At 42.4% G+C, this 288,358-nt stretch overlaps 3 protein-coding genes and 2 non-coding genes across 9 annotated transcripts; all 5 read left to right on the forward strand.

Moving 5' to 3' along the window:
* Positions 1-9,217: 9,217 nt before the first annotated feature.
* On the forward strand, positions 9,218-48,380 carry tnpo2a (transportin 2a). Of its 3 annotated transcripts, XM_060901637.1 has the most exons (26): positions 9,218-9,328; positions 12,718-12,817; positions 15,809-15,884; positions 16,101-16,250; positions 16,542-16,648; positions 17,247-17,380; positions 17,494-17,575; positions 17,669-17,791; positions 17,871-17,989; positions 21,572-21,632; positions 22,161-22,332; positions 22,790-22,942; positions 23,086-23,311; positions 25,547-25,718; positions 33,370-33,456; positions 33,561-33,668; positions 38,109-38,267; positions 38,340-38,427; positions 38,549-38,647; positions 40,670-40,705; positions 40,848-40,943; positions 41,081-41,156; positions 41,286-41,385; positions 41,701-41,775; positions 43,912-44,054; positions 45,308-48,380. In XM_060901637.1, exons 2-25 carry the CDS (start codon positions 12,719-12,721, stop codon positions 44,017-44,019), a joined length of 2,706 nt encoding a protein of 901 aa, XP_060757620.1. In that variant the 5' UTR covers positions 9,218-9,328; position 12,718; the 3' UTR covers positions 44,020-44,054; positions 45,308-48,380. The 3 variants fall into 3 exon arrangements, with proteins under 3 accessions (XP_060757620.1, XP_060757621.1, XP_060757622.1); XM_060901638.1 differs by lacking the exon at positions 40,670-40,705; XM_060901639.1 differs by lacking the exons at positions 41,081-41,156; positions 41,286-41,385; positions 41,701-41,775; positions 43,912-44,054; positions 45,308-48,380 and having other exon boundaries at positions 40,630-40,705; positions 40,848-40,911.
* LOC132869487 (small nucleolar RNA SNORD41) lies at positions 21,691-21,761 on the forward strand. Its single transcript, XR_009650952.1, has one exon. It is a non-coding gene; the product is annotated as a small nucleolar RNA SNORD41 (small nucleolar RNA).
* Positions 22,516-22,582, forward strand: LOC132869488 (small nucleolar RNA SNORD41). Its single transcript, XR_009650953.1, has one exon. It is a non-coding gene; the product is annotated as a small nucleolar RNA SNORD41 (small nucleolar RNA).
* Positions 48,381-64,888: 16,508 nt separating the features above from the next.
* Positions 64,889-178,325, forward strand: tmem104 (transmembrane protein 104). 3 transcript variants are annotated; one of them, XM_060901643.1, is made up of 11 exons: positions 64,889-64,993; positions 65,313-65,412; positions 65,673-65,751; positions 72,745-72,866; positions 73,066-73,147; positions 79,909-80,005; positions 80,093-80,173; positions 92,208-92,307; positions 94,151-94,247; positions 137,581-137,674; positions 174,740-178,325. In XM_060901643.1, exons 3-11 carry the CDS (start codon positions 65,707-65,709, stop codon positions 175,504-175,506), a joined length of 1,485 nt encoding a protein of 494 aa, XP_060757626.1. In that variant the 5' UTR covers positions 64,889-64,993; positions 65,313-65,412; positions 65,673-65,706; the 3' UTR covers positions 175,507-178,325. The 3 variants fall into 3 exon arrangements, with proteins under 3 accessions (XP_060757626.1, XP_060757627.1, XP_060757625.1); XM_060901644.1 differs by lacking the exon at positions 64,889-64,993 and adding an exon at positions 65,038-65,206; XM_060901642.1 differs by lacking the exon at positions 64,889-64,993 and having other exon boundaries at positions 65,038-65,412.
* Positions 178,326-243,535: 65,210 nt separating this feature from the next.
* LOC132869044 (uncharacterized) lies at positions 243,536-243,997 on the forward strand. Its single transcript, XM_060902399.1, has one exon. It carries the CDS (start codon positions 243,536-243,538, stop codon positions 243,995-243,997), a length of 462 nt encoding a protein of 153 aa, XP_060758382.1.
* The last annotated feature ends 44,361 nt before the right edge of the window (positions 243,998-288,358 follow it).

Below are 288,358 nucleotides of genomic sequence, written 5' to 3' on the forward strand. Positions count from 1 at the left end.
ATTTAAATTCTGAAAACTGTACAAATGTTGTTGTTTTCCACCAAAGAGGCGGGATTAGCCAACGCAGAATAGTGACGTTTGTCTCTTGTTGATGACGTGTAGGTCGCATGAATGCGACCTGTCCGGTCAGACTGCAGTCGCATGTGAAAATAACGGATATGCATCGGAATTAGGACCACATATCCAAGCGGCCTAGGTCGCATGTGAAAAAATAGGATCTGTGTCGTTCAGATTGTCTCATTCATCTCATTATCTCTAGCCGCTTTATCCTTCTACAGGGTCGCAGGCGAGCTGGAGCCTATCCCAGCTGACTACGGGCGAAAGGCGGGGTACACCCTGGACAAGTCGCCAGGTCATCACAGGGCTGACACATAGACACAGACAACCATTCACACTCACATTCACACCTACGGTCAATTTAGAGTCACCAGTTAACCTAACCTGCATGTCTTTGGACTGTGGGGGAAACCGGAGCACCCGGAGGAAACCCACGCGGACACGGGGAGAACACGCAAACTCCATGCAGAAAGGCACCCGTCAGCCACTGGGCTCAAACCCAAAACCTTCTTGCTGTGAGGTGACAGCGCTAACCACTACACCACCGTGCCGCCCTCGTTCAGATTGTCATTAACAAATCGGATACAGGTCGCATATGGGCAAAAAAATCGGATATGGGTCGTTTCAGGGTGCAGTCTGAACATAGTCTTGGTTGCACGACGGTGTAGTGGTTAGCACTGTCACCTCACAGAAAGAAGGTTCTGGGTTTGAGCCAGGCTTGTAGTACTCGAGTCCAACTCGTGCCCTAATTTTAAAGACTCGTGACTCGGTCTTGGGGGCGGCACGGTGGTGTAGTGGTTAGTGCTGTTGCCTTACAGCAAGAAGGTCCTGGGTTCGAGCCCAGCAGCCAGCGAGGGCCTTTCTGTGTGGAGTTTGCATGTTCTCCAGTGGCGTGCACAGACATTTTGGGGGGCAAGTGCTCTGGGGGGAAAAAAGGGCACTTTTTTGCGCATGTGGAACACCTTATTATAAAAGTCTGAGATTTAATCCTCCTCTTGTGTTCATAATCATATCAAAGTTTTGGGTATTTTTCTGTAGTTCCATCTTTAAAAAGTCTGATAAAGTCTGATCTTCCCGTCACTGACTTGAGTCTCAAGACTGTGTTTATTCACAGGTTTCCGTGAGATCATCTTAAAATTTGTAACGAAATATACACACTCAATGGGCTCAACGGAGCTCTCCTTTATTTGCATAACGGCGTGCATACTAGCATAACGTGATATTCTTAATCATGTTATAAAAACAGGTCGGAATTGATGGAGAGTGGGGTTGCCTCAATGGTTTAGGCTACATTTAAAATGTTGTTCAGTTTGTTTCTCCATATGGAAAGGGAGCAAATAAGCTGGCAAAGGCTGCCATGTGCAGTTGTTTCTGTATGCGACGGGCTACTTCACGACAAAATAATTACAGCTTGGGCTTAGAGGGAAAACAATACATTTTCACTCGATTCATGTGTTACCTGGCTGGTGGGGCAGGGGAAGAGCTGACTGACTGCCCGATGTGTTGTCTGCACTACGACATGGCCATGGCTTCCAGGATGCCATGCTGCTGCAACTTCACATTGAATGCACTGCACGCTTGTTCACGTGACAGAGCAAGAGAGACAGAGGTCCGGTGTGTGTGCGGAGGGGGCACACATCGGGACATTATTTTCACACACGCTTTTAATGCCGCAGCTTTTCTAAAAGATCATGTCGACATTGGCCTCAGTAAACTGTAAAAAAAAAAATTCAAAAGGGCACTTTTTTGGACAGAGGGCAGAGGGGCAGGTGCTTGAGCACCACCTCGTGTCTATCTGTGCACGCCACTGATGTTCTCCCCGTGTCTGTCTGTGTGGGTTTCCCCCAAAGACATGCAGGTTAGGCTAATTGGTGGCTCTAAATTGACCATGAGTGTGAATGGTTGTTTGTCTCTATGTGTCAGCCCTGTGATGAAAGGTTAAATGGTAGAGCAAGCAGCACAATGAACACTCTCTCTCCTAGTTAAGATGCTCTTAGTGTTAAGAGGCTTCTGGGAAACTCACCACAGTTCTCTATGGTGAATAATATGATGGAAATGCAAAGGAGTGCAAAACTTGGACTTTTGGCTCACCTCCATTTCATTTTTAGCTTCTAGGATTTATTTTATTTGAAGATAAATTGTAAAATCGAGGTGTGTTATGGGCGGCACGGTGGTGTAGTGGTTAGCGCTGTCGCCTCACAGCAAGAAGGTCCGGGTTCGAGCCCAGTGGCTGGCGAGGGCCTTTCTGTGCGGAGTTTGCATGTTCTCACCGTGTCCACGTGGGTTTCCTCTGGGTGCTCCGGTTTCCCCCACAGTCCAAAGACATGCAGGTTAGGTTAACTGGTGACTCTAAATTGACCGTAGGTGTGAATGTGAGTGTGAATGGTTGTCTGTGTCTATGTGTCAGCCCTGTGATGACCTGGCGACTTGTCCAGGGTGTACCCCGCCTCTCGCCCATAGTCAGCTGGGATAGGCTCCAGCTTGCCTGCGACACTGTAGAACAGGATAAAGCGGCTACAGATAATGGATGGATGGACTCGGACTTGGACTCATGCGTGAACTGCATTCGGACTTATAAATTGGAGACGAGGACTCTGATTTTTTTCTTTACTTTTTGTAACATGCCATAATAATTTGGCATAAGATATTGATATCTACATTAATTTTTATACTAATTTCGTGCAAGAGTGTCACACCTGCGCGCCTTGGCATGTGCATCAGATAGACTCTCAGGTGCGCTCCAGACAAGTGGACTCTCGTGCGTGCACTGTAAACAACTCACACCCACACAGGATTAAGGCGCAATCAGCGTGCCAATATGTGAAAACCTGTTTACTTTGTGAAGTATTGAGTTGCATTGCTGACTGAGCCTTATTTCCTTGTTTGGTATCCTGATCCCTGATCATCTGTTTCTCGTCTTTGAGTCTGCCAAGTCTGCGATCACCTGTTTGTGTCTCACTCGACCTACTGCCTGTTTCACTGTTTTACGATTTTGCCTGCCGTTCTGGATTGTTTACCTGTCTTCACTTGTATTAATAAACACACCTTCTGCACTTACATCCGTCTCCCAACCATCTCTGACAGAATACTTCATACTCCCTGACAAAGAGAAGCACATTCCCCTGTTCATACGTCATGTTCAGGAACAAACTAATGTTAATGGCGCTAAAACAGCCATCGTCAAATGGTGCGGTTGGAGTCTTGTTCTCGAACTCGACTTGGATCAATAGTAGACTCAATTCAGACTCGACTCAAAATTTTCTTGAATGACTTGGACCTGACTCGAACTTGAACACTGGGGACTCAAGACTGGACTCTGACTCAAGGTTTAGTGACTTGACTACAACACTGGTTCGAGCCCAGTGGCCGACGGGGGCCTTTCTATGTGGAGTTTGCATGTTCTTCCCGTGTCTGCGTGGGTTTCCTCCGGTTACTCCCAAAGACATGTGGTTTGGTTAATTGGCTACTCTAAATTGTCCATAGGTGTGAATGCTTGAGAGGAGAAAACCTCTATAATAATCCAGTAGAAGACAACAGAAAACCTACTGTAATTCTTCCCTAGAAACTTTGATGGCTGAAGCTGTCAGAGCGGACCTGCCATCGGGCAGAACACGTAAGAAGAAGAACAATCTCTCTCTCTCTCTCTCTCTCTCATTATCTCTAGCCGCTTTATCCTTCTACAGGGTCGCAGGCAAGCTGGAGCCTATCCCAGCTGACTATGGGCGAAAGGCGGGGTACACCCTGGACAAGTCGCCAGGTCATCACAGGGCTGACACATAGACACAGACAACCATTCACACTCACATTCACACCTACGGTCAATTTAGAGTCACCAGTTAACCTAACCTGCATGTCTTTGGACTGTGGGGGAAACCGGAGCACCCGGAGGAAACCCACGCGGACACGGGGAGAACATGCAAACTCCACACAGAAAGGCCCTCGCCGGCCACGGGGCTCGAACCCAGGACCTTCTTGCTGTGAGGTGACAGTGCTAACCACTACACCACCGTGCCGCCAGAAGAACAATCTGTTTGCTTAAATTCTGTACACCCTTAACATGTAACATCCTGACATATTCTTATGGCAGAGAGTGCTGTTCAAGGAAAAGCATCAAAGGTCCTGTTATGTCTTATAACAGCTATAAAACAGTTGCTCCTACCAGCTTCTTTCTCTCCCTCTAAAAAAAAGTTGAGCCACTGTGTAAAACATAAATAAAAAACAGATTGCAGTGAGCTACAAAACCTTTTTGACTTATAGTTGAATACTATACAAAGACAAGATATCTAATGTTCAAACTGAGAAAGTTTATTGTTTTTTGTAAATATAGACTCATTCTGAATTTGATGCCTGCAACACCTTCCAAAAAAAGTTGGGACAGAGGCATGTTTACCACTGTGTTAGATCAACTTTTCTTTTAACAACACTCAGTAAGAGTTTGGGAACTGAAGGCAATAATTGTTGATGTTTTGAACATGAACTTCTTTCCCATTCGCGCTTGATATAAGACTTCAGTTGCGCAATAGTCCGAGGTCCCTGTTTTTGTATTTTGCGCTTCATAATGTGCCACACATTTCCAATGGGAGAGAGATCTAAACTGCAGGCAGGCCAGTTTAGCACCTGCACTCTTATCACAAAGCCATGCTGTTGTTACACGTGCAGAATGTGTTTTGGTAATGTCTTGCTGTAATAAACAGGAACATCCCTGCAAAAGACATTGTCTGGATGACAGGATTTTTGCTCCAAAATATGTATGTACCTTTCAGCATCCTTTCAGCATGGTCCCTTCACAGATGTGCAATTTACCCATACCATAGGCAATAACCACACCCCATACCATCACAGACCGCGCGTTGGCCTCGTGGTTAGCGTGTCTGCCTCTTGAATGGGAGATCGCGAGTTCTACTCACGGTCTGGTCATACCAAAGACCATCATAAAAATGGTGCCTACTGCCGTCTGGCAAGGCACGCTGCAATACAGATGCGAGTGGGGAGTCAAACTCTCACAGCTACCAGAGGACTAGCCCCCCACTGTAACCCTAGCTATGTAATAGGCGAGAGGCTGAGGGCTACGGAAATGGAGATCGGCGCCGCCCTATGAGCCACATAGTGTGGGAAGGACTTTGATTTTGATACCATCACAGATGCTGACTTTTGAACTTTGTGCTGGTAATAATCTGGGTGTTCCTTTTCCTCTTTCACCCAGAGGACACAACATCCATAATTTCCAAAAACAATGAGACACGTGGATTTGTCAGACCACAGCACACTTTTCTACTTTATGTTGTTCCATCTCAGATGAGCTTCGGCCAGGAGAATTCAGCAGCGTTCCTGGATGTTATCTGACTTTTATCCGCATGGTAGATACAACGATGAACTGTGTTTACTGACAACGGTATCCCAAAATATTCCAGAGCCCATGTAGGAATTTTTTTTCAATAATGTTGGTTTTTAATGCAGTGCTGCCTGAAAGATTGAAGGTCACAGGTGTTCAGTGTTGGTTTTTCAGCCTTAACCCTTACATGAAGAGATTTCTCCAGATTCTCTAAATATTTTGATGATATTGTGGATTGTAGATGGTGAAATCCCTAAATTATTTGCAATTGTACATTGAGATACATTGTTCTTAAAGTGGTGAACCTCACCCCATCCTTACTTGTGAACAGCTGAACCTTTCAAGGACGCCCCTATCATACATAATCATGATACTATCACTTGTTACCAGTTAACCTGTTTAGCTATAGAATGTTCCAAACAGGTGTTCTTCGAGCATTCCACAACTTTTCCCAGTCTTTTGTTGCCCATGTCCAAACTTTTTTGGAACGTGTTGCAGACATCAAATTCAGAATATATGTGTGTATATAATTAGTGTATACAAGAAAACAAAGTTTATCAGTGTGAACATTAAGTATCTTGTCTTTGTAGTGTATCCAATTGAATATCGGTTGAAAATGATTTGCAAATAATTGCATTTTGCTTGTAAAGCGTCCCAACGTTTTTGGAATTGGGGTTGTATATACACTCACCAGCCACTTTATTAGGAACACGGATCCACCTGCTGGTTTATGCGGTTCTCTAAGCAGCCAATCCCTTGACAGCAGCACAATACATAAAGTCATGCAGATACAAATCAAGAGCTTCAGTTAATGTTCACTTCAAACATCAGAATGAGAAAATTGTGACCTCTGTGACTTTCACTGTGGCATGAGTGTTGGTGCCAGATGGACTGGTTTGAGTATTTCAGAAACTGATGATCTCCTGGGGTTTTCACACACAACAGTCTCGGGAGTTTACACAGAATGGTGCGAAAAGCAGAAAACATTGAGTGAGTGACAGTTCTGTGGGTGGAAACAAACACCTTGTTGATAAGAGAGGTCAGAGGAAAATGGCCAGATTGAAAGAAAGAACAACTTTATTCATCACACACTTGTGAAATTTCCTCTCTGCATTTAACCCATCTGAAGCAGTGAACACACACATGCACACACACACACGTGAGCAATGAGCACACACACATACCCAGAGCAGTGGGCAGCCATGCTAACAGCGCCCGGGGAGCAGTTGGGAGTTAGGTGCCTTGCTCAATAGCCCAAGGCCGTCCCATATTAACCTAACCGCATGTCTTTGAACTGTGGGGGAAACCGGAGCACCTGGAGGAAACCCACACAAACACGGGGAGAACATTCAAACTCCACACAGAAAGGCCCCTGCCGGTCACTAGGCTCGAACCCAGGACCTTCTTGCTGTGAGGCGACCGTGCTAACCATTACACCACCGTGCTGATTGGTTCGAACTGCCAGGAGTAATTCATATAACACTGGGGAACAATTGGAAAAAAAATTTCTGTTGAGTTAGATTTTTATGCTGATTAAAACTAAAATTGGCATGCTGATTCCAAAATTGCAGTCAGTTTTTTTCTAGCACGTCAAGTTTTTTCTCCACAGCTTACCCTCCAGATAAGCAAAATTCCACTGTAGTAAGACTATTTGAAGGTTATGGAAGAACGTTATCAGGGTAGATGATATTATGGCTGACTACTGTTGGAGCATCAAACGTGATAGTCCTCAAGTTGAACACTCCAGAAAGAGCTATAAATGTAAATTTTTACCTTAACTACTTGCACAGGTGGCATGGTGGTGTAGTGGTTAGCACGGTCACCTCATAGCAAGAAGGTTCCCGGTTCGAACCCAGCGGCCGGTGAAGGCCTTTCTGTGTGGAATTTGCATGTTCTCCCCGTGTCTGTGTGGGTTTCCTCCGGGTGCTCCGGTTTCCCCCACAATCCAAAGACATGCAGTTAGGTTAACATGGGGCGGCCTTGGGCTGAGGTGCCCTTGAGCAAGGTACCGAACCCCTGACTGCTCCCTGGGCGCTCTGGTGTGGCTGCCCACTGCTCTGAGTGTGTGCGTGTGTTCACTGCTTCAGATGGGTTAAATGCAGAGGATGAATTTCACTGTGCTTGAAGTGTGCATGTGACGAATAAAGGTTTCTTCTTCTTGCACACAATTATAGTTACAGTAGCCATATCCTTTGTAAAAACATAATAATGTTAAATAAACATTCCAGTCATGCCTGTTTCTTTCATATTTCATTGTATGTCAATATTTGTAAATTTTTATAAAACAAGCACATAGCTGTTAAGTACAGTATTTTTCATATTTTTTAAGAAAACGGGGATCCTATAGTTCAAAAACTTGATGTGATAGAGAAAAACTGAGATCAGTTTTGGATTCCGCACCCAAAAATTAGTTAAAAACAGCTGTCAGACCTAACTCAACAAAAACTGTGTTCCCCAGTGTAATCAGTCTTTACAAACGTGGTGAGCAGAAAAGCATCTCAGCATGCAACAGCAGAAGACCACATTGGTTCCACTCCTGCCAGCCAAGAACAGGAATCAGAAGGGGTGTTCACACGGCACATATTTGCATCGATGCTGCACCGATGTATTTTGTTGCGATATATCTTACACCGGTGTAAATTTTGTGGAGTGTTCACACATCACAACCTGCTTACTAGAGAGAAGCGTGTTAGCACCGGTGCAGCCCCACTTGCGTTCACACGGCAGTTTTTGCGACCGTGCTATACGATAGTAATAATGCAGAAATTAAATATGTGCATGCGTGAAAATGTACTTCCTTTTCCCGCCTTGTTTGTGATTGATATATTGAAAAACCATGGTTTATACTTCTCCAGACAAACTTTCTACGTTGTGGTCTATCAGACACGGTAAAAGGGTAAAAGAGAGAAAGGAAAGGTTGAGAGAGCACAAAAACAATGCATTCTACAATTCATTCGGCAACAAATCGACGACTTTGTGTCGTTCATGGCCATGTGGACGGTTGTCATGGCATCACCAAGCGCCGGGAAAACAACGTGGATGAAGACCGTTGTTGTTGATATTTGCCATTTTGGAAGCGCAAAATACCAGGATGCAAATTATGCAATGCCCGTATGTAATCAACTCTCCTCACGCGTAGCGAGTCTACCCCTGTAGCGTTCAGACGTCCCATTTTATATCGGTGCTGCCCCGCAAACTAGCATTTACTCCAGAGTAAATTTCTTAAACCACCTCCCGAGCAGGGTTAGATTTGCACCGGTTTCAGGGGCTACACCGATATAACTTTGTACCGTGTGAACGCTCTACCGGGGCAGCCCCGGTGCTACACCGGAGTAAAAGTTGCCGTGTAAACACCCCTTTAGAATCAAGAACAAGTTCCTATTAAAGTGGCCAGTGACTGGATAACTCATTAAATTCAAGGAGCCAGTCAAATAAGCTAATAACTATAATGTAAGAACTCAACTGTAAATAATGGCTGGGTGTGAGTTTCACCGCCATAAGTAAACTAAAAAACCGGACCCCACTCTCATATCGTCTGCTCTAAGACATGATCAATTCAACGCCCGGTTATGAGGAAAAATCACACACTTGGCAACACTACCCAAGACCCACCCGTGGCGTTATTTTTTTAAAAACCCTACCCGATTTCGAACGAATCCTCTTCACGAACTATGATTGGTTCGTATTTTAGCTCACGCGTTTTCTGCAATGCGTCTCAACGTGAAGTCTTAACCTATCAGAGCGTAGGAGGCGGGGTTTGTCAGAAAACGGTTTGGAAAAAAAAAAAAAGAAAGCACGCTATCATGAGAGCGCTGAAAGCGCTTCCGGCTCGTAAGGCTTTGTGAGCGCGGTGTGTTTAGACTGCGGCGCTGTTCGCTCTCACACACACACTGTTGCATGCATCCTTTTGGGCTCAACAGGCCTCAGCATACAGTGTCCGTAAGTATATGTGAATAAGCCGTCGTGTATAGAATAGAAGCGTTTAATTCGGTCGTGGGTAAAGGAGTGAGGAGGAGTGAGGAGGCCGCGAGCAGACGCGGCGCTGTGCGAACTCGAACTTCGGACAGAGCGTTCTCATCGAAGACTAGCCGGTTAGCATTGAAGCTAACAGTGCAGGACTGACCGCGACTTTATTCAGTCAGAGCGGAGCGTATGTTTGGGGAAATAATGATTTATTCGACGCCGGGAGTCGACTGAGTTGCCCTGGTCAGACATTTTAAAGGGATTTTGAGTTATTTTCGCGTTAAGTAAGAAGGCCTAGTGTTCCTGGCGGAGAGGGAGAGAGCGAGCGCGAGCTCCACATGGTCTCTGAGGCCGCTGTGCTAACATGCTAGCTAACAGTGTTCCGGTACCAGGCTAACGGCTGCACTTGGACACGGTGTTTTATTAATATTGTGTAATAACGAGCTGGATGCGTAATTAACATGAATTTGACAGAAATGTGCTGTTTAGTTTAGCTAACGAGAAACTCTTCTGACCTTAGTTCTGCTAGCTAAGCATAACTCGCTGCTCTTTTAAGGGTTTAGTCTTCAGGGTTACTGGTTAATGTCTGCTGTTCAGGGCGCTTCAGTCATTTAGTGGTCAGTAATTAGCCCTTAATTGTGCTCTACTGGGTGGAAACGGGTCGGGTCGGGTCAGTCCGCCTGCTTATACTGGGTGAGGAGCTGAACCGAGCCGAGGCTAAGCTAGCAGCCGGTATGCTAGCAGGGCGACACGCTGCTGGGATTATTCTGGGATTAAAGTCGTCCTGGGGCTTTGAGTTTAATCCGAAATCCTCCTCCAGTGGTGAATAAACTAACAGACGGCTGGACAGTGAGACACCCACGGCTATGGGCTGTCTGTCTGCTCACGGCCTTCTATTAATAATAATAATAATAATAATATAAACGCTGATCACGTTGCTGTTTGTATACGCAGTGACGTCACTGATTACTCATTCAGGTACGCCTTGTGACGTCACCGTACTGTGCAAAAACTTTAGGCTTTTTTTTTTTTTTAAATAATTACAAACTTTGTTCTTTCGGCTGCTCCGTAATTTGCCTGTCTTTGGGGTGTAGAGGAAACCCGCATGGACACGGGGAGAACATGCAAACTCTACACAGAAAGGCCCCATTAGCCTCGAACCTAGAACCTTGTTGCTGTGAGGCGACAGGCCTAACCACTACACCACCGGGCCACCCTTATTACAAACTTTATTCATTTTATGACTTCGCCGTTATCGAGTCAGTACAAAAGCGGTAGATTTTCAGCACAAAATTAAACGTTACCCCCCCAAAAAAGTTTGTATCTGAGCAGAGTGTTACATCAAGGACGACTTTTCAGATTCAAAACATAAAGGCTACTTGGTTTTGCTGCAGAAATTTTAAGAAGCAAGTGTGACAGCGTCCAGAAGAACTGTGGCTGGTTCTGCAAGATGCTCAGCTCATTTCTTTATAAAACCGCGCACACACACACTTTATTTATTTTTAAGCAAACGGTCAACACATCGAACATGGATTTTTTTATTCATCTCATCATCTCTAGCCGCTTTATCCTGTTCTACAGGGTCGCAGGCAAGCTGGAGCCTATCCCAGCTGACTACGGGCGAGAGGCGGGGTACACCCTGGACAAGTCGCCAGGTCATCACAGGGCTGACACATAGAGACAGACAACCATTCACACTCACACCTACGGTCAATTTAGAGTCACCAGTTAACCTAACCTGCATGTCTTTGGACTGTGGGGGGAAACCGGAGCACCCGGAGGAAACCCACGTGGACAACATGCAAACTCCGCACAGAAAGGCCCTCGCCGGCCACGGGGCTCAAACCCGGACCTTCTTGCTGTGAGGCGACAGCGCTAACCACTACACTACCGTGCCGCCCAGTTCTGCAAGATGCTCAGCTCATTTCTTTATAAAACTGCACACTTATTTATTTATTTTTAAGCAGACGGTCACCACATCAGACATTGACCTTTTTTTTTAATTTACTGCTCTTTTTTTGAAGTGGAACTGAAGGCAATTTAAAAAAAATCAAAATTCTGTTTCTCATTTTATTAAATATAGGAATGCATTTCTGATGGCTATTTTGTCACTGCTACAGCATGTTCTGAGTGTTTGAAATATGCTCTGTGATTATCAGTCCATATGTCAAAGCAACGGCCGTAAACCAGATTCGCTGAGACCCGTGCGAGACATCCTAGGACGGAAGTAAAACGTACAGCGTAAATCAAAGTGACCACCATCTGCCAACGTTGTCAAAAGATGCGCGCGTCCTCTTGAATGCTGACGTAATCAAGCCGGAAGTTTCCCCTCTCCCTACTCACTATATAGGGCACTATATAGTGGGGACGCCATTTTGTAGTGCTGTCCGAAACCTTAGTGAGGATTACGTGGGAAATGCGCTCAGTATAATATTTATTTTGAAAACCCACCAGCCGCCTGATCTGGTACGTTTTAATTGTGCGACAGTAATGACGTAAATACCAGCGTGACGGACGAGTCCTTATCCTGTCGTCTTTCCAATGCCTCTCTACTCCACGCTGGTTCGAAGTCGTATGGAATAATCTCCATCACCGATGAAGCTGGCAGATCTCAAAATTAATCTCAATTGGAATATGGCGGCAATCTGGTTGCTGTGTAAACAGTTTTCAAAATGGCGGTGCTGACACTTTACGTTTGAAGTCTCGAAGCTTGCGCGGATGAGCGATGCCCGCGAACTACATTCAACATGGCTAAAAACCGAAAAGGCTGATAAGTGTAATATGCCAATACGAGTCACGATATAAGGTTAATAAAACTGAAAACGTCATTGAATAACACGTTAATTAAGAAATAAAGCAAGTTTAAAATTGACTTCAGTTTCCCTGTAATGTAGAAACATTTAATCGTTTTTGAGGGTGTCTTTGCTGTACAGCATTTCTTGGCATGTGCCTAAATGTTTTGCACAGTCGTGCATGTGGATTTCATCTGCTCCTTTGGATCACATGTCCTCCAGGTGTCTTGCACATGTTGGTGTTTTCCCTGCTCCAACACACCCACTTCACTTCAGGATGGACTGTTAATTAGCTGATCAGCTGACTCAAGTAGTGGGGTCACTGGTTATGGATTTGAGCCACTGATCAGAAGGTTATTGGTTCAAATCCCAGTATTACCAAGCTATGGCTCTTGAGTCTTTGGGCCAGACCTTTAACCCTCAACTCTATCCACTCGTCACTTTGGATAAACCAAATGAATGAAAATGTAATGTAAAATGAATTGGGTGTGTTGAGAGCAGGGAATCCTGTAAAATGTGCAGGACAAGCTTCAGGTTGGGAAACTGCTTAATGATTTCTCTCTCTCTGTGTAGGATGGAGTGGCAGCCGGATGAACAAGGACTCCAGCAGGTCCTTCAGCTTCTGAAAGACTCTCAGTCGCCAAACACAGCCACCCAGAGAGCTGTGCAGCAAGTATCCTACTCATTGGAAAGTACATTCTTGTCTGGTACTTGAAGTTGTTAAATGCTTGTGGCTCATTCTTGAACACAAAGTAAATCAACCTAGGACAAGTAGATGTTTTGTCTGGGCTGTTAACGTTCATTTGTAGTTGCTTGACAAACAGTTGGCTTCAAGGTTTAGAGAAAAAGAATAAATTCTACTTTGAATTGACCTTTGCAAAATAAATTTCATTCGATGTGTATGTTTAACGAAATTCAGTGACGTGGCTCACCTTGATGTTACACCTGTAACACAAACTGCTCTTCCTGTATCCCACTGCCTGCTGCACAACACACATCAGCTGAAGTACTTTTGCTCAGACGGTTTACAGTGATTTAACCCCCACTGTATTGGCCCCATCTTCAGGTGTTTTCGCCCCATCGTTGAATTGAACGAAGTTTGATTGTAATTTTGCCTTCTAATACACCAATAACGGCACATGCATGTCAAAGTTAATGATGTCGCCACAAAATCTCAACCTGAAGCACTTCAGTTTGGCTTTTCATCATACCTTGGAGGAAGGAGTATTGCTTGTGTTTAACATCTTATAATGTGACACAATTGAACATACTAAAGACAAGAAGAATTCAAAATCGCTCCAAATTATTACCGGCTATTATTAATGTCGAACAGTACTAAAGATGAGAATTCAACATTGTGCCGAATTTTTAATGGCATTACTTCATGATGTTTCTTAGAATGGCAGTCACATCTGTAGAATGTCAGTTGAGCTGCATGTATTTAAATATGCAAACCCTTGATTTGATTCAGCTAGCCAGTCAGTGTTTCTTCAACTTTTAGTTTACATAAGTCAGATGAAAAATCCAGTCAAAAACTTGAAGTTCAAACTTTGCTTAAAAACAAAAAACCCCTCTGTTCTCTTTAAATCTAGGATGCTCAATCACAGACACATGTTGAACCAACTTTATTCACATTTAAACATGGGGCTAAACCACTGGATCCGTCAGGTAAATTGGTTTTGACCTGGTTGGTTGATTAGCATGCCCAGACCACTGTTCTAATTCTCCTGCGAGCACAACATGCAATCACCTTGCAGTGAAACATAGACTCTAGCTAAACTCAAATGATGTTTTTACTTGTGAGGAGAGAAAACCTCTGGTTATAGCTGAAATACCTGCCAGCGAACTGCTGACTTTTCTGAGAGGTCACAGACATGTTGTGCTACATCGTATATCCAAGCCCTTGGTGAGAATTCTTAATGATCCTGTCTCGGATAGTGTGGGTGTGGTCAAAAACTTTGACATCCTGTCTGTTTTAAACTGGATCTTTCCAGTGAGCATGACCAGGAATGAGTTGCTGTTGCACTGCACTGTTGGGCTGCCTTCTGAAAATCAGATAAAGCAATAAGGAAGTGGGATTGTTTTTGAACTGGTTAGCACCTGACTGTCTCAAGGACCATGCCCCCGAACTGTAATCCGTTTGTTGAGCTGCTGTGTAAATCGACTTAAGACTTAACCACCAACTTTGTGATGTTCCTTTTTTCCTCTTTCATGCCAAAGATGTAAAAAAAAAAAAATCCAAATTCTGCATGCTGCCAGCTTCGGCAATCATAGACCATGCTGGACTAATGTATTCAGATGTGGTTTGGAGAGTCGGATGCTTTTTATACGAAAATCTTGACTCTCTTTCACCTGTGTTTTATCAGGACTAAATCTGAATATTTAGTGCTGTAGCCAAAACCAAGGCAGGGGTGAGACCAAGTCTATACCAGGACCAGACCAGTGTGTAAGAAAGGGCAGGGAGGGGTTGCAGCTGTTAACAGGAAGAAAAATTTCAAGTTGGCAGTGAGTCATGTTGTTGGTTGCATTTGAAGCAGGAAATTTTACATCCAGTCACAGTAAAGGCCAATTTATGCTGACAACCCAGTCCTCGCAGATAGCGTCGCAGACAGTGTCTGCGTAGCCCCCCCACCTTCGCAGACGCTCTGCGCGCACCTCCCAAAAATTGTGACGACCTCAGAAGCCTCGCAGACGAGGGCTCTGATTGGTCCACTCTACATCCGCTGTACACGCACTTCCGCTTCCCTACTTTCCCGGTTTGGTTTGTTTTCACGACCGCCATTTTTAAAAACACGAGCGAAGATGGAGCAGCACGAAGAGCGGTTGATCGAGGAAGTACGTACATCTATACGACTCCAGTTCTAGTATAATAGTATATACTAGTATATACTATATACTAGTATATACTATACTATATGTATATGTGTATATATATATACTATACTATATACTATATATATACTATATACTATTCTAGTATATACTATATACCGGAGGATAAACACTCCACTAACCACACCCACCAACTACTCCTAGCGATTTCGCGACTTCGCACCCCCTTGCGTTGTGGCAGTGAATAACATCGCGCACGCCTATTACTCGCCGCTCAACGATAAATTACAACTGTCTGCGAAAAGCTATCTGCGAAAGGCTTGTCGCAAGAGCATGCAGAGGCCTTAACAATGTTAACAAATAAATTGCACAATGCACAGGCAATTTAGTGAAATCCCTACAGTTGTGGTTTTGACTGGTCTTGGAATAAAATCCTATATCTGAGACCGAGACAAGACCGAGTAAAAATGCAGACGAGACCTTCAAAAAGTGGCCTTGAGACCAAGACTACAACACTGCTGATATTCACTGTGCACAATCCAACCAGGTGTAAATTTTGTGCTTTGTTTCTCAGTATAGTCCTTGTGTCTTCTAAATTTATTTATTTTTTTAAAATGAACGTCCTCTCTGTTCTTATGAATGTGTAAAATGGTCGGGGGGGTTGAGGGTACACCCTAATTCAGCATTGCATTGTGGAAACTATTTCAAAATTGTACTCTGAATTATGGCTTTTCACAATTGGTTATGGTGGTGCAGCTGGTGCACGAGCAGCTTTACTGTGCTTGGCCCATGAACATATCTGTCCACTGCGTTTCCTAAACCATGTCCTCAGAAACTAGAACAGCTGAACCAGTTTCCAGACTTCAACAACTATCTCATCTTCGTCTTGACACGACTGAAATCTGAGGGTAAGTCCTGATCTGATGCCTTTTGCCTCTCCTTCACCCCACCTCTGTTTTCAGCCTTTTGATTTCTTCACTGCTGTGGGTGGGTTTCCCCTGTTTCCTCCCTTCTCCTGATTACCCTTATTGTGTTTGCCATCCTCACACGTTCCCTATTCCTAGCTGGCGATTTTTTTTATGGTTTACTGGTTATTTATTTATTTATTTATTGACCCCTGGCAGATGAGCCGACACGTTCACTAAGTGGTCTGATTCTGAAGAACAATGTAAAGGCTCACTACCAGAACTTCCCTCCAACAGTGGCAGACTTCATCAAGCAGGAATGTCTGGGCAACATTGGGGACCCCTCTCCCCTCATTCGTGCCACAATTGGTATGTCTACTGTGCCTAAAAAGAAACAGTATTTCATGTCATCGTTCTGTCTGCTGGAGTCTCCGCCTCAAAACCATTGCTTCCTTTTTATTACTAATGTCTTCTCCATATTTGAACCATCATGTACTAAATATGGTTTTGATATAGCTTTGGTATTGAATTGCTTCCCCTGTTAGAGATGCATAATATATTACTGAATAATTTATGTGGCCAAAAAGGGTAAATGAAAAGGACTCGTATTTTCTGAGGAACCCGTGCTCATAAAGGCGTCTAATGGTGTCTCCCACGCAGGTATCCTGATCACGACCATCGCCTCTAAAGGGGAGCTGCAGACGTGGCCCGAGCTGCTGCCTCAGCTCTGCAACCTGCTCAACTCGGAAGATTACAACACCTGTGAGGTCTGCACTTGTTTGCCAGTGTTTTCTCGTTTCTAATCCACCATCACGTTTCTCACTCAGCCTATGTTTCCTTTTATGGAGAACTTGAGGGTTATAAAAGCTGTCGGTCATGCTCACTACATGCCCCTGCCTGAGCTTTAGTCTGTCTCGGGTGTGTAACTTTAATGATGGTATTTGTAATACCTGAGATAGAGGCATTTTATATTTGTAATGCCTCTATCTTAGGGTGCCAGCAGCTAACCAGAGCAAGCCTGGGGGCAGGAATGATCATTTGGTGGAGTATTACCATCCCTGAAAATGGAGAAAGGGTGGAATCTAAATCGAGCAAGTCTGCACGGGGACTCCTTTTGAAATGGCGTGTTTTCCAGCATTAAGAAATGCGTTGCTGTACACTTTTTTTATAGATGATGTTCAATAGACTATCTTCGTACACTAATAACGTGCCACTATTGACTATAGGTAGTGTACTGTGTTGGCACCGAGTGACATTGAGTATAATCCAACGTAATAAAACTGGTGTGCAAAGTTCTATGAAGCATCGTTATAAAACATGCAGTAACGCGTGTTGCCTCTGCGTTATGTTTTCCTGTGTGCTCAGGGATCATTTGGTGCCCTACAGAAGATATGTGAAGACTCGTCCGAGCTGCTGGACAGTGATGCATTGAACCGGCCTCTAAACATCATGATCCCTAAATTCCTGCAGTTCTTCAAGCACTGTAGTCCCAAGATTAGGTAACTCGCAGGAGATTAACCATAGCGGTTTCATGATGTAGCCTGCAGGAGCTGTGGAGGGTAGTTATTGCATGAATAAATCTTTTGTAATGGATAACTTTCTACTTCTACAGATCTCATGCTGTTGCTTGTGTGAACCAGTTTATCATTGGTCGAGCTCAAGCTCTGATGGACAATATTGACCCCTTTATTGAGGTAACTCGTGATATACGTTTATTATGGTGGTTGCGAATGGTTTTGTCCCACTGCTGTGTTTCATGTCTGACTCGTCTTTCTGTGGCGTGATAGAGTCTGTTTGCACTGGCTGCAGATGAAGACTCTGAGGTCAGGAAGAACGTTTGTCGAGCACTGGTCATGCTGCTTGAGGTCCGAATCGACCGTCTTATCCCACATATGCATAGCATTGTTCAGGTAAGCTTTCTCTTCTCAATCTCTCTCATGCAAAACCACTCACTGGAATGACCAATCAGCATCTTGTTTGCATTTTCAGTACATGCTACAGCGCACACAGGACCCAGATGAGAATGTGGCTCTGGAGGCTTGTGAGTTTTGGCTCACTCTGGCTGAGCAACCCATCTGTAAAGAAGTTCTGTCTGGACATCTGGTTCAGTGAGTCATCAGTGAAATATAGGCTCAAAATGTATATATTTAGAAATTAACCAACTTGGTTCTTCTGGAACTCCTAAAGGTGCGTCTATACACGACATTAATTATGGATACGGGCGGAGTCTTCTGTCCATACGGTGTTCATTTTGTCCGGATTTGTTCACCTTTTCTGAAAGCTTATGGATGGAGCAGTAGCATTGGGAATTATGGGGGCAGTGTAGCCAGCAGCTCAAGTGAGAAACAATGAAGAAATTTTAAGACGGCAGAACGTTTTTAGGAGAGGTTCTGCAGTTTAGTAGGAAACTTGTAAACATCTTTTGCTTCTTTCGTAATAGGTGCATTTATTACACAGGGATGTGATTTTTCCGCGAATTCGCGGAATTCCGCTTTTTTCACCTCAAAACTTGAAAAAAAAAATGTTTCCGATTTTTCCCTCAAGTCCACATTCGTATCCTATTCGTTCCGACTTTGAAAGATGGCAGCCTTGGATTTGCATCTTTACGCCTTGATCACGGAAGCTGCCATCTTTCAACTCTTTGTTTGAAGCGAGCGCATTCATTGGTTGTTACAGAGCGATGGGCCAATCATGTACCTCGTTTCATCTCATTGACGCAATTACGTCATTGAGATGAAACGAGGTACGTGATTGGCCCATCGCTCTGTAACAACCAATGAACGCGCTTGTTAGATAGCTGTACATAAGTTCGCTTCAAACAGAGTTGAAAGATGGCAGCCTCCGTGATCGAGCGTAAAGTGCGCGCGAGCGAGTGAGTGAGAGCGCGCGTGAGTGAGAGAGAGAGTGCGCGAGTGAGAGAGTGTGTGCGCGCGCGGGAGTGAGAGTGAGCGAGTGTGTGTGTGCGTGTGTGTGTCAGAGTTGCATGTTGACCATTAAATTGGCTTGAATTTGTTAATCATGACAAGTTTTTTCTTGTGTGTTTGCTTGCCATTTTAGTACAATTTTTAAGTCAGAAAACCCCAAAACCCAGGAGCTTCGGGGGGCTTCCCCCCCTTGTCCCCCCACCAGGGTGCTGCCCTGGACCAGCTGGGGGTCTGCGGCCCCCAGACCCCCGGCTAAAATTTGCAGATAATTTCACCAGCCCCAAATCACATCCCTGATTACAGTCTCCTCCACAATCATGTTTGTTCTCAGAGTTTTGACTCTGCGCTGCCGCGTAGTAAAGGTGTTGCTTGATATCCATGCCAGTGTAAAGGATACATGGACGTATGCGGGCAGTGATGGTTACGTCGTTTGAAACAGACATTTCTTTTTGTACATGGAGCATAAATGAGCCTTAAAGTGCACATCACGGGTAAATTCAGGAGCAAGATCAATGTAATTCTCCTATTTTATATTAAACTTTGGTCAAATATCTGTAGCATTCTGCATTCTCTGCAGTTTTTTTTTTTTTTATCTTGCGCAATACCAGAAAAATTCAGTTGAAATCAAGCCATTTGAGGCGAATTGGTCCGCCTCTGAAAAAACTTGGCATTTGGATTTCCCGGCAAACATCGATTTTTGTGACGTCGCGTGCGGAACGCCTCCCTCTGAATCCTACGTCAGCGCTGGTTTGTTTATGAGAAAACGACCTGGTGGTTTTCTGCAATGTTATCGTGTAATTATTAAAATGGTTAACAGATGTATCGTAGGAGGGTGTAGCAACACCAATCTTGATGGGATTAGTACTCATCGTTTCCCAAAAGACCGGACAATGAGAGAGAAATGGGAGCGCTTGGTCTACACAGGCTGTGCACTGAAACCGTGCAAAGCTCTCGCAGCCTGCTGGCGCTTCCGCAGGTGACGTCACGAATCTGGCTCCAGACTCCCTTGGGATTTTTCCAGACGTGTTTTTTTTTTTTTTTTTTTTCTGCTGTAGACAGATGGCCTTGTGCAAAATTACCCTTCTGGATGAGTGTGTAAAGGGACATAATTTCATATAAAAAAAACAAAACACGAAACTGGTCCAGAATGTGCACTTTAAGCCTCATCCCTGTCTCATGTTTTCTTGTGGTTGTGAAGTGTCTTGTCTCCAAGTGCCACTGACACTTCAGCAAGGAATTGATGTCCAGTCAGCAGTGCCGACGTCTGTGGTTTGTCTGTAACGTTTACACTTTGACATCTTGCAACGATGATGGTGGAAACGTTAGAAGACTATGCTTTTCTGCTTTCTTGGTTAAACGTATGGTCTGACCAAACCTGAAATAAACTTCACCCAGTAGAAAAGGTTGTTTGGCCTCCATGTTTAAAAAAAAAAAAGTACAAAATAGTGGTGGGAGGTTGGGTGTTTTTTTTTTTTTTGGCGGGGTGTGTGTGGGGGGGATTTTTAGTTTTGTCATGCCAGCAGTCAAGTGCTAGGGATTTTTTGGTAATTGTTTTCTCTTTGCCAGCTTTTGTCAGCATGTGCTCAGTCTTGCTAGCGTTAACATCTAGTCTAACAAGCTTTACGTGTTTTTTAAAAAAAAATTGCAGTCAGGTTAACAAGTAATACAAGAAGGTGAGACTCCACTAAATGAATTCTGATGCAAATCAAATCTTCGTGCTTGGACAATGTCTACCCTTTCTCAAAGCAAAAGCCACTCCTTTGTATAAGGTTTAGGTCTGTGGCACCTCTGCTAGTGCATGGTGAAGCAGATTTATATCCAATTTGCAAGTGGACACAAAGGAAATATGCTTGACACTCTAAGTTTGTAAAATTTCACATCAGTTGTGATACTTTTCTCATTTATTTATTCAGAGTGCAAAACCTTGTTATGGAATGTACAGGAAATGGAAGCTTCTTTTCAAATTTCTCTAATCTGAGACGGGACATACCGACCTAAGAACTAAAAGATGTGCGAGTATGGACCGTAGGATAGTTTGTCTACGTGATTTACTAGCATAGCAAGTGGTTGAGAGTCATGCTGGGTGGAGACGGGTGACTTGTTGATCACAAGTTCTTCCTGTCACCATGGAGATGAAGACACCAGAGTCCTTGATTGCTAGTGATGCTCTGTGTATTCATACTGTCTGATCCACTGCAGCCCAGTGTGTCTCAACCTCTGTGACACGAGGACTAGAAAGCTTATTTAACATTCCTGACAGCATTTCTTTGTGGCTTTTACAGTCAGAGACTTCAGCATTGATCATGGATATTAATATGTCTGGGTGTATTATCACTGCCAAAAATTCACTTTAGTTTTACTGACCTGGCACATTTTACAAAACATCTTTGCAGAAATGCACATGTTGATTTCGATCCATAATGATCCAGCCATGGGCAGCAGCGGCAAGGAAAAGTCCCTGAGATACGGAAGACACTTTGAGAAACCAGTCTCAGAAGGGATGCCCTGCTTGTTTGGGTGGTGCCAGATTGTGTGGTTGAGTCATTACTCTTCCACAACTGTGTACTATAAAATGAAACAGTACTGACCACTAAAAATGATCTCTGGAACTCTTAATTGACCCTTTATTTGTAAGCTCGGTTAGGCACGGTGGTAAAACTGGACACCAGATCCGGGGTTGGATGGAAAATGAATTAAATGTATTTTTAACCCATGTGCAGCTGTGAGCTCAGCACATTGATGTGTTCTAAATCTGCCTCCTCCTAGACTGATTCCTATCCTGGTAAATGGAATGAAATACTCAGAAATCGACATAATCCTGCTGAAGGTGAGCACTCGTTTGTTTTTAATCGGCTTAAGGCTTTTGTCCAGTTTATGGCCTGTCAGTGGGAATGACGATATCTTCAATCTTGAGACTTTTCTATGATGTTTCATGTATTCATACTGTCTGACCCTGAGGCCTCGTGTGTGTGTGCGCGCGCGTGTGGTCCATTATCTGTATTTGTGGGAATGTGCAGCACAGGAATGGTTCCAATGTTAAGCGTTACAGCTAATGTGATCCGACTGTGTAGGTGGGAGGTGTGATTTTCTCTTAACTCATTTCTCATGCATCCCAGGCAGCTTTGTTGAAAAATGGTCATGCGGTTAAAATTAGAACTTGCATTTCATTTGCACATTTTAAACAAATAATTTCAGCCCATAGTCCCATTACAGATGCATTCCTGTGCTGATTTTCATTTCTGACTGATCAGAAAGTAGTACGGTGAACAGCATTTAATTTGGTTATTTGAGGAAAGATTGTTCTTTTCGACCACCACAAAAACCTGTCCGTTATAGTGTTTGTTTGACCTTTTAGGGCGATGTGGAGGAGGACGAGGCTATTCCGGACAGTGAGCAAGACATTAAGCCACGTTTCCACAAGTCTCGCACAGTCACGCTGCAGCACGAGGGAGGCGAAGGAGAGGAGGGGGAGGACATTGACGACGATGATGACGATGACGATGACACACTGTCTGACTGGAATCTACGTAAGTGCTTCCACCCGTTCGTGCACTCCTCGGGTTATTTTATTTGTGTCGCCTCGCGTTTTTCTATGCAAGATTAAGTGCATTCATTTTCAATTAATAGATTACTGCTAGGAAGGGTGTAGTAAAAGAGAGAGGCCATTATGACTAAACATAAATGAGATGGTGAGGGCCTTGCTGGTTTCACTGGAAGTGACGATAAGCTATACCTTGACTGTCCATGATGTTCAAGTATTCATACTGTCTGATCCAGTGAGGCAAACTTGATGCGTTCCATGCTCATAATGCCTGAAGTTGAAATAAAGTATAAGGCATAATGACTTAAGAATGTTTCAGACCAGCTTGATACATATTTTTAAAACCTTTCTTGTAGGGAGCTTTCTTTTGCACAAGTTCTAAACATTAATAGGTAACTGTGATATCAGGACATAAGAAATGAGCATCCTCCTTCTATTTTTAGGTAAATGCTCAGCTGCAGCACTGGACGTTTTGGCGAATGTGTTCCGGGATGAATTGCTACCCCACCTGCTCCCTCTGCTGAAGGATTTGCTGTTTCACCCTGACTGGGTGATCAAGGAATCTGGCATCCTGGTCCTGGGGGCCATCGCTGAGGGTATTTGATTTTCGCCATGAGTACAGTCATTTAATGTGCAGATTTTTTTTTTTTCCTTCATTACGTGGTCTTCATGCTGATCCTGAAACTGTAGCACATGTACGTTTATGACTGAAGAGTAAGAGCTGCTCTCCCATGTGTAGGGTGTGTGCAGGGAATGGTTCCCTACCTGCCAGAATTGATTCCTCACCTAATTCAGTGTCTGTGTGATAAGAAAGCCCTGGTGCGCTCCATCGCCTGCTGGACGCTGAGCCGCTATGCTCACTGGGTGGTGAGCCAGCCACCTGATGCCTACCTCAAACCGCTCATGACAGAGCTGCTCAAACGCATTCTTGATGGCAATAAGAGGGTGCAGGAGGCTGCCTGCAGGTATGCGTGCACAAAATGGTAACAATGACCGTGTAGCTGACTTTCAGTCAACCGAGGTCTTAGTTAGGAGAGAAATTCTGATGAAGGTCTTCTGAGCTTGATGTTATCTTTCCTACCATATATGGCGACATTCGGTTCCGACGAAATATTTAATCTATCATTACTGTAGATTTTTGTTTTTCTTTTTAATTGGTAAAACTGTTAGTTTTGTTTAATACAACATACTTGTGCATGTGTGCACTACATTTATATCATACTGCTAGCTCAGAAGGACAATTATGGAGCTAAATAGCCCATTAGTGTTTTGAGTTTGTCTGCCTGTTGTATGTTGTCTTGATCAAAGTACATTTTTATTCAGTTGTTGATTTATAGTTGAACCAGAGATCGCCTCAGTGCGTACTGTAGCAACTATTTCAGTATTGCCTGATCCAGTGTTTCCCACAGAAATTTGAGACTATGGGGGCAGCCCATGGGGGGGCGTGTGTGGCGCACGTGTCCGGTTGAATTGCAGGGGTGCGTGGGGGGTTGTTTAGCCTACTAATGGCCCTTTTCCACTACCCTTTTTCAGCTCACTTCAGCCCGACACGGCTTGCGTTTCGACTACCTCAGAGCAGCACGACTCAGCTCGCTTCAGCCCTACTCAGCCCCCAAAACTCGCACGGTTTTGGAGTGGGGCTGAAGCGAGCCAAACCGAGCCGAGTGGGGCTAGGGGCGTGAGGAGACACTCCCCTGTGCACTGATTTGGTGAGGAGGAGTGTCCTCACATGCCCACACACGCCCCGCGAGCATGCTGGGATCTATAAACCCGGAAGAAGAATTACGAATTACGAGAATTTCTGAAGCCTTATGCGCCTCGCCTCATCTATACGCTCTTGCCAGTATCTGTTGGCGTTGTTGGTGTAGGTATACAGATCATGTGGGCCGAAGTCAGGTAAAGACGAGGGCTTGGTGTACTTCCGTACGTCAGTGAACAATCCTGGTGGAAGCAGGTAAACGTCGTTCTCTAAGCCTGCTAACCTCAATTTTTGCAAATACCTCTCCCTCCGCTCGCCCTGTAAATGCCCTACGTCGCTGGATAGTGAAGGTGTTTTCTGCATCTCGCTCCTCTTTCTTTTGTTTTTCCCTGGTATTTCCCACACGCCTGACTGCAGGTCAGGAAGGTCTGCAGCGCTGCAAAGCCAGAAAAAGAGAGCCTGGTAACGTGTACGGATCACGTACACCAGCATCATTTGATTTTCTGGTGATATCGCGTCTTACTCGCATCATCTAGGCCGGATAAAATACTCGACAATGAGACTTCATGATCAACAGTGTATCGCTACCGGTAGTCGCCATATTTGCGACCGTCAAAATGGCGCCGGCTACTTGTTGACATGGCAACGGTCACGTGGGTCGAAAACCTCTATAAAGCACAATCGCGTAGCCTAAATGTCACCACCTCAATCGTGTCAAAGGCTACATAAAGTTGTATAAACTTGTAGATGCAGACAGGATGTAGCTTATCAGAGTTGTCTCCTCACACTGTCTCAGATAGGCAATGCACGCAATGTCAGGCCGGGTGCGTCAGTGTCGCCATGCGGACGGGCGCGCGTGGACTGAGACTATGGCGGCCCAAATCGGACTATGGCGGGCCGCCATAGTCTCAATGTGTGGGAAACACTGCCTGATCCGGCTGGTGACTTTCAAGAAACATCTAGCGCTATTTTGAATTTGATAAGTTATTCATCCCTCAAATGACTCAGCTGCAGGAATGAGACAAACCTGATGTATATTATACATTTTGGGCAGTTTTGCTGCAAAGGTTTCAGTTTGCACGCACAGAACAATAAAAATGCTTTGAAATGGTTATTATTAACTTCTTATGCGCAGTTGCTGTATTGTCTGCATGTTTGAATTTCTTTATCTACATGTACATTCCAGTGGTTCACCTTTTTCCTGTAATCATGTTTGACGAATGAATAGAAGAATAAGTGTTTTTCACCGTGTTTTATTACATGCCCCTCAACTGAATTTTTTTTTTTCTTTCTTCTTCCCCTCCCTTTTTTTGGCTGTCTGATTTGTTACATGACATCTATTGCGAAGTCGGTTCTTCTCTGATCCATGTTTGACAAATGATCCAGCACTGCTCCCTTTTAAAAAAAAGTGTTTGTGTATTGATATGACCTAATGGATTTATAACTTGTAATTAGAGGGTAACTCCCATGTGATGGTTGTGTCCCCTGTACCCCCCCGCAGTGCGTTTGCGACTCTGGAGGAGGAGGCTTGCACAGAGCTTGTTCCCTATCTCGGCTTTATTCTGGACACACTGGTCTTTGCTTTTGGGAAATACCAGCACAAAAACCTGCTCATCTTGTATGATGCCATTGGGACACTGGCGGACTCTGTGGGCCATCATCTCAACCAGCCTGTGAGTTTTCAGCACTAACCGAAGGACATGTGATTTAAAAAAAAAAACTAACTTGGGCTGCATATTTACAGCCCTGTCAATAACTTTTGAATAGGGGGCATTTAAAAAAGACCCAAAGTGTAAGCAGATGCTGCCACCGAGGTGCGAAGTAAGATGGGGAGCAATTTTTAAAATATAAGAGTGCATTCTGAGTGATCCAGAATGCAACATTTTGCATCTTGGAGTAAATAAAATGTTCTTGATCTCATGATGTAGGTGGGTAATGGGTGAAAAATATAAAGTTAATGAAAATGAAAGTAAAACCTCTGATTTCATATGTTCAGGTTTTACGGGTTAACTTCTATGTAGTAAGTTCTTGAATATTCAGTTATTATCGTGAAAGTTGAGACTATCTTTAAAATTCTGCAGGGACTGAGGCTTCAGTAGGAAAATGACAACCCTAAGAAGACAGGGTTCCCGCGGGTCCTTAAAGTCTTAAATACAACTTTCGGTTTTCAAGGCCTGAAAACGTCTTAAATTGTTTGGAATGAGTGGAATTTTTGAAAGGGAGGTATTAAATTTAATATTGGACCGAACAAGTGAAATGTCTCCATCCGGTTTGGGTATTTATTTATTTATTTTTTTTAAACCGTAATTTTAAGTGACCAGCGTACCTTTAGGGGGCAGCATTGGTTCTGTGCGTTCCGTAGATCAAGAGCTAACGTTAGGAGGCTACTGGAGGAGGTGTGGTGCGGTGGTTGTGAAGAGTGAGAGATGTGCGGGTAGCTTATGCGGGTGCTAGAAAGCGTTGATAATTACGGGAAGATGTCTCTTTAACGACAAGTGGTTGGGGGATGACAAATACCCCCAAAATAAGAAGAGTCGTTTGTGATAAAGTGCTGGATCGCACAAATGTATTTAGAGACGGTAACGCAGCGCTGGAGACACGGGGGACTGGGAAACTGGTTTTTCACGGACACAAGGCGCCCGCGTGTTAGAGGTCAAGCGCTCCGGAGTGAAATGCAGGGGGGTTCGCGCATGCGCACAAGTCAGGTTGAAAATGGGACTTGTAGGACATAATAATAAAAATGATTAGCATAATTTTTTAACATAATTAACAGTTTATTGTACCAAGTTTAATATAAATATATAAACAACCTTTATTTCAAAACTCAATTAAAAAGAACTCCAGAAAATACAATAATTCTAAATATAGTACAATATAAATTTGTATAAAAAGTTTATTACTTATCGTCTACAACAGTGTTTTTAATATAAGAATATTAAACCACTAATAATAATTATTAGTAGTAATTATTATTGATTATTAATCATTACTACTTATGAATTAGTGATTAAGTACTAGGGATTATTAAATGTTATAAAATTGTTATTAAAAATTATTGCAAATTATTAAAAAGTAGTAATTGGTAGAATACAAACAAATTAGTGAACATTGATATAAAATAACTACTACTAATAATAAACAATAACACTACTAATACTTGTTGTTAATATCAGTATAATTGTTATCAATGTTCACTATTAAACAAATTATCTATAATCCATAAATTGTATCACTACTACTTTTTAAATAATTTTAACTAATCTTATAACTCAATTTTATAGCATTTTAATAATCACTACTTATTAATTATTAAACTACATTTTGATAATCACTGCTTATTAAGTAGTAAATAATCAGGGTTTTTGGGAGGGAGCGAAGCGGGGGGGGGGTGCCGGTTGTCGTCCCCCCCCCCCCCCCCCCCCCCCCCCCCCCCCGTGCAAAGCCTTTGAAAAATGCTCCAATGGGACATTCAGAGGCTATCTGAGAGGGAAATTGTAACAAATTGTCTGTCAACATTGAAAAAGAAAAGTAATCTTCTTCTGCCCCCGACAGTCTTTGGCTTTCTTCCGTTTCGTGCCGCGGGATGACATCTTTAAATGCCCAAGTGTCAACAAAAACAACTCGCGAACTACTTCTGTCAAAAGCTCCCGCGCCGGTGGGTGAAAGGTCATTCAGTCTCGAGAAATCTCGCTCTACAAGTCAGCTGACCTTGTATGTAACCCATGTCAAATCTCGCGAGAGCAGCCGCAACAACTAAACAACATGGTGCCTCAGTCTGGAAAACGGCAATTCGGATTGTTTTTGCACCGTCTGGCGGTGTACCTACTATGATTGGAATATTTTTGGAGCAATTATAACACATTTGATGATCAGACACATTGTCACGTAGTGTTGCTGGGATGTTTTCACGGAGTTGGTAAGGGGGCGCACGCCGAGAGTAAGAGGGCGCAGAGCCCCTGTTCCCCCGTTTAGACGAAAGCCTGATAATACTGAATTATAATAATTGCTACTCAATTAATATAGCTAATAAGTAGTGGTGATTAACATATTATAAAATTGAGTTAATTTTTTTATTATTAAAAAAGTAGTTAGTAGTAGTAATACAATTATTCATGATTATAGATGATTGATTATTTTTGAATAATGAACATTGATATAACAATTGCACTGATAATTAGTTTAGTTATTACAACACATTGATTAATATTGATAATGGTTATGAAAGGTGAGTTGTTTTTCTGTGTTTAATGTAATGCTCTGATGATTGTATGACTGCATAAACAGGTTCATGCTGTTACCTGCTATAATGCAGAAGATACTCGAGAACTTCCTCAGCCAGCTGTATACTGTACCACACTCAGACTGATTTTGCTGTCGGACACAAAGTCACGCATCATCAAAGATAATCTTTGGGGATTGAAATAATGCCGGCTAAGGTTGTTCAGCTGGTTCGACTTGTCGTTTATTGTTTTCGTTTTTGAAATGATTCATGGTGTTTTCTCCAGTAAACACCAGTCTTCTCCTTGCTGCTACAGTAGTTCTGCAGGCCCAAAACACACGACTTTGCTTCAGCTGTTTGCATGTCTAACAGTTTCCATTGATGCACCCTGTTGTTCACCAATTGTGTGCATTCTTCTAAAGTTAGTAAAAAAAAAAACTATTGCAGAAAACAGTTTTAAGTTGTCGTATTTATCATTTTTTTTGCCATGGTACAGTCTTAATTTTTCCATTTAGAGGTCTTGAAAAGGTTTCAAGTCTTTAAATTTGTACTTGAAAAATGTGCCGATACCCCGGAAGAGCTGCTTTAAGATGAAAATGACAGCCAAGAAATATCTTGTGAAACTGAAATATTTAGTAACTGTTAAAACTAAAGAGACTAAATATTTTAAACAAGGAACTTGAGTTAAAACTTGACTCAATGTTAGACCGGTCACGATGACAAATTTTGTTGGATGATATATCGTCTCAGAAATTATTGCAATAAACGATATTATTGTTGACTCCTTTTCAAGACAATTTTATGCCACTAGTAAAATAATGATCGTGCAAATACACCCTTTCAAAGAACAGTAAACTTTTTTTAATTAAGTCAACTTATTCAATTCAATAGTGGAATGTAAAAAATGGATTAATAAATAACGTAAAGAAATAAAACAACCACTCACAACAAAAAAATAAAAATCCAATCTATGGCTCTTAAAAATTGCACTTAAGTAAATATTAACTTGGCACAGGGTAATAAAGACATTCTTTTCTTCACAGGCAACATTCTGCCAATCCAGTTTCTCAAGGATTAGTACCCAGATAAACAAAGTGCAAAGTAACAACGTATTGCCAGCTGTCATTTGGATAAAAGTAACAACAATTAGAACGAAATAACATGTAGGCAAGGGCGTAGGTTTGGTATTAACATTGGTGGGGACAAAAACCCAATGCCAACTTCAGATCAACATTAGAGGGTCACAATATTTTGCTCCGTTGTGTTCCACCAAGAGAGTCTCCATCATCTCTCCAAAGTCCAGACTTTTAAAATTTGAAGTTCAAAACTGTAGTAATTCATTAGTAATATGCAATTCATTTGATTAATTGCAAATCTTGCATTTGTGATGATTAACTCGTTCTACCAATTTGCAAATGTGTTTTACAAGCAAATAACAGTGAGTGCGTTTACATGCACATAGAGAAAATCGAATTTCTGCCGTAGCTCGACTGAAATCGAAGTTCTAAATGCCATGGAAACACCTTAGCTCGGCTGAAATCGAACCGAACTGGATTTCTCGTAATCGAGCTACGCAACCTAGATTATGCGATTGTAGCCGAGCTACTTGGTGCATGTAAACCCTATCGAGCTACGTAGTCGAGCTACTTACTTCAGCACTGCCCCTTTTGGGAGTGACGAGACCACAAGCGGGAAACACAACAGCCTTGGTCGGCATGACAACAGTAGTAGTAGCAAGCAGCAGAAGAGGTCAGGAGGAACAAGGAGAACGAATGAACGAAGAAGAGAAAGTGGCGAGCAGAACATGGAACTGATAACTTTGTTTATACTCTTGAATAGCTCTTCATGACGACAACCGGAAGTGTACCAACACGATGGGGCGTGTAGCGCCACCTGTGGCTCGGGTGCACAATGTACCTCACACAATAGCTCGATTTCCTTGTGCGCATGTAGGATTGGATTCCTCTGGCACCCCTGCTGGGACCCTTAGCTCGATTACCGACAGTAGCTCGATTTGGATGTGCATGTAAACGCACTGATTGACTATCAGGAGGGTGTATGTTCCGTTCCCTCATAAATGGAAGTAAAACACATCTGGAGCCTTAAACACTGCGTTCCGTTTGGCTGGCAGGGGGAGTCGGCTCTCTTCTATGTGATCTTTAACTAGTTTTAGAATGCTAGTTTAAGCTGATATGACTGATGTAACGGTAAAACAGGACGAGGGCTCTAGAACTTTTTTTTGATAGGTTGAAAGGTTACATTCTGTTGCCAAGTAAAATTGTATCTGAATTCTGATTGGTTGTTATTAGGGCTGGGTTCAAAAGATCGATCCATGATCCGATATCGATTCACGTTCAAAAAAATACGAGATCGATTCAAAAATGTGTGGATCGATCTCTTCCAGGTGGCTATAGGCACTATTTTCTCGACCGCGCAAGGACCGCTATAAAAAGCGGGTGCCGGCAAACGAAACTGAAACTTAAGAACGCGAGATGGCTGAAGCTGCACAGCTAAAATCAGCGCCTGGCCTGAAAGCTGATGTATGGCATTACTTGGGATTCATACGTTACGAGGACAGAGACGAAGTCGACAGAACAAAGGCAGTGTGCAAACTGTGCCACATGGAGGTAAAATATAGTGGCAATACAACCAATCTCCGCAACCATTTATCCAGGCACCACGCCGACAGTTTTAGCTAAACCTGCGGCGAATCAAACTGCACTGGAGAAGGCATTTGGTGTTAAATTACATGCACAAACACACATGGGGCTGTTCCTGTCAATAGGGACAGTTTTTACTTTAAAGTGACAATCCAGCAATGTCTAAGTAGATCGATATCGGATCGTGACCTTATGAATCAGAATTGAATCGATCCAGGAAATCTGGATCGATTCCCAGCCCTAGTTGTTATATTCTTGCCCTTTTGTTGTCTTCTTGAGCCTGGAGAGGAGGGAGGGACAGGGTTCTACAGAGAAGTTTTTAGCTTACAGCTTTCAAATGAACCCCCTCGAAAACCAATCAGTTCAGCGTATGTGTGTACTCGGTATGTGACGTTTTCAAAAGAGAGGCGGGAGTAACCAAAAATTTCTCATCAAGAAGGCGGAGGCTGTTATGCTTATTACGTGAAAATGTTTTATTTGATTAAAAGGTGTCCGGGCCATGAACAATGTCCACATCACCATCGGGTTGTTGTTTACGTGTCCTGTTGCACGAACTTGGTCAGGGCTGTGCAGGTCTTAACTGAAGCACTTCAAATTAAGGGTTAGCAAGACTCGGTGCAATATTAGCCAACATTAGCACAGTTTGATATGATTTAATAATGTCTTTGTGACCTGAATGAACACCAGTTGTCAGTATCAAGTTGGATTATTATCTACGTGCCACACAAACTTGGAAAACAGTCATATTTGTATGTTGTCGTTTTTACACACTGAATATGAACTGTTAACTGATTCATTTTACAAACTAATCTGTTCTATTCCTCAAGGACCGTTTGCTAACTAGCAGCCGGTCACTGCACTGCAACTGCATTTGCTAATCGACATGGTTGCCAGACTTGCTTGCTGTTTTTGCGTGCCCCCCCCCCCGAGCAAATACTCATGAGTGAATTTTGCGTGGTGTTTCGCCCAGTGGAAACCGACAGTGACCATTTGTATACTGCGCACGGAACTTTTTTTTTTTTTTCCTCCTCCTTCAATCAGAAATATTGGTAGGGACATATCAGCCGTCGTTGGATCTTGGTAGGGACCCGTCCATACCCAATTCTACGCCTATGGTCTGTCCAATGGAGCAACGTGTTGTCTTTTCCCCATTCAGTGGATACTCTGGCTGGTTAACTGTTGCATGCTGGGAGGCCCCGCCTCTGACGGAGAGCCACGTGAGACGACAGAAAACGGCGCAGTGTTTTATTCAGTCAATGGGTCAGGTTAATACTCTGGCGACTTCCCTATGTAGATGTACAGCGCATAAATGCCAAAATCGCAGTGTAAAAAAAAAAGTTCATTTTTATTTACTGTATGATAAGTCGGTATATCAAATATCGCGACCGTGTTATTAATTTTTTCAGGGGACGTTAACCCCCCCCATCTTAGTTTGACTTTCAAAAGTTCAGGATTTTTTTTTTTTCTTTGCTCCACTTTCATCTTTAACACAAACACTATTTTTGCTGTCTAAAAAGATCTTTCCAATGTGAATAAAAGCAAACAACGCAGGTCACATAAAAATACAAGGAAAATTATAACTTCTTGGGGGGCGTTGAGTAGCCGCCGATGGGGTGTTTTTATAGCGGCAAAATCACCAACTGCTGACAGTTATTGATGGGGCTGTATTTGTATATCCAAATTATTAAATCAAGACAGTCTTTCAGTTTCATAAAATCGGTGAATATTAGTTCCTTCTGAAATTTGGTCATTGTGATGTTTATTTCTGTTCTATCTCACAAAATACGAGGCCGTTCTGTGGCTGGGAAGTTATTTAATTTGAGGGGATTCCCAAGCAAATGATATGCAGGAAATTGCTCGCTTCGTGCAGTCAAGCAGACAGAGGAAGTCTGTGTGCGCATGCGCAGGTTTACCTTTGACCGTGCACCGACGGTTCCATCATTCTGTCGCTAAAAGAACAGCCGATCACACCGAGGTGCTCGCTGACCGCCGATATTTTAGTTTGGTCCTGCGTTTCCTTTCCTTCACATCACGTCTTCTCGCTTTCCGTTGCTGTAGTCAGTCTTGCACGTTTCATTCACACACTCGCATCCTCTGTTTTTCTCTCCTGTTTCAAATTTGTATCCCACAATGCCTTGCGCAAACGGGGAAAGCCCACCATGTGATGCATGACGTAGTATTTTGAATTGGGTCATGGTGAAGCAGGAAAGAAATGGTGGAGAATTTAGGGCCATGTTAATTGTTCTGCTTTAAAAAAAAAAAACCTAATGAAATCTGGAAGTCTGATTCGAGTTTGGTAGCTTTTGGTCTACTAAACAAAAATAATTGGGTGTCGGGAAAATTCTTTTTATGACCTGCACTTGGAAAATCTGAAAGGCAGTCCAGCTTTAATCAGTTGATCGAGAATTTGCTTTGTCTTGCTGTATTTACTCCACTTTCGAACAGGAATATATCCAGAAACTGATGCCCCCCCTCATCCAGAAATGGAATGAGCTGAAGGATGAGGACAAGGATCTGTTCCCTTTGTTAGAGGTGAGGATGTGTTCATTATAGGTTAACTGAACTGCTGTATTAAGCACAGTGCCATGTATTGCCCAGTGGGAATATTTTTGTTGAGATTCTCTCTCGTTCTCCAGTGTCTCTCATCTGTGGCCACGGCTCTGCAGAGTGGCTTCCTGCCCTACTGTGAACCAGTGTATCAGCGCTGCGTCACCCTGGTGCAGAAGACCCTCGCTCAGGCAATGGTGAATACATGTATACATGGCGAAACTCGCATGTAATACTGCCTCATTTGTGTTTGTTTATACATTGACCAATCAGAGAATTATTCTGTGAGGTTTATTCTATGTGGCTACGAAGTTCCTATTGTGTCGAATCTTTTCTGTCAATTTAATTTCACTGCTGCTATCGCAACTCAAAATACTGGTATATTAGTAATGTTATTAATGCAGTGTTCTCGAACAGGATGTGATAACTCAAGTGTTGTAGTGTTATCACAGTTATCAGTCATACTGCAATAAGTTAAATTTTATCAGGGATGGCAATTTTCCGCCGAATGGCGGAAATCCGCCGTTTTGAATTTCAATTTTATCATTTTTGTGGAACGTCTAAATCCGTAGAGAAGTTTTAGGGGGGGGTTAGGTACCTAACTTTTATTGCTGCTACCGAGATTAGTGTCAAATCGTATCGAAACCACATGTCTTGTGAACAACGGAAGCTTCTATATTGAGTGTAACAATGAACAAGAGGGCTCTGATTGGTCCACTCTACATCCGCTGTACACGCACTTCCGCTTCCCTACTTTCCCGGTTTGGTTTGTTTTCACGACCGGCATTTTTAAAAACACGAGCGAAGATGCAGCAGCATGAAGAGCGGTTGATTGAGGAAGTACGGACATCTATACGAATCCAGTTCTAGTCATTATAAAAAAAAAAAAAAGTTCTAGTCATTATAAGTAACTGGAGGATAAACACTCCACTAACCACACCCACCAACTACTCCTAGCGACTTCGCGCCCCCTTGCGTTGTGCTGGTGAATAACTTTAGATACTTATTTTTATCATGTATTTTTCACACAATTATACATGTAAAATGGCTAGAAAATAGGTAGAAGAGGCTAAAAAGGCTAAAGCTTCAGGGGGGCTCCGCCCCCCTGAACCCCCTGTTCGGAGTTTCAGCTGAAATAAAATTTTCCTGTTGCCATCCCTGTTTTATATAATGCGTTTCTCAAACGCATTATATAAAATGGCACTGCAGTGGAAGTAGGGTGGTCATGTTTACAATGAAAGGCTAGCAAAACGTAGGCTGTTCATGGTTTACATGGGGGGAATTGACTAACTTCATTAAAAGTAACTGGATGGATGCTAAAATGTTTCTGGACCAAATGTTTAGTGTACAGTGTGTTCAATTGTTAAGCTTTAAAAGTGGCTCCACACTGCAACCATTTTTGGGACAGTGTCTAAATTTTCTTTATTTAAATTAAATCATCGTATGTCAAGTGAATCACCAGGGAGGGAGGGAGAACGTGTGCGCACACAAAATGGTCATAGAGCTAATAGTATGTTTCCATAACAGTGAAATGAGCTTGGCTCTCATTCAGGTTGTATGGGGGTGAAACTTGTGGGTCGGTGAATAACAGGAAGTGGTCTTGCTCAATGGTGTTGCAAGGCAAACCGGTGAAACAGTTGTCAAAAGCAGAAACTACAGAAAACAGTACATTATGGGAGCGATACAAAAGAGAAAGCAGTTTGCTCGAGCCTGGATGCTGTATATTTTCCATAATTAATTATAGCTACAAAAGGCAAGTGACTGGGTAGGACTGCTATAGCAAAAAAGGAAAGATGTATTGAATGATGCAAGACTGCGACCAAGAATGGGAGTGAAGACAGTGTGACTAACAGCGAGACTTTAAGCTCATTACCACGGTCATACGAGCTGTCCAACATGAAGCTAGTTAGCTAGCACACTGCTTGGCTAGTTACTTAACGTAAAGAATCAGTAGATTGCCAAATTTCATGGAGGGTTCTAACTCCTGTTCATCGACCTATAATAGGCAAAAATCCACATGGTTTTTATTTAACTTTATTACCTGTGGACATTAAGATGATGCTGTGTGGGGTTTTATATTTAAAAAAAAAAAAAAAGTGTCAACTGCAGACAGAGTGCAGCTAAGTGTTCATTTAAGTTGAGCAATTGTCTCATTTGTTATGATAAAATACAATTTAATAATATCTCATATCATCTGTAGCCGCTTTATCCTGTACTACAGGGTCGCAGGCAAGCTGGAGCCTATCCCAGCTGACTACGGGCGAAAGGCGGGGTACACCCTGGACAAGTCGCCAGGTCATCACAGGGCTGACACATAGACACAGACAACCATTCACACTCACATTCACACCTACGCTCAATTTAGAGTCACCAGTTAACCTAACCTGCATGTCTTTGGACTGTGGGGGAAACCGGAGCACCCAGAGGAAACCCACGCGGACACGGGGAGAACATGCAAACTCCACACAGAAAGGCCCTCGCCGGCCACGGGGCTCGAACCCGGACCTTCTTGCTGTGAGGTGACAGCACTAACCACTACACCACCGTGCCACCCCAATTTAATGATATGCAAAACATTTTTATATTGGCATTGCATATCCAGCACGTTTAGCCATTATCTCTGCCCATCAACTGTGTAAATACCTTGCCAAGAAGACGGCTAGGAGGTTATACATCCTTGGGCGTACAAGAGACCTTCTCCCTCTTCAGGCTCGGATAACAGTATATAAGGCGTATATTCGTTCCAATATGGAGTGGTGCTGGCACAACGGCTCTAAAGCTGCTTGACAGACTCCAGAGGAAAGCTGTACGCCAACTTCACATTCGGGACCCACAACAGGCTGGCATTTTCCCCTTGGACCACAGGAGGAAAGTAGCCAGTCTCAGTACCTTCTACCGGCACATCTTCCTGCAACCCTCTAAGGAACTTGTAGGAATTCTGCCGACCCAAGTTACTGGAACACGAGTAACCCGTTCAGCTACAAGTGGTCATCCATACCTCGTCAATGTGCCAAGATCCAACACTCAGCTTCGTTTATCTTCATATGTACCAAGGACAAGCAGGCTGTGGAACTCACTGCCAGCCTCAGTTTTCCCTGTCATTGCAAATGTGAACACTTTTTTTTAAACTGCAGTTAACAGATTCCTCTTAAACTCTTCTTAATGTTACTTTGTCGTATCTACATGTATATCTACTGTTTTAGAGGTAATGAAATGCGGATGACCATGTTCAAGGTAACTTCAAGGCAAGATTGTGATGTGACGCATTGTTTTTTGCTATTATGTTTTGTATTTTGATTTAAAGGAACAGTCCACCGTACTTCCATAATGAAATATGCTCTTATCTGAATTGAAACGAGCTGCTCCGTACCTCTCCGAGCTTTGCGCGACCTCCCAGTCAGTCAGACGCGCTGTCACGCCTGTTAGCAATGTAGCTAGGCTCAGCATGGCCAACGGTATTTTTTGGGGCTGTAGTTAGATGTGACCAAACTCTTCTGCGTTTTTCCTGTTTACATAGGTTTATATGACCAGTGATATGAAACAAGTTCAGTGACACAAATTGAAACATAGCGATTTTCTATGCTATGGAAAGTCTGCACTATAATGACAGGCGTACTAACACCTTCTGCGCGCTTCGGCAGCGCATTGATATCTGAGCTCCGTATCAATGCGCTGCCGAAGCGCGCAGAAGGTGTTAGTACGCCTGTCATTATAGTGCAGACTTTCCATAGCATAGAAAATCGCTATGTTTCAATTTGTGTCACTGAACTTGTTTCATATCACTGGTCATATAAACCTATGTAAACAGGAAAAACGTGGAAGAGTTTGGTCGCATCCAGCTACAGCCCCACAAAATACCGTTGGCCATACTGAGCCTAGCTACATTGCTAACAGGAGTGACAGCGCGTCTGACTGCGTCTGACTGACTGGGAGGTCGCACAAAGCTCGGAGAGGTACGGAGCAGCTCGTTTCAATTCAGATAAGAGCATATTTCATTATGGAAGTACGGTGGACTGTTCCTTTAATGCATGAGCCGCTTTTCATCTTTAATGATGGCAACACCAGACTCTTGTTGAACCTGATTTAAAAAAAAAAAAAAAAATTATTTGTGGTCGATTGTCTCCAGTAAGTTGTTTTCACCGATTTGTCAAACCACTTCTGGATGTGACGTCGCACTGACCAGACCAAGAGGAGCAAATTTGCTGAGGCAAGCGATCTTGAGATGACAAATTCTCAACTTGCAAATGAGAACCACATGAGCATCTGAGAGTTCAGTGTGTGAAATATTTGGTACATGGTGTTCTCTAGAGAGTTGGGAGTGCGTTTTATTAAAAAAAAAATTCTGAACAAGATGGCAAATGCTAAAGGTTTAGCAAATGCTAAAGGTTAAGTGGTGTGGCTAATTTTTGTGCTGGTGCTCCTAAAAATTTTCAGGAAGGAGCACCAGTACTACTAGTGTAAAGTCAGTCTGGAGCCCTACTTCATATTCCTGTATATCTTAATATACGCCATGAATATCAAAGCATGATGCGATTTTTGGTAGTTGGTTATCATCTGTTAATGTTTTATGACCTTTAACAAATTAAACCGATGCCCTTCCTTGGAACATTTTCCTGAGCTTTCCCTTGTCCTTTTAGATGTATAACCAGCACCCAGAGCAGTATGAGGCTCCTGATAAGGACTTCATGATCGTGGCTCTGGATCTCCTGAGCGGCCTGGCCGAGGGCCTCGGAGGCCACGTTGAGAGACTGGTGGCACGCAGCAACATCATGACCCTCCTTTTCCAGTGCATGCAGGTACACAAGATGCAAAACCTTGTGCATAGCGCACACGTGCATGTCTGGGAGACTAAACCGTTTTCTCTGTAGGACACTATGCCGGAGGTGAGGCAGAGCTCGTTTGCTCTGTTGGGAGACCTGACCAAGGCCTGCTTCCTTCATGTTAAACCCTGCATCTGTGAGTCCTGCCTTGGCAATTGCTCTCCTCATGTTAATCATTGCAGCAGTGTTCATACAAGAGTGTAAAGCGTGTTCAGTGAGTATGATCTACTGATTGTGTACGTGTTTGTGTTGTGCAGCTGAGTTCATGCCAATTCTGGGGCTAAACCTGAACCCAGAGTTCATTTCTGTGTGTAATAACGCCACCTGGGCCATCGGTGAGATCTCCATACAGATGGGTGAGTCTGGATGTCTAGCGAAAGAATATTGCCTCCATCCATCATGTATCTGGAATGTGTGGTCACCATGAAACACAAATTAAATTTCTGTGCGACGAGAGTGGAAATACCATCTCCCCTAAAACTTGGTTATATAATGTAAAATTTAACCTGGCTACTAATTTGGGTCTTGGGACAAAGCGGGTATGGGAGAAAGCTGTACTCGTTCCACACTGGAGCATTACTGTTAAAGTTTTATTTGATTGTGCTTTTTCATTTGAATCCATGCATGACCAGGCAGAAGCTTTAAGCGATAGGAATTTGTTGTTCACAAGCGTTTCTCTCTGAAAAGTAGTAAACCTCTGCATTAAGCCCTAAATCTCTCTAATTCAGTTTTTCACACACCTTTGACTAAATCTTGGGAAAACTCACATTTTACAAAAGTAAGATTTTTGGTTCTTTTGTCAGTGCAGAATTCAGTCCTTGTCTGTGATACATACAACTTTGAAAAAGCTCGAGTACACCCTGACCTGTCTCCTCAATGGGAATAGATAGTTTTCACTGACGTCACGGCATTCCGGGGAACGCCCTCCAGCCGCCATCTTGTGGGGCTAACAAAACGGACCATCGCTATTGCCGGCTACGTTATCTCGGACGAATTTACGAAGTTATATAGTCCAGTTTTCTAAAATAAAGATCAATGTCGGCAAAATGAAGCAAACGGAAGTATATAGATAGATTAGACGACATCTCACGACAACGGTATGCAGCCAAACTGGCCTTGATTGGGGGAATTGACCCCTACGAAGTGGACAAAGATGCATTTTCAAGTGACTATGCAGGGCTGCCATCCATATCATACCCTGATATTGTGAACTATTTCGTGAATAGTAAAAGTGCCTACACACTTGACGACCTCAAAGCATAAAAGTCGCTGGAGTCATACAATTATTTTGTCTGTGGCTGGGTCCGTGAAGTCCACCATATTAAAAACAAGTGACAGTCGTGTCCTAATTACAGCCAAGGTATGTAAACATTGGAATTTTAGAGCTCTCAACACTGCATATAAATGTGTATAATATCGAGTTGATTTAAATCGGAATTGATTTAAATCAGAAAGCTGCGCACATTTGCGCAAATGTGCACAGCTTTCCGATTCACTTGGTTTTTTTTCTCATCCTTATACTTCCTATGTTTCATGGACTGTAACGGATTTGCAATTGATTGTTTATTTAAACAACTTACCACTTATAAAACGATCGGAGCAGACTTTGCTGTTTGGAAAGCTGATAATCCTTGCGGTTGATTCTCGCAAGCCATAGATTTCTCCTTTGTATGCTGAGTTTCTTTGTTTGCTCGCCTTCGTGCTCCCATACAGTGGGATTTCCATAAAAGCTCTGCTTGATGTCATCATCTGACCTATTACGACAGCTGTGAATACAACAGGTGTGCACCATTGCTAGCTTTAAATAGCCTGCTTGGGTTCTTTTGAAGACTTTGTACTCACGCGTTACAATGTGTGTTCAGTGACCCGTACGGTAAGCTTGACCCGCAAGATGGCCGCCACTAGGGAATCCCAACTCTGACGTCATGTGAAAACTATGTATACCAGTAGCTCTTATTATTCATGCAATTATCCAGTCAGCAAATGATTCTCCTATATATTCCCCCCCCCCCCCCCCCCCCCCCCCCCCCCCCCATTCTGCTATTTGATGTGAACATTACTTGAAGCTCCTGACCTGTATCTGTATATTTTAATGCATTGCGCTACTGGCACATGATTGGTATGAATTACTTTTTAATAGGTGTGCATGTGTTCCTATTAATGTGGCCAATGAGTGTATTTCTTTTGGAGGATGAAAATAAAATGGTCATTAGCTTTTGAGAAAGATGCTAAGAGAGCTCGTTTGTGTGTAGTCTTAGTCCTGTGTACTCCTGTTTTAGCTGCTGTTGCTGGACATCTTGTGTGAGTGTGTATGTGTGCATTCGTTTTTGCATGCTAGGCTGCAGGCAGGCTAGTGACAGTGTTTGGTGTCTCTACAGGCTCAGGTGACAGGAAGCAGGGAGGTGATTGTACAGGTGAGATAGGAAGGAAGCTGTTCGTTTTATGTGAAAACGGCCTGCTTTACTTTACCTGAAATGGCTTACCCCAGTGCTGGTTGGATGCTCTCCTTTTTCCCAGTTTATTGTGGCTCAGAGCTGTTTTCTCTTGTGGTTTCAGGTGCAGAGATGGAGCCATATGTGGGGCTGGTGCTTAACAACCTGGTGGAGATTATAAATAGACCCAATACCCCCAAGACTCTGCTGGAGAACACAGGTCTGACAGTTATGGCGTGACTTTAGGTTTCCTACTGTGCCGCGCTAACCTTTTATGATATACTGTGAAAGATGTAACAAAATCAAAGCTGTGGAATTTCACGTTCAGATTGCACTTTTCATTCTGTCCTGAAACAGCCATTACGATTGGTCGGCTGGGATACGTTTGTCCTCAGGAGGTGGCACCCATGCTGCCTCAGTTCATACGACCTTGGTGCGTCTTTGAACCCTGATCCCACTTCCCACAAAATATATGGGCATTTGATTTGATCCTGATTTTATTAAAATGCAGTTTTTCCACAACTGAAGTTTTTGAAAGTTTTGAATTCTTTTTGTAATTCAGGTGTCAGTCGCTCAGAAACATCAGGGACAACGAGGAGAAAGATTCAGCCTTCAGAGGCATCTGCTTAATGATTGGGGTAAATCCTGGAGGTGTGGTGCAGGTAACTGAACAGGACTAATTTTCAGTTCAATTTAAGCGATAAAATTAAATGGACGTTTTCTGCTGATGCTGCTCGGTGATGTCATTTTCTATCCTCAGTTCCTTGATCCTATATTCTGCCTCAAGAATAAACTTATTATTGTAATGTTTGATCTGTTGGTGTGCTGTAGACCATGTGGAGCACTGCACCTCGATTAGCATTAAAAATTCAGAAGCTTTCCTGTGCGTCAGTGATCTCAAATAAACAAACTCTTCTGAATGTTAACCCAGTTTTTTTTTTTCTTTTTTCTCTCCTCCCCCTCTGTCTTCCATGCAGGACTTCATTTTCTTTTGCGATGCTGTGGCATCTTGGGTGAACCCAAAAGAAGACCTGAGAGACATGTTCTATAAGGTATGTGTTCTATAAGACACGTGTAGGTTTTTATTATAATTATAATAATAATAATAATAAGTTAAATTTATATAGCGCCTTTCAAGAAACCCAAGGACGCTTTACAATTATAGACAAGGAAAAACAAATAATTAAATAAAGTAAAAAGTCCACCAAGTAGGGGTCAGGATGTAATTCCCGTAGTGTAGCAGCTACAGTCCCACCAAAAGGCGCACGAAAGCGAGTCCCACATCTCCAGCACCGCCGCCGTGACACCGTCAGCGACATCGCTCGAACACCACGCCATGGATCCACACAGCGAGCAGAGAAGCTCCGCCACGCAGAGCGCTGGTGTGTCCCAAACCGCCTGCACAGCCACCGCGACGCCACCGAGCAACATGGCTCGGAACATCACGTCCAGCGCTCTGTGCTTTAGTGCTTGACAGCCACGATGTAAAATGAGCAACGAGCTCACTGCAGTCCATAGCTGGGAGTGCAGGCATCACCCACAGGGAACCAAGGCCTGGAGGGAACTGACGCCCAAAACTAGGTCCGGAGCTACACCACAACCGGTGGACAAAACACTCAAACATCAAACTACACAAACACAGAAAAAAAATAAAATAAATAAAATGAAAATAGAAAAAGAGAGAAAAATAAAATTTAAAAAAAGCTCTGGTGAGAAGCGGCAGCCAGAACGCGCACGACGTACTCTCAACCGGAAAAACCCGGTTTTTCCTTTTGATTTTTTTTTTAATTTAAAAAAATAAAATCAATTATTCCACGAAATTGAGTTGTACATGAGCTGATAGCCGATGAGGCACGTAGCACTGAGTTGGCTATAAGCCATGTATTAGATTGAGTGGAATAACTTTTTTTTTTTTTAAATTTCCACATTCACTGGATTTTGAGAAACGGACCTTTTTTTTTTTTTTTGCAAATGCAATGATAACTTTGTACAAAATGTCCAACAAAATCATTCCTGCTTAGAATGTAAACAAACTGGCAAAATGACAGTAGCATTTTGTGAAAAATGCTATAATAATTCTTGAAAAATAAAAAAATGATGCGTTCTTATCTCAAACTTTTTTTGTGGGGGGGGGGTTCAAGTAGAGTTTTTATTTCGTCCTCGGTTGGTTCAGCAAAACACTCTGCCATTCTTGTTTTTCTCTACTCATGGTATATGAGCTGATAGCCTAATTGTGGAGTTGCCAATCAGAGTGCACGATTGCTCATATCCAGTGAATAGAATAAAAATATAATGCACACTTTTATTTTACATAGAGAATATTACATGGTGGCATGAAGATATGCAGTTTATCTTTTGAGTGGTGAATGTATATATCATGAAAATATTTTTCAACACAAGATGAACTTTGTATCTTCACACCACCATGTAACATCATTATAAAGACACTTCCACCAAGAAAATACACAAGTTCTCATCTCATTATCTCTAGCCGCTTTATCCTGTTCTACAGGGTCGCAGGCAAGCTGGAGCCTATCCCAGCTGACTACGGGCGAAAGGCGGGGTACACCCTGGACAAGTCGCCAGGTCATCACAGGGCTGACACATAGACACAGACAACCATTCACACTCACATTCACACCTACGGTCAATTTAGAGTCACCAGTTAACCTAACCTGCATGTCTTTGGACTGTGGGGGAAACCGGAGCACCCGGAGGAAACCCACACGGACACGGGGAGAACATGCAAACTCCGCACAGAAAGGCCCTCGCCGGCCACGGGGCTCGAACCCGGACCTTCTTGCTGTGAGGCGACGGCGCTAACCACTACACCACCGTGCCGCCCAAATACATAAGTTCAAAATTAAAATTCTTTTGATTCAGTTTGCCATTTTGACAGCACGCATGAAGTCAGTGGGAAAACACTGGGAGTGACATCACTGGAGTGAAATTTCGAGAAATGTCGCTCGGACCCGCGATGTATTTTGTATGACATGATATAGACACGTTCACAAAGTACACACGTTTATCAAAACAATTTGTCACTAAAAAAAGTTACTCTGTGTCCCAGATTTAGTTTGTATGAAAAATGAGTCATGTTTTTCCCCAGTAAAACACTTGTTTATATAATATCTTTCTCTGTGAAGGAAAGCTAAGGAGTCACTGTATGTTAATGTGCTGTGTTGCAGATTTTGCATGGCTTTAAGGACCAGGTTGGAGAGGAAAACTGGCAGCAGTTCTGTGAGCAGTTCCCCCCACAGCTGAAGGAGCGGCTGTCGGCCTGCTACGGCGTTTAGACGCCCCCCTCACTGACACAGGACATGCCTGTTAGGTACAGTATCTCCATGTTTTATATTTACATCAGTCTTTTATTAAGTGTAGCTATATACTTTTTGTTGAATGATGCATAATCCTAGAGGTGTCTAGACACTGACTCATTTTCAGAAGTATACGTTTTTCTGGACCTGAAGCCATTTGTGCTGAAAATCCAATGTGTTAGAGCATGAAGTCTGTTTCCACCCCCCCTTCTGGACATTTGCAGTAAAGCAAGCATTCAAATACATGTTATTTACCAGCTGGGAGGTCCGCATCGTGAAATACCGCGACTGCGGTCTTGAGGCCCTCTGGGCCGAGGTCACAGTATTTCACCATACGGACCGACCTTAAGCTGGTAAAAAGTATATTTATTTTTTTCATTACCAAATTCTAACAGAAAACGAGAGCGCCCGAAAGGGAAAACCGAGCCGAGGCGAGCCGCCATTTTGAATCCTCATTCACGGCTTTTAATGCGAATTGCTTCCTCCTCGGTATACAAGTGCACTTCCATGGCAGGAAAAAAAAAACTACATTTTGCCGCCTATGTAGTCCCCTATTTATACAAAATTGAGTCATTTCAGGATTCAGCCATGTTTTTGCTCAGCAACAACAACAGGTTTTTAGCTTTCTCCTGAAATGTTTTTTTTTTTCTTTTATTTCTTCCTCGGTAGTAAAACTCGCTTTCACTGTGAAGACTGTCGTTATCGCGATCCATGCTGTAAAATAAACGCTATTCTCCTGAGAAATGCGAAAATAAACGTTGACAAAAATTGCTACGACATTTGTTATTGTGAACGAGCGAGTCGCCAGAGGTCCGTAACTGGGGTCCGTATCGTAGGATACGGGCCCGCTCGCCAGCCAATCAGAGTGCAGGATTTGATGGAAACCGGACCGCGGGGGGGAAAAAAAAAAAACTTCATTCCTAAGCAAGTAGTTTTCAACTGGCAGGCTTCACCCTAATTAAGTGACCGCAGTTAAACAACGTAACAGTAGCGATGTAGCTCTTATTTCCGGTTTTGCGAATGCTTCATGCAGAGTATTTTACAAAATGAATACATGTCCTGGATTGTGTGTTTGGGTTTCGATGGGACCCACCTGTTATCTGTGCATGTATTTTACTCTAGGCTTTCTGATTGAATCTGTTTTGAAATAGTTGGGTATAAATGATGTATGAGGGACTTTTCCTTATCATGGCTTCTTGGATAGGAGAATGTCTTGAGCCAGTAATTGTGCCATTTATATTCTCAACACCTTTCGTCCTTTCTCCAGGTTGAATCTCCGGGAGGGTCACTAGGGGAACTCATCCATGTGTGTGTATTGCCCTGCTGCTGGAGGGGGGAGGCTGGCGCGATGATCATCCCTGCACCCTGTGTCTGTGTGAGGGAGGGTGGGAAGGGTGGGAGGGGGTTAGGGGGAGCCAACCTCTGCATCAAACGCTGCGGTTTAGCGTCCCGCGCTCTGAGTAGGAATTTTAAATAAAAATGGAAGCAAAAAGGGATCTAGGCTGGGATAGAGGGAGGGAGGGAACTCGTAGGCAGGGCTTGCCACCTGATAACTCCACTGCTCTCTTTCTGCTGCGGGAGAGCACTATCGGGAGGGGGGAGACTGGGTGGCACCAATGCACCCACCAATAGTACAGTCTTGTCTAAGCCCGGCACCTCAGCTAGACGCCTATAGCACACGAGCATTCAGTAGACCGGCACACTTGTTAGACATGCTTAAGGCGACCTGTTGCCCGGGTGGTATTTCTGTAATGCATACATAAACTACAATATCTTAAAAGGTATTGGTTGACCACATCAATACTAAAATGACTTAACCACAGGGATTTTTGGCTAGAGGTAAGGCACGAAATATTTATAACAATAGGGAGATAAGTACTAGCACCTTTTTAAACTATCTGATCATTACCAGTAAGTACAGTGCTTATTGTCTCGCTTTCAGGCTGTTTTGCGTATTTCCAGGCTGTTGTTGTTGTAACCACTTTGCAGCTGGCACTTGGTTCATTATTCTCCCCGGCAAAGTGTTTCGTGTTGACCCTGATTCTGCTGTAACCAGAACAACCTTCAGGAATTGTAACTCTAGTGCTCACTTATTTTTTTTTTTCCTTTTTTTTTTTTTTTCTTTTTTCTTCTCTCCCTTTATGCTTGCTTAGATAAGGGAATGATAAAGGTTTGCATGACTCTGGACCCTTGGAGAAATCAGTGCAGCTGTCAGGTTATTGTTTTTATGATTTTCTCTTCCTTTTTTTTTTTTTTTAATTTAATTTTAATTCATAGCTTCTCACTGTACAGTGTTAGCAGGCGTAGCTTTATTGTGAATTTTCTGTTAGGTTAGTGCAGATCGATGTCCCATTTCCTTTTTCAGCAGTAGTTTGTGAGCCGTTTCCATCTAGATGTACTCCACTAAGAAACCGTACTGCAGCTTGAGCTTCCTGTAAACTAAGAGAACGTGCCGCTAACGCGTTCCAAAGCACACGTTTATGATTTTAAATGTTAAGTTGTCAGAACCCATTTAGAGGGTTTAAATGCACTCTCTTATAAGGAATTTCACACCGCAATCCAGCAGGCTGCATTAATGTCAAACTTGGTTGAAGGTGAGCTCCACGTAATGACACTCTTTTTCACAGCGTAATAAACATGAGATGACGGCACACTGTTTTCCACGAGTGTGCAAAGCGTTTAACCGGTAGTCCCCTGTATTGAGAGCTTTTATGTAACCGCAGTAGACGGGCGATAAAACCATGTGTAGGGATGTTGAATGAAAAATGCGTAGTCTAAATTAAGTGGCAAGTCTAAAATTTCTTCCAATCTTAAGTGATTAATTCATTAGTTTTACCCTGTGCACTGTGACTCAACATGTTTAATGTCAAGGCGTAAAAATGAGCGACTCGAACTTTAATGAAGGAAAATTGTTTGTGTAGCTGCGGGTAGGCAGTGTATACTGGAGTTGGATTTTTTTTTTGGTAATCTTTATAAGACAAAAGTAGGTATGAGATGCATATAAAGAATTGCACTGTTTACCAGAAAAAGCCCATCGTCAAACACGTGCAGCTTGTTCACCACGTGTTTGCCGTATTAAGCTGATTTGACTGAGGCCTTATAGGACGCACACACTTGATTTTATCTCTGCACAATCCTGCATATTTGGCTTTAATACCAAAAGCGTACATAAAGCAGAGGCTGTTTATATAGCCATAAAAGCAATAGCCATGTCTCTGCCTGACTGCAGACGCTTGTGTGTCTTCGAGGTCCTCCAGGTTTGCATTGTCACCATTTAAAGTTGATGTAAAGTAAAATTGTAACATGCATGAAATGAAGACTCAGTGTGGTGCTTCTTTAATGTCTTTCTTCTGGATTTTGCTTCCTGTGATGAGATCATTTGACCACCACTGAGCCAGTTATCGGGGATTTTGAAATACTTTTTCAAATTGATTTGCTTCTTCAATAATAGCATTGACAATCTAATTTCCAATATCTACTCTCTTGCAAACTGCTCCTTCCTCAGGACTCGAGAAATAAGTAAATAACGCAAGTGTTGGTCGATAGGCACTCAAAGGGGGATTACACCGACTAATGTATAGGATTTCTTTGCAGACTGTTTTCTACCTATAAACCAATCTATGGTTAATAAGTAATGAATGTTGAAGTACAGCATTTGAAGATTATCCTCGTGTGCAGGCCGGCCAAACCCATTGTAATGAAACAAACTCTGCTGTGAGCTCCCTGTTACAGGAAACACATTTTATTTAAAAAAAAAATGCAAAGCAAACTCTATTTCCTGCAATATAATTTGTCCATGTGCGTTTTATTTTGTTTTATTTTATTATTTTGTGTTTTATAAACACAGGTTTATTTGGACTTTAAAAGTTTTTTTTATTATTTTCTTTTGTTTTAAAGAATTTTGTTTGTTGTTTATCAACCAGTTTTGAGCATTTAGTTTCCTTTTTTTTTATCAGCCATTTCCAACAAGCAATTAAGATGGAAGGAGGGGAATGCATTTGAGCCTGTACTGTGTACTTAGAAAAAAAAAAATCTGCTGAATGATGTTTTTTTTTCCCCCCCTCTTCCACACTGTGGTGCGAACTCCTTTATCTCTCATCACCTTTGTTTTAATTCTGTGAAATGGGGAAATAAATTTTCTACCAACGGGGAAACAAGTGTACCGTTTCATTTCCGTAAGTAGAACAAATATTTAACACGTGCATGTAACAGTTGAACTGTTGTGATTTCTGATTTAGACACTTTAATTTAGGAGGTATGAAATTTTTTATTTTGAGAACATAATCTAGCTAATGAAGGTGCATATGGACTTTTTTTTTTTCCTGAGACTTAAACCCCTGTATTAAAGTCCTACAAGTCACCATGAACACTTTTTTTTTTTCTTCCCCCAAATATTCTAAGATCGTACACCATTTACTTTTTGTAGGATATCTTTACATTTGTGAGTTGTCTTATTATTCAGCATGATCAAAAACTTGTACACTGTTTATATTTGCACTGCATGTATGGGAGCAGTTCCTAACTCCAGTCCTGGTGTGAAATGAATAATGACCAACAGGTTGCATACCTTGTTGAATTAAGAACTAATTTACATCAACTTGCTTTCTTTTTCTCTTTTGTATGCTATAATATACTTACTGAGCACTTTAACACCTATATGCCTGCACAATCACGCAGTGATCGATATGTAGCATGTGGCAGTCGTAGCGCAGCTCGGTGGGAGGGACATGCAGTTACAGGTCCAGAGCTTCAGGTAATTTTGACCAAGACTACATTCAGACTGCACCCTGAAACGACCCATATCCGATTTTTTTTTTTTTTTTTTTTTTGCCCATATGCGACCTGTATCCGATTTGTTATTGACAATCTGAACGAGACATCCGATTTTTTTTCACATGCGACCCAGGCCGCTTGGATATGTGGTCCTAATTCCGATGCATATCCGTTATTTTCACGTGCGACTGCAGTCTGACCGGACAGGTCGCATTCATGCGACCTACACGTCATCAACAAGAGACAAACGTCACTATTCTGCGTTGGCTAATCCCGCCTCTTTGGTGGAAAACAACATTTGTACAGTTTTCAGAATTTAAATAGACTTTCATAGAATTGATCAAGCTAATGGTGGATTTGGTAGGGACCTGGATGTTGATCTGTTAGCCTGATTAAATAAAACAGTTTCTATAACTGATTTATAACTTAAACCATCCTGTATTACAAGATTATAAGATTGTTCTGGAAATTTCCAGTAATTTGACACCTTCGGTCTCATTAGTCTGCTGCCCACATTAATCAGATTATTGTGTGAGTTCCGCCACAAAAACCACATCTCCAGGTCTCGCCTCATCTCCATGCTTTACTTGCAAACATGAAGAGTGCGCTTTTTTTTGTTTTGTTTATGTATTACGTAGATGTGCTTATTACGTGTCAATGTGCGCATGCGGGACACTTTTGGGTCGTTTTCCGTTCATATTGGAGATGGCATACAAGTCTCATAATTGGTAATGTGAGCGGCCTAACAAAAAAATCGGATTTCACAACAAATCGGATATGGGTCGTTTCAGGTTGCAGTCTGAACGTAGTGTAACTGGGGCATGGTTTGAGTATTAAAGAAAATGCTGTTCTGGAAGTTTCATATGCAACAGTCTCAAGTTTCCACAGAATGGTGCAAAAAACAGTGAGCAACAGTTCTGTAGGTGAAAATGCCTTGATGAGAGGACGGAGGAAAATGGCCAGGGCTGGGTTTCCTGAAAGCCTCTTAAGTTTAAGTCAAGTCAACTTTATTGTCAAATATGCTCGACATGCAGCACAAATGAAATTCCAGTCGTCTCTGAGCCACAGTGCAAACAGGCAATGCAATAAATAAAAATAGAATAACTGAAACAGTATAAACACTCCTAGATAAGAAATAGACATTAGACTAAACACTTGCAGGTATATACACATAAACATACAGTGGAGGAAATAATTATTTGATCCCTTGCTGATTTTGTAAGTTTGTCCACTGACTGACAAAGAAATGAACATTCTATAAGTTTAATGGTAGGTTTATTTTAACTGTGAAAGACAAAACATCAAAAAGAAAATCCAGAAAATAACTTCATATAAAAGATATAAACTGATTTGCATTTCTTTGAGTGAAATAAGTATTTGAACCCTCTAGCAAACAAGACTTAGTATTTGGTGGCAAAACCCTTGTTGGCAAGCACAGCAGTCAGACGTTTCTTGTAGTTGATGACCAGATTTACGCACATGTCAGGAGGAATTTTGGTCCACTCCTCTTTGCAGATCATCTCTAGATCATTAAGGTTTTGAGGCTGTCGCTTTGCAACTCGGAGCTTCAGCTCCCTCCATAGGTTTTCTGTGGGATTAAGGTCCGGAGACTGGCTAGGCCAGCGTTTCTCAACCTTTTTTCAGTCATGGCACCCCCATATAAAAAATACGCTGACCATACGCTGACCCCGGCAGTGACGACGTGACATGGGAAAGGGGGCCATGAGTGTAACTTTTTAAATTCATTTTATTTATTTCAATGTTAGAATATATAATTTTTTGACAGCACCCCGGTTGAGAAAGGCTGGGCTAGGCCACTCCTTTGTTGCCTTGGCTGTATGTTTTGGGTCATTGTCATTGCTGGAAGACCCATCCACAACCCATTTTCAGTGTCCTGGCAGAGGGAAGGTGGTTGTCACTCAGGATTATGGGACATGGCCGTGTCCATTCTTCCGTTGATGCGGTGAAGTAGTCCTGTGCCCTTAGCAGAGAAACACCCCCAAGGCATAATGTTTCCACCTCCATGCTTGACAGCGGGGATGGTGTTCTTCAGGTCATAGTCAGCATTTTTCTTCCTCCAAACACGGCGCGTTGAGTTAATGCCAAAGAGCTCGATTTTGGTCTCATCTGACCACAGCACCTTCTCCCAATCACTCTCAGAATCATTCAGGTGTTCATTGGCAAACTTCAGACGGGCCTGCGCATGTGCCTTCTTGAGCAGGGGGACCTTGCGGGCACTGCAAGATTTTAATCCGTTACGGCGTAATGTGTCACCAATGGTTTTCTTGGTGACTGTGGTCCCAGCTGCTTTAAGATTATTAACAAGCTCCTCCCGTGTAGTTCTAGGCTGCTCTCTCACCTTTCTTGTGATCATTGATACTCCACAAGGTGAGATCTTGCGTGGGGCCCCAGACTGAGGTCGATTGATGGTCATTTTGTATTTCTTCCATTTTCGAACTATTGCAACAACAGTTGTCTCCTTCTCACCCAGCTTCTTGCTTATGGTTTTGTAGCCCAGTCCAGCCTTGTGCAGCTCTACAATCTTGTCCCTGACATCCTTAGACAGCTCTTTGGTCTTGCCCATGTTGGAGAGGTTGGAGTCTGATTGATTGATGGAGTCTGTGGACAGGTGTCTTTTATACAGGTGTCAATTTAAGACAGCTGTCTTTAATGCAGGTAACGAGTTGATTAGGAGTGTCTAACTGGTCTGTGGGTGCCAGAACTCTTAATGGTTGGTAGGGGATCAAATACTTATTTCACTCAAGGAAATGCAAATCAATTTATATATTTTATAAAATGTGATTTTCTGGATTTTCTTTTTGATATTCTATCTTTCACTGTTAAAATAAACCTAACCTTAAAAGTATAGACTGTTCATATCTTTGCCAATGGGCAAACTTACAAAATCAGCAAGGGATCAAATAATTATTTCCTCTGTACACACACACACACACACACACACACACTGCAGCAAAGGGACATAAAATAACAGTCAAGGACACTTGAGGTACAGCAGGTAAACATGAAATAAGCAGTATAAACTAATAGCTGTTAAGGTGAGGTAGTGCGGAATAGTGCAAATGAGCAAGGTGTCCTTGAATTACTTCTTCAGAGCCATTGCTAATCTAACAATGTTGTAGCCAAAATAGTCTTTTAGTTTGCTCTTAACATACGCTGGACCTCGATCACATTTTCACAACAAAGTGCGTCTACTCAGAGCTAAAAACACAATCAATGGGCGGAGACTGGTGTTGAATCTGCTGCTGGTGTCAAATTATTTTTCTAGTAAACTCAGTTAATTATTAAATATACACAAAACATTACGAATATATTTCAATGTTATAGAATTATTAATGGATATCGTAATGTCGCATTGATATTGTCGTATTTTCATCAAATTTGACTCCATTAGGCAAGTGATTCTCATTTAGTGTCATAAAGGAGATAAGTTTCTGCATCTCTAACATTTTGTGTGAGAGTGGGTTAGGTTTTGAGCTGTGTGTACCGAACGAGGTTGAATTGACGAAGTATGATCTGGGAATGTAGAGTTCTGCTGCATAAGAGATTCTCCCTCAGTCACTGATACATGCCAAACATAAAATCATATAAATTGCGTACAAAGGGAAAACATTGCAAACTTTGCATTGTGGACAACAGTTGAAATAATTATGACTGTATGATTGGGTAATGGAGAGTGTGAGCAGGTACAGGAAGAACATTTAGTTTATTATTCTAAAGTTTGCAATGGGAGTGACAAGGTTGGACAAGACAAGGAACGAGCATGTCAGAGAAGCAGCACGTGTGGAGAGCTTGGGAATTAAGCTCAGAGAGATGAGACTGAGATGCAGAGCATGCTGGAAGGAGAATGGTGGGGAGGGAGCTGCCAGGCACACGAAAACGAGGAAGGCCAAAGAGAAGATACATGGATGTGGCAGGTATGGTAGAGAAGGATGTGAAAGACGGAGCAATGGAGACGAAAGACCCGCTGTGGCGACCCCTGATCAGGAGCAGCCAGAAGAAGAAGGTTCACTCATTCTTTTGAATGAATGTTCATTTAATTTAAAAATAATGTTTGGAATAAAGAATGTTATCCCAAAAGGTTAAATAGTTTCAATCATTAATTCCTACATGTATGTTATCCTTAATAACAATACAATATATTAACGTTTTAACACTTTATATTTCGTTGTTTTTTGGTAAAAATGAACATGTGACCACATGGACTGGATTTAGCAATTATTAATACCTTTCGCAACTACTAATATCTATATCGGAGATGTGCATTGCAAAGAAGCCCTTAGCAATGTTGCTCTTAAGATTCCTTCTTAAGACTGAGCTCAGGACAACTATGTACAGAGACGACGTTCGCTGCTTAAGAGTCGAGGCCCACAAGAAATGAGCTGTGTGGAAGGCAGCTCAACTACCCCAACTACAGCACCTAGCCATGCATGCCTGACATGTGGGGGTAACTTCAAAGCCTGGATTGACCTCATCAATCACCTCCAGACCCACAACTGCCGCCCACCAAATTGAAGTCATGGTCATCATCCCTGAAGGATGAACATCATCAGCAACGTTTTTGGGAAACCTACCGCAGATTGGTTTGAGCTGCTATGAAAGATATAGTAACTCGTATATCGCTGCTTCCAACTGTAGTGAGCAGAAAAGCATCTAACCATGAACAACACAAAATGTGAGGTGGATGGGCTACAGCAGCAGAAAGACAACACTGGGTTCTGTTCCTGTAAGCCAAGAACAGGAATCTGTGGCGATCATGGGCACAGACTCTCAGAAACTGGGCAGTTGAATATTAGGGGGGAAAAAAATGGCCTTTTTTCCAGTCTCAGTGAGTCTGTGCTCGTGATAGTCTTCAGCTCTTGCTCTTGGCTGACAGGCCTCTTAGTTTAGTAGGCTACCTCAGCATGGATTAGATACGTCTTTTGAACTGTGCTTGAGCGATGAACACATTCTTTCAAAAGATAGTATCTCAACTAGCGTTTTGTTAATGATGATGCATGGAAGGCTCAAACTATCACCATCCCAACTACAGCGCCTACAACCCCGATTCCAAAAAAGTTGGGACAAAGTACAAATTGTAAATAAAAACAGAATGCAATGATGTGGAAGTTTCAAAATTCCATATTTTATTCAGAATAGAACATAGATGACACATCAAATGTTTAAACTGAGAAAATTTGTCATTTAAAGAGAAAAATTAGGTGATTTTTAAATTTCATGACAACACATCTCAAAAAAATTGGGACAAGGCCAGGTCTTTTTTGTCGTATCTTCCGTTTTATGATGCGCCAAATGTTTTCTATGGGTGAAAGATCTGGACTGCAGGCTGGCCAGTTCAGTACCCGGCCCCTCCTTCTACGCAGCCATGATGCTGTAATTGATGCAGTATGTGGTTTGGCATTGTCATGTTGGAAAATGCAAGGTCTTCCCTGAAAGAGACGTTGTCTGGATGGGAGCATATGTTGCTCTAGAACCTGGATATACCTTTCAGCATTGATGGTGTCTTTCCAGATGTGTAAGCTGCCCATGCCACACGCACTAATGCAATCCCATACCATCAGAGATGCAGGCTTCTGAACTGAGTGCTGATAACTTGGGTCGTCCTTCTTCTCTTTAGTCCGAATGACACGGCGTCCCTGATTTCCATAAAGAACTTCAAATTTTGATTTGTCTGACCACAGAACAGTTTTCCACTTTGCCACAGTCCATTTTAAATGAGCCTTGGCCCAGAGAAGATGTCTGCGCTTCTGGATCATGTTTAGATACGGCTTCTTTGAACTATAGAGTTTTAGCTGGCAACAGCGGATGGCACGGTGAATTGTGTTCACAGATAATGTTCTCTGGAAATATTCCTGAGCCCATTTTGTGATTTCCAATACAGAAGCATGCCTGTATGTGATGCAGTGCCGTCTAAGGGCCCGAAGATCACGGGCACCCAGCATGGTTTTCCGGCCTTGACCCTTACGCACAGAGATTCTTCCAGATTCTCTGAATCTTTTGATGATATTATGCACTGGAGATGATGATATGTTCAAACTCTTTGCAATTTTACACTGTCGAACTCCTTTCTGATATTGCTCCACTATTTGTCGGCGCAGAATTAGGGGGATTGGTGATCCTCTTCCCATCTTTACTTCTGAGAGCTGCTGCCACTCCAAGATGCTCTTTTTATACCCAGTCATGTTAATGACCTATTGCCAATTGACCTAATGAGTTGCAATTTGGTCGTCCAGCTGTTCCTTTTTTGTACCTTTACATGTAACTTTTCCAGCCTCTTATTGCCCCTGTCCCAACTTTTTTGAGATGTGTTGCTGTCATGAAATTTCAAATGAGCCAATATTTGGCATGAAATTTCAAAATATCTCACTTTTGACATTTGATATGTTGTATATGTTCTACTGTGAATACAATATCAAGTTTTGAGATTTGTAGATTATTGCATTCTGTTTTTATTTACAATTTATACTTTGTCCCAACTTTTTTGGAATCAGGGTTGTACATGTGGGCATAACTTCAAAGCCTGGCTTGGCCTCATCAGTTACCTCCAGACCCGCACAATGTTGCTGATGATCTTCATCCCCAAAGCATGAACATGACCATGACTTCCATTTGGTGGGTCTGGAGGTGACTATCTAACACGCTACTCCAAAAGCCCTCATAGGTGTCGAGATGTGATGGCCAGGAAAGCCAACCATTATCTGTATCAGGGCTGACACAGAAACAAACAACCATTCGCACTCACGGTCAATTTAGAGCCACCAATTAGCCTAACCTGCATGTCTTTGGACTGTGGAGGAAACCCACACAGACACATAGAGGCCCTTGCTGGCCGCCAGGCTTGAACCCAGGACTTTCTTGCGGTGAGGTGAGGTAAGGTGACAGTGCTAACCACTACATATCATATGATTGGGGCGGCACAGTGGTGTAGTGGTTAGCACGGTTGCCTCATAGCAAGAAGGTTCCGGGTTCGAACCCAGTGGCCAGCGAGGGCCTTTCTGTGTGGAGTTTGTATGTTCTCCCCGTGTCTGCGTGGGTTTCCTCTGGGTGCTCCGGTTTCCCAGTTAGGTTGACGTGGGGCAGCCTTGAGCTGAGGTGCCCTTGAGCAAGGTACCTGACCAAGATGGCGCCGCGGATGGTTGCCTCGGTACTTCGCTCTCTTGTACTTTCTACGTTTTTGTGTATTTTTTGTGCTTCTTCACTGGTCACATACTCCAGAAAAGAACTTATAAACATTGGAATAACCACCAGTAAAGTTTTTTCATCGGATTTCATTGATCCGGAAAGTTTTCCAGAGCTACTTGTTGGAGGAGCAGCAGCTCTCTATGGATTATGCCGAGGACGCCAGAGACACCAGGGGAAGCAAGCCGGCGCGCTCATCAGACTGAGGCAGCGGGGTTTTCGCACTGCACTCCCGTCTATTCACCTGGCTAACGTCTGCTCTCTGGCCAACAAGATGGACGAACTGCTGCTCCTCAACTCAATTAACACGGATTTTAATAGACCTGCTGCCTTGTGCTTCACCGAAACCTGGCTCGGTGAGCACATCCCAGACTCTTCTCTCCATTTGCCTGGATTTCACCTGCACCGAACGGACCGCGAAACGGAGCTCACGGGGAAAACGAGGGGAGGCAGAGTCTGTTTTTACATTAACGAGGGTTGGTGTACTGATGTCACAGTTCTAAACAAATCATGCAGTCCTCATCTGGAGTCATTATTCATAAACTGCAAACCGTTTTATGCTCCGCAAGAGTTTTCCTCGTTTATTCTGGTTGGAGTTTACATCCCCCCTCAGGCGTGTGTTAATGAGGCGTTACAACGCCTGGCTGACCAGATAAACAATGTGGAGAAAAAACACCCGGACTCTTTGCTCATTGTTTTGGGGGACTTTAACAGAGCAAACCTCAGCCATGAACTGCCAAAATATAAACAGCACATAAAGTGTCCCACCAGGGACTCTACCACTGTTACACTGTTTTAAAGGACTCATACCACTCTGTCCCCGTGCAGCCTTGGGACTATCTGATCACTATATGGTTCATCTTATCCCGTCCTCCAGGCAGAAGCTGAAATCTGCTAAGCCTGTAGTTAAGACGGTGAGGAGATGGTCCGATCAGGCCAAAGTGAAACTACAAGCCTGCTTTGACTGCACTGACTAGAGTGTTTTTGAGGCTGCAGCCTCAGACCTGCATGAACTGACTGATACTGTAACATCTTACATCAGTTTTTGTGAGGATGTGTGTGTGCCTACCAAAACCTTCCGCATATACAACAACAATAAACCCTGGTTTACTGCAAAACTCAGGCAACTTTGTCAGAACAAAGAAGAGGCCTACAAAAGTGGAGACAGAGTTCTGTATAATCAGACCAGAAACACACTGACACTGGAGGTGAAAGCAGCTAAGAGGAGCTATGCTGATAAGACTAAAAACAGCCTTTCAGCAAACGATCCGACGTCAGTGTGGAGAGGCCTGCAGAACATTACTAACTATGGCCCTGTCCACACGGCAACGGATTCAGGTGAATCCGATACAATTGTTTATCGTTTAGGCCTGGCATCCACACGGCACCAGCGTTTTGGGTGCCCCAAAATGCAATCTTTTGAGAACGGGTTCCAGAGTGGAAAGATCTGGCAACGTTGCCGTTGCGAAGTCGTCTGGATGAGTAGAACGGATTTGTTTACGATGACGTCACAACCACATGACTGTCAGTGCTTCACGCCGGGTAGAAGTGTAACGAACTCGATGCGAGTTGTCAACAAATCCTATAACTTGGTTCATGAAACGCGCTTACAAAATATTTTCACTGTGAATATTTATTGTGTAATGGTGCAGAGAGAGAGAGAGAGAGAGAAAGAATAGCCCTTAGGGCAGAGTCAGTCCCGCCAGCAAAAATAGGGAAAAAAGGAGCGATCTCAGCTCTTCAGATGTTGGTTTAAGTCCTACAATACATTCCTCAAAAAGGGCGTAGAAGAACAAATTAATCCATCAACGTGTAGCATTCAATTTATTCCGGACCATTAAAGACGCCGCCTTCCGCGTAGAATCATACGTCATCCTCGCCGCCATATTGGATGGGTCAAAGCGGAGAATAAAGATGCCTCATTCATGTGCTGCGTTTAACTGTACCAACAGGTTTACCGTCCAAACGAGATCACATGGGATTACCTTTCACAGGTGAGACTGGAAAAATACTTTTCATTGTATTTGGTCATTATAATGTAATTTTACGAACAGATTTTTCTGACTTTGTGGCTAATATGAAGTCTCGCGCATAATAGTTTATGCGCATGCGTCCTTACTACTTCTATTGTTCTGGTGTCTTCGAAGGGACCGTCTTACAGCGCCCCTAGAGGTGTGGCATGTGTATTGCATCGTTTTCAGCAAGCGTTGCGTTGCCATATGGACCTGATATTTTACTGATCGTTGCCCATGTGGACGCGATATTTTTTTAAATAACATCTCGTTGCCGTTGTCGTGTGGATGTAGCCTATAGAGATCTTGCAGTCACGTGACCGGAAAGTACACAACCGCCATCTTGTCGGTCAAAAACACCGCTGAATACTGCTGCACTCGTGTACAGAATGGATCAATTTCACCCGACGGACTACACGGCTCATTTTTCTAATGAACAGATAACTAGATATATGTCTAAAATAAACTATCTACAGATTAGTGACCCTTATGGCTTACCGGACGGAGTTTTCACGACCGGATTTTGAACTGCCAGCGGAATACCCAGACGTGTATAATTACCTCATTAACTTTCCCTCGCTGTTCAGTGGTGAAGCACTGCGTGCCTATAAATCTCTGGACAGTTATCTTTACAGAAATTCAGGATTTGTCAGCGACTCAGATGTGGCATCTTGTAAACAAGAATCCTCATTGGATGGGTAAGTCACTTAAGTATTGAGTATAGCACTGACCAGCCGATTATAGAATAGAATAAGGTAATTCCAAATCGTCCGTCTTGTTTACATGGATCTGGCATTGGAGAGGTAGAGGCTTGGCAGTGGAGATTTGAGTAGCTGTTTTCTGAGCTTAGTCAACAGGCCGGCTCTGCAGCCTCGCTTTTGCTTCCGCTCCCGGCACCGCCTCCTTCGCTTTGCTTCCGATAACAATCCACGGAGACCCCGCTGGTCTCGCTATCTCATCCGGAATGTGTTTTTTTTTTTTTTCTCGTCCGGAATGTTGTGCATGCGATGGAAATCGCTACAAACCGTCATTTTCTGCTGGAAACCAATGTCCAGTAAGTCCATACGGTTGTAGTGGATATTGAAGTCTGGTACAGACGAACAACACGCAAAAATACACACAAAAACCATAAAAAACGTGCACAGGTAGGGAGAGCTTGTAGCCACAGCCGTTGTAGTAGAATTGTATATAGTAGGGTTTTCCAGAAGAAAAGGTAGAAGTAAAAGCAGAAGTAGAACCAGAAGTAGAAGTAGAAGGCGGAATATGGCGTTTGACCGACAAGATGGCGTCTGTCACAATCTGGATCGGCTGTGACGTTACATGCAAGTGCTCCATAGGAGACCATCCACCAACACTGCAGTGAACCATCAACTGGCTGACAAGCTGAATGTGTTTTACTGCAGATTCAACACATTCACACCTCTCCCTCCTTCAGTCATTAAAGACCCATTTACACTCCCTGCCATTCTGCCACACACCCCCTCTGACCCCCCACCAGCACTCAAGATCTGTGAAGAGGATGTCTGTCAACTTTTCCACAGACAGAAGATCAGGAAGGCACCTGGCCCAGATGGTGTGTCACCCTCTTGTCTGAAGGTCTGTGCTGACCAGCTGGCTCCCATCTTCACCCAGATCTTTAATAGATCCCTGGAGCTGTGTGAAGTCCCCTCATGATTCAAACGCTCCACAATAATCCCGGTTCCTAAGAAAACCAATATCACAGGACTGAATGACTACAGGCCTGTTGCCCTCACATCTGTAGTCATGAAGTCCTTCGAGGGACTGGTGTTGTCATACCTGAAGGACATCACAGACCTCCTGCTGGACCCCCTGCAGTTTGCCTACCGGACAAACAGATGATGCAATAAATATGGGTCTACACTACATCCTGCAACACCTTGACACTGCAGGGACATACGCCAGGATCCTGTTCGTGGACTTCAGTTCAGCATTCAACACCATTGTTCCAGACATCCTCCACACCAAGCTCACCCAGCTCACTGTGCCCTCCTCCACCTGTCAGTGGATTACAAACTTCCTGACTGACAGGAAGCAGCAGGTGAGGATTGGGAGCATCATATCCAGCACTCGGACTATCAGCACTGGTGCCCCCCAAGGGTGTGTGATCTCCCCACTGCTCTTCTCCCTTTATACCAACGACTGCACCTCAAGAGACCCATCTGTTAAACTCCTGAAATTTGCGGATGATACAATGGTCATTGGCCTCATCCGAGATGGTGACGAGTCTGCATACAGACGGGAGGTTGAACGGCTGGTCTGGTGGTGCGGTCAGAACAATCTGGAACTGAACACGCTCAAAACTGTGGAGATGACAATGGACTTTAGGAGGAGCCCCCCCACTCTGCTGCCCATCACCAACAACACTGTGACTGCTGTTGAAAGCTTCAGGTTTCTGGGTTCCACAATCTCTCAGGACTTGAAGTGGGAGACCAACACGGTCACTATCATCAAAAAGGCTCAGCAGAGGTTGTACTTTCTGCGCCAGCTCAGGAAGCTCAACCTGCCTAAGGAGCTGCTGACACAATTCTAGTCTGCCATCATTCAGTCTGTTCTTTGCTCTTCCATCACTGTTTGGTTTGGATCGGTCACCAAACAGGAGAAGAACAGACTGCAACGGACAATAAGGTCTGCAGAGAAAGTTATTGGTGTCAACCTGCCCTCCATCCAAGACCTATACTTGTCCAGAGTCAGGAAACGGGCAGGTGACATCTTGCGGACCCATCACACCCTGGTCACAACCTGTTTAATCTTCTCCCCTCAGGGAGGCGATATAGATCACTGTATGCAAAAACAACCAGACATAAGAATAGTTTTTTCCCTCAGGCTGTCTCTGTGATGAACAGCTAAAATCCAGATTCATATATCAGTAATATCACTTGCAAAATATCTGCACACTCATACCGTCATTCTGTGCTCACTGTTACTTATATTTATACTTATTTATATTTACTATTTCATCTTTGCACTATGCACCATATTGCACCAAAAGGGAAAATCCTTTCTGTGATGAACAGCTAAAATCCAGATTCATATATCAGTAATATCACTTGTACAGAGGCGATCATAGAGTCTGTTGTGGCCCCAAGCAAAAATTTCCAGGGGGCCCTTCTGACCAGTGTTCATCACCAATATGTTGTAAATAATCTGACACCAATGAAAAATGTATGAAACCAAAGTTGTTTAAATTCCAAATGTGAAAATACAATGGTAAAGAACAATAAAAACAATAAAAAACAAAATAAATAAGCCCTCGGGCCCCGACTCTCGGGGGGGCCCCTGGGCCAGGGGGCCCCAAACAGTTGCCTGCCTTGCCTGTTCACAAGCTGCGCGTCTGCACTTGTCAAATATCTGCTCACTCATACCGTCATTCTGTGCACACTGCATACTTTTATATTTATCTATTTCATACTTGACTTACCTGGATTACTTTGCACCTATTGCACCATTTTGTTTGTTTTGTGTATACGCTTTTTATCTGTTTTGTACTATGAGAGCTAAGTGAAACCGGAGTCAAATTCCTCGTGTGTGTCCACATACCTGGCAATAAAAGTGTTTCTGATTCTGACCCCTGACTGCTCCCCGGGCGCTCTGGTGTGGCTGCCCACTGCCAAGGACGCGTTATCCTAATGGGCTTCATGGGCAGCTGCCCAGGGCCTCGGCCACTAGGGGGCCTCGGAGGTAGCGAGATCGGAAAATATGAAACGATATTTTCAGAAGTTTTGATCATATTGATAACATTTTTGATGAATTTCGCCACCCGTAAGGAAGCCCACCTTGTCCCGTCGCATAAATCACCCGTCATTGTCAATATGATCACTGTCCACCATGTCTTCACACGCTACGCCAGCTTGAGTTCAATGATTTAATTAATGACTTCGCTTTCCAGAAAAGTAGGAAAGTGCCCTTGTAAGTTGACCCATGGCTGTCAAACTGAATGCGCAAAGCTGTGTGCCACTGCTGTTTGGGACATTACATGTGTGAAAGGATGAAATGTTTCACATAGCCTAACATTTTGAGATTTATTTCTGAGAAGCAAGATATTTTTCTTTCTTTGTTATCGCTCTTTGTTTTCACAAGTTAAAAGTCGCCTGGATTCCAAAATGAAAACGAACGGTTATACAGTGGTGCTTGAAAATTTGTGAACCCTTTAGAATTTTCTATATTTCGGCATAAATATGACCTAAAACATCATCAGATTTTCACATAAGTCCTAAAAGTAGATAAAGAGAACCCAGTTAAAAAAAATGAGACAAAAATATTATACTTGGTCATTTATTTATTGAGGAAAATGATCCAATATTACATATCTGTGAGTGGCAAAAGTATGTGAACTTCTAGGATTAGCAGTTATTTGAAGGTGAAATTAGAGTCGGGTGTTTTCAATCAATGGGATGACAATCAGGTGTGAGTGGGCACCCTGTTTTATTTAAAGAACAGGGATCTATCAAAGTCTGAGCTTCACGTTTGTGGAAGTGTATCATGGCACGAACAAAGGAGATTTCTGAGGACCTCAGAAAAGCATTGTTGATGCTCATCAGGCTGGAAAAGGTTACAAAACCATCTCTAAAGAGTTTGGACTCCACCAATCCACAGTCAGACAGATTGTGTACAAATGGAGGAAATTCAAGACCATTGTTACCCTCCCCAGGAGTGGTCAACCAACAAAGATCACTCCAAGAGCAAGGCGTGTAATAGTCGGCGAGGTCACAAAGGACCCCGGGGTAACTTCTAAGCAACTGAAGGCCTCTCTCACATTGGCTAATGTTAATGTTCATGAGTCCACCATCAGGAAAACACTGAACAACAATGGTGTGCATAGCAGGGTTGCAAGGAGAAAGCCACTGCTCTCCAAAAAGAACACTGCTGCTCATCTGCAGTTTGCTAAAGATCATGTGGACAAGCCAGAAGGCTATTGGAAAAATGTTTTGTGGACGGATGAGACCAAAATAGAACTTTTTGGTTTAAATGAGAAGCATTATGTTTGGAGAAAGGAAAACACTGCATTCCAGCATAAGAACCTTATCCAATCTGTGAAACATGGTGGTGGTAGTATCATGGTTTGGGCCTGTTTTGCTGCATCTGGGCCAGGACGGCTTGCCATCATTGATGGAACAATGAATTCTGAATTATACCAGCGAATTCTAAAGGAAAATGTCAGGACATCTGTCCATGAACTGAATCTCAAGAGAAGGTGGGTCATGCAGCAAGACGATGACTCTAAACACACAAGTTGTTCTACCAAAGAATGGTTAAAGAAGAATAAAGTGAATGTTTTGGAACGGCCAAGTCAAAGTCCTGACCTTAATCCAATCGAAATGTTGTGGAAGGACCTGAAACGAGCAGTTCATGTGAGGAAACCCACCAACATCCCAGAGTTGAAGCTGTTCTGTATGGAGGAATGGGCTAAAATTCCTCCAAGCCAGTGTGCAGGACTGATCAACAGTTACCGCAAACGTTTAGTTGCAGTTATTGCTGCACAAGGGGGTCACACCAGATACTGAAAGCAAAGGTTCACATACTTTTGCCACTCACAGATATGTAATATTGGATCATTTTCCTCAATAAATAAATGACCAAGTATAATATTTTTGTCTCATTTGTTTAACTGGGTTCTCTTTATCTACTTTTAGGACTTGTGTGGAAATCTGATGATGTTTTCGGTCATATTTATGCAGAAATATAGAAAATTCTAAAGGATTCACAAACTTTCAAGCACCACTGTATACCAAATGAATGTTCTTGTTCTGAATACTAAAGAAACTGTTGTAGGCCTCGGTTATGTTCTTGACATGTTGTTCATTGACTCACTCATTCAAAGGCTTCTTGAGGCTAAACTTTAGTTAACCAGACTTGTTAACCGTGATGTCTGATGGATTTTTTCACCATGCAATTGCCTATTTCACCATTGCTTTTTCTTGATTAAATAGGTGTTGATGGATATAAAGTTTTATCGTTCAATAGTATTTCTAATTGTGCCACTGTCATTATTTAAGTTTCTGTGTCTAGTTAAGGCCAATTTATGCTGACAACGCAGTCCTTGCAGACGGTGTCGCCGATAGCGTCTGCGTAGCCCTCCCACCTTCGCAGACGCTCTGCGCGCACCTACCAAAAATTGTGACCACCGCAGAAGCCCCGCAGACAGCGTCGCAGACAAGAGGGCTCTGATTGGTCTACTCTACATCCGCTGTACACGCACTTCCGCTTCCCTACTTTCCCGGTTTGGTTTGTTTTCACGACTGCCATTTTTAAAAACACGAGCGAACATGGAGCAGCACGAAGAGTGGTTGATCGAGGAAGTACGTACATCTATACGACTCCAGTTCTAGTCATTATAAGTAACCGGAGGATAAACACTCCACTAACCACACCCACCAACTACTCCTAGCGATTTTGCGACTTCGCGCCCCCTTGCGTTGTGGCGGTGAATAACATCGCGCACGCCTATTACTCGCCGCTCAACGATAAATTACAACTGTCTGCGAAAAGCTGTCTGCGAAAGCCTTGTCGCAAGAGCATGCAGAGGCCTTGAGGGGTGAATTTGCTGAGCGCAGTTGACAACAGGCGGGGGGTGGGGCCGCGGGGGGTGTCTGCCCAGGGCCTCGGCAAGGGTTAACGCGGCCCTGCCCACTGCTCTGAGTGTGTGTTCACTGCTTCAGATGGGTTAAATGCAGAGGCTGAATTTCACTGTGCTTGAAGTGTGCGTGTGACGAATAAAGGTTTCTTCTTCTTCTTCATTTTCACACTCATCAAATAGTTCACACCCTCGTGACCTGTGGTTGGTTGGGGTGCGTTGTCTTCCTGGGAGAGGCCACGCCCACCAGGATACAAACACGTCGAAGGTGTTCTTCGTCTGAATAAATATGTATTCATAGATAATTAATTAATTTGCAACTAAACCGCAGCAGCAGAACATCCTACAGCGGCGTTATTTTAATTTCTCACCTGTTTGTGTAGGTTTTGCTATTTTTAATGTTTTTTTTTTACTATAATATATATATGGTGACTTGGCTCATGGGGTGCGCATGCGCAGTGTGGCTTTGCGCGGCTAGCCTGAATGCTGTGCTTCAGCGTGAGCAGCTCTTTAGAGAAACTCGCTAGTTGCGGGAAGAATGGCGAGTTTTATACACAGTTTTTTTTATTACGTACTCGTATGACATGTGCTTGTAAGATAGTTACTTGATAGTGCTGACTCATTGGTGAATGTTAGACCATGTGAAAGGTCACTGTTTGTATTTTATGCGCTTGTTTTTTTTGTTCGTATCTCATTAGCTAGCATGCTAACCCGTGACTAGCCGGTTGGCGACGTAGCGGCGTTTTTGAAGAGCTGTGCAGGAAGGGAATTATCAGCACAGCTGTCAGGAAACACCGGGTGAGTGGTTTGTCTTCAATTAAAGTTAAATGCTAGGTGTAAATAAGTTATATATTTGTGTGTTAAATATATTGGACGTTAGCTAGCTAGTCTGCTCGCTGTTAGCTGTCTAGTTTGAGTTATTGAGCTTTTACAGAACAGGTGAAGTTGCTATTTGACTTGTTCTGACCAAGGTGTTTGTGTGTTCTGATTAATATTTTGTTTGTCAGGAGTTTTGCACATTAACTCGTTAACTAACTCCCTTATTGACCTTCCTGCAGGTATCAGCTGTGGGTTGTTTTGGAGTTTGACAACATGGCTGGTGGAATTACAGAAACAGGAGAGCCTTACTCACCTTTTGTAAGTGTTTCAATTGCAGTTACGTCTCTTTTTCCAGAAATCTGAAAAAGAGAGATTTTTAATTCGACCTCTTTCTCCTCAGAGTTTCAAATATCAGTCTTTTATGTTAATTGCCTGTAGTATCTCCATAAGACAACACTCATGGAGATGGTGAACAGGATCTGAGATGCCCTTTTTCCACCAAATCAGTTCCAGGGCTGGTTCGGGGCCAGTGCTTAGTTTGGAACCGGGTTTTCTGTTTCCACTGACACAGAACTGGCTCTGGGGCCAGAAAAACCGGTTCCAGGCTAGCACCAGCTCTTTACTAGCCTAGTAAACTAGACCCAACCGCCTAGCGGCTAAAAATATTTTTGCCTAGTGAGTGGGTCTAGCCTCACACCATATAAACAAAAACACCCCGGGCATCAAATCGTGCCCGCCAATCACAACGCAAGGTTTTTGTTTGGATTCTTTGGGCGGGCTTTTGCAGGAGTGACGACAAAGCTGCGCGACGCTGGAGAAAGCACAACAGGAAAGATGGCTACGGCTAGTGAACAGCGCGCGTTTGACTCCGTTTTAGAAGAATTAGATTTGGAGTTTTCATTGAAACATGAGCAGGAAGAGGCTCTCCGCTCATTCCTTTTCAAGAAGGACGTTTTCGCTGTTTTGCCGACCGGCTATGGCAAAAGTCTGATCTACCAGCTGGCTCCGCTCGTAGCCAAAAGGATGGGGCTAGTTTGTGCAGTACGAAGAATTAATAAACAGCTTTGAAACATTACTTTTTGATTTGTTTCTTATTTTCCCGTTATTTTAAATTTAAGGGAAATTATTTCACCAAACACCACTAAATAAAAACTCTTAAAAACAGTTTAAGCAAACCCTTGAAAAACACTTGGGGAAAAAAATGTGTATGTTAAGTATGTGGTACAGCCTCCAAACTTGTGGTCATTATCTCCAAACTTCTTAATATCTAGAACCTGTTTAATATGCATTTTGAAAAATTATTTATTTCAAGGCCTCCCCCACTGCTTTCTGTCGCTCTGACTACGTCATAGTCACTGTTGCGCTGATTGGTCAGAGCGTTGGCCTATACGCACAGAGACAGTTTGAAAGACAGCGGTTTGTTCCACCCCCACCCGTCGGAAATGTCTACGGATCAAGGCCAGACTAAATATTCACATTTAGTCTGGCTTGCCAGGCTAGCTCTTTGCTGGGCCAGAGGAAAGAACCGCTTACGTCAGCAGGGGGTGGAGTTGTTAAGACCAACAACAATAGCAAGATGGCGAAAGGTTGCCGTTTTTAAATAAGCGACAAGATATTATGGATGCAGTAAAGCAGCAGTCATCCATTATTGTTGTTGCTGCTGCTTCTCCGTGTTGTTGTTGTTGTTGCTTCGATGTTCGTGCCAAGGTTTATGCAAACTCGATGACGTAACTGATGTATACAGTGACGTAATGACTTGGCTCCCCTTAGCACCCCGAGCTGTAAAAGCAAACTGGTTCTCAGCTGGCTCGCAAGTTGAACGAGTTGTGCACCAGCACTGGCCCCGAACCAGCCCTGGAACTGATTTGGTGGAAAAGGGGTAAGAGAGATGGGTCTTTCTCAGAAACTGCATACTGTGGGGGAACCCTACTAAATATACTCAGTCACGGTTTTGAATGGTGTTGGTTTTAATTTGAAATAAAACGATGAAAGAAATAATACAGATAAAACTAAATCTTTTGATGTGAATATTCTATTCAGAATTTGGCAAAAATTCTGCAAATTTGTGGAAGAATGGCAGCTTGATCTGGGACATGATAAGCGGTTGACTACATCGTGTTTCCTTAAAAAGGTTGTAGTCCACTGAAAAGTCTAGTCATCACTAATTGTATTTTAAGTTGTAACTTTATACACCGAAGGATTGGCGCGCTCACAGAATAATCATAAAACATCATGCAAAATATTTGATCACCGTTGTAACTCCATTTTCCACATACCCAAAACCAATACGATCGTGTGTTTTGATCTAAATGGAAAGCCTCAGGGTCAAGGTCACTACCTCACCAAAAGTAGTAACTTAAAATCACGCCGTATAAAAAGTTATAAATCTGCGGTTTTGTTTTTTAAAACGAAAGTTAGGTATAGAATACATTTCTTACAGAATGTTACGATGGTAGCTGGTCTTGTATGAATTTCTGAGCTATAAAATGAGTTGTGGTCTATTTTTTACCGTAGCGTGTTGTGTGCGGAGAAGGGCACGCATTAACAATTTGCATGTGTAGAATGGAATTTTCCACTCCAACAGTTAGAAGTTGATCGTGCTTCCATTTGCGGTCTTTCTGTTACGCGGGTGATCTGTTCGGACGTTATCACTGAAAAGGTGAGTTTTGACTTTTTTTTTTTTAAAATTTTGTTTTAGTCTTGCAGTATAAGGCAATAGAATGTTTCTTTTTCATCTTACTTTCATATTTCGTAGTGTCTGCGTATTTTTGGCCAATATTTTGCAACCATGGTCAGTTTAGATCGAACTTTTGATAGAATCTACGGCCAGTCATTTTGCCCCACCTCGCGCTCCGTCTGGTGTGGTAGTGATGTCCCGTTGCTCGCGCGCCGCAGCAGAGACCCACGCGACCTTCAGCCGGTACAGTCGCTGTTCTTTTACCACCACCGTTATTCTCATCTTTCCGGTGTGTTCTTGATTTTTCCATTGTGTCCTATTTCGCCATATCAAATACCCAAAATGTATCATATTATTCATATTTAAGTGAATAATCAATTCGGTGGTCATAACTTGGCATTTTTAACCCAAGCAACCAAAAAGAGGAAATGTATTCAATATTTTCACTCATCTGTGAAGGAGTGGCTTTAATTCTTCATGATGTAGTTATTTTATATGGAAATCAATTTTGCAAAAGCATTTGAATTGCAATCAAAAAAATTTTCCACAGTGGAGGCCAGATAAAGCAAGATACTATCTTTACTCTTATTAAACATGACAAAAGAAACATTGAGCGTTAGGTAAATGCAAAAAAAAGTAAAATTAGAAAATTTTATTTTTTGACCATAATGTCCCAAATGAGAAGCCAGTTTCTGAGATGGATCCAGATACTGGTTTGACTTGTTCTTGAAACTGGAACATGCAGTCCTGATTGCGATTTGTTTTGGTTAGTTAAATTCTTGCTCTTTATCTTTGCTCACGCATTCTATTTTCTGCTTAATGAAGGTTATGTTGACCGGTAATGTCTGTCTGTCTTTTCATAAGACTATGATCCTGACGTACATAATGCCTTTTTTTTCATACAGTAGTGAAATGCTTCATCACCCATTTACGTTATACTTGGATAACTTGGCTTCATCAATCATGTCATCATTATCCAATCACATAGCTACAACACACTCTTGAATGCAAATATATATCATTGTTTGTCCGACGGTAGACTGAGAAACATCTCTGAACAGCTGTGTCAGTGGTTGTTTGCTCCCAGACTGATCCGTGAGGCAAAAATCTCTTAGTTGGCCGAGGTCAGCATTCCTACATCATACTTTCAGTTCAACCGCCTTCAGTACACACAGATCAAAACCTAACAGGATGTTTGTTTATTTAAAAAAAATAAATAAACCTCAGTCACGTCTTTACTTTTTCACCAGGGAAATGCCATACACTGTTTGTTTATAAAAAAAAAAATTGCCTTTTTTTAATATCAAATATAACAATCCAACAGTAATCAACATCCTATGCAATTCCTCTAATTAGGGATGGTAGCACAAATGTTACATTTTCTTGACTGCAGGTCATACAGAAGCAGATTGCTGATTCCGAATAGACATCAGTCAGCCATAACATTTAAAACCACCTGCCTAACATTGTGTAGGTCCCCCTTGTGCCACCAAACAGCTCTGACCCATCAAGACCTTTTGAAGGTGTACTTTGGTATCTGGCACCAAGACATTAGTAGCAGGTCCTGTAAGTTGTGAGGTGGGGCCTCCATGGATTGGACTTGTTTGTCCGGCACGTCCCTTTGATGTTTGATGGGACTTGGATCTGGAGAATTTGGAGGCCCGGTCAATCCCTTGAACTCTTGTCATGTTCCTCAGACCATTCCTGAGCAGTTTTTGCAGTGTGATGGGGCACGTTATCCTGTTGAAGGAGGCTGCTGCAATTAGGGAACATCATTGCTATGAAAAGGTGAACTTGATCTGTAGCAACGTTTAGGTAGGTGGAACATGTCAAAGTAACATCCATGTCAATGCCAGAACCCAGGGTTTCCCAGCAGGACATTGCCCAGAGCATCACGCTCCCTCTGCCAGCTTGCCTTCCTCCCATAATGCATCCTGGTGCCATCTATTCTCTTGGAAAGTGACACACGCAGCCAGCTGTCCACATGTTGTAAAAGAAAATGTGATTTATCAGACCAAGCCGCCACCTTCTTCCATTGCTCCATGGTCCAGTTCTGATGCTCACGTGCCCATTGTCAGTACTTTCAGCAGTGGACACGGGTCAGCATGGGCACGCAGCCCCATACACTGTTTTCTGACACCTTTCTGTCATGGCCAGCATTTAACGTTTTCAGAAATTTGTGCTGCAGTAGCTCTTCTATAGGATCAGGCTAGATGAGCTAGCCATATGATCCTGTCGCCGGTTCACCAGTTGTCCTTCCTTGGACCACTTTTGGTAGGTACTAATCACTGCATACCAGGAACACCCCACAACAGCTGCTGCTTTGGAGATGCTCGATGCACCGGGCGATGGTGATGGTGCAGTGGTTAGCACTGTCGCCTCACAGCAAGAGGGTTCTGGATTTGAGCCCAGTGGCTGACCGGGGCCTTTCTGCGTGGAGTTTGCGTGTTCTCCCCGTGTCTGCGTGAGTTTCCTCTGGGTGTGCTGGTTTCCCTAAGATTTCAAAGATCTGGGTATGTGTGTGTGCTCATTGCGCACTTGTGTGTGCATGTATGGGTTAAATGCAGAAATTTAATTTCATTGCGTGCTTAAGTATGTGGTTGAGTGTACGTGTGACAAATAAAGGCTTCTTGGCTTGGCTGCTGCTTCTCCTCTTTCTCAAACCTAGTCATCTCAGTTTGGCCCTTGTCAAAGCTGCTTAGATCCTTATGCTTGCCTATAAATTTTTTTTTTTTTGGTCTCCTGCTTCGAACACAACATTGAGAACTGATTTGTTCACTGGCTGCCTAATATATCCCACCTCTTGGTAGGTGCCATTTTAACAGGAAAATGAATGTTGTTCACTTCATCTGTCATTGGTTTTAATGTTATGGCTGATCCGTGTTGAATGAAACTGATTTTGAAAAACAGGTCCCCCCCCCCCCCCCCCCCCCCCCAAAAAAAAAAAAAGGAAGACAAAGACACAGATGTGGCTGATTGGAAATGAAGTCATAAAGGACTTTTTGTAAAATAGGAAATTACCCGAGGACCCCATGTAAACTTAATTATATCCGAATAGGTTTTAAAGGTGTAAAATGTAGTGTTCAAGTGGGCAAAAACAGTGAAAAACTTTTTTTTTTTCCCCCCTGAGTTTTGATATTTTATTACTACAGTTTAAGAAAAGTCACTGATGTGGCCAGAATTGTCATTGGGGGGGGGTTTAATAAAATCATACATCCTCTGGTTTGGGGGTCTAGAATACTGATGATTTTGTGGAGAAGAGACAGTAGGACACAGTGTCCTGTTTGAACCCAAATAAATAAAGTTGCAGTGTTCTTCACTGGAAATGATGCTGCAGAAAAAGTCATTTCTGTATTCTAGTTCTGTTTTGAACCTAATTAGTCTGCATCAGCACTAAATTGTAGGTTTGTCTAACCAGTTCCTGTCCTTAGCCAGTGCAACATAAAACCTCTGTTATAGAGCTATGACTGTTATTCAGCATGTAATCGGTCTTTTATGTTATTCAGAAGAGGAAGCTTTTTTTTTTAAACATGCGTTATAGTGAAGTGAAATTCAGGATCAGCCACAGCAATACCGTGTCCCATGATATGGGAGCAGAGAAGGTTAAAGGTCCAGTTGCTCAATGGCCCAATAGTGGCATCTGGAGCTTGAACCTCTGTCCTTCTGATTAGTAACCCAGATCCTTCAGCGTTGAACCAGCACTGCCTCAGAAGTAAACTGCCTGAGATTCAGTCGACATCAGAGGCTGATTACAGAGGCTGAGCCAAAGTATCAGATGAAGCATGTGATTTTAAACCACTTACTCAAGCTACTTCATCAACTAGGAAAGAGGAAGTGATGAGGTCTGAATACAAAGCACATGCATGTTTTTGCACAAATGACAAAAACCAGTAGCAGCATACGTTGCGAAAAAGGTCTCTGCTTTAGTAACGGCTTTAAAGGGACTGACCTCAGCAGGATCTCGAGAATGTCTCACTGCTCGGGATTGGATTTTCCCTATGCATGAAATAAGTCTGTTGATCTCTTGAATCCTGTGGTGTTCTGTTTTATTTTTGAGTATAGCATTTTGAGAAAAAAAAATTGTTGATGGATGCCATTTTTTTTTTTAATGAATACAGTTGCATTAATTTCTGTGCGTCCTTACACATGCTTGTTCTTAAGTGTATTTATTTAAAGAGCATGATATGGAAGACTTGCACATTGGACCTAATTTTAATCTTGAATAACCAAAATTGCAACAAATAATAAACATATTGGATTTTGGAGTGAAACTCTTCGCATCTGGATACAAAAACAAAATTGAGAACTGAAGCAGACGTTGCACACGATGTAGACCACGTCTTTTAAGGAGACTGGTCATGGCATTCAGTGTGAACTGTTTACTCACGTTCTCTGATGCAGCACAATTAAGCCTTCTCGGGAAATGGCACATCATTTTGGAGACTATTAAAATGCTATATTCTTTGTCAGGGGATTTGATGCATGAGTAAATACTGGCATCCAAGTACTCCGGTATCAGTGCTGTATGTTGATTTCCTTTTTTCTTTTTCTAAATGCACTTCATTTTATGTATTTGCTGATACATTTTCGGTTTTCATTTTCAAGTCCTAATTTTGTGTGTGTGTCTGTCACAGGTTGGCTTGGTGTACATGTTCAACATAATCGTGGGCACTGGTGCTCTGACCATGCCCAAAGCCTTCGTCACTGCCGGTTGGGTTGTAAGCCTGGTGCTCCTCTCCTTTTTGGCCTTCATGAGGTAGGTGGTGTAAGCGTATATAATCACATATAAGAACTTTAATACACTTTTATAGGTATTTTGAGGGGAACGTGGTTGCTCTGCTCCGACACTGTTCAATTTAAAGTATACAATGGATCAGTGTGATTTTCTTGCTTTGTGTAACTTTTTTATTAATCCAGTCTGTGTTTTTTGCTCTCATGTTCTTGCCTGCTTTTAGTTACATGACAACTACATTTGTGATTGAGGCCATGGCTGCAGCCAATGCCCAGCTACGCTGGAAGAGGAGAGAGCAGGAAGAGGTGTGTGAGTGATGCAGGATACAGTGAATGCAGCCTGGACATTTTCTTTGTCATCCACATCCTGTTCTCATAGACATTTAGTCATATTTACTGTTCTCGGCTCTTAAGTTCTTTGCAGGTCGTTCTTGATCCAACAGGAAATGCTCTGGGCATAAATGCCAAAGTCAATACATGATGATGGGGTAATTGCTTCAGAAAACCTGAGTAGTGCTCAAGCTGTTGTTGTATATAAAAATAAATTTGCAAGGGCACAAAATCAACCTTAATAGAATAGTAAATGGAGGATATTACACGGTTGCACAAAGATATTAAGTTTATCTTTGAGTGGTGAATATATTCTTAACACAAGAATCTTCGCGACACTGTGTAATGTTCTTTTGTATTGCATGGACACATCCACCAAAACAAAACCCAAATTAATGGAAAGTTGTTTAATTTTGAACCGGTTCACCACTTTGACAACGTGCATCAAGTCAGTGGGAAAACCTTGGGAGTGATGTCATCGGAGTGGGAAAAAAAAAAAAATATATATATATATATAAAAAAATGTTATTTACCAGCTGGGAGGTCTGTATGGTGAAATACCGTGACCGAAGTCTTAAAAGTACTGTCAGTATTCAAGGTCACGGTATTTCACCATACGGACCGACCTTAAGCTGGTAAATAATAATTTTTTTCTTTACCAAATTCTAACAGAAAACGAGAGCGCCCAAAAGGGGAAACCAAGCCGAGCCGCCATTTTGAATCCTCATTCACGGCTGTAATGCAAATGGCTTCCTCCTCGGTATACAAGTGCACTTCCATGGCAGGAAAAAAAACTACATTTTGCCGCCTATGTAGTCCCCTATTTATACAAATAGGAGTCATTCAGGATTCAGCCATGTTTTTGCTTGGCGTTAGCAAATTACAGGTTTTTAGCTTTCTCCTGAAGTGTTTCTCTTTAATTTCTTCTTCCTCAGGGTAGTAAAACTCGCTTTCGCTGTGAAGGCTGTCGTTATCGCTATCCATGCTGTAAAATTAATGTTATTCTCCTGAGAAATGCTGGCAAAATTTATAAGATTTTTGATTATCTTAGAAATAAATCTTATTTAAAAAAAAAAATGTTGACAAATTCTGCTATGTATGATGATGTGAACGAGCGAGTCGCCAGAGGTCCGTAACTGGGGTCCGTACCATAGGATACGGACCCGCTCGCCAGCCAATCAGGGCTCAGGATTTGGAGCGTGAAAAGAGAAAAAAAGAAAATGTCCCTCAGACCTGTGATGTATTTCATCTGAAAAATGTGAGTTTTTCAACATGAGCAGATACATTGGCTTGAAGATATGAAGTTTGTGATTATTATATAGAAACGTTCGCAAAGTGCTCAAATTTATCAAAACAATTCGTCGATTTCTTCGAGTGATTTACTGGTAAATATACCACTTGTATTTTTCACATGAGCTACATCCAGATGGCCACCGTGACCCATTTTCCCCAAGATGTTGCTCGTGAGGAAATCAATGAATTGTTTTGATAAATTTGGGTACTTTTTGGGGAGAAACAATGAAAGTGATTCCAGATATCCTGGAAGTGAAGTGCAGCCATTTAATGGTTGCTCCTTCAGAGTAATATCCTTTAGGATTGAGAATGGGGGGGAAAAACCTGCTTCCCTTTTCGACGTTCTAGCTTATTACATCCAAATGCTTGACACTCGGGCGACTTCAGGGTTGTTTACAACAATTTAGAAGTAGTGTATCCACGAGAGCTCAGCCTCCGTAAGTCATGCAGTGTGTAAGATGTGTCACAATCTCTTGCATAATTTGCACTTGGATCATGATGTTTGAACCTCGGAGAAAGTAAGATGGCAGCGCCCAGGGAAGTTCCATCTTAAAAGAAGAATGCGTACACAGTATAGATGGCTTGCAACCATGTGATCAAAATGTGCTACGTCATGAGCGTCTGCCATGATGGTGGATATACATAGCAACTAGGAATGCTGAATTTTCTCAGTATTACCACGATTTGAATGACCGAGTGAAGATGAGGCTTTGACCCATATTTAAAAAAAAAAAAGTCAGGCTTTTCTGAAGATAAGGTGCTTCTACTGACCATAGAGTACGAATACAGGTCACTTTGTCCAATAGTTAAGACATTTCATCCAAAACCTTTTTCATACGCGCTATCAGTTATTTTATTTCAGGTATTTGTTTGTTCGAAAAAAGGAAGAATTCTCAATGGAATTTGACTGAAGCAAAACACATTTCTGTAAGGGAAATGAGTGCCATAGTACGTGTGCTTCAATACTAAGGGGCGGGGGGGTAACCATGTCAGCCCGTGCTGCTTGCTGACCCTGGGGTGAGTTAACTCCCTTGTCATTGCAGGCTGCTTGCTTGCATGTCTGTTTCCGGCTGGATCATATTAAATCTTCAGGCGTGGGTGCTTTGTTCGTGAATCCCAGGCCGAGGCATGGTCCTACTGACCCGAGACTGTGCTCTTTCGAATGGGGAGGCTTAGAGGGAGGTGCCTGTAATATTTGGCTTCGCTACGAGCTCCCCTGACTGAGTTACTGATTTTTAAAGCCAGCTGGATCATGCTAAATCTTTAGGCACTGAGCAGCGCTCTTGTAGGGCTTTTGTTCACGAACACAGGAATACCTGAAATATCAAATAATTGGTGCGTATGAAAAAGGCTTTGGATTAAATGCCTTAACTATTGGACGAAGTGGTCATTGGATGAAGTGTCCTGATCCCCTTGTCTTCTCTCTGTACTAAGCCTCAGTTTCCTTGCCCTCTTTCCAAATTACGGACGGAATTCTAAAGAATTGGAATGTGCCAGTCACGAGTACTGTTGTGACCACAACCATATACAGCACAAAGATATGGCATCGCTAAAAACACTTAAAGTAGTGGAAAAACAGAGTTGCGCACGCATGACTGTTTTGTATGGAATGTCGCTTGACCCCACATTTGTATCTCCACCAACATTTCCAACATCCTGGTTTCTATTTTGCTTTGACATCACTTGCAAGTCAAGGATATGGGTACAAATGTGAACAAATGACTAATCGAACATGTCTTGTATGGATATTAATTGTCAGTGTAAAGGAGTTTATTTTTGGGTTTTGTTTGGCTTTAATGAAATATCCCAAGGATAAAGTTGGTCCAACTGAAAACATTGACATCCCAACCATTCCCCCTCTCTTCTGGTGTACCCCAAGGTTCTGTGCTTGGACCTCTCTTATTCATTATCTACCTCCTCCCTCTTGGCAGTATTTTCCGTAAATTTAGCATCCAGTTCCATTGCTACGCGGATGAAACCCAGCTCTACCTGTCCACCAAACCTGCCTCCTCTCTCCCACCCACCTCCCTCTCCGATTTGCCTACAGGATCTCGGATCCTGGTTCTCCCATAACTTCCTTAAACTTAAGTGATAAAACTGAGGTCCTTCTCATTGGCACCAAATCCACCCTTTCAAAAAATAAACAGTTTCTCCGTTTCCTTTGACAACTCCTCAGTTTCCCCCTCCCCCCAGGTTAAGAGTCTGGGTGTCATCCTTGATGGCGCACTCTATCATTCCAGTCCCACATAAATTATGTCACTCGGTCAGCTTACTTTCATCTACCGTAGATGAAAGTAAGCTGACCGAGTGACATAATTTATGTGGTACCCAACAGTACCGCTATCCTGGTCCACACCCTGGTTACATCCTGCCTTGACTATTGTAACTCCCTTCTTTTTGGTTTACCTGACAAGTCCATCCATAAACTGCAACTGGTTCAAAACTCTGCTGCCAGAATTATTTCCAGAACCCCCTCCTTCAGTCATATCACACCTGTCCTGCAGCAACTCCATTGGCTTCCTATCAAATTTCGCATCATCTATAAAATCCTACTTTTTACCGACTAGGCCATAAACACCCTCATCCCCCAGTACCTTACTGAGCTCCTCCACACCAACATACCCAGCCGTACTCTCAGGTCCTCCTCCTCTGTCCAGCTCACCCTCCCACCTGCTCCACCATGGGGTCGAGAGCCTTCAGCCGCTTGGCTCCCTACCACAGGACATGCAACACTCTGATTCCATCATCTTCAAATCTTGCTTCAGAACCCGCATATTCCCTTTAATCTGGGACTAGAATAACCCCACCATTGCACTTTTATTTCTGTTTTATTATGTTTTGCACTTTTTTTTTCCATTTTATCGATTGCTTTTATTATTGTCTTTGTATGGTGACCGTCCTGAAAATGTATCATTATTAAAGCACCACAGCTCCCTTCTCACCCTGTCTAAACAGCCCTGTTCAAAACGGTCGATTTGAGTGCCTGTTCCTTTAAATGATAATGAGCCACTGGTCAAACCCCCCCCACCACCACCAACTGGTGAGGTAGCATTTTCCTCATGGGTATTCATTCTCAAAGGCAGTCTTTATTCCATGAGTAGAGAGATTCAGATGAGGGGTGGCATAATTCTAATGAACTCCCCGTGTGATATAATAAGGGGAGCCGAATCTGATCAGCTTGCTGAAGCATGTTGTTCTGAAATAGGCGGCACAAAAGAAACTGTTTGGATCGTCTTATTTCAGAGTTTGTCGGTTGGTAGGCACTCGAGATACCCAAATGTATGCGCACAAGCACTGAAAAAGCGAATTTCGGATAATATATCCCCCTTTAAGGTTGGGTGGGGTCTCTTTTTTTTTTTTTTTTTTTTTTTTTTTTTGGGTGTGCTTGAAACTCCGTTGGAGAGATGGAGGTTGAGGAGTGTGCTTCAGTGTAGGGCACTTCAAAACACTGTAGGTTCCCTGGCAAGGCGTTTTCAGATGTATCTGTGGTAGTGAAGGCCTCTGCATGCTCTTGCGACAAGGCTTTCGCAGATAGCTTTTCGCAGACAGTTGTAATTTATCGTTGAGCGGGGAGTAATAGGCGTGCGCGATGTTATTCACCGCCACAACGCAAGGGGGTGCGAAGGCGCGAAATCGCTAGGAGTAGTTGGTGGGTGTGGTTAGTGGAGTGTTTATCCTCCAGTTACTTAAAGGCCAATTTATGCTGACAACCCAGTCCTCGCAGATGGCGTCGCAGATGACGTCTGCGAAGCCTCCCCACCTTCGCAGACGCTCTGCGCGCACCTACCAAAAATTGTGACCACCGCAGACAGCGTCGCAGACAAGAGGGCTCTGATTGGTCCACTCTACATCCGCTGTACACGCACTTCCGCTTCCCTACTTTCCCGGTTTGGTTTGTTTTCACGACCGCCATTTTTAACAACACGAGCGAAGATGGAGCAGCACAAAGTGCGGTTGATCGAGGAAGTACGTACATCTATACGACTCCAGTTCTAGTCATTATAAGTAACCGGAGGATAAACACTCCACTAACCACACCCACCAACTACTCCTAGCGACTTCGCGCCCCCTTGTGTTGTGGCAGTGAATAACATCGCGCACGCCTATTACTCCCCTCTCAACGATAAATTACAACTGTCTGCGAAAAGCTGTCTGCGAAAGCCTTGTCACAAGAGCATGCAGAGGCCCTTCTAATGACTAGAACTGGAGTCGTATAGATGTACGTACTTCCTCACTTCCTCGATCAACCGCTCTTCGTGCTGCTCCATCTTCGCTCGTGTTTTTAAAAATGGCGGTCGTGAAAACAAACCAAACCGGGAAAGTAGGGAAGCGGAAGTGCATGTACAGCGGATGTAGAGTGGACCAATCAGAGCCCTCTTGTCTGCGAGGCTGTATGCGGTGGTCACAATTTTTGGGAGGTGCGTGCAGAGCGTCTGCGAAGGGGGGGGGCTTCGCAGACGCCATCTGCGAGGACTGGGTTGTCAGCATAAATTGGCTTTTACTGCACTGGTATCACCTCAGTCTACTGTCAGTTTGTTCAATACTTGCTTAAATTAATACAGTAATTGATGTATCTCTGTGCATATCTACTCATGATGTTTATTTTGGGTAACGTCAGCACACTAGTTATATATAATGGCTTGTATTCTGGAGTCATTATTTAACTTTGCCTGTGTACTCTAGTTGTTTTAATGCAGGATAATAAATGAATCCGCTTTACTTCGCAAACAACACACAATTTATCACAGATGTTTTTTTTCATTGTCACATTATACCATGTCACCCTTCAGATGTTATTACAATTGTTTAAATAAAATGAAAGTAAAAGTAACTCTTAAACGGATCTACAATGGGCTTTTTTGGTATAGTTAAGGTTTCTTCGGTTCGTAAAAGGCTTCTAGTTTATTTATTTATTTATTTTCCTCCCCTCCTTAAGATTGTACTCAACAGTATATAATTTCTCACAGGCAGTAGACTGCAATGCAGTCAGCAAAAAGAGCTTAGTTTTTGACTTCTCTAACCACTCAGTGGTAGCTACTTGAATTTTTGCACGAATGCAGGTAAAAATATCGTGAATAAAGCACGGTTATCGGGTTCAGCGTGCAGTCTACAAATGAAAGGCAGCCTCGTTATGCTGCGGGGCATTTTGCTGCATGGTTCGGATATGTTTGGACGTTTTGAGGGAATAGTTACTGCAAATTAATACTGAGTTATTCTGACTGATCGTCTTTTATCCAGTGCTGAAGCATTTCAATCCTAATGAGAATATGAAGCTATATAAATCATATGCTATGGCCTTCATAGTCATCGGCTCTCGGCCCAGTTGGACCGAGCACTTGCAGCCATCAAAAAAAAAAAAAGGAAATGATTATGCAAATTTGTACATAACTCATTTCTATTGGTGAATGTATTAAGGAGTTCAGTTTTGTTTCTCTTCTAACCAGATCAATAGCAGTGACACTAGTTCTGACTGTTCGGACGATGAGATCACCTGTAGGTGGCGGTCAGATCTAGTGGAGACTCGACCAATTCTCTCCGTTCGTGAGTATTTGACTTATTTGTAACCTTCTTTTCTTTCGGTGTGTAGGTACGTTGGCAATGAAATGTATTTCTGTTTCAACATTTAAGAGCGTACAGGGTCAGTGGATCATTTTGATATTGTGGAGAGAGTTGAGATGGGACAAATGGCCTCCATGTTTTTCAATAAAGGTAAGAATTTTGTTTCTCCACACGTTTCAATACATTTTTTTAAACACTTCGTAAGGTAAAAGTGCTGAAGAATACTTGATATTTATCCCTCTAGTTTTTTTTTCCTCTTTCCCCAAATATTGGCCCTTTCAAGTGTAAAAAAAAAAAAAAAGCCATATAATTCGTTTTGCTGTATTAAACAACCTTAAAATGTTTAACTGGATGGTTTGGTATCTTTTTTTCAGTATATCTTCAACTTTAAGAATATATTCTTGTTATTTATTATTATTTTGAATATGATGCTGCATTGACATGCTTCCACAACCCACAAATACAGGGAAAAAAAAACCTGCTATAAAAACTCATTTAATAAACTAAAAACTGTTAGAGTATCTTTTTTCAGTACCATAAATGCAACAAATAAACTTTAGAAGCAAAAAATAAAGAACTGTAGTGAACAATTTACAAGTAAAGCAAATCAGTCACAGATTTTTTCCAGTCTGGACAGTTCTCCAATATCCGTGTCCTTTTAGCTATGCCATTTTTCAAAGCAATTCTTGTCCACAATGAGGCACGATGCCACATCACAGGTCTTGTGGAACAGATATGAGAATATAAAAAATATAAATGCATAAAAGCACATGTTGGTTGTTAGTTTGTTAAAAAAAAAAAGTGAACAGTGCACATTTGTTCACACTTGCGTGCATGTCGTCCCCCCCCTCCTCTTTTTCTGTCTTTGCTTTTGCACTGTTGCAATAAGCTTTCCTTATAAAAGTGAACTGTGTGAGATTTATATATCACATAATTATAAAACCGCTTCATGAGGTAGTCACCTGGAATGCTTTTCAATTAATAGTTGTGCCTCATCAAAAGTTAATTAGTGGAATTTCTTGCCTACTTAAACAGTAAATAATAAAAATACAGTAAGTAGCCCTATTCAACTGTAGTAATCCATATTGTCAAGAACTGCTCAACTAAGTCAGGTGTCTTTTTTTTTTTTCCTCTTTTTACTCAAAAAACCTTAAGTGTGCGTGCACAGCATTTTTTGCACTTTTTTCCAGTTTCTAAAGTTGCTTAGAAACGAAATACACAGCCACTTTCCTTATAAACACGAATAAAGTGTGGGTGTTTATTTTTCTGAGTAAGTTGAATCACTTTTCTTCATCTGACACGCTCTCCAAATCAGATGAAGTGTTTCCGTCGTCACTGTTTAAGAACGGCTAAAATCTCCTACTGGAAGCCATGGTTGTAATCAGTGTAATTATTATCCCAACCCCCCTGCTTGTTTTTTTACGTCAAAATATGACAAAGATAAGCGCATAGGCATAACTAATTTTTACTGTAATGTGTGCAAGAAGCAAATAATTGTGTAAATTTAAAAACGAAGTCTCTCTACTTTTGTGATACAGACATGAACTAGGTAATATAAAGCTGTGTTCATGTATATACCGGTAGGATAGTGGTATAACTGTATCGATACAGAGTATACCGGTACAGTTTAGTGCATCTGTCCACACTAGCGAGAAATGTTTGCGGTTTTCTTTCACGGTAGTTGAAATGCGTGTGCGCGAAATGTTTCCGTGGTTACCGAGTAACTTCCTTCCGAGAATATGGCAGATGAAACGTGTGTGCGCTTTTTGTCAATGTAAAGTCTGTATTTCTGGTGGTCATTTATTCAGTCAAATCGTATAAAACGCGCGAGGCAGTTGAGAGAGAGAGAGAGAGAGAGAGAGAGAAAGAAACAAACAAACGAATCTCCTTTCTTCACTCTTTTATTCAGCGAAGACATCGATTGAGGTGTGTGACTTTGCGCATGCGCATTATATTTGTATCGATACAGAACCGCTTCATCTGTCCACACTACAGTGAAGCGCTACAGTACCGATACTGTACCGGTACGAAACCCATACATTTGTGGGTTTCATACCGATACAGTTATACCGGTATAGTTGCTAGTGTGGACAGGTGTTGCGGTACGAAAGTAGTATCGTATCGGTACAAAATCCCTAGTGTGGACAGGGTATAAGGGAGCTTGTCTTCTGTTTGTAAACGGCTTATCTAAATTGGAGATGCATATATAATGAGTGAATAAAAACAGCACAATACAAAAGTACAATTGTTAAAAATGAAAGCAGCTGAAAACTACTGTTTGAGTGAAAATATACTAAATAGTTGTTTCATACTGTCTGCATTTCATTCAAGGGGCTTCATATTTTTGATGTAGCAAAATACGTTTAGTACTTTCAGCATTTAATGAGGCAGTTAAGGCTAATTTTTAGTTTTTAGCCTGTTTAATTTTTGGCTTATTAAGATTTAATGATGTCTGATAAGAGCAATTCCAGCGTTATGGACGTGACACTTGAACTCAAAATGGCAACAAATGACCCAGTGCATTTTATTGTCTCCCAGTATTTAAACAGGTGTTGCATATTTTAAGGCTGTACCATACTGGAGAAGTGATAGAACAAGAACAATTCCCATAGTACATCTAGGGCATGCCAGAAAATGCCAATAAAAGATGCGTTATGGATGTGACAGAAAAAGTATCACTTTTCTTGGGTGACTGTACATTTTTATCAAACTCTGTGAAATTGTAAACCTAATGTCGAAATGGAGATATCCATTTGATAGAGGGGTCCAAGGTGAATATTAAAAAATCTTTGTTTAAAATATTTTGTATTTCATGCAGAGTTTCGGAAGGAAAAGTCAGCGTTATGGATGTGACATAATTCCGTTATGGATGTGACGCGTCTGAAATAGACATGGCATATGTTTAGAAAATCAGCAATTTAACCACCATAACCCTTTGAAAAAAACTCTAAATATCAGCTAAAACTATCAAAGTTCTTAAATAATATTTAGGATGGCTATTGTTTTGCTGTTTTGTGGATTTTAGCATTTCTGTGGCTTGTGGCAATAATATAGAATTGTACATGATCAAAGTTGATTTTAGCTTGGGGTTTACATTATAAGAAAGAAAGACTGACAGTGACATATTAGGTTGGTTACAAATTGGTTCAACTTATTCACATCTGTAAAATACAGGCCTAGGTGATATCTCTGGGAGTGGTTTTGATGTATTACATGTTGTTGCTTTATTTTTGCATGGTGAGGTTGACATTTACATGGAATTGCCCATAAATCAGTAGAGGAAAAAGATTAATGTAAATCCAAAAATTCCAGGTGTCTTGTGGGATTATTTTAAAAAATATTTCCTTTTGTAATTTTAAGTAGGTTATTGTAGCAGATGATGGAGATAATAATTTATCATCTGGTTTCTAAATAATGGTGAGTTGTTCCTCATGGTTTTGGTTTACATTACTGGGGGGTGAAGCACATTTAAGCCAGTTAATCAATTTTGTTCACTTTTTTTTTGGAAGCTCTACTACAGGTTATCAGCGCAGATCCTCAAAAAAATTACTTTTGTCTGTAAACCAAAGTCAGCTAAGTTTTGTTAATTTGTAATTTTTTTTTCCCCACCCTTTAGCTTTGTGAACGCTGTAAATCAGGCTTGTGATAAGAACCTTAAGATGTGGAGTAACATTTAAAGCAATTAGTTTGTGTTTAAACCTTTCTGTTAAATTACAGTCGGTACTGAAGGTCACCCACATACTCAGTTTTCCTCCTAATTTTAATGGTCGCGAAGAGCTCTCAGCTGCTAATGGGATGTAATTAAACTGATTAAATTGCCTTTGGTTGTAATTACAGACTCGCACACCATTGGTGCCTGGTGTAATCTTTTACCGTCGTGCTGCACCGATGTGGGAAAGATGCAGGTAGAGACTGAAAGCCGGGATAATGGAAATCTTAATTAGAAAGAGAATGACGTTCACCTTGAGCTCCGGACTGCAGTCTGTTCTGTGGGTGTCGTCTTTTTGCAGCAGATTCATAATTCTGGCTTCCTTTCACTTTATTATGATCGTCCTATTGGCCAACAGCTGACTCAACACTCTTCTACAACTGTGTAATATCTCACCAGCATTGCTTTTGGCATCTTCACAGAAAGTGTTGGATACCTGCAATGCTTTCCCATCCAGGCCTGACTGTTCACTCCTGATTGTAAACATTATCCACTAGGTGGTGCAGTTGTTTCACACTTGTGTACCGTGAGACAGACACACGCACCCTTGCGCTTTTAGCAGGAGGGCTGGTCTTTCTCAGAGCGCCGGTCTTTCGCTCCACCACTTGTCTGCATTATTCTATTAAAGTCTGAAGTGTTGAAAAGGCTCCCTGGGCTCTAACCTTTCACCACGCCGAATAGAGTGAACTGACCGCTTCATCCTCGCCCAGGTGCCCAGGCATGACAATATCGATTGGCCAAGGAGATAAAAGCTTTCCCAGTAGAGCGGGGCTCAAGTTCTTTTAACCATAAATGCCCTAGAAGTGTGCACAGCCTGCTACAAATCAAGATCAGAAAGGAAGATGGCATGGAGTGTGCCTTGTCTTCCATCTGCTTTATGCAGACGTTCCAGAAGTCATGCCAGCACTCATTCATCTCCTTAAAGATGTGCTTGAGACAGTCTCCATTATAGGTGCATCAAGAAGATCTATCCCCTCACTACAGACTGTAGGTAAAATAAAATGGGCAATTTCACTGCACCATAGAGTGCAGTTGTGGCAGGCCTTTATTTCACAGGGACGGTGCATAGTTTTTCACCTCACAGAAAAGTTGTATGGTATATCCATCATGTGGTGTGTGCGCCTCTTTACAGTGAGTGGAAAAATACTGAGTCCCAGTGAATTAATGGACCTTTTACTTAAAGTCTAAAGCTGCTGGACCGTGTTGAAGCCCCTGGTGATGAGGGGTCGAGCAGAGAAGGGCAGTCAGATGGTCAGTTGATCCTAAACAGCCTCAGCCTGTAGGACTTAATGGTGTGATGCTGTAGGCCCGAAGACTCCGGCTTCTCCCTGACACACTGAACTGAGGAAATGATCTCATCTCGTACATGTATTCAGGCCTCGTTTCTTTCTCTTTTCACTTGGGCTTTTCCTTGACTGCACGTTTTACTTTTGTTTAACTCCCTTTATACTGTATATTTGAATATGAAGAGCAAAAGAAGAAATGTGGGAATAGTTTTTTCAGGGCAGTGTCTGGAAGAAAGTATTTGTGTAACTAGATTTTTTTTTTTTTTTGAATTATAATTCATTGCATTCAAACAGCTGTGACATGGCGTGAGTAAGTAGTAGGGCTGTAACAATATGCGTATCGAAATCACGATACGCAGAGCCACGATCTGTGTCGCGATACGAGAAGGCAGAATCGCGGTACACCCTTTCAAACTTCTCAGCCCAAAAACAGAGGTGCTTTCAAACTTCAATTTATGAATACTTTACTTTTTATTTAAATTACATTTTAAACTTACTTAAATTACTTTTATTTTTTTATATCCATTAGTAAGTCGTTTTTTCGCCGACCTGCGACAATCTTCTGCGAGTCACGCAACATCCACACTCGCCACTGACAGAGCATTCATTTCTTTTAAGCGGTCGCCATTCTGGTTGCGACGCGGGGAGCGAATCATCTGTAAACAAGCGGCTCATTGGCTGGCTAGGTGTGCCACAAGCCAATCACTTGACCGGAAAGGCATGCAGTGTTGCCAGATTGGGCGGTTTTAGGTGCTTTTTGGCTGGTTTTGAACATATTTTGGGGTGGAAAACGTTACAGTATCTGGCAACACTGAGCGTCTGCTTGGGCGGAAGCCTTCTGCGGCGGTTACATTTTGACACGCGAGCAATGTTTCACTATAAAAGTTCTGTAATTTCCATCTGTTTTCCGCGATCACAGAAAATCATTGGCCCTATGAGAGTGAGAGAGCCACCCCATACCCCCCCCCCCCCCCCCCCCCCCCCCAAAAAAAAAAAAAAAATCTTGATGGATTTACACGATTTGGAAAAATGACTTTTTTTCAGAACCGAAAAAAAAGAGCTTCCGGCTCAACAGTATTATTTTGAGAAATAAAACAATCTTTGGATATACATTTGTTCATTTTTGCATACATATTACTCATTCTCTGCAGTGGTCTGAATTGTTATTAAATAGTTAATGTAAGTAAGTAAAGGTTAATAAGTCAAATTTACTACTTTAAAAAAACATTTTAAAAAAATCGTGGGTGTATCGAATCGTGGGTCAAAAATCGCGATACGAATTGAATCGTGAGTTGGGTGTATCGTTACAGCCCTAGTAAGTAGGCATGTAAAGATCGTGTAACGGTAAGTCGTAATACAGATTTATGATTTAGATAAAAAAAGGAATCACGGTTATCAGGCTGTGTAATCTTCGTTTTTCTTAGCTTGTAACTGTGTTTAGACAGCACAAGCTGTACAATAACAGGAATATGCATGACTTCACTATAGGTGGAAGTAACACAACTAATGCCACGAAAACGCACAGAACAACTCTAAAATGGGAAAGAGCTATTGTGCGATTGACTAGAAATAGATTTAACAAAAAAATCCGTTATCTCTTTACAGACTGCTGAAATGTGGCGGTAGTAAATGTTCATGTAAGTTTATTAAGAAAAGGCCTATTTGTTAACTTTTTTTTTCTTCATTTTTAATAAAAGGAGTATTTTAGTTAATAGGTTGTTTTCCGGCAGCACGGTGGTGTAGTGGTTAACGCTGTCGCCTCACAGCAAGAAGGTCCGGGTTCGAGCCCCGTGGCTGATGAGGGCCTTTCTGTGTGGAGTTTGCATGTTCTCCCCGTGTCCGCGTGGGTTTCCTCCGGGTGCTCCGGTTTCCCCCACAGTCCAAAGACATGCAGGTTAGGTTAACTGGTGACTCTAAATTGACCGTAGGTGTGAATGTGAGTGTGAAATGGTTGTCTGTGTCCTGTGATGACCTGGTGACTTGTCCAGGGTGTACCCCGCCTTTCGCCCGTAGTCAGCTGGGATAGGCTCCAGCTTGCCTGCGACCCTGTAGAACAGGATAAAGCAGCTAGAGGAGATGAAGTTGTTTTACTTCAGCCTTATACAAATGTGGGTAAATTTATTGTTGGATGATCTCATTTATTTATTTATTTAATTAAAAGGTAATACTTAAATTGATGAATAGAAAAATTATTGCTTTTTTTGGGTAACAGAATTTCTTCATTTATTTATTCATTCAAAAAGATCATGGGAAAATTGAATCATGAACCCAGTATTGTGAATCGAATTATGAATTGGGTGACTCGTTACATGCTTACGAGCAAGTTATCAGTACGCATGAACCTGGATGTTTAGATCAGATATTTTTCCATTTTTTGGTTCATGAAATCATATCATATATAAATATGCTACTGTAATGATATTGTCCTATGTGCTAACATAATTTCTTATTCTTTCTACCATGCTGCTAGCAAAGATGATGCCTACATAACATAAAATAATGGCATTTAAGTTTTTGAGGCTCTTCTCGAGCATCTGTTGTTTCATGTTTGCCAGAAACATTGTTTTCATTCAAAGATAACTAAATCCAGCGAGTAGCAGCAGCCAAATAAACAAGAGATGATGCATGTATATAAAATCTGAGATGTCTATCCAGATGGGACTAAAGTGATCAGAGCACCATTATTGGTAATTCGGAATGAAATTTTGCTCAGGGCAGGAGGGGGGAAGAACATTACCAATCCAGATGGAAACAAACCACACTGTAGCAACTTCAAATGATGGAATTATCCCATTTTGTTATGTAAACCTCGTCCCATCTGAACAGGATTCAAGACCAGCCTTCCGGGGAGGTTTTATCTTTGCGAATGAGCTGGGACTTTTTGTGAAGGGTCTTACTGAGCCTGTATCTGGGAGAGAAAAAGCAGCAGTTTTGTGGGCGTGTACATAATTTTCCTGTTGACAATGACTGGCCAGTTGAAAATAATACAGTAATTTTCATTTGGAAACCTGTTCTCTCCTCCAAGAAGGTTCTAGACCAGATTACCGGCTACTTTTCTACAGACGGTGTTTCTAGCGTTTGGAAAAATCCTGTGTATTGAAATTAGTTGTCATCTCATCCAAAACCCAGAACATTGAGATAATGTTATGAAATGCATTCTTTAGAAGAGGCTCACATGATGGTTCCTATGAACCATAGCACTTAAAAAAAAAATCATCAATAGATTATAATCACTTGGTTGTGATATCGAGGCCCTTTTAATCGAGTATACATTTTTTTTTTTTTTTTTTTTTAAATTTGCAAAAGATTTAGTATAGATCATTTCTTGGTCCTGTGATGTGATCGTGTGTGTGGTCCAAAGATCCAGATCTGGAGGAAGAATTGCTTGTTTATTCATAAGTCTGAAAGTAGTAGTTTTATTACAACGCGGACATACAGGTATTTTATTAGAGATAATGCCAGTTGAATGAGCACTGGAGGATTTTTTTTTTCCCTTGCCCTTCTGCGTTGTCTTCATATGGGGAAAAATGAAATGATGACTGAATGTGACTGGCTCATGATGGGATTCTAAACAGAGGAACTAAATGGCGTACTGAACACTGTACTGGTCATTGTCTTTAAGACTCTTGTATGTCTTTTGCACAGTGAATAGTGACAAGTAATCAGTGCTTGACGATCTCAATCTGTGCAGTATTACCATGGCTTATGCCTTGTAAAATGTTAATGTTCAAGCCAAGTGAAGAAGCAGCCTTTATTTATCACACGTACGCTCAAGCGCAGTGAAATTCCTCCTCTGCATTTAACCCATCTGAAGCAGTGAGCACACTCGTACCCAGAGCAGTGGGCAGCTATGCTACAGCGCCCAGGTAGCAGTTGGGGGTTAGGTGCACTCAAGGGCACTTTCGCCATGATACAGAGCGAGGGGAAAGTGCTGTTCAATCAGTCCACTCCCCTCATGTTTTTCTTGCCGGCCCTGGGAATTGAACTGGTAACCCTTTGGGCTGAAGGCTGCTTCTTTTAACCTTCAGGCCATGGCTGCCCCCAAGTGCTGTTTCTTGAAAAAGTCTTTTCCTATAGAGATCTTGCAGTCACGTGACCGGAAAGTACACAGCCGCCATCTTGTCGGTAAAAAACACAGCTGAATACTGCTGCACTCGTGTACAGAATGGATCAATTTCAACCGACGGACTACACGGCTCATTTTTCTAATGAACAGATAACTAGGTATATGTCTAAAATAAACGACCTACAGATTATTGACCCTTATGGCTTACCGGACGTAGTTTTCACGACCGTGTCAGTGGATATTGAACTGCCAGAGGTGGAATACCCAGACGTGTATAATTACCTCATTAACTTTCCCTCGCTGTTCAGTGGTGAAGCACTGCGTGCATATAAATCTCTGGACAGTTATCTTTACAGAAATTCAGGATTTGTCAGCGACTCAGATGTAGCATCTTGTAAACAAGAAAATAACAATCCTCATTGGACGGGTAAGTCACTGAAGTATTGAGTATAGCACTGACCAGCCGATTATAGAATAGGGTAATTCCAGCTGTAATTCCAAATCGTTCGTCTTGTTTACATGGATCTGGCGTTGGAGAGGTAGAGGCTTGGCAGTGGAGATTTGAGTGGCTGTTTTCTGAGCTTAGTCAACAGGCCGGCTCTGCCTGCAGCCTCGCTTTTGCTTCCGCTCCCGGCGCCGCCTCCTTCACTTTGCTTCCGATAACAATCCACGGAGACCCCGCTGGTCTCGCTATCTCGTCCGGAATGTTGTGCATGCGATGGAAATCGCTACAAACCGTCACTTTCTGCTGGAAACCAATGTCCAGTAAGTCCATATGGTTGTAGTGGATATTGAAGTCCGGTACAGACGAACAACACGCAAAAATACACACAAAAAACGTGCACAGGTAGGGAGAGCTTGTAGCTGCAGCCGTTGTAGTAGAATTGTATATAGTAGGGTTTTCCAGAAGAAAAGGTAGAAGTAGAAGGCGGAAATATGGCGTTTGACCGACAAGATGGCGTCTGTCACAATCTGGATCGGCTGTGACGTCACATGCAAGTGCTCCATAGACTCCTTTTTAGTGTCTCTACTTTAAACTTAACATAGGGTGACATTGAGGGAGCTGTAAAAACTAATTGGCTTAAAACAATTGCTTCAACAGCTCCTCTTGCTTTTGAACTTTGTTTTAAATTGAATGGGGGGGGGGAAGGAAAATATTCAGTATTTTAGATATTTTCATGAATGCCTTAACATGTCCAGAATGGTTTAATGCACATTCAGCAGGTACGTAATGACCATGGATTGCAATATGGTGTGTGACTTGGCACTTTAGAATAAATTCTCTCTTTACTCATCTTCAGTGATTGGTGGGAAACAGGTGGCAGCATTGCTCCCCCCCGGCAAAACCCTGCATCTATCAAACCTGTAAAAAGGGTATAATGTTAGCTTTTTCATTTGGCATTAATGGACTGTAAGATCTAATTTGTCTGGCAGTAATGAATGAGCTGATGAGGCCAGCAGTGCTGTTGGAGATCCTCACGACCTCCAGTACTTGATGGATGTTCGATTGAGTTCGTCTCCGTCTCAACAGCTTTCGCTGTCTTGCTTTGGTGTGCACACCGTGCTGGATGGATGGATGCAGCCAGTGAGGAAGAGAAGCACAAAAGGGACTTTATCACAAAGTCATTACTTTCTTAATTAGGATGATTAATATTCCCAGTAGTGAGGAAAGCTTGCAGTATGGTGTGAATTTTTGAACACCTGAATACATTTTGGCATTAGGTGCTTATTGTGTCTCAAAATAATTTCCACGGAGTTGGACTGCTCCAGATAAGGTCAGAAAGGGGTGATGTATTACCAGCACTGCGTAAAGGTTATAGCTGAAAGTTCAGTTTGTTGCGTGGTTGGTGTTCTGGAAGATGCTGGATACTGTATCTACAGACTTGAAAGTATGCAGCCTCCTCCTTTGTCCCATAGCCAGCAAGGGCTGTAGGGGCACCACTGATGACATTTTAAGTCCATCATTGGTGTGTCAAGGGCATTTAAACTTGGTGGTGCCCATCCCTCTCCAAGTTTAATCAGTGGACGATTTAGACAGGGTTAGATCTTAACACTAGCCCGCTAGCCCGTGGCTAGTGCAGATAGCCACGGGCTAGTGCAAAATCGCTGCTACTAGCCCGTGTTGGCTAGTGCAATAACTTGACATGGGTGTGGCCATCTTGAATCACACAAAATCTTTTAGCTCATTCTATTTATTGTACATGGTGTAATGCATTGTTGCTGAACATTACAGCTCACAGTTCAGAGAACCATAATGGATTGAATAAAGTACTGGTTTTGTTACACTGAATTGGGAGCTTCTGTTGTTTCAACTTGTTCATTGTTTAGTATTTAAAATTCTTTCAATTGTCACAGGAATTGGGCTTAAAATAGCGGGCTAGTGCAACACACTGCAGGCTAGTGCGATTTGCAAGCCACTAGCCCGGCTGGCTAGTGCAGAAAAACCTTAAGATCTAACCCTGTTAGAGTAGCCAGTTAGCCGAACTGCATGTTTTTTGGACTGCGGGGGGGGAACCCGGAGCATCCCCCGGCAGACATGGTAGAACATGCAGACCCCACACAGAAAGGCCCCCTTTGGCCACTGAGCTCAAACCCAGAACCTTCTTGCTGTGAGGCTGTTGTGCTGCTCACTATGCAGCCTTACTGACCTGATGAAGTTTAATTTTACACAGAAACTTGGTTGGCTCAAGTGTCTACTAAATCAAGCAACATATACAGAATCTAGGCAAGTGTGCAGACACAGGATGTTTGTGCCTAGCCATGCTTAGTTTGTAACCACAATTGCCAACCAAGTCTCAGCTTAACATGCGCCACACAGAGTCTAGCTTGTGAAAATTTGTACCCTTGGTTTGCTAACTTTTGAGTATCTGCACCTCCATATAGAAACACTTTCAATGAGGAAACAATCTGATATAAGGAGCTTTTTGGAGAAATGCCATGATCGTTTTGAAAAAAGTTCTCTGTCCAGTATGGTCATGTACAGTGTCGATCAGTTGGCTTCCTTTGAGAAATTTGTCAGGTTCTGGTGATGTCTCGTGGGTGGGGGGGATTAGTCTGACTTGCTTAGAATGTCATCAACCTGAGGATTAACAACATTTTTCCCGTTTTGTTGTTGCTCTACAGTTGGCGTCAATATGTTCTACATCTGCATCATTGTATACCTGTATGGAGACTTGGCCATCTATGCTGCTGCTGTGCCCATGTCATTGATGGAAGTGGCCTGGTGAGGTTCAGCCAATTTCTTACACCCGCCGCCAAACGCCACTGCCTACCTTTGCAACTCTGACTCTGTGTCCCTGGGCATTTATGACTACCTCCTGTGGCTCTTCACGTTTGACCTTTTATTGTTTGGCTCCCAGAAATCTTTTTTTTTTACTGCGTACAAACCCATAGCCCAAAATGCTATAAATAAGATCTTAGCCTAAGGAGGCACCTTTCAAGTCTGTCTTATTAAGGTGTCACCATTATCTCTGGGTGATTTCTGAACTTGACCACCTTGGATAAGAAGGGCAAAATGAAGATAGTGGACTGCTGAGAAGATGGAAGGTAGGCAGGGAAGAACAATGATTACTAGCAGATAAAATGTTAGAATGCAGGGATGCACTTATTGTCAGCAATACTGATACAGAAATGAGCAGCTTGCTTCGTATGAAGCAATCAGGGTGTAATGGGACTTTTTGAAGTGATTTATTTAGCTGTGTTAATGTTTGCTGTTGCAGTGAAGTCCTCAAGCTGAGTTTGAAGTTTTAGATTTGATGGTGTTTTAGTACCGGAGCGTGCACTGCAGTGTCAGCGAGTGTGGTAATTAAAACTGGGTGTAAGGTGCCGTGAATTACATTTTCACTCGCGTGTAAAGTATAGGGCCTGGTGAGTGATGAGGAAAGAAGTGCATTAGGAAAGAGGTGCTCGCAGAACTGAAGTGCTCTCACGTGCAAGCTTTAAGTGTGTGCAATTCATGGTACCTTGCACGCGTTTTTAATGGCCGCACTTGCAGGTACTGCTCTGCACGCTCAGGTTGGCCATCCTCACGCTCTCGATTTAAAGGTACGGGTTAAACACATGTAAGATGTATTATGAGGTTACTTGTAGTGAAGATGCTGTAGGAGCTCTTCTTGATGATGACCTCACAGAGCCCAGTTTGCTTTGCCTTGTAAATTGTCTGTTCATTAGTGCGGCAGCGTACACTCGGCTTGTGTCCCATACGATTGCGTAGTATTAAGGCCAATTTATGCTGACAACGCAGTCCTCGCAGATGGCGTCTGCGTAGCCCCCAACCCTTCGCAGACGCTCTGCGCGCAACTCCCAAAAATTGTGACCACCGCAGACGGCGTCGCGGACAAGAGGGCTCTGATTGGTCCACTCTACATCCGCTGTACACGCACTTCCGCTTCCCTACTTTCCCAGTTTGTTTTGTTTTCACGACCGCCATTTTTAAAAACATGAGCGAAGATGGAGCAGCACGAAGAGCGGTTGATCGAGGAAGTGAGGAAGTACGTACATCTCTCCGACTCCAGTTCTAGTCATTATAAGTAACCGGAGGATAAACACTCCACTAACCACACCCACCAACTACTCCTAGCAATTTCGGGACTTTGCGCCCCCTTGCGTTGTGGCGGTGAATAACATCGCGCACGCCTATTACTCCCCGCTCAACGATAAATTACAACTGTCTGCGAAAAGCTATCTGCGAAAGCCTTGTCGCAAGAGCATGCAGAGGCCCTTAGATGTTGGTATTGTTCTGAGTACAAGGAAATGAGCATGGTATCCGAGAGTTGATTAAAAAGTCAGTTTCCTTCTTTCCATTAAACACTCTCTTTAAGGAAACTTTGCAGAGATGTGAGGTGGGTTAAGAGCACAGTTAGACCACTGGAATTAGATAATTTGGTCCTCTCGCTCGGCTCGTCCCGAGTGGTGGTGACTGAACTCTTGCCTCCTTTATCTGTTAGTGCAGCAATTTCATAAGCCGTAATACTCAACGTTGTTTGCGAAAGTACGTTTTATTTGTGCTGCTCACCTAATATTGAATTTTATTTGAATGGCATTAATATTTTGTTTGTGTTTTACAGTGGCAATCACTCCTGCAGCGCTGGGAATATAAAATACAACGACACAGAGGCCTGCTGGGGACCGGTGAGACGGAAAGATGCCTACAGAGTCTTTCTTGTGAGTGCTCAAGTCCCACACACCCACTATATCACTCCTCCTTTCTTGATCAGCCTTTGCGTCGATCTCTCATGCACGCGCGCGCGCACACAACAAGCAGAGGCAAGATAGTAAGTGCGAGACAGATTGAAGCAGAGACTGACAGACCCATATAATCTCCTGAGATGCTGCTCTCTCCCCATGTTGTAAAGATGTGTGTGCGCCCTTGAATCGAGCATGGAAGTGTAGCAGGAAAAACTGGTGTCATTTACTGCTCCGCTTTAAGTCTCTCAGCCACCAGTCATGAATGATGAATCGCTTTTACTTTGTTTCCTTCCAAGAAAATGCATTGTTTTTTCCTCTCTCTCTCTCTCTCTCTCTCTCTCTCTCTCTCTCTCTCTCTCTCTCTCATATAAACTGAGTGCATGTTGTGTAATGAACATTATGGTAATTTTTATAATCTGCTGGAGACTTGTTGACCTTGCAGATACCGTGCTCATCACTTTGGTCTGTGTTTCACCTAAAACTGAGGAAGGCAAAGTTGAGGTCACACTATAAGCTCAGATTGTTTATCAGTAATAAGTTTTCCTCAGTGGATGCTCTGAGCTACGTTGGAAGTGGCCAGGAACCCGTTTCCCTTATCTTTTTTTTTTTTTCGTCTTATTAAAGTCCTTTTTCCTCTTGGACACTTAAATAAGTCATTGTCTTGTGATGAAAGATTAAGCATTTTCTGTTTATGAACCAGGAGCAGTTCAGTGTGCGTCTCTGCCTCCCTGATCAGATTAATCTCTCGGGGGGGGGGGGAGATTTGCTGTGGTTTAGCCTCTTTTGAGCTTTGCTAATGATAGACAGCTATCCGGTGGAGGCACTTACTAAGCGTGCGCTGGAAATGCATGTGTGCTTGCTTTCTTTACCAGGTATTCCTCATCCAGTCTACCAAACTTTGGCAAAGTGGCATATCCATTGGTTTTAGTCCTTCATAATGTCCCACGCAGTTAATCAGCCATTTAGCTAATGGTTATAAATGACCTAGCGGGGGAAATGGGCACATAAATGGAAATCTCTGCTGGGTGTGGCAGATTGTTTAATATTAATCAATTCTAATATAAGACTTTTTTTTTTTTTTGTCCAGTAGATAAAAAAAACAACAACCCTGAAGTAATGTATTTATCTTCACTATTCAGTTTCAGAAATATTACTCTTTATACCGCAGTGCTGATTTGGTAAAGTGTTAATGTTTTTTAATAACAGCACTGCTTGGGAGAGAACTGCAGTGGCAAGATTTGTGTAACAGTCAGAGATAAAGCTCTAAATTTAAGTTTTCATACACAGGAAAGTCTTAATGATGGAGGGTGATGCTGTTTCTCTAACACAGGTTATTATCTTTGGCTTATTAACTTGGAGAAAGAAAAGAGAGGCTGGTGAAGTATTGAATTTACAGTTGTGGTCAGAAGTTTACATACAGTGGCATGAATGTCATGGCAAGATTTGGGTTTTCAGTCATTTCTTTGATCTGTTCTTTTTCTGTGGCAGAATGATTGTATAGCATACATCTTGAATTAAAAAAAAAAACCACTCGAATTTGGTGCACAAGTTTTAATTTTCTTTGGGTTTTCTGAAATCTATACAGGGTCAAAAATATACATACGCTCACTTGGGTTAATTCGGAGGTGCTGAAACTTCCAAAATGTCTATCTTGCCGAGGTCTCTTAACATCCTGTTAGTGCTCATGATTGACTACAGCTGGTAGCTTCTCTGTGCCTTCATAAAAAAGGTTTGTTTACAGCACTCCATTGGATTGACCAACACAGTAAAATGGGAAAGTCCAACAAGCTCCGTGCAGATCTGAGAAAGAGGATCGCAGATATATGCAACTTCAGAATGTCTCTTGGAGCCATTTCTAAACAACTGCAAATTCCAAGATCGGTTCAAACAATTGTATGCAAGTTATTGTGAGGTGTAGTCACTTTGCCAAGCCGCTTTACTGGAAGAAGACCCAAACTGTCACCCTCAGCTGAAAGGAAATTGGTTTGGATGGTCAGGAACAACCTGGGAACCACCATGGCACAGCCCTGCCATGAACTGGAAGCTGATGGATCACTGTCTACAGTTCAGATCACCATGGACTAAGAGGCTGCTATCCAAGAAATAATCCCCTTATGGAGCATAAGTGACACCTTCAAGCTTAACTAAAGTTTGAAGCTGAACACACCGACAAAGAAAAAGCCTTCTGGAGGAAAGCTGTACGGTCAGATGAGACACAGATTGAGTGAGTTGTTTGGCCACAATGACCTCCATGTACAGAGGGACACTGTACCTGGTGGTGGTGGTAGGATCATCATGCTCTAGGGCTGTTTTGCTTCCAGTGGAACTGGTTCATTGCACAAAGTGGATGGAATAATGAAGGAGGAGGACTACCTCAGAATTCTTCAGCATAAATCATCAGAAACTTGAACATGACTTGGGAGTTACAACAGGGCAATGAACCCAAATATGCATCAGAGCTGGTTGTGGAGGATAAAGCAGGCTAATATTGAGCTTAAAACAAGTCCTGACTTCAACCCTATTGAAAATATACGGACCGTGCTTATAAGTCGAGTCCATGCCCAGAAAAAAAAAAAATTTAATTGAACTCTACCAATTCTACCATGAAGAGTTGTGAAATATCCAACCAGAATTCTGCCAGAAGCTTGTTCATGGTTATTTAAAAAAAAAAAAAGTCTGGTCAAGGTGAATCTTGCAAAAAAGACATTTTACTCAAATATTAGGTGTGCTGTATGTATATTTGTAACCCTGTGTTGACATTTATGTATTTATTAGCTGCTAAAGTGATGACCTGACTTGCAGACATTCCACAACTGTAAATGGAGAGAAAAATACAACATGCCATTGCTTAATGAATGAAAAGTTGTCGCCATTGCTGTGGCACAAGAGGAACGTTATAGGAAAATGATGAACCCTGCTGTTGCTTGTTGTCCTTGAGCAGCACATCGCAGTGTTTCTATTCCTTACAAGTTGCATTATTTTCTTGTTGATTTGGATAGTGGTCAGTGCTAGTCTGGTTAACACCAGACCATATCACAAGTGAAATATGGTCTGGAATCCGCCTATTGAATTTCTCGTAGGAGGTGTGGTTTACGATTGTCAACGGCTGTTTATTGGACGTTGCGAATGTCTATCATTTGGCGTATACGTAGCCCATGGCCAATCATGGCAGTTGTACCCGGTGACGTAGTTAGAGTGGCGAAGAAGAGAAGGAAAGAGAAAGAGAAGGCAAAACAAAAATAGGAAAACAATGGCACCGAACGATTACTGCCGTTTGTGCAAGACAAATATGAGAGAAGCTGGACCCTCCGTATTTGGACATTCAACGCCATGTTAAATGTGATCCGTAAACGGTCCCAAATAAACTACAAGCTTCCGTTTGTCGAGTAGTATGCATCACCGTCTTTCCACCCGTCCCCACTCTCTGATTGGCTCCCTAACTCAGGTGAGCCTTTAGACCATAGTTTCCATGCTGTCTTTTCAGATTGGAATGATTGTGCAAAGCAGCATGGGATTTCCCAGGCTAGGTCAGTGCAGTGAGAGAAGTAAAATTCATAAGCCGATCGTCTTCCTCAGAGAAGGCAAGAACTGTAGCTTCGGCCTCTTAATCCATAGTATGTCGTTAGGTCTTGTTTATAAATCCTTCAGCTCCTTCTCAGTAACGTACCTCAGGCTTAAGCGGAATGTGATGTGTGTTCCTAGAACAGGAACAAATGTGAGCCTTTGAGGGCTGTTTGACACCTCTGCTGTTTAAAATAAAGTTTTTGTATCGCTGTCTCATCTTGGACACTCCACTCACCCCTGAGCGGGCAATGTGGCATTTTACTTCAGCTTTTGTTCTGTCTCGGGTTGAATATGTTCTCGTCTTATTGTCTGTACTGTTCTGCTTCAGTCAGTAGCTTTTTACTGAGCAATTTGTAGTCGAAGGACAGCCTGGCCTGAGTGAATAGTTGCCCTGCCTGCTTTGTTCACAGGTTTATCAGGAAAAAAGCTTTTATTGCTCATGTGAATGTTTCCTGCGTGATGGCTTCCTCATCTATTGTGTTTTTTAAATAAGACACGGTCTCGGTAGGATGGTTATTAGGATGCCTGGTATGAAGCTAAGTGGAGGTGAAAAGTCTGTTTGTATCGGACATTGTTTTTGTTCTTTTTCTGTGAGAAATGAGTGACAAAATAACTAAGGGTAATTGGAATTCATAATAAAGGCCGTTTCTGGTTGTGCTTTTAATTTGAGTTAGGAATGTGCTGCAGAAAGAGGAGGCCAGGTCATTACTGTAGCCATGCTGAGTTACAGCTTTGGGGGGGTCGCGCCCCCATTCATTCAACATTCTTCAGCACAGTACTGAAGTGTAAATTATATTCATGGTTTTCTTTATGACAGGATTAACTTTTTTTTTTTTTACTCTGAGAAAGGATACTTGTATAAGTTTGATTAAAAAGATGCAGTTTTTGCAGAGATACAGCATGAAAAATACCATCAGTTATTCATCAGTCTGAAATGCAAAAAAAATAGCTTGCTTGCAAATAGGATTTTCAATAGTAATAGAATAAAAAAGCCATTGATTCTTAATATTATACCATTTTATTATGTTCTCAATCCTGATTGGACAGAAGGTGGTGTTGAATTTGCTACAAGAGCAGCTCAGACAAGATTTCGACTGCAAGATAAAGCGCATTTTATATTTGTGCTTGTTCTAATGTTATTTCTACAGTAACAACACAGGGACTTGTATTGTGGACTTGTAAACAGATTTTTCAAAACTCTTAATTGATGTGAAGTTCAACATTTGTTGCAGAGTCTCTCCAGTGTTTTGTAACAGCAGGCAGAGGTAATGCTGACAGGAAAGGGTGGAGGTCTTTGTGGTTTTTCTGTAAGAAGTGGCTTGTTTATTTATTAGGTCAGATTAATTTCAAGAGAAAGAAGAAAGACGCTGGTGAGGGAATGACTGTTCATAGCTGTGATAACAGGAGCCAAACTTTGTGAGCATTCCAGTGTTTTTAAAGGTGCCCTTCCACCAAAAACGTTTAATACTGGCTCTTTTTGAAATACCATATGGCCCTTTTCCACTACCCTTTTTCAGCTCACTTCAGCCCGACACGGCTCACGTTTCGACTACCTCAGAGCAGCACGACTCAGCTCGCTTCAGCCCTACTCAGCACCCAAAACTCTCACGGTTTTGGAGTGGGGCTGAAGCGAGCCCAACTGAGCCGAGTGGGGCTAGGGGCGTGAGGAGACACTCCCCTGTGCACTGATTGGTGAGGAGGAGTGTCCTCACACGCCCCGTGAGCACGCTGGGATCTGTAAACCCGGAAGAAGAAGAATTACGAGAATTTCTGAAGCTTTATGCGCCTCGCCTCATCTATACGCTCTTGCCAGTATCTGTTGGCGTTGTCGGTGACAACAAGCCACAGCACCAAGACCAGCAACACTAACGACTCCATGTCCTCCATGTTTATTGTTTACTATCCGGGTCGTGAGACTACCGCTTAAAAGATCACTGATGTCACTGTTTGCGCCACCTAACGACATCACGTGACGTCCACCCACTTTCGCTAACTCCACCCAATGTGTCCACCCACTTCCAGCCAGCACGGTTCAGCGCGGTTGTAGTCAAAATGCAACTCCAACAGCCCCGCTCAGCTCGACCCAGCACGGCTCAGCCCGACTCAGCCGCATTGGTAGTGGAAAAGCGGCAATAGTTCACTCCGAGTTGCATATGCATGCTGCATGTGAAAATGTAATTCTACCCCCATTCCCTGTATTAGCTTATGAAAGAAAATAGTCGGAAAAACGAGCGAATCTGAAAAAGCCATACGATCTTGCATCACTTCGAAAATTAGTATTCATGGCCTCGCCCACCTTGGCTTGCGACCGCCCACGGGAAGAAAGTTCGGATTTAAGCGCGAGGAGAGATAGCAGAGCCCATCTCGTCAGTAGCTAACGAAGAGGACCTAACAGCAAGTTGAAAACGTGTCTGAACAAGTTCGTGCCTGTGTTACAGTATTTGTGGCAGTAACACATCAACGTTGCATTTCTTGCCCAAGATAGAAGAGGTGAAGAAATGGTTGGAATTTATCTTTGGAACACCACCAGTGAAGTATAATGCAGCGTTAGTACTGTGTTCTGATCATTTCAACCACAGTGACTTTTCAGACTTTGGTGCTTTCAGTAGTGGTTTTGCTTCGAGGTTGTTTTTAATCCCTGGATCTGTGCTGTCAAGACAATTGACCACAAGCTGCAAGTAAAACATGAACTTTTTGTTCGAAGGTTTTTGTTACAAAATAGCATCTTCATATTCTCCACGTTAGCATGCATGGCATGGTCACAAGCTAGGCAGGGATGAAAATTTTTGGCAGATTTCTGCTTTTCCTGAGTAAAATATATTTTTTATATTTATTTTTATTAATTTCGGGGGGTTGGGGTGTGTTCCTTCATGCTGTTCAAACTTTATTAACTCCAACGATGTTTACACATTATTTGTAAGTCGCCATCTTTAGTCTCGTTTTAATCTTGTTGAATGTGATGTAAAATTTGTCATCTACATTATTGGTCAAAACATCGATGTCGAGACCATAATAGCCAATCAAAACAGTTTTTACAAAAGACACCCACGTCCGCTTGTTCTGACCCACTGGAGGTAGCGTCACAGTGCTGTTAGCCAATCAGAGCTAACACGTTTACATGTCATGAATATTAATGAGTAAGAGCTAAAATCCTGTCGTTCTCCCGCCACCCACTCCTCCACCAAACTAGAACAGCCTGAAACAGGAGAACCACAGCATTTTTTTCACCAAAACCGGCTCACAGGGCATTCATTCATACTAGAGACCACCGCACAATTAATGAAAAAATGATGCAGTGAGACCTTTTAAATGTGACTAGCAAGTGGATAAAGCATACTACGTAAACTAAAATAATCATTGACAATGTTGTCACGTTTCTGTGGTACAAGATGAATGAAACACTTTAGGACTTCAAGGTGGTATCACCCCACCGCACACGCGTGCTCCCTGTTTTGTTCCTTACTTTTATAGATTGCATCTATTTCATTGCTCCACTGCCATTCACCCTGCATCTTGGGTCATCGGTTGTGGTTTAAATATTAAATAAAAGCAACGCTGGACCACTGCTTCTGAGCCGTAATGTAGCTGAAAGACTTTATTGGACTCTCTTTGCTGTGCCTGTGAGAGGATGGAGAGTGAGACTGATGGCCGCCTTGTTAGTGTTCCAGTGAGGTTTAGTGAAAAAGCAAAGACTAAAAGGAGCATGAATGACTGTGTTGTCATGTTGCCTGACTATAATCCCAGAATGCTGTCAGGCACGAGAAAAGGGGCTTTTTTTTTTTTTTTGGAGGGTGGAGGACTGATCCACATTTCAAAGATTTGCTCATTATTAACTTTAACTCCTTGCATGCCATTTACGAGTGTTTTGTACACTCTTCAGTGTTTGGAGGATCAGACATGTCTCACACATCTTATTTGTTTCTAAAATCGGTGGAGATTTTGTAAGATCTTTTAATAGACTTTCTATGCAAATGGACTAGATATTTTCTTTATTCTTGCATTAGACTGGTGAGGTTGTGTTTTGTCATTTCAGGTTGTTTCAGCAGCACTGGCTGGTGTTTTTGTTTAGTAACTCAACAGCTGTCTCCGAGTATGTTTAATTTTGACCCTAAACACAGATATTTGGGAAAAGGAAGGTGAAGGCCCTTGATTTACCCAAGTGATGCCATTTAAAAGCGCTGTTGCTTTCTCAGAAGCAAGGGTTGGCTATGATTGAGACTTTCCACTTCCTGTCAGCTTTGACTAGTCTGAGTTTACTGACTTGACTGCTGTTTTTTTTGCCAAGTCACTTCATAGCATTAGCGACAGAGCGGAATGATCAATATATCTGTCGTGCCTTTGTGGAAGATTGTTTTTCTCTCTCGGAGATCCTTGGTTCAGGGGAATAGAGTATTGTCGTAGAAAAGAATAAAAAAAAAATCTAAACGGCACAGAAAGCAGCTTGTCTGTTTGGGTCTAACTGCTGTTTGATCAGTCCTGTAGTTTCACACTGTGCAGCAGAGCTGCTGTTTTATTCATCTTTGGTCCATAAAACCTGTTAAGACCTCTGGTCTGAGATTTAATCTGTGATTGATTCTGGTTCCTAATTTCAAAGCCCCCCCTTGCTTTTCAAACTGCTGCCAAGTCTCTGCATTACTTGAATGCTAAAGGCTTGCTCACATCGATCATACTTTAAGGTCAACTGCGTTTGTGAACAGAGGTCACTTTTATCCAAGGATGGAATACTGTTTGTGCTGACAGGTAAAAGGGTGAGTTTAAGTTAGAAAAATCTGACATTGCATTGATTTGATTTGGACAGCTAACTTCTTCAGAGGAAACCACATGGGCAGAGAACTTTTACTTCTAAATTATTTAAAATCACATTTCCTCCCAGTTTGATAATTTTGTCAATTCTCATGCATTACCAAATTAACCTCCATCATACAGCAAGCACCAACTTGGGGCATGCTTCCTGTGAGACATGTGAAACCATCACTGTAAAAAAAGAAGAGTTGAGAATACTTGAAATTTCAAGGCAACCGTCTGCATTAAGAATTTTATGTTTTGCCAACGATGTGCCCATGATAATCCAAACTATGATAACACTTATCTTTATTAAGAATTCTTAAGTCAATTTTCAATTCCTCATTCTGCCAACATAGATTTCTCTTTTTGCTGAACAGTGGCATTCACAGTAGTACAAAAAGGCAATTGAGGTTATCACAATTTACCATTAAACTATACATGCCTTTTTTCATTGCTCTACACAATTACAAAACTTCAATAATGTACAATAAACTTCACACTTTTTTTTTTTTAGGCTTTTTTTCACCTTTATTATTGGATAGGACAGTGTAGAGACAGGAAATGAGTGGGAGAGAGAGAGACGGGGAGGGATTGGGAAATGACCTCGGGCCGGAATCGAACCCGGGTCCCCGGATTTATGGTATGGCGCCTTATCCACCTGATCCACTACGCCCCCAACTTCACACTTTTTTAAAAACTTTATTTCAATAATCCCTTTTGAACAAAATCAAGTATTTGTATAATTACAGCGCATGCCCCCGAGTTCAATCTATTTTCTGTCTTTTTAAGCATGAATAGGCTACATGGGGTTTCATTTCTTTAATCAAAACATGGCCCTTCAGTACTTGAACTTGGTTTCACAGGCCAAGCTACAGTGCAATAATAAGTGCACTTGTAATTGGGGCGTCTTGTCATTCTAATCTAGCTGCTCTGAAACACAAGCTACAGCCATGTCAAAACATTCATGTTTAAGGAGGGGGGGGGACATGGCTCTTCTAACTGTTAAGATGCAGATTGACTGACTTAAAACATGAGCCTGCACAGCCTAAATACACACAGCCCTTGCATTTGGGAGAGGAAACCCCATGTCTTGGTCATTAAGAGCATGCGCTGAACAAACACCTGTGGCAATTATGTATTTTCAATTCAGATTATTCACTATTGTATATTTACACATCATTGAGGTGCACCCTATCAGTTTGATGTGGATTTTTCTGTTCGTTAATAATTATTCATATTTTCTTGTCCATTCAATTGTGAATATGGAATTACTTGAACAAAGCGTAATTCTATTTTACTGCAGTCATCTTTTCAAACTGCTGCTCATGCGGTGTCGCAGAGCAGCGCTACACGCACGGAGGACTGTTCACCCTTTTCCACATACTGATTTTGTCCCAGACCGTGACTACAATCACCTGTTGACATCACCGGTTTCAAAGTGCATCATTATTGAATTATTTTTACCTCCGTTACTAGCCCTCAATTGCCCCATTCCAACTTTTTTGGAATGTGTTACAGGCCTGAAATGCAGAAATGGATGTGTATTAATAAATGAAGTTGACCAGATAAAACATGAAATATCTTGGGGTCGGATTGTCTGCAGTGAAATCCAAGTCAAAGTAAATGTAGAAGCTGCTGCTGTTCGGGTATTTTTTATTTATTTATTTTTTTAATTAAAAATGTTCCATGCTTTCCCAATTTCTTTTTTTTTTTCTGATTTGGGGTTGCAGTTGCGTGGTTCTTGACGAGACATGGATTTACTGCAGTTATTGACTGGCGCTATTCACTTTTTTTTTTTTTTTTTTTTGTACTGTTTGATCTCAAATGCATTAAGAAGGCAAGAAATTACTGGTAACTGGTTACTTTTAAGAATCTAAAATATGAAACGTGGGTTTTTTTTTTTTTGGTTTTCCACACAATTCCATAAATGTTCCGTATGTTATTTCATAGTTTTGGTGTCTTCACTATTGTACAATGTAGAAAATAGTCAAAATACAGGAAAAACCTGAGTATGGGTGTCCAAACGTTTGACTGGTACTGTACATTTTCATAGTGTAATTATTAAATTTAATGAATAATTGCATAGTGCAATAATCTGATTTGCATTATCACTACCCGGGGGGGAAGAGTCTCATTCCTAATAGATTTTTGTGGTATCACAATATATTGGAGTATTTAGGAATCCCAAACGTATGATTTTCAAGACCGTCAAAAATACAGACGACTCTTTCTCTTAAACTAAGGTGGAGATGCTGTATTGATGTTTTGTAGTGCACAGCACGTGCCACCAGAGGGCAGTCTACTGGTGAGAAAGGGAGTGACTACTTTGTGTGCTCTACAAATAAAGAAGTGGAGTGGTGGTGTTTGAAATGAACAAAAGAATCTTTTTAACTCTTGAAGGATCCGTCTGTGTTTAACTAGCATTTCCACACTCGTTACTGCATTTCCTCTCACATTCCAGAGTTTGCAGTGCATGATGGCTAAATGTTAGGTTGGGCCACATTATCCAGATATTGGGCTCAACATCATGACTGTTAGCCATCATCGATTAGCTCAACCCTAGCTAACGCTAATGACTTTTTTTTTTTTTTTAATTTATTTATACATACTGTCATATCGTATACCTCGATGAAATGTCAGGACAGTATGAAGGTGGGGGGAGATACCGCCTAAGCATAATTCCTAATAAGACTAAAATATTCAGTGAAATTTCCCCTGTGTGACACGGGGAGTTTAAATAAAAATAAATAAATAAAACCCCTCTTCTGATTAGCAAAGCTTTTTCGTCAGATAACTTTGTGGTTGATTTAAATACTTTGCAACATCCCAGTGCTCTTACAATTTTCTTCTAATTTCTGCGACGGCTTTTATATGGAAACACTGAAGTCACAGAATTAAGTGTGTTCAAAATAAATCAAAGGAATTTGTCCAGTGAATTGAAAAACTCTCACTAGGTATCTCATTAAAAAGAGGCTGCCCTTTCAGCAACCATCTGTTGCCACACTTGCACACCCCGGAGTTTATTCGCTGCTCTGGAGTAACAGTCTGGCCTAAATCCCAGTGCACGGAGACTCCTATTTATTTCCTCAGCAGAGTTTGGGTTGTTTTGGGTCAGTCCTGAAAGCAAATGTAGCCTTGTTTGTATTGTGTGTGATGTTAGACTGTTGAATACACTCTCACCTTGTCCTTTTGTCTGCTTTTGGCATGTGACGGGTTCAGCTTGGTCCGTAACGTGATTTACCCGGAGCTTCTCTACACAGAGGGAGCTCTGGGCCTCAGTGGCACTGGGGCTGCAGTCTCAGCTGGAGGATGACGGTACAGATGGTTTAGTGGAGATTATCTCAGCAGGAGGATTGGTTTGTGCAGTGGCCCACAGGAGAGCGCGCTCTCCAGGCCACGGCAAGACGACCACTGACTCGCACATAATGACCGTGTAGTAGAGTGGTACTGATAGAGGTTTGACTTGACTTCTTACCTTCAGCCAGGCCTCTAGTGTGTAGCGTCATATGCAGGACACATGGAACTGTTGATTCCTCTCAAATGCCCCAGATAATTCCTATGGGCGGCACGGTGGTGTAGTGGTTAGCGCTGTCGCCTCACAGCAAGAAGGTCCGGGTTTGAGCCCCGTGGCCGGCGAGGGCCTTTCTGTGTGGAGTTTGCATGTTGTCCGCATGGGTTTCCTCTGGGTGCTCCGGTTTCCCCCACAGTCCAAAGACATGCAGTTAGATTGACGTGGGGTGGCCTTGGGCTGAGGTGCCCTTGAGCAAGGTACCTGACCCCTGACTGCTCCCTGGGCGCTCTCGTGTGGTTGCCCACGGCTCTGTGTGTGCATGTGTTCACTGCTTCAGATGGGTTAAATGCAGAGGATGAATTTCACTATGCTTGAAGTGTGCATGTGACTTTTTTTTTTTTTTTTTAAATCAAGGTTTCTTCTTATTGTAAATTTGAATGAGAAATCAGTCTTTGTTTAATTTCAGCAATTCCGTTCAATTCCTGTGTGACTTCATTTTCCAACAAATGGGCCTCCATGCAAATGAAGTGGAAAAAGTCCAGACCTTGAATGTAAGCTTGTAAAGGGGGAGGGGAGGAAAGATGCCTGCTGGGTACATTTATTGTTCTTCATTAAAGGAAGCAGGGTGTCTGGTCCAAGGACATTGCAGAGTGATGCAACACTTCTGCTTGTTGGGTGGCCAACTGCGCTGTATGTGATTTTGATGAAAAGATCCCCACTGTCCTACAATAAAGCCAAAATGTCATTTGTCCTAGAGATACCCTGCAGCAATCTTCACTGAAATCTGTATGACCATGTTTGTGTTCTCACGTCTGTTTTTCTGTTCAAGTGTGCGTGGATTTTTTTTTTTTTTGGGGGAGAGGGTTTAGAAGACCTAGGAGTACGCTTCAGAAATGAGGTGGAAAAAGGCATTAGTTAAGATCCAATAAAGCGCTTGTCGTTTTCAATTACGTACTAATATGAGGCGTAATCCTAAAAGGTCCACCTTCACTGATTTTATTCCTTCATGTTTCATAAAGTCTGGCTTTGTCATAGTCTGTGTCGCCATGCTGAGATGAAGTCATTGTGTCCTGTGGACATCGGCTGTAATGATGTTGGACAGCCTTCAAATATATTCCCCCTCAAGATTTATTTCCAGGTATGTTGTTGGGTCTGTCTGTCTAATCTTTGCCTTTCATTTCATTAAGTTTGAAAGAAAATGATTGGGGGATTTCACTGTTTGTCAGCATCAAGGTTCTCTTGGAACGATGGAAATGAGTGTAAAACCAGTTCCTTTATGGCCCTTTTCCACTACCCTTTTTCAGCTCACTTCAGCCCGACACGGCTCGCGGTTCGACAACCTCAGAGCGGCGCGACTGGGCTCGCTTCGGCCTTACTCAGCACCCAAAACTCGCACGGTTTTGGAGTAGGGCTGAAGTGAGCCAAACCGAGCCGAGTGGGGCTGGGGCGTGAGGAGACACTCCCCTGTGCACTGATTGGTGAGGAGGAGTGTCCTCACATGCCCACACACACCCCGCGAGCACGCTGGGATCTGTAAACACCGTAAACCCGGAAGAAGAAGAATTACGAGAATTTCTGAAGCCTTATGCGGCTCGCCTCATCTATACGCTCTTGCCAATATCTGTTGGCGTTGTCGGTGACAACAAGCCACAGCACCAAGACCAGCAACACTAACGACTCCGTGTCCTCCATGTTTATTGTTTACTATCCGGGTCGTGAGACTACCGCTTAAAAGCTCACTGTCACTGTTTGCGCTGCCTAACGACATCACGTGACGTCCACCCACTTTCACTAACTCGACCCAATGTGTCCACCCACTTCCAGCCAGCACGGTTCAGCACGGTTGTAGTCGAAATGCAACTCCAACAGCCCCGCTCAGCCCAACTCAGCACAGCACGACTCAGCCGCGTTGGTAGTGGAAAAGCGGCATTAGATGCTAATGTGACCGTATCCGGTTTCCTTTCTTCATGTCTGTGTCTCAAACTAAACACTGTTGCAAATAGGTTTGTTGGGAATGAAGAAAAAAAACATGATTATCAGCTAATTGAATTTTGTGTGTCATTACACCCTGGCTGGCTTCCTAGTTCTGCAGCAAAAACAGCTATACAACTGGGTCATGATGTGATGTGGTCAGGAGGATAAATCGGATGACACTTGTTTTCCCACCAAATTAGAAAAGAATAAATGGTCTACCAGTTCAGCAAAGAAAACACGTACTGTAAACTCCAACAGTCCTGAGTCCTCTCTTCCTGTCTCCTGCTCTCCATGTTTACAGCATTTGGCAGACACAACTTATAAAAAGTGCTTTGTGGTCTCTTTTATTATAGTGTTTTATTCTATGCACTCGTCCCAGTTTGTTTTATTATAGTATTCGACGAGCGTCATTCTCTCCCTCTCCCCAGATTTGTTGCTTACTCTTGCCTGTCACCTTGTAATTGGACTTCTTTCATGCCTGAAATCATGTTGCATCTGATGTGGTGCATGACGTATGTGTATTCTCACCATACTTGAGCTGCCAGCTCTGAATGTGAATTACTGTGAATGATCGTTACAGGGTGATGCACAGCAGCTCAGGAACATTTTTATCCCCCACTGGCCAAAAAGCCCGAAGGGGGGTTATGTTGTGGCGATGTCCGTCCATCCCAGGAAGGGTGCTCACCTTCTGAAATCAACTCCTCATAATTTTTGGAGGAATTTCACGAAACTTGGCAAAAGGCTTTGTGACCGTTATACGCCTATTGAAATATCATTTAATTTGGGCAAATTTTATGAGTTATGCCCTTGATTATAAACAAACTTTGTACTTTGGCAAATTCATCAAGGTGTGCTTACTTTCTGAAATCAACTTCTCTCAATTTTTATCCCCTGCTGGCCGAAACGGTCGAAGGGGGATTGTTGTGGCGACGTCAGTCCGTCCCAGGAATAGTACTCGCCTTCTGAAATCAACTTCCCTCTCAATTTTTGGAGGAATTTCACGAAACTTGGCAGGATTCTTTGTCAGTAATACACATTGTAATTTTCTTTCAATTCGGTCACATTTTTACCAGAGTTTCAGCCCTTGATTTAACAATTATAATTTGATAATTTTGTGTGTGGGTCCCCCCCCCCTTCTGAAATCAACTCCTATAATTTTGGGAGGAATTTCACAGAACTTGACTAGGCATTATGTCCTTTAGTACACATTTTGTTCAATTTGGTCCATTTTACCAGAGGTACAGCACTTGATTAACAGCCTTCTACTTTCACAGTTTCATGAAGGTGTGCTCGCCTTCTGACATCAACTCCTCTCACAATTGTTGGACAAATTTCTCGAAGCTTGGCAAAAGCCCTTGTTATATGATGGTAATACACACATTGCGATTTAATTTCGTTTGTGAAAATTTTACCAGAGTTTTGACCCTTGATGAAATAACTTTTTGACAATTTCATGAGGGTGTACGTTCTTATGAAATCAACTCCTCACACACTTTTTTGGAGGAATTTCACCGAACTTGGCAAAAGGCTTTGCTATATGACAGTTATACACATATTGAAATATCGTTTAATTTGGGCAAATTTTACCAGAGTTATGCCTTTTTGATTATTAACAAACTTTGTACTTTGGCAATTTCATCAAGGTGTGCTTGCTTTCTGAAATCAACTTCTCTCACAATTTTTATCCCCTGCTGGCCGAAAGGCCCGAAGGGGGATTGTCATGGTGACATCAGTCCGTCCCAGGAATAGTACTTGCCTTCTGAAATCACCTCCTTTCACAATATATCTTTTTTTTTTTTTTTTTAAATAAATGCCTCCGCCACCTTAAGGTGCAGGAGGCATTATGTTTTCGGCAGGGTTAGATCTTAAGGTTTTTCTGCACTAGCCAGCCGGGCTAGTGGCTTGCAAATTGCACTAGCCCGCTATTTTAAGCCCAATTCCTGTGACAATTGAAAGAATTTTAAATACTAAACAATGAACAAGTTGAAACAACAGAAGCTCCCAATTCAGTGTAACAAAACCAGTACTTTATTCAGTCCATTATGGTTCTCTGAACTGTGAGCTGTAATGTTCAGCAACAATGCATTACACCATGTACAATAAATAGAATGAGCTAAAAGATTTTGTATCAGATTTTGCGTGATTTAAGATGGCCACACCCATGTCAAGTTATTGCACTAGCCAACATGGGCTAGTAGCAGAGATTTTTTTACTAGCCCGTGGCTATCTGCACTAGCCGCGGGCTAGTGTTAAGATCTAACCCTGTTTTCGGGTTGTCCGTCTGTCCGTGCGTGCGTGCGTCCGTCCCGAAACCTTGTGAACACGATATCTCAAAGGCTAATGAAAGGAATTTCACCAAACTTGCACCATTTGTGCGCTTTGGGACAAACATGAACTGATTAGACTTTGAGATCAAAAGGTCACAGGTCAAGATTACTGTGAGGTCAAATGTCCATCCCCAAACCTTGTGAACGCCATATCTCAAAGACTAATGAGAGGAATTTCACCAAACTTTCACCATTTGTGCACTTTGGGACAAAGATGAACTGATTAGATTTTGAGATCAAAAGGTATAAGGTCAAGGTCACTGAGGTCAAATGTCTGTTCAAAAACCTTGTGAACACAATATCTCCAAGGCTAATGAAAGGAATTTTGCCAAACTTTCACTATTTGGGCACAAACATTAACTGATTTAGATTTTGAGGTTAAAAGGTCACAGGTCAAGATTACTGTGGGGTCAAATGTCCATCCCCAAATCACAACTTAAGGCGTGTAGTCTACCGGGCGGAGGCATCCCCACTGATGCTGTTGGCATCGAGTTCTATTCAGGTTTTTTTTTTTTTTTTGAGGAATTTCATGAAACTTGACAGGATTCTTTGTTATATGCTGGTAATATGCATATTGCAATTTCTTTCAATTCAGTCACATTTTACCAGAGTTATAGCATAGTTGCCAGTAGGGGATATTGTGCTTCTGAAGTGCACTCTTGTTTGAGGTTCTTCTCCCATTTAAAAAAAAAAAAAAAGTCTTGCTCACTGCTGCTTTAAGTAACATTTAGGCCAGTGATGTCCAGATGGTGGAAGATTATGGAGTCATTGAGCACAGGCTGTTGAATATTGTGGTCTAATAAGTCTGAATTCACCAATTTTCTTCTCCCAAAATAATAAACAGTACGGCCAGATTGTTCTTCCAGGTCTGTGGGGCTTAAAATTGGAGCGTTTTATTTATTTATTTATTTATTTATTTATTTATTGGCTTAGCATTGAGGTCTTGGTCCCAAAATTGATCAATTTAAGTAGTTGTGTGTAAGGAATAAATCACAATGGGACACGTTGCTCGAAAATAATCAGGTGCATGGTGAGTTTTGAAATTGAGTGAATCCGTCTTGATAAGCACACTCGGCTTGGTTTCCATTGTAGTTTTGTGCGAAATAGAAACAATGTTTTAAAGATTTAGACAACAATTGCGAATGGTAATATGCATATTGCATATTGCGTCGCTTAATGTTTCCATTAAGCGACGCAAAAAGAGAGAACTCGGTTTTAAATAGTTCTTACAGAGCACTTTTAAAGAGAGGTATAACTTCCATTTGCTCTTCATTTCCTGTGACTTAAATGCAAAAAATGTTTCCAATTCAGTTTTGTGAAATATATTGCTTTGTGAAATCGTGACTAGTGGGGGTTTGTCATTTTAAAGTTTACTCACAGCTTTGACATGGTTCTCCCCCCCCCCCCCCCCCCAAAGTCGGTTATGTGCTACAATGTCGAGAGTCATTAATCTCCGCAAATAAGGAGGAATAGTGGCATTGTGTTGCCTGAGTGCAAATGCTGCTGAATCAACACTGTAATAGTCTGTGACGGATTTTGACTGTAATGCTCAGCTTCACTGACTTGCCTTTCTTATTAGTTTAGTTTACTTTAAAACCTAAGGGGTAGCAATATTTTTCTTTGGAACAAGGTTTGATGTTTTCTACCCGTTAGTTATTCTGGTACAGTCAGAGAGGTCTCGGCAGGCTGCTTAATTATACTTGAATAAATACTTCAGCTGCATTTTTAGTTTTTAGCAAATTAAACAAGGCACTAGTGTGACAGTAGACTGGGGTGTGTAAGCAAAAAATAATCAGGAGCAAAGTGACTGGATATTAAGGAAGTGCAATGGGAAGCACTTTAGCTGTTTCGCAAAACAGTAATTTTTTATTTTTGTGAGATGCTTATTTATTTATTTTTCCCTCTCGGTTTCCACCCCTGTAGTTTTATTCAAGTTGATGAAGCATAAGGTGTTGCTGGTTCTTTTGCTGACAGCGGGTTACGTGACTTTCAGACAAGTGCCTCTGTGAACACGAGGTGAAACTATAAAGATGAAGTGACGGCTCTTTAACAGCCGTTCCTGTTTTAGAAAGTACAAGAATATACCCGAGATTTTATAGCTTAGTTACTGGTGTCATCATGCTTTAAATTACTCTTAACAGAAGAATGTTTTCTTCATAAAAATGTACTGGCATGTTCTTTATAGAGGCTGTTTAATGGAGAGCAGCTGACCCATGAACAGCAGTCCTAATGAAGACCTCACCCTTTGCACCACAACAAGCGTTTCCGCTCAGATTTATTGGCCCCGCTGCAATTATAAATAGAGATGTACATGAGGCATGTGTTTTGAGCTTCAGGTGACTCAAATGTCCAGCAGTGCATGAGTCACTATGCCCGAGCTGACCGTCTGTGTTTTACTGTCAATGCTGCGCCACGGTTTTCTCATTTGTCCGTGCTACAGGTTGATATCTGCACTAAGAATAGTTTGAAGGCAGTGACGATGCATCTGGGAAACACTCTGGTGTTCTTGTGAGTCACCCTTTTTTTCCCTTTCCTGAGGACTCAGAACAGAGTTGTCATAAGAGGGCTATTATGAATAGTCTTGTAAAACAAGTTGTCTGTGTAATTCAGCTCATAGAAACGAGAAATCATTGACAAGAGCATTTAACTAAAAATTTAGTATGGCGCGTACACACACGAATAATAAATTGACAGTCTGACAGCATCTGTAAGCTGTTTTACGAGGTCATCCTCACTGCAGAACCAAAAGTCCAAAGCTATACAACAGAAGGGGAACATTAATCACACTTATCCAGACTGAAACACGCTATACTCCCTGGACTTTTGGGTTGACTCCACCCACATGGGAGGAGCAGGATCAGGTCTGACTCCACCCCATAAATGTCTGTGAAGATTCTCAATCATCCAAGTCATAGTAAACTGTGGGTGGTAGAAATGGGCAACTGGACTTGCTTGAAGATTCTTGAAAACGTTTCGCCTCTCGTCCAAAAGGCTTCCTCAGGAAGCCTTTTGGACGAGAGGTGAAACGTTTTCAAGAATCTTCAAGCAAGTCCAGTTGCCCATTTCTACCACCCACAGTCCGCTCCATAAAGTTATTTTATTTATTTCCTTCCTTCAAAAAGAGGTACTTGTGTTTTTCTAGTAGGCTTTGCTGGAAATTTTAGAAATATTTGTTAATTCTGAAGTTAAACATCACGCATTGGCTACTGGTAAATTTTTTTTTTTTTCTTCTGTGAAATGAAGTTCAAATTTGTATCTGTAATGGTGAGAAGCGCTTCACTTTAATTTTTATTTTTTTATTTTTATTTTTTTATTATTATTAGCCTTTTCCTGGATTCTGCTGTCTCTCTTGTTTGAACTGGTATGCATCATTTCATGTGTTAACCTGTACTGCTTAAGTAATATCGCACAAGTAAAGGTCTTTACACATAGTGTAACGCAAATTTAAAAAAAAAAAGCAAAAAAAATTGCTGGCAAATTTAATGCAACATCAATATTCACATGAAGCAGATGCGATTATGCCAGCATTCCACAAAAATAATCGTGTGGTGATGGAGTCGACAAGTGGTGATGAGCTGGGGCTTATTCTTTTACAAAATAGGGGGAGAAAATATTGGGTACATCCTCAACTGCTCATCAGGATGGAACACTGGGAGATTCACTGTTTGGTTCAGGAGTTGCTGAGACGGATAGCAAGCTTCACCATATCACGACGTAGACTACGGGCCATGAACCTGACACTCCTGTTTTCATTGCCGAGCTCCTCTCCTATTTAAAAAAAAAAAAAAAAATCCCCCCCCCCCCAGACATTTTCTTTAAAATCATCATTAACTTTTATCATTTTCAGCTCATCCGGCTGTAGGCCAGGCCGGATGAGCTTGTATGATCATGTGTAGTCTGTCCACAATTTACAAAAATCACTACTCCTCCTATAGGATTTATTGGATTTTGATCAAACTCGCATACAGTGTAAAACTTGACAGGTGGTGCCACTGTCCTGACATGTTTACAATTTTATGGGTGTCTTAAATTTTTGGGTGACCTGTCACGTTAAAGCGAGACGGCCTTTCGATTTCATAAAAACAGTAAAATTTAGTTTGCTCTGAAATTTGGTCATTGTGATGTTTATTTCTGTAATATCTCAAAAAAAAAAAAAAACCAAGCCATTCTGTGGTTGGGAAGTTCTTTAATTTGAGGGGGTTCCTGAGCAAATAATGTGCATGAAATCGCTTGGTTCTCGCAGTCAAGCAGACAGAGGAAGTCCATGTTTACCACCTTCTTTTGGGTTTTACGGCGGCTGGCATCCACAGTGTTGTATTACTGCCATCTACAGGTTTACCTTGACCGTGCACTGAGTTACATCATTCTGTCACTAATGGCCCTTTTCCACTACCCTTTTTCAGATCACTTCAGCTCGCTTCAGCTCACTTCAGCCCGACACGGCTCGCGTTTCGACTACCAAAAAACAGCACGACTCAGCTCGCTTCAGCCCTGCTTAGCCCCCAAAACTCGCACCGTTTTGGAGTGGGACTGAAGTGAGCCAAAGCGAGCCGAGTGAGGCTGGGGGCGTGAGCAGACACTCCCCTGTGCACTGATTGGTGAGGAGGAGTGTCCTCACATGCCCACACACGCCCCGCGAGCACGCTGGGATCTGTAAACACCGTAAACCCGGAAGAAGAATAATTACGAATTACGAGAATTATGAAGCCTTATGCGCCTCGCCTCATCTATACGCTCTTGCCAGTATCTGTTGGCGTTGTCGGTGACAACAAGCCACAGCACCAAGACCAGCAACGCTAACGACTCCATGTCCTCCATGTTTATTGTTTACTATTCGGGTCGTGAGACTACCGCTTAAAAGCTCACTGATGTCACTGTTTGCGCTGCTTAACGACATCATGTGACGTCCACCCACTTTCGCTAACTCCACCCAATGTGTCCACCCACTTCCAGCCAGCACGGTTCAGCGCGGTTGTAGTCGAAATGCAACTCCAACAGCCCCGCTCAGCTCGACTCAGCACGGCACGGCTCAGCCCAACTCGGCCGCGTTTGTAGTGGAAAAGCGGCACTAACGAACAGCTGATCCACACCGAGGTGCTCACTGACCACCAATATTTTAGTTTGGTCCTGCAGTTCCTTTCCTTCACAACATAACGTCTTTTCTCGCTTTCCGTTACTGTAGTCGGTCTTTGACATTTCATTCACGTTCTCCATTTTTCTCTCCTGTTTCAAATTTGTATCCCACAATGCTTTGTGTGAACAGGGAAAGCCCACCACATGATGCATGAGGTAGTATCTTGAATTGGGTCATGGTGAAGTAGGAAAAAAATAGCAGAGAATTTGGGGCCACATGGCCCTAAATTAATTAATTGTTCTATTTATAAAAAAAAACCTAATAAAATTGGAAGTCTGTGATTTTTGATTTCAGTAGCTTTTGGTCCACTAAACAAAAATAATTGGGTGTCAGAGGCGATTCTTTTTATGACCTACACTTAAAATCTGAAAGGCAGGCTATCTTTAAGCGCTACTCTTAATAAACTGCTGGGATGTTTTCAGTGAAACTCATCCAGAAGACTCTAAAGGCACATGCCAACAAGAATTGTTCTAAAGGTAGTGCCACTGGCCATGGATGAGCGGGGCTTTCCCCAGAAAAAAGTATCAGAGCGGCGCTACTTATGCAGAGCCCAGCCCGTAAGGCTGGCTGCTAGGGGGGCATGCTGTCCTGGTGCATTCTGGTGGCATCTAGGGCTGATTTAGGCACAATTCAACATTTTATTAAATTTTTACTGCATTTTACCTTGTCAAATATGCAAGGGTCAAAATTAGATTTGAAATGAAAATGCTACCTTTGCACCACGCCTCTTCATTTTCCAATTCCAGAATACCAGGAACAGAATCAAGGTCAGATCATGCAACAGCGCCATCTAAAGACCAGTGCCTGGAACCTTTTTTTTTTTCTCTTTCTTTCCTCTCTTTCCCTGTATGGTTGCAAATGGCGGTCAGTGCACGCAGCGAAACCCTTTTTCACTTCTGGGTTGAGCACCAGGGTAGTCGAGACGTGTATATATTAGTGTCTTTCCTATTTCTATAGTTATTACTCCATTTTCAGAGGGGAATAGGAGATCTTTAGGTGCGGAAAGTACTCTGTGGTGTTCAGTTTGTGGTATTGATTTTTTTTTTTTTTGGTGTGCAAGTGATTTGCACGGCGCTGACGTTGCGCGGCGCATCTACACTTTTTGAGGAAAGCCCTGGATAAGGCTTGAGGGGTCATGTGCAATTTCACAAAAATCACTACTTCTCCTACATTTCCATCAAACTCCTATGGAATGTTCCCCAGATTGGTATATAAAAGTTGTCAAGACTGTGGCGCCACCTGCCATATTTATGATTTTTATGGACACTTTTTTTTTTTTTTTGAAAATTTTTGGTGACTCATCACACCAAACACTACTGTTTGTAAACCGCTAGGATGTTTTCACTAAAACTCACCCAGACGACTCTAAAGACACGTTCTAGCAAGAATTGCTCACCAGGTGGTGCCACCTGCCATGGATGCAGCTACACAGGGGTCAGATGCAATTTCACAAAAATCGCTACTCCTCCCACAGGCTTGATCGGATTTCAAACTTGTACACTACAACAGTGGCCGGTATGAGCTCCAGCCTCATTAGGTTTTGAGACTCGGGTACCGTTTGACTACAATTAAATGCTTAGAATATTCAGATGCTCTACATGCGACTTTGTGTACTAATAGTCTGGAAGTATGTGGATTCAGCTGCAGCAACATTTGAATGAGAGACTCAGCCAGGCCTGCAGCAGTGGGAGGTTTCCACAACTTGTGTACCGATTGGTTAATGCGTTCCTTTCGCAGATGAAATAATTAGAAAAATCCTTTCTTTCTCTCTTTGTTTCTTTCTCTCTCAACACAGCTGTGAATCAGCAGGGGGGTAATAAACACTGACATGATCCAGTGCTGTTGTACTAAACATCACTCTGGAATGCTGCTTGTCCAGTCAAATTAGTGGACCGGAACTAACTGCTGTTTGAATTTCTGATAGTGCATTAGCCTAAATAACGGTCCTCTAATTTCTGCTGAGAATATTATAGTAATTGCCCAAATATAATAATCCTTGATATTTTATAATGGAGTAAATGAGGCCGAGGGATGACCGTCTCCATAGCCCTATTACTAGTTGAGAGTGAAAAGGTTCTGGGTGCTTTTACTGTTTTTCTCTTAAAGCTTGCATAATAAACGGTGATTCCACAGACAGGTTAATCCACTATAAAGCCTGGGAGTATACTGAGGCTACATCCACACGACAACGGCAACGAGATGTTATTTAAAAAAATATCACGTCCAAATGGGCAACAATCAGTAAAATATCAGGTCCATATGGCAACGCAACGCTTGCTGAAAACGATGCAATACACATGCCACACCTCTAGGGGCGCTGTAAGGCGGTCCCTTCGGAGACACCAGAACAATAGAAGTAACGACGCATGCGCATAAACTGTTATGCGCGAGACTTCATATTAGCCACAAAGTCAGGAAAATCTGTTCGTAAAATTACATTATAATGACCAAATACAGTGAAAAGTATTTTTCCAGTCTCACCTGTGAAAGGTAATCCCATGTGATCTCATTTGGACAGAAAACCTGTTGGTACAGTTAAACGCAGCTAATCTTTATTCTCCGCTTTGACCTATCCAAAATGGCGGCGAGGATGACGTATGATTCTACGCGGAAGGCGGCGTCTTTAATGGTCCAGAATAAAGTGAATGATACACGTTGATGGAATAATTTGCTGTTTCTCATCTGTGAAAGGTAATCCCATGTGATCTCGTTTGGACGGTAAACCTGTTGGTGCAGTTAAACGCAGCTAATCTTTATTCTCCGCTTTGACCTATCCAATATGGCGGCGAGGATGACGTATGATTCTACGCGGAAGGCGGCATCTTTAATGGTCCGGAATAAATTGGATTAATTTGCTCCTCTACGCCCTTTTTGAGGAATGTATTGTCGGACTTAAATCAACATCTGAAGAGGTGAGATCGCTCCTTTTTTCCCCTATTTTTGCTGGCGGGATTGCACCATTACACAATAAATATTCACAGTGAAAATATTTTGTAAGCGCGTTTCATGAACCAAGTTATAGGATTTGTTGACAACTCGCATCGCAATGAGATCATTGGCACTACTGGTGTTAAGAATCAGACCATTTCATAAATGAATATTTTGCTGTAGAGCTGCAGTGTTTGTACAATTGCATGTTTTTGCTTCACTATTACTGTCACTATTCTGCTTCTTGCATTACTACTGTGAACTAACACTGAACATAATAATAATAATATCCAAGCTCGTGTTTCACTCTCACTAGTGCTCTGTAAGGCTTTTTCCTGGTGATATTCGTTACACTTCTACCCGGCGTGAAGCACTCACAGTCATGTGGTTGTGACGTCATCGTAAACAAATCCGTTCTACTCATCCAGACGACTTCACAACGGCAACGTTGCCAGATCTTTCCGCTCTGGAACCCGTTCTCAAAAAGATTGCATTTTGGGCACCCAAAACACCGGTGCCGTGTGGACGCCAGGCCTAAACGATAAGCAATTGTATCAGAGTCACCTGAATCCGTTGCCGTGTGGACAGGGCCTGAGAGAGAAGTTATAAAAGTCCTCTTTACCGGTCTTATTTGACGACTTCAGAGTGGTGGTGAATAACTTCATGACTGATAATCTCGGTTACAAAACCTCTCCGTCTTCACCGTGTTCTGCCAGCTTGTTGTCCGCTGCCCTCGCATGATGATGGTTGTCGTTAGCAAGGCCGCATGCAGCTACTGTCCTGCTAAGTGAAATCTGGACTGGCTACATGATCATTACTCGCCCCTTACTGGGAGGGTTAAATATCTTTTTGGGCTGTGTGCCCATGTGGCAGCATCAATAGTCTGGTCTGGACAAACTAAAACAAGCAAGCTGTGTGAGTGGTCTGTACTGTGGCTACGTTTCTAAGAAGAGTCCGTTCTGCTTTTGTTGTTTGTGACACTATTTTTTAAGGTCCCAGCTTTTCTTTCTTTGTCTTGGGGAATCATGTTTCAAGTCTCTTCTCAGCATCGCTGTAACCAGAGATATGGGGTTGAGTGGGTTGTAATCCCTGTTTCTCTGGTTGTTGGTGAATGGTTTCAGACCTTGCCCTCTCTGGCACCACTTGCTCTGTCGACAAACTTTCACCAGCCCCTATGAGGAGAAGGTGAAAGCGTTTAGGGTCTTTTTGTGTCTCTCTCTTAGATTTCTAATGTCATTACCCACACAAACATTTCTGTGGCCCTGGGAATATAGTCATGAAGCCTCGATATTCAACTCTGAGATATTTTCACTGATGTGTGATTGAATTAATACATTTATGGATTTCTTCTGTGCTCGAGCAAGTATCTCTGCAGCAAACTGAAGGTCACCCCTCCCATAAGCTTTGCTGATATTTTTCTTCTTCGATCAATATGGGGTCACAGGTTGGAAATGTTTTTAAAATGCCTGGCATAGCTTTACTCTTAATATAAACCAGAGGGCAAAGGTTAGCCTCTCTGCAGCGGTTTCTTTTTAACTGGACCTATTGGCAGAGGCCACACTGTCTTAAGCCAAATGTGGAGGCACACCGCTGGCAAACCCTGTTTAAAAATGCCTACCTGCTCTGTTTCTGGTACAGACTTGTGAATATTTCACAGGGTACATCTCTAATACAAAGCTGAACTGATTTAAATGAGTAGAATCAGGTACAACAACTGCTTGGCTGGAATGAAGGTAGGCAGCTCTGCTGGCCCTTTCTGGATAAGATTGAGGCCCCTGGAATAAAGACGAGTTTGAGTATTGTAAATATATTAGGAGTAAAACGTGGGGCGGCACGGTGGTGTAGTGGTTAGCGCTGTCGCCTCACAGCAAGAAGGTCCGGGTTTGAGCCCCGTGGCCGGCGAGGACCTTTCTGTGCGGAGTTTGCATGTTCTCCCCGTGTCCGCGTGGGTTTCCTCCGGGTGCTCCGGTTTCCCCCACAGTCCAAAGACATGCAGGTTAGGTTAACTGGTGACTCTAAATTGACCGTAGGTGTGAATGTGAGCGTGAATGGTTGTCTGTGTCTATGTGTCAGCCCTGTGATGACCTGGCGACTTGTCCAGGGTGTACCCCGCCTTTCACCCGTAGTCAGCTGGGATAGGCTCCAGCTTGCCTGCGACCCTGTAGAACAGGATAAAGCGGCTAGAGATAATGAGAGATGAGAGGATTAAAACGTGGAAGTTTGTAAGGCCTTGTGATCAGATCACACCTGACATTCTGTCTCAAGTGCGTCTTGCACTTTAATCCTATTTTGTGAATAATGTTGCCTAGTAGGGGTGTAACGATCCCAGTAAATTGCATTGATTTTAAAGCATAATTGAAATTGATCAATACAACAATCTGTTATTCTTGTAGCACAATATTATGCTGTTCAGGTATAACCTGTTTGACAAAGTGGTGGCTCAGTGGTTGAGGCTCTGTTACTGATCTGAAGGTCAGGGGTTGCTAGTCTGCCACTGTTGGGCCCTTGAACAAAGCCCTTAGCCCTCTCTGCTCCGGGGGCTCTGTATTATGGCTGACTCTCCGCTTGGACCCCAACTTTCTAACAAGCTGGTATATGTGAAGATAAGAATTTCACTGTGCTGTAATGCACAGGAGACAAAGGCTTCTTCTAAGAAACACTATGCCCATTGTTAAATTGAATCTGGTGTGCCACTATAAGTTCAAGCCTCAACGTCAGGCCTTGCCCGAATGCCGATTTGACCGACCAAGACGCTCTGGCAGAAATATTTTAGCGAGTTAGGCCTGTCTGGGCACACTTATGGTCGGTTTCTTTTAAGCACAAAAATGATTTTCGAGCGACTACGTGACAACAAGCCCTTAACCAGCATCCTCGCCTCCCCTATGATTTATTATTATTTATTTATTTATTTTTCTTCCCAATTTGTAACGGCAATTCTGATTGGCTCGCTTCAGGCACATTTTGTGCTTTTCACCACTACAAGTGGTCACTGGTGTCCTACATTTTCCCAGGCTGATTTCAGGACATCCACAGTAAATATTTTATGTAGTGAATTATCCCATAGATAAATCTGTTACCCCATTTGACATTGGCCCATGCATGCATGTGAAGATGAGGACGACAGGTTGTTTAATTTCCTCCTAAATGCAGTTGCAAACTGAATAAGACAGTACTGCAGTACAGACTCCTGTTATGTTTTCAGTTTTATAATTCATCTTTGCAATATTGCTCGTCCTTAAATAGGCAAAACAAAGTGTTTTGTGTCCTAAACTCTCTATATAAAAAGACGTACTAGTACTGACATGTCTTACATGATATTGATTTATGTTTCATGTTTTCAGGGCTTGTCTTGTTCTGTTGCAGAAATTAAAAAAAAATTTTTGTTAAAATATGTACTTTTGTCTAAACTCAATTATACCCCTAGAAAACACATTGGTATTGCCATAAGCGGTCTCCTTGAAAACTTGCCGAAATGCCACAAAATTTTAGGGCAAAAGGAAATTCTAGGGGGGGGGAAATTGAGGCCATTTGTCCTGCAGGGTAAAGGGTGTCCAAAGTTAACGTTGAGGCTAGGGGTGGGCGATATATCGAGATTTGCGATATATCGATATGTTTTATGAACACGAAAAAGATTTTGGCATATCGTATATATCGAGATAATGCTCTAAATTAATGATTTCGCCACTGTGCTTAATTTCCTTCACTGTGCTATGGTGCTGCCCGCCCCGCCTCCTTCGTGTGTTTGTACCCCCTCCCCTTGCGTGTAGGCGGCGTGTTAACTCATTCAACATGGCGGCGCCCACAGAAAGCCCGGAGGCGGCAGAACTCGTACCAAAAAAAGGACAAATGGCTCCATTATATGGAGAGATTTTGGTTTTAAACCATCGGACGAACAACAGAAAGAGGTCTACTGCCGGAAATGCAAGAAATTGGTGGCAACCAAAGCATCGAGCACCACGAACCTGTTCAACCATTTACAGGTATGCCACAAACTTTTGTACAAGGAGTGTGCCAGGCTGAGAGTTAATGCAGTGAGATGAGTTTGAGTTTTGTTTTTAAGGAAAAGGAAGGCAATATGTATTATTTCTATAAGTCAAATTATTATTTATGAAATGAGGGTTTTTTTTGTTATCTTAAATGTTTAAGACGCACTTTATAAGAACTGCCTACCCTCAGGTTTTATGTTTGTAATTAAAATAAGGCAATATACTACTTCCTTGGTTTGATAATTCATGTTAAAAATGGTGCACAAGCACTTTGTTACTAGTACCTGTCTACCTCTAGGCACTTGGCTGCCTACCTGTTTGCACTTCAATAAAAAAAACACCTTGCTGAATTTGGTGTCTGTTTTTTGGGGGTTGTTTTTCCTGCATAGATAGCGAGATATATATCGTATATCGAGATATAGCAAAAATATATCGGTTTTTTTTTCTCCATATCGCCCAGCCCTAGTTGAGGCCTGAAGTTTATGAAGCTGATGTACTGAACTTTTAATTCTAGGATTGAAGTGTGCTCATTTATAATTTGCAGCATCTGACTCTTTTCAGTTCTGCTTTGAAGTTTGCTGTGACAGGACACTTCATCAAACATCTGCTTTCTATGGCACGGAAAAATAAACGTCATTTACTCTTGCTGTCTATCCATGAATTGCCATCCATTTATCGGTCACTTTGTTGCCTATAGACACGTACAGATATTAAACATGAAATTGAAGAGCAATTCCAAGAGCATCCCATGACGAAATTTATCTCGCATGATATTTTTAGCAGTTCCTGCATGTCAAGATGGCAGCAGTCTGGTGTTTCAGTCCTTGCAGCAGTTTGGGTTCTTTTTAGGAACGGGCTGTCTGTGGAGGAGGGTCACCATATAGATATAGAGGATGTGCAGTCATGTGACCCGTCCATGTTTACTCCACCTTATTGGACGGCTTCAGGATTGTTTACCTTGCGCGAGCGTAATGGACCCAGGGAGTAATCCCCAAGAAAATTCGGAAAATACCCCATCTACATCGCGTGATAACTTGTCTAAGTTTGTTCAGCATCTTGAAGGTGACGTGAGGCAGCGTTGCGTGGAAAAGTGTTCCAGGTTGGGGATTGCAGATCCGTACAACTTGCCGCAATCTTTGTTCAGGGAAATTCGGAGTTGCGGTGCCGGCGATTTGCCCGATCTGGCCTACCACGACATTTACAATTTTCTTGTTAATCGTGAATCGTGTTACACTGGCAAAGCCCTCAAAGCTTACAAGAGCCTGGAAGCTTATAAATATTTTGTTGCGGGATGGGTATCCCAACTATACCTCTGGAAAGTTCCAAAGAAGAATGTCTACTTGATAACCTCACGGGTAAGTGGCATTAAGACGTTTATTATAAAGAGACTATGCAGGACGTTTTATCGTAAGAATGTTCGAAATCTGAACTCGGTTCCAGATAATGACAGGGTTGTAAATGTGTATGTTTTTGTCTGGAAAAAAAATCACAAATCATTGCTATATTTATCTGTGCAGAATTATTATTCAATATCAGATATAAATGTATTAGAAGATTACACCTACCTGATATGAAGTGTTCACTACAAATTCGGCTGGTAGAACTGGGGTTCCAGTTTTCTCTTCGCACAGCGGACACCCATTTTGCGCGTCTCTCCTCGTCTGCGGGGAATCTATAAAATGACAGGCCCTCCTTTTGGCCCTGTCTATTGGTACAACCAAATGCTGAACAAGATATAACCATTCTCGAAAGATCTACTCCTACACACTTGATAATTAGAACGGGTTCGTCTAAGTTCTATGCGCGGCCATGCCGTCCAAGATGGCAAATAAACAAATATCACGCGACCTCGTGACGTCACGTGCACACTCTCTATATATAACTCTGGTTTTCATGAGACTGCACCATCACACAAGGGTGTGTGTGAGAGAGAGAGAGATTGTGGTCAGTGAAGCAGTTTCTAGGTCATGCCATGTTGGTTGAGTAAAGGAGATCATGGTGGTGATTTGCTGATGTTTTAAGTTTATGAAGCTCTGATCTGATCAAGTCTGGTACTTGCTTCTCTTGTGAGTGCGTGCATCCATTTTTTTTTTTTTTTTTTTAAATTGAAACTTGTCTGCACAAGTTCAGTGAGGAGTCAGTGTGAGGTTCCTTACTAGACTGGTGACCTTTGCAGTTTCTTTTCTCTCATTTGCCTCTTATTACATCCCATTCAGCTGTACAACTATGAAGGTCTCCGCCATATTGAAACTGTTATCTGATATTGAGGCATAAAATGGCTGTTTAAGAGTCCATTATCATAAAAAGTGAAATGCTTCTATTCATCCAGAGCACAGGTCTACAGGAGTGTAGTAATCTTCATTCATGGTTCTTGGATGGGGCTGCAGATTTGCAAAGCTTGCATTTAACGCTGGCTGTATTTTAAATATAATCTGAAACATAAGCAGTTTCACTAGAAGAAAACATGTATAGATGCTGCATGAAGTGGTACAGGCTAAAGCGTGTAATGAAGAGTTGATTGGAATGGCTTTGAGGGATACTGAAGGAATAAATGCATTTAGCTTTAACCTGCAGGTTGGAAAAGCTGGAGTCTGTCGTGCTAAGGTTTTAACACCTGAGGTCAGTGGTGGTTTTGTTGTTATCTGAAAGCTAGAGTCCCTACATAGTTGGAATGGTGATGAATGCTACTGCTTCACGAAATAAAATACTGAAGACTTGTTCTACACAATCTCGCTCGCACACCTTGAACCTTCTGTATTGCCTTTCTGCAGATCCCATGTTCTCCAAGCCATCCCTACTTTGTGTCCTACCCCAGCACAGGTGTTATGCCATGAGAGCTAGTGTCACGCATCAGTAACAGTCCAGCATCATCTCTCTTTATCTCTCTCACCCTCCTCCTCCCACCTAGTAGGTTTTGAAATGCCTCTTGTCATGTTTCCAGAATATTCTGGCAGGCCCTTGAGTTGGAAAATGAAGCATGTATGATGGTTAAAGCTGGGCATACACACAGAGAGAGATAGATAGATAGATAGATAGATAGATAGATAGATAGATAGATATAGATTTTTTTTTTTTCCAATCGCGGTATTCAGCTGCTGCCCACACTGTACGAGTGAATCGCAGGGGTAAACAGCACGCAGCTTACGATTCCTGTTCTCACACCTATACGATCCGATGCTCAGGATTTCAAACAGGTTTGATTTTCATCCGATCGATCAGGAGGAGGTCGTGAGGTGTTAATCGCTTGTCGTTACCCCATGTATACTACACAATCCGAGACGCACAATTGAGCCAAAACTTGGCCCGATCTCCAAAATAGTCGCACGAGTGAAAATCGTGTCAAAATTGGGCCAAAAATTGCACAGTGTATGCCCAGCTTAAAGGAACAGTCCACCGTACTTCCATAATGAAATATGTTCTTTTCTGAATTGAGACGAGCTGATCCGTACCTCTCCGAGCGTTGCGCAACCTCCCAGTCAGTCAGACGCGCTGTTACTCCTGTTTACTCCTGTTAGCAATGTAGCTAGGCTCAGTATGGCCAATGGTATTTTTTGGGGCTGTAGTTAGATGTGACCAAACTCTTCCACGTTTTTCCTGTTTACATAGGTTTATATGACCAGTGACATGAAACAAGTTCAGTTACACAAATTGAAATGTATCTATTTTCTGTGCTATGGAAAGTCCGCACTATAATGACAGGCATACTAACACCTTCTGCGCGCTTCGGCAGCGCATTGATGCGGAGCTCAGATATCAATGCACTGCCGAAGCGCGCAGAAGGTGTTAGTACGCCTGTCATTATAGTGCGGACTTTCCATAGCATAGAAAATCGCTACGTTTCAATTTTTTTAACTGAACTTGTTTCATATCACTGGTCATGTAAACAAGAAAAACGCGGAAGAGTTTGGTCGCATCTAACTACAGCCCCAAAAAATACCATTGGCCATACTGAGCCTAGCTACATTGCTAACAGGAGTAACAGCGCGTCTGACTGACTGGGAGGTCACGCAAAGCTCGGAGAGGTACGGAGCAGCTCGTCTCAATTCAGGTAAGAGCATATTTCATTATGGAAATACGGTGGACTGTTCCTTTAAAGTACAGTAACCTCAAATTTGTGTTTAAGTGGAGCACAATTTTAGCTATGTTCAATTTGACTTTGATTTTATTTGGATCCACAATTAGCTTAACATTTTTCTGTTAGCTATTCTGCCTGTGGTCCTATACATGAAGTACAATACAATATCACATGACAGACAGGGAAACTACAGAACAATCACACTAAAATACATAATCATACTGCAGAAATAAAGGAAAAATACAAGTTCATTCATTAACTGTCCTGTCATGTGTTGTATTCCATTGAGACATACGGTAGAGGAAGCGTTTCCTTTCAGCATTGGTTTTAGGTTTTGGCAGTTTGATGGAGTTTGTTGTTGATCGAATTTGGTACCAACTGTTGTTTGACTGGAAGGTGAGTTGGTTGTACAGTTTTCAGCACTCCAGTGTGTAGTATCCTACGAAATGTGGCAAAGCTTCTGTGTTGGATTCTCTCACTCACCGGTAACCAGCCTAAGATGTGTAGCATTGTTGCACTATCTGTCTTGGTATCACATCCAGTGTTTCCCACAGACCAGGTAGCAATTTGTGGTGCTCCACTGTGCCAATGAGGGAATCGTGCGCGGTGGTGTCGTGGCAGTCGGTGGAGTCGGTCATTGGGGTGTATGCAAAGTGTTTACAGCGGGCGGTGTTCAAACACGCAGTATCTTTTCTTCAGAGTCACCTGCTGGGACTATTTTAAAGCTACAAGAAGCATTTGAGATTATTCAGTTCAATCTAAATTCTTAAGTTCTTTAAGAGAAGACAGCTAAAACAATTTTTACCAGAACCCTGCCTGGTTTCATTCCTCGACCCAACTTTACATTACAGGGCAGGCCATTAGTTTGCTGGGCTTGATGTTGGTGGAAAACATGTCTTTTAAATTTATGAAAATTACTCACCAAAATTGAAGTTAAAGTTTAGTTTTTAACCTTAGTTTTTTGCCTTTTTGGTGGCAATCTTTCAATCATTCTTTAGCTGACATTCAAGGAATAAATTGCAAAAAACAAGCTGGAGGTTTTTATTTTAAATATTAAACTCAACACTTACCTCAACCAATACTAAAATGAAATAAATAGTATAATGTAACAAAATAATAATAAAGTAAAACATCATAATTTGATGTAAGAAACCACTTAAGGTAACACCAAGGCAACTAACAATAATGAAAAAGCATTACCCTAATTGGTGCAAAGCCTGCATGCCCTATCAGAACATTTAATTCTGCGTGGCTTCCTGAAAAAAAAACTCAAGTGCCCTATCGTAAGGGAAGTCATTGGGTTCGGGACCATTTATGGAGATTCGTAAGCAGGCTGCCAGGTGTTCCCCTTGGAGCCTATTCCTGAGGTCTGTTTTAATCTATGGATAAAGGACGTTTTCTTCATCAAAGCACTAAATTTCCATTACATCAAAAAAGAAAAGGATTCCTGAATTTCTATGTGCTTACCCTATTCATAACTGAGAAATCCAGTGCAGTAATGGTTTAGCTACTTCGCTAATAAAGATGTCTCTTAAAATATTCAGATTTTATGCTTCAGATAGCATCAACTAGGCATCCCTGCGAGTATAACATTTTATTTAGGCTAGTGGGAAATCCTTATTTATTGTGAATGTCAAGCCATTATTAATAAACTTGCATGAATGCTGAAGCGGGATAAACGGGATAATGCTATAAGGCCGGTTCCTCGCGTCAAGCTGCTACTGTATGCATCAAAATTGGTTTATAGCCTGACTCGGGGATGTCCGTTTCCTGTAAGCCAAAAAGGCTATGATAAAGCTCATCACGAGCATGACGTAGGCTACCTTTTAAAATAAGGGGTCGGAAGGCGAATCGGGAAGGCTGCGTTATTCAGGGATGAGAATGAAAAATATTAAAGTCTGAAAAAAGCCAGGGGTTTGGGGGCTGCAGGCACCCAGTGGGGCCCAGGGGACGGGAGCTAATGATTTTTGGCTTTTTTTTTTTTTTAATATACCCCAAAACCATTAATTTTATCAGCAAAAAGTTGCAATGTATTTGGAAATAAATTCCCCTTCTTGGTGGACTCCCAGGTGAAAATGATTAATATGGTACAAGAGACTGTTTTTAATCAATTCACATTTGATGATTTCAAAAAAATCAATGCACCTTTTAATATAAACGAGCTCTACAGTATTATATTTCTGCATTTTTGCTATTCATGTCTTTTGAATACTCTAATCCTTTAAAATGAAGTGCAAACCAGAAAAAAGTTCTGTCATAATTCTTTTAAGCTTTCTTCTGATGTTATGCTAGCAGGAGGTCTCGCATATTAAGCAGGCAACATTCAACATCACTTATCACTTCCCTTTCAACTGTTGTGTGTACTAACTAGGTTTTATCTGGACAGGATGTTGTGTAATTTAATACAGATACCATACGGTCAATTTGAAGATCAAGATGGTGATTTTGAGTTAAAGAACAGGCATGTACAATGGGCATTACATATTGGAATTTTTTTTTTAAATAAACTATCGCTACGTTCACACTGCAAGGCTTAATGCTCAATTCCGATTTTTTTGTGAAATCCGATTTTTTTGTGAGGTCGTTCACATTAACAAATATATGCGACTTGTATGTGATCCTCAGTATGAATGAAAAGTGACCTAAAAGTGTTCCGCATGCGCATTGCAGGATACGACGACATCACACGCAGTGAGCATGGCCAGTGTTTATGGAAGTAAAACCGCCCGGTTGCGGTATGACCCATCCAATCTAGCTTGAATAGCTGCATCCCCCCAAATGGAAATCAGCTCCCTAACCTCTGCGTCCTTCCATTGAGAAGATTCAGAACCTTCACAGCCCGAAGCGTCCCTCGCATTGATGTCATGCGCAGGGGCGCAGATACGTTTTTTGAACTGGGGGGGGGGCAAAAAACTGGGAGGGACAAAGCTGCCAGCAAACCAACCCCGATATGCCTGTCAAACTTGTTGTTAGTAACCATAGCAACCAAGCTCGAGCTCGCAACCTGTGCAGTCTGCGCAGCTCAACCAACTGAATATCAGTCTTTGTTTTGTTTTATGTGAGTTGTTGCAACTATGTATACACTGCTGTGCACCTCAATAAACCGAATGGTAATTAGTCTTTTGATTTTTCCGTGAGGTTTGCCTTATGCAAAGAAAGACAGCATAGACGTTTTTTCCTCCCTATAAGTGGGGGGGGCCAAACGAGGTGAATTTAAATCTGGGTGGGACGAGTCCCACCCTCTATCTGCGCCCGTGGTCATGCGCCATGTTGTTGTAACTTTTTTTGAGAGACCCGCCGCCTACTTCAGCGCAGAATAGTGACGTTTGTGGCTTGTTGATGACGTGTAAGTCGGATGAAAGCGACCTGGCGGTTCAGACTGAAGTCGCATATGAAAAGAGCGGATAGGAATCGGAATTAGGACCACATATCCAAACGGCCTGGGTCGGATTTGAAAAAATCGGATCTGTGTCGTTCATATTGTCAATAAAAGATCGGATACAGGTCACATATGGGCGAAAAGATCGGATTTGAGTCACTTCAGCCTGCAGTGTGAACGTAGCCTTTAAGTTCATCTCAGCCTCAAGTTTGGGCAGACGCTCCCGCGTGGCACATGCCAGCAATTCCGTCTCCCTATGAAATGAGCAGTAAGTAGGAGAGTTATACATGCTATCATACCTAAAATTTTATCAGAAATATAGATATGATACTATGATTCTCCCCAACATGCTACATTAGATAAGCTAACCCCATTTATAAAAGATACACACTTTGTATATGACGTGTATTTGATATATATATATATATATATATATATATATATATATATACACACACACACACACACACACACACGTGTGTGTGCGTGTATGATGTGTATATGTATGATGTATATTTGTATATTCATACATTGTTACTTTACGGAAATCTTCAGTAAGTTTGGTCTTTTCATGACAGCCTGTTGTAGACCTAAATATAATGCACATGAACTGACACTCATCACCTCAACATGTTCTTTACAGTCATTTAAGCCACCATGGGCAATGCTGAAATCACTGCTGCAAACAGTACATCACGCAAAACTGTCATTATTGTTGACCCTTATTAGACAGGGAGATTCTTTTGTGTAATCTGAGCTGAAGTGGGTTTTGTATTTTGGTTTTCTGGGGCGCGCGCTCCCTCTCTGCCATGCCGATCCTGTAGGCTGCACTGACTCAACTGAAAGCTTCGGTCCTCGAGAAAAGAGAAGCCCGCCCACTCTGAAAGCTGATTGGCTTATTTTGCTGAGTAACCCAATCAGGATGCTCTTTGTCTAGCATGCGCTCTCTCTCGCGCTCCCTCACGCACTCCGTCATATGCGCGATGCAGACATTAATGTTTCGCGTGCACGCGCTTGCTCTAGATTCCGGGAGATATTCTCCAATGTGCAGGCATCAGGGAGCCGCTATCAATATGCGGGAGGCTCCTGGAACTTCCGGGACACTTGGGATGTCTGCGTTATAAGGTGACCACAGATCGTTAACCATACCCCCCCCCGAGAATTTCTCAATGGGTTTACATCAATCTCAAAAACGATCATTTTGGTCTGAAAAAGTCGGAAATCCGCCGATCGGCAGAAAATTCTCATCCCTGGTTATTTTTAATTAGCACGTCTCTCCGTCTGTCTGTGTGCACGCACGCGAATGAGAAGAAAGAGCACTATGAATGAACAGAACGATACGCAACGAAATGTTTTTTTTTTTTAAATCGCGAGTCTGATTGTGTGGTGCTAGGAATCCGTTGTGTGGCGCTGTGCCACACAATGGTTTATGTATGGGAAACCCTGACATCCTAGGGCAAACCTTGCTGCTTTGTTTTGCACTACTTGGAGGCGTTTGATGTTTTTAGCTGTTGTGTTTCCCCATACGGGAGAGCAGTAATCCAAGTGAGAGAGTACCAGGGTTTGTGCCAGGTCCTTTCTTATCCTAGTAGGTAGTTTGTTTCTAATACTGTTTAGTTGACTCATGCTTGCATTACACTTCTTCATGAAGTGACTTGAAGTTGTGCCCACTTAGAGCTGAGTGAGATCTGGAAAAATTTTTGTATTTATTTATCAAAAATAAAGCTGTGGGTAGTGACCAAAAGATCAAAGTCGAAAGTACATGTGGCAGAAATAAAGCCGCGGGGTAGCTGGGCTTTCGCTCACTGATGTGTTTAGGAGCTCCATAATCTGGGAGAGATTCTGAGTAGAGCTGCTGAGCTTCAAATTGAAAGGTGCCAGCTGATGTGGTTTGAGTACCTTACAAGGATGTTCCCTGGTTGGCTCTTGGTAGAGCTATATCAGGCACGTCTCACTAGACAGTGACCCTGGGTCAGAACCAGCTAGAGATAATGTCTGCGTTGGCTTGGGAAGTGTCTGGGAGCAGGCTGAGGATAGAGAAGTCTGGACTGACCTTCACAGCCTATTGCCACCACAGTCCCCACTGAGAAAAGCATATGGAAAATGAATGCAAGAAATATAATCTGGTCAAAATTCCAATAATGGGATTATATTGCCAGTCACTAAATTTTTAATTGAGGGTATTGTTGGTCAACTGCTCCGTAAAATGAATCAATCTGAAGAATAGTCTATTTTTACAAACTGTTTTATAATATCACCTCTGTAATAGTTAGGGATATAATCATAAAATACCCGTCTGTTAATTATTGATTAGAACGGGGTGGGTTTTTTTTTTTTTTTTTGAGGCATTGATATTAGCCAATATTTAAATTGGAAGCCTAATGTGTGTGTGTGTGTGTGTGTGTGTGTGTGTGCTTTCCAATTAATTAACTTGGCTTTGCAAATTAGAGCTTTTGGAGACCACAAGAGGATGATATAAAATCTTTAGGCTTGCTTTGCTCGTTCGTAATCAGGCAACCCAATACGGCTCCATCTACTGGTGTTTCCTTATGTAACACTGAATACCAATAAGCCTTCACAGCTTAGATAATTAAGGGTTCATCTATTTATGCCTAATTTTTTTTTCTACCTGAAAAATGGCACTCATATATATATATATATATATATATATATATATATATATATATATATATATATATATATATAAAAATAAAAAATTTTGGGGGGGAATATTTTGATTGTTGATTCATTAAAAAGGCTTCAATCCCAAGCCTAGTAATAGTTGAAATATTTCTAAAATGGTATCAGTTTGAGATCACCAGTATCTGATTGCATCGTCCGATTGCCCAGCACTATTCTTAGTTATTGAGCAACTGACCATGGTAGCCAGGCAGGCCAGGCGTGCTGCAGCTCGGGCAGTTGCGGAGGCAAAAACTCGGAACTGGGAGGAGTTCGGGGAGGCCATGGAGAAGGACTATCGGTCGGCCTCGAAGAAATTCTGGCAAACCGTCCGGCGCCTCAGGAGGGGGAAGCAGTACTCTGCCAACACTGTTTACAGTGCGGGTGGGGAGCTGTTGACCTCGACTGGAGACATTGTCGGGCGGTGGAAGGAATACTTTGAGGATCTCCTCAATCCCACCGTCATGTCTTCCACTGAGGAGACTGAGGCTGATGACTCAGAGGTGGACTCGTCCATTACCCAAGCCGAAGTCACTGAGGTGGTTTGCAAGCTCCTCGGTGGCAAGGCACTGGGGGTGGATGAGATCCGCCCTGAGTATCTCAAGTCTCTGGATGTTGTGGGGCTGTCTTGGTTGACACGCCTCTGCAACATCGCGTGGCGGTCAGGGACAGTGCCTCTGGAGTGGCAGACTGGGGTGGTGGTCCCTCTTTTTAAGAAAGGGGACCGGAGAGTGTGCCCCAATTATAGGGGAATCACACTTCTCAGCCTCCCAGGGAAGGTTTACTCCAGGGTACTGGAGAGGAGAATTCGACCAATAGTCGAACCTCGGATCCAGGAGGAACAATGCGGTTTTCGTCCTGGTCGCGGAACACTGGACCAGCTCTATACCCTTCATAGGGTGCTCGAGGGTTCATGGGAGTTTGCCCAACCAGTCCACATGTGTTTTGTGGATCTGGAGAAGGCATTCGACCGTGTCCCCCGTAGTATTCTGTGGGGGGTGCTTCGGGAGTATGGGGTTCGGGGCTCTTTGCTAAGGGCTGTCCGGTCCCTGTACGAACGGAGCAGGAGTCTGGTTCGCATTGCCGGCAGTAAGTCAGACCTGTTCCCAGTGCATGCTGGACTCCGGCAGGGCTGCCCTTTGTCACCGGTTCTGTTCATAATTTTTATGGACAGAATTTCTAGGCGCAGCCAGGGGCCAGAAGGAATCCTGTTTGGGAACCACAGGATTTCATCTCTGCTTTTTGCGGATGATGTTGGCTTCTTCAAACCAGGACCTTCAGCATGCATTGGGGCGGTTTGCAGTCGAGTGTGAAGCGGCTGGGATGAGAATCAGCACCTCCAAGTCCGAGGCCATGGTTCTCGACCGGAAAAGGGTGGCTTGCCCTCTCCAGGTTGGTGGAGAAGTTCTGCCTCAAGTGGAGGAGTTTAAGTATCTCGGGATCTTGTTCACGAGTGAGGGAAGGATGGAGCGTGAGATCGACAGGCGGATCGGTGCAGCCTCCGCAGTGATGCGGTCGCTTTACCGGTCCGTTGTGGTGAAGAAGGAGCTGAGCCAAAAGGCGAAGCTCTCAATTTACCGGTCAATCTACGTTCCGACTCTCACCTATGGTCATGAGCTTTGGGTAATGACCGAAAGGACAAGATCGCGGATACAAGCGGCCGAAATGAGTTTCCTTCGCAGGGTGGCTGGGCGCTCCCTTAGAGATAGGGTGAGAAGCACAGTCACTCGGGAGGAGCTCGGAGTAGAGCCGCTGCTGCTCCACATCGAGAGGAATCAGCTGAGGTGGCTCGGGCATCTTTTTCGGATGCCTCCTGGACGCCTCCCTGGGGAGGTGTTCCAGGCATGTCCCCCCGGGAGGAGGCCCCGGGGAAGACCCAGGACACGCTGGAGGGACTATGTCTCTCGGCTGGCCTGGGAACGCCTCGGTGTTCTTCCCGAGGAGCTGGCCGAGGTGTCTGGGGAAAGGGAAGTTTGGGCTTCCCTGCTTAGACTGCTGCCTCCGCGACCCGGTCCCGGATAAAGCGGAAGAAGACGAGACGAGATGACCATGGTAGCCGCGGGGTCTTAAAAGTCTTAAATATAATATTCCAAAATTAAGGCCTTAAAAAGTCTTAAATTGCTTTGCCCAAGTCTTAATTTTTTAAACAAAGGTCTTAAATTTACTTATACTATTCTACAATGTGAAAACATGGGTTTTGCGTAACATCAGTGAATTTCTTGGAGTATGCGCAAAGAGAGGAACAATATTGATACATTTTCACGCCGGCGCAATCGTCGGAGTCGCGATGCGAATCGCAGCATGGGGAAGTGTCGTTTTAATCAGCAGTGGCTTTCAGATGAAAGATATCGTGATTGGGTGAGGAGGTTCCTGGAAGCGACGTTGAAGCAAGATGCTGTGTTTGTCGAAAGACCTTCAAGTTGTCCACTATAGGTCATTTCGCTTTAGAGTCTCACATGAAGAGCTCAAAGCACATTGTATCTGCCCTCCACCGCCACCAGCCCATCGCTCAGTTCTGCACGGTTCAATCTCCGAATGCACCTGGAGTTGGCACTAGCACCACTGTCGAACGTCAGCAGCATCAGCCAAGCCAGACATCATCGGCAAGGCTAGCAACAACACAAGGGCTGAGCAGTGGCATGATGGGTGTCGGTGGAACCCCGACACTTCAGGCAGAGGTGCTCTGGATTTTAAAAACAATTAGGGAACACCACTCGTACAGCTCGAATGAGGGCATAAGCGAACTCTTTCAGGCTATGTTCCCAGACTCGGAAGTCACTACAACATTCTCCTGTGGAAAAAACAAAACGTCTTGCATAAAATTTGGTCTTGCTCCTTATATAACGAAGGAGTTGGTCAAAGATGTTAACGAGGCAAGTGGTGGATTTATCTCATTTTGTCTCTTATCTGTCTTCCCTCCCTCCCTTGTTTACTAGGAGTATTTACATTTCTTTTTATTCTTCAAAATATAAAATGGTTGAAGCAAGTTGAATGCTGGGAAACTAAGAGTTTCTGTTTATCATCTCTGAGTGCATGGTCATAATTAGTTTAGAGACAGTTCTTTAGGCCTTGAGTTGGGCCCTCAGTTTGGCTTTTTGGCTGGCGAGTGCACACCATTTGTACCAATGTATTGGTACGCCAATTGCATTTTTGTGCATCTTTAAGAGACTTTAGGCTTACCTCTTTTCTATCGATCTATCTATCTCTCTTCCCATCTATCCCCCTCGTCTCTTATCTATGTCCCTCTGTATCTCTCTCCCTCCCTCATTTACAAGGGTACAAAATGTAAAATGGTTGAAGCAAGTGCTGGGAAACTAAGACAGAGTTTGTCTGTTTAGAGTGTTGTGAATGTTTTGATATTTTATTTAAAAAAAAAAATACACCCACATCACTTTATTTTAAGTATCATCTCTGGGTGCATGGTCATAATTAGTTCAGAGACCGTTCTTTAGGCCTCGAGTGAGGCCCTCAGTTTGGCTTTCTGACTGGTGAGTGCACACCTTTGGCATTAATGTGTTAGTATGCCTATTGCATTTTTGTGTACCTTTTAAGGCCATGACTTGGACCCTACGTTGTGCTCCTTTCTTCCAGGTTTAGACTTGGTTTTTTTGTCTTGAATGTGAAGATTCGACAAGCAATGCACATAATGACTTAAGTATATAACTTTTTTTATAATAAAAGCATTTTTACTTGAAACATTTGTCATTATTGTGAATTTGATCTGGTGTTCTACGACCGCATAATGGGTGCGATGTAGGTCTTAATTCTCATTTAAGTGGTCTTAAAAACAGGTTTTTTTTCTAGAAAAATTTAGTATGAGGGCGCTGACCATGGCGAGGGAGCGAAGCGGGGGGGGTGCCGGTTCCCCCCCCCCCCCCCCCCCGCCGTGCAAAGCCTTTGAAAAATGGCTCTCTGAGAGGGAAATTGTAACAAATTGTCTGTCAACATTGAAAAAGAAAGAAGTAATCCTCTTCTGCCCCGGACAGTCTTTGGCTTTCTTCCTTTTCGTGCCACGGGATGACATCTTTAAATGCCCAAGTGTCAACAAAAACAACTCGCGAACTACTTCTGTCAAAAGCTCCCGCGCCGGTGGGTGAAAGGTCATTCAGTCTTAAGAAATCTCGCTCTACAAGTCAGCTGACCTTGTATGTAACCCATGTCAAATCTCGCGAGAGCAGCCGTGACAAGTCAACAACTAAACAACATGGCGCCTCAGTCTGGAAAACGGCAATTCGGATTGTTTTTGCACCGTCTGGCGGTGTATCTACCATGATTGGAATATTTTTGGAGCAATTATAACGTATTTGATGATCAGACACATTGTCACGTAGTGTTGCTGGGATGTTTTCAGAGTCGGTAAGAGGGCGCACGCCGAGAGTAAGAGGGCGCAGCGCCCCGTTCCCCCGTTTAGACGAAAGCCTGTTAAAAAGGTCTTAAAGTGTTAAATTTATGGTGGTCAAACCTGGGGAAACCCTGACTGACGAGCTTTCTTTTGCATTTTACAACACCAAGTAAAAGACCTTCCCTGACGGCTAGGGAGGTGAAGTTATTGGCAAGCAAGGACATTACTGATTTTGTAGCCTTGGCTCTGATGTGATGACCCAAGTCTAGCTTTAGTGTGTTCTTGAGATTTTGGCTGTAAAGTGTATTATACTGAGCGGTGATGTGACCACTGCGTATAAGAAGGAAAAGCTTGTCCTGTTCCTACTGGGACTGATTTGTTGATATTAAACTGTGGCATGAAAGTTTAATTAGATGCATTGGCAGGTCATGTGTTTTAGTGGACAATGGATTGAAATGGTTTCTTCCTTCCATTCCTTCTTTCCAGCTCTACTGTCTTTGGAAATGCATTTTAGAGAATTACATTCATGATTACAAAGCTGTGTAAAATGTATTGCTCTTTATGAGCAAATTTACAAGGATGTAACTTGACCTATACCTTTGCTCTGTTCTTTGTCTTGTTACAGGCCACCTTCACACTACTATTGGGACCTTTCACATTCTTCAGTGCACAGAAGACCAAATACCTTCAGATCCTCACCTCACTAATGAGATGGATTGGTAAGTTCACACAGAGACGAAGGTTAATTTATGTCTGAGGCACAGTAAAAATGTACTGCCATATAATCTTCAAAATCCATTTTAAAATTGAGAGAGGAGTTAATATTTTCTTATTCTCCTTGCAACCTGTTAAAGCAAATACTATAACAAGTGCTTTGTGTGAGCGCTGGGGGACTGTGACGATTGTTTCGGTTAGTGTGTACTGTATATACCATTTAAAATCAAAGTTCTTCCCACGCCATGTGGCGGCATAGGGTGGCGCCGCCGCCGATCTGTTTCTGTAGCCCTCGGCCTCTCGCCTATTACATAGCTAGGGTTACATTGGTGGGCTAGTCCTCTGGTAACCGCAAGAGTTTGACTCCCCACTCGCATCTGTATTGCAGCGTGCCTTGCCAGACGGCAGTAGGTACCTTTTTTTTTTTTTTTAAATGATGGTCTTTGGTATGATCCAACTGTGAGTAGAACTCGTGATCTCCTGATCGAGAGGCAGACACGCTAACCACTAGGCCAACTCATGGTATATGTATACACCATTGCTCCCTGAAATAATAGACAATTATCTATTCCTGCTTAGAAAGTCAAGTTGTGTGTGTATATATGGCCAAAACTTAACACCTGACCATCACACCCCATGTGGTTCTACGACAAAGTTGGAAAAGCACAGTTGTATAGGATGTCTTTGTTTGCCGTAGCGTTACCCAAACCTATTCCAGTATGATGGTGCGCCTGTGTACAAAGTTAACGTGAGGTCTCTGAAGACATGGTTTTCCAGAGTTGGAGTGAAAAAAGTCCAATGGCCTGAATAGTACCCTAACCTCAACTCCACTAAACACCTTTTGGATGAACTGGAACACATCCTCGCCCAACATCAGTGCCTGACCTCACTAATGCTGTTGTGGCTGAATGTGCAAATCCCCACAGCCACGCTCCAAAATCTAGTTGAGAGTCTTCCCAGAAAAGCGGAGGTTATTAGAACAGTCAAGGGGACTAAATCTTGAATGCGATGCTTAACAATCACATGTTTGTGAGTCATGGCTCCAGCGTGAGCACATGTAAATCTGAACATAACCCTGAAAAAGCAGAGCCGATGTTAATTTGCTCATCTGTCATTTTCTGGCTGCATGTTTTGCTTTATTCTTCCTCCACTTCTGGTTTCGCCTCCCTACTTGGCCTCTGCCCATGATTGATTCAACATGTCACAATGGTAGCCCTCAGTGCCATGCTGGCTAATGATTCAAAATGGCTGCTGCAGAAGTGCTTCATTTCTCAACAGCACCACTGACACGGGCTGTGTTGCTTCATGGGATGGATCGCCAGTCTTTAGATCTCTGGGGGAACAAGAACCGGGGAGGAATAAAGTAGCTGTCATAACTCTGAGGGTTCAGACAACACTTCAGCCAGATCCTAGAGTCAAAGAGCAGACTTCATGCAGCATTGCCTAGTAACCAAATGTTTGCGCATCTGTTTGGATGTACATAAAGCTCAATTTGAGAGGAGTACTGGCTAATTGCCATTAGCTTTGTTACTTACTTGCATAGCTGCTAATTTTGTGAATAAAAAAAAAGTCCCACTGTGGGGATACTATACCCTTGTGGGGAGAAATGGTCCTTGCCAAATGATTTCTTAATTACAGAAAAGTGCTTCATTAAAATAGATGAATTGTAACCATAGCTGGTCCTAAAAATATTCAGAAAACGTTTACAGTGCCAGTGTGCAATTTAGAAAATAAATGGAGGCTTTCAGAGATCACAGAAATGAATGACCTTTACTACAACACAATTTATTCTCCTTCCATGCATTTATGCTTTGTTCATTTATTTGAACCAATATTTGGTCGTTTATATGGAATGTTTTTGGTATCTCAAGTAAACCCGTTTCGCAGAAGTGGTAATATGTGAGCTGTCCCAAGTGTTACAACTCCAGCATTAACACTGACCTGGAACTGTGTGTTTTTCTTACCAGTAAAATCACTTTTGAAGGAGCCATTACTGCAGAGCGGTTGCCCAGAATCGAGTTTTCTCATTCTGTAAGAATGTGTCATTTGTCCTACAGCAAGAGGACAGATTCTGGATTGGTCTTGGAGTGCGAGCCTGGCTTCAGTCTCCTTCACAATTTGGAAGGTTTATTGGCTATGCAGCTAAACATGGCTCATTGGCTATGCAGCTAAACATGGCTTATTTAATGGAATGTTTTTCTCCTGTTACCTCCTTTTACACAGCCTGCTCAAGGTGGAGTCTTATGCCTTTTATTCTGCCTCGCGTTCTCTGTAAAATGTCCAAATGCGGGACGGGATCTGTAGTGCTCCACCTCTGAGCAGGAACGATTGATGATAATGGAGGCAGGATCAACGTCTGGGTAAAAGGGACAGCCTACATTGTGGAACAGGGGTGTGATGTTTTTGACATTTCTTCTTTTCAAGACCAGCAACAGTCAGCATCGTTGCAAATGTCTTCATCTACACCGTCTAAGGTCCGTGAGCCCTTCTGCCTCCTATTGCTTACTACTTTTTTTTCCTCCTTTTTCCCTTCCCCTTCTACATATTTCTGAGCACACAGCAATTTTGTTGGCGTTTTGAAGAGCGGTATACAACCCCGATTCCAAAAAAGTTGGGACAAAGTACAAATTGTAAATAAAAATGGAATGCAATAATTTACAAATCTCAAAAACTGATATTGTATTCACAATAGAACATAGACAACATATCAAATGTTGAAAGTGAGACATTTTGAAATTTCATGCCAAATACTGGCTCATTTGAAATTTCATGACAGCAACACATCTCAAAAAAGTTGGGACAGGGGCAATAAGAGGCTGGAAAAGTTAAAGGTACAAAAAAGGAACAGCTGGAGGACCAAATTGCAACTCATTAGGTCAATTGGCAATAGGTCATTAACATGACTGGGTATAAAAAGAGCATCTTGGAGTGGCAGCAACTCTCAGAAGTAAAGATGGGAAGAGGATCACCAATCCCCCTAATTCTGCGCCGACAAATAGTGGAGCAATATCAGAAAGAAGTTCGACAGTGTAAAATTGCAAAGAGTTTGAACATATCATCTACAGTGCATAATATCAAAAGATTCAGAGAATCTGGAAGAATCTGTGTGTAAGGGTCAAGGCCGAAAAACCATGCTGGGTGCCTGTGATCTTCGGGCCCTTAGACGGCACTGCATCACATACAGGCATGCTTCTGTATTGGAAGTCACAAAATGGGCTCAGGAATATTTCCAGAGAACATTATCTGTGAACACAATGCACCGTGCCATCCGCCGTTGCCAGCTAAAACTCTATAGTTCAAAGAAGAAGCCGTATCTAAACATGATCCAGAAGCGCAGACGTCTTCTCTGGGCCAAGGCTCATTTAAAATGGACTGTGGCAAAGTGGAAAACTGTTCTGTGGTCAGACGAATCAAAATTTGAAGTTCTTTATGGAAATCAGGGACGCCGTGTCATTCGGACTAAAGAGGAGAAGGACGACCCAAGTTGTTATCAGCGCTCAGTTCAGAAGCCTGCATCTCTGATGGTATGGGGTTGCATTAGTGCGTGTGGCATAGGCAGCTTACACATCTGGAAAGACACCATCAATGCTGAAAGGTATATCCAGGTTCTAGAGCAACATATGCTCCCATCCAGACAATGTCTCTTTCAGGGAAGACCTTGCATTTTCCAACATGACAATGCCAAACCACATACTGCATCAATTACAGCATCATGGCTGCGTAGAAGAAGGGTCCGGGTACTGAACTGGCCAGCCTGCAGTCCAGATCTTTCACCCATAGAAAACATTTGGCGCAACATAAAACGGAAGATATGACAAAGACCTAAGACAGTTGAGCAACTAGAATCCTACATTAGACAAGAATGGGTTAACATTCCTATCCCTAAACTTGAGCAACTTGTCTCCTCAGTCCCCAGACGTTTACAGACTGTTGTAAAGAGAAAAGGGGATGTCTCACAGTGGTAAACATGGCCTTGTCCCAACTTTTTTGAGATGTGTTGTCATGAAATTTAAAATCGCCTAATTTTTCTCTTTAAATGATACATTTTCTCAGTTTAAACATTTGATATGTTATCTATGTTCTATTCTGAATAAAATATGGAATTTTGAAACTTCCACATCATTGCATTCCGTTTTTATTTACAATTTGTACTTTGTCCCAACTTTTTTGGAATCGGGGTTGTAAATGTGCACAGCTAACAAACGCCGACACTTGGTTCACCCGCTGCTGTTGCTTTCAAAACGATATCTTTCTGCTCAGGGTATTTATACAGGGCCCTCCACAATTATTGGCACCCCTTGTAAAGACTAGTAGAAAGGGTTAGGAAAAATCCACATTTTGGTGAAGTAGCTTCATCTCGCAATGAGAGAAATCCAACCTTTTCATTGAAATTTATTTTTCCTTTGAATAAATTCCTCAAATAATTTCAGCAAAAATATTCATGAGATGAAGCTACTTCACCAAAAGGTGGGTTTATTCGAACCCTTTTTACTAATCTTTACAAAGGGTGCCAGTAATTGTAGAGGACACTGTATTTCCGACACAGTATGTTATACATCGCACTAGACGCCGAAGCTGTCTCACACATCACACCTCTGGTTGTGAAACAGTGGCACACTGTGAAAAAACACACTGGCATGGCTTTATGCTGGCTTTATTTGGTTCGTCTAAACCGTCAAAGCCTGAAGAATGAGGGGTTGCCTTTCTGGTGATATTGCAGAGTATCTTTGTAAAAGGGGCTAGCATCAGCCATGAGTATCAGTTATTAGGCAGCACAGTGTGACTGAAATTACTGAAAGTTACAGTGAATAGATCTGCGGCTGAGAGGTGTGGGGAGTTCCTAAATATTTTGCGTCCCTACTTATCATTCTTGTCTTTGGGGTTGAGTTGTTACAATTCTGATATTGATTATCAAAATAATTTTAAGTTAATAGTTCATATTTGAGGTATTTTTGATTACCCTATTTTCCGGGCAATAAGGCGCACCGGATTATAAGGCGCACTGTGAATTAACGTGTCTATGTTCACACATAAGGCGCATTAAGCAAAACAACACAGTCTGGTAAATCAAACTTTATTCCACTCAACTGTAACAACAAATACCGGTACAGAAAAATACACTCATTTATTGATTCATTCCTCTTCCAACCCGCTTGAAACCCGCTTCGTAAGCATGCCTCTTAACAGGTGCCATTTTGGGGGTCCTTTTACGTACACACATGTACTGTAATATAATGTTGAAGCACAGTACGTATTACGTATAAAAAGTGGTGGGGGTAAGCGTACTAAATACTGTCCTCTGATTGGTTTATTGTTGCTAGCGTGTACTCCGGGCCCGGGCTGCCTTACACGAATGCACTTCTAGTTTAGACATTACAGTCAGGCAGTCTTGTAGACTGCTCAGGGGTCCTGTTACGGGGCTGATCAGGTAGTGACAGTGTACTGTAATGCTCCAAATATCCATTGAGCGGAGCAGCTTCGTTGCTTACCAAAGTCGTACTTACCCATTTCGACAAATTTTTGAGCGCATTGTACCACATAAAATAAGTCAGTAAGCACAAGTAATCATACATAAGGTGCGCTGGATTATAAGGCGTGCTGTCAATTTTTGAGAGAATTTAAGGATTTTAAGTGCGCCTTATAGTCCCAAAAATATATATATATTTTTTTTGGTGTCTCTCTCCCCCACTTTAATCTGTTAGAGCTTGGGGAGGGGAAAAAAAAAGAATTTATTTCAGTTCACTCTGCAGCACTGTGCGCCTTTTACTCTAGGAATAAAGAGCGAAAAGTGTGCATCTAAAACCATACGTGTTCGCTTGCTTGCAGGAGTTTAAATAAACAGCCTCTAGTGTGAGAGCCACTTCAGAATGGATGAGATTGTAGTTTGGGGGGTGGTGGGAAATTAAGGGAGGGGATAGATGGATGGATATTTATATAGATAGATAAATCTTCAGGGCCGAAGGCTTTGCAGTTCCTTGGTAACATGATGCTGCATGGTGCTATGCCATCCCCCGGTTAACTTAAGAAAAGCCATCTTTTGGGGGGGGGCGTCGTGGCTCAGGTGGATAAGGCGCCATACCATAAATCCGGGGACCTGGGTTCGATTCCGACCCGAGGTCATTTCCTGATCCCTCCCCGTCTCTCCCTCCCGCTCATTTCCTGTCTCTACACTGTCCTATCCAATAAAGGTGAAAAAAGCCCAAAAAAATATCTTTAAATAAAAGCCATCCTTTCTTGTGGCTATTCCACAACATGTAACTATTAATGAGGGGGAGGGGAAAGAGTGCCATGTTCTTTAATAAATAAAAATGTTAACATTGACTAGCTGCTGTGGTTTAAGGAAAACCATTTTGGTATGTGCGGTTATTGAAACATGATCAATTTTGGGCTGGTAACAGTCGTTCCACCTTACATCGGATTGCATCACACCACACCCATTGGAGATTTTCCTGTAACATCACACCCTGTGTCAAATGATATGAAAATAAGTTTGTTCAAGTGCACTGAATGAGTGTCATAAATTTGCACCGAGATGTATTTATTGAGTTTCTTCATTTTGGAATGCACCTGCCTTTCGAAGCCCAAGCTCACTAGTACCAATGTGCCCATATGGTGGATGGTATCTTCAGCCTCCTTAGCCTCTGACAGAGTGAATCTTTTCTATAATCCTCTATGCCCTTAGTCATTATTCACAACAGACAGCAGGACAGCCGCAGACCCCCTTGTGTGCATCTCCAGTCACCCGTGTTGCTCTGTGAAATGCACCATGGATGGTCTTGTTTGTGTGTCGGATAAGCTGTAAGCTCTGTGAACATCAGGGGAGCTACCGGTGTTTTAGCCTTTGTGCCACTTGCTGTTGGCCCTGCCATCGTCTCATGACCTTAAAGCTACTTCTCGGTAGAGAAAAACATCCTACTACATGCTGGAGCTTACACTGCAGTTTGCTGTACAGTTATTCTTTCACCTTTTATCTATCTATTGATTTTATTTTTAAATCATCAGGGGAGTTGTAAAGCCTGGAACCCTTAAACATCTTCCACAAACTTCACCTTTGTACACAACATGCAATAGTCTTAGTCGGTTCTTCTTAACAGTAGTGTTTTGAAGAGGAGGAGGATTATCTGCCATCATCTCGAGCAGTGACGCATTATTGAATGAGGGAGGGGGTGGGTTGAGACGTACAGTTTTAATTGTTATTAAGTGATGAGTCGAGAGTGACTGGATACAGGGTCTTGATTACTGAATGAGGATTAATCAGTCCATCCTGCTTCCTGAAGCAGGTTAAAGGACTTTGCAGAGGCATTTTATTACTGTTACTGCTGTGTGCATGCAGGAGGCTCGGTAAACCGATTGCAGTTAAACGCCGTCATTCATGTAATGAGTCTGTAATAGCAGTGTGTTGAGGTTGTGGTGGAAATGTCCCCAGGAGTCCATTGATGGCTTTTTGGGACGTTTTGAGAAATTGCATATCCCCCCCCCCCCCCCCCCCCAAAAAAAAAAAAAGAAATGCATGATGGTAATTTTTAATTAATCTTTCATGCTAGCATAGTGCTTAGGTAACCAGATTTGTTTTAATCATGCTTGTGAATGTTCAACATTTGTCAGACTCGGGTTCATGTCGGTACAGCGTGGAGCAGAAGCGGGACTCGCTCTAACTTCAGGCTTCTTTGAAATATAGCCATACTTTAATGAACACCTCGAAGCAATGAGGCAGCTCAAAGAAAACGGTCCTCAAGGAAAACGTATTGGTCAATTTTATTCAGCGGAGTACTGCACTTGGCGTCTGCACTGGCCACTAAGTACTGAAGATAAATTTGTATTAGCATAATATGCTTCAACGTAGTTTGTTGTTCCAAAAGGAGGAAACAAACAGGAAAATAACTTTTGCCTCTCAATTGTGTGGATTCTGTCCCAGAATAAAAGCTTTGTAACTTGGTGCAGAGTGAAAGCCTGAAAACAAGATGCTTCTGATTTCGGTTTCTTTATTTATTTCTTTTCATTGTTTGTTTTTTATTTATATATTTTGCTTCATATTGATGCCCATTTTCTTTCTTTTTAATGGGTTCTTCTCTAAACTTTTGATTTCCTTTGGGTGGTAAATTTGGGGTTGATTTTAGAATGAAGCATTCAGATGTGTATAATTCTGTACAGCTGAGTCAATATCGGCTCAATAGTTTGTTACTAAGCCTTTAATCGCTGCTTCTGACGTCGATTTCACTGTCCTATTTACTGAGCTGTCTTCCTTTGTTTCCTTGTCTGGAGCAGTAGGTAAGGAGGTGAGGGACTGGGATAAAAGCCAGCATTGTGCTTTTTTTTTTTTCTTCAGTCTTTAAGTATTTTTGTCACATTTTATGTTCTCTTTTGTTCAGTCTCTGATAAATATAAAGAGTTATTCTGCAATGGATGGAATGACTTCAGAGCTTTCCTGAGGTAGACTAGACAGTGTATTGTTCATGAAACAAGATAGATAAAAAGATTAACAGGACCTGTGCATGGATGTTTTATATATAATTTTATGTAGAGGATATTACACGGTCGTGCACAGATATGAAGTTTATCTTCAAGTGGTGAATGTATATTTCAGTATACAACATGAAGATAAATTTCATGTCACAGTGTTATGTTCTTTATTGTATGGACACATCCACAAAAATAAAATGCGAGTTAATCAAAGGAATTGTAAACTTGGACCGTTTCGCCATTGACTATGCACGTCTAGTCAGCGGGAAAACACTGAAAACGACGTTATCGGAGTGAAATATTGGAAGTCGCTCAGAGCCATGATGTATTTTGTATGAAAAATACAAGGTTTTCAACACAAGATGATACTTTGTATCTTCGAGCCAACGTGTGATTTTTTTTTTCTTCTTATATACACATTCACAAAGTACCCACATTTATCAAAATAATTCATCGATTTCCTCATGAGTGAAGATGTTGAAAAATGTTACTGTTGTAGTTCATATTAAAAATACAAGTGGCATATTTCCCAGTAAAACACTTGTTACGTGTGTGTCTGTGTGTCACATTTATGTTAGCAACCGTTGCTACCCTAGACCTGGGGGACAAGCGAACTTTGTTTACATACTGAAGCCAAGTGAAGATGTCCAACGTCTGTTGCAGTTGTCTGAAGAAAACTACAGCTAAAAAAGCTCAAAGGTTATCCAAGTAATCTGGTAGTAGTCAGAAAGAAGCAAAGGATAGATATATGCAGAAATTAGTTTATTTGCGATTCTGATCCGTACAAAATTCCTCAAAACAACTGGAGTGACTGCAGATTTGTGGCTGTGCATTAGCTACATGTTGGAATTGTACTTTTTTTTTTTTTTTTTTCCCCCCCTGAAGAGTCCTGACACGGAAGAACAGTTTAACAAAAAAAAAAAAAAACTACAAAAGCAAGAAAAGCTACTTTGTGTAAAGAATTTTTCCTGACAACAGCTTTTGGGAACAGAATGCCGCGAAAGCCAAAGCATTTACCCTCAAAGGACTCCTAGCTGAACTGTGGGCTCGACAGTATTCCCAGCCGTCTATGTCTCAACAACCCCAAGGACATCTAGTTACAGAGCTATTTGCACTCCATCATTTAATAGATTGATACTTTTATTATTGTTAAAACAATATCTGAAGTGTTATTTGTAAAATAAAACAATCTTACTCTAGACTTTCAATGTTGTAAGATTTTATTTTAATTTTATCTAATAGTAGATGGCACAATGTTAAACGCTAACAATCGGCACATCCCAGGTGTAACTATAATCACCTCTGTAATACTTTCAGTAAGCGGTTAATGTTCAGTTCCCTCTTCATTTATTCTCTATTCAAAAGGCGCAACTGAGTCACACAGGTTGATGTGTGTAACGGACAATAACAATTTTATCCAAAACGGTTTTTCCTGCCGTAGTCGATTTATTTCCATTTCGCATGCATGCAGCTGTTGTAAAGTTAAGTCTGTGTAGAACACACTTGAACTGTAGGTTCATTTCTACACTCTGGCTCCATGGTGAAATTTTGTACAGGACTGGGTTCCTTTGATAACAGGAAAAAAAGCTTCAGTACTCTCTGCTCTTAATCTTTTTTCTGTTTTTTCAGGATATATCGTGCATGTTGCTCCTTTTTGGATTTTTTTTTACTGAGTTATGCCTGTGTTTGGTGCCCAATCTGGATTTTTCATGTCGAATCAGGAAGTTGGTTCATCTTTTTTTTTTTTTTTTTTTTAATTGATTTTGCTTGAACACTTTTTCATGAAGAAGCAAACTCAAATGCGAGCAGAAATAAAATAAAATTCTTAAGCAAACTCTTCCATACTCGCTTCCGACTTTCTATTTTTTAAAAATGCATTTTTAAATACAATCGTGAATTTCTCTGGAGTTTTCAGGCTTCTCTCATTGTATTCTCTTTAACCATTCATTTCTTCATTTTTCTTGAAGCATTTGCTTCTTTTTAACATTTTTCTTGATTGCGGGGAGACGGTAATACCTTTTCTCTCTCTCTCAATTTGAGCAACCATAAACGGCGCAAAAATGAACCATATTGAAGACCGATTTAAGCCTTACACAAAAGACGGTCTGTCTGACCCCAGATGAAATTGTGACGCGTGAAGTCATGTGCAAGATAGGGATGTTAACCGATGATCGTTTGACCGATGGTTGACCGAATCAGCGTCAACCGGTTAATTTTTTTTTTTTTTTGGTTGTTGGTTAAAAAAAATAATCAATCGTTTTGAAGCTGCGGATTTTGGAGCGGAGAACCTGGAATTCTGTGTTTTAAACGCTTGGGGCATGCCATGCGGTGTAAGGACGACAGCTGACCAATCAGAAACACCCATTCAGTCATGCCCCGCCCTCCCGCCCCAGTTATCTTTGATAGTCAAGAATTTCCTTGATGTTACGTAGTAAAATGTAATCCAACACTGAGACTTTTCTTTCGACAGCTGAAGACCGATTTGAAGACAGCTGCCACTCGGTGAAAGAAAAGTCTGTTGGATTACATTTTACTACGTAACATCAAGGAAATTCTTGACTATCAAAGAAACAAGAACACGGCGCATGAATGAAGTCGATGGTTGATTTAGTCTGGTGAATATTGATGTCAACGTAATAATAATACACAAGATCTGAACTAAAACCTGGTTACTCACTGATGTTACTTAGCATCAGACAGTTGCTATATTAGCTTTACTCCAGCTATCCCATTCCCAATGGCTGTGCACAATTAGCAGCCATGTAACCGTAATATCAGTAGCTGGAAAACAATTGCAGTATGAGCTCTCTGTGTCTCACTTCGAAGAAAAGTGCCTAGTCCGTAGCAGTATGCAATATCAACACAGCCTACTGCAGTTAACTGTAAACACCAGGGGCCGTATCGCTAAAACGTCCTTCAATGAAAAGTTAAGATGGGACAAGTGTATGATAGGATTGTTTTCAATAGGCTACTCAGTGCAAGCAGCGGTAGTGACTGAGCTAAAGCTTGCCACTTAGAAAATGACAGCAATTTATTGAGAACATGTTCACACTGATATTTTTAATGCCAAGTTGCAACTTAACAAAAGTGCGTGCCCCTTGCTGACACGGCCGCAGACACAGACCCGGGTGGAGAAGGACAAGGAGGAGGGGTCGAGGGGGGATTTCACGCTTCTCACGATGTCTCTAAGCTGGAGCCATTTGTCCTCCGCTCCAATACAAACCCCTCGACATCAGTGCCGCGTTTGACTAATACCCTGTCCACACTAGGGATTTTGTACCGATATGATACTTTCGTACCGCAACACCTGTCCACACTAGCAACTACAGTACACCGGTACTGTAGCGGTATAACTGTATCGGTACGAAACCCACAAATGTATGGGTTTCGTACCGGTACAGTATCGGTACTGTAGCGCTTCGCTGTAGTGTGGACAGATGAAGCGGCGCTGTATCGATACAAATATAATGCGCATGCGCAAAGTCACACACCTCAATCGATGTCTTCGCTGAATAAAATGGTGAAGAACGGAGATTCGTTTGTTTCTTTCTCAACTGCCTCGCGCGTTTTATACGATTTGACTGAATAAATGACCACCAGAAATACAGACTGTACATTGACAACAAAAAGCACACACGCGTTGTTTCATCCGTACAGAAGCCGAGAGAGGCCCTTCATATAATCCTTTTTTTCTTTATTCACCTTGGTATCCCGAGATAACGACATAATTAATTCAGGATCTCGAGAAAACAACACAATTTGAGATCTCGAGAAAACAAAACCGTTATTTTGAGATCTTGAGAAAACAAAATTATTTCATGATCTCGAGTAAACAGCTGAGAAATGGTTCATTCAGGTGCGCCAAGAGACTTGTGATATGCTGACTTTGGGGCTATTTCTCATTCTGTATAGACGCAACTTTGGTCATTAGAATGTCTGGAATAATCGATCACCTAATAAGGCAATATTTTGATCAGGGGTTGACACAGGGAGAGATTGCATTAAGTCTTTTAATAAGGGATAATTTCAAAATTAGTCCGTGGCACCTCCGCAGAAGACTGCCCCGGCTTCGTCTCTACCGACGGAGATACAGTGATCCAGCTGAGATCATGAAATTTTGTTTTCTCAAGGTCATGGAATAATTTTGTTTTCTCAAGATCTCGAAATAACGGATGCCATGTATTCTTGGAAGGAAGTTACTCGGTAACCACGGAAACATTTCGCGCACGCACATTTCAACTACCGTGAAAGAAAACCGCGAACATTTCTCGCTAGTGTGGACAGATGCACTAAACTGTACCAGTATACTTTGTATCGATACAGTTATACCACTATTGTACCGGTATAAGTGTGAACACAGCATAAATGTTTTGCGCTGTAGAAAAGGTAATGTGAGTGGAGGGCAGCGACTGGGACTGAATGTGCGGATGCTCGCGGTTAGATTTAGAATAGAGTCTAATAATTCCAATTCTAGAATTTTAAACTCGGGTTAACCGACTTTAACCGGCTAATGAGGCTCGGTGGTCGGTCAAGATTTTTTTTTAGTTTTCGCCATCCCTAGTCCATACGGAGTCTTATTTTTGCTTGGGGCACTCGTTAGGCTCTGCTAATGTCAGTTGTTTCATTTGCAAGGCATGCAGAGTAAAGTTATCCCTCTTACTGGGGGGTTAAAGTATTCTTCACAAGGCCTTTGTAATTTTTAGTTCTGTTCATAAAAAATCTACGCAGCTGGACTGCTAACAGGTTCATGGACATGATATCTAGCTGGTTGAAACCTGTTCAATGTAGTCAGTGCTTACTCTGCCCTCCTTTATTCCCTGGTTGCTTATGTTGAACTTGCTGCCAAAGAGCAGTTAATCATCCTAGCTTGCGATCCAGAGGAGTGTCGGTTGGTCGATCGAGTAAATTTTAGGTTTTCTTCTGTGGATGACAGCTTGATTTATGGTAAGTGATTTTCTAGGCTGAATGAGTTAAAAGGCTGTCGTCTTAGAAAACCTCTCATTAAAAAAAAAAAAATTGAATGTAGACTAAATATAAAAATACATCATCTTAGTTTATATTCAGTCCTCCCAGGATTCCGCGGGCCTTTTTTGTGATTGTTGCGGGCTAAAATGTCTTGCGGGGGGTTTTCCAAAAAATTGCGATCAAAGTTGCGGTGTGTTTTAGATTTTTGTTGCGATTACATTGCACGAGGAAGTGAAAGTTGCGAGAAATTGTTGCGATTTTCTCTTTTTGTGATTAAAATTGAGTGATATGTTAAATATTAAGTTATTACTGAAAAACTATTGATTAAAAAAACAGACACTGAGAAATGGTCCTATAAACAACTTTACCAATATAAAAGATTGCCAGGACTACAAAAATGCAGAAAAATAGGCTTTACTTATCCAAATGCACCTGTTGGTTCAAAAGTTAAAGTGCATAGAACCTCACAGCACAACATGAAGTTACCTTAAAATATAATATAAATGCCTCAGCTTTCATGTAAGAAAAAAAAAAAACAACTTGAACAGAATCTCACAGTATGATGCTGAAGCTGCCTAAACAATGGAAAATAAAATACCATTTTGGCAAAAATGCTGGCATCCAGTAATTTCTTGTATTAAGTAAAAAAAAAAAAAATGTAAAGTGCACACAGTCCTTCACTGTAAACAGCACTTTCAGTAACAGAATTTAAGCCTATATAAACACTGACTCGCACATCATGCAATGTTGCCAGATACTGCTGACGTTTTCCAGCCCAAAATATGTTCAAAACCCACCAAAATGCACTTAAAACCGCCCAAGTGGGCGGGAAACTGCCCAATCTGGCAACACTGCGCACATGCTGCTTCTCTTGAACGTATACACGGAAGTAAGGCGGAAGGTAGTTTGTCGACGTCACCTCAAGACGACCCCAACGATTGTTCAAAGTTGCAGTGATTGGATACGATTGCAACACCGCCCTGAATTTGCGGGGATTGGTTGAATTTGCGTTGAAGTTGCAAATCGCAATATCACGAAATCCTGGAGGGTCTGTATATTGGAATACAGACTATGGATGGTCACACAAACTTGCTTCCGACTATGATTTTCAGTCTGAGTGATGGGGAATGACAGTGCATCTTCTAACACTTCTACTGTCCCCTCTAGAGATCAGTGGCACTGCTAATTAAGATGGAGGAATACCCAAGTGTGTTACAGCTGCCAGAATGATCCTTTTAGCTTGCCTGCCTGCACCCTTCCCAGGACTTCCTCAGCGGTAGACGTTTCGCTTGCAATTCAGCTGCATACGGTCGCTATATACAGTACAAGACCTCGAATACCACACTTGTTGCATATATTGCTGAAATGCGAGCTCCTCAATACTGATGAGGACTAATTTTGCATTAATCAAACATGCAGCGGGTCAACTGTTGGTCTGTATCTGGCTGTGTAGTTCGGCGAGTTAGACTTTATTACATTCAGGGTTAACAGTTCAAACCTGGCCGCCTGCACCAGTGTCAGATATAGACACATCAAGATGAAGAAGTCTCGAAAAGATAAATACCACAGGCATTTTCAGCAAGCTCGTGGGGGGAATTCAGACTGTGTGATGAATCACTTGGCAGCGTGGGACGAGGCAGAATCACATTTCAATTCTAAACAATGGAGGCCTCTGTGGTGAAGGTTAAGCCTTCGTACAGTGGACGCTCAGGTGGAATGGCATGTCAGAAGTATTTGTATTAAGCATGCCCTTGAGTTTGTGACTGTTGCTCTTTAGTTTGTCACTGTTAATATAGGAATAATGGGTCTCAAAGGTACTGGTGTTGTGTGTACTTAGATGCTTGGACAATAAACCTACAAAAAAGCTGTCTCTGCATAACCTTGTTAATACATGGCTTTCTGGCAAGACAGCCTCTAAAACTTTGCTCAGTCATGCAACGCATTTGTACTGTATTCATCACTCAAATTATTTGCATGTTTTGAGGCGATACTATATTTTACAGTTGCAGTCAAATTTATATTCAGGTCAAACATTTACATACAGCACACCTAATATTTGGTTAATTGATGTAAAACTTGCTTAACTGTAGACAGTGTTCCAGTGGCTTTCAGTTCATGACAGGCCTGGACCTTGGTGGTTCCTGGGTTGTTCCTGACCATCTGAATCAATGACCTCTTTGCAAGTTATTTGAAGGAGTATCAACTTTGCCAAGCCACTTGGCTAGAAAAAGACCCAAATGGTCACCCTTGAGCAAAGTGGCTTGGCAAAATTGCTACTCCTTCCAATGACTTGGACTTGCACACAATTGCTTGAACTAATCTTGGAATCAGTAGTTGTTCAGAAGTGGCTCCAGACATTGTGTTGTCGATCTGTGATCCTTTTCTCAGATCTGCACTGAGCTCCTTGGACTTTCCCCTGGTACTGCGTGTTGGTCAATCCAATGAATGCTGCGAAACATTCTTCCCCCCCCCCCCCCCCCCCCCCCACACACACACACACACACACACACCCTCCCTTGGTCCAGAGTACCTACCAGTTGTAGGCAATCATGTTCACCAACAGGAAGTGAAGAGGAGTTGCCAAATTTAAAGACATTTGGAACTTTTAGCGCCACTGAATTAATAACTTAAGTGGGTGTATGTAAAGTTTTGACCCTGTGTTAATTGCAGAAAACCCAAAGTAAAATAATCTGTGCACCAAATTCTTGGTTTGTTCTGCTGTACAGATGCATCTCAAATTAGAATACCGTGGAAAAAGTTCAATATTTTTCCATCAGTTACTTAAAGGTCCCATGACATGAAATTTTCACTTTGAGGTTTTTTAACGTTAAAATGAGTTCCTCTGACCTTCTTAAGTCACCCCAGTGGCTAGAAATTTCATAATGTGTAAACCAAACTATGCCCACCCTTTGTCAACATTTGAGAATGGCGCGTCAAAATGGCGCGTTGATAGGCTCTTCTCTTTACTACGTCAGCAAGGGAGATGATCCCTACGCCCCCCCTCTGGATTCCCACCCACTGTATGGATTGCCTGCCCAGCTCAAAAGTTGCCAACAAACATGGAAATTGCGCTGTACATGGATGTGACAACACAGAAAGGAGTCTGTTTTTATTGCCGACGGGAGAGCCCCTGAAGACGCAGTGGCTTAATTTTATTTACTCCAATAATACGCCGTCGAGTCTACCTAAGACGGTGTATGTTTGTCGGAAGCATTTTCCTGATGAATGTTTCCACAACTTGGGACAGTACAGGGCAGGTTTTGCACATCAACTGTCACTGAAGCCTGGGTCCGTACCAAGCATCCCTGCCGCATCAGCCACAAACACCGAACAAGCAAGTGTATAACTGTTAAGTCGTTTTGCCGTGTTTTAAAATTGGTGCGTTAGCCTTGCAGTGGCTACATTAGCTGTGCAGCTAACCGCTTCCTGCAGTTAGCCAGGTACTCTGCGCTACAAAACCAAAAAGCATGCAGCATGCTCTATTATAATAGCCAATCAAAACAGTTTTTTCAAAGACACCCACATTTTTTTTTAAGTCACTCGTTCATTTTATTTGTTTGTTTGTTCAGTAAAAACCCAAACATTTGTTGAATTTATTTTATTTCCTCGCATCGCACCTTAAAGGAACAGTCCACCGTACTTCCATAATGAAATATGCTCTTATCTGAATTGAAACGAGCTGCTCCGTACCTCTCCGAGCTTTGCGCGACCTCCCAGTCAGTCAGATGCAGTCAGACGCGCTGTCACTCCTGTTAGCAATGTAGCTAGGCTCAGTATGGCCAATGGTATTTTTTGGGGCTGTAGTTAGATGCGACCAAACTCTTCCGCGTTTTTCCTGTTTACATAGGTTTATATGACCAGTGATTATGAAACAAGTTCAGTTACACAAATTGAAACGTAGCGATTGATACGGAGCTCAGATATCAATGCGCTGCCGAAGCGTGCAGAAGGTGTTAGTACGCCTGTCATTATAGTGCGGACTTTCCATAGCATAGAAAATCGCTACGTTTCAATTTGTGTAACTGAACTTGTTTCATATCACTGGTCATATAAACCTATGTAAATAGGAAAAACGCGGAAGAGTTTGGTCGCATCTAACTACAGCCCCAAAAAATACCGTTGGCCATGCTGAGCCTAGCTACATTGCTAACAGGAGTGACAGCGCGTCTGACTGACTGTGAGGTCGCGCAAAGCTCTGAGAGGTACGGAGCAGCTCGTCTCAATTCAGATAAGAGCATATTTCATTATGGAAGTACGGTGGACTGTTCCTTTAATGACGTCAGTGTGCGGTATTTTTCCCTTCGCGGTTTGTTCTTTCTCTCTCGCCATAGTAAGACACCCACATCCGCTTGTTCTGACCCACTGGAGGTAGCGTCACAGTGCTGTTAGCCAATCAGAGGTAACACGTTTACATGTCATGAATATTAATGATAAGAGCTGAAATCCTGTCGCTCTCCCGCCACCTGCTCCTCCACCAAACTAGAACAGCCTGAAACAGGAGAACCACAGCATTTTTTTCACCAAAACCGGCTCACAGGGCATTCATTCATACTAGAGACCACCACACAATTAATGAAAAAATGATGCCATGGGACCTTTTTAAGAAAGTGAAAATTTTAACATATTCTATGCTCATTACACACAAACTAAAACGTTTTAAGGGTTTTTCTATTTTAATTTTGGTAATTATGGCCGACAGCGCAAAAAAAAAAAACCCTCAAGATATTAGAATATTTAATTTCGAGTTTGAGTAAATTTACTCTTCAAACAGTATTTATACTATGTATCTCTCAGTCTAGTTTAGTACACACAATCATGGGGAAAACTGTTGAATTGACTGTTGTCCAGAAGACGATTAACAATACCCTCTGCAAGGAGGGTAAGCCACAGGAGGTCATTGCTGAAAATGACCCCCTGGCTGGCTGTTCATGGAGTGCTGTATCGAAGCATATTAATGGAAAGTTGACTGGAAGGGAAAAGTGTGGTAGGAAAAGGTGCACAAGCAACAGGGATGATTGCAGCCTTGAGAGGATTGTCAAGAACAGTCGATTCAAGAACTTGGGAGAGCTTCACAAGGAATGGACTGAGGCTGGTGTCAGTGCATCAAAAGCCACCAGGCACAGACTTCTTCAGGAAAGGGGCTACAGCTGTCACAGTCCTTGTATCAACCCATTCCTGAACCAGAGACGTCAGAATCGTCTAACCTGGGCTAAGGAGAGAAAGAACTGGGCTGTTGCTCGGTAGTCCAAAGTCCTCTTTTCAGATGAAAGTAAATTTTTGCATTTCATTTGGAAATCAAGGTCCTAGAGTCTGGAGGAAGAGTGGAGAGGCACAGAATCCAAGGTGTTTGAAGCCCAGTATGAAGTTTCCACAGTCTGTGATGATTTGCAGTGCCATGCTATTTGCTGGTGTTGGTCCACTGCGTTTTATCAAGTCCAAAGTCAACACTGCCATCTACCAGGAGATCTTGGAGCACTTCATGCTTCCATTTGCTGACGAGCTTTATGGAGATGCTGAGTTCCTTTTCCAGCAGGACTTGACACTTGCCCACAGTGCCAAAACTACTACCAAATGGTTTGCTGACCATGATATTACTGTGTTTTTATTTGATTTAGCCAGCCAACTTGCCTGACCTGAACTCCAGAGAGAATCTATGGGGTAATTGTCAAGAGGAAGATGAGAAACAGACGAGCTGAAGGTTGCGATCAAGGCAACCTGGGCTTCAGTAACACCTCAGCAGTGCCACAGGCTGATGTAGTAATCCATGGTAAAGGAGCCCCAGCCAAGTATTGAGAGTATAAATGAACATACCTCTTCAGAAGTTGAATGTTTTTCTGTATTGTGAATCCCTTTTTTTGTTCTTTGGAGATATTCTAATAGTGAGATACTGGATTTCTGATTTTCATGAGCTACAAGCCATAATCAAAATTAAAACACAAAGCCTTGAAATATTTCACTTTACGTATAATGAATATAGAATATATGAAAGTTGACCTTTTTGAATTAAATGACAATCTTTCATGCAATTCTAATATTTTTTAGATGCACCTTTATGCATGTTGTAGTCATTGTGTCGCAGGGAAAGAACCGTTCAAAGAAATCACTGAAATCCCGATATTGACACGACTCATGTTTGTGTATGTAAATTTCTGACCACAACTGTACCTTTCTTTATAACTTGGGTGACCTAATCTTAAGGCTACATGTCGTATGTTTCTTATACTGGGAAATGTGAATATATAATGCATTTTTAAAAATGTGGTTATATAATTGGACCTTAAGGGCCACTGTTGTACATTTTAATTAGTTTGTAATGAAGCTACACTACATACACCACTCCGAGTTGGAGACGTACTAAAGGTGCAAAATAAGTGCCATCCTAGGAACAGTATAATCCAGCTGCCTTTATTTTTTTTAATATATAAAGTGTACTGGCAGAAGAATCTTTTTAAGCATGTATGCCTCATTTCAGATCTTTCTGCTTGGTGTCACATGTCTTCACCAGCTCACAGTGCATAATTACCTTCTGCCAATGACAACACCTCCGGTGCCAACTAGAAAACCTTTCATTGCTGTATAGGTCATTTAGAGGTTGGTCCCAATGCTCAGAACATCACCATGCACAACATTGCACTCCTGTCATTGTTCGCCTTTCACAGTGTGCCAGATGTGATGTTTTTCATGCAAACTTGCAATGATGTCATCATTTGGCCCTCTGTCATACTTGTTGGTTTTTATAGGGTACCTGCATGTATGCTTCCTAATCTAATCTATTAGGTAAGGTGTGTATTCAGCATTGGCAAATTAAGTTCAGTAGATACTTCAGTAGCATAACTTGAAGTTTTTCATATAGAATTCTCCTGCCTTGCACCCAGCATTACTCGTATCCACTGCGACCCTGACCAGGATAAAGTAGTTCGGCAAGATAAATTAATGGACTTCTTTTTCAGTGTTGGCTTTTTGGGGGGTTGGGCAGCCCATTCGTAATATTACAATGACCGAAGTGTAGTTCCCACCTCTCAGGGTCTAGGACGGTCTTTAAAAAGAAGTGCAACAAAAACCGGTTTAAAAAAAAAAAGCAGACTGATGAATCAAATGGCTCCCCCCCCTTTGCTGTGCTGATGAACATAAGCAAGATAATTTAAAAATAAACAAAGACTAATATGATTTAAGATGTCAAGTGTTGAAATGAACATCTAAAAGGAATCCAGTACATCGCTAATATATTACTGTGTGAAGTCATTGTAATGACAATCGTGTAAATTTTGGCTTACTTTAACAATATGGCTTCCATCCTTATTACTTGGCAGCTTATAAATAGCACTTCAGCTCTGCTGACGGCCCTATGCAACTACGCATATAGTACCAGTCAAAAGTTTGGACACCCCTACTCATTCATAGGTGGTTTTTTTTTTTTTTTTTTTGGGTAGTATTTTGACTTTTTTTTTTTTTTCTCTACGTTGTACAGTGGAGCGCAGTTATAACACGGTAGTTGGGATCTGAAGAATCCAACCATGTTATGAGTGAATCTGTGTTTATAAGGGTATGGAAAATCTGGCATGGCTCGAATAGAAAACATCCTATGAGCTTTATTTTTCGATAAACCAGTTCCCTGAAGATATCCGACGAAGATATTGCGAGAATTATGATCGTTTTTACCATGCTGATAACTTGAATTTTTATTTTTTTAAATTGTTGACCGTCAATGTAATACACATGTAATAAACTTTGCCGCCGGTCACATTTGCACGTGTTCATGTCTGGCGTGCTTCGAACTCCTCGCTTCCACTCTGTGAGCAGCACGTACCTCAAAGACTGTTTATATGCATCTGTCGTGGATTAAAGCAATGGATGCTTATGTGCGTTATTTAATTAAATTTTATTTACGTGTGGGTTTTTTATATAAAATTTATTTTTTACAAAACTCGTGGGTTTTTTTTTTTTTCTCCTGTCGCGACATTCTATGTTTGCATTGCAAGGTATTAAAAACAAGTTTTGGCCTGTACTGAACGGTTCTAATTCTATGCAGCGTAATAGCACCGCCAAGTTAATTATAAGTCATTATAAAATTACAATAGCAGTGAGAAGAATATGGACAATTGTGTAGTAATTAACTGCATGTAATAACGAGTAAATGAAGTATTCAAAGAATAGAACAATGATTATGCAACAAGCACAGTTCAGGCATCGCACAACACGTTTTAGTCCTTGGTTTTACTGAAAAAGTCTAACTTTTTTGTTTGTTAAAATCTTGTGCAGGCCTGTAGTCGGATGAAATGAAGCATGTTTCGTAGATGCACGGCTCGAAATTTGTGGTGGTCCGGTCGCCCGAGACGACTTAATTTGTCATTTGGCGGGTAATTCCTGTCACTAGCCAGCCCGGCTAGCTAGTTGAACATAAATATATACAAAGCGAAGATTCAGACACACCGTCAACTAAAGCCGCCACATATTAAGCGTGGCCCGTGTCTGTGTTAATCAATGTGTTTATCGGCAGGACGGAAAATACTGAAGAATTCCGAATCATATCGTGTACGAGTCAGGCTGTTGGTTTTTTCACTACTGCGCATGCATATAACGCATCTTGTTGAATATCGCGGTAATCACGTTATCAAATTCAATAGATGTGGCCACATTATCGCCCATTTAAACACGTGTGGTTTTTTTTTTTTTTTACATCTACATCTGCCAAAGCTACGTTGTGATGTGGAATTTTCTGAAAGGTGTACAGAAACCGCCAGAGACAGGGACAAAGCGACCTCAGTCTGAAGAGGAGAAAAAGGCCGCCGATAAAGCATACGAGAAGGAGAAACGACAAAGGACTTGTAAGCAAACGTGGGAGCAGGGTAGGCCTTGGCTGCGATACGATTTTTATGGAATAATTTTTTTTTCCCAAGTTGATTCCTAGTCAATATGGAGCTCCTAATGCTTTCTCTCTCAAATGGTTAAATACAGAAAGCATGTTGGACATATTTTGGGTGCTATAGTCATGATAGTAAGTATATTTGTTTTCAATACTCATACACCAAGTTGCCAAGTTTTCCAATATATTATTATTTGTTGATATTATATTATGGTGCTCTGTGGTGTTCTCATTTATGTATTTAACAACAGTATCAAAATACTCGGGTCTTGAAATAAATGCACATTAGTCATGAACAATGGTAACTACTCTCTTTTGTGTTATTTTTGACAGAAGTAAAATTCAGACATTAATTTTGGCTAGTTGATTTTCTGTTTGGCGAGTTACTTTGGAAGGTAACTAGTCCGGCTGGCTGGTGAAAAAAATGTATGAATTTCTAGGCCTGAGATATGTTTGCTGCAGAAGTATCTTTGCATTCAAGCTGTCTTGACATGTTTTCAAGTGAATCTTCCAAGTCTGAGACTCTTGTTCTTGAATGCGGCTACATAAATTTAAATTTTGGGAGCCATGAGCTGACAGTGTTGCAACAGTTTTTGTGTGATAGCGATCCATATTATAACAGCGCTCCACTGTCGAACAATACTGAAGACATCAAAACTATGAAATAACGTGTATGAAATTAGTGTGGTAAACAGAAAAATGTGTAAAAAAAAAAAAAGCTTTGTATTTTAGATTCTTCAAAGTAGTCACCGTTTACCTTGATGCTTTGCATACTATTGGCATTACCTTAACCAGCTTCATGAGGTAGTCACCTGGAATGCCTTTTGATTAACGGCTGTGCCTCGTCAAAAGGTGAATTAGTGTAATTTCGTGCCGCCTTAATGCGTTTGAGACCAAATAGTAACTAATAAAAATACAGTAAATAGCCCTATTCTACAACTGTACTAATCCATATGATCACGAACCAATCAGCTAAGTAAAGAGAAACAACATCCATCATTACTTTTAAGACAAGAACTGTGTGTGTCTAAACTTTAAACTGCTGTACATTGTGGAAATGAAGGCGAGCTTTTGGAAATTGGAATTTCTCGCGGAGACGCTGAAATATTACACACTAAGCCAGTACAATTGAACTGGGTGACGTTACATAATGCCACATCGCATTCTTGTTAACAGAGCGTGACTGACAAATGTCATGTAGCTACCTTTTTATATATTTTATTGTGCTGTTCAGTGCCATTTATGAACAGTTTGAGGTTAGTGTGATTAGGAGATAATTGCTTAACTTTTCTGGTCATTTAAGAAAATCATGAAAAGACTGTCCTTTTTTTTGGCCAAGACCAGGATTTAAAGAGGATTGTGACATTTCCATTCTGTGCACATTGTCCTTACTGCTGCCGGGTTTTTTTTTTTTAAAGACTAATTTTAATGGCTAGTGCTTCTTATAATTCAAATGAGGACATTTGGCATTTGCTTGTTTCTTGGAGAAAGTGGGTTGATGGGCTTGTCATTTATTTCTGTGCCTTCTTGCTCAGGAGGCTCGCAATCGTGCTGTAACACTTCACATTGCTCTCTTTTTTTTTTTTTCTTTTAGTCAGAGTACATTTTGTCCTCATAATTGGAATGTTCATTTTATTCCCATGGCATGCATTAAACTGTCACAGCCACAGCACACTGCTCCTGATTTATTTATTGACTATTGAAGACTCCCCTGTCCGGTGAAACCTAGACCTTAGACTCCTATACCGTACAGGGATGTGAACAGACTGACTGGCTGTCTGTCTGTGTTTACACTAGCCTTTACTTTAGGCCTTGTGTTGTGAGAACCCAATTAATTTTCCCTGCCAACAATGACACTTGCTGTTGCTGATTGAGCCCAAATGTATTGCGAGAGATCTCCTACAAGGACAAAAGAATCCGTCCCCTTCCCTGCAATGTGGGTGATGCATCATGCATCCCAAAGAAGTGAGGGCATGGTAGAGGAGGAGCGCTGTGACCGCTTCCTTCTGTAATGGTGTGATTGAGCAGCGAGAGGTGAAAAGCCTGCACTCAACACTCCGAAACATGAATGCCAAGACTACTTTGGTGTCCCTTAGAGAGTCAAAGACCATGGAAGTCACCAATGATTCATTAATTCCGAACAATTAGACGTGACGTTTCTGCTCACTGCTGGATGCTGGGATTGGGTGGGCTTTAGCACTTAATTTACGTGGTGGATGTGTGCAATGTTGAGCAGGTGATATCTTTTGAAATTACCCTTGAGCTGTACAACCGTTTATACAGTAGATGAGTATCACATGAACAACTTTTTTTTTTTTTTAAATGCAGAAATGCATTGAATATACCCTACAAAACTGAGCAGACTGTAATTCATTACCAAAAAAAATGAAATAAACTAAACTTATGGTTACTTGCATAAGTATTCACGCTTCTTGAACCTTCTTGCATTTTCTTAGCCTGGCAAGCCAGACTAAATGTGAATATTTAGTCTGGCCTCGATCCGTAGACATTTCCGAAGCGGGTAGGAGGAACAAACCGCTGTCTTTCAAACTGTCTCTGTGCGTATAGGCCAACGCTCTGACCAATCAGCGCGACTGTGACGTAGTCAGAGCGACAGAAAGCAGTGGGGGAGGCCTTGAAATAAATAATTTTTCAAAATGCGTATTAATTAATAAACAGGTTCTAGATATTAAGAAGTTTGGAGATAATGACCATAAGTTTGGAGTCTGTACCACATATACACATTTTTTTCCAAGTGTTTTTCAAGGGTTTGCTTAAACTGTTTTTGAGAGTTTTTATTTAGTGGTGTTTGGTGAAATAATTTCCCTTAAATGTAAAGTAACGGGAAAATAAGAAACAATCAAAAAGTAATGTTTCAAAGCTGTTTATTAATTCTTCGTACTGCACAAACTAGCCCCATCCTTTTGGCTACGAGCGGAGCCAGCTGGTAGATCAGACTTTTGCCATAGCCGGTCGGCAAAACAGCGAAAACGTCCTTCTTGAAAAGGAATGAGTGGAGAGCCTCTTCCTGCTCATGTTTCAACGAAAACTCCAAGTCTAATTCTTCTAAAACTGATTCCAAAGCAGAGTCAAACGCACGCTGTTCACTAGCCGTAGCCATCTTTCCTGTTGCGCTTTCTCCAGCGTCGCGCAGCTTTGTCACTCCTGCAAAAGCCCGCCCAAAGAATCCAAACAAAAACCTTGCGTTGTGATTGGCGGGCACGATTTGATGCCCAGGATGTTTTTGTTTATATGGTGCGAGGCTAGACCCACTCGCTAGGCAAAAATATTTTTTTGGCCGCTAGGCGGTTGGGTCTAGTTTACTAGGCTAGCATTTTCTAGTGTTACAACCTGAAACTAACTGACAAGTCAATATGGCACATTTGTTTTGGCAGCAGAGTTTATGGCTCTGAGTTTATTACTCTATTCCCCCCCCCAACCTCCCAAAGTGGACTGACAGACTAGCTGGGGTGTGGTGATTTTTCTATAATTTTTAATTTAGAACACAATTTCTGAATTCATGGGAGGGTGGTTCAGGGTTTCAACAGTTGAGCTCAAGCCTTGCAACAAAAATCATGGTTTAAAGAGGATTGCCCTATGTGACACTGCAACCATCCGTTTCACGCTGCAGATACTATCAATACAATGTGCTTTATATTTATTAAAGGCAGATTCTACCATAACAGAGGCCAGTTAAGTCCCATCTCCTTAAATTGCTGAATTGATTATTTTGATCATTCTATTAAGTTTTTCTAGTAGCATTTGGGGTCTTGGACATTCACAGTAAATTTTAGGACAGTAGTCCTGGTAACTAATTAATAAAAGCCTGACATGACAGACATGCTAAATGACAATAGAAACACATCGGTTTCTATCATCAAAATCTGACAGACAAACTAACGTCTACCATCATATTCTGACAGACACTCTAGATGACAATAGCAACAAAACTGTTTCTTACATTATTAATCTGACAAATTTAGTAATATTAAATCACTAGAACCAAATAAAATAAAATACTGAAATAAAGAATTTATTTTCAAAATTGAAATATCAACAATAATTGTCAGAAGAGTGACGATAGACACGACTGTGTCACTTTCACGGGGAAATAACACATTGAAACGGCCTGTCGGCTGAAAGGGTCGCAAGTGGCTCTGATTTATCTCAACTTACGATAGTTTTCCTCCAGAAAAATTTAAATATGAATGCACAAATATATTCTCAATGTTTCTATCATCAAAAATTTCTATCGTCAGGATAGCTGACCTGAAAATCTTACCTTGATTTTTTTGATGAAATCTAGCTGTCAGAACTCCAAGTCTTGCCCGGAAGTAAATGTCTGCTGTCACAAAAATCACGCGCAGTAGAATTTCCTCTTTGCGTCAGTCAACATGTGCGTGGTGAGGGCTTGAATTTTGCTATCGTCAGGTGCATTAGACTGACAGACTGACGATAGCATTTTTTAAAAATAACTGTGGGCTTCTCTCGTGAACGAAATAGTTTTTTCGCTGTTAATCTATTTCAACTCTATCTGTTGGCACCCAGAAATTATAAAGCCTGCTTCCACACAATAACTACCAAAGATCCATAATGGCTGAGTTTATCGTCAGGTCATCTGACAGAAATTCACTGACGATAGCAACAGGGGTAATGAAAGTGATTTTTAAAATGGGAGTTATGTCTGTCAGATATGTCAAAGAAATAGAACTTTATTCTTTAAAAATCTTTTATTGATATACTCGGTGTATTTTTAAATGACGTGCTGTTTTAGAAGACCAAATACCATATTTTCAATCTTGAAAATATTACCTCACTGAAAAAAGGACAAGAAAAATTTCTTATTTTGTGGGCAAGTGTTTAATGGATCCAGTTACAGTAGAATCTGCCTAAAAACTAATACCCATATGTACAACCATTTCAGTTAAAACATGGGGAATGGAGACCATTGACGTTGTGCCAGCTCCAATTACAAAACAGTGAGGCAGTGAATGGACAGCATTTGCCCTTTTAACTTATAAAATGTGGAAGTCTGGGATTTAGGGTGTATTCAGACCAGGATAGTTCGATAGTTCACTTGCTTTGGTCCGAACCAAATGTTTTGGGTTTTTTTTTTCATTTTGGTGCGGTTCGCTTTCACACTGTACATTTTTAGTAAGCGGACCAAAATCTGTCAACAAAGCCACGCGCCCTGAGGTCGTTCAGCTATTGGTCAGAGACGACACGCGCACAAAGCGTTAAGTTCAAAAGTAGTCATGGAGGCTTTCCGTGCTGTTATTCTTTTTAATGTCATCAAAGCTATATGTTTTTTCCAGTTTTTACTGTCTTCCACAATTGTGCGATTACTATGCTGTTGTACAAGTAATTTATCAACGACGACTTCAAAGGGCAAGGCGGCTACGGAGGATAGCGCTGATGAGCGCACATCATGATGTGACAGTTCTGGCTCTTCACGCAAGACGGAGGAGGCATGTGTCGGGATATTCGCCTTATCCATCGTAATAGATGAATTTCTTTTATGCGTCGCTAGTACCGCCACTTTTTGAAAGAATGTCCCTGATTTTAATGTAGGTCTGACGGAGTTTCTTCACTTTTAGCCGACATTGTTCTGGGGAGCGCGTGAACCCCTTCTTCATTTTCTCACTGAATACAGCAAACGCGTCTGCATTTTTGTGTGTTCTCTCCAAAAGCTCAGATATGTGGACATCTGCCCATATATCCACAAGGGTACGCGTTTCTTCCTCGGCCCACGTTTGCCCCCTACTCATTTTTTGTACTCTGTAGTCTAGCCTACCACTGGTCTGAATGACTGAACGACTGTTGTAAGGTTCCCTTGACAACCGAAGCAGTGTTTGCACTTTGCGGTGGAGTGTCAGTCAAGACTCGGTTTCCCATAATGCTCGACAAACGATGGAAGCTCCCGAGGTACAAAAAAGCAAAACTGTCAGATTAGGTCCGGTCTGCTTTCACACCTCCAAAAGGTCCGCACCAGGGTTCCTTTGGTCCGGACCGAGTCCGACCTTGCAGCTCGGTCTCGGTCCGCTTGTTTGGTCCGGACCAGAGTTCGGTGGTTTGTATTCAGACCAACCCAAAAGGTCCGGACCAAGGGAAATTTGGTTCGTTTGGTCCGGACCAAACAACGTAGGTGTGAATACGCCCTTAAACACCTCTCTATGGAGTTGCACTTCATTTATGAGCACAAGATGGCATGTACAAAAAAAAAAAGTATAGCAGGATGCCTGGGCTCACATTTTACAGGTGTCTAATGGAGTAGGTGTGGATTAAGATGCAGAGAAAAATAAGTGTATCTGGAGTAAATTGGCCTTAAAATGGTCTTTCAAGGAGCTTTGCCCCCTTGTTGTCCTCAGACTATTTATCAACACGCGTTCGCTCATTATCCAAACTGGAGTCAAATAAGCTTTTGACACCACTAGTGTATATTTCTTGATCCTGTTTTAACAGTGAAAGTGTTTTGTTTCCTTGTAATGGTTATTTGATGTAAACTTGTGCCGTTTTTAAATCTAATACACTCGCCGTCCACCTGCTCATTCATGCAGTTATCCAGTTGGACAATGTGGCAGCAGTGAACAAAATCCTACACTCATGAATGGGAGCAAATATGATCTCCATGACTTTGACCATGGTGTGGTTGTTGGTGCCAGACATGCATGCTTAAAGGGGAACTGAAGGCAATTTTATTTTTTTAATCAAAATTGTTTATCTTATTAAATATAGGAATGCATTTTTGATAGCCATTTTGTCACTGCTATAGCAAGTTATGAAAGAAGAAAGAAAGCACAACTTTATTCATCACACACTTGTGAAATTTCTTCTCTGCATTTAACCCATCTGAAGCAGTGAACACACACACATGCACATACGTGAGCAATGAGCACACACACACGTGTTAGCATGGCTGCCCAGAGCAGTGGGCAGCCGTGCTAACAGCGCCCGGGGAGCAGTTGGGAGTTAGGTGCCTTGCTCAAGGGCACTTCAGTCCAAGGCCATCCCATATTAACCTAACTGCGTCTTTAAACTGTGGGGGAAACCGGAGCACCCGGAGGAAACCCACACAGACACGGGGAGAACATGCAAACTCCACACGGAAAGGCCCCTGCCGGCCGCTGGGTTCGAACCCAGAACCTTCTTGCTGTGAGGCGACTGTGCTAACCACTACACCACCGTGCCGCCCATGAGTCTTTTGAAATATGCTGTGTAATATCAGTCCATATGTCAAAGCAATGGCCATAAAAGAGATTTGTTGAGACCTGTGCGAGACATCGTAGGACGGAAGTCAAACGTACAGCGGAAATCAAAGTGACCAACATCTGCCAACGTTGTCAAAAGATGCACGTGCCCTCTTTCGAATGCTGATGTAATCAAGCTGGAAGTGTTTTTTTTTTTTTTTTTTTTTTTTGATCAAATGTTTCTCGTGCATCTTCAAGAGTATGTCCAACACAAGATATCCATGACTCAAAGTGTAAACAAATGATTCCCCCCCCCAATACACACACGGCAACCCCCTAAAAAATACATGTGCAGGTATAGAGGGCTTTCGCGTGACATCACCGCACCACGAGATTTTGTTAGGGCGCCATATTGGAAGACCAAGTACACATCTATGCAAGTACATACATGCATAAAACAAACTACAGCTGAAATGTAGCAGCAAATTTTCTTTTATTAACATGTTAAGTGTTTTCTTTACTACATTAACAGTTCCATTCTATGAAAGACCTGTTCAGAATTTGTTCATTTATATTTCATATAATAATCAGTGCAGATTAAATGAAATTCTCCATTATCATGTTAAAAAAAATTATAGCACTTGACCACTATTGCAATCTGTATTCATGCTGTTATGGATTTTTTTTATTTCATTTATTTTTAATTTACTACTTATCTCTTTTTATTTATATATATTTGAATTATTTGGACTTGGGGGGGAAAAACTATATTTAAAATCCAAAGAGGGATGGAGGGAGGAAAATTAAAACAAAAGAAAGAAATGAAATGCATAACACGTGATAAAATTAAGGATGTTTTTATTCAGTAAACATTTAAAAAAATGTTCTACAACACTCTAGCCTAGTGACTTACCAGTAACAAAATGGTCTGAACATATTCTGTACTGTTGTAGACGAGAAGTATTCAGATCCGCTCTGCATAAAGCAGCTAAATACTCTCGCTGTCTCCTGGCAGAAAGCTCCTTGGTTTGCTTGTGTCTCAATCACAGCTGGTATTCTGTAGAAAGACTTCTTTTCACCTTTCCCATCAGCTTTGTTAGAACACCCTAACACAGCACAAAAGTTTACCATTGTAGGTTTTTGATGATCCAAGTGCCTCGTGGGTTCAAATACCGCGCGCTGCCATTATTTCCCCCTAATCACGAGTTTGTTGGTCTTCCAATATGGCGCAGGGTTTGTTTACTTCCGGTTTCGGGTGACGTCAGTGAAAGGGGTCTATAAGTATAACATACAAACATAAATTATGGATAATTATGCCTCACTCTTCCTTTCACCAAAGTGTAAGCTGCATCCCATGCACTAATTGTTTTCTGACTAGCTGCATGATCTCTCCATCTTGACAATGTCTAGGAAAGAGTTGGCCCATTGTTGCCATGGCAAGTTGAGGTGGCTGCCATCTCGGTGTCAACATTTTCTTAGCTGCAGTGAGGCCAGCCCATAATAAGCGCCTTTGTTGAAGAGAGCGTTCTAAAGTGGAGTCATCATTAAGCAGGAGTAAAGACGGTGGTAGTGGGATATTGACCTCAAGCGTATCGCTTAAGGTGATGGAGATTTGTCTCCAGAAAGCAGACACACTGGGACAATCCCAATACGTGTGTATAAATGATCCTGCAGTATTGAGTGTGCATAAGTCACAGTTAGATGTGGTGATTTTCATAGCATGACGTTTCCTGGGGGTTAGATACATCCTGTGTATACATTTAAAATGTATCAATTGATGGTCACGGTTTTTGGAGGTGTCATGTAGATTCTCCCATACTGTATCCCAGCAAATTTCTTCCTCTCCCGTGGAGGGGAGGTCCCTCCCCCATATACTATCTACAGGCAACGGTGCACATGGATCAGCAATTTATAAAGTTTGGAAACCATCCCCCGTGTTTGGCTTTGTGGTGCACATAGTTTGTGCAGTGGGTGGGTTAGAAGTGCTATGCCCCAAGGGACACCATATGCCTTAATGGCAGACCTCGACTGCAGATAAAAGAAAAATGATGAACCAGGTAGGTCATACTCAGCTTGTAGATCACTAAAGGCACGCAAACCATCATCAAACAGGTCTTTGAAAACATTAACTCCCGTATTCCTCCACAGTGGGAAAGAAAAAGGCTTTTTTCCAATAAGGAGAGAGAGTATTTGTGCCATTTTAGATCTACATTAGCATGATTCATTACAGTGTGGCAAGTTCTGAGCAAATAGGAAATTATAGGGCCTAGATGTGATTTAGCTTCTTTAGGTGGTATGTTAGAGCACACCAGGTCTTGAAGCCTGTAGGGCTGAGAGAGATTCTCCTCGATTAGTTTCCAGGACACAGAGGCATCAGAATTGAACCATACAAATAAAGGTCGAAGCACAAAAGACCAAAAGTACATCTTGAAGTTTGGTAGAGCCAGTCCACCCTGTGTCTTATCATGCTGAAGGGTTTTTAGTTTCGAACGCGGTCTCTTCCCATTCCGTATGAATTTGGATACGAGAGTGTAGTTTTTCCCAATAATCCTTTGGGGGAGCAAGGGGAATCATTGAAGAATAAAAATTTACATGGGGAAGTATGTCCATTTTGACTATTGATATGTGGGCTTGAAGAGAATTTGGAAGTTTTGACCAGCGTTCTAGATCCTCCTCAATTTGGTTATGTATGCTTTGAAAGTTATGTGATGCTATGTGAAAGAGTAGGAGAGATATCAATCCCAAGGTATCTGAACTGTTTCACTATTGGGATATTAGAAGGCAAAGGTGTAGCTGATAGAACTGAATTTAAATGCATCAATGAAGACTTGGTCCAGTTGACTTTATATCCAGCTAGTGAGCTGAACAAATCAAAGGTGGATAATAAATGTGGCAGAGAAGACCCAGCGTCACCAACATGAAGCAGGATATCATCTGCGTACAATAATGTACAGTGTTGAGTATTACTGAAAGAGATGGGAAGTACAGAGGGGTGTTGTCTGATTTTCTGGGCCAGTGGCTCGAGAGAGAGAGCGAGAGCAAAGAGTAATGGGGAAAGGGGGCAATCCTGACGGGTACCCCTTGATATGGGAAATTGGGAGGAGCAAATATTACTAGTATAGACCATTGCAGAAGGGTTTGCATACAGGACCTTGATCATTTTGGATAAATTGTGAACCTAATCCAAAATTGTCCCGAGTAGCCCAGAGATAATCCCACTCCAGTCTGTCAAACGCTTTCTCAGCATCAAGTGACAGGACTGAGCAGGAGGAATCAATCACATTTGCTGCATGGATAATGTGCAGGAGACGGCGCATATTATCAGATGCTAATCTGCTCTTAAATCCAGTCTGATCATTGTGTATCAATCTTGTCAAATGTCTTTCAAGTCGCAAGGCAAGCACTTTGGCATACAGTTTCACATCCACATTCAAAAGAGATAAGGGTCTGTAATTACCGCATTGGGAAGGCTCCTTGTTTGGCTGAAGTAGTAATGTGATTATTGCAGCATTGGCACCTGAATTGAAAGCGCCTTTATCAATAGCAGTATTAATCATATCCAGTAGTGGTGGGCCAAGTATGTCCCAAAAGGCAAGATATAACTCTGGTGGAATACCATCCCAACCTGGGGATTTGCCTTTCTTCATGGTGACGAGCCTTTCCCAACTCCTCTAGTGAAATGGAAACCCTAAGTTTTTCTGAATCTTGGCTAGTAAGAGTGGGAAGCTCAAGGCCATGGAAAAAGTTTTTACAGGTATTTGTGTTCAGTGTGACTTCAGACGAATAAAGGGTAGAATAGAAAGTTTTGAATCCCAAATTAATTTCACTAGGTTCAGTTAAAATACCAGTGGGTGTTTGGATGGCCATGATATTAGAATATTTTTTTTTGTTTCAGTCTTAAGGCTAGTAAATGGCTCGGCCTAGATCCATTGAAGTAATAATTTCTTCTGGTTCTGTGTATTAAGAACTCCGCCCTCTGCCTCATTAGAGTTCAGCTCAGTTCTTGTTGCAAATATTTTCCCCAACAGTGTCCGTCTGCATGGTCTGTCGTCCTGACTCAAGTTGGGCAAGAGTGTCCTCTAGCTCACTTATTTTCCAAAGTCTGTTTTTCTTAAGGTAAGATGAAAAATAGTTGAGTCTCTAATTGACCCTTTAATGGCATCCCATAAGAATCTAAGATCTTCCACTGAACCTGTGTTAATCTCTATAAAAGTTTTCAAGGCATTACTAAAGAAGGCACAGAACTCTTCATTTTTGAGAAGAGATGTATTGAAACGCCACCGTGACGCTCTAGGGGGAGTGTCCCTGAGCGTAAGATGAGCTGAAACAATACTGTGATCTGATAATGGGCAAGGTACAATTACTACATTATGAATTTCAGAAAAAGAAGTAGATGCGAATATATAATCTATTCTAGAGAGAGTCTGGTGTCTGGCTGAGTAGAAAGTGTACTGTTTTAGAGGTGGGATTAATTATGCTGTATAGGTCTACCAAACTGATAGCTGATAAAAGGTCCTGCATATCCTTTGATGCACAGAATTGCGTGGGGGTAGAATGTTGCGCTGATTTGTCCAATGCCAAATTAACACAAGCATTCATGTCTGAACCTATAATGAGTGAGAAGTCATGTAGTTGTGCTAAAACTGAAGTTAGTTTCAGGAAAAAGTCCGGTTCATATTGAGATGGAGCATAAATGGAGGTAAAAGCAAATTTGTGACCTGAGATGGTTTTAATGTATGAAACCCTGCCATCTTCACTGCCATACTTTCCAAGTATACTCAGTGAGAGATTGCGTTTCAATACTATTAGTGACCCTCTGGTTTTTGAGTTCAAGGATGTAGAGGCAGCAGCGTAGTAGTATTTGTTTGCAAAGCGATGAGTATCTTTGGTTCTTAAATGAGATTCTTGTATAAAAGCAACATCCACTAATTGCCTACGTAAGAAGTCTAAGCAAACAGCTCGCTTAATTTGGCCATTCAACCCACTAACATTCCAGCTTGGAGCTTTGCAATAATGCCATAGGCTTGTTACAATTCGTGAAATAAAAAGAAACAAAATCTTAAGTATTAAGTAGTGCAGTAATCCGAGTATGAGGTATCTAGGAGGTAACAAAAAAGAGAGATCCATGCTCACCCACATAACCCCAAAGCTCTCCAAAGAGCGTTAGAGAGCAGAACATCCACATCATAACATCCCACATAAAAGTCCGCTCTTAACGAGCCTGGTGTACCCCAAAACATTGGACCCGTGATCCTTGAGAAGAGTAACATCCTCCAAAAAACCGCAGCCCTTCCCCCTCCCAGCCAGATATAACAAAAATATACCACAGTCTGATAAGAATATTATTAGGTCAAAAGTTCATAAATAAACACAGTAGGCCTAAATAATAGTGCCATACTAACACTATTCATCAATTCAAACATAGAGTAGACTATATCTACCAATAAATGGAGAAAAAAAAGATTCATAAAAAGAAACAGATCAGTTCGCACACAAACTCGGACGCACGGCAGGAATTGGGCTATTATGCCAATGGCTCGTCAGTCGACAACAACGAAAAATCGCATCACTGTCAGTCTAGCAGGGTAGAGCAGAAAGGTACGCAAACCCAGTTTCTGTAAGGCATCAATCACATTGGAGAAGGCCAGTCTGCGCTTGAAAGTTTGTGTGCTGAATCGGGGTGAAACGGATAGCCACCCCGTCCACCTCCACAGCTGTTTTCAGAGCGGCACCCAGGATCTCATCTCTGTTGGTGAATCGTAGCAGCTTCAACAGAAGAGTACGTGGAATAGGCTTTTGGTTAGCATCTTCCCTTGTTGGACCCACTCGGTGTGCACGCATAATTTCAGCTGACCCCAGCTCCGGGAACCACTTCGGGATAGCATTGGACAAATGGGTAAGAGGGTTAGCCGTTTCAGCGTTTTCAGGAATCCCATGTATCCGTATATTGTCTCTGCGTGATCTGTCCTCCAAATCAGCTACCTTGTCCTCCAGAGTGGCACATCGTACCGTTAGCTTGTCCACTGAGGCAGAGAGACGGCCATCTACCTCAGTCAAGCGGCTTTTGCTCGTTTCCATATGCTCCATACACTTTGAGGTGTCAGCCTGAATGGTTAACATCTCGCTCTGAAATTCTGACAGTTGTTCAGCCACCATAGCCTGTGTTTTAGCTGAAAGTTGAGCTACCATGTCATCCACAAACTTGGGGATAGCTTCCTTAATGGCATCTGCCATTGCTAGCTTAACTAGCTTAGCGAATTCTTTGCTGTCGACAGAACGAGTATTTGCCTGCACTTGAGCTTGTTTGGCAGATCGCGTCTTTGATGATGCCGCCATCACTATCTATCTAGTAAGAAACTTTGACCAAAAGTACAGGTATGTGGTAAAAATATGAAAATTTCTGTGGCGTCGTGGCTCAGTCGACTAAGGCGCCATACCATAAATCTGGGGACCCGGGTTCGATTCGGACCCGAGGTCATTTCCCGATCCCTCCCCGTCTCTCTCCAGCTCATTTCTTGTCTCTACACTGTCCTATCCAATAAAGGTGAAAAAAGCCCCCCCCAAAAAATCTTTAAAAAAAAAAAAAAATGAAAATTTCAGGGGGAACTACAGAGCTGCGGTGAAAAACTACCACATCCCTCGCGTCGGTCACGTGACTCCCAAGCTGGAAGTTTTGCTTGTTTTGATAGCAGTCAGGAAAGTTTGAAGAAAGTAGGCAGTAATCGTCATTTAAACTCGTTTTTGTGCAATATTTCATTTGGTGGAATAAATGTGACACGAGATGCCGAGGACACCTGGCTGACACTTCACGTTTTGAAGTCCAGCACAAGTCTCGTGAAGATCGCACGGGTAAGCGACGCCTGCCGTGGACCAAACGAACGAAATTCAACGTGGCTAAAAACCGAACAGGCCGATAAGTATAATATTTAATTGCAATTAGTTGCCACTACGAGTCACGATATAAGGTTACTAAAACGTAATTGAATAACACGTTAATGAAGAAATAAAGCAAGTTTAAAAATGACTTCAGTTCTCCTTTAAGTATTTCAGAAACTGTTGATCTCCTGGGATTTTCATACACACATCTCTAGAGTTTACATAGAATGGGGCAAAAAAAAATAAAGAAAAAACTTCCAGTAAGCTGCCGTTCTGAGGTTGGAAGTGTCTTGATTCGAGAGGTCAGATGAGACGGGAAAGCTGTGGTAACCATTCTTCCCAATCGTGGTGAACAGAAAAGCATCTCGTAATGCGGAACACACTGAACCTTGAGGCAGATGGGTCACAACAGCAGATGATCACGTCAGGTTCTACTCCTGTCAGACAAAAAGAGGAGCCTAAAATACATTTGGCACAGACTCGCCAAAACTGAAGATGGGGGGGGGGGGACCAGATGTTTTTCCTTCAATTGTCCTGTTTTGGTGACCCTTTGGGGCCACAGAGGTTTCATTTTCCACCTTCTGATGTTTATGAATATTAACTGAAGCTCTTGACCTGTATCGGTATGATTTTATTGTGCTACTGATGCACGATTTGTATATTATTATGTTTATAACGTTGCTTAAAAGTCATCCTTTTGATCTCTGTTTATCTTTCAGCTTTCACCATGATGATAATCCTGGCGCTGATCCGTATCTCCAAGGGTCATGGTGAGGGCAATCCTCCGGTGGCACAGCTCCGCGGTGTTCCTAACCTCTTTGGCGTGTGCGTGTACTCCTTCATGTGCCAGCACTCACTGCCCTCTCTGATAACGCCCATCTCAGACAAACGGAGAATGAGTGTGCTGCTCCCGTCGGAATATGTGCTCATCCTGGCCTTCTACCTTCTGCTTTCCTTTACAGCCATCTTCTGCTTCAAGAGCTCACTGCTGCGGGATATGTACACGCTAAATTTCACCTATGACTGTGACCTTCTGGGTGTGGCCGCCCTGCGCTACTTTTTAGGGCTATTCCCCGTCTTCACAATCAGCACGAACTTCCCTATAATCGCAGTCACACTACGCAATAACTGGAAGACACTCTTCCATCGAGATGGAGGCACTTACCCATGGGTAGTGGACCGCATTGTGTTTCCCTTGATTACCTTGGTGCCACCTGTTGTGGTGGCATTTTGTACTCATGATCTAGAGTCTCTTGTGGGCATCACTGGAGCCTACGCGGGCACAGGCATTCAGTACATCATTCCTGCTGCTCTGGTGTTCTTTAGTCGGCGCCACCTAGAGCCTGTGTTTGGAAGAGAGGTGCAGAATAAGCACAGGTCTCCGTTCCGCCACACATTTTGGGTTATATTTGTGGTAATTTGGGCAACTTCCTGCCTGATGTTTGTCACAGCTAATATCATACTGACAGTAGAAAACAAGAACTAAACACGTTTCTTTTACAGTACCAGTCAAAAATTTGGACACCTAATTAATTAAATGTTTTTTCTTTATTTGTATTAATTAAAAAAGACTTCATGATATTAACGGACTGTCGTTTCTCTTTACTTTTCACAGAAACTATTCACATGACCAACAGCAAAATAAAATATAAAGCTAGACACATGACAGTCGTCACATAGCTCACCAATATGTTAACAAGAATGCTATGGGGTATTCGTTAATGTCACCCTTAGTTCAGTTGTACTGGATTATAATGTAATATTTTGGCTTCTTGGCAAGAAATTCCAATAAGTTCAGCTACAAAAGCTTTCTAACTAGTGATCATTTCCATAATGTACAGTACCAGTCAAAAGTTTGGACACCCCTAGTTCAATGGTTTTTTGTTTTTTTTTTCCCTCTTTATTAATAAAGACACTTAAGACTTGAAGTAACGATGGATGTCGTTTCTCTTTACTTAGTTGAGCGGCTCTTGACATAGTATGGAATAGGGTTATTTACTATGTATTTTTATTATTTACTATTTACCGTTTGGTCTCAAATGCACTAAGAAGGCAAGAAATTGCACTCATTAATTATTGACTTGGCACACCTGTTCATTGAAACGCGTTCCAGGTGACTACCTCATGAGGCTGGTTAAGGTAATGCCAATAGTGTGCAAAGCGTCAAGGTAAACTCTGGCTACTTTTGAAGAATCTAAAATATGGAACTTATTAACAGTGTTGTTTTGCTTACCATATGTTCCATGTGTTATTTCGTAGTACTGATGTCTTCAGTATTGCTCTGCAATGTAGAAAATGGTCAAAGTACAGAAAAACCTCGGAGCACGCATGTCCAATCTTTTGACTGGTACGGTCCATTTACCAGTATTTTTGTTTTGTTCAGTAATTAAAGCTGTACGGGTTTGTTACAGAATTAATTACTCTTTTGCACTGTAAGAAGGAGCTGGTTTCTGTTTAACTTGGTTGAATCTGGAAAGGGAGCAAAATCATGTTTAATTCGGCGCAAGAATGAATATTGTTGACTCGTCTGCAAAAGGACTCTCAAATATTTTTGGATTGTAGGTTAATTTGAAGTTTAATCTGCTTTAGACACCCCATTTTCACTGCAACAGTTTCCAACTTTTCCGAACCTCAGTCAGGCTTCTGAAGTCAACAGTTTTATTATTACTTTTAGCCTTTTCTTGTTTTTGTTCTTTGTGAGACCTTTTTAGATTTTTTTTTCTGGTCACGATTGCAAATTGTTAGAGATAATGAGATTTTTTTTTTTTTTAATTTAATTTTATAAACCAAAACGAAACAGCCGCATGCACCTTACCATGGACTGAACTGTGGCTGGAGCAAAACAAATCAGGGATGATTAGTCTTTCATGGCTGGCATTTTCAATGTTCCTAACTTGGGTGTCCTCATCGGTGAATCATGACTTGGTTTGTGCAGCATAGCCGACGGATTTACTGAAAGCTGCAGTTTAGTCGAGACTCCTCGAGCAGACTGCTGCGGGCACTGAGAGACTTCCATGCTTGCTCCGTGTTCGTTTACTCTCTAAACACAACCTGAGGTTCCTGATTGGAGACTGCGTGTTTTGGGGGTTGGACCTGCATCGAGGCTGTGCTTGTAGGACTGGGACAGCTGTCTGTTTTTAGAAGTACTGCACCTTACGTCTCCATTATTCACTGTGTGGCTTCAGTGTTTAATCACTTTATCATCGCACTGCTTGCTTGACTTTTCTTCGAATCTAAATGTGAATACGATTTTTTTTTTTTTAATTATTATTATTCCTTCCTTGAACAATTGTTTTTGGTCATGATCAAGTTTATCAACATTTGCTACAAATGAGATGTTTGGGGATATCCCCCCCTTCTTTCTTTCTTTACCTCTTGAACAGTGTTTGATTTTCAGCTATCCTCAAACCCACCTCAGAACTTCATAAGAGAGAGTTGGAGAGGAAAGAGGCTTCAATCAGGCTTCTCTGAGAGGAGTTAGATCAAAAAGTTTGAGAGATGGATCTAGTCAGCATTAAGACCTCTGCTTCATACTGAAAGGGGTACAGCAGAGCATTTCTTTAAATGAATTTGTATTTTTGTCATTCCAGCCCCAAAGCTTTTAACAGGCAGTGAAAGTGGTACCTCAGGATTCCTTCAGTTACTGAGCTTGTGCGCAATCCTGTATTGTAGCTGTTAACATGTCAACATCTCGTTACTTTGTCACTGTTCTCATTAAATTATTTTCCTGAGTTTTCTTCAAAAGTATGCGAACGGACTGACTGATCATGGCAGCCATGTCTGGTACTGTTAAATGACTGCTGCTCTCTGTGAGAGTGCTCGCCTGCTCAGAGGAAAAAGTGAAGCAGCCTCAAAAGCATGACTACCATCACCTGCTTGGGTTTTTACACCTGTTAATTTTCAGCCTGGAATTATTCAGCTGAAAATTTCCCTGCCAAGTTCGTTTTCTTTTTACAGTGAAGAGAAGCAGGGACAAACGGGTTTTTTTTTAAAAATATGGCTGTCCTAATCGTGGACTTTGAGGTCGGTTTTGGAGTGCAATAAAAAGGGATTGCGGCTTTGATCATGTTCACATCCAAGTAAATATTTAATTAACAAATGAAGTTCATAAACGGACATGATTAATGCAAAGCATAAAGGACTGACGTAAAAATGTGCCTTTCTTCCAGAGTTTTTATCTTCTCTTTATAGGGATGGTGGTCTCTTTGTCCTTTAAATACTGTCAGATAACCTGCATGTAAACTACTTTGTGATTTGACAATCAGTGTCTCTTCTAAATAAACTTCTAAATGCTTTCTATCAAAATGTGTATAACTTGTACGGTTTCTGTTTGTCCTCTGTTTAATAGGTTGCTCAGGAAGATATTTGATGTAGTCAGGAAAAGGTCACTGGGGCACTGCATTTAATCTTGAATTACACTACATCACTTTAAAATGTGTCAGTCTGTCTCAAACACACCATTTTCCCCCTAATATTTTATCTCTCAATTTGAGATTTATCTCTCTCTAATCCAAGTAATCTTGTTCTCATCTATATATCTCCTCTGATCTGTCTAGCCAATTTAGCAATCATGTATATAATATAAATAAAATCTGTGTTCTAGTCGAGTCACTAAACCTCGAGTCCGAGTCTAGTCTCAAGTCCTCAGTGGTAGAGTTTACTATTGATCCGATCTGAGAACAAGACTCCAACCGCACCATTTGACGGTGGCTGTTTCAGCGCCATTAACATTAGTTTGTTCCTGAACATGACGTATGAACAGGTGAATGTGCATTCTCTTTGTCAGGGAGTGCGAAGTATTCTGTCAGAGATGTCTGGGAGATGGACGTAAGTGCAGAAAGTGTGTTTATTAAGAAGACGGGTCAACAATCCAGAAAGGCAGGCAAAATTGTCAGACAGGTAATGGGTCAAGTGAGGCACAAACAGGCTATTGTAGACTCGGCAGAATCAAAGACGAGAAACAGGAGATCAGGAACCCAGGAAAACGAACAAGGAAATAAGGCTAGGTAATGTGTCAGCAATGCAACAATACTTCGCAAAGTGCGTGCGTTTTCAGTTTTTATATAGGTGCGCTGATTGCACCTTAATCCTGTGCAGGTGTGAGTTGTTTACTGTGCGCGCGAGTGTCAGCTTGGCATGCGCGCTGTCCGAAGCGCACCCGAGAATCTATTTGATGTATGCGCCAAGGCTGCAGGTGTGACACTTGCACGAAATTAGTGCAAAAATTAATGGAGCTATAAATATCTTGTACCAAATTATTATGGCATGTTACAAAAAAAAAAAATCTGAGCGTCTCCAATTTACGAGTCTGAATGCAGTTAATGCACGAGTCTGAGTCGAAGTCATCAGTGCTCAAGTCATGAGTCCTTAAAATTAGGGCCCAAGTTGGACTCGATTTCTGGACTCGAGTACTACAAGCCTGATGTGTATGTATACACCCACACACACCGAGATCTGTCTAATCTATATCTCAATCAAATATAGCTATCTCAGGTAATTAATCTCTATTGAATACAGCTATCTAATCTATATCAATCTATTTCTCTCTAATCGGTCACTCTATCGAATTTGTATCTATGTAATTTCTTTTTCCCCCTCATTATTTTTATATAACTACCATTTATGTGGACTTCTTTTTTTGAACAGGCAAAACAATTTTACCATCTGCTCTGTCAAATTTTGTACGATTTTTAAATTGTTAAATGGCTGTTCAGATCCCATCCATTATTTTCATATTTATAACCACCTGCTGTGTGTGCTTGCAGCTGTCTTTTGTCATGTTCTCCCCCCCCCCCCCCCCCCATGTTTCTTATTTATTTATTTTTTGCATAAAGACATTGGCATCTCCCTTAAGCCTGTTACAAAGCTTCCCTTTTTATGACCTCACACATCTTTCTTTTTACTGTCGACATAAAACCTTCAGTGGAATTTCATTTCTGTCACACGTGTTGGCAACATAATTTAATTCCCCTCTGGCCTTTGGGGTGTGTGTGTGTGTGTGTGTGGAGGCTTGTAATTGGAAATTAAAACTTTGTGCTGCTTAATTTATTCACAGCAAATTAAATAAGCTGTGATATTTATGCTGTGTTTTGATGGAAGGGTGAATGTGAAGCTAGCAAAACCCACAGTCTTAATGGATTAGACTGCCTTAAATCGAATAAAATGTGTTTTTATGGCTCCTTGTCATACTGTAGTATTGAGTCACGTGATGTAGTGAAATAAATCTGCATTTGGGACCCCAGCAGCCGTCTATTGGGCCTCTATCACTCCGTTGTCCACTCAGTTGTGCAATTTATCTCCATTAAGGTACAAATGCCACAAGGGCAAAAGAGAAGCGTTTGACTTTAAATGTTTTTGTGCACCATTGAGAATGGAGTTATTCTGCACACGAAGTGTAGGTAAAGGTCACCTCGACTTGGCTAAAAATACTGCTGCGTTACCTTTATCAAAGTAATTGACCTCTTAATTGCACGTCATTCTCTTAACATACACCTTCACCTGCTTAAATGGCTCTTTCTTTTGTTGACTGAATGAAAGGAATATTGATTTGTAACTGCTACACAAACCAAGTTTAATACAGTGCAGCATGTACCCGCAACACTGCTTACTCAGTCAGACCTTTATGAATGGTGTTTGCAGCTCATGTGTCATCATCGTAGGTGTTTTGATACAAATGGTCCTTTCGAAGCTCAAGTTTGAGTCAAATTAGAGCTTGGCAGTCAGGCGTGAGTAAGCACCCTGTTTTTTATTTAAAGAACAGGGATCTATCCGTCTGCTCTTCACAGCATGTTTGTCGAAGTGCATCATGGCATGAACAAAGGAAATTCTTGAGGACATCAGAAAAAGACTGGAAAAGGTTACAAAACCATCTGTAAAGATTTTGGACTCCACAGTGAGACTGATGAAGGAAATTCCAGATTGCTGTTACCCTCTTCAGGAGTGATTTTGACAAAGATCACTCCAAGAACAAGGTATGTAATAGACTGTGAGGTCATAAAGGACCCCAGGGTAACTTCTCAGCAACTGAAGGCCTCTCTCACATTGGCTAATGTTAAAGTTCATGAGTTCACCATCAGCAGAACACTGAACAACAATGGTGTGCATGGCAGGGTTGCAAGGAGAAAGCTACTGCTCTCCAAAAAGAACATTGCTGCCTCTCTACAGTTTGCTAAAGATCATGGGGGCAAGCCAGAAGGTTATTGGAAATGTTTTGTAGATGGAGGAGACCAAAATAGAACTTTTTGGTTTAAATGAGAAGCGTTATGTTTGGAGAAAGTAAAACACTGAATTCCAGCATAAGAACCTTATCCCATCTGTGAAACATGGTGGTGGTAGTATCATGGTTTGGGCTCGTTTTGCTGCATCTGGGCCAGGACGGCTTGCCATCATTGATGGAACAATGAATTCTGAATTATACCAGTGAATTCTAAAGGAAAATGTCAGGATATCTGTCCATGAACTGAATCTCAAGAGAAGGTAGGTCATGCAGCAAGCGTTACGTTGGAGAAAACGCCCTCATTCCGGCATTAGAATCTTATCCCAGCTGTGAAATATGAAGGTTGTAGTATCATAATGAATGAATTAACAGTTGGTGGTTTGGGCCTGTTAAGCTGCATCTGGACCAGGATGACTTGCCATCATTGATGGAACAAGTGAATTTTGGATTATTCCAGCGAATTCTAAAGGAAAATGTGCCTGTGAACATCTCATCTCATTATCTCTCGCCGCTTTATCCTGTTCTACAGGGTCGCAGGCAAGCTGGAGCCTATCCCAGCTGACTACGGGTGAAAGGCGGGGTACACCCTGGACAAGTTGCCAGGTCATCACAGGGCCGACACATAGACACAGACAACCATTCACACTCACATTCACACCTACAGTCAATTTAGAGTCACCAGTTAACCTAACCTGCATGTCTTTAGACTGTGGGGGAAACCGGAGCACCCGGAGGAAACCCACACGGACACAGGGAGACCATGCAAACTCCACACAGAAAGGCCCTCGCCGGCCATGGGGCTTGAACCCAGGATCTTCTTGCTGTGAGGCGACAGTGCTAACCACTACACCACCGTGCCACCGCCTGTGAACATCTGCCAGAGGAAACTGTGACCTGAGCACGTCTTGGACCACTCGGCCCCGACTTAAACATATAAAACTCTCAAGATGTTCATTGCTAGCAGAAACCAATATCTACAGAACTAAAAAAAAAAATCCATGACACCCTAGTTGCTTATGCTAATTTTAGTATTGGAGAACTAACTCTTTTTATTCAGCTTGGGGGGGGAGTAAAAAAGCAAAAGTGATTTTGCTACTTAACAAAAGCCCTAAACAGTCTTGTCACCCCAATAGTTTTGGCATAAGCCTTTCAGAAATCAGTTTGTACACTTATCAATGTGTTATGAATTTGTTCATCAAATAAGTGCTGAAAGTATTCAACGGATCATAATTGTAGAATAAGAGCAACAGTATGAGTTTGATGTGATTAAACTCGTACATAAAATCTCTCGTATTGTTCTGATTTGTCAAAGTTGGAGGTTTTACATGCTGCCCTCTGCTGTTTTATCCCTCTAGAGGTCAGAGAGTCTGCACTGCTGAGGTTGGTAATCTCTACCTGCTGAGGTGTCTGCATAAACGGGATGCTTTTATTCTTATCCCCGGCGGCCACTGATGGCTCCATTTAAGGATGATTTGCGCCGGAGTGAGGGATCAGGGCGGCTGGGGTTCGTCCCGTGGGGAGAGCGCTAATAGAGGCAGTGATTGCTCTGGGTCCACATTGCCCTTTTGTGCTGATACAGGGCTAGTGTTCCATAACCAAACCCCAAGCATGTGGGTGATGGACGTGTACTTGGTTTTGTCTATTACTTGGCACTCCATTGCACGGTAAGGCCTTTACACATCAAACCAGGTGCATTTACTTCTGTTTGTTTAACAGATGAATACAGTTCAGTTGGTGTGCAAAACTGTTCGTTACTCCTACGGCGAAGTACTATTTTTCTCTGTAAATTAACGATTTTACATCAAGAATTCTTGAAAATGCTAGGTAAACATTCAAGAGAACGTTTCAACATTATTGTTGAAGAAAATGCATATGCCTGTACTTTTTTTTTTTAAATAAAAGACTGAAACTTTAGACTGAATATCGTGATTTATGTCCTGTTGTTACTCCAACAATTCCAACACATCTGAAAACTGGACTTTAAGTGTCGCACTATGGCAAAGGGACATTATAAGGCATGTTCTTTTGAGTATCCTTGGGTTTATTTTTGAACTTTTCAAAGCATGAATGTTTGGTCGTCATTATCCCCTGCTTGCCAAAAGGCCTGAAGGGGGATTATGTCGTGGCGATGTCTGTCTGTCTCCGTCCATCCATCCCAGGAAGGGTGCTCACCTTCTGAAATCAACTCCTCTCACAATTTTTGGAGGAATTTCACCAAACTTGGCAAAAGGCTTTGTTATCCAGTATTGTCAGTAGTATGCATATTGTTATTTTGTTCAATTCAGTCGCATTTTACCAGAGGTACAGCCCTTGATTAACAGCCTTGTACTTTCACAATTTCATGAAGGTGTGCTTGCCTTCTGACATCAACTCCTCTCATGATTTTTGGACAAATTTCTCGAAGCTTGGCAAAAGGCCTTGTTATATGACGGTAATACGCATATTGCGATTTTAATTTCGTTTGTGAAAATTTTACCAGAGTTTTGACGCTTGATTAAATAACTTGTATGTTTGACAATTTCATGAGGGTGTCCGTTCTTCTGAAATCAACTCCTCTCACAATTTGTGGAGGAATTTCACCAAACTTGGCAAAAGGCTTTATTATATGACAGTTATACGCATATTGAAATATCGTTTAATTTAGGCAAATTTTTACCAGAGTTATGCCCTTGATTATTAACAAACTTGGGCAATTTCATCAAGGTGTGCTTGCTTTCTGAAATCAACTTCCCTCACAATTTTTATTATCCCCTGCTGGCTGAAAGGCCAAAAGGGGGATTATGTTGTGGCGATGTCTGTCTGTCCCAGGAAGGGTACTCGCCTTCTGAAATCAACTCCTCTCACAATTTTTGGAGGAATTTCACCAAACTTGGCAAAAGGCTTTGTTATCCAGTATGTCAGTAGTATGCATATTGTTATTTTGTTCAGTTCAGTCACATTTTACCAGAGGTACAGCCCTTGATTAACAACCTTGTACTTTCACAATTTCATGAAGGTGTGCTTGCCTTCTGACATCAACTCCTCTCACGATTTTTGGACAAATTTCTCGAAGCTTGGCAAAAGGCCTTGTTATATGACGGTAATACGCATATTGCGATTTTAATTTCGTTTGTGAAAATTTTACCAGAGTTTTGACGCTTGATTAAATAACTTGTATGTTTGACAATTTCATGAGGGTGTCCGTTCTTCTGAAATCAACTCCTCTCACAATTTGTGGAGGAATTTCACCAAACTTGGCAAAAGGCTTTATTATATGACAGTTATACGCATATTGAAATATCGTTTAATTTAGGCAAATTTTTACCAGTTATGCCCTTGATTATTAACAAACTTGGGCAATTTCATCAAGGTGTGCTTGCTTTCTGAAATCAACTTCCCTCACAATTTTTATTATCCCCTGCTGGCTGAAAGGCCAAAAGGGGGGATTATGTTGTGGCGATGTCTGTCCATCCCAGGAAGGGTACTCGCCTTCTGAAATCAACTCCTTTCACAATTTTTGGAGGAATTTCATGAAACTTGACCGGATTCTTTGTTCTGTTGATAAACGCATATTGCAATTTCATTCAATTCACTCGCATTTTACCAGAGTTATGGCCTAGTTTCCAGCGGGGGATATTGTGCTCTCAGAGCACTCTTGTTTATTCATCCTCTGTACAGTGGTCTTTATGGTTCTTTCAGATCATTCATGGTCTGACTTGCTGCTTCGTGATTACTGTTTCTATCATTTTGTTTTGAGCGCATTCACTCAGTGCTTAATGTTTAGTGACTTTTTTTTTTTATACTGCTGTATGATATTCGTTTCTGTTCACTTGCAGTGCTTGTACTGCTGTCAGCTTCTTTAACAGGATCTCCCTTTCCTCTACTGAATCTCCTCTGTTAGACTAATGCCATTACTAAAACGCATTATTTATTCCTTAATTCATCATCACTAGCATCTTTTTTTTTTTTTTTATCCAGGGTTGTAATGAATCCAGAGCCCATCCCAGGAACACTAGGCATGAGACGGGTACACTGGTCACTCACAGGGCGCCACCCGCACTCATTCACATCTATGGCCAATTTAGAGTCGGCAGTCCACCTACTGGGGTGTTTTTGGAAGGTGGGAGAAAACCCATAAGAAGAACATGTGAAACCCTGCACAGATAATGACCCGACTTCAGGATTGAATTCATGGACGCTGGAGCTGTGAGGTAGCAATGCCACTCCAAAATGCACTTTTGCCAAACCCGTTTGTTTTTGTTCTTTGGTCCCACATGTCCAGCTTTTGATCACCATGCAACATTCTATACCTAATACAAGTTATTCATAACATTGACATTTGACTTTAATAGGTTTCTGAATAGCAGGGTTTGTGCAGTTATTAAATTATTCCTTCACTCAACCTTGTGATTTCATTAACAGCCAATTTTTACAGTCCAGACTCTGGAAGCAGAGGAGATTATGCATATTGGAATTTAATGTGTAAATGAAGAGGGAGATTGAGGCCAAATTGGTGCTACACTTTAAGAGAGTGCAACAGAGCAGTTAATCATTCAGTGTTTGGCACTGACACTGTTGGCAAGCGGGAGATCCTGGCATTGCTTCTCAGCAAAGTGACATGTGGAATGCTCCTATTACAGTTTATGAACAGAACCATTCATGTAAATTTATATAAACATGTCAGGTGAGAAGTGGAATGATGAACAGTTACAATTTTAAAAGGATAAATGTAAACGAACGGGGGGGGAGAGGTAACAATTTGAGTGCTTGAAAAATCATGGATAAAACGTTGCATCGCTATCATTAGGATTCAATATGATATTTAACAGTTATTCCATGAAATCGAGTCATACATGAGCTGATAGCCGGCTATAAGCCACGTACAACGAGTGAGTGGAATAACTTTTTTTTTTTTTCTATCCACACTCACTGGATTTTGAGAAATGGAGCATTTTTATTTTTTGCAAATTTGATGAATAAAAACTTTATACAAAATGTCTAACAATCATTTCAGCTTAGAATGTAAAACCAGCAAAATGGTGGGAGCAATTTGTGGAAAAAAAAATATGTTCTTACCATCAATTTTTTTTTATTCCATGTTTTGTTGCTTTTTTTTGTATTTTTGGGGGTTTTGTTTTTGAGTAGAGTTTTTATTTCATCCTCAGCTGGTTCAACAACACACTCCGCCATTTTCTTCTTCTTTAGGTTTTTTTTTGGTAGTTGGCAAACCAACTTATTAAAGGTGCATTACCACCACTGACTGGGCTGGAGTGTGGAATAGGAGATTTTTTTTTTTTGGGGGGGGGGGGGGGGGGACTATATTCTTTTAGCTATTTCTGTTTCTTTGAAACAATTGATAAAGTAATTTATCTGACATGTGTGTCACCATTTTGTTTTTCTCTACTCATGGTATATGAAAGAAAGAAAGCACAGCTTTATTCATCACACACTTGTGAAATTTCCCCTCTGCATTTAACCCATCTGAAGCAGTGAACACACACATGCGCGCACACACACACAGCCAGAGCAGTGGGCAGCCATGCCAACAGCGCCCGGGGAGCAGTTGGGAGTGAGGTGCCTTGCTCAATAGCCCAAGGCTGTCCCATATTAACCTAACCGCATGTCTTTGGACTGTGGGGGGAAACTGGAGCACCCAGAGGAAACCCACGCAGACACAGGGAGAACATGCAAACTCCACACAGAAAGGACCTTGCTGGCCGCTGGGTTCGAACCCAGAACCTTCTTGCTGTGAGGCGACCGTACTAACCACTACACTGATATCCTAGTAGTAGAGTAGCCAATCAGTGTGTGATTGCTCATATCCAGTGAATGTGGATAGAATAATGTAATTTATATGTACTAAAGTCTATATACTGTGCTAGCTATAAAGCAAATCATACTGTGAATGTACACTGACCAAAACTTCCAACACAACACTCAAGTTTATTACGATACATGCCATTTTCTCATGATAGATTTTAACAATACACAATAAATATCGGGCGGCACGGTGGTGTAGTGGTTAGCGCTGTCACCTCACAGCAAGAAAGTCCGCGTTCGAGCCCCGTGGCCGGCGAGGGCCTTTCTGTGCGGAGTTTGCATGTTCTCCCCGTGTCCGCGTGGGTTTCCTCCGGGTGCTCCGGTTTCCCCCACAGTCCAAAGACATGCAGGTTAGGTTAACTGGTGACTCTAAATTGACCGTAGGTGTAAATGGTTCTGTGTCTGTGTGTCAGCCCTGTGATGATCTGGCGACTTGTCCAGGGTGTACCCCGCCTTTCGCCTGTAGTCAGCTGGGATAGGCTCCAGCTTGCCTGCGACCCTGTGGAACAGGATAAAGTGGCTAGAGATAATGAGATGAGATGAGACAATAAATATCAAGGTTTAACTCAAATACACCATTTTGGAGTCATGAATGAAAAACAAATTAGTCCCGGTTTGAAATTCATAATGTCAAATCAGAGTTATTCTGGATCATCAAAGTCAGTATCTTGTATGGCCACCTCTGGCGTCACACACAGCCTAAATTCTCCTATGTATTTAGTCGATCAGTAGCCGGATTTCAGCCTATGTAATGCGTTCCCATTCCTCACGAAGTGCCTGGCACGACTGTAGGATTGTGAAGGGTTCTGGATCACGCCTTCTCACTCGACGATCCAGAATATTCCATAGGTGCTCTATAGGGTTTAAACCTGGGGAAAAAACAGGCCAGTCAAGACACTGAACATTGTTCTGCCTCAGGTATTCCTGACGGACTCTGGCGACATGTGGTCTCGTGTTATCCTGTTGCAGCGTTAGGCGGTAGCGAGTCACCAGTGGAACTGCGACAGGGACCAAAATGTCATCACGGTAATGGGCTGCATTGAGGTTTCCATCGATTGAAAATGAGCTCAGTCTTGTCTGCTGCTTATTCCAGCCCACACCATGACAGCTGGTCCACCTCAGCGGTCATGCTCTAGGACATTAGCGTCAGCATAACGTTCCCGTCGCCTACGCCAAACATGCACTCTGCCATCAGCAACACTCAACTTAAACCTCGATTTGTCAGAAAACAGGACCCTGTTCCACCTGAGCACATTCCAGCCCAAATGTGCCCTTGCCTATTCTAGACGGACACGGCAACGAGCAGGAGTCAACACCAGACCACGACTGGGACGTCGGTTGTGCAATCCGGCTTCACGCAAGTGACTGCGTACTGTTTGGTTGCTGAGCCTGTTCTGGTGATGACCTCTGGTCTGTGCAGCAGTGACTGTAGCTGGCAGGAAGCGATTGTGATGGTGCTGGAAACGAATATGGCGGTCCTGCTTGAGGGGTGGTGACACGTGGTCTGGGAGCACATGGTTGGTCGTTAGTGCTTTCTGTGTCATTGTACCAACTCCAGAGATGCAAAATGGTCGACACGTTGATGCCCAGAGCCCTTGCAACCCATCTTTGTGACATTCCGCCAACAAGCATACCGATGGCTCTTTCTCGCTGATTTTGACATAGTCGTGCCATGGTCGAACATTGCACCAGTATAATGCCAGTGAGTATTTAAATTGCTGTGGCTATTTATTGACCAAGTTTAAGAAGGATTGGTCAATTGGTGTGTGGTTTTTTTTCTTTCTGTACTTTTTTCTGTCTGTACTATGAAAGCTAAGTCGAACCGGAGTCAAATTCCTCATGTGTGTAACATACCTGGCAATAAAGTGCTTCTGATTCAATGAGTTCTGCTCAACCTGAGTGGAGTCGCAAACTTCTAAACAATGTGCATTCAAGTGGAACAAACTGCCCATACAACAAAATAAAAACAATCTTATGAGCTTTTAAGGTGTAGTTCAAAATTTGAAGTGTTGCGTTGGAAGTTTTGGTCAGTGTACAAAAATGCTGACGAAAGCCCTGATGGTTCAGTTTCTAAAGTTCAGGTTTTTCATATTAGTTGGAACGAATTCATAAAAGTACCAGAACCACCACAGGGTTTAAGAAAATTTATGCCCAGGGTTATGTCCATCTCATCCTGGATAATCTCATTTGGATACTGTAGAGTTGTATGAAAGAACTGATTTTGTAATCATAAAGACTGTCTCGTGCTATCCTTTCAATACACTCCGTACTGTTTTGACTTCATAGTACACAGTTGTAGATGTATGATTTATAATCTGGTGTCACCCAGAAAAAGACGGGTTCTCTTTTGAATATGGTTCCCGTCAAGGGGTATTCGTCTTCCTCTGACTTGCTCTATAGGGACCTAAATTTACATCTAGATTCCTTCTAGCAGAGGTTGGGAAAGTATAGGATTCCAACTCGCTCATTTTCAGACTGGGGGGGACGATAGAAATTCGAGAAATGTATTGGAAAAAGTATGCACATTATGGATATTGGTACTCTAGATGGCCAAATGTATATGGACACCTGACCAGTCATACCCATATGTGTTTTTTGAACATCCGATGATTTTTATCCCACATTCATCCACAGTAAGGGTCTCAGGCACTGATGTTGGATGAGGAAGCCTGGAGAGCACAGTCTGCATTCTAATTCATCCCATAGGTATTCAGTTCTCTGTGCAGGCCGCTTGAGTTTTTCCACTCCAACCTCAGCAAACCATGTCTTTATGGTGCTCACTTTGTGCTCAGGGGCATTGTCATGCTGGAACAGGTTTGGGCCGCTCCGTTCCAGTGAAGGGAAATTGCACTGCTATGGAATACAAAGATATTCTAGACAATTGTGTGTTTTCTCAACATTATGGTAACAGTTTGAGGAAGGACCACAGATGGAAGTGATGATCAAGTGTCCACAGACTTTTGGCTGTATAATGTATATTTTGTCAAAGAAAAATCCATAACATTTGATGATGTAAGTGACTTGGTTTTAGACACTTTCTGATTTTCTGTATGAACACAGCCCTGATAATGCATATCTAAACTGGATGCGTCTGTGAAGGTTCTGTCATCCAGGTCATTGTAAACCGTAGGTGCTAAAGAAGGCACCTGGACTTGCTTGAAATTCTTGAAAATTCATTGAGCACCTACGATCTAAACTGGATAATAAAACGATTTCCTATTGCATAGTAATACAGCGAATGACCTTTAAAATTATGAAGAAAACTGAACATGAACAGTCTGGGGAAAAAATCAACCTCTAAAAAGTCTTGAAAAGGTTTGATTTATTTTTCCCAAGGAAAGACACCAGTATGACCAGAAATTATGAAAAACAAGCAAAGGAGAACAAGAGAACTTGTATTTATTGTTCTATTAATGCACAGTTTAAATACAGTGAAACTGTTAAAACTGTTTTTTGTGTGGTTTTGGAACTTCCATATCACAAAGTATATAGTCATATAATCATACTCAATCCCCTGCTCCTCCAAATACATCTCTATAGTGCATTATTACAGTTTCCTCCCTCCCAAATGGAACAGTGACAGGATCTACGCCTCACTTTCCTCTCTTCTTTACACCTGGCATTCTTATCATGCTGATTAGGAAGTGAGTCGATCAGATCCCTCCAAGTGTCTCTCATCTCACCTCCACAGTGAAATCATATTGTGATCATCATGCCACATCTGCAAGATCCTAAGTATGTGAGTAAAAATTAAGATGGACACACTGTAGTGGTTAGCACTGTCGCCTCACAGCAAGAAGGTTCTGGGTTCGAGCCCAGCAGCCGGCAGGGGCCTTTCTGTGCGGAGTTTGCATGTTCTCCCCGTGTCTGCGTGGGTTTCCTCCAGGTGCTCCGGTTTCCCTCACAGTCCAAAGACATGTGGTTAGGTTAACATGGGGCAGCCTTGGGCTGAAGTGCCTTTGAGCAAAGCCCCTAACCCCCAACTGCTGTAGCATAGCCGCCCACTGCTCTGGGTGTGTGTGCATGTTCACTGCTTCATATGGGTTAAATGCAGACGACAAATTTCACTATGCTTGAGTGTGCATGTGACAGGCTTCTTCTTCTTCATTTACTTTCTACTCACATACTCTATTGATCAATAGATACAACTGTTGGATGAATATTCTCCTGATGTCTGCCAAATATTTATGTCCATCATTAGCTTAAGGATGGCATTAAAACTAAGTGTTAGTAGTTCTTTGCAACAAACAAAGCTTGTGAGGCAATAGTGAGCGCACACAGTACAGCACCACACCAAAGACAATGTCTTTGTCCATGAAGTGGAAAATTATAAGAAAAAAAAATGAGGTCAAGGAAAATGGATCCCATTAAGATTTCAAATTGCGATTGGAAAATGACTCCTACTGAATCACTGTTTTCATGTTGTCATGGCTGAGAGAACAGACATTGGTTTGTATGACCTGAGATCTTTGATCATTTGTTTTCATCTTTTATGAAAACAAATGATCAAATATAATATATAATATAAATGTCCTGGGCTCCTCTTGTGTCATGTTCAGCTGTCTATTTTTGCTATTTTGCTGTCAGGATGCTCCGTGTGAAACACTGATCAAACTTTATGAGGATGCGAGGAGACAAATGCAGAGGTAGTAAAGAACCAGTTGTGCAGTATTTATCAGCGTAGAGAGGTGTGTTTTTAATTAAAATGTTGCTTTAATTAGAAATGTTGCTTTTTAAATAGTGTGAACTGTCATATTTTATGTCATGCCTGTGATACACAAATTTTATAGCAAAGAAAATGGTAGGCAAAAAAGCTGCTGATAGAAAGTGCTTTAAAAAAAAACAGTTTTACTATACAGTACAATGGTGCTTGAAAGTTTGTGAACCCTTTAGAATTTTTCTATATTTCTGCATAAATATGACCTAGAACATCATCAGATTTTCACACAAGTCCTAAAAAGAAAGAGAACCCAGTTAAACAAATGAGACAAAAGTATTATACTTAATCATTTATTTATTGAGGAAAATGATCCAATATTACATATCTATGAGTGGCAAAAGTATGCGAACCTCGAGGATTAGCAGTTAATTTGAAGGTGAAATTAGAGTCAGGTGTTTTCAATCAATGGGATGACAATCAGGTGTGAGTGGGCACCCTGTTTTATTTAAAGAACAGGGATCTATCAAAGTCTGAGCTTCACAACACATGTTTGTGGAAGTGTATCATGGCACGAACAAAGGAGATTTCTGAGGACCTCAGAAAAAGCATTGTTGATGCTCATCAGGCTGGAAAAGGTTACAAAACCATCTCTAAAGAGTTTGGATGCCACCAATCCACAGTCAGACAGATTGTGTACAAATGGAGGAAATTCAAGACCATTGTTACCCTCCCCAGCCGTGGTCGACCAACAAAGATCACTCCAAGAGCAAGGCGTGTAATAGTCGTCGAGGTCACAAAGGACCCCAGGGTAGCTTCTAAGCAACTGAAGGCCTTTCTCATATTGGCTAATGTTCATGAGTCCACCATCAGGAGAACACCGAGCAACAATGGTGTGCATGGCAGGGTTGCAAGGAGAAAGCCACTGCTCTCCAAAAAGAACATTGCTGCTCGTCTGCAGTTTGCTAAAGATCACGTGGACAAGCCAGAAGGCTATTGGAAAAATGTTTTGTGGACAGATGAGACCAAAATAGAACTTTTTGGTTTAAATGAGAAGCATTATGTTTGGAGAAAGGAAAACACTGCATTCCAGTATAAGAACCTTATCCCATCTGTGAAACATGGTGGTGGTAGTATCATGGTTTGGGCCTGTTTTGCTGCATCTGGGCCAGGACGGCTTGCCATCATTGATGGAACAATGAATTCTGAATTATACCAGTGAATTCTAAAGGAAAATGTCAGGACATCTGTCCATGAACTGAATCTCAAGAGAAAGTGGGTCATGCAGCAAGACAACGACCCTAAGCACACAAGTCGCTCTACCAAAGAATGGTTAAAGAAGAAGAAAGTTAATGTTTTGGAATGGCCAAGTCAAAGTCCTGACCTTAATCCAATGGAAATGTTGTGGAAGGACCTGAAGCGAGCAGTTCATGTGAGGAAACCCACCAACATCCCAGAGTTGAAGCTGTTCTGTACGGAGGAATGGGCTAAAATTCCTCCAAGCCGGTGTGCAGGACTGATCAACAGTTACCGGAAACATTTAGTTGCAGTTATTGCTGCACAAGGGGGTCACACCAGATACTGAAAGCAAAGGTTCACATACTTTTGCCACTCAGATATGTAATATTGGATTATTTTGCTCAATAATTAAATGACCAAGTATAATAATTTTGTCTCATTTGTTTAACTGGGTTCTCTTTATCTACTTTTAGGACTTGTGTGAAAATCTGATGATGTTTTAGGTCACATTTATGCAGAAATATAGAAAATTCTGGGCGGCACAGTGGTGTAGTGGTTAGCACTGTTGCCTCACAGCAAGAAGGTCCGGGTTCAAGCCCCGTGGCCGGCGAGGGCCTTTCTGTGCGGAGTTTGCATGTTCTCCCCATGTCTGCGTGGGTTTCCTCCGGGTGCTCCGGTTTCCCCCACAGTCCAAAGACATGCAGGTTAGGTTAACTGGTGACTCTAAATTGACCGTAGGTGTGAATGTGAGTGTGAATGGTTGTCTGAGTCTATGTGTCGGCCCTGTGATGACCTGGTGACTTGTCCAGGGTGTACCCCGCCTTTCTCCCATAGTCAGCTGGGATACACATTCCTTACATGGAATTACAAAAATTACAAAGAATTACAAAAAAAGTTAGTGTAGCTTTATGCTGTAATGTTGCACATGAAAAGGCTGTACTATGACCATAAAAGTGCACCAAAGATTCACCGAAAACACACAGAAAAGGTATGTCTGAAAGGCCTCAAGTCACGTACTGATTTTTGGTCACAGATAGTAAATTAGTTGTCTTTCACCAAGAAACAAAGGAACATCAGAAAGCATTAATTAAAATTAACAAACAGCTATTCAAGGCTCTTAAGCTTTCAATTACTAGCTTGCATGACAATAAATCAATATTTATTTTCAGGCTGTCAAAATACAAGCTGTTGGTAGTTATAAAGTCTGCTTTATTTTATTTTTTTTATTTTAATTGATTGAACGTTCTGGGAAGTTAGTGTTTAGTTTCACAGCAGAGTTTAGTTATTTTAGGAACAGCTTTAAACTCTATGTACATTATAACCAATTTAAATTTTAGTGAGTAGAAAGTAGGAGAGAGAAATAAATGGCATTCATATAAAGAGTACTCTCAATACACTATATGGTCAAAAATATGTGGGTCTTCCCCAACTTTTGCCATGAAGTTGGAAGCACACAATTGCACTAAACGTCTTTGTATGCTATAGCTTTATGATTTCCCTTCACTGGAAATAAGCGGCACAAACTGGTTCCAGCATGACAGTACCTCTGTAAACAAAGTAAGCTCCATGAAGACATGGCTTTCCAAGGTTGTAGTGGAAGAACTCATGTCTCCGCAGAGCCCTGATCTGACCCCCCTAGTACATCTTTTGCGATGAACTGGAATGTTGACTGCACCCCAGGCCTCCTCACCCAACATCAATGGCTGAATGAGCACAAATCCCCATAGCCATGCCTCAAAATCTAGTGGAAAGCCTTTCCAGAAGTGAGGAGGTGATTTTAATAGCAAAAGGGGACTAAATCTTAAATGAGATGTTCAACAAGCACATGTGAGTATGATTGTCCAGGTGTCTATATACTTTTAGCCACATAGTCTCATCTCGTCTCATTATCTCTAGCCGCTTTATCCTGTTCCACAGGGTCGCAGGCAAGCTGGAGCCTATCCCAGCTGACTACGGGCAAAAGGCGGGGTACACCCTGGACAAGTCGCCAGATCATCACAGGGCTAGCCACATACTGTAGTGTACCTGAAAATAAAGATTAATTTGTAATGGTATGTCCAAAATGTGATACTAGCATTAATTGCTTCTCGCTCTCATTTTATAGATAGATAGATAGATAGATAGATAGATAGATAGATAGATAGATAGATAGATAGATAGATAGATCTCACACACATACACGAGAGAGAGATATGACTCTGATCTCAGTGTTAAGGCTCCCTGTTGGGGCTGTAAGGCTGTCGAAACCTCTGTCCTTCATCCATCATGCGGCTCAAGAGCTCAGCTATGTGTCCAGAAAAAGCAGATTGACCAAAGACTGCAGATAATCAGCGACACAGACAATCCATCCTTACTATGAAATACATATATCTGCCACTGCCATATTTCTCATGCCACTTTCTTTAATGTATTCATTCTCGTTGGCTCCCCCCCGTTGCTTATGATGCAGGCGATTATTGTATAGTTCCAGTGGATTATATGCAGGAGAAGATTAACACACAACCTTCAAGAAATGCCTGAAGGCTTAGCTCTCCTGAGAATTACTGAGCACCGACAATAATAATAAAAACCAGCATTCTCACTGTGAGTGCATGTTTATACAGTATAGGCGTGTTTGCCTTTTTCTGTGTTGTTGCCTCTTCAGAAAATGGATGAGCTGTGTTACATGCCATTATGTGTATTAGTTTGCTGAAAGCTTGTAAGATTATAGCATCATATCATTCATACTATGACTCTCAACCCCTACACAGTACCTCAATGGCAAAGAGTGCAATGTAGACGTGATATTATATGGTTGAAATCTGTACAAATCTATTCTCATTGCAAATTCTGAACAGCTGACTATTGAGACACATCAGGTATTTCAGCCATGTTCCTAAATATTTTACACGGCTCCATCCATTCATTTTGGCATATCACTACAGTGACGTGGCCGCTCTGACAGCTTCAGCCATCAGCCTGTCTAGGGAACATTGCAGTCGTGGTTTCCCGTTGCCTTCTACTGGATTATTATAGAGGTTTTCTCTTCTCAACCATTCACACTCACACCTATGGACAATTTAGAGCCACCAATTAGCTTAACCTGCATGTCTTTGGACTGTGGGAGAAACCAGAGCACCCAGAGGAAACCCAGGGAGAACATGCACACCACACAGAAAGGCCTCCATCAGCCACTGGGCTCGAACCCAGAACCTTCTTGCTGTGAAGTGACTGTGCTAACCAGTTATGCCGCCATTTTACAGGGCTAATCTAAGAATAAAACTGCAGCAGGATGATGACAATGGATACTTGTCAATAATTATAGGAACAGTCCAAAGTTACCAAATTAAGCATGATTATATTAACAGAAGCAAAGGTATAAATTTGTATTAATTTATTTCAATTTAAACATTTTTTACACTAGCATTAAGCCAATGCAACATTTGGACAACAAAACCCAAATACACATATAACTTCTTTAAAATAAGTGTTGCCAGGCAAAACAAACCTCACCCCGCAGCACTTATTTTATACCTATATGTTGATAATGGTACTATTTCTCAATCATCAGCTGTCAGGTCAGCTGTCCTATGAAAATCCATGACCTTGAGTTTGACATTTCAAAGTCATTCAATGTCAAAGGTCATGGTGCCAAATGAAAGCCCATATGGCACTTCCTATGTTGATGATGGTAAATATCTGTCTACCATCAACCGGTTTCAGGTTATAGCCCTCTGAAAACCTGTGACCTTGAGTTTGACCTTTCAAGGTCAAAGATCATGGTGCCAAAAGAAAGGCCATATGGGAGTTCCTATATGCTTATTATCATAAACATTTGTCTATCGGCAACCGTTTTTGAGTTATAATGGAAAATGTTATTTTGACCGAAAGGTTGACCTTTCTGATGACCTTCACCATGACCCGATTACCCCCAAAATTTAATCAGGTAATCTATGGACCATTGCCCACCTACCCTGAAAATTTGAACTCAATCGGTGGAACCATCTAGATGATAGACAGACACACACAAACAAACAAACAAGGTCAAAGGTCATGGTGCCAAATGAAAGCCCATATATGACTTCCTATATGTTGATAATGATAAATATCTTTCTATCTCTAACCGTTTTCAAGTTATAATGGAAAATATGGAAATTTTAGCAAGGACCTTGACACCCCTGACATTTGGCCCCCAACCGCTAAGAAAACTATGAGAGATACCCCATCATGTAGCATATCAATGGAAGCAGAATTGACAGATGAACATTTTGGAATTGGTCTGAAGTAAATATGATGAAGGAAGATATCGCGGAAAAAAAAAAGATTTTGACCTTTTTGATGACCTTGACCAGATGACCATCAAAATGTTGGAGGTTCTATTTGAGACTAATGCCAATCTATCCTGAAAGTTTCATGAAGATTGGTCTAGCCGTTTTCCCGTGATGTTACTAACAAAGAAACCCCACCAAAAACAATACCTCGCCCCCTGGTGGACTCCGTCCCGGGCGAGGTAATAATGGAATTTAATTCAGTATTTTAATAACTAAAGCTGGTTTAATTTCAGGGCAGCTGTTGTCTTCATTTTTCCACACTAACTTGTGCAGTCACTAAAACCGTTTGGCTGGATAGTTACCCCACTCATGATAAATTATGTTATCTTATTGCCTCCAACATAATCTTTCATTGCTTGGCTGCCAAATCGTTTGATTAGTCACAATTTAATTAAAAATTAAAATTGTTGCTGATGATCAAAACATACTGAAAATGCTTAGTTCTGATTTATTTGTTCACGTTGTTAGACTTGATTGTGAATGAATGTACTAAAAAGCTGATTTTTGTGGGTTACAATTTATCTTGATAGGTATCAGAAAAACTTGAGTGGCTTACACAGAGCCTTAACCTCGACCCCACTGAACACCTTTGGATTGAATTGGAACACCAATTAGTTGCCAAGCCTCATCATCCAACATCAGGTCCTGATCTGGGCGGCACGGTGGTGTAGTGGTTAGCGCTGTTGCCTCACAGCAAGAAGGTCCTGGGTTCGAGTCCCGTGGCCGGCGAGGGCCTTTCTGTGCGGAGTTTGCATGTTCTCCCCGTGTCCGCATGGGTTTCCTCCGGGTGCTCCGGTTTCCCCCACAGTCCAAAGACATGCAGGTTAGGTTAACTGGTGACTCTAAATTGGCTGTAGGTGTGAGTGTGAATGGTTGTCTGTGTCTATGGCCGAATCCCATTTCACCCCTTGGACCAACCCCTTGGCCCTTCCCCTCCATTTTGCGCGTTCACGTGAAGGGGTAGGGGCATCCCAATCCCAGTTAACGCGGAGGGGTAGGGGAAGGCGTAGGGCTTCTGTACCCCTCCAAACGGAGATTTTCCTGGAGCAGACTCCGAACGAAGGGGTTTGAGTGATTTCCCACAATGCCATGCGGATTTCAGCGAGATTTCATGCGGATTTCAGAAAGATGGCGGTTCCCGCGGCGAAAGATTGTCATAAATGTATTTTCTCCATTATTTACGTGTTTTAAGTTGTTATCCAGAGGAAACACGCCGCTTGATTCGCTTTCGAGCTGAGAATGAGCAGCGATTTCTGAAATCCAAGCTGCTGCTAAAAAGCTTTGGGAGTGAGTATTGTTTTCGGTTGCTTTACTGCGTATGTTTTGTTCTGTTATTCTCGCTTTTATTGTTTACATGAGTGTTCTGACACCTCATTCTGTCGGATGTGGTGCACGAAGCGCCAAAGATATCCCATTCAGTTAACAAATCACACCCTGCCAGCAGAGATTTCTGGCTCTGACTGTAGCGGCTGGTCGCAGCCAATGACGCGTCGCGTTTTGCTAACGTAAACGCTGACGGAGGTACGCGATGACGTATGCGATCGTTGAAGGGCTATCCCAATACGTAAGGGTTGAATTTCAAGCCCTATCCCTTGTAGCTCAGTTTCAAGGGGAAGGCGGAGGGGAAGGGGGAGGGGGAGGGGTAGAAATTAGAATTGGGATTGGGCCTATGTGTCAGCCCTGTGATGACCTGGCGACTTGTCCAGGGTGTACCCCGCCTTTCGCCCGTAGTCAGCTGGGATAGGCTCCAGCTTGCCTGCGACCCTGTAGAAGGATAAAGCGGCTAGAGATAATGAGATGAGATGAATGAGGTCCTGATCTCACTAATGCTCTTGTGGCTGAATGAAAAGAAATTTTCAGTTGGTTGCAATCTGTAACCTCACCACTAGATGCCACTGAATCCTACATAGTACACCTTTAAGTTTAATTGGCTAAAATATTTACAAGACTCTTATATTTCCCCAGTACATTTACTGTGAAATATTAAGCAATGATCTATCTTCGTATTGCATTAGTCAGTAGGCTGCAGTTTCTGATGCCAATGACTCTGGATGACGATATGCATGTGTCAGACATTTAAAGAGTAATGGGAAGAAAATGGGAAAGTGATTTATACTTCCCTGAAGCTGCTTCATCAACATCTTTAATGGCAGCCTGTAAAAACATCTACACTGTACAAGAGTTGGCAAATTCACACTGGGTGTGTGTTTGAGGACACACATCATGCCCCAAGGGCTCCCATCCATGGGAGTGCATTGTGTGGTTTGTCAAGTTTGGATTAAGAGAGAACATTTGGATTGATGTGCTCTCACAGAGTGCGAGACTCATCATCATCTTTAACTCGTGTGAGTGGAATGTGAAGTTAAGGACTGAGCTGAGATACAGCTTCAACACTTCAACTCGCACAACATGGGCCTTACCATTTTTAAATGTATGTTTATTTTTCTAAAATTTTGTAGTTTGTATAGTTGTGGTGTCAAAGTCGTCTCAGTTGTTGTCGGACAACTTGGGGAACGGAGCAAAGAATGAATTCTCGGACCCTTTTGAGCACTCACAGTATATCAACTTTTTTTGTGTCACAATGTAAGGCAATCATTCAACATTTACTCAATAATTCTATACTGCAGAATCTTATCTTCCCTTTTAACCACTTATGAGTTTGTATTGTAAATGTTCAATGGAGTAAAGATTATGAAGAGAAGACTGCAATGTTTTATGAGACCGTCAGTGACGGCGTAGCTCACTCCAGCCCCGTCTAGTCCAGAAGGAACGATCTAAAGTGGGCCACCTTGCGCAATAAACGTTGCAAACTATTTACACGCTATCTATAGAAGCACTAGACATCCTAGGAATACGTAACTATTTGCCAGAAAGAATCCAAAACAATGAGGAATTGACCAAGAAGAAGCGATTTTTGTTGAACTGCTCATTAATGCTTAAGAAGTCCATAACTTAATTAATAATGGTAATTAAGCAAATCTGGGTAAAAGTTATATGCACCCTAGGTACCCCTACTTTTCATGCTAGAAAGAATCAAAATTGGTGAAGGATTGAGGGAGAAGAAGCAATCAGTGTGGAAACAGCTCAGTAGGGCTTAATTACTTCATATCTTCATTATTAATTGCAATTATGCAAATTTGGGTAGAAGCTACATGCACCCCAGGCAGACCTACCTTCCTGCCAAAAAGAATAAAAATCAGTGAAGACTTGAGAGAGAAGAAGCGATTTTCGTGAAATGTGGACGACACTGGACGGATGATGGACGACGGCTGGATGACGGACAACACATGATGGCATAAGCTCATTGCCTGTCAGCTGGATGAGCTAATAATGGTGTACATGTCTGTCAATCATCATCATCACTTGAAATCCCTCATCTCATCTCATTATCACTAGCCGCTTTATCCTTCTACAGGGTCGCAGGCAAGCTGGAGCCTATCCCAGCTGACTATGGGCGAAAGGCGGGGTACACCCTGGACAAGTCGCCAGGTCATCACAGGACTGACACATAGACACAGACAACCATTCACACTCACACCTACGGTCAATTTAGAGTCACCAGTTAACCTAACCTGCATGTCTTTGGACTGTGGGGGAAACCGGAGCACCCGGAGGAAACCCACGCGGACACGGGGAGAACATGCAAACTCCACACAGAAAGGCCCTCGCCGGCCCCGGGGCTCGAACCCAGGACCTTCTTGCTGTGAGGCGACAGCGCTAACCACTACACCACCGCGCCGCCCACTTGAAATCCCTGTTGATTCTTAATGGAAAATCACTACAACAAGCTTATATCTTTCGAATCCAAATAGTACAGTGGTGCTTGAAAGTTTTTGAAAACTTTAGAATTTTCTATATTTCTGCATAAATATGACCTAAAACATCATCAGATTTTCACACAAGTCCTAAAAGTAGATAAAGAGAACCCAGTTAAACAAATGAGACAAAAATATTATACTTGGTCATTTATTTATTCAGGAAAATGATCCATTACATATCTGTGAGTGGGAAAAGTATGTGAACCTTTGCCTTCAGTATCTGGTGTGACCCCCTTGTGCAGCAATAACTGCAACTAAACGTTTCCAGTAACTGTTGATCAGTCCTGCACACCGGCTTGGAGGAATTTTAGCCCATTCCTCTGTAGAGAACAGCTTAAACTCTGGGATGTTGGTGGGTTTCCTCACATGAACTGCTCGCTTCACTAACATTAACATTCATTAACATTAGCCAATGTGAAAGCCTGACTGCATCTGGGCCAGAACAGCTTGCCATCATCGATGGAACAATGAATTCTGAATTATACCAGTGAATTCTAAAGGAAAATGTCAGGACATCTGTCCATGAACTGAATCTCAAGAGAAGGTGGGTCATGCAGCAAGACAACGACCCTAAGCACACAAGTCGTTCTACCAAAGAATGGTTAAAGAAGAATAAAGTTAATGTTTTGGAATGGCCAAGTCAAAGTCCTGACCTTAATCCAATCGAAATGTTGTGGAAGGACCTGAAGCGAGCAGTTCATGTGAGGAAACCCACCAGCATCCCAGAGTTGAAGCTGTTCTGTATGGAGGAATGAGCTAAAATTCCTCCAAGCCGGTGTGCAGGACTGATCAACAGTTACCGGAAACGTTTAGTTGCAGTTATTGCTGCACAAGGGGGTCACACCAGATACTGAAAGCAAAGGTTCACATACTTTTCCCACTCACAGATATGTAATATTGGATCATTTTCCTCAATAAAAAAATGACCAAGTATAATATTTTTGTCTCATTTGTTTCACTGGGTTCTCTTTATCTACTTTTAGGACTTGTGTGAAAATCTGTTGATGTTTTAGGTCATATTTATTGCAGAAATATCGAAAATTCTAAAGGGTTCACAAACTTTCAAGCACCACTGTAGAAGATCAAGCGACTAAGTGATCATTGACAAATGGTTTAGCATCCTGGTGCCTTGTGTCTAAAGGTCTTCTCTGGCTACACTGGTTTCTCCCACCTCTAAAAACATGCCAGCAGTTGGAATCGCTACAGTAAATCGCTATGTGTGTATTAGCTTGTGAAGGCATGTGTGCATGTGATACTTTACATTTATGGTGTTTTGCAGATATCCTTATCCAGAGACATGGATTTTTTTTTGTGCAAATAACAAAAAAAACCAGGATGTATTCCTGACTTACACACAGTTTTCCCAGGGTATTGCTCAAAATCCACCATGACCTTGGCCAGGATAAAGCTATGTTCTTGCACATAAACAGGTGATGCACTCTTTTACCTTAAGTTTTATCTTTGGAAATTTAGACACACTTGGCCAATTTGTATTGAGCAAATCTGGTATGGTATTATCATGGCAATTACAACAGGTTGGTTCACATTTATCTGTAAAACAGAGGACAAATTACAGTAAGATATACAGTAGGGTGTGCTGTCATTGAGATGAATGTCTTTGGTTATAAAAAATGTAAGAGAAAATGTTTCCATTTATAACTTCACGTCATAATTTTGTAAATTTAAGCGATTTTGGGATGTCATTTCCCTCTTCCATCCGTCCATTATCTGTAGCCGCTTATCCTGTGCAGGGTCGGGGGCAAGCTGGAGCCTATCCCAGCTGACTATGGGCGAAAGGCGGGGTACACCCTGGACAAGTCACCAGATCATCGCAAGGCTAACACATAGAGACAAACAACCATTCACACTCACATTCACACCTACGGTCAATTTAGAGCCACCAATTAGCCTAACCTGCATGCCTTTGGACTGTGGGGGAAACCGGAGCACCCGGAGGAAACCCACGCGGACACGGGGAGAACGTGCAAACTCCACACAGAAAGGCCCCTGTCGGCTACTGGGCTCAAACCCAGAACCTTCTTGCTGTGAGGTGACTAACCACTACACCACCGTGCTGCCTCATTTCCCTCTTTGCTATTTATAAACAGTTCAGTGACACGACCATAATGAAATCTCACATAACCTTTACACACTCCAACTGATGACTGTTGATGAATCATTAAGCCCCATTTTTAGTTGATCATGAAGATCATAATAACCTTTTTTGTGCATCTGCACAGTGAAGTTAATTTTTTTGTCATTTCTCTATATGCTTGGTACACCTTAATTACAATACCAGTTGGGCGACACGGTCGCTTCACAGCAAGAGGGTTCTGGGTTCGAACCCAGCGGCCGGCGAGGGCCTTTCTGTGTGGAGTTTGCATGTTCTCCCCGTGTCTGCGTGGGTTTCCTCCGGGTGCTCTGGTTTCCCCCACAGTCCAAAGACATGCAGTTAGGTTAACGTGGGGTGGCCTTGGGCTGAGGTGCCCTTGAGCAAGGTACCGAACCCCTGACTGCTCCCCGGGCACTCTGGTGTGGCTGCCCACTGCTCTGAGTGTGCGCGTGTGTTCACTGCTTCAGATGGGTTAAATGCAGAGGATGAATTTCACTGTGCTTGAAGTGTGCATGTGACGAATAAAGGTTTCTTCTTCTTCTAAATGTTTAGACACCCCTACTCATTCATAGGTTTTTTGGGGTTTTTTTGTATTCTGACTATTTGGTACATTGTAGAATAACAGTGAAGACATCAAAACTATGAAATAACATCAAGAAAAAGTCATTAAAAATGTTTCATATTTAGATTCTTCAAAGTAGCCAGCGTTTACCTTGATGACACTTTGTACACTATTGGCATTATCTTAACCAGCTTCATGAGGTCATCACCTGGAATACTTTTCAGTTAACAGATGTGCCTTATCAAAAGTTAATTTGTGCAATTTCTTGGCTTCTTAATGTGTTTGAGATCAAACAGTAAATAGTAAATAATACAAATACAGTAAATATCCAGATTCCACAACTGTAGTAATCCATATTATGTCAAGAACTGCTCAAATAAGTAAAGAGAAACGACATCCATCATTACTTTAAGACAGGATGTGTTTTTAAATTAATAAAAATAAAGAAAAAACATTGAATTAGAAGAAGTATCCAAACTTTTGACTGATACTGTAGCTGAGAATAAAATGTTGTTTCTCCAGGGCCATGGTGCAGCACAGAACAATACAATAGTCCAGTACACAAGACTCCCATCCATCCATTTTGGCATATCACTACAGTGACGTGGCCGCTCTAACAGCTTCAGCCATCACAGTCTCTAGAGAACATTACAGTAGTGGTTTCCTGTTGCCTTCTACTGGATTATTATTGGAAGTTTTCTCCTCTCAATCATTCACACTCCCATTCACACCTACGGTCAATTTAGAGCCACCAATTAGACTAACTGCATGACTGTGGGGGAAACCGGAGCACCCGGAGGAAACCCACGCAGACACGGGGAGAACATGCAAACTCCACACAGAAAGGCCCTCATTGGCCACTGGGCTCGAACCCAGAACCTTCTTGCTGTGAGGCGACAGTGCTAACCACTACACCACCGTGCCATCCCAGTACACAAGACTACATAAAATTCAAACACACGACAGTGTGAGATAATGGCTAAACCGGGTATGTCTGTGCAATTGAGCAAATACATAGAGGATATTATACGGTTGCGCAAAAATATGAAGTTTCTGAAGTTAAGATATGAGTGGTGAATATATATATTATGAGTGAGCAAAGTGAACAAGTAAAAATATTTTTACACCGGGGCGGCACGGTGGTGTAGTGGTTAGCACAGATGCCTCACAGCAAGAAGGTTCTGGGCTCGAACCCAGCGGCCAGTGAGGGCCTTTCTGTGTGGGGTTTGCATGTTCTCCCCATGTCTGCATGGGTTTCCTCCGAGTGCTCCGGTTTCCCCCATAGTCCAAAGACATGCAGGTTAGGTTAACGTGGGGCGGCCTTGGGCTGAAGTGCCCTTGATCAAGGTACCTGACCCCTGACTGCTCCCCGGGCGCTGTAGTGTGGCTGCTCACTGCTCTGAGTGTGTGCGTGTGTTCACTGCTTCAAATGGGTTAAATGCAGAGGATGAATTTCACTGTGCTTGAAGTGTGCATGTGACAAAGGTTTCTTCTCTTCAACACAGGAAGATAAACTTCATATCTTCACGCCACCATGTAATGTTCTTTATACTATATGGATCCATCCATCCATTATCTGTAGCCGCTTTATCCTGTCCTACAGGGTCGCAGGCAAGCTGGAGCCTATCCCAGCTGACTACGGGTGAAAGGCGAGGTACACCCTGGACAAGTCGCCAGGTCATCACAGGGCTGACACATAGACACAGACAACCATTCACACTCACATTCACACCTACGGTCAATTTAGAGTCACCAGTTAACCTAACCTGCATGTCTTTGGACTGTGGGGGAAACCGGAGCACCCGGAGGAAACCCACGCGGACACAGGGAGAATATGCAAACTCCACACAGAAAGGCCCTCGCCGGCCGCTGGGTTCAAACCCAGGACCTTCTTGCTGTGAGGCGACAGTGCTAACCACTACATCACCGTGCTGCCACTATATAGATCCATCCACAAAAAAACGCAAGTTAATCAAAAGAATTTTAACTTTGAACCACTTCCCCATTTTGACAACGTGCATCTAGTCAGCGGGAAAACACTGGGAGTGACGTCATCGGAGTGAAATATTGGGAAATATGTCACTCAGATCCATGATGTATTTCGTTTGAAAAATGCGACTTTTTCAACACGAGAAGATAAACTTCATACTGTATCTTCAAGCCAATGTGTGAGTTTCTCATCTCATTATCTGTAGCCGCTTTATCCTGTTCTACAGGGTCGCAGGCAAGCTGGAGCCTATCCCAGCTGACTACGGGCGAAAGGCGGGGTACACCCTGGACAAGTCGCCAGGTCATCACAGGGCTGACACATAGACACAGACAACCATTCACACTCACATTCACACCTACGGTCAATTTAGAGTCACCAGTTAACCTAACCTGCATGTCTTTGGACTGTGGGGGAAACCGGAGCACCCGGAGGAAACCCACGCGGACACGGGGAGAACATGCAAACTCCGCACAGAAAGGCCCTCGCCGGCCACGGGGCTCGAACCCGGACCTTCTTGCTGTGAGGCGACAGCGCTAACCACTACACCACCGTGCCGCCCCTTGTGTGAGTATCTTTTTATTATATTGACACATTCACAAAGTACCCAAATTTATCACAACTATTCATCGATTTCCTCACGAGTGACATATAGAGATTTATGTCATGGTTTTGGTTCTCAAGGTCCCAGATGTATACGAGTGGAGTATTTCCTAGTAAAACACTCGTGTCCATATAGTATGTGCCTGTATGAGATGGCTAAGCTTGCCAGACATTTCATCATAGTTTTATTTTTCGGCACAGATGTTGTCAATAAGAAGCGGCCCCTCAAAGCAGAATTTCAAGAAACTGAGCAAGTTGAGGGCAGACAAAAATTCAGTGGAAGACTCAAAATATCTGTTTTTGTCTTAAAGGTAAGTTCCTTAATTTCTTTCCATTATCTGACCTAGTGAACCAGTATGAGGATGTATTTATTTATTTATAGAGACTTCAAAGCACTTCTGTAAGTCACTCTGGATAGGGGCATCTGCCAAACATCATCAACATTAATGCTAATGTTGTGTTAGGTTGAAATGTTACACATCCAAGCATGCACGCAACCTGTGTGGTTCATTAGTCAGCTCATTGGTGGCTTCTTTACTTTGGTTATACAGTGGCACTTGAAAGTTTGTGAACCCTTTAGAATATGACCTAAAACATCATCAGATTTTCACACGTCATAAAGTAGATAAAGAGAACCCAATTAAACAAATGAGACAAAAATATTATACTTGGTCATTTATTTATTGAGGAAAATGATCCAATATTACATATCTGTGAGTGGCAAAAGTATGTGAACCCTTGCTTTCAGTATCTGGTGTGACCCCCTTGTGCAGCAATAACTGCAACTAAACGTTTCCGGTAACTGTTGATCAGTCCTGCACACCGGCTTGGAGGAATTTTAGCCCATTTCTCCATACAGAACAGCTTCAACTCTGGGATGTTGGTGGGTTTCCTCACATGAACTGCTCGCTTCAGGTCCTTCCACAACATTTTGATCGGATTAAGGTCAGGACTTTGACTTGGCCACTCCAAAACATTAACTTTATTCTTCTTTAACCATTCTTTGGTAGAACGACTTGTGTGCTTAGGGTCGTTGTCTTGCTGCATGAACCACCTTCTCTTGAGATTCAGTTCATGGACAGATATTCTGACATTTTCCTTTAGAATTCGCTGGTATAATTCAGAATTAATTGATTCATCAATGATGGCAAGCTGTCCTGGCCCAGATGCAGCAAAACAGGCCCAAACCATGATACTACCACCACCATGTTTCACAGATGGGATAAGGTTCTTATGCTGGGATGCAGTGTTTTCCTTTCTCCAAACATAATGCTTCTCATTTAAACCAAAAAGTTCTATTTTGGTCTCATCCGTCCACAAAACATTTTTCCAATAGCCTTCTGGCTTGTCCACATGATCTTTAGCAAACTGCAGATGAGCAGCAATGTTCTTTTTGGAGAGCAGTGGCTTTCTCCTTGCAACCCTGCCATGCACACCATTGTTGTTCAGTGTTCTCCTGATGGTGGACTCATGAACATTAACATTAGCCAATGTGAGAGAGGCCTTCAGTTGCTTAGAAGTTACGCTGGGGTCCTTTGTGACGTCACTGACTATTACATGCCTTGCTCTTGGAGTGATCTGGTCAACCACTCCTGGGGAGGGGAACAATGGTCTTGAATTTCCTCCATTTGTACACAATCTGTCTGACTGTGGATTGGTGGAGTCCAAACTCTTTAGAGATGGTTTTGTGACCTTTTCCAGCCTGATGTGCATCAACAACACTTTTTCTGAGGTCCTCAGAAATCTCCTTTGTTCGTGCCAGGATACACTTCCACAAACATGTGTTGTGAAGATCAGACTTTGATAGATCCCTGTTCTTTAAATAAAACAGGGTGCCCACTCACACCTGATTGTCATCCCACTGATTGAAAACACCTGACTCTAATTTCACCTTCAAATTAACTGCTAATCCTAGAGGTTCACATACTTTTGCCACTCACAGATCTGTAATATTGGATCATTTTCCTCAATAAATAAATGACCAAGTATAATATTTTTGTCTCATTTGTTTAACTGGGTTCTCTTTATCTACTTTATCTATATTTATGCAGAAATGTAGAAAATTCTAAAGCTTTCACAAACTTTCAAGCACCACTGTAGTTATCACACATCACTTTCCATTTAACAAAGAACAGTGAGTTTCTAGTCTTCATCTGCAGGGAAAACTGCCAAAGTCTAAAATGTGAAATGGGTTCTCAAGATCACGACAGAGACACCTGCATGATTCGCCCAGACCTGGAGTGTATTTCTCACCAGCTTTATGAACGAAAATCGTTCTATAAGATTTTCTGCCTCTGCTTGTCGTGACAGGTTTTACAGACTGTTGCATACTGCAGTGCCTCCTGCTTTGATTGCTTTGATTTTCTACACAAAAATGACTTTTTCGTTCCAACACAGTCTGGATGACCTTTTAAGACTTACATTCACTGTCCAAGTATTGACTCTGGTGCCAGACTCTGCGTAAGCATTTGACTGGATTTCATTCTGGCCCTTAAGGAAATGACCTTTAAGACACAGACAGATATTTTCGGTCTTCCACTGAATTTTTTTCTGCCCTTAACTTAGTCAGTTTCTTGAAAGTCTGCTTTGGTGAGCCATTTCTCATTGGCAATATCTGTGCTTGAAAGAAAAAAAAAAAGATGATGATGAAGAAATGCCTGTCAGTGTGTCAGCTTGGCTTTTTAATGCAGTGTGATTTTGATCTTTGAGACATTTCTTCAGTCATGTTTAGCCATTCCAACTTATGGTTAACTGATGGATGCTAATAATAATTTTTTGTTTATAAATACAGGGTGTTTCAAAAAATTTGATATAATTTAACAGTCTAATAACCTTGCCAATTCTTGTTCAATTGACCTCAAATTTTAACAGCGTGTGTGGAAACAGGTCAAAATTTTATGTTTAATGTTTTTTGTTTTTGTCTTTTTAGGTATAGAAATGGGGGCGGGACGGTGGTGTAGTGGTTAGCGTTGTCGCCTCACAGCAAGAAGGTCCTGGGTTCGAGCCCCGTGGCCGACGAGGGCCTTTCTGTGCGGAGTTTGCATGTTCTCCCCGTGTCCGCGTGGGTTTCCTCCGGGTGCTCGGGTTTCCCCCACAGTCCAAAGACATGCAGGTTAGGTTAACTGGTGACTCTAAATTGACCGTAGGTGTGAATGTGAGTGTGAATGGTTGTTTGTGTCTATGTGTCGGCCCTGTGATGACCTGGCGACTTGTCCAGGGTGTACCCCGCCTTTCGCCCGTAGTCAGCTGGGATAGGCTCCAGCTTGCCTGCGACCCTGTAGAACAGGATAAAGCGGTTAGAGATAATGAGATGAGATGAGGTATAGAAATGCCATTCACTGGAAAAGAAAAGGCGTTTTGTGTTAGAGTACGCTCGAACACAGTCGAACAAGACTGTGCAGTGTGCATTTATGAGAGAATTCTCTACAAATGCACCAACTGCAATGCAGATTTGGACATGGCACAAAAAGTTCAAAGAGGAAGGCTGTTTGTGTGTCTGTGTCTCAGGTGGCGTACATGTTGAAAATTTGTGAAATCGTTCATGGAATCCACATACCTTTGAATTTCTCATTCAAATTTTGAGGAACAAATTAACATTAAGCCTGTTCAGTTTCATTTGCCTAGACTATGTACTGTAGTTTCTGGGATATTTACATCTCAAATAATATCACATTTTTTAAAACACCCTGTATATTTGATGAAAGTTTCAACTGGAATTGTGGAAGTGCACTTTATAGGAACCCCCTATAGTGAGGTAACACTTGCAATTTTCTCCCAGGGTAGTTCTGAATGTATTTTCTTCACATCATTTAGCAAATAGAATAAAAACAGAAACACACTGTGGTGAATGCTGCAGACATATTTTGAGTGATTTAGATTTCCATACTTATCTAAATATCCATCTTTTTGTATTTACTGTCCTGAAACACTTGTTGTGAACATTTCTTATTTGAAAAATTCCTTATAGCACAACATTAGCAGGTGACTCGATGGCACAGCAAGTGGTGTTGCCACCTTACCCTTATCTTTCAGTTCCTAAATTAATCATTGTCTAGCTTTCTTTTCATACCACCACAACTTTCTGCGGGGCGGCACGGTGGTGTAGTGGTTAGCGCTGTCGCTTCACAGCAAGAAGGTTCTGGGTTCGAACTCAGCAGCTGACGAGGGCCTTTCTGTGTGGAGTTTGCATGTTCTCCCCGTGTCTGCGTGGGTTTCCTCCGGGTGCTCTGGTTCCCCCCCACAGTCCAAAGGCATGCGGGTTAGGCTAATTGGTGGCTCTAAATTGACCGTGAGTGTGAATGGTTGTTTGTGTCTCTATGTGTGTGTCAGCCCTGTGATGAGCTGGTGACTTGTCCAGGGTGTACCCTGCCTCTTGCCCATGGTCAGCTGGGATAGGCTCCAGCTTGCCCCCCGTGACCCCGCAAGGGATAGGCGGTTACAGATAAAACAAACACCTTTCTGCACTTTTCCCCCTCAGCACTGCTTGAACACAGTGTAACTTTCTCCTTGCAGATCCACATGATGTTCAGTAAGCAAGTGACTTGGCAAAGTAACATCAGTGGAATCTAATTAATCTCAGTCTTGCACGCTTCTCTGATCGCATATACAATTCTGCCTCATGCCCATGAACATAACCAATTTGCTGAGTTATCTTTTATTGATCCAAATGTTCCTGCTCACAGGCATTTAACCTTCTGCTTTAATCGCTCTTTGATTCGCTAATGTACTTAATGACCTGCTTGTTTTAAAAGCTTTTGCTGAGATGTGGTTGTGGAGACCTTGGAGAGCTTGATGAGACCTTGTTGTTATATCCTGTGATTGCAAGGTTTTAAGCAATAAAGCTTTAGCTCTCGTTAAGGTCAAAGCAGATACGACCTTTCTACTTGATATGTTTTAATACGTTTAAATGATACTTTTGGACAAAACATCTTGCATACTTACAGAAGAGTACTGCTGCCACACCAGAAAAAATAAAGTCAGTATCACATCATAAGGGCAGCACGGTGGTGTAGTGGTTAGCACTGTCACCTCATAGCAAGAAGGTTCTGGATTTGAGCCCAGTGGCCAGCGAGGGCCTTTCTGTGTGGAGTTTGCATGTTCTCCCTGTGTCTGCGTGGGTTTCCTCCGGGTGCTCCGGTTTCCCCCACAGTCCAAAGACATGCAGGTTAGGCTAATTGGTGGCTCTAAATTGTATGTAGGTGTGACTGTGAGTGTGAATGGTTGTTTGTCTTTGTATGTCAGCCCTGTGATGACCTGGTGACTTGTCCAGGGAGTACCCCGCCTTTCGCCCGTAGTCAGCAGGGATAGGCTCCAGCTGGCCCGTGACCCTGCACAGGATAAGCGGCTACAGATAATGGATGGATGGAGTATCACATAATAACGTGAAAAGTTTGTTAGGACAATATGTTTTCATGTGATAATTTAGAATGTTTGTCATAATACAATAGTTATTTTGGAAAAATGTGCTTTTACATTTTTTTTGGAATTTTTATTGGGAAAAATATTCACTAACTTTACTGTTATACACTGAAGTGTCACCAAACTCACCAACAGGAGACTGTTGATGTGTGCAGTGATTTTGTTGACACTACAATGAAAAAGAGTAAGGTTAATGAATATTTTCATACCATTTCTTTTTGGTCTTGCACTTTTTAGATGGTTCCTGTGCACTCGTCTCTCAGCAGGCTGCACATAGAGACCAGTGTTATTAGTCCAGCTCAGACAGGGACTCATTTTGATTAAAATTAGGTTGTAGCTCGTTGTCTACCTTGGTACAGTGGGAAAGCGATGTCTATTGTGTTTTAACAGTGTTTCACTTAAAAGTTATTGATCCGGGAAGTTTCAATCTGTGAATATATTTCCAACGTTACCAAAGTTCAACCTAAGCATGAAACAAAGCTTGATTAAATCATGTAAATGAGCCACATTACCCGGTTTATTCTCTACATCACCCAGGTTTTCCCCCACATTGCCCATTTTATTCTCCACATTACCCGTTTTATTCCCCACATTACCCGTTTTATTCCCCACATTACCCGGTTTATTCTCCACATTACCCGGTTTATTCTCCACATTACCCGGTTTATTCCCCACATTACCCGGTTTATTCTCCACATTACCCGGTTTATTCCCCACATTACCCATTTTATTCTCCACATTACCCGGTTTATTCCCCACATTACCCATTTTATTCCCAAGATTACCCATTTTATTCCCCACATTACCCGGTTTATTCTCCACATTACCCGGTTTATTCCCCACATTACCCATTTTATTCCCCAGATTACCCATTTTATTCCCCACATTACGCGGTTTATTCCCCACATTACCCATTTTATTCCCCACATTACCCGGTTTATTCTCCACATTACCCGGTTTATTCCCCACATTACCCGGTTTATTCTCCACATTACCCGGTTTATTCCCCACATTACCTGGTTTATTCTCCACATTACCCGGTTTATTCCCCACATTACCCATTTTATTCTCCACATTACCCGGTTTATTCCCCACATTACCCATTTTATTCCCCAGATTACCCATTTTATTCCCCACATTACCCGGTTTATTCCCCACATTACCGGATTTATTCTCCACATTACCCATTTTATTCTCCACATTACCCATTTTATTCTCCACATTACCCATTTTATTCCCCACATTACCCATTTTATTCTCCACATTACCCATTTTATTCTCCACATTACCCATTTTATTCCCCACATTACCCATTTTATTCCCCACATTACCCATTTTATTCCCCACATTACCCATTTTATTCCCCACATTACCCGGTTTATTCCCCACATTACCCGGTTTATTCCCCACATTACCCGGTTTATTCCCCACATTACCCGATTTATTCTCCACATTACCCGGTTTATTCCCCACATTACCCGGTTTATTCCCCACATTACCCAGTTTATTCCCCACATTACCCGGTTTATTCTCCACATTACCCGGTTTATTCTCCACATTACCCATTTTATTCTCCACATTACCCGGTTTATTCCCCACATTACCCATTTTATTCCCCACATTACCCATTTTATTCCCCACATTACCCATTTTATTCCCCACATTACCCATTTTATTCCCCACATTACCCGGTTTATTCCCCACATTACCCGGTTTATTCCCCACATTACCCGGTTTATTCCCCACATTACCCGGTTTATTCCCCACATTACCCGGTTTATTCTCCACATTACCCGATTTATTCTCCACATTACCCGATTTATTCTCCACATTACCCGATTTATTCTCCACATTACCCGATTTATTCTCCACATTACCCATTTTATTCTCCACATTACCCATTTTATTCCCCACATTACCCATTTTATTCCCCACATTACCCGATTTATTCTCCACATTACCCGATTTATTCTCCACATTACCCGATTTATTCCCCACATTACCCATTTTATTCTCCACATTACCCGATTTATTCTCCACATTACCCATTTTATTCTCCACCTTACCCATTTTATTCTCCACCTTACCCATTTTATTCTCCACATTACCCATTTTATTCTCCACATTACCCATTTTATTCTCCACATTACCCATTTTATTCTCCACATTACCCATTTTATTCTCCACATTACCCATTTTATTCCCCACATTACCCATTTTATTCCCCACATTACCCGGTTTATTCCCCACATTACCCATTTTATTCTCCACATTACCCATTTTATTCCCCACATTACCCATTTTATTCCCCACATTACCCATTTTATTCTCCACATTACCCGGTTGATTCTCCACATTACCCATTTTATTACCCATTTTATTCCCCACATTACCCGGTTTATTCCCCACATTACCCGGTTTATTCCCCACATTACCCGGTTTATTCCCCACATTACCCAGTTTATTCTCCACATTACCCGATTTATTCTCCACATTACCCGGTTTATTCTCCACATTATCCATTTTATTACCCATTTTATTCCCCACATTACCCGGTTTATTCCCCACATTACCCAGTTTATTCCCCACATTACCCAGTTTATTCCCCACATTACCCATTTTATTCTCCACATTACTCATTTTATTACCCATTTTATTCCCCACATTACCAATTTTATTATCCATATTACCCATTTTATTACCCATTTTATTCCCCACATTACCCATTTTATTCCCCACATTACCCATTTTATTCCCCACATTACCCGGTTTATTCCCCACATTACCAGATTTATTCTCCACATTACCCGATTTATTCTCCACATTACCCATTTTATTCCCCACATTACCCATTTTATTACCCATTTTATTCCCCACATTACCCATTTTATTCCCCACATTACCCATTTTATTCCCCACATTACCCGGTTTATTCCCCACATTACCCGATTTATTCTCCACATTACCCGATTTATTCTCCACATTACCTGGTTTATTCTCCACATTACCCGGTTTATTCCCCACATTACCCGGTTTATTCCCCACATTACCCATTTTATTCCCCACATTACCCATTTTATTCCCCACATTACCCAGTTCATTCTCCACATTATCCATTTTATTACCCATTTTATTCCCCACATTACCCATTTTATTCCCCACATTACCCATTTTTTTCCCCACATTACCCGGTTTATTCCCCACATTACCCGATTTATTCTCCACATTACCCGATTTATTCTCCACATTACCCGGTTTATTCTCCACATTACCCATTTTATTACCCATTTTATTCCCCACATTACCCAGTTTATTCCCCACATTACCCAGTTTATTCCCCACATTACCCATTTTATTATCCACATTACCCATTTCATTCTCCACATTACCCATTTTATTACCCATTTTATTCCCCACATTACCCATTTTATTATCCACATTACCCATTTTATTACCCATTTTATTCCCCACATTACCCATTTTATTCCCCACATTACCCATTTTATTCCCCACATTACCCGGTTTATTCCCCACATTACCCGATTTATTCCCCACATTACCCATTTTATTACCCATTTTATTCCCCACATTACCCATTTTATTCCCCACATTACCCATTTTATTCCCCACATTACCCGGTTTATTCCCCACATTACCCGATTTATTCTCCACATTACCCGATTTATTCTCCACATTACCCGATTTATTCTCCACATTACCCGATTTATTCTCCACATTACCCATTTTATTCTCCACATTACCCGGTTTATTCCCCACATTACCCGGTTTATTCTCCACATTACCCGGTTTATTCCCCACATTACCCATTTTATTCTCCACATTACCCGGTTTATTCCCCACATTACCCATTTTATTCCCAAGATTACCCATTTTATTCCCCACATTACCCGGTTTATTCTCCACATTACCCGGTTTATTCCCCACATTACCCATTTTATTCCCCAGATTACCCATTTTATTCCCCACATTACGCGGTTTATTCCCCACATTACCCATTTTATTCCCCACATTACCCGGTTTATTCTCCACATTACCCGGTTTATTCCCCACATTACCCGGTTTATTCTCCACATTACCCGGTTTATTCCCCACATTACCTGGTTTATTCTCCACATTACCCGGTTTATTCCCCACATTACCCATTTTATTCTCCACATTACCCGGTTTATTCCCCACATTACCCATTTTATTCCCCAGATTACCCATTTTATTCCCCACATTACCCGGTTTATTCCCCACATTACCGGATTTATTCTCCACATTACCCATTTTATTCTCCACATTACCCATTTTATTCTCCACATTACCCATTTTATTCTCCACATTACCCATTTTATTCCCCACATTACCCATTTTATTCTCCACATTACCCATTTTATTCTCCACATTACCCATTTTATTCCCCACATTACCCATTTTATTCCCCACATTACCCATTTTATTCCCCACATTACCCATTTTATTCCCCACATTACCCGGTTTATTCCCCACATTACCCGGTTTATTCCCCACATTACCCGGTTTATTCCCCACATTACCCGGTTTATTCCCCACATTACCCGATTTATTCTCCACATTACCCGGTTTATTCCCCACATTACCCGGTTTATTCCCCACATTACCCAGTTTATTCCCCACATTACCCGGTTTATTCTCCACATTACCCGGTTTATTCTCCACATTACCCATTTTATTCTCCACATTACCCGGTTTATTCCCCACATTACCCATTTTATTCCCCACATTACCCATTTTATTCCCCACATTACCCATTTTATTCCCCACATTACCCAGTTTATTCCCCACATTACCCGGTTTATTCCCCACATTACCCGGTTTATTCCCCACATTACCCGGTTTATTCTCCACATTACCCGATTTATTCTCCACATTACCCGATTTATTCTCCACATTACCCGATTTATTCTCCACATTACCCGATTTATTCTCCACATTACCCATTTATTCTCCACATTACCCATTTTATTCCCCACATTACCCATTTTATTCCCCACATTACCCGATTTATTCTCCACATTACCCGATTTATTCTCCACATTACCCGATTTATTCCCCACATTACCCATTTTATTCTCCACATTACCCGATTTATTCTCCACATTACCCGATTTATTCTCCACATTACCCATTTTATTCTCCACATTACCCATTTTATTCTCCACCTTACCCATTTTATTCTCCACATTACCCATTTTATTCTCCACATTACCCATTTTATTCTCCACATTACCCATTTTATTCTCCACATTACCCATTTTATTCTCCACATTACCCATTTTATTCTCCACATTACCCATTTTATTCCCCACATTACCCATTTTATTCCCCACATTACCCGGTTTATTCCCCACATTACCCATTTTATTCTCCACATTACCCATTTTATTCCCCACATTACCCATTTTATTCCCCACATTACCCATTTTATTCTCCACATTACCCGGTTGATTCTCCACATTACCCATTTTATTACCCATTTTATTCCCCACATTACCCGGTTTATTCCCCACATTACCCGGTTTATTCCCCACATTACCCGGTTTATTCCCCACATTACCCAGTTTATTCTCCACATTACCCGATTTATTCTCCACATTACCCGGTTTATTCTCCACATTATCCATTTTATTACCCATTTTATTCCCCACATTACCCGGTTTATTCCCCACATTACCCAGTTTATTCCCCACATTACCCAGTTTATTCCCCACATTACCCATTTTATTCTCCACATTACTCATTTTATTACCCATTTTATTCCCCACATTACCCATTTTATTATCCATATTACCCATTTTATTACCCATTTTATTCCCCACATTACCCATTTTATTCCCCACATTACCCATTTTATTCCCCACATTACCCGGTTTATTCCCCACATTACCAGATTTATTCTCCACATTACCCGATTTATTCTCCACATTACCCATTTTATTCCCCACATTACCCATTTTATTACCCATTTTATTCCCCACATTACCCATTTTATTCCCCACATTACCCATTTTATTCCCCACATTACCCGGTTTATTCCCCACATTACCCGATTTATTCTCCACATTACCCGATTTATTCTCCACATTACCTGGTTTATTCTCCACATTACCCGGTTTATTCCCCACATTACCCGGTTTATTCCCCACATTACCCATTTTATTCCCCACATTACCCATTTTATTCCCCACATTACCCAGTTCATTCTCCACATTATCCATTTTATTACCCATTTTATTCCCCACATTACCCATTTTATTCCCCACATTACCCATTTTTTTCCCCACATTACCCGGTTTATTCCCCACATTACCCGATTTATTCTCCACATTACCCGATTTATTCTTCACATTACCCGGTTTATTCTCCACATTACCCATTTTATTACCCATTTTATTCCCCACATTACCCAGTTTATTCCCCACATTACCCAGTTTATTCCCCACATTACCCATTTTATTATCCACATTACCCATTTCATTCTCCACATTACCCATTTTATTACCCATTTTATTCCCCACATTACCCATTTTATTATCCACATTACCCATTTTATTACCCATTTTATTCCCCACATTACCCATTTTATTCCCCACATTACCCATTTTATTCCCCACATTACCCGGTTTATTCCCCACATTACCCGATTTATTCCCCACATTACCCATTTTATTACCCATTTTATTCCCCACATTACCCATTTTATTCCCCACATTACCCATTTTATTCCCCACATTACCCGGTTTATTCCCCACATTACCCGATTTATTCTCCACATTACCCGATTTATTCTCCACATTACCCGATTTATTCTCCACATTACCCGGTTTATTCTCCACATTACCCGGTTTATTCTCCACATTACCCATTTTATTCCCCACATTACCCAGTTTATTCTCCACATTACCCATTTTATTCCCCACATTACCCGGTTTATTCCCCACATTACCCGGTTTATTCCCCACATTACCCAGTTTATTCCCCACATTACCCATTTTATTCCCCACATTACCCATTTTATTCCCCACATTACCCGGTTTATTCCCCACATTACCCGATTTATTCTCCACATTACCCGGTTTATTCTCCACATTACCCGATTTATTCTCCACATTACCCATTTTATTCCCCACATTACCCGGTTTATTCCCCACATTACCCATTTTATTCCCCACATTACCCGGTTTATTCTCCACATTACCCGGTTTATTCTCCACATTACCCATTTTATTCCCCACATTACCCAGTTTATTCTCCACATTACCCATTTTATTCCCCACATTACCCGGTTTATTCCCCACATTACCCATTTTATTCCCCACATTACCCGGTTTATTCCCCACATTACCCGATTTATTCTCCACATTACCCGATTTATTCTCCACATTACCCGGTTTATTCTCCACATTACCCGGTTTATTCTCCACATTACCCATTTTATTCCCCACATTACCCATTTTATTCCCCACATTACCCGGTTTATTCCCCACATTACCCGGTTTATTCCCCACATTACCCGGTTTATTCCCCACATTACCGGGTTTATTCCCCACATTACCCATTTTATTCCCCACATTACCCGGTTTATTCCCCACATTACCCGGTTTATTCCCCACATTACCCGGTTTATTCCCCACATTACCTGGTTTATTCTCCACATTACCCATTTTATTCTCCACATTACCCGGTTTATTCCCCACATTACCCGGTTTATTCCCCACATTACCCGGTTTATTCCCCACATTTCCCCGGTTTATTCCCCACATTACCCGGTTTATTCCCCACATTACCCATTTTATTCCCCACATTGCCCATTTTATTCCCCACATTACCCGGTTTATTCCCCACATTACCCATTTTATTCTCCACATTACCCAGTTTATTACCCATTTTATTCCCCACATTACCCGGTTTATTCCCCACATTACCCGGTTTATTCCCCACATTACCCAGTTTATTCTCCACATTACCCAGTTTATTCTCCACATTACCCGATTTATTCTCCACATGACCCGGTTTATTCTTCACATTACCCATTTTATTCCCCACATTACCCATTTTATTCTCCACATTACCCAGTTTATTCTCCACATTACCCATTTTATTACCCATTTTATTCCCCACATTACCCATTTTATTCCCCACATTACCCATTTTATTCCCCACATTACCCGGTTTATTCCCCACATTACCCGATTTATTCTCCACATTACCCGATTCCTTCTCCACATTACCCGGTTTATTCTCCACATTACCCATTTTATTCCCCACATTACCCGGTTTATTCCCCACATTACCCGGTTTATTCCCCACATTACCCGGTTTATTCCCCACATTACCCGGTTTATTCCCCACATTACCCATTTTATTCTCCACATTACCCGGTTTATTCCCCACATTACCTATTTTATTCTCCATATTACCCATTTTATTCCCCACATTACCCGGTTTATTCCCCACATTACCTATTTTATTCTCCACATTACCCGGTTTATTCCCCACATTACCTATTTTATTCTCCATATTACCCATTTTATTCCCCACATTACCCGGTTTATTCCCCACATTACCTATTTTATTCTCCACATTACCCGGTTTATTCCCCACATTACCCATTTTATTCTCCACATTACCCATTTTATTCTCCACATTACCTATTTTATTCCCCACATTACCCGGTTTATTCCCCACATTACCCGGTTTATTCCCCACATTACCTATTTTATTTTCCACATTACTCGGTTTATTCCCCACATTACCCGGTTTATTCCCCACATTACCCGGTTTATTCTCCACATTACCCATTTTATTCTCCACATTACCCATTTTATTCCTCACATTACCCATTTTATTCTCCACATTACCCGGTTTATTGCCCACATTACCCGGTTTATTCCTCAAATTACCCAGTCTATTCCTCACATTACCCAGTTTATTCTCCACACACCCCATTCAAGCCATAGATTCAAACATGAATTTTAAGTTTTCATGTTATAACATGAAACATTTCATGTATGAATGTGAAAATATATTGTTATAACAATAAACTTTTCATGTTATTATGTGATACTGATTTTTTTTTCTGGTGTGGCAGCAATACACTTCTGTACTTATTATATATTTAGTGCTGTGTAAATAATATTTATAACTGTGACTCTTCCTAAAAATATCACATGACCTTTAAAAATTTCAAACAAACCTAGAATGACAAGTGACCAAGTGAACAAGTTACTAAATATATACTAAAAATGGACACATTGATATTTAGGTGAGTTCTAATTATTTTGCCAATAACACATTTCCTGTGTAGAAGCTTTTACACTGTGAATGGGGAAGAATGACAGTTGGTCCCTATTAAACCTGTAGCTCTGTCTCTCCTCAAAGGTCTCATGTCCAATCTGTTCATGGCTCTTTGAAAGCTTTATTGTTGCATGATTGGAGATCCGAGTCACTCTGGTGCAGATGATTATATGTCTGAATGATGTATTAAAAATGTTCCAGGCACACATGCGCGCGCGCGCACACACACACACACGCCTTCTGTGCTTAAACCATCTGTCCCTCGCCTGTCTTTGCTCCACACCCTCCTCTGTGGCCAACAACAGCAACCTGGAGTGTCATGAAGGATCATCCACATGCAATTTTATCACCCTGATACACCATCACAGACACAAGGAGACAAAAATAAAAACGTGTGTGTGTGTGTCTCACAGGCCTGTCCATGGTTATTATCTTAATCTTCCCTTTTTTTTAAACCCCATTTTGAAGTTCTAGTTTTAATGTCCTCTTGTCTGCACTGATTCAGCGAGATGTTAAAGCTCATAACTCATGCAGCACAGGTGTGTTGGTGTGACGGTGACAGAGGAGCGTTTGCTTTTGCTTTTAATCTAAAGAGAGTACATTTAACAGCAGAACATCTGCTCCTGCAGATTTTTTTGCTGTTTGAGCTTGTGTGCTCTTGGGATTAATTTAATAAATAGCAAACAAAACAGGGGTTAAATTGCTTTCCTGTCAGGCATTGCTAGAACGATAATGAAAAGAGAAGCTCTAATCGTGCATTTAATTGCAAAACCAATGACTCATCATGAGGTGCCTCCTAGCTGAATTTGTCGTCACCTTCCGTGGTCTTCATTTTCGTTATTATCTCTGCATTTACCTCATTAACACAAACCTCTCTGGTTTCCTCTATGGCTGGGGAAAACAGGTGTATGTGCTCAGTTTTTGTCACTTATACTCTTCACCCGAGCTCCTTCCATCTCAATGCTCCAATCTCTTCCCTTCAACACCTTGACCTTCCTCTAGGTCAGACTAACACTGTCCGCTGGCAGACTACAAATTGAAAACAGGTGTTCGTTGTCATATATAATCAGTCTTTATGTACTTCATGCTATCTGAAATGCTCCTTTGTGACTCTGTGTTATTAGCGCTGGCTCAGGGGGACCATTTGTTTTGCCTAAATGGCTTATCAATAAAGTGGCTAAGCTCAATCTCAAACATCAAGGGACTGATGGCTGGCAAGCAAACAATTAATCAAACCCATGACTTTGCTCTGTTCATTCAACTGTTCTGTTTCAAAGCTCATTAAGGGTTTATTTATAAATCTGTTAGTTAAGCTATTGATTAACGCCAAATCAGAAAAAGTTGGGACAGTATGGAAAATGCAAATAAAAAAAAGCAGTGATTTCTAAATTTACTTTGACTTGTATTTCATTGCAGACAGTATGAACCCAAGATATTTCACACCCGGCCTCCAGTGACCCTAACACCTACAGGATGACTGAGAGGGTCAATGACCCATGTGACCTCAACAGCGCTCCTCAGGATTACTTTTGGTCCACTAGAGGATAAACACCTGGAACACCCCACTAGTCAGACAGAACTGAAGAAGCCTCTTGGATGAAAGGTGAAACGTCTTCAAGAATTTCAAGCAAGTCCAGTTGCCTTCTTTAGCACCTTCGGTCTGGTCAACTTCATTTCATTTGTTAATATACATCCATTCCTGCCATCAGCATCACCAGACACATTTTACTGGGGCATGTGCCCCAGTGTATATCTGCTGTGCCCCAGTAAAATTTCCTGATCACATTTCAGAAACAGTAATGTCTTTGGCAATGCGGAATAACCGTATATGACCGATGTGTCCAAATTGCACCCATTTGTCTCTATTAAATTGCTGGTGAAACACTCATCACACAATTAACACACATATATCACGTGAAACCGCACGACTTAAGCTTCCCAATGGTGCTACCTACTAGTTGCTGTGATAAACGGTTTGCGATAAAATTAACATCAATTAATTCACATCAGATTTAATCATATTCTGCATACAGCTCTGCATCCATCTCCACACCCGTTCTTGTCGGCGCAATACCTCACTAACTCCTGAGTTTACACGGCAAACCATACATCAAAATAAACAGCAGTCCCTCCCGTTTCGAACGGTATAAAGTATTCAGCAAATTACAGCAACAATTTGTCTCCAACTTTAGACTGATATTTTAATGTAGCTTACATTCTCTAGTTATGTCGGTACATGATATATTTTTACAACATATTGCTAAGACATACAGTAGGCTATCCCACTATCATGATATTTATGCAGAGGTGGACAAAGTATCCAACTTCATTACTTAAGTCAAAGTACAGATCCCATTGGTCAAATGTTACTCCAATACAAGTGAAAGTTGTCCAGTCAAATTTTTACTTAAGTTAAAGTACTGAAGTATTTGCTTTTAAAAATACTTAAGTATTAAAAGTACATTTTCTGTCAACGCATTGTTGTATTATTGCCACAAAGCTTATAATACCTCATGCCTCTGAAGCAACCAAATGAATTATTTTGTGAATTCTCAAAATGGACGCATGCTGTGCCATCATGGTGGTTTAACGTTAAACAAGCTAGTCAGTGAAACTCCACCTGACATGCTAGCAAACTCTTTTCAAACTCAAAATCATATTGGGTAGCTAACGTTACTAGAAAAGAAAGATTTCTCCATTTTGCTTATTTGGCAAGATTATGCTAAAACATATTTCTGAAAGGACTTCAGATAAGATAATGTTATTCATGTTAGCGTAACTCTGTGTGTACATGCTAACTAACAGTGTCCAAGTTAACTAGCTATGTGTTAACGTTAGCTGTGGACAAGGGTACAGCAACTTGGCAGGCAAATCCATAGAAAGTCATTTGACTAACCAGACTGCATAGCTATTGCAATGTTACCACTAGCTCTAAAAGCACAGACAACTTCATTACGAGCTTTCTCTTGGAATAAAATTTTTACAGACCTCAATATGCTTCCACAAGTCAGACAGCAAGTTTTTGAAGGCCTTAATATGGTTTGTTTTAGGTAAACAAAGCAAACATTTAAAACGAAATGAATCTTTAATCCTTGCAGAAAACTGAAACATGGCTTCTAGGTATGGTCATGAGTGCGTGCTTTCCCCAAAAGAACCGCCTCCTTCCGTTCTGCCATCAACTGATCATGTTCAAATAATGCTGCTGAGAAATCATTGATGTTGATTTTATCCAGTCTATGGGCGTGACGTGATCCTCGTGATTACTGATAGGCTCTCAGTGTCACCTGCGAAAAAACCATCATGTTTTAGGAAGAAAAGAAAAAACATGCACTTTCAAAGCTGTTTCATAATCACGAGTAACGAGGACCTTGATAGAAATGTAATGGAGTAAAAAGTATGATATTTGTCTTTCAAATGTAGTGAAGTTAAAGTCACAAGTTATCAAAAAAATAATACTGAAGTAAAGTACAGATACTCAAAAAGTGTACTTAAGTACAGTACTCAAGTAAATGTACTTCATTACTGTCCATCTCTGTATTTATGTTGCCAGATTCCAGACAATCCACACAAGTATACATTCAAGAACATGGAAAATTCATAAATGCAAAATGTTTTTCCCTGATAGAAAAGCCTGGTGTAAATATGCAAATATTATCATAAACTAGACTGTCCTGAAACAAAACATTGATTATATCATTATAGAATGTACAACCCCGATTCCAAAAAAGTTGGGACAAAGTACAAATTGTAAATAAAAACGGAATGCAATGATGTGGAAGTTTCAAAATTCCATATTTTATTCAGAATAGAACATAGATGACGTATCAAATGTTTAAACTGAGAAAATGCATCATTTAAAGAGAAAAATTAGGTGATTTTAAATTTCATGACAACAACACATCTCAAAAAAGTTGGGACAAGGCCATGTTTCCCACTGTGAGACATCCCCTTTTCTCTTTACAACAGTCTGTAAACGTCTGGGGACTGAGGAGACAAGTTGCTCAAGTTTAGGGATAGGAATGTTAACCCATTCTTGTCTAATGTAGGATTCTAGTTGCTCAACTGTCTTAGGTCTTTTTTGTCGTATCTTCTGTTTTATGATGCGCCAAATGTTTTCTATGGGTGAAAGATCTGGACTGCAGGCTGGCCAGTTCAGTACCCGGACCCTTCTTCTACGCAGCCATGATGCTGTAATTGGTGCAGTATGTGGTTTGGCATTGTCATGTTGGAAAATGCAAGGTCTTCCCTGAAAGAGACGTCATCTGGATGGGAGCATATGTTGCTCTAGAACCTGGATATACCTTTCAGCATTGATGGTGTCTTTCCAGATGTGTAAGCTGCCCATGCCACACACACTAATGCAACCCCATACCATCAGAGGTGCAGGCTTCTGAACTGAGCACTGATAACAACTCGGGTCGTCCTTCTCCTCTTTAGTCCGAATGACACGGCGTCCCTGATTTCCATAAAGAACTTCAAATTTTGATTCGTTTGACCACAGAACAGTTTTCCACTTTGCTACAGTCCATTTTAAATGAGCCTTGGCCCAGAGAAGACGTCTGCGCTTCTGGATCATGTTTAGATACGGCTTCTTCTTTGAACTATAGAGTTTTAGCTGGCAACGGCGGATGGCACGGTGAATTGTGTTCAAAGATAATGTTCTCTGGAAATATTCCTGAGTCCATTTTGTGATTTCCAATACAGAAGCATGCCTGTATGTGATGCAGTGCCGTCTAAGGGCCCGAAGATCAGGGCACCCGGTATGGTTTTCCGGGCTTGACCTTTACGCACAGAGATTCTTCCAGATTCTCTGAATCTTTTGATGATATTATGCACTGTAGATGATGATATGTTCAAACTCTTTGCAATTTTACACTGATATTGCTCCACTGTTTGTCGGCGCAGAATTAGGGGGATTGGTGATCCTCTTCCCATCTTTACTTCTGAGAGCCGCTGCCACTCCAAGATGCTCTTTTTATACCCAGTCATGTTAATGACCTATTGCCAATTGACCTATTGCCAATTGCCAATAAGGATAAACTATATAAACTGAGTTGCAATTTGGTCCTCCAGCTGTTCCTTTTTTGTACCTTTAACTTTTCCAGCCTCTTATTGCCCCTGTCCCAACTTTTTTGAGATGTGTTGCTGTCATGAAATTTCAAATGAGCCAATATTTGGCATGAAATTTCAAAATGTCTCACTTTTGACATTTGATATGTTGTCTATGTTCTATTGTGAATACAATATCAGTTTTTGAGATGTGTAAATTATTGCATTCCGTTTTTATTTACAATTTGTACTTTGTCCCAACTTTTTTGGAATCGGGGTTGTAGATGGATGGCCCTTATAATGACCATGAGCTTAAAAGTAAAGATCGTATACCCTGAAAATAGCCTATGGCTAATTTAGATAGATAATATCAGGAATAGAGTGGATGTTTTTCTACTTCAAGGTGCATCAATGTAGGCAACTTTCTGTCCCTAAATATAATGCATATATTCTGTTCTCCAGCAGAGCTTTGTGTCTAGCAAAGCCCCTGATTCCTGCATTTCAGACCTGCAACACATTCCAAAAAAATTTGGGCCGGGGACAATTTAGGCCGAGTAATGAGGTAAAATAATTAAATCATGATGTGATTTGAAACAGGTGATGTCAACAGGTGATTGTAGTCATGATTTGGTACAATTTTTTTTAAACCAGGAGCTGAACTATAACGCAGGTTAGATCTTTACAAAAGGCATCTACGTTATATTTTAAAAAGAATTCTTGACTTTTTGTCCAGAGAACATCCAGCATTCCCACAAGGAAACTTTACTGAGTAAAGGATAAACTATATAAACTGTGTTCAGTCTGTATTTCTTCTTGTGTTACATTAAATGTCTCTTTGAATCAATCCTATTGATTGGAATGTTCTGGGTGACATTCCTAAGCAAATCCTACCATCTGAAATGGATTTAATAAGGAATATTATTCTGTAAATCAGAGAACCATGTAGAATCAGACAGTATCATGAACCCTGCAGTGTTTCTGCTCTTACTGTTTACTGCACATTCATTTAGCTTCATTTCACTTCAGTGCGAATGTGATTAGTCCTCGTACCTGAAGAAGCCGTCATGTACAAATCCACCATTAAGCAGAGGTGGCCAAAGTACCCGACTTCATTACTTAAGTCAAAGTACAGATTCCACTGGTCAAATGTTGCTCCGTTACAAGTGAAAGTTGTCCAGTCAAATTTTTTACTTAAGTTAAAGTACTGAAGTACTTGCTTTTAAAAATACTTAAGTATTAAAAGTACATTTTCTGTCAACACATCGTTGTATTAGTGCCACAACACTTACAAAACCTAATGCTGCTATCAAAGACAGAAATGTGAATTCACAAAATGAACACATGCTGAGCCATCACGGTGGTTTAAGGTTAAGCTAGCTAGTCAGTGAAACTCCACCTGACATGCTAGCAAACCCTTTTCAAACTTGAAATCATATTGGGTAGCTAACGCTACTAGAAAATAAAGATTTCTACATTCTGTTTATTTGGCAAGATTATGCTAAAACATGTTTCTGAAAGGACTTCAGATAAGTTAACGTTATTCATGTTAGTGTAACTCTGTTTTTACATGCTAACTAACAGTGTCCAAGTTAACTAGCTGTGTGTTAATGTTAGCCGTGGACAAGGCGATGGCAACTCGGCGGGCAAATCCATAGAAAGTCATTTGACTAACCAGACTGCATAGCTATTGCAATGTTATCGCTAGCTTTAAAAGCACAGACAACTTCATTGCAAGCTTTCTCTTGGAATAAAACGTTTACATACCTTAGTATGCTTCCGCAGGTTGGATGACGAGTTTTTGTAGGCCGTGATGTGGTTCGTTTTCGGCAAACAAAGCAAACATTTAAAACGAAATGAATCTTTAATCCTTTCAGAAAACTGAAACATGGGTTCATGGGTCATGGGTGTGTGCATTCCCTAGAAGAACCGCCTCCTTCCATTCTGCCATCAACTGATCGTGTTCAAATAACGCTGTTGAGAAATCAATGATGTTGATTTTATAGTCTATGCAGGGCTGCCAACTTTTTGAAATTCCTTGGAGTGAGATTTTTTTTGGGGGGGGGGGGGTCGAAGGCAAAATTTTTCCGCACACCATGCAGTAAGTGGGAATTTTGTATTCAGTTTGATATTCACTTGTCCCCCTGCATTCTGGTGTTTTGTTTGTGGGTCGTCCAGCTGGAGATGGACAATGGGGGGGGGGGGGGGGGGGTTGAGATTTTGGATTTAGTACATGTTCCTGCATTCTGGTGGATTTTTGGAGTGGCCTGCTGTGCCATACCTACATTCTTGCACACCCTGACTTGCCAGGCCTTCAGCTTGTGGCCAACAAAAGCACCAAGTTTTGGCTTAAAAGCCCCCACACTAGAAAACTACAGATGACTGCCAATGTTCCTGTAGCCCTATAGACCTGTGTTTCAGATTTAAAGGCAAGTTCATGTTTGAAAATATTTCATCAGCTAAGCCTAAACACCTTCTGAATTGAAACTAAATGTTAAGATTTAATAACTGTTGCAAAAAATAAGATTGTCCCTCACTGACTATTCATTATGCATTTAAGGGCTTTCCCCACCACTGGGTTCAGCAGAAGATTGGCATGGGGAAAAATATCAACAGCAAAAGAACAAATAAAATGCTTAAACAGTAAGCAAAATGTGCATGTGCTACAAGAAACATAAAATGATTAAGTTTGAACAGTATTGAAACACAAAAAGCTGAACCTTGGCCATAGGTGGGAATGTGCACACAAAGTTGGGCTTAAAATTTTTGGTCATACTTAAATAAGCTATATTAATATATTTCTTATTAATTTATTTCTTATCTATGTTTCTTATTAGTAATAGAGCATTCGTCAGGACCTGTTATCTGACAAATATTCTCTACCTGTCTTGCCCTCTTTGAAACCCTGTCTCCTCTGTAAGGTTTCAGAGACAGAGACCCAAATGCAGATTAGTTTGGCAGGTTTATTCTTTTACACAGTCACAAAGGTCCAGGCAGGTGAAAAGATTATTTTTCACTGCAGTCCTCAACACATCCAAAAACAAAAAGGCACAGAAGATCACAGTGGGCTTCGTGTTCAAAGTTACTCAGTCAGTTCACAAAAATCCAACAAAAAATCCAGCAAAGCACAGGGGTTAGTAGTAGTACTTTCATATTCAAAAAGTCATTGAGGCAGTCCACAAAAATCCATAAGAACAAAAACTCAAAGGTTTCAGGCAGAATTCCAGATTCCACTGGTTACTCATGGACAAACAGGATAATCTTCACAGGCAAAAACAGGTTCACAAACGTCAGAGACAAGGTCAGACGATCAGAGACAGAGCAGAGAAATGACAGAGCTTAAGCAGCAGTCCAGCACACAGAATTAAACAGGAAACAGCTGACACTGATTACAATGGTGATTGAGTCAGGTGACAAAGGTGAGGCACGAGGGGGGCGTGGCAGGAGACCAAAACAAAGGGCACATGGGACATCAAAAACACACTCTCAACACACCCGCAGTACTACAACTGTCCAGTGGGTGGCCAGAGTTCAAGACATTCAGACTCCAACAGTACCCCCCCCCTCAACGGACGCCTTCCGGCGTCCCCCGGGCAGGCACGGGATGCTGATGGTGAAAGTCCCTGACAAGTGTGGGGTCCAATATGTGCCGGGCCGGGACCCAGCACCTCTCCTCAGGGCCATAGCCCTCCCAATCGACGAGATACTGGAGCCCATGGCCCCGGCGCCGAACATCCACCAGCCGTCGGACAGTGTATGCCTCAGAGCCATCGATGAGGTGAGGGGGTGGGGGGGGGCTTGGGGGCAGGATGCATGGGACCGCACAGAAAGGGCTTGACCCTAGAGACGTGGAATGTGGGGTGGATACGGCGCAGGGGTAAGGGGAGCTTGAGCCGGACAGCTGTGGGGCTGATGACTTTGGCAATGGGGAAGGGGCCGATAAAATGTGCTGTGAGCTTGCGAGACTCCTTCTTCAGGGGCACGTCTTGTGTGGAAAGCCATACGCGTTGTCCCTGGCAATATCGAGGATCCCGGGATCGACGCTTGTCGGCCTTGACCTTCATCCTGGCGGCAGAGCGAAGCTGGGTGGAGCGGGTGCACCTCCATGTACGGTGGCACTGGCGGATGAAGGCTTCCACTGATGGAACCCCGACCTCCTTCTCCTGTTCTGGGAACAGTGGCGGCTGGTACCCCAAGGAGCACTCTAAGGGAGATCGACCTGTGGCAGAGGAGATGTGTGAATTGATTGCATACTCTGCCCATGGAAGCTGCTGGCTCCAGGAGGATGGGTTCTGGGACGCCATACAGCGTAGCACAGTCTCCAGCAACTGGTTTGCCCTCTTGATCTGGCCATTGCTCTGCGGGTGAAAACCAGAAGATAAACACACAGAGGCACCAAGCAATTTACAGAAAGCCTTCCAGAATGCAGAAGTGAATTGGGGACCCCTGTCTGATACCACTTCTACAGGCAACCCATGTATGCGGAATACATGTTGGATCATCAGGTTAGCAGTGTCTTTGGCAAATGGAAGACCAGGCAGGGGAATGAAATGAACAGACTTTGAGAAACGATCCACAACAGTTACCGTCTGATGGGGGCAGACCAGTCACGAAATCTAAGATGTGGGACCATGGTCTTTGGGGCACGGACAGGGGTTGCAGCAGGCCAGCAGGGGGTTGAGTGGAGGTCTTGTTTTGGGCACAGACCTGGCAGGTCTGGACAAAGTTGGTAATGTCCTCCTTCATGGACGGCCACCAAAATCTCCTCCCGATGAATGCTTGGGTTCGTCGGGGTCCAGGATGGCAGGACAACTTGGTGGAGTGACCCCACTGCAGCACCTGTGAGTGGACAGAGTTAGGAACATACAGACAGTTAGTGGGACATTGACTGGGGGCTGCTTCATCCACTTGAGCAGTCTTCACAGCGGATTCCACATCAAACAGAGCTGCCCCCAAAATGCAGTGGGAAGGGAGGATGGTGTTAGAGTCCGGATTCATCTTGGACATGGGAAACTGTTGGGCCAGAGCATCAGGCTTAACATTTTTGTGACCAGGGCGGTAGGACAGGGTGAAGTTAAACCTGGAGAAGAATAGGGACCAGTGTGCTTGTCGGGGGTTGAGTCACTTGGCTGAACTGATGTATTGCAGGTTCTTATGGTCAGTCCAGACCAAAAATGGCAGCGGGGCGCCCTCCAACCAGTGCCGCCACTCCTCCAGGGCTAACTTCACTGCAAGCAGCTCCCTGTTCCCCACGTCATAGTTCTGTTCTGCTGGTGACAGACGGTGAGAGAAAAAGGCACATGGGTGTATGCGATTATCCTTAGCAGAGCGTTGGGAGAGCACAGTGCCAACACCCACCTCAGAAGCGTCTACCTCCACAATGAACTGCCGGTTGGGATCGGGTTGGATCAGGATCGGGGCAGAGGTGAATCGCTGCTTCAGGTCTTGAAAGGCCTCCTCTGCAGCTGTGGTCCAAATGAACTTGACCGCTGAAGAGGTCAGGGCGGTGAGGGGGGCAGCTACAGTGCTGAAATTTCGGATAAAGCACCGGTAAAAGTTGGCAAAGCCAAGGAAGCTCTGCAGGTCCCGTCGACTAGCAGGTGTGGGCCATTCCAACACTGCCTTGACCTTACGTTGGTCCATTTGGATGCCCCCTGGGGTGATCACATACCCGAGGAAAGCGACCGTTTCCTGGTGGAACTCGCATTTCTCTGCCTTCACAAACAGCTGGTTCTCCAGAAGACACTTCAGGACCTTACGGACATGGACAACATGCTCACTGAGTGACTTGGAAAAAATCAAGATGTCATCTAAAAACACAAAGACAAATTGATTGAGCATGTCCCTCAGGACATCATTGACTAAGGCAGGGGTGTCCAAACTGATCCATAAAGGGCCGTGTGGCTGCAGGTTTTCATTCCAGCCATGCAGCAGCACACCTGACTTGGCTCATTCAATCAACTGAACTGTCTTCACACAGTCAAATACTTGCAGCCACACCCACCCTTGATTAAAGGGTGGGTGTGTCAGTTGACTGAATAAGCCAAATTAGGTGTGCTGCTGCATGGCTGGAATGAAAACCTGCAGCCACACAGCCCTTTATGGATCAGTTTGGACACCCCTGGACTAAGGCCTGAAAAACCGCAGGGGCATTGGTAAGGCCAAATGGCATGACCAAGTACTCATAATGACCTGAGGTGGTGTTAAAAGCCGTCTTCCATTCATCCCCCTCGCAGATACGGACCAGGTGGTAGGCATTCCTTAAGTCCAGCTTGGTGAATACCTTGGCTTCTTGGAGGAGTTCAAACGCTGAGGACATGAGAGGGAGAGGGTAACAGTTTTTAATAGTGATATCATTTAAACCACGGTAATCAATGCAGGGGCGTAACGAACCATCCCTTTTTCCAACAAAGAAAAAACCGGCTCCTGCAGGAGATGAGGAAGGGCGGGTGATGCCTGCAGCAAGGGACTCTTGAATGTACTTGTTCATAGCTTCCGTCTCAGGCTGTGACAGGGAGTACAAACGACCTCTAGGGGGAGTCGTGCCGGGAAGGAGGTTAATAGCACAATCATAGGGACGGTGAGGGGGTAAGGAAGAGACTTTGGACTTACTGAATACAGTAAGTCCAGAGGAATGCCTGACAGATCTGGAAACTCCTCGTTGACATCAGAGACAGGTTTCGACAGAGTCCAGGCCTGAAGGAGACAGTTTGAGTGGCAAAATGGGCTCCAACCCATAATACACCTCCCTACCCAGTCAATATGTGGGTTGTGCTTAATAAGCCAAGGGTAGCCAAGAACTACTGGAGCATGAGGGGCATTCATGACAAGAAGGCGTAACTGTTCATGATGGTTGCCAGAAAGGGTGAGACTCACCGGAGCAGTGGTGTGAGTGACGTTGGACAATTTCACTCCAGTCAACGCGTTGGCCACCAGGGGTTTCTCCAGGCTCTCAGTAGGTAGACTCCACTGACTCACCAGGCTGGCGTCGATGAAGTTCTCCTCGGCACCAGAGTCGACAAAAACTCCCACCTCCAGTTGTTGATCTCCCCACCAGAGGACAGCTGAGAGAAGAGTGCACTGAGCAGAGGAGGGGTGTATGGGGGTCACGCTCACCAGTACCCCCCTCACAGGTGAGCGTTGGCTTTTGCTGGACAGGAGGCAACAAAGTGACCTGGTTGGCCACAGTACAGGCAGGAGCGTGTGTTGATTCTTCTTTGCCTTTCCTCTTGGGTCAGGCGGGTGCGGTCCACTTGCATGGGCTCTGGTACCGATGTGGTGGTGGGAGGAGAAGGAGGGGGCATGACTGGACTGACAAGAGGCCTTCCTGCTGTGGACCCAAAGGTCCTGGCCCGGCGGCGTTGCTGTAGCCTGGTGTCAATGCAGATTGCAAGGTTGACGAGGTCCTCACAGGAGCCATGCAGATCGTGAGAAGCCAACTCATCTTTGATCTCTTCCGACAGGCCATTAAGGAAGGTGTCATAGAGAACCTCAGTGCCCCATCCTGTTGTGGTTGCAAGAGTTTGAAAATCAATGGCAAAGTCTGACACTGACCTACGACCCTGGTGCATATGGAGTAGCTCACGGGCAGCCTCATGCCCTTGCTTGGATCGATCAAAGACTCTCTTCATCTCAGTCAAAAACTCCCAGAAATTCCCACAGATCGCTGACTGAGCGTCCCACACTGCAGTTCCCCACTCTCTGGCACGCCCCGACAGCTGGGTAATCACATAGGCAACCTTTGCTTGATCGGTGGGGAAGGTACCTGGTTGCAGCTCAAAGATGAGGGTACACTGAGACAGGAAAGAGCGGCAGGTACCAGGTTCGCCCGCGTACTTCTCCGGTGGGGGCAGTCGTGGCTCACGGGCTGGTTGTGCGGTTGAGGCAGACTGGACAGGCTCTGCAGGCTGGGCAGGCGCGGAAGCAGACTGGGAGAGTTGGAGTGACTGGATCTGGGCTGTCAGGTCTCTGATGCTGGCAGCTACCACCTCCAGTTGGGCTTGTTGGCGGCCCAGAAGCGCTCCATGCTGTTCAAGAAAAACCCTCTGGTGCTCTGGATCTGCTGGGTCCATCCTGCTCTGATCGTACTGTAAGGTTTCAGAGACAGAGACCCAAATGCAGATCAGTTTGGCAGGTTTATTCTTTTACACAGTCACAAAGGTCCGGGCAGGTGAAAAGATTATGTTTCACTGCAGTCCTCAACACGTCCAAAAACAAAAAGGCACAGAAGATCACAGTGGGCTTCGTGTTCAAAGTTACTCAGTCAGTTCACAAAAATCCAACAAAAAATCCAGCAAAGCACAGGGGTTAGTAGTAGTACTTTCATATTCAAAAAGTCATTGAGGCAGTCCACAAAAATCCATAAGAACAAAAACTCAAAGGTTTCAGGCAGAATTCCAGATTCCACTGGTTACTCATGGACAAACAGGATAATCTTCACAGGCAAAAACAGGTTCACAAACGTCAGAGACAAGGTCAGACGATCAGAGACAGAGCAGAGAAATGACAGAGCTTAAGCAGCAGTCCAGCACACAGAATTAAACAGGAAACAGCTGACACTGATTACAATGGTGATTGAGTCAGGTGACAAAGGTGAGGCACGAGGGGGGCGTGGCAGGAGACCAAAACAAAGGGCACATGGGACATCAAAACAAACACAGTCAACACACCTGCAGTACTACAACTGTCCAGCGGGTGGCCAGAGTTCAAGACATTCAGACTCTAACATCCTCAGTATATTGTTCTCTGTCTTTTTTTTTAATTATTCACAAGTTCAAGTTCTTTGATATTACAGGTGACCATGCTTTATTTACTTTAACTGAGCAATTACATACATCATAAATAATTAAAAATAAATACCCTGTAAATAAACAATAGGTATGGTGGCTAATGGCTCTTCTTGCATTTGTAATATTATCTCTTACTTGCTTTATTTTACAACATTTCCAGTATGGCTTCAAATAAAGTCATAAAGTATGATAACATACAGTAAACAAACTAAAAATGCACCTTAATAAACGGTGCTAAGGAGGTGCTCTCCCGTGCTGCTTGTTGGGGAAGATAGAGGCTGCGGCACGGCAGTAGGCCTATAATGATTTAGCATGCCTAGTACACAACTCTCGATATGGTATTAAATATTCTCACAACACTTATAGGCTAAAACGATTAAGAAACTTTATATAAGTTCATAATTACGCCAGTAACACCACACATTGGCGTGCATATGTCTGAGACACCCATCTTCAACTCGGATACCTTCTTCTCTCTCCTCTTCCTCTAAATTGATGGTAGGCAATTATCCAACTTCCGGTGAGTGCAGCATCATTAGATGCGCCACCTACCATAGGGGAGTGTGTACAGAAGGGAACACCTCTCTGCCTGTTTAGCCGTGCGTAAGGCGTAATTGATCAATCGCAAGTGGTTGGCGTGACGCAATGGGTAGCCTAGATTAGATAGATAAACTAGATTTTTTTTCTAGCGTGAGAAATCGGAGGTATGGTGTGTGAGCGTGTGAAGAGAATCAAATGCATGTGTCTCACGCTCATTGCGTGAGAGTTGGCAGTCCAGGTCTATGGACGTGATGTGACCCTAGTGATTACCGATCGGCTGTCTCAGTGTCACCTGCAAAAAAACCATCACATTTTAGAAAATAAAATAAAAAAAACATCCACTTTCAAAGCTGCTTCATAGTAATGAGTAACGAGGACCTTGATAGAAATGTAGTGGAGTAAAAAGTACAAAATTTGCCTTTCAAATGTAGTGAAGTTAAAGTCATAAGTTTCCAAAAAAATCATACTCAAGTAAAGTACAGATACTCAAAAAGTGTACTTAAGTACAGTACTCAAGTAAATGTACTTCGTTACTGTCCACCTCTGCCATTAAGTTTGAGATAATAGTGTAAAATACAGAGACACAGTTAAACAGCATATTGCTATATTGGACAGGAGACTCTACGTGTGATTGAAATTTTGACAGTTAACTCCATCTTTCTTTAACAGATAAACGGTTTCTCATCAAATTAAAGTGCTGATTCCACAGCCAAAGTCATTGATTGTGTCTAGATTTACATTTGAACCCCAAAGTTCATCAGTAACATTCAGAAGGATTAGAAACGATCACAATGAAAGCTCAAATGGGAGCAAATCAATTTTTATTAGAATCTATTGGAAAAAGAAAACAATTAATTAAACAATGCAAAACACTTTATTAAACATTTATTCAATGCACAAGTTACAAGTCTAATAAATACTATTAATTTATTCTAATAAATACTATGATAAATACTATAAGGTAAAAGGATCATAAATGTTTAAATGGAGGATGATAAAAAGGTAAAAGTCTGATACAAAGTTCAAATTAAAATAAAAAGTTACAATTATAAAATATTTAAGTATAATAAAAAAATTAAAGTTAAAATTTTAGCAACGTTAAAAGGATAAAAAGTCGAAACAAAAAGTTAAAATTATCAAGAAAGTTACAGGTCTTATCAAAAGTTCAAGAATAATTAACATTTTAATGTCTAATTGTGTATAAAAGTGTGATGAGTTGAAAGACTAAATGCTAAAAGGATAATAAAATGTGAAACCTATAATTATAAAGTTAACTGTATTTTTAAAAAGTTAAATGTCTAATAAATAGTGTTGATGATGTTGAGGTCGCCCACGGGTCAGAGGGCACTAACAGGTCTTGATGTTCGAAATCAGCTCCTCGACTTGTCCTCCATCAACGACGTCTCCAGCTGCTCACGAAGAGAAGAAACACAAAACAGATTATAAATCGGCACAGAAGCAAACAGTGAAATAAGTATTTACTGACCCGCGGAGAGCTCAAGCAACATGTCGTGTGGAGAGACAGAAAGGGGAAGAAAAGGGATTTAAAGGGTTTAAAGTATGACCAGGACATTTATTAGTTTATTAAACTGTGGTTAATTGCTGAATGTTATGAATTAGTGATGAGTAATCCATCATGACACAGAATGGAGGGCAAAAGCAGTTGTACAGAACCAACGGCCAAATGTGCAGAGTTTAATCTACTAATGAGGACTGAAGAGCAAACTATAGATTTCCTAAAATGTCCTGATCACGCTTTAAAACAATCGGAATAGAGGTGTGTGTGTGTGTGTGTGTGTGTGTGTGTGTGTAATGCTGCTCAGACTCCCTCAGTGGCCATCAGCAGCTCCTGGATGTGCTCCATCATCTCCATCATGAGGTGCAACACTGTGGTTGCTAAAGCTGCTGGGTCACTGTAGAGCTCCAGAGGCTGCGAGAACAGTTCCACAAGCAGCTCTGTAAGCTTATCCTTTACACACACACACACACACACACACACACACACACACACACACACACACACACACAAACTTCTAGCACTATATAGCTGAGACGGATCACAGAAACACTGAGCTTTAAAGCAGAATCTTTAACGTGTATCATGGCATCAGAAAACATTCTTCACTTACAGAAAGCAGTGAACAGAGCTGCTCTGCTTCAGGCTCCCTGATGTTCACATCCTACACGCTGATCATCGCCAACAGACGCTACAAGAATCCTCCATCCAACTTTAGAGAAGAAACACAAGAACCATGATGTTACGTGACATTTTTTTCTCCCACATGAATGAGGGAAACACATCAACTACAATGAACCGAGTTTTGCTGCCAGATTCATAAAGATTTACCTTTACAAACTGCTGATGAGACACTTACAGCTGTAGGAGGCGAGCTGTTCATAGAGCAGCCGAACACGATGAGCTCGAAGAACACATCCAGGAAGTTGACATGGTGCAGCTGCACAGGGGAGAATTTAGATTAGATTTACATGTTAAAGATGAAATCTCAAACACTTTATATTTATTGATGTGGAATTTTACACACTTATCTCCAAACTTACCTGAGCCTCGATTAACTCTGTCCCAATCAGTTCCTGATTGGATGGCTTTATCAGGAACAGAATCACAGTGTCATAGACCAGCTGAACACCGAGCACGTCCTGTCTGGAAAAGAGACAACCTATCACTGCTTTGTTTCCTCGTGCTAACGCTGCGTGTGTGTGAGACATAACTGCGAGAAATCAGATCTCAGATCTCACCTATTTGTTGGCTGCTGCCAGATGGATCAGAACCATCTTCCCAGCCTCATACAAGAAGTTCTGATTCTGGAGACTCACCAACAGTCTCTAAACATGACCGAACACACAATGTGAGTCAAGACAGAGTGGACTCTACTCATATAGTAACAGCTGGTCTTCAGAAAAACAAGAGGAGTAAAGAAAGGGGGATTCACAGAGAACGCCTCGCGGATGGCAGACAGCTTCAGGACAATGACTGTGATGCCGCTGTCTGCAAGATGGAAGCTAAAAGACGAGCTGAAAATGAGTCGACTTTCTTCATTTTACATGAGACACTGTTAAAACATGAAGGCGACCCTACCAGATAAACGGCACCTCCGTCTCCTCTGGAGAAAGATCCGAGTCCCTTTTCTGCAGTCAGAAAACACCATCAGATCATTAAACACCACACAGCACATGGAGATGCACTGGATCTCAAACCTGAGACGCTGAATTATCTCGTATTCTGACCGACTGCCCGAGTCAGCTCGAGGAAAGGTGAAACATGTCTCTTCCTCCTGATGGGACATATCCACCTGATCGTCCACATCCACATGCAGGAAAGAGCAGCTCACCTGATGAACGGTGACTTGGGAATGAAACACAATCATCGACAGTGCACACAAACGGACCGGAGATTAAACTCTACAAGTGAACTTTACAATAAACTGAGCACTGTAACGACTTAACCAAGCAATCCTCACGCGGCATGTGGACGATGGTCTCGGCGCGATGGCAGGACACCGGCTCTCTCACTCTCCCAGAGACTCGCTGAAGAGAGGAAAACTTAGAAATTTAGTCGCTGTACTTATGAAAGCTTTGTGGTGCTACAACAATTCAGCTCTTACCTATATGGCGGTGAAGGTGTCCTCACACCTGGAGCACTTGGAGAAAACCTGCGAATAACAACAATGAAAACTGCACATCACTCAAACATGCATCTGTTCATAATTAACATTTAATAACGGAACGAAGACTGCTGTTACCAAATGATCACAGCACGTCTTGGTGGTGGAAAACCACAGCTGCACCTCTGGACCTCTCACCGCACACAGGAAGTATCTCCGAACCTCCTCCGTCTAGCAACAGAAACACAACATGCAAACAAAAGTGTACGCTTGTGTCTCTGCTGCTGCACTGAATTTAGTAAAATACCTCAGAGAGGAAGCTGTAGGACTCTGAAGAGAGAAACTGGATGATGTGCCATGCCCTGTGCAGATCATGTGTGCCGCCCAGCTATGAAAACTACAGCATAAAGATTACACTGTGATTACACTCGTATCAAAGCAGCTTCATACAAACGCATCTAACAATTCCTCGGCAACGTCACATTAGTTACATTTTAACAATATATAGTGATATTTACTTGTAATATATTTATTTTTACTTGTATATTTACAAATACTTTAAACCCATTAATATTATAACATTCTACTGGAGCCTCAGAAGGATAGAGTGATTGAATGGCTCACATCATGAGATTGTAGTTCATAGCATCTCATCTCATCTCATTATCCCTAGCCGCTTTATCCTGTTCTACAGGGTCGCAGGAGTTAAACATAAATTACTGTAAACTAACTAAAGCATTCTTCACGGATACAAGCGTCATCTTTAAATCTCCTTTTACGCACAGTTTGTCAGTCAAAGAAAATTACAAGAGGATGAAGATTCAAGCGAGACAGTGAAAGCTCCAAGGAGGGAAACGTTCTGTAAATACAGTGAGGAATATTTCAGATTTGGATCGACATGTACGGACAGTGACGAGGCCAAACCCCTTCTCAAATGTGTGGTACATTACATCTAAAGCAGCTTCCTAATGAAAGGATCAAGCCAACTTTCTGAAAACAACATTTGGAAACAAAACACGAAACCTGGCCATAAAACCAAGTGAGGAAACAGCAACAGAAGATCAACACAAACTTTTACAAGAAGCAAAATATTCACTTAATGTTAGCCTGCTTAACATCTCCAGGGGACTCGAGTCAAATCGTTTAGGTAGAAGGGCTGCTGATAAGAAGGTCAGGAAACATTACACAGAAATAACTGAAATATAAAATTACCAGATCATCAGCTGATGTCTGAGGGTCTTGTTCCGTGGGCAGGAGCTGGAAGCTTGTCTCAGTGACCTTAATAAAAGACAAAGATTAACATTTGCTTCTTATCAAAGCAGTTTCATATAAACACACTGAACAGTTTTTGACACAAAAAATTAAATAAGATGACCAGAATGGCAGCTGATGTCTGAGGGTCATGTTCAGAGGGCAGGAGCTGGAAGTGTGACTCCGGGACCTTTAATACAACACACACACACACACACACACACACACACACACACACACACACACACACACACACACACACACACACACAGAAATGAATAGCTAATCTGTTTTTACCTGGATGGAGTCCACCAGGGGGCGAGGTATTGTTTTTGGTTGGGTTTCTTTGTTTCTTTGTAAATGATATTATGGGAAAACGGCTGGATCAATCTTCATGAAACTTTCAGGATAGATGGGCATTGGTTTCAAATAGAACCTCCAACAATTTGAGCGTCATCCAGTCAAGGTCACCAAAAAGGTCAAAATCCTTTTTGTTGTGACTACTGCCTCATATTGTCAGTAATGCCATTGAGAATGACAGCACTAGCCAGACTACAAATATGGACACTCAGAACTACAACTCCCAAAGAGCACAGTGCCCCCTGTCACCAGCCTATTAACATCAGCTGTCGTTCATTCACTAAACCTCAGTAACGCTACTTAAGCTCCTCACTCACACACCTTCAGTGTGAAGTATTGTTCTGTTTCTCCAGTTCATACCAAGCCTTTCATTCTCTGCCTGCTTCTCGTATTTCTGACCCTTGCTTTATCCCTTTGTTTACTCTGTCTTGCCTCTATTGCCCTGTTTACTGATCGACCGACCCTTGCCTGCTCTCCGACTACGTTTTCTGTCTCACAATTTGGCTATGTTACAAGTTTGCACCCTGCTCTCCCCTGCGCATACATCCATAAGTACCTGCACTCTGACAGGATATTTCACCTATCATGGATGTAGCAGAAGAGGTGAAGCAAACTGCATTGAACGCTCAAGGACGACTTCTAGGATAACATCAACAAATGACCTCAACACCCAAATGGCACAGCTCGCAACTGTGATGTCGCAGGCCCTCCTAGCACGTCCTGAGGCTTCTCCCAGTCCTGCCTTACAACTTCCCATTCCGGAGAAATATGCTGGGAATGCTCTCGCTTGTAAGGGATTCTTACTTCAGTGCTCCATGTACTTCTCCACTATGCCTTATCTCTCTGACGAACACAAGATCGCTAAATTTCTGTCTTTCCTCACTGGCAAGGTGTTACAATGGGCAAGCGGCATTTGGAAAAATGGCAGTGAGCACATGACTTTGTATGAACATTTCCTCAAATTGTTCGAGTGTTTGACCACGAACCCGAGGGAATTGAAGTCGGCGAAAGTTTGCTCACTATCTCTCAGGGATCTCAAGGAGTCGCTGAGTATGCCCGGGACTTCAGAACGCTAACGGCAGCCAGTGGATGGAATGATCCAGCCTTAAAAGCTGTGTTTCACCAAGGTCTTCATCCTGAAATTCTCAGTGAACTGGCATGTAGAGATCAACAACTAACGCTGGACTCCCTCATTGACCTAACTATATGACTAGATCATTTATTGACTCACCGACCCTCAATTAAGGAAAGCTCCAAACCTATTCAACCTTCTGAAGACACTACACCCATGGAGGTTTCCCACACCTGTTTGAAGTGTGAAGAATGTGAAAGACGGAGGAAGGAGGGTCTTTGCTTTTACTGCGGGAGTTCTGAGCATCATGTTAGTCAGTGTCCCAGCCGTCCATTTTGCACCAGACCAGCTGAAAGCCCAGCCCACACGGTGAGTCCGGTGAGAAAATTCAATATGAAATCCTTTAAAGTTCCAGTGTTGTTAAAATCAACATCCTCCACACATCCCTCTGCTTTTGTCGACTCAGGGGCAGAGGGGAACTTCATCAACAGCACGATCATCCAGAAGTTCGACCTGCCCCAACCCCTCTGCAAAGTCCACTCAACATCAGAACCATTGATTGAGGACCAATAGGTGATGGTCTTGTCACTACTGGCACTGTTCCTGTTCATATTCAGGTGGGGGCACTGCACTCGGAACTCATCTCCCTCTATGTGACCACAACTGTTAACCATGACATCATTCTTGGTTACCCCTGGTTACAGCTTCATGATCCACTTATTTCTTGGCAGAATAAAGAAATTCTTCAGTGGTCAGCCACCTGCTTTCAGAATTGTCTCTCACGTCCCCAAATTAGTCTCGCCTCCACCTCAGTCGAGAGTCCACAGCCGGATTCCATGGAGAATGTTCCTGAGTGCTATCTGGACTTGAAAGAAGTTTTTAGCAAAGGGAAGGCCTGTAGGCTACCACCGTACTGACCTTATGACTGCGCCATCGATCTACTACCAGGCATGTCACCTCCACGTGGTCACATCTATCCCTTCACTGCAAAAAATGATCTCTTGTTGAGAGAAAATATCTTTAATATGGGTGAATTTATCTATTATTTCTTATTAGAAGTTTACGAGAACTCAAATATAAGATTATTTAGCTTACTTTGAGACGCTTTTACTAATTTCAAGCCTTAAATTTTCTTATTCTATTGGCAGATAATTTTGCTTCTTTCTAGAATTGAATGCTTAAAATGAGCAAAATTTATCTGCCAATAGAATAAGAAAATTTAAGGCTTGAAATTAGTAAAAGCGTCTCAGAGTAAGCTAAATAACCTTATATTTGAGTTCTTGTAAACGTCTAATAAGAAATAATAGATAAATTCACCCATATTAAATATATTTTCGCTCAACAAGAGATCATTTTTTTGCAGTGTTGTCTCAGAAGGAACACTCTGCCATGGAGAAATATATCCAAGAGGCCCTTAAACAGGGTTACATCCATCCTTCAAAGTCTCCCGCATCAACTGGCTTCTTCTTTGTGGAGAAACAAGGTGGTGGCCTCCGGCCATGTATCGACTATAGAGGATTAAATCAAGTCTCTGTCAAGTATCCTTATCCTCTTCCTCTTGTTCCCTCAGCTCTAGAACAACTCCGATCTGCCAAGATATTCTCAAAGCTTGACCTATGTAGCGCCTACCACCTCATCAGAATAAAGAAAAGTGATGAATGGAAGACTGCCTTTGGCACAACCGCCGGCCATTTTGAGTACCGGGTAATTCCCTATGGCCTTTCTTCAGCACCTAGTGTGTTCCAGTGTTTAATCAATGATGTGCTAAGGGACATGCTAGGCAAGTTCGTGACTGCCTATATTGACGACATCTTAATCTACTCTCCCGACGAAAAGAGCCACCTGGAACATGTCCGAGATGTCCTCCAGTGCCTGCTGGCTAACCATCTCTATGTGAAGGCAGAGAAATGTGAATTCCATCAGAGACAAATCTCCTTTTTGGGCTATATCATTAGTGCAGAAGGATTCAGCATGGATTCTGCCAAGGTGTCTGCTGTCATATCCTGGCCAGCACCCACATCTGTTAAGGACCTTCAGCGCTTCTTAGGCTTTGCCAACTTTTGTTGCCATTTCATTAGAGGCTTCAACATGATTGCTGATCCTCTGATGGCCCTGCTTAAGAAGGGATCCAAATGCCTTCAGTGGAACCCCTCAGCAGAAGAAGCATTCAGCCGACTCAAGCACGCTTTCACCTCTGCTCCAGTTCTGCAGCACCCTGACCCAGCCAAGCCATAGAGGTCAATGTATCTGATACTGGGGTAGGAGGAATCTTATCTCAGTGCTTCGGTGAGAAACATAAGTGCCACCCAGTGGCTTTCTTCTCAAGAAAACTCACCTCTGCAGAGAGAAATTATGACACTGGGAACAGAGAGTTACTTGCTATCAAACTAGCCCTTGAGGAGTGGAGACACTGGCTAGAGGGAGCCACGCATCCCTTCATGATTCTGACCAATCATAAGAACCTCAAATATCTTAAAAAGACAGAGATTAAATCCACATCAAGCCAGATGGGTACTTTTCTTCACTTGCTTCAATTTTACTATCTCATTCTGCCCCTGCTCAAAGAACACCAGGGCAGATGCCCTATCCTGTACCTTCGACTTGCCAAGATTCTATCACTCACCCCATTCTTCCATCCAATTACTTTGTCCAATCTATCACCTGGGACCTGGACCGAGAAATAAAGAACTCCCAACCACTGACAAACCTTATCAATCTTCCTCCAGGCCTTCTTTACATCCCGAAACATCTCAGAGGTCGACTCATCACTTGGGCTCACATATCTCCCGCCACAGGACATCCTGGCAGCCAACGAACACATCAGATGCTCAAGAGCAAATACTGGTGGGAGAATATGCTCACAGAAATTAACCAGTTCATCACCTCCTGCTCTGAGTGTGCCCAAGTAAAAGTTCCCAGAACCCCTCCTGCTGGCAAACTGTGTCCACTCCTGATACTTCAAAGACCCTGGTCCCACCTAGCCATTGACTTCATTACAGGCCTCCCCCCCCCTCCCAAGGCAACACCACCATCATGGTAACCATTGACAGATTCTCCAAAGCACTGAAACTCATCCCATTACTCGGCATCCCCACAGCTTTCCAAACAGCAGAACTATTATTCCAACAGGTATTCAGGTACTATGGCATCCCTGAGGACATAGTCAGCAACCGGGGCCCCCAGTTTATCTCACAGTTTTGGTCTTGCTTCATGGAACGATTAGGTGTGTCAGTAAATCTCACATCTGGTTATCACCCACAATCCAATGGTCAAGTGGAATGGGCCAACTAAGAAATCGGATGCTTTTTGAGAATCTTCTGTATGAGGAACCAGGGGCACTGGTCTTGATTCCTCCCATGGGCTGAGTATGCACAAAACTCACTCAAACACTCCGCGACTCAACTAACACCTTTTCAGTGCATACTCAGCTACCAGCCGCCCCTATTTCCCTGGGATGATGCACCACTACAAGTACAAGCAGTTGAAGACTGGTTTTCCCGCAGCCAAGCGATATGGGAGGAGGTACGCCAACACACTGAAACCGTTAATGCCAAGTATAAAGAGTATGCAGACAAACATAGGGGTGACAATCCAGATTTCTCTCCTGGCAACAGGGTATGCGTGTCCACAAGGAACCTCAGGGAACCCAGTACCTGTCAAAAACTATAGCCACGTTACATCGGCCCATTCAAGGTACTTTGGTGCATCAACAATGTATCATACAGATGAGAACTTCCCCCTCACAGCAGGATATCCCCCATATTCCATGTTTCCAGTTTGAAACCTGCCATTCTGGGCCCTCTTGCTGAGAATGCCCCAGTCCAAGAACACCCAGCACTCAACCTAGAAGGTGAGCCCATCTACCAGGTGAACAGAATACTTGATTCTAGATGCAGAAGAGGTCAAGTTGAATACCTGGTAGACTGGGAGGGCTATGGACCTGAGGAACAAAGCTGGGTGGGAGCCAAGGACATTCTGGACCCTTTGCTCAAACAGGAGTTTCATGCACAACATCCTGACAAACCTGCACCTAGAAGTAGAGGGCACCCCAGGAAAAATTCATCTCTCAGAGGGAGCTCCTTGGGGTGGTTCTGTCAGTAATGCCATTGAGAATGACAGCACTAGCCAGACTACAAACTTGGACACTCAGAACTACAACTCCCAAGGAGCATAGCGCCCCCTGTCACTGGCCTATTAACATCAGCTGTCATTCATTCACTAATTATCAGTCACACTACTTAAGCTCCTCGCTCACACACCTTCAGTGTGAAGTATTGTTCTGTGTTTCTCCAGTTCATACAAAGCCTTTCATTCTCTGCATGCTTCTCATATTTCTGACCCTCACTTTATCTCTTTGTTTCTGCTACCTGTCTTGCCTCTGTTGCCCTGTTTACTGATTGACTGACCCTTGCCTGCTCTCCGACTATGCTCTCTGTCTCACAATTTGGCTTTGTTACCAGTTTGCACCCCACTCTCTCCTGAGCATACATCTGTAAGTGCCTGCACTCTGACATATATAAAGGCGCTAGCCACTATGTCGTCATGCTGTAAGAATGTAACAGTGTAGCAATCGTGCACTGCGCATACATGTGTTCCAATTAAAATGGCCGGTGAGTGTATACAATTCGGTTCACCATTCGAAATAAATGGACTAGACTAAAGAAATCGCTTTCAGACATGTTTATGCTTATTACAGAGGGAAAATGCGTTCCTATTTTAAAATATATTCCAGGTTATCCCCCTTTCCTCGCCTTCTTCGGTCCCATGTGTGATGGAGATGTGATACACTTCTGAGTTGTTACTGGAAGTTGTTGAAAAGAGTATTGAGAACACTGAGCTCTAGCGCCGGGCCTTTTCTGGGAAATAAGATTTTTGGTCATGGCGAGACCATATGTTTGTCAGCCTTGGTTCAGAGGTTTCGGTTTCGGAAACTGTAAGAGGTAAGAGTAGAATAATATAAAGTACAGACACTTGGTATATTTTACTTCTGTGATTTTTAAATTGTTCATTTTTGGATTTCGCTTCATTTTTGTGGCTATTGCCTCATACTGTGTGTGTGTGTGTGTGTGTGTGTGTGTGTGTGTGTGTGTGTGTGTGTGTGTGTAATTACATGCTACAGTATATTTACTGTATGGTAAGATCTTGAAAATGAAATTAGTCCTAATTTTAATTGCTAAAAGAAAGTGGGGAGAAAACTGATCAATGTTGCAGTTTTTAGACATTTTTAATTTTTGAAACAATTATCAGGACATCGAAATATTTGATTTAATTTTATTTCTTTTGATTTTCTTGATTTTGCTCTAATGTGCAATGCAGAATGATCCCATGTCCATCTGAATTCAGCAGTCATCTTTTGTTTTATGGACATTGAAGTAGATTGTGTCATTGTCTCCTCCCTGTACACTGACTCGTTAGTGTTACTGATGAGGCCCACAAAGTGTAGTATCATCAGCAAACGTGATGTAATTTGAACCAACCTAATTTTATTCACCTGTGTACATGATGGAAATGAAGGACAGATCCTTGAATAATAACTGAAGTAATCATGGTGCTCATCAGCACAAGTATTTGCGTGAGGTTTATCATGCAATGTTGACAGTGAAACCCTGATCATGTGATCATGTTGCCTTTTGCACTGAACTACAGAACACTGTTATGGAAAAGGGTTGAGTCTATAAACACATACACTTAAGTGAAAAATGTATGCACATTTGTGACCTCTGAGGATTGTGAGAAAAGTTGGATGATTCAAATTGTAGGGATTTGGGGCTAATCAGTAGAACTTCAGTTTTATCAGTGTTTAACATGAGAGAGTTTTCCTGCAACCAAAGCTTTAAATCTGAGATGCAGTTAGTTAGTATACTGGGAGGAGAGTCTGCGGGTGAGTCTGTACTGAGATAGAGCTGAATATCATCAGCATATCAGTGAAAGTTAAGGTCACGGCTATGAATGATTTGACCAAGAGGTAGGATGTAGATTAAAAAGAGAAGAGGCCCAAGAACTGATCCCTGAGGGACCCCACACTTAGCAGGAGAGGTGGTGGACTTGTGTGAACCGAGTCTGAGAAACTGCTATCTGTTTATAAGATACAACCTGAACTACTGCAGGGCTATGTCCTTGTGTAGAAATAGTTTAAGGTGGGTGGAGCACAGAAGCACAGCAGGCCAGAACTGAGTTCTCACAAACTCTCTTATTGCGCTTTTCAGCGTCTTATATTTCACTCGCCCATCCTTCATGCGGTGGAGCCACTGCAGGGGTGCGTGGTCCGAACAGAGGGTGAAAGGGCACCCCAGCAGGTAGTAGTGGAGGGCGAGGACCACCCACTTGATGGCGAGGCATTCCTTTTCTATTGTGCTGTACCTGCCCTCGTGCACCGACAGCTTCTGGCTGATGTACAGCACTGGACGGTCCTCCCCCTTCACCTCCTGGGACAGAACAGCCCTCAGCCCTCTGTCCGACGTGTCTGTCTGCAAAACAAAGGGGAGAGAAAAGTCAGGGGAGTGTAACAGTGGCCCCCCACACAGTGCAGCCTTTACCTCAGAGAAAGCCCGCTGGCATTGCTCCGTCCACTGGACCGGATCTGGTGCCCCCTTTTTAGTGAGATCAGTCAGCAGGCTGGTGATGTCTGAATAATTAGGTATAAACCTACGATAGTAGCCAGCCAGCCCCAGGAACTGTCTCACCCCCGTTTTGGTATTGGGCCTCGGGCAGGCTGCGATTGCTGCTGTCTTATTGATTTGGGGACGCACCTGCCCATTGCCCAAGTGGAAGCCCAGATACTGTACTTCCACCCACCCAATCGCACACTTCTTCGGGTTGGCTGTGAGACCCGCTCGCCTCAGCGACCTAAGGACAGCCCTTAGGTGTTCTGAGTGCCGCAGCCAGTCATTACTATAAATAATAATGTCATCCAAGTATGCAGCCGCGTAGGTGGCGTGGGGGCGGAGGACCCTATCCATAAGCCGCTGGAACGTAGCAGGTGCCCCAAACAGCCCAAATGGAAGCGTGATGAACTGGTGTAAGCCAAACAGTGTGGAAAAGGCCATTTTCTCTCAGGATAGCGGAGTCAAGGGGATCTGCCAATATCCCTTTGTCAAATCCAGTGTCGAATAAAAACGAGCCGTGCCTAGTTGATCGAGCAACTTGTCAAGTCAAGTTTATTTGTATAGCGCTTTTAACAATAAACATTGTCGCAAAGCAGCTTTACAGAATTTGAACGACTTAAAACATGAGCTAATTTTATCCCTAATCTATCCCCAATGAGCAAGCCTGTGGCGACGGTGGCAAGGAAAAACTCCCTCAGACGACATGAGGAAGAAACCTCGAGAGGAACCAGACTCAAAAGGGAACTCATCCTCATTTGGGCAACAACAGACAGCACAACTATAATATTAACAGTTTTAACATGAAGTCAGTGTTGTTGATGTTATAAACTTTTCATTGATGGAAACTTGAGTGCAAAACTGTTCATGACAACTGTAGTCCTAAAGTTAGCAAGTCAACTGTAGTTCTCAGCCAAAAAAGCATTACTGTAAGAGTCCAGAGCATCCTCCAGGTATGACTTTCAACTGTCCTCATGGGGCCATTCTCCACAGGAGCGATGCGAGGAGACTCCAACCAGACACAGGGCACCAGAATGGATCAAGCAGGTCCGAGGAGCAGCATCTCGATCGCAGGACCGACATGTAACTCAGAGGGACAGATTTGGGGGGGGGAGAGGGAGAGAAAACACAGGTTGTCAATACGAGGCATTGGGTGCGCATCAAATTTAGACACCGCGTTGACTTTTCTATAGTCCACACAGAACCGGACTGACCCGTCAGCCTTGGGAACCGAGACCACCGGGCTGCTCCAGTCACTGTGGGACTCCTCAATGATGCCCATTTCGAGCATGGCCTCGAATTCTTCCCGAACCACCTTTTTTTGTGTTCGGGCAGTCTATAAGGGCGGCTGTGCACTACTACCCCCGGGGGCATCTCAATGTGGTGTTCTGTGAGGTGGGTGCAGCCGGGCAGGGGCGAGAACACGTCAGAAAATTCTATCTGCAACTGGGCGACCTCCGCGAGTTGGGTCGGGTAGAGGTGGTCTCCACAGGGGACCGGAGCTGTGGGTGATGTCAATTTTCCGTTTTGAACCTCCGGCCCCAGCTCCACCTTCTCTGGAACCACCGACACCAACACCACAGGGACCTCCTCATTCCAAAGTTTTAACAGATTGAGGTGGTAAATCTGTAATGCCCCACCCCTGTCCGTTCACCTCACCTAATAGTCGACATCCCCGACTCGCTGTGTGACCTCAAAGGGTCCTTGCCACCTGGCGATCAGTTTGGAGCTCGATGTGGGCAACAACACGAGTACTTTATCTCCCGGTGTGAATTCCCTAAGGCACGTGCCCCTGTCGTACAGACGGACTTGACGCAAATTTTTCTGGGTTAGGTGCGTGAGTGTGTGGAGTTTGGTGCGCAGGTCGATAATGTATTGAATTTCATTTTTACTTGTTGAAGGTCCCTCCTCCCAATTTTCACTCAGCACATCTAGAATGCTACGCGGCTTACGCCCGTATAATGATTCAGACGGGGAGAACCCCATGGAGGCTTGCGGGACCTCTCGCACTGCGAATAACAGGGGGTCGAGCCATTTATCCCAGTTGCGTGTGTCCTCATTTACAAATTTCTTAATTATGTTCTTGAGGGTACGATTGAACCGTTCGACTAAGCCATTTGTTTGTGGGTGATAAACGCTGGTGCGGATAGGCTTAATTCCCAGTAACCCATACAGTTCGAGCAGTGTGCATGACATAAACGTAATGCCTTGATCAGTCAGAATCTCTTTGGGGATTCTGACTCAGGAGATGATGCAGAAGAGTGCTTCTGCAATACTACGTGCTGATATATTGTGAAGAGGCACTGCTTCTGGATATCGCGTTGCATAGTCCACCAGAACTAAAAGTGATATCCTCGTGTTGACCAATCTAATAGCCCGATGAGATCCATCCCAATTCTTTCGAACAGGGTCTTGATTAATGGCAGAGGGCACAAAGGTGCTTTTGGAATGGCCGCAGGATTTACTAACTGGCATTTGCGGCATGCCGTACACCACCTACGGACATCGCCACGAATCCCTGGACAATAGAACCGGGCCATTATTTGGGCTAGTGTCTTATCCTGCCCCAAGTGTCCAGCCATGGGATTAAAGTGAGCCGCCTGGAATCTAAATTCCCGGCGGCTCTTTGGGATTAAAAGCTGTGTTATCGGTTCCTTAGTCTGAATGTCCTGCGTCACTCGGTATAACCTATCCTTAATAATGGAGAAATAGGGGAAGGATGGGGTGGCGTTTGGCTGGAGCGTTTGACCATCGATTACTCTCACTTGGTCAAATGCATGCCGCAGAGTCTCGTCTCGCGACTGCTTCAACGGAAAATCTGCGAGGGATTCCCCGAGAGAGGGAGGAGGAGCCTGCTGCTCCTCACCCTGTTGCGGTGATGACATAGATGGCTCTGTGACAGCTGCTCCCGCCAATTCCACACCGGGACCTACCCCCGCTAAATTATGGCAGGCCCCACTCTTCACTAAATGTGGCATTAATTCCCTAAATCCCGGCCAATCAGTCCCCAAAATTATCGAGTGGGTAAGGCGTGGATTAACTGCCGCCTTTACTCTAAATTTCTCCCCTCTAAATAGAATTTGGACTGACACTAAAGGGTAGTTGTGGACATCCCCGTGCACACACAACACCTTCACCAATTGTGCTCTCCCCAATGCCTCGTCCTGCACCAGGCTTTGGTGGATTGAGGTCTGATTACAGCTGGAGTCCACCAACGCCTGATACGTATCCCCTTGGATACTCACCGGTATGCGATATGCTCCAGCCCGATCGAGGGCAGTCCCTGGTGCATCAGGGATCCGGACCACCATGCCCAACTCCATCGCCAAGCACTGATGCTGGAGGTGCCCTGGCTCTCCGCAGCGCCAGCATACCGGCCCAGGCTCTCCCTCTACACCGGTGTTCCAGAGCTCACTCACCTGAGGGGGGAAGATACAGACAGGGAAGTAGGAAATGGTAGGGCACCACGGGTGCGGCGGACCGGCTGGGGTGGAGCCGGCCCCTGTCTCCGCAGTGGGGGAATGGGGCGAGGACGAGGAACAGAAGGGGAAAGACAGAGAGAAGAGAAGGGAGAAGAGGAGACACACTGTCCTGCCATCAGAACAGCCGCCATACGATCCTCCGCCAGCTCGATGGCCTGATCCAGTGACGCCGGGCGATGGCACTGGACCCACTCTGCTGTTCCTTCTGGAAGTCGGGCGATGAATTGTTCCAGTGCCACCAGGTCGATGATTGATTCCCTTGGCGTCGCGGTTGTTGGCCCTCAGCCACCGCCAGCAGGCGTCCCGGAGTTGCTGGCCAAATGCGAACGGCCGGCCAACCTCCTCCAGGCGTAGCGTGTGGAAGCACTGCCGTTGCTGCTCCGGGGTGCGCCCCACAAGTTGGAGGACGGCCCTGCGGAGGTCGGCGTCGACTAGCCGGCTGTCGGCGGGGAGCTGTAGCACGGCCAGCTGTGCCTCGCCCGTTAGCAGGGGCAGGAGGTGTGCTGTGCGCTGTTCCACAGGCCAACCCCACGCCTCTGCTGCCTGCTCAAAAAGAGCGAGGAAGGCTTCAGGGTTGTCATGCGAACCTATCTTCGTTAGGGTGAGGTGGGGAGGGTCCGCGATGATGGTGGACCCTGCCGACGCGAGCAGGTGCCGGAACGCCTGGTGATCTTCCTGCTGCGCCAGCACCAGGACTTCGAACTGTTGTTCCTGCTCCTTCCAGAGGGTGACCAGCACCTGATGCTGGCTCTGTTGGGCTGTGGCGAGGGCATGGACCAGGTCCTTGAAGGGGGAGGACTCCATGAGGCTGTTCTCTTCTGTACTCTGTCCCGGGTTTCGGCACCACTGTAGAAATAGTTTAAGGTGGGTGGAGCACAGAAGCACGGCAGGCCAGAACTGAGTTCTTACAAACTCTTTTAGTGCGCTTTTCAGCGTCTTATATTTCACTCGCCCACACACGCGCGCACACACCAGTGTCCAGGTCTGCTCTCCCTCTCCTCTTATAGGGCGCGGTCACTGGGGAAGACACACAAACACAGGTTAATTCCCATCAGGTGCAGTGATTCTGCCACTTACTTTCCCTGACTCCGCCCTCCATTCACAGACCGACGCTTGACCACGCCCCCGCTGCCACACCTGGTTAAAAAAAAATCCTTAATAAATACCTTAATTTGGACCTATACATACTTAGTCTATCTAGAAACTTCTAATAGTAAACTTATGTTTACATAGCACATAATGTATGGTATTTATTTAATAATTAAAGAACATGTGGGCTTGCCTCCTTCCTTACTCACATGCTGACCTCCCAAATATATTTTATTCTAGTCTATCCCATGAATAGGATGTGAGGTTCAGTTTACTTTGCACCAAAACGACTGGTAAGAAATGTCCTTCAAAGAGATACTTTTTACTTTTAAAGTTTGAGTCCATTTCAGAGCCAGAACTTTTGTATGTTTACTTGAGTAAAGAAGTTAAATCAGTACTTCTAATTTTACCAGAGTATTTTTACACAAGTATCTGTACTTCTACTTAAGTGAAGAATGTGTACACATTTGTGACCCCTGAGGATTTTGAGCATTGATAAATGTGACTTTCAAATCCTGTCAGAAATTGTTTAAGGATGTTGGGAATCTAGACTAGCAGTGAAGATTGAGTATTTATAAAATCTTATAAGAAATCTTCTTAGCATGTTAGCAGTTTAGGCAAGCAGTGAAGATGATGAGTATTTATAAATATGATTTACAATTCCTGTCAGAAATCATGTCAGGGTGTTAGCTATCTAAATTAGCAGTAAGGATAACGAGCATTTATAAATATAACTTTAAGATCTAGTGAGAAATCCTGTCAGGGTGTTTGCCATCTAGATTAGCTGTGAAGATGATTAGGATTTATCAATATGACTTAAAAACCCTGTCAGAAATTCTAGGATATCTCATGCAAGCTAATTGTCTAGCATTAACAGTGTATAAGCATTCATAAATATGAGTTAAAAAATGTCAAGATAGCTAGCTGGACAAGCTGGATGCTTATTCCTATTTAACAACTTCTCTATAGGGATCCAGAAACATGCCCACAATCCTGTATAGGGACTCAAACTCTGCAATTTGGAAGCACTTCTTGGAAAACCCAGTGCTCCACTAACATGACGACTTCTTCTGGCTGCTCCCATTAGGAGTCGCCACAATGGATCTGTTCTGATTTGGCTTTTTTTTTTACACCGGATGTCCTTCCTGACACAGCCCTCCCCAATCTATCTGGGCTTGGCACCGTCACAAAGTATGTACTGGCTTGTGCATCTCCAGTAGCTGGACATTAATAATAATAATAATAATAATAATAATAATAATAATGTTTATTACTTATATTGCGCGTTTTAACATTTGGTAACATGATCAAATGCGCATATTTTACCTAACCTGCATGTCTTTGAACTGTGGGGGAAACTGGAGCACCCAGAAGAAAACCACAGGGTGAACATGCAAACTCCAAACAGAAAGGCCCCTTGTGGGCTGTGAGGTTCAAACCCGGAACCTTGTTGCTATGAGGCAACAGTGCTAACTACTACACCACTTTGCCACCCCGCTCCACTAACATGACTATTTAATTAAAAGAGGTTTCTCTGTTCAGCATTTTAGGAGGAAGAGTGGCTGGGGGATTTTTATGCTTTGCAAATAATGTTTACTTGCCAGGCCACTTAGAGGTGTTCAACATTTTTATATCAAATGTGAAAGCACAGCAACCAAAATCGCAACAACCAAAATGGGTCAAAATCTAAACTTAATTGCAATGTGTCAGAATTTATACAAAACGTCATCCATATTATCCTCTGTCACTCCTGTAATACTATTCTATACATTGTTCAACACACACTTTCTCCACCTCTTTGACATCTCTCTCAGGGAACCACTAATCCATAAGATCTGTTACAGCACTATGACACACACCCCGTAAATCCTATGCCTTATTTCTCTAATAGTATACTGAGCACATTGGTGAGATCTGTGGAAAGGGCTCAAAACTCTACGAAGTGACCAAAGTCACCCATCTCATCTCATTATCTGTAGCCGCTTTATCCTGTCCTACAGGGTTGCAGGCAAGCTGGAGCCTATCCCAGCTGACTACAGGTGAAAGGCGGGGTACACCCTGGACAAGTCGCCAGGTCATCACAGGGCTGACACAGACAATCATTCACACTCACACCTACGGTCAATTTAGAGTCACCAGTTAACCTAACCTGCATGTCTTTAGACTATGGGGGAAACTGGAGCACCTGGAGGAAACCCACGTGGACATGGGGAGAACATGCAAACTCCGCACAGAAAGGCCCTCGTCGGCCACGGGGCTTGAACCCAGACCTTCTTGCTGTGAGGCGACAGCGCTAACCACTACACCACCATGCCACCCACCAAAGTCACCTGAGAAAGAAAAGCATAGCAGGAAAAAGAAATTCTACTGCACTTATTTTTTTTTGACACATGAGCAATCAGAAAACCTGGTGTGAAATGTTTTTCTGCCTCTTTGATGTGTATTTATGACTAAACTAATGAATTTTGAAGTAGACCTTAAAAGTGCCTTTCAAGGTCTCGGCTCTGGCCCAGCTGTTTTGTAAGTTTTCAGTTCATTTTTGCTAAGCTCATGTCAAATACCTACTCTGCACAGTATTGTTTGCACAATTTTATTTTAATTGGATGAAGTTGCCACCTTCTTTTGACCAAAAATTGGATATTAATAATGAAACATATATAGGCTCAATTATTAACTGTCGGCATCAGTCAGCAATCAAAACAGAATCCATGATCAGGACTAATGCTTATGTAGCTGTCAGTGAGTTATTATGTTATGCTATCGTCTATTCCCAGGGCCACCAGTAGAAATTTTGCACATCCTGCAAGCTTAATGCAATGAACCCCAACCCTCCAACCCACACCCTTTAATGTCCTGGTACTACATCCTACCCCTGTTCCTGTCCTCCACTAATAATGATGCACAGATGTTCCCACATTGTCCTCCAAGTGTAACCATTATTGTTTTTTTTCTCACACTTTTTGTCAGCTGGCCTTTTGTCAGCCACAAGTCTCTCTTCATCTATGCTGTTTAGTGATGGAAAATTGTTCCCAAATTGAGCATGACATGACATCTGCAACAATTTACTCATCAGTCTTTCAAGAAAGAGTTTACAGAACAGTTTGTCCCCTAGAGAGTGAGTTTCTTTTGATGTGCCAGAGATGTGTCCTCTCTAGGATGTGAGATAGAAACACTAAAACCAACATCTATACACTTTTTCTTTTCTGCTTTTTCATTGTATTTTTTTCTAATCAGCTAATACTCTGTCTCTAATTCACTTATATCCCAAATATTTAACAATTATTGGCTGAAGGCAAGGTGAGTATTCTATCTACATTCACTGGATATGAGCAATTGTGCACTCCGATTGGCTACTCTACTACTAGGCTGTCAGCTTATTGCTGGGTTTCACATGACGTCACATCCGCCTCATTAGTTATTCAAAACTTTAGCTGGTGGTCTACCAAAGCTCAGTTGATTAAGTGTTTGTACAGAGAAGGTGCATGGCTCGTATGAAAAATGCCTTATGCTTGCATTGTTTTAGGTTGTTTGAATCAATCAAACCGTGAAACTGATAAAAGTTTCTTCAGGGTTCCCTGTGAGCTAATAAAAAAGGGTGAACGAACACAGGATTTCACAAAAAGACATTGAGAAAGGTGGCTTTTGAACCTCTCACTGAAATCGAAGGGAGCGGAGTCGAAGCACGCTCGAGTTTGCAGTAATCACTTCGTAAAAGGTTTGTTTCTCCCTCTCAGCTATGTCCTTAGTGTTTTCCAAGTACTTTTCTTGCTATGTGTTGTTATTTTACTGTACTTTTTTTTAGTCACAAAGCGCTAAAGTTCCCAGCTGTTTCTTTGTTTATGCCTCACTCCTTACAAGGTCCATATGCATGAAAGTCACGACAAAATTCTTACCCAGCCATACAGGTACAATGCGCCGGGATCACGTCTCCATATTGTTTAACTAAGATCCAGGTCTTTAAAGGGGTTTCTGATCTTTGTGAATGATTTACCTGAGAGATGAGAGCGAACACAAGTGAGAATCAAGCGAACTGTTGTTTGTTTACACTTCAACTTGCAGCGATTCATTGTAAAGACGCGAATGAAAAGCTTAAAAAGTACTTACACGGGCAAAAACAATACAGGATTCACTTGGCAGTGACTTGATACCAAGGTCCTTTACCCAGCCACATACAAAAAAGTTGTAAGCTTCCATACTCTTCCATGCTTTCATCTGTTTTGCGGTGTAGAAGGATGTCTGCAACACCAGATTTTTCGAGATCGTATGACAAATCCTTCTTTCCCAGATTGTAGGGGTCTATTCCATTGCACCTACTGTAGCAATCTTTTGAATATATTTAAAGCGAGTTGTGGCTTCTAGATTACAAGCATACTCTGATAGGTTATCGTTAGTTGTTTGCACTACGGCAGCCGTTTAGACCACCAGCTATTTCACTTCCAGTAAAACTGCTAAGAAAAGTCACGTGACTGAAACCCAGCAATAGACCGTGAGTAGAGAAAAACAAAATGGCAGTGTATTGCTGAACCAACCGAGGATGAAATAAAAACTCTACTCGAAAACAAAACCCCAGAAATGATCAAGTATTTAAGAGAAACAGAAATGGCTAAAAGAATATAGTTTATTCCCCCCCCCCCCCCATCTCCTGTTTCACATTCCAGCTCAGTTCCAGCGACATTCCAGCATCTCTGGGTCAGCATGGCAAACATGCTGGGCATCCCTGCCTTGGCCAGGACATTGGTGTTGGTGACATAGTCCTGCCAGGTGATGCCCAGAAATCTTCTGAGACAGCGCATGTGGAAGACGTTCAGTCTGCGTTCTTGGAGGGAGTAGAGGGTCCATGCTTCACTTCCATAGAGGAGAGTGCTCAGCACGCAGGCCTGATACACTCTCATTTTGGTGTTGGTCATGAGCATGGTGTTGTCCCAGACTCTCTTCGCAAGATGGGCCATTGCTGCTACTGCTTTGCCGATCCGCACGTTCAGTTCAGTATCGAGAGAGAGGTTGCTGGAGATGGTGGAGCCCAGATAGGTGAACCTACCTCTTCGAGGTGTGGTTGCCGATGGTGATGTGGGGAGCTCTGCTGACGTTCTGGCCCATGATGTTGGTCTTCTTCAGGCTTATAGTGAGCCCGAACTCGTTGCAGGCATCTGCGAAGCAGGTGATGAGTCGCTGTAGCGCTTCCTTGGTGTGGGTGGTGAGGGCGGCATTGTCTGCGAAGAGCATCTCTCTGATGAGGACCTTCCGCACCTTCGTCTTTGCTCAGAGGCATGCCAGGTTAAAGAGGCCCCCGTCACTCCTGGTGTGGAGGAAGATGCCGTCTTCGGACTGTCGGAAAGCATGGTGCAACAGCAGGGAGAAGAACACGCCGAAGAGAGTCGGAGCAAGGATGTACCCCTGCTTGACACCGCTCTTGATTGGGAAGGGGTCCGAGGATGATCCGTCGTACTGAACAGTGCCGCTCATGTTGTCATGGAAGGACGTGATCATCCTCAGGAGCTTGGGGGGACATCCAATCCAGTGTAGGAGGGTGAAGAGTCCTTCTCCGCTGACCAAGTCGAACGCCTTGGTCAGGTCGATGAAGGCGATGAGCAAGGGTCGTCTCTGCTCATGGCACTTCTCCTGTAGCTGTCTGAGGGAGAAAACCATGTCGATGGTCGATCTGGCCACTCTAAAGCTGCACTATGCCTCTGGGTACACCTGCTCGGCGAGGAGCTGCAGTCTGTTGAGGACAACGCGGGTGAAGGCTTTGCTGACGATGCTGAGGAGCGAGATACCGCGATAGTTGTTGCAATTGCTGCGGTCCCCTTTGTTCTTGTACAGCATGATAATCTTGGCATCATGCATGTCCTGGGGTACTCTCCCTTCCTCCCAGTACTGTAGCAGAAGCTCGTGTAGGTGGCCCAAGAGGGAGCTTTCTTTGCCGGCTTTGATGACTTCAGGCGGGATGCCATCGCTACCTGGAGCTTTACCACAGGCTAGCTCCTCGATGGCCTTGCTGAGCTCCTCAATGGTGGGTGGGGTGTCCAGCTCCTCCATGATGGATAGTGGGGTGGTCTCTTCGATGGCCGTGCATGTGACGGTGTTCTCCCTGGAGTAGAGCTCCTGGTAATGCTCCGTCCACCTCTCCATCTGTTTGCTGCGGTCAGTGATGACTTGCCCAGAAGCAGATTTGAGGGGAGCAGTCATGATGATGCTTGGGCTGAAAGCTTTCTTCATGCCATCATACATCCAATCTGGTGTAGGAGGGTGAAGAGTCCTTCTCTGCTGACCTGATGTTGCCAAGGTCTGCCGATACCTGGATGTCATGGCACAACTTCAGCCAGTACTGGTTGGCTCATCTCTTGGCGGTCCACTGGGCATTGCTTCGGGCTGTGCGTAAAGCAGCAAGCATCTTCGCTGAAGGCTCTCTATTGTAAGCGAGGAGAGCGGCTCGCTTGGCGGCAATGTCAGGCTCCATCTCGACAATCCCTGCCTCGAACCAGTCCTCATTCTTCCTCTCTCTCTTCCTGAAGGTGTCCGTGGCAGACTGGTACACAGCATCACGGATGTAGTTCCACCGCGATGTGGCACTGTCGGTGGGGCAATCCTCGAGGGCACTGTCAGTGACTCTGGCGAAGCACTCGCACAGTTCAGGCATTGACATCCTGGCTGTATTGATACGGGGACAACCCTTCTGCTTGGAGCAGTGGATTCGTCTGGGGCAAAGATGTACCTTGCTGACAACCAGGGAGTGGTTGGTGTCGCAGTTGGTACTGTGGTAGCTGCGTGTGATGAGCACCTGATTCAGTAGGGATCTTCTGGTGATGATGAAGTCCAACTGGTGCCAGTGATGGGACCTGGGGTGCCTCCAGGACACCCTGTGGTGAGGCTTGGTGGAGAAGAAGGTGTTGGTGAGGCAGAGGTTGTGGTAGGAGCAGAGCTGAAGCAGTCGCTGGCCATTCTTGTTGAGCTTGCCAATGCCAAAGCGACCAATGCAGTGGGGCCAGGAGCTGTGGTCTGCACCCACTCGGGAATTGAAGTCACTGAACAGGAACAGGTGCTCCTTTGCGGGAATCTTTTGAATCCTGGCCTCGAGCTCCTCATAGAATGCGTCCTTAGCCTCAGCTGTAGAGCAGAGTGTGGGGGTGTAGACGCTAAGGATGTTCACTGGTCCAGAGGAGGTTGTGAGGCGGAGGGAGAGGATTAGTGCTGATCCTGCAGAAGGTGGTTCGATTGAGGACAGGAGCGAGTTTCGCACTGTGAAACTTACACCGTAGAGTCAGTGCTTGTGTGGCTCCTGCCCCTGCCAGAAGAATGTCTTCTTCTCCTTGAGGCTACTATTGGAGGGGAGCCTCGTCTCCTGCAGCGCAGCAGTGTTGATGTTGAGTCTCTGTAGCTCCTGATCGATGATTGCTGTTTTCCTGGCATCGTTAATTTGCTGGAGGTCGTCAGAGAGGCCAGGACACATTGTTCTGACATTCCAGGTTGCCAGCCTCAAGGTTGACGTCTTTGTCTTGTTTTCTTTCTTGCTTGGTGCAGTGATTACAGTCCGTCTTTCGGCTTTTGGCCTACTCTCCAAGCACCCATTGAAGTGGGTGAACTGTGGCGGGCCAACACCTTACTGGCTGGGGGCTACCCAGCTTGAGGCGGGTGGCAGCTGGCCAGTGGGACGCAATGATCCCTCCCACTGTCGGAAGACAACCCATAGCACCGTGAGTTTACGCCAATCCGCTCTAGGCTTTGAAATCATAACTGCTGTCTTCCTGTGTTGTTGCTGCTGCTGGTAGTGGCACTGGAGTGACCTCTCCAGGGCACAGGCCTGGGCGATGATATGGAGATCCTGGGATGCCCAGTCGTCAGGATCCCCCTCTTGGCTTTGCTGGCAGTCTCCAACGTAAAGGACGAGCCGATATGGTTGGCGCCAGCACAGCTGCAGGAGTTGCCGGATGGTGACGCAGTGTGATGACCATCCACCTTCGGGGCTCCACTCCGAATTTTTCTCTTGGGGTTGTGTCCCTTAGCCTGGTTCACTCCTATGACAACCACAAGTCAGTGGTGCTATTTGCCCATAGCTGGGGGTTTGGTTTGTGGGCACCAGGGCATGTTCCACCATAGAGATGGGCCACGCATGCTGCACATCAAGGGGGCCAGACCTCCTCCCCTTGTCCCTGTAGTACAGCCAGTGTTCGATAGGTCACTGTTACCAGGTATCGGTGCGAGGAGCCACTAACATAGGACATTGCTGGTGAGAGGCTAATATACTGACAGGGCAAGACTTACACACTCTGCTTGCCTTTTCGCTGTGCTGCAAGCAGCGTTGCTAGTCAGCAGTGAGGGCTGAAAGCGAGACGTGACAAGCACATGCACACTTCACATGCACACTTCACCAACACACTAGATGCATCAACCAACCATTTGATACCCAGTTAGTGACAGTAATGCACCTTTAAGTTGGTTTAGTAACCACCAAAAAACCCTGAAGAAGAAAACCCCCCAAAATACAAAAAAGCAACAAAATATGAAATAAAAGTATTTGATGGTAAGAACATATACTTTTTTATTTTTCAAGAATTATTATTATTATAATAGCATTTTTCACAAACTGCTATGGTTATTTTGCTGGTTTGTTTACATTCTCAGTGGAAAAATGATTTTGTCAGATGTTTTGGACACAGTTTTTATTTATCAAATTTGCAAAAAATAAAAATGCTCTGTTTCTCAAAATCCAGTGATGTGGATAGAATATGTTATTCCACTCAATCTCGTTGTACATGGCTTATAGCCAACTCGGTGCTATGTGCCTCGTCGGCTATCAGCTCATGTACGACTCGATTTCATGGAATAACCGTTACATAATAACTGAGACAAAGTCAAGGTTATTATTCACTGATATCCACTGAGCCTGAGGCAGATAATTTAAAAAAATTTTAAAAATTGTATTAAAAAATGTTTCAATCTTCAAAAGCGGCATACAAATGAAATGCGCACAGACTTGTCACGTTTCTACACCAACTCACATAAAATACTTTGTTCTGAAATGGATAAAACAAATCACAATTCCACCTTACCTTTGAATAGTTTTAGACCAAACTTTGCAGCATCTTTTGTGCATTTAGGAACAGCATTTTCTTTCATACTTTCTAATTCTTCCTCACTTATGGTGACAAAGCGATTGTCCACCATTTTGCCAAGCTGTTCAAGGTGATTATTGATAAACAGCCCAAATTTCTCGACCAATCAATCAGTGCACGCAATTTTCTATAATCACCTGCGTGTTTGTACTAAAGAGTGATAATTACCATGTTCAATCTGATAAATTGCATGTGAAGTCAGTGGGCATGTTACAGGTGATTTACTAAACTATCACATGAACAATAGGGATGAGAGAGCAATATTAAAGTATTAAAATTAGGTTTTGTCTTCCAAAACCAAAAACAGGCTTACACAAATTATTTCCTGCCCGTTGGTGATATTAATTTTTGCACACAGTCTCTGTTCATGAAGTGGTTTTCTGTTGAATTACTGCCTACGCTAGCAACACTAGGAACGGAATTAATGCTGGCTACGGAAAGGAGTAAGGAAGTTGTTCTTAGGGTTTTTGAATTATTTACTGGTGTCTCTTAATGAGATGTCTTTGGGTGGATTGAGATCAATAAAATAATAATCTGTGTGCAAATTATATATTTTATATTACAGCTCTGACCTCTCTGGTCCAGCATTTCCCCAAACCAAATTATACATCATACCTGAGAGCATAAGACAGGACTTGAAATTGTTTCACAGTAAAAGTGCACAAGTTAGCCATTCTGATGGTCTGTTTTCAGCAAAGCCCTTTCTCATGCCCTTCACAGATTAAACTCAGAATGGTTTAATCTGCTAGCCTTTGATTGGCCTTAGTCTTATCTGTCTCACAGGTCTGAATACGTCCAGCATCTCAAACATTCACCCTTTGTGCCACACCATTGTACATCATTAGCCTTTCATTTCCCTCCCTCCAAGTCTAACTCCAACCCAATTAAAGCCATTTGTCTGTCTTTGACTACAGATATCTTAGGGAGCCAGGTGAGAGAAAGTTAATGAGAGAGAGAGAATCAAAGTGGGTCAGTGTTTATTGGAGAGTTTATAACAGGAACAGAGGAGTGGAAACTGTTCATAGCATGCCACCTCTCACCTCTCTCCTGCACAGTAAGCTTGGGAATGAATTGGACCAAAACTGTCCATCCAGAAAACTGTAAAGGAGCAAAGCTAAACTATTCTGGCATGTGAATTTGACACCCAAACAGTTTCTGAAAGCTTTAAAAATCTGGATAAGACTGCTTTCAGAACATACTCAGGGCCGCGTTAACCCTTGCCGAGGCCCTGGGCAGACACCCCCCCGAGGCCCCACCCCCGCCTGTTGTCAACTGCGCTCAGCAAATTCACCCCCTCAGACGTGCCTGTCTAACTAGACACAGAAACTTAAATAATGACAGTGGCACAATTAGAAATACTATTGAACGATAAAACTTTATATCCATCAACACCTATTTAATCGAGAAAAAGCAATGGTGAAATAGGCAATTGCATGGTGAAAAAATCCATCAGACATCACGGTTAACAAGTCTGGTTAACTAAAGTTTAGCCTCAAGAAGCCTTTGAATGAGTGAGTCAATGAACAACATGTCAAGAACATAACCGAGGCCTACAACAGTTTCTTTAGTATTCAGAACAAGAACATTAATTCGGTATATAACCGTTCGTTTTCATTTTGGAATCCAGGCGACTTTTAACTTGTGAAAACAAAGAGCGATAACAAAGAAAGAAAAATATCTTGCTTCTCAGAAATAAATCTCAAAATGTTAGGCTATGTGAAACATTTCATCCTTTCACACACGTAATGTCCCAAACAGCAGTGGCACACAGCTTTGCGCATTCAGTTTGACAGCCATGGGTCAACTTACAAGGGCACTTTCCTACTTTTCTGGAAAGCGAAGTCATTAATTAAATCATTGAACTCAAGCTGGCGTAGCGTGTGAAGACATGGTGGACAGTGATCATATTGACAATGACGGGTGATTTATGCGACGGGACAAGGTGGGCTTCCTTACGGGTGGCGAAATGCATCAAAAATGTTATCAATATGATCAAAACTTCTGAAAATATCGTTTCATATTTTCCGATCTCGCTACCTCCGAGGCCCCCTAGTGGCCGAGGCCCTGGGCAACTGCCCATTGAACCCATTAGGATAACGCGTCCTTGAACATACTGTATGCATTTAGAGACCGCATCAATGCCAATTCATCTTTGAATCTGAATCTTTGGTTAATTCCCATAATATTGCTGTTCAAAATGTTCTTGAGTCATGATGACCTTTTTAAAATCAGTCTCTAGCCCTGCTACACAATGAGAAAAATGCATTGATTGTTTATTAGCTGAATGTTTTAAGTGCTCTACCCCATTTTATGTGCTCCACTGGTTAAATCAAGGCCATACTTGTGCATCCCACAGTGGAGCAAAACAAAATTCAGTGAAAATGTGTTTGCTAAATGAATACTGTATTTCTGTGAACTACCAGGGGATGGATGGATGGATAGATAGATAAATAAATAAATAAAATATCAATGTCACACAGAAACCGGGTGGATTCTAAAAGGCGCTCTTGTCAAGTCTTGGTTTGGTAGAAAAAACTGGATGGTTTCTGTGACGTTCCTAAAAATACAGCATGAACAGTGTAGCATGCATCATAAGTCAGACAGAATAAGTTGTCTAACTGTTCCTCAATATTCCAGTGTGTGCTCTGGGTGTGTACGAGTGCTGTGAATCTCAGCAGTGTGTGCTTAGAGACAGCAGGCAGCTTTGTTCTGTTCTTATGAGGCTTTATAGCTGAATGGTGGGAGTAAGAGGATGGAGTCAATAAGCCGCAGGGCCTGTTTGGTAATCTCTCCACATTCCTGATTATCCACAGGGATTCATCTATTCATCTCTCATTTGTTTGTCTCAGCAGCATGCTGTGTTGCTGGATAACACTAATTCACATCAGATTCCATCATTTAGTGAATGAAAAAAAATGCTTTCAGATGTGTCAGGAGAAAATGATCTACAGAATTGCATTGGTTGGGAAAGCCAAGAGATATAAAGTACTGAGAAGGATTATCAGGGGTATTGTCATATTCACACCTGAAGCCTCAGTCAGGAACTCCACTTCCCATGTACGGTACACTCAGAGCCTACAAACATGGCCACCTTGGACTACAACTCCCACACATACACTTCTCTGCCACATTCTCAGTCACCTGACTTCTAATTAGTTTCACCTGCAGCTCATTGCCATGCCTTTAATTTTAAATGGACTCCACACACAAACTTCGCAAAGCAACACATCATTACTAGCCAGAGGGAAACCATCAGGGCTGTCTAGGCTTTCAGAGGCGGCCCAAACATATCAGCATTTCAAATGTTATGTTTAATTTCTTTCATTCTATCGTAATTTCATTATAATTAGTCTATTCTAATTTGGCCTCATTTTCTGTCAAATTTGCTTCGGAAATGAAAGGGTTACGGGGAACATTAAAATCGAGTTGAGATTTTGTTTGTTTGTTTGTTGTCTCTAGGCTGAGAAGAGTTTAGAGCTGGCTCACTCATTGGTCAGGACTTCATTGCCGGGACAGAAGGCCATGGCAGTGTATGTTTTTATGTAGGAAGTGACAGATGAATTAACCAAATCAGATTCTGATTTATAGTGGGAGAGGCCAAAAATGTATTGCCCTAGGCCTTCTCAAAGGCCAACGTGAGCTTAACTGCGAGTTGGCACAGCAGTGAAGTCACCTTCCAGCCGGTGTAGCGTTCATCAGTAGTGTCAGCGAACGCTAATAAAGCGGTTAAGCCAGTGCGGCACAGGCTAACAACTGAGAAACTAAGATTTCTGTCTCCAGACTCTTCTTCCACACATGCTCGCCACAGCATTTTCCATTCAGACTTAAGTATTCATTTCCCTATGTAATTTGCTTAGTTACTTTTAAAATCAACATTGACAACTACACACAAAAGAGCAATCTGGCAGCCTGCTGCTAATCCCTTGCAAAATCCTTTGCCCTGTTGATTTTTTTGGTGTGTCTGCCTAAGTCTTGGCTGAGCTGAAGTCCCAGCTTGAATCATAATGGTTCGCCACTGGTATGAGTAATCTGTTTGTGCCAAGCCTGTTTGTTGATTGTCCTTTCTGTTTTTTTTCCCACATTGTTCTGGTTTCCTGGTTGTTGTTTTGATCTTTGCCCTCTGATACTTTGTGTGCTGATCGCTTGACCCTTCTGCCTGTTTTCGACATTGACTGACTGCTGATATGGATTTGCTTGCCTGGAAGTGGTTTAGTAAAGAACTGAGCCACACCTGCATCTGCCTCTGAATGTGTGATGGTATCAGGGTGCCCAATTGCAGTCCATGTCTAAAGTCTAACACAATTTGGTGGGCAATGTTTTGTAATGAAATATACCAGGCCTTGTAGCTAACACTAGGAGTCTGGCTCATAAGACTGTTATTGGGATAACTTTGATATTGTGTGATATAAATATCCAACATTAGGTTAACTCAAGTTTTAGCCGTCCCCATCCCAGACAGGTGTAGAGGCAGATGTTCTTCTCGAGATATTGGCAGTGACTGAAGAGTGCGCAAATAGTCTCATCTCATCTCATCTCATCTCATCTCATTATCTCTAGCCGCTTTATCCTGTTCTACAGGGTCGCAGGCAAGCTGGAGCCTATCCCAGCTGACTACGGGCGAGAGGCGGGGTACACCCTGGACAAGTCGCCAGGTCATCACAGGGCCGACACATAGACACAGACAACCATTCACACTCACATTCACACCTACGGTCAATTTAGAGTCACCAGTTAACCTAACCTGCATGTCTTTGGACTGTGGGGGAAACCCACGCGGACACAGGGAGAACATGCAAACTCCACACAGAAAGGCCCTCACCGGCCACGGGGCTCGAACCCGGACCTTCTTGCTGTGGGCGACAGCGCTAACCACTACACCACCGTGCCGCCCCTGCGCAAATAGTACACATACTTATTGCCACCAAGGCATAACATATTTGCCTTTATTTAGCCACTGAGAATAATTATTTTTTAAAAATGTGAGGACTATTGGCTCTTTCACAAATTTCACACTAATTAGTTGGTGTAAACATGTGACTGGAGAACCCAACTACAGTATATAGTTATTTATGTGCATCATTACATCCATCCTGTTGATGTGGTGCTCTATGGCATAGAGACACTGATGAAACATGTAACTGCCCAACATTACAGTCCTGAATAAAGCAGGTTTACAGGATACATTTGCCATCTTTGTCACCTCCTCACGTTAAAACAATGTTAAAGGCTTATTGTGGTTTTGAGTATTCACACTAGGTATGTTATTAAGGCTTTCTTTGTGATGAGAAAACTGATCTGTAGTGGTATTTTTGTCATATCAGATGGTTTTTGGCTCAGATATGAAGAGTATTGACTCATATTCAAAAATTTGATTTCACACTGGAGCTGGAGAGCAGCACAGACCAGGATGTCCTGGTGTCCAATACTAAGTTTAATGTTTAAAGTTTCATGCTGTTGATGCTAGGGCTACCTGCAAAAGTCAGAGCACAGAGGAGTGACCTTGGCCTTGAAGTTCCTCATCAACATGTTATGAGACTTTAGCCAGGTTGTTGCAGTTTTTTGCAAAATAGATGCAATATTTAAAAAATTTTGACAAAACATTTTGAATGGTCTGTGTTTCCAGTGAGTGATGTTATGTGATTAAAGCTGGGTTTCTCCTCTTGCAATAGTTTCTCCTCTCGCAACAACTCTTACAGTAGGCATAACAGACACTTGCTGGCTGTGCTGTGAAAATTGTGCATGCAGATGCTCATCTAAATCTAAATCTGTCATTGCTTAACTCATGAATATTTTCTATCGTGAATAATATCATGGGGCGGCACGGTGGTGTAGTGGTTAGCGCTATCGCCTCACAGCAAGAAGGTCCTGGGTTCGAGCCCTGGGGCCGGCGAGGGCCTTTCTGTGTGGAGTTTGCATGTTCTCCCCGTGTCCGCGTGGGTTTCCTCTGGGTGCTCCGGTTTCCCCCACAGTCCAAAGACATGCAGGTTAGGTTAACTGGTGACTCTAAATTGACCGTAGGTGTGAATGTGAGTGTGAATGGTTGTCTGTGTCTATGTGTCAGCCCTGTGATGACCTGGCGACTTGTCCAGGGTGTACCCCGCCTTTCGCCCGTAGTCAGCTGGGATAGGCTCCAGCTTGCCTGCGACCCTGTAGAAGGATAAAGCGGCTAGAGATAATGAGATGAATAATATCATTAAAGCTTAATTTCTGCTTTCCAAAGAAATGTTGTTAAGATCTTGTTAAGATCTGTTCAGTGCTTTAGGAGTAATGGCAGGTTGAAGTTGGTACAACAGAGCACACTCTCTGCTCACATACATGTCAACCTATACGGAATGTCCGTATTTTATACGGATTTGATTCAATAAACGTAGTATACGGGCGTACAAATAAAGTTATACGGATTCTTTAAAAAAACTTCAATATTTATTTAGAGCTATAATCAATTCCCACGATAATAAAAAAGCGCATAACATTTACAAATGTACTGTACACCACAGAAAGCACAAACAGCCAGTAAAGAGTCTTATGAAATCACACGTTATCTTGTGGTAGCGAGACTTCGTTCCACTTTTGATCATGCGCACACCGCATTGCGAGAATCCCGCTAACCGGGAAGTAACATTTTGTTTGAAAAGCGTATTTACACCTGAGCGACTTTCAATAGCGACTGAAAAGATTCTGAATGGGCACTCCGGCAAGATCAACACAGACACTTGCTGTGACATGCAGCCTAGTGAGGTATTGGTGCAGAGTGCTAAAAAAGCTGTCATGGAGTACAATTCAGAACATTAGAATGACATTTTGTGTTTTTGCTAAACATTGGAGCTTTGTATTCATTCTGAAGGTTTATTGTTATTAATAGTGAATAAAAAGTAACTGGGATATATCATTGTTAATTATCATTCAAATTTTAGGTAAATTATTTTAATTTGCATCTTATAAGGATTTTATAAGGGAAATACGGATTTTGGAGGTTGGTTATACAGGTTTGATTGACCAAAGGTTGACATGTATGTGCTCACGTGACGTTGGGAAACTGCCAGTGCTTTTTGAGTCACGGCAAAGTGGTCAGGCTCTCTTTTGATTGGCTTCTGACTGGGTTACTTGTGAATATCAATCAGATAACTTTTATAGGGATGTTCTGTAACTCACTGTTTCTAATGAAGTCTTCAGCAAAATTTTCTGTCAGCTAGTTTTGATGTTATGCTTCATAGGAGATTATGAAGTGAGGTTTTTATAGCTTTACTTACTTATTTTTTCAAATCAAACTGATTCATGTAAATAAATAACTATTTTAGAATATAAATGTAGTTGTTTTGATGAAAAATATTGAGATCTTAGTGGTCGGAATGAGATTTAAAAAAACCAGAAGTCAGAAACACGAGTGTCAATTTGGTGGCTCTAAATTGACCGTAGGTGTGAATGTGAGTGTGAATGGTTTTGTGTCTCTGTATGTCAGCCCTGCAATGATCCGATGACTTGTCCAGGGTATACCCCGCCTCTTGCCCATAGTCAGCTGGGATAGGCTCCAGCTTGCCCAAAAACACTGTGTGATCCACATCCAATAAACAATTCCAATTAATTTAATTCAAATTAGGGCGGCATGGTGGTGTAGTGGTTAGCACTGTCACCTCACAGCAAGAAAGTTCTGGGTTCGAGCCCAGTGGCCAACGGGCTTCTTTTAAATTGTGCAGGTTGGCTGGGGAAAACTAGTTAGCAAGCTAGGTCTTGTGCTCACTAGCAGAACATTTCTGTATTCTACATTTAGGTACAGCTTTGTTTTAAAAAGTAAATTCCTCATTTTTAACTTTAATTTATCCACTGAGCTGGTTGAAATGTTTTTTATGCTGACAATGGCGATTCCCCAAAAGGTAAATAATGAGGTTGAAGATGCGTATTGGATTGCAGGCTGCTTGTCGTCTTTGTTGATTTTTTTCTTCTTTTGCTCAGACTAAAGTAGACCAGTTTATAGCCATATTCAAATAATAAGTAATTGAAGTGACATGTTAAGCCTGACAAAGTAAATTGTGCCAAATCCTGGACAAACAAATCCTGTACTGCCTTGTCTGTTAGTTATAGCAGTAGGTGCAGGACAGAGGGGTTCAGGGACTCTATTTCCAGTAGATTAAATATTCATTACTGCTTTAAAGACAGGCTTGTCATGTTTATTGCATCATATAAAAATCTAGAAAAAGGTCTTTCAAGAAGCAGAGTGAAAGTAACTTTTTTATAGCCAGTCACATTTCTGTCCAGTCAGCCAGCAAGGTAATTTCTCTAGTACCGAAGACACCTCCCTCACCTTTATACACTATATTATCTCACTTCTGCCCCTTCCTCACCAAAGTCATTATCCGAATTACAGCAGATCAATATTTTATTTGTCTGTGTCAGCTTGTCAAGGTGTGCAGTTAAGTCTTGCCAGAATAGAGCACAATGAAAACACTTTTCTCACTGTCTGAGGGTTTTTTTTTTTTTGTGTGTGTGTGTTAAAATAAATATGAGCAGAAATCGAGCTTGGCTTGTGAAAGATGTGATGGATGGAAATATATAAATAGGTTTAATTAACCTTCAGCCTATTTACCGTTTGGCAGTGCTGCTATTGTGGCATCAGCCAAAACACATCAGTCCAAAGATTCATAATGACCTCAGATATTTAATGAATAGATTGAAATACTCATTACAGTACTATTTGAATATTATATTTGGCTCTGAGGTGTGTCTGTCCTTTATTATTATTATTATTATTATTATTATTATTATTATTATTAATCATCTAATTTTGGTTTCTTAGAGAACATAGAGTAACTAATTTTGTGTGTGCAGAATAAAGAAAATCAGATTATCATATCATATCGCAAGGATTGTTTTTCTTGTTTGAATACAACTTCAGTACAAATGACTTTTTTCTTATGAGGACATGTGTGAAGTTTCCACATACTGGACTTTCATTTACTGTGCTATAAAATCTCAGCTGGGAAGCTTTAAATAAGCTGTTGAACCAGAGCCAATGTGGATTCTCATAACCTGGGGCCGTTTCCTTTAAACTAATCAATTACTTAACTAAATTAGCTTTCATTCCAGTGTGAGGATCTAATCCATTCATGGCACAAGAGTCTCATTTCCTGTCTTAGATGTTTGGCTGGTTTCCCTCACGTTCTTCTTTTGACTAAACCTTGGTGTCTTTGGGGTTGGATGCTGATCAATTCCAGTAAATCAATAAGGCCTTGTGTGAGACTGTGGTGCTGTGGGTTGATTTTTCAGAACTACAGCAATAAGTAGACCTATGTAAGTGTCTAGGGAACGTTAATATTAATGCTGCATTTTTTTTTTTAAAAAGGAGATACTACCTGGAGATTATGAAAAAAAATTGATGAAAAGTGGTCTCTAAATGTACAGTATTGTAAATTTGATAGAAAATAATGTAGACTTCGACATAACCAGTCTTTTTTTTTCAATTGGTAGGCTATTACAATGTCCACCAAAGTAAATTTTATGAAATATATTTTGCTCCAAGAGTATATTATTGTATATACTTAATATATACATTATACTACACTCACCGACCACTTTAATAGGAACTTGTTCTTGATTCTAAGATTCCTGTTCTTGGCTGCAGGAGTGGAACCCAATGTGGTCTTCTGCTGTTGCATGCTGAGATGCTTTTTCTGTTCACCACAGTTGTAAAGAGTTGCTATGAGTTACTCTATCCTTCCTGGCAACTCGAACCAGTCTGGCCATTTTCCTCTGACCTCTCATCAACAAGGCGTTTGTTTCCACCCATAGAACTGTCGCTCACTTGATGTTTTTTTTTTTCGCACCATTCTGTGTAAACTCTAGAGACTGTTGTGTGTGAAAACCCCAGGAGATCAGCAGTTTCTGAAAAACTCAAACCAGTCCATCTGCCACCAACACCCATGCTACAGTGAAAGTCACAGAGATTGCAATTTTTCCCATTCTGATGTTTGAAGTGAACATTAACTGAAGCTCTTGATTTGTAGCTGCATGATTTTATGCATTGTGCTGCTTAGATAACTGCATAAAACAGCAGGTGGATGGGTGTTCCTAATAAAGTGGCCGGTGAGTGTATATTATACTATATTCTTTCCACAATCACTGGATATGAGCAATTGCACACTCTGATAGCCTAGTAGTAGAGTGGCCAATCAGCTCATATACCATGAGTAGAGAAAAACAAAATGGCAGAGCGCATTGCTGAACCAACCAAGGATGAAATAAAAACACTACTCGAAAACATAACCCCAACAAATACAAAAAAAAAATATGGAATAAAAGTATTTAATGGTAAGAACGTATCTTTATTTATTTATTTATTTATTTATTTATTTACTTTTCCAAGAATTATTATTATTATTATAGCATTTTTCACAAATTACTACTGTCATTTTACCGGTTTGTTTACACTCTAAGTGGAAATGATTTTGTCAGACGTTTTGTGTAAAGTTTTTATTTATCAAATTTGCAAAAACTAAAAATGCTCCCTACTGTCTTGGGGAACCTGTCTAACCCAGAGACACATTATTCCTTACGCTTCTTTCTTATTCTCTTTATTCTAGATTTAACCCTACCCCTTGCTGGTTATCTTTGTTCCTTTTCCTCTTCTGTGTGTTTTTACACAGTAGCCTATGGTCTAGTGTGGATGGGAAGTGGCCGTACAAGACGTGTTCATCTCTTCATCAAAGCCAGAGATGTTTTCAGTGAGGAGCGGGTGGTGCAACCTGGCTTACCCCAGGGTAATCAATTTGCAGTGGCAGATGCTCAGAGTTGGAAAAATCTGCAGGCTGCACAACAGCTGCTCACTTTCTGATTACCACTCAGCCTGTCTTCTTTGCTCTTTGAACTGGAGTTGCCTGAACTATTTGCTTTTCCAATTAGAAGTCAAACACTTCATGATTTGGTCCTGTACCAATGTCTGAAGTTCTGAGTTCATGGACTCAGTTCCAACTCAATCACTTGTGCTCCATCACTGCAAGTATTTGTCTGTCTGTTAAATGATATTGTTCCAGTTGAGTAATGAATAACCTGCCAGCTAGAACAGGAATATTTAGGCAGCAAAGAAAGACATTTTATTTTCATTTCTTTCCCACCTCTCTGGCCCTGGCACAGGTCTGGCATGTTGGAAATGCAGACTGTGTTCCATGGCACCAGCAGCCCTCAAGAAAAGGCAGATGGCACAATCTTGGCAGCTAGACAAAAAAAAAAGTTTTTCCGCAACAAGAGCATGATGAATAGTAACTAAATTAGGCAGTTTGTAGATAAATAGAGAGCAGATGAGCATAATGGCAAAATGCATGAAATGTGCAGATTGAATAAAGTTGAAAAATAAAAGGATATGCCTGTTGGGGAAGGGGTACGTTGGACAGGGAATGAGGCGATATCCTTTTCTGTGCTCCCGGATATTGAGCAGATGCTGTCTGACTCTGCGCCAAACAGTTTTTTTTTTTATATAAAAGCTACTGACCCACCTACAGACAATAAGTTTACACCCTGGCAACTATATGTCCACGATATCTTACTGTTTTGAAAATCTCTCTGGAAATATCAGAAAATCTCTTATTATATTGGAAGGGCAGACTACTGTTTCAGTTTTACTTGTCAAGTGCAGGACAGGACTTTGACAGATGGCAGGTACTTTGCCGATCCATTTTGTTTAAAGAGCTGGCCTTCTGAAGTGGCTATAAAACAGGATAGAAGATGGAGAGGAGAGTGCGAGCACAGGGGCAGTGCACTTACCCACAAAAGATGAGCTAGAACAGATTGTTTTCATGTTGATCAAGTTGTGCCTGTTAGGAATTGGAATTGTGCCTGTTAGGAATTGGAATTGTGCCTGTTAGGAATTGGGTGTCTCTTCTGACTTTTCTACCCCTTTTCTGTTCCATGTTGCAATTGGGTGTTGTATGAATCTAGGAATAAAAGAAAAGGAGGTTGATGGAATGTAACGTTTTCACAAAATGGAAATATTCAGTTCTAATCTCATGCATGCATGAATGAAAAAGGAGGAAGTTTGTTAGAACAAACAGAAATAAATTCTTCATCTAAAGAACAGAGTCAGTAGGTAAATTGTAATGAACTGTCCACTGCTACCAGGCAGCTTTTAGTACACACTAAAGCATGACATAGAACATAATCCCTGCGTCCAAAATCACTCACTCGTTCACTACTCCCTGCTCACTATATAGGGAATTACTATATAGAGAACTATATAGGTTTCCTCCGGGTGCTCCGGTTTCCCCCACAGTCCAAAGACATGCAGGTTAGGTTAACTGGCGACTCTAAATTGATCGTAGGTGTGAATGTGAGTGTGAATGGTTGTCTGTGTCTATGTGTCAGCCCTGTGATGACCTGGCGACTTGTCCAGGGTGTACCCCGCCTTTCGCCCGTAGTCAGCTGGGATAGGCTCCAGCTTGCCTGCGACCCTGCAGAACAGGATAAAGCGGCTAGAGATAATGAGATGAGATGAGAACTATATAGTGACATCATTGGTAAAATGAATAAACGCTTTCGGACACTACTCCGCCGCGCTGTTATTTACGTCACTACTGTTGCACAATTAAAATGTGCCAGATTAGTCGGCTGGTGGGTTTTCAAAACAATAAATTGTCTGTTATGTGTTATTTATATTGAGTTGTCTATCTTGTAAGTTTTTTGTTCCTTCTTTTTTATTGTTAAGCATTGTATGCAGTGCATGAGTCCAAGACAAATTTCCCTTTGGGATAATAAAGTATATATCATATAATAAATACATGCATGTATTTTTGTGATAAATCCATATTATACTGAGCGTATTTCCCACATTAATAAATACAAAGTGTCTGCTGCATCTTTCAGTTCTTTTAAATCAAGGCTGAACACTTTTTTCTTTGCCACTGCCTTTTATTAAATCAAATTTGAGGCTTTTGATTAATTCCTTACTCTGCACTGTAACTTTTATTCTTGTATTTTATGTCTTATTTTATTTTAGCTTATTTTCTATTCTCTTACTATTTGTTATTGTACTTGAATGTCCATTTATAAATGTGTTTCTTCCTCCATCCATTCACCCCAACACACTTTTTTTTTCCAGCGTAATTGCAATGCATGATGGGATATATTGCTTAGTTAGTGATGATCAGTTGTACACTACTTTTCACAATGCATAGTGGGATACTTTGAGTCCATTATATAGAGTGTAATAATTCTCACTATACATTCGGATAGCACTACAAAATGGCAAACTCGCTATATAGTCCACTGTACAGTATAGTGAGTAGGGAGTGATTTCAGACACAGGGAATGTTTCATTGGTGTCTTCAAGGTCATAACGTACAGGAGGATTTGGATCAGGACTATTAGATTGATAAATAAACAGCATGAAGCAAAACAATCTGCTATGACTCTAAATATAGAGTCATGCACACTTATGATGCTGATATAAAAATGACTGCAGGTCTGTGTTATTAATCAAAACTGAAATGGATGCCATAACGGAGTGAATGTGGTGAAACAAGGAGTGAGGGAGTCTCAGTTCTCATGAAGGTCTTGCTGGAAATGGACAGACTGAAGTGTACAGGGAACTTGGATCTGATCATTTCACAGTAATGGGGAAGGATTTTAATGTCTCTATTAAAATGACCTCTACTGGGTTAAGACAGCTACAAGGACTCCTGGACTCATGCTTTCTCTCTCGTCTCATGCCTTTATTAGCTTATTTTCAGTCAAGTGCGCTTGAATAGGGTGATCAGGAAAAACAGACTTAAAACAATTTGTGAGAAAATAGTAGGAAAATTGTGGAGTTTTGTTTCCTGCTCTTTTTTTGTCTTAGAGCAGGGAGATTAACGTGTGTCCTCTAGACCAGAACGGGCCACTTCCTGAAGGAGTACAGTGCCTTTCTCATGCCTCTCTGTGCAGTAGGCAAAGGCTCAAGCACCACGTAATTAGAGAGAGCCTGATATCTCGAAGCTCATTTACAGAGCATTAGAGTGATAATGATACTGTCTTCACTAAGAGGAAGGAAGAGACATGGCTTGATTCCATCAGTCAATGTATTAAACTATACATTTTTGCGATGAAGGAAAAAAACCCACTATCATACCTTATCGATATACAGGATATAGAATCTTCAAATTAGTGCTCAGAATTTTATAGTTATTGTGATCTTAAGATAAGATATGATACAATACGATAATACATACATGCATACAGCACAAATTTGAGTGTTGACAATAAAATATCGTATAGTGCTGACTGTATGTTTGTCCAAATGTGCAAATTGCATAGTGATCTGTAACTGTTATATTGTTTACTGTTGTGATGCCAAAGGCTCTGCATGATGGTTTATAGGTTCATTAACAGAAGCCAAGTACTGGATCTGGTTTCATTTTTCAGTTCCAAAGTCACACTGTGACCCCCACATGCATTTGTCCTGATACCCCAACATGCCATGTGAGCTTTATGATGTGGAACCAGGGTTGTATGTATCGCACTAGATTAATACGGCCATTTCTCCTGAGCACGTTACTGACTGGATTTGGCCTTGTGTTAGAAATCAATGATAAAAATGATCAGGAGTCAACCATCTGCAGTGTGTGTATGTGTGTGTGTGTGTGTGTGCGCGTAGTGAGCAAGCCAATGTGCTGTGAACACAGAAGAGGCTCATTAACTGTGGTGTGAAAAACAATATGTGTATCAACACTACTGAGAGATTTTACACAAAGAGGATGAGAAAGGCATAGAGGATGCCTTTTTTTTGGGGGAACATGCATTTATGCAGCTCTGTATCTGTGCTTGTTGTGTTGGCACCTTCCATATGGTACACGCATTATTTAATGCATAATGAGAATTAGCTTCAATGTAGTTAATAGTGAAAATTCTCTTTTTTTTAATCTGACACTCTCTCTCTATGGTCCGCGTCACGAATGACAAGCGGAGTCTCTCAGTTGATGTCTTTGACTGTGCCTTTGAGATCTAAGGTCAAGATGTTCCTCAATATGGACATGGCCTCTTTTTGTCTGGTTACGCCAGGCATCCCTGTCTGCGGTGAGGTTGTGCCATGAGGTCAAGTCGAACCCAAATGCCTTCAGGTCCTCCTTGATGCAATCCTTCCATCGTTTCCTTGGGCGACCTCTGCTTCTCTTGCCTTCTGCCATCTCGCCAAATAGCAGTTGTTTGGGGATGCGATTGTCCTCCATATGACATACGAGTCCCAGCCACCGGAGTCTATTGCTGCGAATCATGGTCTCAATGGTGGAGGTCTTTGCTCTACTGAGGACTTCTCTGTTTGTCTTCTTGTGCCACCATCTGATTTTAAGTATCTGGCACAGAGAACGCTGATGGAATGCTTCTAGACTTTTGAGATGGTGTGAGAGAGTTGGCCAAGTCTCACTGCCATACAGCAAGGATGGTAGGACAATAGCTTTATAGACAGTGAGCTTAGTAGACAGGGTAAGTCCTTCCCGATTCCATACTCTTGAGCTTAGGGAGTTGAATGCAGCTGCACCACGGGAGATTCTGTGTTTGACCTCTGAGTCTAACAAGGCATCTTCTGACATAACCCCACCAAGGTATGTAAACTTCTTGGCACACTTGAGGGTGAAGTCGTCAATCTTTACTGGGGGTGGATCAGGGCAGCCAATATGCATCACTTCGGTTTTGGGTTTACTGATGGTAAGACCCCAAGCTTTGCAAGACTGATTGAGGGCAGTAACTCCATACTGCAGAGAACGTGCACTTTTTATGGCTAGAGATGCATCATCTGTGTACAGGAAATCATCTTGCTTAGTTGTTGATGCTGACTTTGACTTTAGGCGACGCAGGTTGAAGAGCTTGCCATCCATTTTGTGGCGGATGTTGATGCCGAAGTCTGGAAGGGATCTGTGGGCATGGCGCAGGACATAAGCAAAGAATAGAATAAACAGTGTTGGGGCCAGGATGCAGCCTTGGCGCAAACCATTCGTTACCTCAAAATCTTCTGTTAGTTCACCGCTGATGGAGACATGGGCATGCATACCATTATGGAAGCTTTTGATGATGTTAACAAGTTTGCTGGGTATGCCTACTTTCAGTAAGAGGTGCCACATGGTGTCCCTATCCACTGTGTCAAATGCCTTGACCAGGTCCACAAATATGATGTGCAGCTCTTGATGCTGTTCACGACACTTCTCAATAAGCTGACGAAGGGTGAACATCATGTCATTCATTGATCTGCCTCCTCTAAATGCACATTGCACTTCTGGCAAGAACTTTTCCACAACTGGCCAAATTCTGTTCAGTATGACGTGAGCAAACAGTTTCCCAGTGATTGCCATAAGGGTGATACCTCTGTAGTTACCACAGGTGAATCTGCAGTTCTTCTTGAAGAGGGTAATGATGGTGCCATCCTTAAAGTTTTGGGGCACCTGCTCCTGTTCCCAGATAGCTTTTAATAATCTGAGTAGTTCAGCGTGTAGCCTTGGAACACCAGCTTTCAATACCTCTGCTGGGATGCAATCTTGACCTGGAGCTTTGTTTGTGGCTAGTTGTTTCAAGGCCTTGGAAAGCTCTTCTTCAGTTGGGGGCGCTTCAAGATCAGTGAGGATCTCCTCTTGAGGGATGTCATCCAGAACTGATGGATCGATGTTACTTGGCTGGTTGAGAAGAGAAATGTACTTTCCAGTGTTCCATGATGTCATCCTTCTCTGTGAGGCGGTTGCCGGCTAGATCATTGATGGGTGTCAGACCAGACAATCGACGTTGAGTCACAAACTTCACAGCCTCAAAGAAACTCTTTGGATCATGGCATTCGGCATGTTTCTCAATATCATGTGCGCGATCAAGCCACCACTGGTTCTGCATACGACGAAGCTCTGTCTGGCATTTGTTCTGAAAAGTTCTGTAGCACTGGCGGTTTTGTGCTGTGTCATCTCTGAGAACTGCCTGGAAACTGTCATGTTTCTGTTTCAACAGGGCTGTAATGGCATCTTCATCAAACCAGTCTTTGTGTTGTCTCTTTTTCACTCCAACTGTGTCTTTGGTGGAGTTATATATGACATCTTTAAGAGACTTCCAGTGATCTTCAATGGTGTCATGGTTGACCTGATGCAAGTTGTCCGAGATGCACTGCTGCAGCTGCTCACTGGCCTCTGGCAGATGTTGAGTCTTCTGGGGCCTGGATTGCGTCTCCTTTGAGTTGACTTGTGGAAACGCAGCTTCAATCTAGTACCGACCATGCAGTGATCTGTCCAGAAGTCAGCACTTTGTCTGACACGAGAATCCAGTAGATCAGACTTGTAGTGTTGGCGCACTATGATGAAATCAATCTGATGCCATCTTTGATCATGGATGCATCCAGGTACCCTTGTGTATGTCCGGATGGCAGAACATGGTGTTGGCGATGGCTAAGCCAAAGCGGGTACAAATTTCCAGCATGCTAGCTAGCTCACATTGATTTTTACATTCCCATTAAAGGTATTTCAAATGGCATCCCTTCTTCCTTTTAATCTTCATCTGATAAGATTTCATATTTTAAGTCGAAAGTTATCTTGCTGAAAAGTATTGCTTGTCATCAGAGGTGGACAGTAACGAAGTACATTTACTTGAGTACTGTACTTAAGTACACTTTTTGAGTATCTGTACTTTACTTGAGTATTATTTTTTTTGGAAACTTATGACTTTAACTTCACTACATTTGAAAGGCAAATATCGTACTTTTCACTCCACTACATTTCTATCAAGATTCTCATTATTCGTTACTATAAAGCAGCTTTGAAAGTGGATATTTTTTCTTTTCTTTTCTAAAATGTGATTATTTGATTTATTTATTTTTTACAGGTGACACTGAGGGCGTCATGGTGGTGTAGTGGTTAGCGCTGTCGCCTCACAGCAAGAAGGTCCAGGTTCGAGCCCTGTGGTCGGCGAGGGCCTTTCTGTGCGGAGTTTGCATGTTCTCCCCGTGTCCGCATGGGTTTCCTCTGGGTGCTCCGGTTTCCCCCACAGTCCAAAGACATGCAGGTTAGGTTAACTGGTGACTCTAAATTGACCGTAGGTGTGAATGTGAGTGTGAATGGTTGTCTGTGTCTATGTATCAGCCCTGTGATGACCTGGCGACTTGTCCAGGGTGTACCCCGCCTTTCGCCCGTAGTCAGCTGAGATAGGCTCCAGCTTGCCTGCGACCCTGTAGAATAGGATAAAGTGGCTAGAGATAATGAGATGAGATGAGGTGACACTGAGAGCCTATCAGTAATCACTAGGGTCACGTCACGTCCATAGACTGGATAAAATCAAGTTCAGTGATTTTCTCACCAGCATTATTTGAACACGATCAGCTGATGGCAGAATGGAAGGAGGTGGTTCTTCTGGGGAATGCACGCACTCAGGGCCATACCTAAAACCCATGTTTCAGTTTTCTGAAGGGAATAAAGATTCATTTCGTTTTAAATGTTTGATTTGTTTGCTGAAAACAAACCACCACATAGCCTACAAAAACTCGCCATCTGACCTGCAGAAGCATATCGAGGGATATAAATGTTTTATTCCAAGAGAAAGCTTGCAATGACATTGTCTGTGCTTTGAGAGCTAGCGATAATGTTGCAATAGCTATGCAGTCTGGTTAGTCAAATGACTTACTGTGGATTTGCCTGCCAAGTTGCTGTAGCCTTGTCCACGGCTAACGATAACACGTAGTTAGTTAACTTGGACACTGTTAGTTAGCATGTAAAAACGGAGTTACTCTAACATGAATAACGTTAACTTATCTGAAGTCCTTTAGCATAATCTTGCCAAATAAACAGAATGTAGAAATCTTTCTTTTCTAGTAACGTTAGCTACCCAATATGATTTCGAGATTGAAAAAAAGAGTTTGCTAGCATGTCAGGTGGAGTTTCACTGACTAGCTAGTTTAATGTTAAACCACCATGATGGCACAGCATGTGTTCATTTTGTGAATTTACATTTCTGTCTTTGGTAACGGCATTAGGTTTTGTAAGTGTTGTGGCAATAATACAACAATGTGTTGACAGAAAATGTACTTTTAATACTTAAGTATTTTTAAAAGCAAGTACTTCAGTACTTAAGTAAAATTTTGACTGGACAACTTTCACTTGTGTTGGAGTAACTTTTGACCAGTGGGATCTGTAGTGTGACTTAAATAATGAAGTTGGGTACTTTGTCCATGTCTGCTTGTCATGTCCACTAATGATGTTGCTAACACTACTGTAAATTGTTACATGATGAACACAGACAAGCGGTGTGATACACAGTGAAATGTCCCAGTGCAGTTATTTTTGGAATGACCAATCAAATTAGTGGACTGGAACTAACTGTTGTATAATAAAAATTGTAAAACATGTCGTACACAATTTCAGGGACCGGAACAAAAGGACATCTTGGACAAAAGACCTTCATCAACTATGTAAGTGTTGGAGGTGAAATGAGTTGATACTTAAAATGGCTGATGATGAGGTCCAAAATTCTGAGTGGAGATGAACTTATTTTCCCCCAGTCTGTGTCTCCGGTGTACACCTCGTTGCATCTTCTGCAAGAGAGACCATAAACAACTCCTGTGATGATATATGAGGAGTGATGAGTGGCAAAAACTGGTCCTTAAGGGCTTGTGACTTTACAGTGCAATTACAGTGCTGTTAGACTCTATTCTATCAAGCCAGAGATCAGATTATTCTTTGCAATCAGACCCTCAGACACTTATTTTTTAAGTATGAACACATGTCTCTCTATCCCAGCCTGACACACAGCAGGAGGGAGAGAATCTAGGTCTTCTTTTGGTTTGACCTTGAAGCTCCATCCTGCTAATGAGACAGGGAACAGCTCTCAGGAAGGACCAAATAGGGTGTGTGTGTGTGTGTGTGTCCGTCCTGGAGGTAGACAGATTGAATAGGAATGTAGTTTCTGAGTATCACACAACCCCATGATCACATACCCACACATCACCGAGGCACTCACACAGGAACACCAGCAGCAGTACTGTTTCCTGGAACTGGTGTCTAATGGCTTCCATCCATTGTGATAACACAAACATGCTCATCCCTATCTGACTTACATAAACTCTCGTACCCTGATGGTATGGTTTCCCTTGATGATGACACTATCTCTGCATTGCTCAATGATCTAGCCCCTTTAAAGAATAGCAATTCAGCAACTCTTTATAACCATGGTGAGCAGAAAAGCATCTCAGCATGCAACACCAGAAGACCACATTGGGTTCCACTCCTGCCAGCCAAGAACAGGAATCTTAGAATCAAGAACAAGTTCCTATTAAAGTGGCCAATGAGCGTATGAACTCCTTACACTCCTTACTCCTGTGTTTAGAGACTGTTGGTGAGTATCCAGAATCAGAACTTCCTGTATGAGGCTGGGAAGATGGTTCTGATCCATCTGTCAGCAGCCAACAGACAGGTGAGATCTGATTTCTTGCGGTTATGTCTCTCACAGACACACAGCGTTAGCATGAGGAGACAAAGCAGTGATAGGTTGTCTCCTTTCCGGACAGGACATGCTCGGTGTTCAGCTGGTCTATGACGCCATGATTCTGTTCCTGATAAAGCCATCCAATCAGGAACTGATCAGGACGGAGTTAACCGAGGCTCAGGTAAGTTTGGAGGTAAGTGTGTAAAATTCCACATCAATAAATATAAAGTGTTTGAGATTTCATCTTTAACATGTAAATCTAATCTAAATTCTCCCCTGTGCAGCTGCACCATGTCAACTTCCTGGATGTGTTCTTCGAGCTCATCGTGTTCGGCTGCTCTATGAACAGCTCGCCTCCTACAGCTGCAAGTGTCTCATCAGCAGTTTGTAAAGGTAAATCTTTATGAATCTGGTAGCAAAACTCGGTTCATTGTAGTTGATGTGTTTCTCTGATTCATGTGGGAGAAAAAAATGTCACGTAACATCATGGTTCTTGTGTTTCTTCTCTAAAGTTGGATGGAGGATTCTTGCAGCGTCTGCTGGCGATGATCAGCGTGTAGGATGTGAACATCAGGGAGCCTGAAGCAGAGCAGCTCTGTTCACTGCTTTCTGTGAATAAACACTGTTTATTAGACATTTAACTTTTTAAAATACAGTGAGCTTTATAATTATAGGTTTAACATTTTATTATCCTTTTAGCATTTAGTCTTTCAACTTTATCACACTTTTATACACAGACATTAAAATGTTAATTATTCTTGAACTTTTTATCATTTTAACTTTCGATTTTTTATTATCCTTTCAACATTTTTGTGATAATTTTAAGGGTTTTTTAAAAATATATTTAAATATTGTATTATAATTGTAACTCATCTCTTCTCATTATCTCTAGCTGCTTTATCCTGTTCTACAGGGTCGCAGGCAAGCTGGAGCCTATCCCAGCTGACTACGGGCGAAAGGCGGGGTACACCCTGGACAAGTCGCCAGGTCATCACAGGGCTGATACATAGACACAGACAACCATTCACACTCTGAAGGTGCATGCTGAAGGTCCTGGTTTGAAGAAGCCAACAGGACATCATCATCCGCAAAAAGCAGAGATGAAATCCTGTGGTTCCCAAACAGGATTCCTTCCGGCCCCTGGCTGCGCCTAGAAATTCTGTCCATAAAAATTATGAACAGAACCGGTGACAAAGGGCAGCCCTGCCGGAGTCCAACATGCACTGGGAACAGGTCTGACTTACTGCCGGCAATGCGAACCAGACTCCTGCTCCGTTCGTACACGGACCGGACAGCCCTTAGCAAAGAGCCCCGAACCCCATACTCCTGAAGCACCCCCCACAGAATACCACGGGGGACACGGTCGAATGCCTTCTCCAGATCCACAAAGCACATGTGGACTGGTTCGGCAAACTCCCATGAACCCTCGAGCACCCTATGAAGGGTATAGAGCTGGTCCAGTGTTCCGCGACCAGGACGAAAACCGCATTGTTCCTCCTGGATCCGAGGTTCGACTATTGGTCGAATTCTCCTCTCCAGTACCCTGGAGTAAACGTTCCCTGGGAGGCTGAGAAGTGTGATTCCCCTATAATTGGAGCACACTCTCCGGTCCCCTTTCTTAAAAAGAGGGACCACCACCCCAGTCTGCCACTCCAGAGGCACTGTCCCCGACTGCCATGCGATGTTGCAGAGGTGTGTCAACCAAGACAGCCCCACAACATCCAGAGACTTGAGATACTCAGGGCGGATCTCATCCACCCCCGGAGCCTTGCCACCGAGGAGCTTGCAAACCACCTCAGTGACTTCGGCTTGGGTAATGGACGAGTCCACCTCTGAGTCATCAGCCTCAGTCTCCTCAGTGGAAGACATGACGGTGGGATTGAGGAGATCCTCAAAGTATTCCTTCCACCGCCCGACAATGTCCCCAGTCGAGGTCAACAGCTCCCCACCCGCACTGTAAACAGTGTTGGCAGAGTACTGCTTCCCCCTCCTGAGGCGCCGGACGGTTTGCCAGAATTTCTTTGAGGCCAACCGATAGTCCTTCTCCATGGCCTCCCCGAACTCCTCCCAGTTCCGAGTTTTTGCCTCCGCAACTGCCCGAGCTGCAGCACGCCTGGCCTGCCGATACCCGTCGGCTGCCTCAGGAGTCCCGGAGGTCAACATGGCCCGATAGGACTCCTTCTTCAGCTTGACGGCATCCCTTACTTCCGGTGTCCACCACCGGGTTCGGGGATTGCCGCCACGACAGGCACCGGAGACCTTGCGGCCACAGCTCCGAACAGCTGCGTCCACAATGGAGGTAGAGAACATGGTCCACTCAGACTCAATGTCCCCTGCCTCCCTCGGAAGCTGGGAAAAGCTCTCCCGGAGGTGGGAGTTAAAGACCTCCCCAACAGAGTGCTCGGCCAGACGTTCCCAGCAGACTCTCACCATACGTTTGGGCCTGCCAGGTCTGTCCAGCTTCCTCCTCCGCCAGCGGATCCAACTCACCACCAGGTGGTGATCAGTTGACAGCTCAGCCCCTCTCTTCACCCGAGTGTCCGAGACATAGGGCCGGAGATCAGATGAAACGACTACAAAGTCGATCATCGACCTCCGACCTAAGGTGTCCTGGTGCCACGTGCACTTATGGACACCCCTATGCTCGAACATGGTGTTCGTTATGGACAAACCGTGACTAGCACAGAAGTCCAATAACAAAACACCACTTGGGTTCAGATCGGGGAGGCCGTTCCTCCCAACCACGCCCCTCCAGGTGTCACTGTCGTCGCCCACGTGAGCATTGAAGTCCCCCAGTAGCACAATGGAGTCCCCAGTCTGAGCACCCCTCAGTACCTCTCCCAGGGACTCCAAGAAGGCCGGATACTCTATACTGCTATTTGGCCCGTAGGCACAAACAACAGCAAGGGCCCTCTCCCCAATCCGAAGGCGCAGAGAGGCGACCCTCTCGTTCACTGGGGTAAACTCCAACACATGGCGGCTGAGCTGGGGAGCTATAAGCAAGCCCACACCAGCCCGCCGCCGCTCACCACGGGCGACTCCAGAGAAGTGGAAAGTCCAGCCCCTCTCGAGGAGCTGGGTTCCAGAGCCCAAGCTGTGCGTGGAGGTGAGCCCGACTATCTCTAGCCGGTACCTCTCAACCTCCCGCACAAGCTCAGGCTCTTTCCCCCCCAGCGAAGTGACATTCCATGTCCCAACAGCCAGCCGCTGTGTCCGGGGATCAGGTTGTCGAGGCCCCTGCCTTCGACTGCCACCCAATCCACACTGCACCACACTGTGGGTGGTGAACCCACAGGAGGTCGGGCCCACGTCACCTCTTCGGGCTGAGCCCTGCCAGGCCCCATGGGCAAAGGCCTATCCACCAAGCGCTCGCATACGAGCCCCAACCCCGGGCCTGGCTCCAGGGTGGGGCCCCGGCTGCGTCCTACCGGGCGACGTCACGGTCCTAGATTTTTTCTCCATAGGGGTTTTTTGGTGAACTGCTCTTGGTCTGGCCTGTCACCTAGGACCTGTCTGCCTTGGGAAACCCTAACAGGAGCATAATGCCCCCAACAACATAGCTCCTAGGATCATTCAAGCACACAAACCCCTCCACCACAATAAGGTGGTAGTTCTAGGAGGGGCTGTTTAACTGTGTCTCTGTATTTTACACTATTATCTCAAGCTTAATGGTGGATTTGTACATGACGGCTTCTTCAGGTACGAGGATTAATCACATTCGCACTGAAGTGAAATGAAGCTAAATGAATGTGCAATAAACAGTAAGAGCAGAAACACTGCAGGGTTCATGATACTGTCTGATTCTACACGGTTCTCTGATTTACAGAATAATATTCCTTATCATAATAATATAATCATAATAATATATCATATCATATATCATATATATGTAATATATATAATATATCTATATAATATAATATAATATAATATAATATAATATAATATAATATAATATAATATAATATAATATAATAATATATCATAATAATATTCCTTATATTATTCCTTTTCAGATGCTAGGATTTGTTTAGGAATGTCACCCGGAACATTCCAATCAATAGGATTAATTCAAAGAGGCATTTAATGTAACACAAGAAGAAATACAGACTGAACACAGTTTATATAGTTTATCCTTTACTCAGTAAAGTTTCCTCGTGGGAATGCTGGACAAAAGGTCAAGAATTCTTTTTCAAATATAACATAAAGGCCTTTTGTAAAAATCTAACCCGCTTTATAGTTAAACTTCTGGTTTAAAAAATTCTAAATATTTTTGACTTTTTCAAAAGGGATTTTTTTTAAACAAAAGATCATTGCCTGTTTTTTGACTTTGCTTTCTTCCTCATGATTTGGATCTGTCTGCCAATTTGCCTGAATAAACTCTCTTTCAGCTTTTACATCCATCTGTTGCCTGCATTCCTGACAATAACTTCTGGTTGGAATAGAGAGCAATCTACAAACCAAAAGAAACTTCAAATATTCTCTAAAAAGAAGTGGTGAAAAGGGTGCCACAATTTCTGGATTTAATATCTGTAGATAGAATGTAGTTAACTGGAGTTAAGTCAATATATGTTCAAATAAATACAACCCCCTCTTTCATAGTACCTTTTAGAGCCAAAACAACAAAATACATGCACGTGAGTTTCCCTGGCTAGAAAACCTCAACACTCGTGCAAGAAGGACAGTAGACAGGCAACATAAGTCGAGATGTCTCCATGCTCTAATCAGATGGATGGTGGTGGTCCACATTATTTATTATTTCTCTGTAACACTCCAGCTGATATTTTATTGACATCTGCTGTAGTGCGTGAAGAACTTCGCAAAATACCTCAAGAAGGATTCTCACTCAAAACAACACTGAGTGCACCTTTTAATATCCAGGTGCTAATTGATCAAAAAACCCAAACAGCTGTCTTTCTCATCGTTCTGTCTTTATCTCCTGCTCGCCTTTCATCTACCTGGCTCTATGATCTCACATGACTCTTATCTGTGAGAAATACAGTCCAATCATCACCCCCCTAAAACCTCAGAGGTTATAATTAATGCTATTTTACTTATATCATGCAGTAATTATGCAACAGGAACTTATTTAAGATTTGTGTTTGTGACTCAGCATCAGAAATGTAGCTCCTTCACAATGTATCACAACAGAATAAAGATGCATCATGAATGAAGTACATCCATCCTATCGACACAGATACAATCGGTGCTTGAAACAACGGTAGAATAAAAACAACAGAATAAAACAGAACTGTATTTTAAGAAAACAATATATAAGCAGGCGGCACGGTGGTGTAGTGGTTAGCGCTGTCGCCTCACAGCAAGAAGGTCCGGGTTCGAGCCCTGTGGCTGGCGAGGGCCTTTCTGTGCGGAGTTTGCATGTTCTCCCCGTGTCCGCGTGGGTTTCCTCCGGGTGCTCCGGTTTCCCCCACAGTCCAAAGACATGCAGGTTAGGTTAACTGGTGACTCTAAATTGACCGTAGGTGTGAGTGTGGAGTGTGAATGGTTGTCTGTGTCTATGTGTCAGCCCTGTGATGACCTGGTGACTTGTCCAGGGTGTACCCCGCCTTTCGCCCGTAGTCAGCTGGGATAGGCTCCAGCTTGCCTGCGACCCTGTAGAAGGATAAAGCGGCTAGAGATAATGAGATGAGATGAGATATATAAGCATGATGTAACAATTTCTTACAATGTAATATATTCTAGACCCATTACGCGTAAACTAAAATGTTTCAAGTATTTTTCTATTTTAATTTTGATTTGGAATTGGGCAATCTACCCGAGGAGTCAGGGGTCAAATGAAACATTAGCCACTACTGTTATGTTTGCACATCAGAGTATAAACAATAGATTCACAGACACTGTTTACCTGATAGTAACTGAAGCTTTATGTGCAGGCAGGCAAGTTTATATGATCAATCT

The sequence above is a fragment of the Neoarius graeffei genome, chromosome 20 (assembly GCF_027579695.1).
Source record: "Neoarius graeffei isolate fNeoGra1 chromosome 20, fNeoGra1.pri, whole genome shotgun sequence".
In the NCBI taxonomy this organism is placed as follows: Eukaryota; Metazoa; Chordata; class Actinopteri; order Siluriformes; family Ariidae; genus Neoarius; species Neoarius graeffei.

Coding starts and splice junctions, on each gene's coding strand:
- tnpo2a (XM_060901637.1), top strand. CDS start 12,719: ATGGAGTGGCAGCCGGATGAACAAGGACTCCAGCAGGTCCTTCAGCTT. Junction 22,333..22,789: donor ACTGTCTGACTGGAATCTAC/GTAAGTGCTTCC, acceptor TTCTATTTTTAG/GTAAATGCTCAGCTGCAGCA. Junction 41,386..41,700: donor ATCCTGGAGGTGTGGTGCAG/GTAACTGAACAG, acceptor TCTTCCATGCAG/GACTTCATTTTCTTTTGCGA.
- LOC132869044 (XM_060902399.1), top strand. CDS start 243,536: ATGCTAGGCAAGTTCGTGACTGCCTATATTGACGACATCTTAATCTAC.
- tmem104 (XM_060901643.1), top strand. CDS start 65,707: ATGGCTGGTGGAATTACAGAAACAGGAGAGCCTTACTCACCTTTT. Junction 65,752..72,744: donor GAGAGCCTTACTCACCTTTT/GTAAGTGTTTCA, acceptor TGTCTGTCACAG/GTTGGCTTGGTGTACATGTT. Junction 73,148..79,908: donor AGAGGAGAGAGCAGGAAGAG/GTGTGTGAGTGA, acceptor TCTTCTAACCAG/ATCAATAGCAGTGACACTAG.